The sequence below is a fragment of the Felis catus genome, chromosome C2 (assembly GCF_018350175.1).
Source record: "Felis catus isolate Fca126 chromosome C2, F.catus_Fca126_mat1.0, whole genome shotgun sequence".
In the NCBI taxonomy this organism is placed as follows: Eukaryota; Metazoa; Chordata; class Mammalia; order Carnivora; family Felidae; genus Felis; species Felis catus.
Genome location: NC_058376.1, coordinates 153,637,816 through 153,857,841, shown reverse-complemented (window position 1 = coordinate 153,857,841; position 220,026 = coordinate 153,637,816). Strand labels below are relative to the sequence as shown.

Here is a 220,026-nt window from a genome sequence, read left to right as displayed (position 1 = left end):
GGTCCAAAGACACGGATTCTGAAGCCAACACGGGCTCCAGTCCCAGCGCCGCTACTTACAACCCAATGACTTGGAGCAAAGTACTTCGCCTCCCCAGAGCCTCGGTCTCCTCGTCTATAGAGTGGAAGCGACGGTACCCGGCCCAAGGGGGGCGGCCGCGAGGACTAAACACGCGACAAAGCGCAGAGGGCTGCGCGCACGAGCGCACAAAACGGGGACGCAGCCTCGCCCGCACCGCGCTTCTGCTTTAGTCCAAAGCCGAACCGGGGAGCGCAGCCCGCCTTCGAGCAGGGAAACCCCGGCTCTCTCCCCACGCCCGTCGCCGCGCCCTATAAATAGCCGAGCTAAGTCACCGTCTCCGCTGGAGTCGCTGTTCCTTGGGGTGGGGAACCGGGCTTCTGGCGCAGGTGCTCCCTCCCGGCCGACTCCTCCTCGGGCGTCTCGTCCCCGCACCGCCCCTCCTGGGCACCCCCGCGCCGCCCCCGGGCGACGCGCGTCCGGCCGGGCGGCAGGACGCCCCGCGCCTTGACCCCCGCCCCCCGCGGCGGCCGCGCAGCCCCGCCCCGCCCCGCCCCGCCCCGCCGCCCCGCCTCCCCCGCGCCCCGCTGCCGGCTGCCAGTCCCGGCTGCCAGTCCCACCCGTGCGCTGGGCCGGCCGGGGGCCGCGGGCGTGCGCACCGGCGAGTCCGGGGGAGGGCGCGGGGGCGGCGGGGCGGGGCGGGCATGGGGGCCCCCGGGGCCGGCCGCTGAGCGAGCGCGCCGGCGTGCGGCGGGAAGGCCAGCCTCGCGGTTCCTCCGGGAGCCCAACTCCGTTCCCGCGCCGCCACGATGATCCCCCCGAGCGGCGCCCGCGAGGACGGCGTGGACGGGCTGCCCAAGGAGGCGCCGAGCGCCGAGCAGCCGCCCTCTCCGGCATCCACCGGCAGCCAGGAATCCAAGGTACCGCGCGCACTCGCCCCAAGAGAGCACGAACTCACTCTCCTCCTGCCCTTCTCTGTGTCCACCGTCGTGTCCCCGGACTGGCGCCGGTGCCGGCGGGAGACGTGCCCCTAGCTGGAGCCGGGCTCCCCCGAGACCTGAGGGTCGGGCAGGACGCGCAGGAGAGCTGCTGGAGCGCGTCGCGTGGACCCGGCCTCCTGCCCACGCAGACCCGAGGCTGCGCGGGCTTCTCCCCCCGGAGCGCACGCCGGGCGGTGCGCCCCGACTCCCGGGCTCAGAGAGACCGCTTTCGCGGGTGGTTGGCGGCTGGGCGGTTCCGCGCTTTCCGCCCGCCGGTGCCCCAAGCGCGGGGTGGGTGTTGAGCGGCTTCTGAAGGCTGAAGGAGGATAGACAGCGAGGGATGCACCTGCGGAAGGGCTAGGGCGCCTGCGGCCGGCCAGGGGTTGTCTGTGTCCCGGGCGTCTCGGAGACGAGACGTTTGGCTTAAGTCAAGGGCTCACCCCTGACTTCGGAGAAGCCGAGCGAAGGGAAGAGCCGCGTGCGTGGGAAAGTTGCTGTTCCTCTTGTGGAAGTTAATACGTGAAGAACTTACACTTGCTTTTGCGAGTGGCGCTAACGCACAGACACAAAGCCACCCCCGCAGCACCCCTGCCGCGGTTCCGCTTCCTCTGAAACGCTGCCGGGTGCCAGGCACGTGCTTGGGAATCTTGGACGCGGAGGGCGTAAAGCGTGGCCGCTGGCGGTGACCCGCCACGTGGCCTCGCGGCCCGGGGTGAAAATCGTAAGATGGAGCTTGTGGTCGCGAGGATTCCTTTACGCGCAGGGCTCCTGGCGCCTTGTGCGGATCTCCTTGAGAGCTCCCCAGGCATCTTCGGAATGCTGGGCAGTTGCTGTGCAGGAGCGAAGGCAAGGGGGATGCCGGTTCGGAGGGCAGGTCACACGGGGCAGAAACAAGCCTCATCCCTCTGTCCCTTTGCATACACCCGTCAGAGCCGTTGGCAAACCAACAGGATCAAAATCCCAGCTAAGTGGCTCTCGGTGTAAGTGATGCTGGGCTCTGGGACACATCTCAGCCTCTGGCAGTAAACCATCAAAGAGAGCTTGGCATTTTATTTTACTTTATTTTACTTTATTTTATTTTACTTATTTTATTTTATTTTATTTTGTTTTATTATATTATTTTATTTTATTATTTTATTTTATTACTTTATTTTATTTTACTTTATTTTACTTTATTTTATTTTACTTATTTTATTTTACTTTATTTTATTTTATTTTATTTTGTTTTATTTCATTTTGTTTTATTTTATTTTGTTTTATTATATTATTTTATTTTATTATTTTATTTTATTATTTTATTTTATTACTTTATTTTACTTTACTTTATTTTATTATTTTATTTTATTATTTTATTTTATTATTTTATTTTATTATTTTATTTTATTTTATTTATTTTATTATATATTTTATTTTATTATTTTATTTTATTTTGTTTTATTTTATTTTATATTTTACTTTATCTTATCTTGTTTCATTTCATTTTATGGCCGATGTCTGATCAGGGATATATGTGTCAACTTGCCTAAATCTCAGTTGGAAATAGGGCAGAAGCCCCACTGCCCCCCCTTCCAGAACCACTGTTAAGAATTCATGAAACGGCCCAGTACCTGTAAGAGCCCCATCAGGGTTTATCCTTTTCCTTCCTGAGCTGAGGCGGGTCCACCCCACCACAGATGATCCACCCCGAAGCAGCCTCACGTCCTGCACACACACACACCACCTCTCCTCTGACTGGAAGTTTCTGGGCATCTCATCACTGTCTTGTCACTGGCCGTCAGCCACCTAAGGGCTGTGGGTGGTGTGGGTTAGTGGCCGTCTCAGAGATGATCTAGAATACGGTAAATGAAGGCAGCAGAACTCAAGAGTGAGACTAGTACTCAACTTTCTCAGTTGGGCCGGCTGCTCCCGCAGTAGGCGTGTTCTGGAGAGGGCTTAGCATTTGCGGATGCAGCAGCGTGGTTTAAACACACTGTATGGATTTGCTATTTATAGATACCCCAATGCAAATTCCTTGGCAGAGGAAAAACTACATATGCGATACCCATAATTATCCACTGATTTATCTGACTGTGGTTTCAAATTTCGCACATGCCAGTTTTTCTCCAAGTGGCCTAGACACCTGAAGTGCGCGTATACGGCCCGAAATTTATGGTCGGTGTTCTTGTCAGTGGAGATGGGCCGCCGGGGGGCCATGAACCCCAGGAAGCTGAAGGCAAAACAGTGTGGCTGAATGTGAGTTTTTTGGGGTGGCATTGGTGATATTCTCAAAGCCCTTGTCCCTCAGAAAGGCTGAACCGCCTACACCTAAGAAGGCTCTATTTATTCTACACCAGGAGTGTCAGATTTGAAAGCTCACGGCTGTTTACACGGATGTTCCACCCTGAGGATGGAAGGAAAGGAAGGAAAGTAGGAACAAGGCATTAGTAGGCACTTCTGAGATGGTGTGTGAAAATACCACTAAAATGTTTTAGGTCCCTCTGAGCATTAAGCTTCCTCAAGAAAGACTTTTAAAATTACTTCCTAAAAAAAACAAAAACAAAACCCCTTTTCTTCTCTGATTGGAAGGGTGACAAATACCCTTTGTAGAAATTTGAAAAGCCCAGACCAAAAAAAAGGAAGAAAAAAAAAAAGTCCCTCATTGGCTCACCATCCCGAGGTGACTACCGATAACATTTTGATCTACGTCATACATCTTTTTGAAGGTCTGCTTTTGTATTCGCGTAGCTGAGCGAACTATGGTCAGCATCTGCTGAATGTGTGCCGTGTATCAGGTACAACTTGAATCTTCACAATCACCCTGTGAGAGGGCCTTATTTTATGAATAGGAAGCAGAGCTCAGAAAGGTTAGGGGACTTGCCCAAGATCACAGAGCTAGCTGAGAGCCACAGCTAGGCCAGAGCCCCAGGCGGCATAGCTCTGGAGCCCAGCCCTCCACCACAACTCCCTGTCCCGCTTGGGCACTGTTTGCCTTCCTCCTGGTTCCCCTAACACCCCACTCAAGTATTCCACACGCCACTCAAAGTCATCTACAGCAGTATTTCGGGCTTCTCTCGAGAAGAAACCTTTGAAAATAAATTGAGCCACGTTATCATGTGGAGTGATGAAAAACCAAGTCTTGTCCACCTTCTCGGTGTTTGGTTTTTCTACTGTCCCCCTCCCCGCCCCTGAAAATATACTTATGGAAACAACTAAATGGGATGTCACAGAATCATCTAGAAAGGGGGGCCGCAATAAATCCTTTGGTCGAGAGAGTCCATTAGGAGAGGACGATGATGGTTCAGTGCCCTGAGCCCATAAGATGTTTCCAGAAGTCCACTTTTTTTTGCAGACTGTTTGGAATGGTACATCATAGATTACGGGCACTGGGAACACTGGAGATCATCTACTCTCAGTGTTTTTTAAAATTACAGATACTTTCTATTGTGTATGTTAATTTTGGTACGGAAAATGTCAACATACACAAAAGCAGAGAAAACAGTATAAAGATCAGTCGGTCTGTGACTAATCACCTGGCTTCACCAATGACCGATTGATTCATGGATGGTCTCTTTTCATCTCTTACCTCCCACTACCGCCGCCGTCCCTCCTCACACACACTGGATCATTTGAAACCCAGTTCCAAACGTCAAATCATTTCATCCATAAATATTTCAGGCTGCATCTCTGAAAGCTTCTTTGGGAAACATGACTACCATTATCACATGCTCACATACTTTTCTGTCGAGGGTCAGTAAATTCTTGGGGGGGCCACGGATGGTCCTTGGGAGATCCGTGAACAACCAGAACTGGCATTGAGAATCGTGCAGTTACACGTAGATGTGCAGCATCCGGGGAAAGGATCCATGGCTTAGGTCAGGTCAGTAAACTATCTGTCACCTTCACTGGTTATTTAAATATCCTCTCCTTTTTTCTCTTGAGGAAACAGAGGCCAAGAGGAAGAGGCAATGACTTGCCTAAAATCACACACATTGCTAAGTGGCAGTATTTTTGCTTGAGAACCCTGTCTTGGAGTTTAGTCCCCAGGGCACATTCCTGTAAACAGAAGTAGTAATGTAGTTCATGTGGTTTTCTTTTTCATAAAATTAGCTGCATTGAACAGTTTGAAAGCCACTCATGAACCTCACCCTTCTGTCTTTCCATTAACTATTCCAGAAAGACCACAACCTCATTTTTTTTTAAGTGCTGACGGAGAGCATGGAATACTAAGAAAAATGTCATGTTTCAGCATCTCTTATTTCAATGAATATCTTTTCTCCTACCAACTTAATGGCAACATAGAAAACCTTACGAGGGTCTAATATGAAGGTTTAATATGGATGCCCTTGGCCATCACTTATATGACCCAAGGTCACATTTTGATGATGTGGAGAGATTATAGTTTTGAGGTCCAATAGACGAGAGTTGAGATCTTTTCTTATCAGTTGCCCTGTGACTGTGGGATAGTTGCCTAACCTCTCTGAGCCTCAGCTTCCTAATCTCTAGAGTGGGCATGCTGATACCCAGTTGACATGTTTTGTTTTGTTTCTGTAAGGCCAGTGACCTACTACGTTTTAAGCATTTAAAAGCGTGTGACATTGTTTACTTTCTCTTCCTGCTTCACATTAGATGACTTCTGTCACCAGCCAACCCCAAATATCACCGGAATCATTTCAGTAACCAAACCCGATACTGCAATAGTATAACTGAGTTTTTCTCCCTTTGGACTATACCGATGCTGTTGACTGTAGAGCGTGTTACACCTTAGCTGTTTTGTAAACCCGGGAAGATAAGCCACAGACTCACCAGCCTGTGGCTTCAGTTTTGAAAGGGTGATATAAGCCACCCAGTGGCCCATTGGAGCCAGGAACCAAGGACTCCCCTTATTCCTGGATGGTTCTCTCTGAACGTGGACCACCACCCAAGTTAGGGGAGAAAAATCTCTTCACCATGAGGATGCATCTCCCGGAAAGGGCGTGTCCATCAATCAGCAGCTGTTTATTGAGTGCTGTCTTTGTGCCCAGCTTGTCCCATACACATATATGAAGCTATCATTGGTAAGGATTTTAACTTCTACTCAGGGGAGATGATGGAACCTTGGCTTTGCATCCAAATCTCTTGGGGAGTCCAGTCCACAGGTTAAAGCGCTAAACTGAAATCTCTGAACGAGGGTCCCAAGCATGAGTATTGTTGTAGAGCTTCCTTAGCGATTTCATTGTACAGCCAAGTTTGAGGAAGGCTGGCTTAGACCATCAAAGAAACCGAAGAGAGAATAAGAATTGAGTACGAATTGTAGATTGTTGAGATTCTCTTCTTTCCAACCACCGTACCTGAAGGAACCATTTGTGATTACTCCTCTTCTTCCCTTCCCATTTATCCTTCCTTTCCAAACAAATGGCTCCGACAAGTGACCCACTGTTGACTTTCACACGGCCAGATAATCTTCAGCATGTCTCAGATGCAGCTGGATTTACAAGGCTAGCTATGCTCTTATTATGTTATTTTCATAATCAAAAATAAAAGGTGGAAGACAGAAAACTATAAAGACAAAAGTTCTTTATCATACAACCTAGATATAAGGGTTGTTTCGTTACTTGCTGTATTTTTCCACTTGCGTTTCCTTTATATGTGTGCACACACGTACTTGAAACAAAATTGGAACAGTGTATACGTAAATGCACGTTGTCCTTTTTCTTGAACCTGATGTTATACAGAAATTTCCCATATACTCTGAGATAATCAATAACATGAATAATAAAAATAGTACAACATTCTACTTCACTGTTAGGCCGCATCTATTTCATTGGTCCCTTCTGACTGCATATTTAGGTTCTTTTTACCTTTCACATATTTAAAAACATTGAAATTTGGGGCACCTGGGTGACGCAGTCGGTTAAGCATCCAACTTTGGCTCAAGTCATGATCTCACAGTTTGTGGGTTCCAGCCCCACGTCGGGCTCTGTGCTGACAGCTCAGAGCCTGGAACCTGCTTTGGATTCCGTGTCTCCCTCTCTCTCTGCCCCTTCCCGCTCTCACTCTGTCAAAAATAATTAAACATACATACGAACACACATACATAAATAAATAAATAATAAAAACATTGAAATTTATATCCTGATACATAAACATTTGAATATATTTCTGACTGGTTTCACAGGAAGTAGAGCTGTTGGGTCTGGATATAAACACTTCCAAGGTCTCGTATTCTCATCGACACGGTGCCCTCAAGAAAGACTATTAGCGTAGCTTTTCATCTCTTAGTAAACTTTTTTATTGAAATATGGCATCCTACCAAAAAGTGCACACACCATAAGATTCCAGCTTAATTAATTTTCAAACAATAAACTTTTGATCTGTCTGTAACCAATGCAAAAGTCAAGAAATCAGATGTTACCAGCACTGTGGAATCTCCCTCAGGCCCCCTTCTCTCATTTCTAGCTCCCCAAAAGTAAACGATATCCTTCTAACACCATAAATTAATTTCAGTCATGTGTGCTTTGTGGAAATGGAATCATGTGGTGGAGACTCTTTTATGCCTGGCTTCTGTCACTTAGCAGGATGTTACGAGCTTCATGTATGCCCGTGCGTGTAGCAATCATTTTCATTTTCCTTGCTGTATAGCATTCCACAGTAGGAATGGTTCACTATGTATCCACTCTACTGATGACAAACATTTGGATTATTTCTTGGTTTGGGCTGCTTCAAGTAGGACCCTATGATCATCTTATATATGTCTTTATAGATATCTTATATCTATCCTTATAGATATCTTCTATCTATCCTTATAGATATCTTCTATCTATCCTTATAGATATCTTCTACCTATCCTTATAGATATCTTCTACCTATCCTTATAGATATCTGTTGGAGCAGCATTGCTGGGTTGTAGGGCAGACATGGGTTCAGCCTTGGTAGGCATTGTCAGCTTTCCAAAGTAGCTGTACTAATTCATACTCCCTCTAACAATGTAGAGTTCAGCCTCCTCCTTATCCTACCAATACTTGGTATTATTGTCTGTCTTTTTCACTGCAGCCATTGTCATAGGAGATTAATGGCATCCCACTGTGTTTTTAACTTGGATTTCCACAACGAATAATGAATTTAGCAGTTGGCAGTTTTTGTGCTTTTTGGCATTTGAATATTCTCTTGGGTGCAGTAGTCGGTCAAGCCTTTTGTTTTTTTTCCTGTTAGGTTGTCTGTCATTTTCCTTTTAATTTACAGGAATTCATTACATGATTCTAGATACAACTACCTTCATAGATAAATGTATTGGAGATATCGCCTCCTATTCTGCAGCTTACCTCTTCTCTTCTTAACAGAAATTCTTATTTAATTAGTTTATTAATTCACCCTCTTATGGTTGTTAGTGCTTTCTGTGTTCTGTTTATGAAATCTTTGCTTACCCGAGAGGCATGAAGGTATTCTCTTACATTCTCTCCCAGAAATGTTATGTTTTGCCTTTCACACATAGGTTTATAATCCACTTGGAATTGCTCTTTTGGTATGGTGTGAGGTAGGGGTCGAGATTCATGATTCAACTGAATTGCCACCTTTGTTCTACCCGTGATATAGACCACTCAAGTGTGTTTGCTTCTGCAAGTATCCCAGGCTATCCTTAACTGAGAACCCAATTTTCTGTTACTTCTTCAGTTTGGGGGTTCTCAGACCAAACTGTGTTGTAGAAATTCGAGCCTCAAATCTATGTAAAGGCAATCTGTGATTATGAATTCTCAGGAAATATGTATGTTTGTGTGTATTTTCCACTTTATGGCTATGCTAAGATTTCTTTATCATCAACCCAAGTTGGTGAGAAATTTGTTTCTAGTTCATTCTTTCTTTGTTTTTCAAATATCCCCTCTATCCAATCCCCCTAGGTGGTTTTTTTTTAATTGGTGGTAAAATGTGCATAACGTACAATTTCCCATTTTAACCATATTTTTAAGTGTACAATTCTGTGACATTAAATACATTCACACTGTTGTGCAGCCCTCACCACCATCCATCTCCAGAACCTTGTCACCTGCCCAGACTGAAACTCTGTGCCCATTAAACAGTTATTCCCCATCTCCTTTCCCTGGCCTCTGACATTCTAGTTTCCAATTCTATGAATTTGACTTCTCTAGGTACCTCATATCAGAGGAGTCACGTAACATTCATCCCTCTGTCATTGGCTTATTTCACTTACCATAAATCTTTAAGGTTCATTCAGGTTTTGGAATATATGTCAGAATCTCCTTTTGTTAAGGCTGAATAGTATTCCATTGTATGAATATGTCACATTTTATTTATCCATTCACCCATCAGTGGACATTTGAGTTGCTTCCACTTTTTGGCTATTGTGAATAGTACTATTACGAACTTGGGTATATAAATATCAGTTCAAGTCCCTGCTTTCATTTCTTTTATGTGTATAGCCCGAAGAGTGATTGCTGTATTACATGGTAAGTTTTTTGTTTGATTTTTTTGAGGCATCATCGTATTGCTTTTTCCCCACTGGCTGCACCATTTTAGACTCACAGCAGCAAAACCCTTGTTCACAGGAACCAGGGTTCCAGTCTCTCTGCATCCTCTCCAACACTTGTTATTTTCTGTTTTGTTTTATTTATTTTCTATCCTCCTGGGCATTAAACGGTATCCCATCATGGTTTTTATTTTGTATTTCCCTGATGGGAAGTTGAGCATCATTTCACGTACTTATTGGCCATTTGTATGTCTCCTTTGGAGACATGCCCATTCAAGGCCTTTGCCCGTTTTTAAATCAGGTTGTTTGGGCTTTTTGGTTCAGTTATAATATCGTAGCCTTTTACATCAGAAAATTTGAAGGACAAAGACATATGGGGTTTTCTTATTGTTTTAACTACACACAGGGTTATTTCTGTGTTTTAAAAACTAGTCTTTCTTTTGCATATTATCTGCTCATGTCCTCATCCATTTTAATAGAACATTCATCCATTTCCTATTGATTTTTAAAAATTCTTTATAAATATTAAAGCGATGATCTTTCATAGATGTTGTAACATTTTCCCAGACTGAAATTTGCTTTTTGATTTTATTACATTTTCAATCTAGAAGATTTCTTTTATGTTGTTAAATGTCTCAGATTCATTTAGCTGTGGCTTCTTTTTTCCATATATTTAGAAGAATCTTCCCCACCCTGGGAGCAGATAAATATTAACCTGTTTGTGTCTCTAGATTCTTAATATATACTTGTTCATTTTATCACCTTAATCCATCTGGAATTTATGGTGTTATGTGGTATGGAAGAACTCTAATTTTTCCCCCAGGGATTAATAAGTATTCCTAAACCATTTATTGAATAATTCATCCTTTTTTTTGCTGATTTGAAATGTTACATTTATTATGTAATAAATGCTAATATGTACTAAGTTCTCCTTTAGAGTTATCTGTTAAATTCTAGTGATTTTGCATATATTACTATAGAGTATTTTGGCATTACTATTATAATGTTTTAATTATTGTAGCTTTATAATAGATAATTGGCAATACAGGTACCTCCTGGGAGTTTTATTTACTTAGCTGCATACCTTTTTTGTTTTTTCATCAAGTTACAAAAATAATATTTGGAAAGTACTTGCGTGAAACCTTGAAGATCGTTTCAGTGAAATCTTTACAAGTGTCGGGATTTCGTATCCAGGAACATAGTATACGTATCTTTCGTCGTCGATGTGTCTTTTATGACATTTGTAAGTGCTTGGGAGTTTTCCTCAAATACTTTTTGCCCAATTCTCTGTTAGGTATTGTTTGGGTATTTTATACTCTGGGTTACCGTTATGAACCATCCGTGGTGAGAACTGACATACAGGAAATTTGTTTTATATTAATTTTATAATCTAAGATCTTTTAGGTTCCGTTTCATCCATTCCATCAATAAGGAAATACAGCGTCGCTTAGTGGTCCAAATCCCACGGCGCCACTTTGAGATGCCACTTATATAAGCTTCCCTGTCCTTCCCTTTCCTGACCTTCACTGTTCTTTCTGGAAAGTGAGCATAATCCCGCCTGCAGCATCATCGCTAGGGTTAAATTAAGGAGTGTATGCTAAGCGCTTACCACAGCGTTGAGCCCATAATAAGTAAATGCTAGCTATTGTTATTAGATTATCATAATACCTGCAATAATAATTTTGCCTCTCTAAATATAACTCTCATTTTGGGAGGTGGGGGAGTAGAGCAGGCTTGGGATAAGGCTTATTGCATGAGAACTCCCCAAACAGGGTAAATATGAGCGGAGGTATGGAGCTAATACCTGGCCCACTTTAAATGCCAGCAATATTTTACTGTAAATGGACACTGTCTATAAGTGTTTATTGTAGAGTTGTTGGTACTACGGGGTGGCCTTAGCACTCTTGTTCATCAACCCCCTGGGAAAGCCACTACAAACTTACACATTCCGCCTCAGAAATACAAGGTGGTGTTTTGCAAATTTAACTTCAAGACAAATCCATTTGCAACCAAATCATTTCTTAAGACCTCCTTCTCTGCAAATCCCAGACTTCCCACTCCTGTTCCCAATTAAACTGAGACAGCCTTTCTCGTGTTAAGAAGGGGAATGTTCTTAGCTTACGAAGAATTTCCATCAGGAATGGACGTGGAATTGTTTCCAGCGATTTTTTGGCAAGTATCGAAGTAATCATGTGATTTTTTTTTTCTTGTCCTTTGGCCTCTTTATGTGATGGATTATATTAATAGATAGCCTAATATTAAACCCTTCTTACATTCCTGGAAAAGATCCTACTTGGCCATGAGGATTTTCTTTTAATAAACTGCTGGGATTTGATTGCCAATACTGTATTATTTTTACATCCATATACATAAGGGAGATTGTTCTGTGACTGTTACTTTGTGTTCTTGGTCAGATTTTATTTTTAAGAATATGCCAAGTTTTAGAAATCAATTTGAGAGGATGTCCACGGAGGCTTTCACTTGTTTTGTTTTTATTTTTTCTGTGGAACAATTTGTAGAACCCAGAACCCCTCATTTGATGTGTGGGGGGGGAAAACCCTGCTAATAATATCTAGACCTAGCACCTATTTTCGAATAAATTTTGAACACATTGTTTTTTATTTTATTCTCTTCTGTCTTTCTCTCTCTCTCTCTCTCTTTTTTTTTTTTTTTTTTTTTTTTTTTTTTTATAAATTGGCATGATTCAGGTTTGTTAATTTGGTTTTTTCCATAAGCTTATTCATTTCCTTTAAATCTTAATAGCATCTCTGGATGAGTTGTCATAGAAGGGGCCCTGCACCTCCCCTCAATCTCTCCCTATCCTCACTTTCTCTAGCGGGGTGCCCCTGCGCTCCCATGCTGCGCACACCCGGTTTTGTAGTTCTCTGTGTTTATACAGCATCGGTGCCTCGATCCGGGTTGGGATCAGGGACTGTGTTAAACCCCAGTGCCCCCTCCTTAAATCCCTCACTTCGTTGATTCCCTTCCTATTGGTAGAACAGTTCCTCTCTGGCCCTTTGGGCTATGACTTCCCGTCCAGCCGTCACTCCCGTGTTGGTCCTCCCCAGCCTCCTGCTGTCAGCCCTCAGTCCCTTGTCACTCTCCGTCATCTCTCTGCGTGCCTCCTGGCACGTCTTACCTATTTCCATTTCACCCACCGGCCGGTAGCTTGCAAATCTGCATCCAGCACTGACATCGGTCTTCTGAGCTCTCGACTGACATACCCGGCTACCTTTTGGACAGCCTGTCTTGCTCCGCCCCCCCATACCTTTTCAATTCAGCCCCCCTCTCAACCAAACCCCTCGTTCTCAACTCAGATGCCAGCCCGGTTCTTTACGTATTCTCACCCGCATGTGAGCATGATGCACGAAGTCCACCAACCCGAGCCCAAAAACCAGAAGGCATCCTCGATGACCCCCCCAGGAGACAAGATGGCTGTCAGCCCCCGGGGGGTGCTTCGTTGATCTGGAAACGAAGCTTGTCCACGCTGCCTGTTGCTCAGGGCCCCAGAGCTTGAAGTTCCCATCGGCATGTTTCCCCCAGGGCCGGCCACGGCTGTGACCACGGCCTGGAGGACTGAGTTCGGACACAAGAAGAGGCCCAAGAGGAGGGATCCGGAACAGGAATGCCACTGTTCTTTGCCCCCCAAACCGACATGAGAGAAAGTAGTAAGAAGAGGTGCTAGAGGACCCCCGGCTGCCCTCCCTCCATCTCCAACACTGAGTTTTATCAGATCAGGGTAACTTGGAGAACTCGGGGAGGGATCCCCACGGCCCCTCGCCCCGGTGATGCTGGTCACTGGCAGAAGCCCTGTCACCATGTGCCCGCCCTCCACACAGATCTGCTCGCCTGCTGATCCGGCCCTGTTTGCCACCCTCCCCAGGGTCAGCACCCCCCCCCACACACTCTGCAGTCACCTGCCCGCCCTGGCGGGTCTGTCTGTCCCCCGCGATGGCAGAGCCAGGCCCGCTGTCACCCGTTGCAGCCTCACTTCTGGCCTGACCGTTGGCGACGTTCACGGGCTACAGGTGACTCTTCCGGATACCCTGGAGTTTTTAGTCCTTGAGCTTTCTCCTCCTAAGGTCTCGTCTTCCGTTCTCTTCTACATCCCCACCGGCTTCTGTGATCATCCCCGAGAGGCTTCCCGTCCTGTGACCTGCACCTGGCATCTTTCCATCTAATCCCCTCTGACACCTCTACTCCAGGAGTGTTTCAGCCCGACCAGACCATAAAATCCCTTAGCCGGCGAGCTCACTGCCTTTTATTTGTCCCTCACGCATTTTAGGTTCCCAGATTCCTTTTTGTCATCATCGTAATTACTCCCTCGCCAACGCGCTGAACTCCTGCGCCCTTCTGTCCCTTTGTTCAGAATCGCCTAGAGAAACCTCACCTCTGCCTAAAGCCAATTTCCCACCTACTCCATACCCACACTTCTGGAGAAAGTAGAGAAGACAGATAACAAACAAGGTGACAAAATGCGTAACGTTTATTTCAGGCAGTGCGCAGGCTCTGTGGAAGGGTGCAGCGTGGAAGCGGGTAGCATTAGAGCTTTTCTGATCGGGGACGGATTCTACGAGAAAGTGACCTTGAGTCACAGCCCGGAATGGAGTGAGGGTGTCAGCTGTCATTTCAAGATCTAGGGTGAGAGGAGAGTGGGGAGAGATCTGGACAAAGCCCTGGGCGGGAACAGGTTTGTGTGCCTTGAGGAACAGCAAGAAACCTTGGGTGCTTGTAGCTGAGTGCTGAGCCCAGAAGGCGATACTCACCTCTAAAGAGGTAAGTCCCGGGGCTAGAACCGTACTGTCCAGTATGGTAGCCGTGACATATGTGTGGCTCCCTGATTTTAAATCCATTAAAAACTCAGTTCTTGGGGCGCCTGGGTGGCGCAGTTGGTTAAGCGTCCGACTTCAGCCAGGTCACGATCTCACGGTCCGTGAGTTCGAGCCCCGCGTCAGGCTCTGGGCTGATGGCTCAGAGCCTGGAGCCTGTTTCCGATTCTGTGTCTCTCTCTCTGCCCCTCCCCCGTTCATGCTCTGTCTCTCTCTGTCCCAAAAATAAATAAACGTTGAAAAAAAAAATTAAAAAAAAAAAAAAACTCAGTTCTTTTGTCACACTAGCCACGCTTCGAGTGCTTGTAATCATCTATGGCGAGTGGTTACCACAGTAGACACCGTCGATTACAGAACATTTTTATCATTGCGGAACATTCTTCTAGACAGCGCCGGCTAAATCCTGTGGGTCTGCAAGGGCCATGCTAAAGAATCTGGATTTTGCTCTCACTTGGAGAGACCGCCACTTGAGAAAGCCCGGGAGGAAGCGGGTCTGGACGGTACCGGGCTTACACCGTACAAAGGTTCCCGAGGCCGCTGCACGCAGTGGGACTACAGCATAGCAAGGGTGGAAATAAGGAGGCCGCTTAGAAAGCTAGAGTAGTCCAGATGAGGGAGAATGCTGTGTGGGCACAGGTATCAGTTGGCGGAATCTCTAGGAAGCGACAGGCTTCAGGATAACATTGTGAAAGGAGAACCCATGAGATTTGCTGGGAGTGGTGATGCGAGGCGTGAGGGAGAACGAAGAACTCGGGATGCTTCCTAAAACGTTAAAGGGAGGAAGCCCTGTGCAAGCATGTCTGGGTAGCAACCGCAGTAAACTTGAGCAACGTGGAGCGTGACTTCTGTCTTACGGATGACCTTTCAAAGATGGAGACAGTAGGATTGGCGTGATTGATTTTGCACATGGGGAAGAAGGCGCAGGTCAGGAAAGTCGACGAGGTCAGATGAACGTCTTAGAAGCCGGGCAGAGGGGAGAGTTAGATTTGAAGAGTGAGGACGAGAGGAGCCATTAATGCTGTACCAGGGAAGTGGCAGGTGGACCGGCCTGGAGAGAACCTACATCGGGAAGGGGAACAATCCAGTCTCAAGAACATGCAGAGGGGAAAAGGGAAGGAAGAGGAAAGAGCAAACCTGAGAGGACTTTCAAAGACCAGGGCGAGCGCCTGGTTCCTCCACGGAGAGCCAGACTGCACGGGGGTGGAGGCCGTGTTCAGCCAGGAGGCCCCTTAATAAGCTGAATGAGATTTGCACACTGATTTCTTTAACTACATCTCTTTAGATGATATTAAACCGAGGTTTCTTCGGGTGGGGTACATGTGACTTCGATACACATACGAAAAAAAATTTATAAATTGGATCTCTGTTCATTGAACAGTATTTTCCTACTGACTCTTGTTAAGAAATTTGAGACGAAGTTCCTGGGAAAAGCAGTAATGATAGTCACATGATACAGATGCAGTAAATCTTTTAAATTAGATTTATGATTGAAAAATGCTAGGGATGATTTGCTGATAACATTAATACTACCATGCAAACTCAGTGACGACGTTTTGTTCCAGAAGCATTTTCTTGGAGTTCCATATCTTGGGGGAAGTGAGTTCCTTCCACCTCAGAGAAGTACCAGGAAACCTTATCAGGGAAGGACGCTCAGAAAGGGGTCATCCTAGATGGTCAAACCTTCCTGATAACAGAGAACGTGTCCTCGTGCGTGCCAGACGTTTCCCTGTTGAGAATCGTCCTTGCAAATCTCTCTCTAATCTGGCTCACCTTTCCCTGCCTTCAAACCCAGAATATGCCACATGGAATTTCATTCACTTATAACAGAGGTGCACATGCTCTGTCAATTTCAAAGCAATTATATCGGTTTTGTACTTGACTTTTCCTAATTACTCGGGATTCCCATGTAAACACAAGTTATTGAACTTTATGCACGTAGGGGAGTTTTTGTCCCTTGTACCGAGGATTCTGCACTGCTCTCCTGGCTCTTGTGCCCGATTCCACCATTTTTCTAACCTTCCTTCTCGAAGGCCATTTCTCTCTGCAGACTGCTTTGAGGCTTTCAACTTGCTTCTTCTCATTTGCTTTCGTGTTGGAAGATCAATCAATCATCAAACTGGTTGGAATTTCATGTTCCTTAAAACAGAATGGAAACTGAACCCTAATGGACTACCAGGTTAAAAAAAAAAAATCCATGCTAAAGAAATTGACAACAGGGGGAGATAAATAGAGGATTGTTGTGTCTTCGGGGTTTGTTTCCTTGTTTGTGATTTTTACTTAGTGATTGGTCTGGAAGTTCATCAGGCTTTTGCTGATATATCCTGGTTCTTGGCTGCATTTTCTACAAGCCAGTTTCTGAGTTCCTGATAGGTTTTGTGTTTCTTAATTCTTGCTTAAAAGGCAAAGCTGGTATCCATTTGTTTAATTAACACATTTTTACTGGATGCTTCATATGTTGGTCAGTTTGTTGGGAATCACCCCCGGAGGACCTGACCTTCCAATTGAAACATTTGAAAAGATAAGTTCCTAAATACAAGGGCTCATTATCGTCGATTACTGTAGCGTGAATTTTTTTCTAACTGCCATAGTGGACTCTTTATATAGCCTGTAGATATAGCCAGGCAGGTACATAGCCTATAAGCGAAATGATCCAGATAATTGTTCCATGAATAAGTTACGTGAGGAAAGAAAAGGAGCAAAAGGAAAAAAACATCCAGCTTACAAAATTAAAACCTGCAGTTACAGTTCTTCTGATGAATTCGAGGAAGCACACAATGTAAAATCAGGTGGCTTCACGTCAGATCACGACTCGAGCCACTGAAACCCCTCAAACCCTCAAATGTGCAGATTCTCGCTATGAATGCTCTTTTTTTCCGGAAGGAATACATTCAGTCTGGGTCTGATAACCCAAGTTCTCTAGAATTTCATGGGTTTTATGAACTTGCCTGAAAAAGCAATATGTGCGGTTTCCTAGGTGATTTGTTTGTTCCTGTGGTTAGAATTACTTCGGCAAAGTTCCTTTCATAGACTGCCCATAGGATGACCTTTGCAGATAGAAGGAAGTAAAAAAAAAACCTGATTCTCTAATTCATAATAAATCATAGGGTCGAAGACGAAAGACATTTTAAACTGCTGTAGGGAGCCAAGAGCAAAGTGCCAAGCCCTTCAGCTTCATGGAAGGACGCTTTCTGGTTCTTTTTTTTTTTTTAATGTGTAGTTTTGAGAGAGAGAGAGAGAAGAGAGCACGAGCAGGGGAGGGGCAGAGAAAGAGGGAGACACAGAATCCAAAGTGGGCTCCAGGCTCCAAGCTGTCAGCACAGAGCCTGATGTGGGGCTCGAACTCACGAGCCGTGAGATCATGACCTGAGTTGAAGTCGGACCCTCAACCGACTGAGCCACCCAGGCGCCCCGACACTTTCTGGTTCTTCATTGGACCTTCACTTATAAGTCTGTCCATAGCCTGTTGGACATCAGTCCAGAGAGCCTAAATCTCACTCTTAAAGCCCGTGCACCTGGTTCCCAGGCTCTGGACAGCAGCTGGGAGACTCACAGTGGCCATTGAGGAACCACAGCTTTGACCTCATCCCCAGTGGTCAGATTCACCAAATCATATAGAGGCACCTCGGAGGAAGCCGGCTTCCAGCACATAAAGTTGATGTACCTGCAGAAGTTACTAGGCTTCTCTGTTTTTGTTTTATTATTATTATTATTCCCTTATCTTTCACCTTAAGTTGGGGTCTCTAGAAGCAAAGCATGAGCTTCAGAAGCATGTAATTTACTGAAGGCATGCTCTTAGGAAAAAACCTACAAGAAGGGAAGGAAGCAGGAGAGGACAGGAGACGGGACTGAACAAGAATGCAGCCTAAGGTGAAGTCTTCCCTGATCCACAGTGGGGCTCTGCATCAGCTGCACCACCGAGTTGTCCCTGCCTCAAGGCGACATGACTGGACTGTGTCACTCTGTACGGGTCAGTCTTTGGCCGGAAGTGGAGGGGTGGGAGCGGGCATGTACATCATCTCCTACAGGAGACATTTCCCATTGGCTGAGGGCAATTCCCAGAAGAAGGAGCCATCCGCAAACCAAAGCAGCTGTGAGGTGGGCTCAGGGGCCCCAGTAGAGACGACTCGGGTGGGGGACCCACGGCCTCCCCCCACCTCTCCCTCTGTCGTTTTAGCCAGAGTGGCCCTTTCCCTCTTTCATGCTCCACACAGTTAGGAATTTTGCTAACATCTTTGGTCAAAAAACAAAAAACAACAACAAAAAAAAGTGCTGCATTTGAAGACAGTCTGACAGACACCAGATGAAAGCATGTAACAGCTGCTGGCTGGGGGAGCTGGTCGCCTACGCCATAACGCAGCAGGTGATGCAGAGCAGGAGAGTAAGCTAGGGATCTTGGTGGGACTGAGCACTGATGGAATCCCATATACCACCCCACCCCCACCCCCAGGAAGAAAGGGCATTTCAAGGAGAAGGATGCCACGTGTTACAATTTCAGTTGGCCAACTTGAAGTGCGGAAAGAGCCAGGGGCGGCCCAGTTGCCTTGCTCCTCCAAGATGACCTTAGTGGTCTTATCCTCTAAGGATAAGTGGGCATCCTTTTAGCCTCAGGATAAAGACTCCCCCCCCCCCGAGAAACTTGCTGCCATGAGGAAACAAACTCCAGACCCTTAGAAAGATTTTAACTAACGTGACTTGTGTACGTGGGCAGGTGTTTAGAGAAGTTCTTCCGACTGACTTAGAAGTCGTTGGAATCAGTGCCCGGAGCCATCTACCTGGACGGTGGCTCTAGGTTTCGTGTGTTTGACCGCAGAACCATCAGTTCTGGGCCTCACACAGCCCCACACGAAGTAGGAGCACTTGTGCTCGAGTGTCATGGGGAATATTGGGAGAGATGGATAAGGAAAGAAAGGGATGAATGTACTTTAAAAGGGGGTGGAGGGGCGCCTGGGTGGCACAGTCGGTTAAGCGTCCGACTTCAGCCAGGTCACGATCTCGCGGTCCGGGAGTTCGAGCCCCGCATCGGGCTCTGGGCGGATGGCTCAGAGCCTGGAGCCTGTTTCCGATTCTGTGTCTCCCTCTCTCTCTGCCCCTCCCCCGTTCATGCTCTGTCTCTCTCTGTCCCAAAAATAAAAATAAACGTTGAAAAAAAAATTTTTTTTAAATAAATAAATAAAAGGGGGTGGAGATAATGCTCAGGTTTGTGGGTGTAAGGCAACAAAGTAACCGTGGCTGCCCTTTGGAAGCTTTCAAGTTCCAGACCCGGTGCTGGACACTGTATATTCATCACCTCCCTTGCAAATTTCCCAATTTGACAGATGATAAGTAGCCGGTAAGTGTCAAATTTAGGTCATCGGAGTCCAAACCTGGGCTGCCATGTTCCAGATTCAGCTAGACCATAAGATAGGCAAATAGATACAGAAATAGAAATATATAAATAGATACGTTGTAATAACTGTTCATCCATCTGCTGTCAGATGACCATCTGTCCATGTGTTCTAGAACTGTCTGAGAAGGTCACTGGATCGTTTTGAATCCTCGAGCATAGAAAATACCACATGGAAAGAATGGATGAGATCATCCCAGACAATCCCGTAGCTTCGGGGTTGGGGAAACTGAGGCCCAGGGAGGTTGAATTCTTCTCCCACTTCCACAACAAGAAGGACTACCCGAAGCCGCAGGACAGACCATTTAAGCATCTACACTGGGTTAGGAAGCCTCATGAATCCCTCCAGAGAACACCGGAGAGCAGTTGGTTGCCACGTGAGCGCGCACCAGCATCATGCTAGGGAGGGGAGGCTGTGAAAACACAGACGAGACCCTGCCCCCAGAAGCTCTGATCCGGTAGGTCTGGGATGGGACCTATTTTGCAGTTCAGACAAGGTTCAGGTGATGCTGACACTGTGCGTACAAAGCCTTTTTGAGAACTGTGGCCATTGAAGCGGCTGCCTCTGTGCATCGCTCTGGCTGTGGTTATATACAGGGGTTCTCTTGACTCAAGATAATCTGCACGTATGCAAGCGCTCCGGCCGCGGCCTCTCTCAACCCATAGATGGCCAGAATTCATTCACTGGCGGGAGGGAAGCACCAGGAGCATGCTGATGACCCAGCGTCTCTCAGCCTCCTGTACCGACCGCCTCCTTCACCGGCTGTGGACTCGGATAAAGAAAGCAAAGGAGGTTAGCTTCACGGGACTGAGGTTTTCCTTCCCAAAACGTCCAAACTTTTGCGTCAATTTTGAAACCACCAGGAAATCAAGCCTCTAAGAAGGTTGCTTTCCCTTCACTTTGGAGTCATATTGGCTTGTGAAAAGCAGTCTGTGTCCCCTCTGGAAACAGAGAACAGATGGCCAACTGGAGGTTCATGAAGGAGGCAGGGGAACCTCCCAGCTATGCATTTCCTTGGCAGGGATTTCACATCCAAGGCCACGCACAGCCTGAGCCTGCCTTTTCCAGCATATTCATGGAGGTTTTCTTATGCTCAGGAAATACTCTTTTTTTTTTTTTCAAAGTCACAAACAAAAAGGCAGTAAGGCGCATCACTTCCGAAGTCTTGCAGAGAGATACCTTAAGAACCCAGACAGAAAATACCAAGTCGAATCGGAGCCAATGTTTTCAGCTGCCGCAGGGAACCCAAGAAGCCTGCGCTCACTGCTCTAGGGACGTGGCCGGAGACGACGCTGGGAGGGCTGTAGCCACAGGACTCCAGAGCTGCTGCCTTTGGGCACCTGGGGACCTGCTTCCTCTGCCCCTGGGAAGACAGCAGTAGGGATTCTCCCGCGCGTTGTGTCACAGCGAGCAAAGCCAGCCACGTGATGCATGGGGGCTCGTGCAAAATGAAACCAGGAGCTCCTCGTTCAAACGCCGGGAAGCATTGTAAGACCGCAGCAGAAGAGAATTAAACCAGATGCAGGGACCCTGTAAGCGCGACCACACACAGGCCTTCACCGACGAAGCCGTCCCTGCGGGAGAGCCTGGCGGGGCAAGGAGGTGGGGGGCAGACCTTTCCCGGGGACTCGCTGTGCCAGGCGATCTACGCGCATCGTTTCATTTATCCTCGTGTTACGGTTGAGGAAGCCGCAGGGGCCCAGGCCCGGGGAAGTGACCTGACCTGCCTGGAGGCCTGTGGCTGCCAGGGGTCTACGCTCAAGTTCACACCCAGTTGCGGCTCTGAGTCCCGGCCGGTTGGCTGGTTGGTTTTCCTTTTTCCGTATCCACATTCTCAAAGCGGCGACAGCTTGTAGGGGAAGGCTTTGCATCTGTTTTCACATTTTATTCCCCACAAAGCCAAAGTAAACATTTAATATATTTTTTTTTATTTTTGTGACTTTTTTAATTTATTATTGAGAAACAGAGAGCGTGAGCATGGGAGGGGCAGAGAGAAGGGGAGACACGCAAATGGTAGCAGCAGGTGCCATTTGCTGGGTCCTTGTTTACCGACTGCTTGCTACTCACCGGGCTCTTTAAATCCTGTCTGCAATCCTGAGAAGAGCCCCCTTGTCGTAGGTTAATACTCAGTCCGAGGTAACCAAACTGAGGCTGAGAAGGTAACTTGTCCAAGCAAATGGTCAGCCCTGCGTTATAGGTCATTAACGTCTTGGGGCGCCTGGGGGGCTCAGTCAGTTAAGCGTCTGAGTCTCGATTTCTGCTCAGGTCATGAGCTCACAGTTCGTGGGATCAAGCCCTACGTCAGGCTCCCTGCTGACGGCGCGGGGCCTGCTCGGGCTTCTCGCTCTCTCCCCCTCTTTCTCTGTCCCTCCCCCGCTCACTTGTGTGTCCTCTTTCTCTCTGTCTCTCAAAATAAATAAACACACTTAATAAAAATAAAGATCATTACAGACTCGCCATTCAGAAACCAGACCAGGTGTAGGTGTTTAATTGTCTTTCCTCTCAAAACTCCCATTGGCGTAGCAGAAACCGTATGGGAAGAGATCACATGGCTGACAGTGTGGGAAAACCCGGAAAGATAGCGTCAGCAGGCTGGAATTGGTGAGAAAGTTGTGGAAGATTGGAAGCAGAGAGCATTGAGGTAATGGAGAAAGCAGATGAGAGACAGCTGTCGTCCAAAGCAGCGTCTGGAGTTGGTAGTTACGCACACGAGTGCAGATGTCGCCAGAAGATCCCTGGAGACTGAGTCAGCGGCCGCAAAGAGCAGGGGTGGTCTCAGCAGGCCCCCAGGTAAGTCACGAAGAGCTGCCCACCTTACAGAGTCCCCATCGTTCCTCCTCATTCTCCAAATTTGCAAAGAGCTAGAAGCACAGGCTTCTGCCCGAAGCGAGCACCTCAGGAGTTGAGTCTGCACAGCGCAAAGCATCGGCCTAGGAGGTCACCCAGAATGGATGCGGGGCCCAGGCAGAGGGCCAGAGCCCAAGATAATTCCAGACTTCAAAACTCCTGACTACAAGACAATAACAGAAGACAGCTCTACCCAGGAATAAGATATATGAAAGCATTCAGTTCTCCAAGTAGAATCCTCCAGATGTTGGCATTTATGGGAGTGTCCATCCTGGCCACTTGATCCCCAGCCACGTACCCCAAAGCAAAGGCTGCCTCTCCACATTCCCGAATCTGACAGACGCAGGGGAGCAGAGGAGACAGACCCCAGCCCCCCACATGATCATGCTAGTTCGTCGCCCACAAGTGTGAACAGAAGCACGTACGAGAAGGGCCAGCATACGAAAACCCGGCACACTAACCCGGAGAAACGAGAGCTAGCACAAGGATTATGGCCACACGTAAAAACTTCCCAACTGGCAACTTCGGAGACATTCAAATGTACTGTGACCGTATCAGAAGAATGCGTTTCTATTTAAAACAAACCATCAGTGGATAGGAACAAGTTTGGGGGAAGAAATGGGGTTTCCAAAATAAAAACAAAACAATCGGTGCAAGGTCTCAAAAGTAGGATAAGCAACTGTGAAGACAGAGCAGCAAAGGTGGAAGGTAATGTGTCCCCCAAAAGATACGCCCAAGGAAGGTAATTTATAAGAGAAAAGTCTCCAATTGAAAGTAGAAACGAGACCAGCCCAATCATCACCACTGAGAGAGAGCAGCTGAAAAGAAATAGAAAAAAAAAAATAAGAAGAAGAAAAAAAGTTAAACTAAGGAAAAGAAATTGGGTTTAAAGCCAATTACATAAAATTGGCTTTATATGTATGTTCAGATCGGAAGGCCCCAGACCATGCCGAGCGATAAAAGGACTTCTCATAACCGAGGAGAATGTACCCCCAAAAAAGCAAGGGCAGTGAAACACAAATAAATATGTAATCCCCTTCTTTGGTAGGAAGCAGGAGAAAATTGCTTTGGCTCCACTGATGCAGGACCAGTAGGGATCCCTGATTACCAAAAAAGATCCCTAGCAAGCTGGGATGTATTTACTTGCTGTAGACTATCCACCAGAAAACTGCAGGAACCACCCCGTGAGTCCCTTTAAAGGAAGGAGCAAGGCACACACACTCACCGTTGCCTTGGAAGTTCCAGGATGGGAAGCATGAGCAAGAATTAATATTAGAAGCAAAGAGACAACGCTTCCATCCCTGAGCAGTTGATAAGAAAGTCTATCTGTTTAAAATAATCAGTTGGAACTCTTACGACTAATAGGATACTTGGGTACACCACAAGCTCAGAATCAAAACAGAAAATCCATCCGTTGCCTTCGAACCAGCAAGAACGACTGTGACATACCTCGGAATGTCTTTAACGGGAAATCTGCACATCCGGTGTGACGGAACAGGCAAGCGGTATGGAAGGACAAACACGTGTATTTAAGTAAGTGAAAGACATGACATTTTTATCCACCTGTTCATCTTAAGTAGGCTCTGCACCCAGCACGGAGCCCAGTGCCGAGCTTGAACTCACGACCCCGAGATCAAGACCCGAGCTAAGATCAAGACTTAGATGTTTAACCAACTGAGCCACCCAGGCGCCCCAAGACAGGACGTTTTCTAGATGGGCAGACTCAAATACCGTAAAGATGTCAGTCCCACTCAAGTTAGTTCTGATCCTATAACGGCAGGACGTTTGTTTAAAAAATGAAACTTAGTGGCGCACTTCGGTGGCTCAGTCGGTTAACCATCTGACTTTTGGTTTCAGCTGAGATCAGGATCTCAAGGTTCCTGAGATCATGCCCCACATTAGGCTCTGAGCTGACAGCATCTAGCCTGCTTGGGATTCTCTCTGTCTTCCTCTGTCTTCCTTTCTCTCTCTCCCTCCCTTTCTTTCTGCCCCTCCGCTGCTCACTCTCTCTCTCAAAATAAATAAATAAACTTAAAAAAAATGAAAATTAGCAAGTCCAGTCCACTCTCCTTCTTGGGCAATTAGTGGCAGTTTCCTGAACCTCTCTTAGGCACAGTCTCTTCATTTGTAGTACTGGGATCGTTAGGAAACCGACTTCAGAGGGTAATTGAGAGAATTAAATGAGTAACACGTGGGAGCACTTAGCACAATGCCCGACCCACAGCAGACCGCGGACAATTCAGTTTTTATTATTATTACTCAATGTGCCCGTGCATGTGTGTATACAGATATGCATAGGGTAACGTTCATTGCTGCAGTGCCGACAAGAGCAAAAATTAGAACCACCCCAAATTGCCACCAATATTATAGTGATTACATGTAATACACTGTATCCACAGCGTGGAAAAATATTAGTAAAAGTTATGATGCGTATGTCTGTAATCTGATGTGGAAAGAACAAGTCATGGAACGAAATGTAAGATTACTCATGTATTTAAAAAGTATTGAAATAGAGGGCACCTGGGTGGCTCTGTCGGTTAGGTGTCCGACCTCGGCTCATGTCATGATCTCGTGGTTCGTGGGTTCGAGCCCGCGTCGGACCCTGTGCTGACAGCTCAGAGCCTGGAGCCTGCTTCGGATTCTCAATCTCTCTCTGTCTCTCTCTCTCTCTCTCTCTCTCTCAGCCCTTCCCCACTCTCGCTCTCTCTCTCAGAAATAAACATTACAAAAATTTTTAAGGATGGAAATAGTAGATCAAAGGATAGATGCCCGAAATTTTTAAGTAACAGTATATATTGGTAAATTCTGGAATGTTAAGAATGGTGATAGAGAGGCACCTGGGTGGCTCAGTCGGTTGAGCGTCCAACTCTTGATTTCAGCTCAGGTCACGATCTCACAGTTTGTGGGTTCGAGCCCCGCTCTGTGCTCACACGCTCGCTATCTCTTTCGAAATAAATAAACTTAAAAAAAAAAGGATGGTGATAGAAATTATACAAAGTAATTCTCTTTCTTTATGACACACACAGCAATCCCCCTTTACTGTGGGAGATGTGTCCCAGGACCCCCAGTGGACGCCAGAAACTGGGGAGTAGCAAACCCTGAATATGCTGTGTTTTTTCCTACACTCACATACCTTAATTTACAACGTAGGCACAGTAAGAGAGTAATAATAACTAATAGTAAAATAGAACAGTCATAACGGTTTAGTATAATAAAAGTTATGTGGATGTGGTCTGTCCCAAACCCTCTCAGCGTACTGCACTCATTCTTCTCGTGATGACCCGAGAACATAAAATGCCTGAGAGGAGGTGAGAATGACGTGGGCATGTGACCCAGCGTCAGGCCGCTGTTGACCTTCTGATGATTTGTCGGGAGGGGGAGCCTCTGCTTCCGGACCGTGGGGCCAGAAAACCATGAATGGCGGGGGGGGGGGGGCTACCGTGCATCCATGTTATTTAAATTTTGTTAAAGTTCATATATTGTTCATGTTTTTAAACTGTAAAATAAGAAAAAAGATTTTTTTTTATTATTATTTCAGAGAGCGGGGGGGGGGGGTGGGGGAGAGAGAGGGAGGGAGAGGGAGAGAATCCCAAGCAGCCTCCACGTTCAGCACGGAGCCCGACGTGGGGCTCGATCCCAGAACCCTGGGATCACGACTGAGCTGAAATCAAGAGTCAGGGCTCTCAGCTCACTGGGCCATGCAGCGGCCCCAGGAAAGGCGTAGACCGTTTTGGGGGGTCTCACTGGGCTTTAGGAGATCCGGGTGCCAGAAAAGCGGCTTGTGCATGTCCTTCCCTTCCTGTATGGCCCTGTTCGCACCCCCCGACCCCGCTCCCCTCCCTCTTGGCTTTCGGAGCCCCCGTGCGTGTCCAGGTATTAGGTCACCAACAGAGAAAGTCGCCGGGGCCCCGGCTCTAACCGAGGCCTCCTCCGGGCCCTCCCTGGAGAAGCAGCCCTGCCCCGAGCTGTCCCGAGCTGTCAGCCCCCATCACCTCCTTGCTTAACCCCCCCCCCCACCCCACCCCGGGTGCAAGCCCTCGCAGCCAGGCGCTCTCCCTTCTGGCTTCTCCGCTCTGGCCCGGGCTTGCTGTCCCCGACGCGTGTGCCCCTCTCCGAGGCCCAGCCTCCCGCTGTGGCCTCTGAAACCTTGAGGCAGGGTGGCCATGCTTGTGAGGGGCTTCATATTTCCTCCACCTAGTGGCTCCCCGAGGCCAGACCTTCCCCAAGACACGTAGCCCTCTCGGTGGGGGCAGCTGCAAGCCCGTACCCCCACCTCATGGTCGGAAGGAGGAGAACGGTCCAGCCTCCCCCCTGCCCCCCACCATGCCTGCCTCTTAGCTGTGAGCCCACCCTCACTTGTAAAAAATGCTTGCTCTCGAAGCCTGGCGTGGCCTCAGCCACGCGTGACACTCCAGCCACTGTGAACCACGTGTGGTTCGCGGAGTCCCTCCTGTGTTTCTCGATTCCCTGTCTCCGCCCTTGCTTTTCCCTCTGACCGGAAGGCTCCTCCGCATCTCCCAGGCGCCCCTGCACACAGATTCGGAGGTGGACCCTGGAAGAGACCAGCAGGACCGAGCAGAAGGACGCGTTCTGCTTCGGTGCAGTGACCGCAAAGGCCTCAGCCCGCTCCCTGGGGAGCTCTGAAGCTAGGGTGGCCCATCAATTAAGTTGCCCCAAATTGAGGGAAGAGCACATCGACCAGGCCTCAGCGGAGAAGCAGGGCCCTCGGTCGAAGTAGATCCCTTCACGGAGAGCCTGTAGCCACCGGCATCCAGACAGCAGGGGGCGGCTAACCAGGCTGTGCACTGTACCTTCCACGGGGGGCCCTTCTCCATGCTCCTGTGTGTGTGTCTCGCTGCACTTGCCAGGGCGTGCCACGATTTGACCGTCTTCTCGCTGGACCGGGGAGTCCGCAGCCTACAGCCCGCGAGCCAAATCCAGCCCCCCGCCTGGTTTTGTGCCTGGCATTTTATTGGAGCCCTTCCGTGCTCACTCGCTTACGTATCTCCTGCGGCCATTTCACACTATCACAGAGCCGTTGTGAAAGAACCATGGCCCCCAAAGCCTAAAATCGTTTTTAAGTGGCCCTTTACAGAAAAAGTTTACCAACCCTTGCTCTATTGTCTTATGTATCACACCATAGCTGGATGGTGGAATCCACACCATTCCTGGAAGTGGAATTTTGGACGAATGACGAATGACTTCACGTAGGGATGAAAGACCGGTCCATACACGTATCACGTATGGACCGGGGTTTGATTCTCGGCTGTGCCATTCAAAAGCTGTGATCTCAGGCACGTTGTTCAACCTAACTCTCAAGTGTCTCATCAAGAAAATAAGATCTATATTACTTCCTTTTCAGGGTTGTGGTAAACACCAAGTAAGGAAGGCATGTGTAGATTACCAGCACAGTACCTGGTATTTACTACATGTCCATCGCAGCGAAAGCCATCAGGTCTATTCAAAAGGCTACGTGACATTTTTAACAAGCCTGGAGGCCTACTAGGGTGGACCAGATGTTCGTGTGTTTGCTTTATTCAAAAATAAATAGGGGCACCTGGGTGGCTCGGTCGACTGATGACGCGTCCAAGTCTTGATTTCGCTTCAGGTCACGATCTTGCGGTTCATGAGATCGAGCTCCGCATCAGCTCTGGGCTGCCAGCGCAGGGCCTGCTTGGGATTCTCACTCCCCCCCTCTCTCTCTGCCCCTCTCCTCCCTCTCAAAATATAAAATTAAATTAAAATGAAATGAAATGAAAACAAAGTCAAATAAAAACGTTAGCACCTTCCAGAAATGCAAGATCTTTTCCGCTGCCTAAATGTGACACACAGCCCTGATGATCCTCAGAGATATCATGCTTTATGCATCTGGCCCGGATTATAACTAATTGGAGCAAACCAGACCCCATAAATGAAAAGTGATGCCGTTTGGAGGCGACAGCGAATAAGTCACCGCTCTTCCGAATTCCATTTCATTAGCAGGTACAGCCATGCTACAGGCCAGCCCCGGGAGACCGGCTCTATGACAAGATTTCCAGAGGAGACAGTCCCTGAACATTTGATGGGGCTTTTGCTGCCTTTACACCAGCAATCTTGTTAATACTACATTGTGATTGGTTAAGGGAGCACTAGTTGCTATGAACCACCAAAGCTTGATGGCTTAACTTGCAAAGAGTAAGTTTATTTCCGGCTCATCCAAGAGTCCAAAGTGGGCGTATTCACTTCTGTCGCATGACAAAATACCACGAGTTTGGCAGCTTAAAACGCCCCACGTGTATCTGGACCCCGTTCCTGTGGGTCAGGAGTCTAGGTGCAGGCTAATGGGCTCCTTGGCTTGGCTTCTATCTTAGCAGGACAAAACTGAGGTGTCAGCCAGCTCTGCAGTCTCATCTGAGTTCCAAGCTCACTGGTTGTTGGAGGAATTCAGTTCCTGGGGGGTGCCTGGCCGAGACCCCCATTTTGTTGCTCCCCCCAGGCCAGGGGGGCTTCCCAAGGCCTCCCTCTAGTCTGCTAGGACGACATTTTATGTAACATAGTAATTCAGGGCGCGATCGCCCCATCATCACCTTTCTCAGAGAATGTGTCCTAGCCGAGGCTGAGGCCGTGCTTCATCATGTTCACAGGCCCCGACACACCCTGGGGCAGGGGTTATGTATTTGCACCCCTAAGGCTTTGCCTTCCTCTTCTGTGTCTCCCCTCCTTCCCGTCACTCTGTACCGGGGGTCCCTGTACGTTTAAGAGACCCTGGGGGTTGCCTACCCATAGCCATTTACTCCTCTTTCTCCTAATGAAATGCTAATATCGCCTTACTAGTCACCCTAGTGGCAGCCCCGTTTTTGTTTTGTTTTTTTTTTTTTCAGGAAACACTGTGCTCAGCTCACGTACCAAGGAGGTAAATCTTGATTGATCTAAGCCAACCATGGCAGTTTCGTTCTCCTTGCCAGTGATTGGGGTAGGAGGGACACGTGTCACCGTTCTCCGGCCAAGGGGCGGAGGGCAGTCTGATGACGAGCTGCTGGAAAAGGTTCTCCAGGCCGGTAAGATCAGACATAAGGGAAGATGTCTGGTCTGCTGTTCGAGAGGCAGCCATTGTTTGACCATGAGGGAAGCTAACTTTAAGGCTGGGATGACGAAGGCAAAGTCACATGATGAAAAGAACTCAACTTCTTGGTGATGTTATTCTGCTGCCATCCCTTAGTGACTCCCTGCCTTACGGCCTCTTGTTATGTGAAGCAATATCCTTATTAGGTTGAATCTAGGTTTCCTGATACCTGCAGTTATAGGTACGAAATAATCTGGGTGTGTGTGTGTGTATTAATCTTAAATTGTGGCACCTGCCCTAGATCACAGTGAATCAGTGTCACATATTGTATTTCCTTTATTTACGTACATACTGTAAATATGCTGCAAATATTAATAACAATGTTGATGATGATGACGACGGCGCCAGAAGCATAAAGAGGAGGTCCCTCTGTCCAGGGCATGGTGTCAAAGTCACCGACACGACATTTGCAAACTCCGTTGCCCTCAGTTTGCCTGAATGACATCTAGACCTATACATATAGATTTGGCATATTTCCGGTAGCCCTCGAGATTCAGTGCTCCCCGGTTTGAAGGTCCAGAGTGAGTGTGCCAGGACAGATTTTGGAGGAGCCGGTGATGATTTGGTACTTAGGCCTTGAGAGAATGACTCTTTCCAATCCAGATCAGGGAAGCAGAGTGTGATCCACAATCGGAATTAGCTGGTTTATGCATATTAAGGTGGTAAGGAGGTAAATAGAATTCAGGCTCAGGCTCTGTTAGCATGGGGACAATGGTGTTGATTTTCCCAATATAAAATGCATTCTAAATATTGTAGTGTTTTGAATTTTTTTTTTTTTTTTGGCTTTTGTTTTTGCCATAAGTATATGCGTCCCAGCAGTATGGATGATGTGAACTAAGTGGTCCTTGACCCAGAAAGTCAAGCGAACTCTTGGGGAATTGTATGATGAGACATACATGTATATGTATGTTCAAAACTAGGGCATTTTGAAAAAAAAGAGAGAGAGAGAGAGAGAGATCTGTTCATTTCTATAGAGTCACATTGCTCGGGATAGGTTCGCAGTAAATCTCTGAAAAGAGTGGAATTTTTCTCTTCCCTTCAAGGTGTATGGAAATGAGAATTGAAGGTAAGATCATCTGGGGTGGTCTATTTTTAGAGAATGTGATTTGCTGAGGGTATTTGTCATTCACTCAGGAGGACAGCCAGCTGTGAACCACGGCAGACATCCGTAGTAAAAGCCAGCTCTTGGGGAGACAAAAAAGAAAATAATCTTTCCATTCTTGAAAAGCATTAAAAAGGAATGTTATCAAGCCAAAGGCGGGCGAGACAGACAGTGGGGGAATGAGAAAATTCAAGGCATTTTCTGCATCTGTGCGTGCGTGTGCTATTTACCGGTGCGTGTTTATCCGTGCATGGGTGTGAAGCTACGTGTTCAGTTGGGTTATGAGCGTCCGTGTTGCGTGCTCCTGTAAATGTAAGCAAATCATGGCTAATATTTATTAGGTTGATACTTTGCCCCAGACTCTGGGCTAAGAGCATCTTGGAGATTCTCTCTTTGAATTATCTCAACGGCCTGTGTTTTCGATTCACAAAGGAGTGAATGAAGCTATTAGGAATGAGAACCCGGATGCAGACCCCAGTAGCTTGACCACTGGGAGAAGTCCGCTCCCCAGGGCCCTGGGCACTTAATCCATTACCATGCTGCGTAAAGTGTAACAGCCTATGTGTGTGTGTGTGTGTGTGTGTGTGTGTGTATTTTGTTTGTTTCGGAGAAAATCTTAAAGGGAAGCCGTTCTCTCTGTTGTCTGCATTAAAATCCAACCGGCACATTTCTCAGGCTGAGGCAATTGACCGAACAAATAAATACACCCATCTTTTCGGTCGCGTCTCAGCGGGCTCGGCAGCAAAATGAGTTGCAAGGCTAAAATCTCAGGATGCGTGTTGGTTAATTCCTGACTGATCTCTGTCTTCATCTTCAAGCGCGTCTTGTAACCTATACAGCTCAGTCTGGTGCCTCGCCATCTGGCCTCTGGCTTCATCCGAATAGTTTGGTGCGATGGTTGGGACTGTAAATTTAGCAGATCTGAACTCTCTGTATACCACGTCTTCCCATGGGGATCTAACAGTCATCTCAAAATCAACCCAGCGAAGCCAGTCGCCCTGTTTCCATCCCCTCCCCCATCACATGTGCTTCTCCCCACCGTGTGACATCTCAGTAGACGCCACTCCTCACATGGTGACGGCTCGGGACACGTTCTTGTCTGTATCCTTTCCTCCTCCTGTCTTTCCCTCAGTTTGTTCTGGTCACTGATGTTCAAGCCCCTTGGCGTTCCTCGAACACACAGACAGACCCCCGTCTCAGGTTGCGAGGATGGCCAGGCGCAAAGGGTGCTTGCTGGTGGGGGATGTTCTCAAGGTGCTTTCCTCTCTGAGCCTCGGTCTCCTCGTATTTCAAAATTTTGCAGGGCTGTGCTTCCCTACAATAATATTTGGGGTTTGTCGAAAGTCTGCATATAATCTTGGGAGTATGGTATATATACTCTGTACCAGTTAAAGACATCAGCTGGATGAGTTAAAGATAATTTTGGCTAAAAGTGACAAAAAAAAAAAAAAAAAACCCACCAGGCTTCCAGTGATAAACAGCTATGGGTTTGTTTTTCTCACGTAGCAAGAAATCTCGAGATGGGAAGTTGCTGGCCTTGGCACAGCTACTCAGCAAAGCTGTCAGGATTTTCCCTTTCTCTGCTCTGCCGCCGTGGCCTGTTGGCTTCCGTCCTTGTGTTTGATGTCCTGAGACGGCGAGGTGGCACTAGAATTTTAGACAGCGTGTCTGTGTGTCAGACAAGAAGGAAAGAGGGGAAGGCAGGGCCGCATACGTCTTCCCTCTTTTGTCGGGAAAAGGAGACTCTCCGGAGACACCTAGATCGGATGTACATGTCCTTGGCCACGGCCCTGTCGTGGCCATGTCACGCTGGACCAGGAAAGCTGGGCACCCTGTTGTTCCAAGAAAAATGGAGGCTTTGCAAGGAAAAAGGAAGCAGAAACTGGGAGTCGAGTACGTAGCTAACGGAGTCAGCCAGCTAAGACTCTTACAGGGTAAAAAGACTGAATACTGCTTTGGGAGAGGCACAATTGAGAGCTAATCCAATCTACAAGGAATTTATAAGCCTTGGGTGGGCAGACACAGAAAGAGAGTGGATCATAATACCCTACGAGGTGAAATAAGAACTATATTTGGACTGCAAGCATTAAGCTACAGCAGACCCAAGAAGCAGTTGGTTCTTATGGGAACAATGGAAGAATCTTCATGGATCCAGGAAGCCGTGATCTTTGAGCACTTCCTGTATACCGGGCATTTCAACACCAGTTGCTAAGGTTTCCCAGTGAACAAGACAGAAAGCCTGCCTGCACTTCGGGAGTTCACATTTTCGGAAGGATATAGATGAGAAACAAACAAATGCCAACTGTTGCAACCGTGATGTAGCAGGTGGCTTTCTGAAAGGGTGAGAGGGTGTTCCCAGGCCGAGGAACGGCATGAGCAAAGGCTCGGAGGCAAGAAAGCTCCCCCTGCGGGATAGAGGGACGTGGTAAGACTGGGCTGCCTGCGAATGCCTGGCTTGGTCAGAGTGAACAGAATCGATTCCCGGGTTCACCACTTACTTGTACCCATGTGCTTTAGCACTCTGACCCTCAGTATCTTCATCTATCTTGGAATAGCGGTCTGTCATAGAATTGTAGAATGAGTTTAACGGGAGGGTGTATGTAAGTGTCACGGTATGTAACAGTATGCATGTAAGTACTCAGTAACTTCCCTATGAATGAAATCTGGTTACAAGCAATAGTGTTCCGTTCATTGTTCCTCTTCTTTTGAAAACTGCTAAATTAGCCGTCCCTACTGAAGCCACTCTTTTCCCAGTTAATAGAACATTTCCAGTTATATGCAATGAGATAAGACTACCCAACAAACAGAAAAAAAAAAAAACTGATTCATGCTGATTAAAAGAGTCATTTGAACTAACTTGCTTATTCATTCTTTCCTTCAGCGTCTTTTAGCACCTGTAATATTCCAGTCATTACTCTAGGAAGCATTGTCCGATAAAAATATAATGCAAGGCATTTAAGTTTTCTAGTGGCACATTATCACAGATTTTTAAAAGCAGATGAAGTTAATTTCAAAACTATATCTTCCTTAACCCAATATCTAAAATACCATCATTGCAATATGTAACCGATATAAAAAATTATTGCAGAGAGGTTTTACATTCTTTATTTTTCTCTTTGCACCAAGTCTCCCAAGTCAGGGTGTGTTTTACATACAGCGCATCTCAGTTCAAACCAGCTACGTTCTAAGTGCCCTACGGCCATATGTTGCCTTTGGTTCCAGGTCGGGCAGCACAGCTCTGTGCGCTGGGCAACCAGGAGGGAACAAAACAGACAAAACTCTCTCTGCTCTTGAGGATTTTACGTTCCAGTGAGAATGACCAAACTTGCCTCTCTAGATTTTTTTTATTAATTGGGGTGCAGAACTTATGCCTGGATTTTGGTGTGGTAATACTAAACTACACAACAGACAATGTGTTCTTCGTTTCCTTGTATTTCTAGCAGAGTCACCTGCTAGCTTTCCATTAAAATTCCAAACACTGATCTACCATTTCACTATTAGACATTCGCAGCTCTGTTTTACAAACAGAAATCCCCAACCTCTTGCCAGACCCCCTGCAATTAATACCAGGCATAAGCCACACTAACCTTCTCCATTTTGGCTTGCTAGTTGCATTGGTCAGTTGTGCAACTACCCTGACAACAGTCCCCAGGTCTCATGGTTTATCATTGCGAATGTTTACTTCTCACTCCCATCAAAGAGCAATGTCAAGCACATGCCAGAAATTGTTGTCAATGCTGTAAAACCCACCAGTATTTTCTTGCCTGGTTTATGATGACTGGGTCTGTTTAAGAGGTTTTCCCTACCCTGGGCGCCAAGATACTCTCCTTCATTTTCATTCGTTAGCTTTCTTCTTCCACATTTAGATTTTTTTTTAATGTTTATTCATTTATTCTGAGAGAGAGGAAAGGGGCAAAGCAAGAGAGAATCCCAAGCAGGCTTCTCACTGTCAGCACCGAGCCCAACACAGGGCTCGAACCCATGACCTGAGCCAAAACCAAGAGTTGGACGCTTAACAAACGGAGCTACCCGGGCGCCCCCACATTTAGATTTTTAATTCAACTGTGAATGTGTGTGTGGTGAAGGAGAGGAAGGAACCCAATTTGTCTGTCTCTGTGGAGTGCTAATGTTTTCCTGACAAACTGTTGTAGCACTCACACAGTTCTTCACACACCCACACACTGTTTCAGGGTTCTATGTTTAATTTGGGTCCTTTACTTTGTAGAGTTATACATAAATAACACGTATCTTTTTATTCCTGTGGCTTTGTAGTATGTCTTCAAATCTGGTTGGGATATCACCATCTTTACTCTTCTTTTTAATAGTGCCTTTACTCTTTGTTCTGATCGTTTAGTCTGTAGGGTAGTTTTTATACTACATTCAGATGTTAACCTGTTCAAGATACCCTATTGGAATTACATTGAATTTTTACAGGAATTTGGAGAGAATTAACTTAGTAAAAAATGTTAGGTTGTGCCATCCATGAACATGGAATACCTTTCTATTTATTCAGGTATTTTTAGATGTCCTTTAATAAGACACTTCACTTGCCTACAGAAAAGTATCCTCGCTGCTGTCAGCCTTTCTCTTGAGTTCTGTGTATCAACTCTTAAATTTTTATATTTAGTGTCTCCACATGTCTAATTGGTTCTCTGTGACAGTTTGCTTATTCCCGCATCGTGCTAACAGTGTCCCTTAATTCTTTGGGATATTTATTATGCCTGTGCTAAATTTGCATTCTATTCTGGCCCATTAATTTTCTTCACTGTATCAAGTTATTTTTCCCCGTGAGCTAACATTATCCTGGGAGTATTTGCTGCCTTGGCTAGTGATTTGTAGCTGGTGGGAAGTCCATCAGGTGCAAAAGCCCAAGCTGTAGACCATGCCCCTGATGAGTTTTAGTGGAGAAGGATACACCAAGAGCAGACAACCTCTGGTATTGTTATCTGGACTCAACCATTTCCTGTTTACAGCCCCCCTGTCCCAACCAGGTCACCCTGCTCTTCAGGAAACTCCCCCCACACCTCTACACTGGCATTTCTTTCATATCAAGAGCTGCCATATACCCTACATGTAGAGGGGAAGTCAGGGAGGAGTTCGGGTGAGTCCGTGGCTTGCCCATGGTACCTCTGTCCCCAGTGGCAACAGGCATCTGGAGATCCCTGATGTTACCCCACGCCCCCAGCTAGCCCCAAGCTGGCATGGCCGTTTCAGTGCCCTGCGTGGACAAGAGTGTGAGAGACAATGAGCTTCCTAAATCCCTGTAGGAGAGGAAAAGGACCTAACAAAAAGTGTTTCCCCATGTGTCTCATGGCGCTCAATTCTCTTCCAAGTTTAAGCTGTGTGTGTGTTTGTTTTCCGATACTATGGAACCCAAAGACCTGCTGGTTTCTCTATTTTCCTATGTTGGGGAGCCTTGTATGTGTGTGTGTGGCATCTCCAACCCCTGGATATGATCAGGGAGCACAGTCTGCTTAGTCTTCTTTTGGTGATAAATAGTATACTTCATGCACACACATAGACACACAGTGACACACACATACACACTCACAAAAATTTTCTATTGTTTGCTTTACTGTTGATGGCCAGAATTTTTCAGGGCAATGTAAGTAATAGTCTATTCCTAGAATAAGCCCTCATTAACCACAAAATATAATCCTTTCAGCAAACAGATTTATTTGATTTCCTCCTATTGTATTTAGAATGCTCCCCCTCGGTATTCAGAAATGAAATTAGTTTGTAGAATGTGGATGTTTGGACACTTTGGGGACCATTCTCCTCATAAAGTTCAAGCAATGGTATTTATAATAGGGTGAGGAAAGAATGAATTAGAAAGTCACCCATTTGTATCTATACTATGGTGTAGCTCACAAGGTATAGCATTTATTTGTTCCTTCAATTTGGTGGGGAGGGGAGGAACTTGCCCATGAGACACTGGATCCAACCACCTTTTTGCAGATGATTATTTTCTGTATTTTCTATGGTAACTGAGCTAATTCACTCTTCTGCCATTTCTAAATAAATCTTAGTGACTTATTTTTTTTTCTTAGAAAGTTATCTTTTTAAATTTAACCAAATTTTCAAGTCTCTTACTAAAGGATTGCAAATCACTTGCATTTGTGATTATGCCTCCTTTCTCATTCTACATTTTGTGTATTTAGTGGAGATGCTTTTTTTCCTCTTGATCAGAATAAAGTGTTTTCTATTTTCATATTTTTTAATACACTAGCTCTTGAATTCATCTATTCTCTGATTTTTCTTTAACTTCTGCATTTATCTATTAAACACTGTCTCCTGGTTTCCTTGTACTCATATCCTTGTTCTTTTTTTTTTTTAAGTTACGTTCTTAGTTTGCCAATTTTCACCATTTCATCTGTAACAATAAAATCTTTTATGGCTTTGGAGTCACTCCTGGATATATATCCCCTAGATTTTTATAATTATTATTCTCATCGTTATTTTCTGAGTATTCTAAAACAGAAGCGGGTGTGTGTGCACCTGCAAGCTGATGAAATGGGGAGGGGGAAGAGTTCATTTCCAAATGTTTGGGTGTTTTTATGTCGTCCCTCATTTGCCTTCTGGCTGTTAAATTCTTGTCCTGTAGCTCTGTGTTTATTGTACATGCCCCACCTAGTTATCTGTGTTGAGGAACTCATTGAGGATTCCTTTGTGGTTGCTTATAAGATAATATTTGTGAGCGTTTCGTGGGCCCCTGAAAAGAAAACGTATTTACTGACATGTAGAGAACCTAATACTCCCAATTAAATCAACATTATACATTCAGCTGTTCAGGTATTTTATGTTTCTTTTACAGTGTTAGATTTATCCTGGATTGAAGAAAATCTGGTAAAGTCTTTGTGGATTCATTTCGTTCTCTTTCTTCTTAGAGTTTAAAAGCTTTATACATTCTAATGTCTTGTTATTTGGTGCATAACAGTTCACAACTGTTTCAGCATCATTATGGATTGTGCCAGTAACCACCAACTTCCCATTCTGTCCCACTCACATTTTTCTTAACTTAAGTTCTACCCTGTGTGATATCAATACTGCGCATATCCCTCTCCTTTGTCGGCATTTGCCATTCTCTTTGCTCATTCTCTTATTTAATCTCTAGGAGGTATTTTTGTTTGGGTGGGGCTCTTCTAAAGTACATTTTAAATTTAAGAGGAATGTAATCTATTAGCACTTATTTACATGTGTGTGATTTTATCTCTGTCATTTCATTTTCTCTTTCTAAACGTTTTCATGCTCCTTGCCCTTTTCTTTTTTTCTTTTTTTTTTTTTTGAACTATTCTTTGCTGTAGGAAGTATTTTTCTGGTAAGTTGAAGACAATACAATTTTATACTATACTAGTGGCTACTTTTTAATTTTTGCTAACACTTATTGCAACTATGTGAATTATTACTGTTGAGAATAGAATAGCGCAGTCTCCTTTTTATCCTGAGGATAATATAATAATAATAACACCTGCCTGATAGGGTAGATTCGTAGATCGAAGCGATGGTACATGGAAGTTCTGTGAACAGTATGTGACACATAGGAAGGACTCAAATGTCAGCTGTACCTAATACCATTGTTGTCATCCCTGTCACTTTTCTCCATATAGAATGAGGAAATTAACACAGCCTGATTTCCTCCTCCATCCCCCCACCACCACCCCCCACCACTGGCCCCCACTGCTTGTGTTTTGTTACTACAAGTCGTGAGGTTTTCGCTCCTGTTAAAACACTTCTAAGGGCACCTGGCCGACCCTTAGAAGAGGATGCAACTCTTGATCTCAAGGTCTTGAGTTTGAGCCCACATCGGGTGTAGAGATTACTTAAATAAATAAACAAACTTAAAAAAAAATTCTAACTCATCTGTCCTCTGTTTAATTATAAATTGAGAACAGGTGACTTTTCTCTGTGACCTGTTTGTACCAGTCATTTTAACTTACCCACGTTTAAATTATTTCCAGCAAAGTCCTTTTATTCCTTGTGTTCTCCATATTTTCCCATCCTTTGCTTTCTGTGCTCATGAATGGTCATTTGTCTGGGCTTGAGAAGATGTGGGCCATAATTTTGTCTTAGGGTGTTTCGGGTGACAGAAGAGAGATTTGAAGTGAGACTGAGGTCTCTTTCTGTAGGGATGACCCCTCTTCCTGCCTGTGTGCCCAGATGTCCTTCTTTACTGTTGACACCTCACCTTTCTGACAGGATACTTGAACATTCCGGCAGGAGGAGAGATGTCTCTTTTCACTAGGCTGACCCGGCACATGGTGATGCCCTCCTTGACAGATTTGGGTCTGTTTTCCTCATTTAGCCAGGAACTCACTCTTATCTTTGAGCAGTGCAGCTACTTTAGTCATTCTGAAGTCTTCTTCAGGATCCAATTAGTTCTTGATAGCTTCTCTAATCTTATCTGCTCTAATGTTTTTCAGCTTACTATATCCTGCCTTTGTTTTGCGTGGGATCCTCTCAAACATATTCGCCCACCACCCACCCCCTGTGTCACTGGATCGATCACCTTCCTGCTTTCACTTCTCCTGTTGTTTGATCTTACTGTGCTTTTACTGGTTTGTGACAAATCCTTTCCTTAACTCTTCCAGATCCCTCCCCTGCTAATCTCGTTTGGTCACTCCAGCTCACGGATCTCACTTTGCAGGGATCGTATTTCCCCAACTGGGTTGAGCGCACAGAGTAGAAAGTACATGCGATTTATTTTTTATTCCAGTAGTGATTAGGTTCTTCCTATACTATCTGAGTGCTATAATCTTTACTCCTTTTATGCTTTAGAAGTTTTCACAGGCACCGTATTATTGCTTTGGGTTTTATGGCCTTTCATTTCTAAGGGAAAAGAGTTTTTCAAGATCTAGAATTTGTACCTGAACATAGTGAGAAAAGCCTCCTGTGAACACTTTAGTATTCCTGTTGATTTTGTTAGAGCTTTTTTTTTTTTTTTTTTTTTTATCTTAAGCTAGAAGGAGGTCAGTGGGAGTGTATATCATGAGTTAGGTGATACACAGTCTCAGGGACCACAGAATAAGCCAACAGTAAGTCCTCAGATCGTGTAGGCCATTAGCAGCAGCCGATGATAAACTTGACTCCAGGAAAAATTTTAATTCAGCCACTGTAAACACATTCTGGGAATAAAGTCAAAGATAAATGACGAATGGAGAAAAATATGTACTACACAAAGTAAATTTATAAATCTATAAAACATTTATGTGTCAATAACAAGATTTATAACCTACTGGAAAAAAATTACTGTCTTGAGCATTTAGTTTCTGCTCATTTATTCCACATAAATCAGCTTGTCAACATAAAAGAATTTAGTCCTGCTGATCATTAAGGTATGGAAAGTTTTTAAAGTCTGGATACCATTTTTTACCCGTGAAATGGGCAAATACGTAAAAAATATATAACAAGCTGGCCAAGGTATGGAGAAAAAGACACTCTCTCCTATCAACCAACGGGACTGTGAATTTAAAAATAGATATTTGGGGGTGCCTGGGTGGCTCCGTCGGTTGAGCCTCCGACTTCGGCTCTGGCCATGATCTCCCGGTCCGTGGGTTCGAGCCCCGCATCGGGCCCTGTGCCGACAGCTCGGAGCCTGGAGCCTGCTTCGGATTCTGGGTCTCCCTCTCTCTCTGCCCTTCCCCCGTTCATGCTCTGCCTCTCTCTGTCTCAAAAATAAATACACATTAAACACAACTTGAAAACAATAGATATTTGGCCAAGCAAGTCTACTTCGAGCATTAATGCTTTTAGATATGCAAAGATGTAAGTACAAAATGTTTGCACCAGTATTGTTTGTAATCCGAGGTACACCAGTGAGGGTAAGGATAGGCTGCTGTAACAAAGAAGCCCAACAAATACTCAGTGGCTCAAGAAACACTTATTTCTTTCTCTCATAGTTTCAAGGAAAACTGTTCAGGTAAGCAGGGCAACTCTACTCGTGGTCATTCAAGGACCCATTTCCTTCCACGATCCTGCTCTCCCATTTTCTAGCATGGCCATAACCTCCGTGGTTGAAGCAGGATCAACACCACAGCCATTTTGCAGCTGGGGCGGAAGGCGGAGAGAGGTCAGAGCAGGAGTGCACACAGCCTGACAGCCTAGTTTCAGAAGTGATACATACCTTGTCGTTACACTCCATTAGCAACAATGCTGTCCCACTTGTGCGATTGTCTGCCGAAAGCCTTGGGAAATGTAACGTAACCCTCTACCCAGTAAGAAAATGAGAATGGATTTTGGCAAACCAGTGCAGCGCTCTGCCTCAAGAATATGCTAGAAACAATCCAATGTCTGGCCCTTCCCTTTGATGGAATATTAGATGCGCGAGTAAAGAATGAGTTAGATCTCCCATTCTGTTAGACACGTGTGATAGAAAGATCGCACCATACCTTATGAAATGGAAAAGCAAGATATGGATAAATGTGCACAATATACTCACGCTCGTGCTTTTCAAATGAGGATGTGCTGCACACTTACGTGCAGGTATGTGCACAGGACACTTCTGGAAGAAGAAGCTGTTAATGCTCGACTCTGAGTTGAGCTAGGGATCTAATGTGAGAAGAAAACCTACTTTTCAGTAAGTCCCTTTTTGTATTGTACAATATATATATTTTTTTACCACATGTATGCATCAGTAACTTTGTAAAGTGTAAATATATACATACAAGTAAGTTCTTCCCTTATTAATTCTTGCCAGCAATTATCGGTTGCTGTAAGCTAGTGTCCAGGCTTATTGTCAAGCTCCTTCTTAGGTCCTCGTCTGCCTTCTTACGCCTTTAAACTTGAAGTTCCTTTCCTGTGCTGGTCCTCCTTTTCTTGCCTTCGCCTACAAATAGTCTATCAGCCTAAAATATTGCCACCCCCAAACCCTGCATTTTCCAATATTCTTTTTGTTTGTTCGTTTCTGGCTTGCGAGACTGAGTTTAGTGCCATACTAATGCCATGGATCGTCTATATATCCCCCCAAGATGAAAACAAGGACAAGGGGCATGGGGTAGCCCTCCTCATCCCTAGCAGAAGGGGTGACAACTAGCAGGGAGCTAATAAATATGTGTTGAAGTGAAGAGATCCTTTCACCCACTTAATTTAAAAAAATATTTATTAAGGGCGCTTGGGTGGCTCAGTCGGTTAAGCGTCCAACTCTTAGGTTTCAGCTGAAGTCATGATCTCACGGTTCGTAGGATCGAGCCCCACATCAGACTCTGTGCTGACAGTGCAGAGCCTGCTTGGGATTCTTTCTCTCCCTCCCTCCCTCCCTCTCTCCCCGCTAAAATAAATAAACATTTTCAAAAGCATTTATTAAATGACTACAAGATTCCTCTCTTAAGTAGCTTCTCTGCTCCTTCATTTTTTTTTCCAATTTTTCTCTTTTGGCCTGTATATTTTCTCCCAACTAATTTCCGTCTCTTTCTCAAGGACACTAACTTCAGAGTCCAACCATGCACGTGTTCACCAGGGAACAAGGAAACATTTTTTTTTTAATAAATAAGGGAGTACATCTATATGAACTCATGGTTTTTAATAGTTATACAGATAGATTGATATAAAAATAAATACACATATATATATGTGTGTGTGTGTGTTTGGGTATATGACTACTCATGAATATATTTCCCAGTTCGGTCTACTGAGAGAGCCTCAGATGAGTATCATCCCAGTGGCAATGAACACATCTAGTACCTAGATGTCAGTTTGTAAGAACCATTACAAAATGAAACTAACCAGGCTTCCTTGGAGAAATGGCTGACTGCAAAATTGGAACAGAGAAAATACGAGATATGCCCAGAGAGTTCTGCAATGTTAGAAGGTAAGGAAGGATTCAAAAATAATGGGGGCATGTCAAAAAGGACCAGATGCCAATCTAAAGGAGCTCCCAATGACGAAACCCGGGACAGTTTGAGCAAGAAAATAAATAATGATGGTAGCAAATTGTAACTCATGGAATAAAGCACGCGTTCCTCAACCCACACTAATAGAAATGAGTAACTGAGTGAATAAATAAATAAGTGAAGGAGGATTCTACAATAGACTGCTAATTAATAAATACAGAAGGAAAGGACTGATGGAAATCGACATCGCCATTAGGTAAAAACACCATGTAATAAGTTTTGCAGGCAAGAATCCCCAATAGATCCTGAAGTGTGTGATGAGAAACAGGATATTTGCACGGTCTCAAAGTATTTCTCCTCCACGAAACTCATTCATTACGGATACAGAAATATGCAGGCATTTTACGGTGGAGCCACCTGGCAGGAATCACCTTAATCCAGCGACCAAAGTTAGTATCACCAGTAATGGGACATACTTGACATCAGGTACATCCTAATATGTTGCACTGAGAAGAATGTATCATTTTTGTCCTGTTGTTACGAGAAATATGTAGACTCAATCTAATAAGAAAACATCAGACCCAAATTGAAAGACGTTCTACAAAAATACTGGCCAGTAGTCTCCAAAAGGGTCAAGGTACAGGAGATAGACTGAGAACCTGGTATGGATTGAAGAAACTAAGAAAACAGGACTAGATGCCCTGTGGAATCCTGGATTGGATCCCGGGCTAGAAAAAAGACTTTCCCGGACAACTAGCAAAATTCCAATAAGGTCTATAGATTCGTCAGTTTTCTATCGGTGTTCATCTCCTGGCTACAGTTTACTACAGGTGGGTAAGATGTTAATAGTAGGGAAACTGGGTGACAGATAGATGAGGACTCTACTATTTTGCAACTTTTCTGTATAGATAAAATTATTTTTAAAATAAAAAGTTGAAAAAAAGAAATAGGTCATGCAGTTTATCACCGGGTTACTCTCTGGTAGGTGAGGGAACCCAGAGCCTTGAGGCTGAAAGTTCAGACTAATTCTCCAACACCTAATGGCTAATGTTTAAAATCTGTAGTGTGTTGTTTTGTTTTTTTTTTAATCCCCCTCATTTAGTGTCATCTAACTCTGGGTTTGTTTTGTTTTTTGTCTTTTTTTTGTTTGTCTTTTGTCTTTTTAATTATCCGGAAGAAGCAACTTTTTTGTTGTTCATTCGGCAAAGGAAATTGCCCTTATCTAATCTTTAGCTAGATAGATTGCTAAACCCAGAGAAAGTGCCAGATGAGGCTCTAAACGGTGGGATTCTTGCTCCTTGCTGCTCTGATTCTCCAAGCTGCCTTAAAAGCTGCAAGCTGTTTAATCGAAAACCATTTACTAGTGGGTTCCTGTAAATCTAATGGGCAGCTTTAGACGTGCTCTACAGTGGTTTGAAAATGAAAAGTCAAGGATCATACACAATGTATGAAATACACATAGGATTCAGCATACAAACTGACTTAAATCTATTAGCCACTTTTTTCAAGGCATGTAAGTAAGTTTTTCCTGAGTAAATACAACACTAAAGAGCAGAACCAGGCTATGGGAAAGCTATTCAGGTGGGAACTCAGAGCTTGGGTTCAAGTTCTGATCCCGTCACTAATTATATAGCGTCTATGAAAACAAGTCTTAAATAGGGATAGGGACACCAGTTTATTAGGTGCGCTGAACCCAGTGGGGTGCCCTCAGCTCTCGGTTTTATTTTTCTTCTTACCCTCCTCTCACATGGTTGGTTGGAATTCTGTTCGTTGCCTCTTGACAACGTTTTGGGCAGATGTCATGGCTTCTTCCATTGTTGGTCATAAGAGTCTCATTTTCAGGTAATAAAAGTTCTCCCCATCTGAAACACAGCGTAAGCCTGACCTTTACTTCACTGCCCTTCCATTCATCTGCCTCCAAGACCCTCCCTGCCTCCACCCACAAACACCCCCACTAAGGCTTAGTTCAGCCTTTGTTCGAGAACTTGCACCGGGAAAGTGAGCTGTGGTTGCTTCCTTCCTTCCGTCTCCATCTTGTTGATTCGGCCTTCACACTCACCCTCCCCCTTCTGAATCAGCGGGGCGTTTTGCACACAAGAGCTCCGGGAGGCCTCAGTCATGTCCCGCTCTGACAGGTGATGAGTAGAGCAGACCCTCTTAATGGTCGGAGGGCTGATGGCACTGATCGGAAAGTCTGTGAGCCTCGGGAGCACCTCGCCCCCCTCCACCCCCATGAGTGTCACCTAGCCTGACTGCCTGCTGGCCCAGTCTCACACACCCTTCCCGGCACCACGGCTCCCTGGGCCCTGCTCTGCACAGCCTCCACTTGGCTGCTGCAACTTTCCTTCTAGTTCAGTCTTGGAAGTAAGTGCCTGAGAACCCCAAGGACGCATATACAGGCCTCATCCTGGCCGCTCAAGGTGTCTCGAGGCCGCCCGGCATGTTGTAACTGCTCAAGAATATGTAGGAGAAGGAACATTTTCTGGAATTCTCTGTAGGATGCTGGGGTAAGCATTTTTTCTGGTTTAGAGTGAGCCACACCTCTCACTATTTCTTGAGCCCCTATCACGTGCCGGGCTTTGTTTGTGGCTCTGAGATACAGAAGTTAATGGAACAGTGAAACTTCTCTGCCCTCCATGGTGACTACCTTCTAGTTTGGGGGGCAGATCATCAACAAGTGAATGGATGAGTATATAACATAAAACGTAAAGTGACAAATAGGTATCATATGGCCCCTGATACGATATATTGAGAAGGTCATAGCATCACTTTTATGATATTTCTGCCTAAAACGCATAGTCTAAATCTTTGAAGGCACATCAGACAAGCCGAGGTTGAAGGACATTCTGCAAGACAGAGACATTCTTCAAGCTCTGATCTATCTAAAGTAGAGCTGTCAACGGGGTTCGTGGGTGGCTCAGTCGGTTAAGCATCTGACTTCGGCTCAGGTCATGATCTCACGATTCATGAGTTTGAGCCCCACATCGGGCTCTGTGCTGACAGCTCAGAGCCCAGAGCCTGCTTTGGATTCTGTGTCTCCCTCTCTCTCTCTGCCCCTCCCCAGCTTGCGCGCTCTCTCTCTCTCTCCCTCTCTCTCTCTCAAAAATAAATAAAACATTTCAAAATAAAGTAAAATAAAATAGAGCTGTCCCAAAGACAAAAGCTGAGCCACTATTCCAAATTAAATGAGGCTTCACTGAACTTATCATGGCGAGCACTCAGCAATGTATATAGAACTGTTGAATCGCTATGTTGTACACCTGAAACTCATAGAATGTTGTACGACAACTGTCCTTCAATTAAAAAGAAAATACAGGAAAACTCAAAGCAGTGAGTAATCTTAGATTAGATCCTCAAGGTTTGTCAGGATTTGAATATGACTTGCCTAAGAGATAATAGTATCTCATCAGCGTTAATTTATCGCATCGCGTTTCCGTAACACAGTGCGTATCTTTGTTCTTGGCGGAGACACACTGGAATATTTAGGGATAGAGGGTCACGGCATCTGCAGCTCATTCTGAAATAGTTCACTGATGAAAACAATAGCAAGGATGACAACGATCAAAACAATACCTGTTACTGAGGGAGAATAATAAGAGGCAAATATTGCAAACATCCATAATTGGCGAAGCTGAGTGTAGGGCGTGAGCAGGATTCGTGGAACTATTCTTGCCGGTTTTGTGTGGGTTTCAAGGTTTTCAGAACAAAAAGCTTAACTCAAGTAGCAATAAGCCTTCTGAACAGGGTCGGTGGGGGGGCAGAGCCTGGGGGTCAAGGAAAGTCTCTTGTGAAATGACCTTCGTGCAGAGAGCTGGTGGAGGGGAGGAGTCAGCTAACCATGCGGACGAAAGAGCTTTGCAGGAAGAGAGAACAGGAGCAGAGGCCCCGATGTGACCGCGTTCCTGGTGCCTTTGGGCACCAGCACAGAGACCAGGGGGCCCCCGGGGCAGAGTAACGGATGAAGGACGGCGGTCAGAGCGGTCACAGGTCCGCTCACCTCGGGCCTGAGAAGCCCCCGAAAGGACGTGAGCTGCGTTTTGGGTGCGATGAGACACTCGGGCGAGGTTCGGAGCCGGGGCGTCCAGCGGCCTGACTTCCATCTGACAGTCACTTCGGTCCACTTTGCAGGAAGGAGAGGACGAGGGGGCAAGCACGTCGGTTGCAGCTGATGTATTTTCCCGGGGGGCCCCGAGGAAGCAGTTGCGTGGGTGAGACCGGATGTCAGGCTGGACCGGGAGAAGGGCGGAGGCAGTGACGTGAAGGGAGTGGATTCCGCACGAGTCCTGACAGTCTCATTGGCTAGTCTGTCGGCTAATGGACCGGACACGAAGTGTGAGGGGGAAGCTGGAGTCGAGGGCAGTTCTGAGGTCGGAGGCCTGATAAATTCGATAAAGTGGCATGCCGTTGACTGACTGGGGGCCTGGAAAGGGAGGGAAACCGGCTGGGGGACTGCTTCCTGGGCCCTCCAGCGCACAAGGCCACCGGGTCAGGGCCTGTCTCCGTGGGAACCCGACTCTCCCGTATGTTCCGCCAAGATGCCGCCAAGAAGCCTTGGTTCCCGGTGCCTTCTCCATACAGCAAGCGAGAGGGAAGCAGAGCAGACCGCTGCTCCCGTGGCCTGCACCCACCCCAGCGGCATCCACCCGCAGGGGGTGGTCTGGGAGTGACGGGGCCCATTTTAGAACCACAGCTCCCTTTTTCTCTCTGCCTGTCCATGAAGGCCGACGTATATACTGTAGAAGGTGCTCCCTCCCCCTGCAGGTCGTTGGGTCATCTTACGGCCATCTCCTGGTTTTGGGGGTTTAGCCCCCTCGTCGGCCTTGCCCGACCACCATCGCAGCTCTTCAGCCTCGCGTGTGTGCCCTCGCCTCTCTTGCCCCCTTTGAATGTGAGGAGGAGAACTTTCCCGTTGGTTTCAGGGCTCGAGGTCAACAGGCACACACTCATCTGTCTCCTTCCGTTCTACCCCCTCACGCCGCAGACTGGCCGGACGCACCCCTGTGCCCGTTCTGGATCCTTGGCCCCAGCTCCTGCGTAAGCCGGGCAGGCAACCCTCCCCAACCCCTGGAAGAGAAGCCTGCACAAGTGGGTTGTAAAGGGGGAGACCAAAGCCATAACACAGCGGGAGAGGGTCAGAGTTGGCGTGGCTTGGAGGGAAGCAGGAATACAAGAGATGTTGGCACAGGAAAAGGGATTGGCCTTGGGTACTGGCAGAAAATGGCGTTCAAGATCAGGGATGAGAAAAACTCGGAGAATTCTTCCAGGAGATTCTAACAGGCCAAAATATCGAGAGGATGAGTCGACTTTAATGTTCTCACTACCAAACGGGGACAGCTCCAACATGTAAGGCAGGAAGCCGTGCATGCACGTATTCAACACAGAATGCCCGTCCCCATCCCCAAACCCACACCTGTGGGCTGGCGATACGAGAAGGAAGAGGATAGCTCTTGAGCGCAGTGTATAGACTGGAAGTATGCGGAGGGTTAATCGCGGTGGCGTACTATTCCTACAGGGATGGCGAGACGCCGGGAGCTGCACAGAAATGGAGAAGTCAGGGGAGACTTGGGACAGGGCGTGGGAAGCGACATCGGAGTTGCAACTTAGATAATGGACAGAAGGTCTCCAGGGATGTGTGTGAGGAAGGACAGGCGCCGGCAAAACGGCCTGGCCAAGCCAAGCCACCCGGGCTTCCATTCTTCTTGTAGAGACGCCAGTCAGACTGGATTAGGGCCCACCCTAAAGGCCTCGCTTTAGCTGAATCACCGATTTATAGGCCCTGCCTCTCGGGTGCCTGGGTGGCTCAGGTGGTTGGGCATCCGACTCTTGATTTCAGCTCAGGTCATTACCTCACAGGTCACAGGTTCGAGCCTTGCATCAGGCTCTGTACTGTCAGCGTGGAGCCTGCTTGAGATTCTCTCTCTTTCCCTCTCGCTGCCCCTCCCGCTCATGCTGGCTCTTTCTCCCTCTCTCCCTCCCACCCCCAAAATAAATAAAATTTTTAAAAACCCTTTAGAAAGAAAGAAGGAAGGAAGGAAGGAAGGAAGGAAGGAAGGAAGGAAGGAAGGAAAAGAAAGAAAGAAAGAAAGAAAGAAAGAAAGAAAGAAAGAAGAAAAGAAAAAAGAAAAGAAAAGAAAAGAAAAGAAAAGAAAAGAAAAGAAAAGAAAAGAAAAGAAAAGAAAAGAAAAGGAAAAAGAAAGGCCCTGTCTCCAAATACAGTCACATGCTGAGGTTTTGAGGGTCAGGGCTCGAAATATATATTTCTACATATATTCTATATGTTAATATATATATTAATTTGGGCTTCTATATACTAATTTGGGGAACACAATTCAGCCCATAATAAGTCCCTACCATTTGCAAGGCACTGTGGGAGGTGGTGTTAATAAATGAGGCCCAGCATAATCAAGTGTAAATACTTTTGTTCCTTCGTCCATCACTTCATCAATAGAACCATTTAATGTATGAATCAGAATCAAGAACGATCCCCATTCTAAACTCATTTGCCTCTGAAAAAAAAACAGTTTTTCCATCTTTTAGAAGTCACTTTTCCATTTTCTCTGTGTTCATTGGCCTTCCTGGGGCCCAGCCCTCTCTCTGCTCGTGGGAATAAAAACCATGATATGGCCCCTGGGGCTGTATCCCTCCTCGGAAGCTGTCACAACGGTGACAGCAGCAGCGGAGAGGGGACTGGCCACGGCATCAGAGGGCCCAGTGTGACTCCCACTTGCTGGGCCACGTGGTTCAGGACCAGGATTCTCAGTCCCAGCCTCCTGGTCAGGCAGGCCCTCTCTCTGGCGGGATTTGGGAGTTTACTCCCAAATGGGCCCACGGGTTCCACCTTAATCCAGGTGCTGGTGCCTCACGCCCATATCCTCCCTGAAAAAGGGCCCCCTCGCCAAAGTGTGGGTGAGAAATGAAGACTTCTGAGGATTCCGAGAAGAATGAGGAGGTTTATAATGCATACCCTCTCCAGTAGCTGTCTGACTCCAGAAGCCATACCACCTCTGAATTTATTTTCTCATTGCCTTTTCGCCGCACGCCTCCCGCATGGCAGCCTGCCCCCTCCACCCAGCTCACCTCTGATGTACGTTGTAGTGCAGCTCAGTCCCTCACACTGTAAATCTCAGCCTCCTAAGGGCTTCCCAGAACACAGTGGCATCTCACTACTGTCATTATTATTGAGTTTGGTCTTTGAGGTACCATCTTCCCTTGCCTCTGTCTTCTCAAAGTATTTCTTCTGAGCACATGTAATACTCTTTCCCAAGGGGAATCTTGACCCACCCCTGAAGGTGATGGAACGGCCCCGGGATTGTGAAATTGGCATCCACACGAAGGGGAAGGATAAAAGCCATGCTCCCCACCTCATGCCAACCAGAAAGGACGGTGGTGTTCGGGGGTTTTGAGACGTTGCGCGTTAGGACGTGGCCCCTGAGTGCCAGGGTTATGCCACGGGTTTTAGATGCTCCTCGTACTTAATCCTGCATAGGCAGACATACCTGCAAGGCAAGTGTTCTTATCCCCATTCTGTGGATGGGGAAGCCGAGAGTCAGAGAAGTTAAGTAACTTCCGTGTGCTCACGCTGCTGGAGACCCACAGGCTTAGAAGGGCAAAGCCTTGAGTGGGTCCTCCTCGGCTTCGGAATCATCCTCTGTCCCTGCACATAAGACGGTCCTTAAAACCGTTCGTCTCCTCCCCATTAAGCACATCCTCTTCTGTGGGCCTCGGGAATGTCACTTCACATCTTGTGTCTCGTTTGTTCATCTGTCACTTGGGGGTGATAGTTGCCCTGCTCAATTCACAGGGCTGTTTCGTGGAAAGGTACGTCAGATAAAAAGTAGGTGTGTGTGTGTGTGTGTGTGTGTGTGTGCGTGTGCATGCGTATCGCTGTACCAAAAGAGTGAGGTATTAATTATTACCTTGATGTTTGCCATGAAACAAGATCTAACCGACTCACTGTTGGTGAGGACTGTTCTCAGGACAGAACCAAGAAAACCCCAAACAAAACTTCCACCACCTTTAGGACTTTCAGAAAGGAAGATGCTGGTATCTCGGGAAATTGATGATCTTCAATTTCTCCGGCAAAGAGGAACAGGTGAGGAGTAGGCAGAAGCTGCCTGCGACCACAGCCTTCCTGTTCTAGCCTCCGTGGACCTGGGAGCTACGGAGAAACGCCTTTGGAGGAGACACGGCCGCTAGCCTGACGGCCAGAGGGAGCGGCTGCCCAACCTGTCCGTCCCCGGGGTGTGCCTCTGAGACGCCCAGGTCCTACCCCGACTTGGCGTTCAGAGCCGGTTTCTCCCTCCGGAACACCTGCCGTGGGTCTCTGCGGCTTACCGTCCCCTACACTCCTTCCACCTGGCTGCCGTCCTCGCCTGGGACACCTCCCCACACGCACCCATACACGTGGCCTTCATCACCGTTGTTTCCCACTCTTGCCAGCACGCCTGGAGGACCCGTCGGGCCAGCTTCTCGGGAAGGGTGTGCCACACACCTGGTATGTCTGGGGTCCAGCTGTGAGCACCGCTTAAATCCCGTGGGGACCCCGGCGCACCTGCTCGCGACGCACTCGCTCCTGCTTCCGCATCCAGGTCTCCAGTCTGGCTCCGTAACTCTTGCTGTTCATTCAGTCCATCCATCAGCCTGCCTGGCCGTCATTTAACAAACGTGTAGAGGCTGAGAGCTGGGACTCTGAAGTCAACCCGTCCTGGACGCTAATCCTGACTCTGCCACACTTTCTGGGTGTTTGGGGGCACGTTATGCCACGTTATTTCAGGGTTAGCACGAACATCAAAAGGTGACTTACATACACCCTCAGGGCAGAGTCTGGTGCATAAGAAGAGCTGGATAACTATTTGCCGGGGTAATGAATGTCATTACTACGTGCCAGGCACGTGTCGGAAGTAGCCTGATGGTCTGGAGAGGAGCCCAGGGCGGACGGCAGGAAGGACGGTGAGATGTCTCCACTCTGCACACTTGGGTCACGCGGGAGAGAAAGTCCCTGTCCACCTGCTGGGAGGGTCAGGCAGGAAGCCAGAGAAAAGCCTTCAAGGACAATGAGGCATTTTCCAGGTAGGCTGGAGTGCCATTTCCGGGCAGAACACAGGCGTTGAAGGCTTATGCATCACTGAAAATTTGGGGGCTTCTCTTACTGTGTCTGCGCGCCTGGGATGGTAGAGGGGTGACTAGAGTATGCCGGGCAGGTGTATGTATACAAGAGTCTTGTGTCACACAGTGAGGAGCCTGGGTATATAACCTACAGGTGAATGGGGCAGGGGGGCACTTACACGGTTCAGTTGTGTGTCTGAAAGTCAATTCACCCTTTACGGTTTGAAAGAATGTCTCCGGACTATTCCAGACACCATTGAAAGCTCCCTTTTCTGACATACCAGAATAGGCCGTGATGAAAACACTCTACTTATCACTTGATAATATAATTTAGGGTCTTGTGTCACCCTTGGACCATCTTAAGCATTGCTACTCGTCTCCAGAGTTCGATCTTAGACTTCCTAGAAGTGGAGACCGTTCAAAGTCTTTTGTATTCCCTCACCGCGCTGACTTGCTAGAGCAGGAAGGGAACTCAGCAACCACCAAGCCCTTCCTCTCTCTTTACTGGATAGATTCCAAGCTAAGGAGCTTGAGGGCCTGCCCAAGCCACACCGCTCATCGATGGGCCTTCAACCGATCACGCTCGGTAACTGTTGCTTTGCCGACATACTCACAAACAGCCAGTTCTTGCTGGTTTTGACCAAGCCGGGTAGATGTAAGAGGACTATTAACCGACTTTGAAGTCACATCCAAACTGAAGCCAATCAGGACCTGGAATAGATTGTGTTTGTCTTAAAAGAAATCGGGCTTCGGGGCATCTGGGTGGCTCTGTCGGTGAAGCGTCTCTTGAGCTCAGCTCAGGTCGTGATCTCACAGTTGGTGAGTTCGAGCCCCATGCTGGGCTCTGTGCTGAGCGTGGAGTCTGCTTAGGATTCTCTCTCTCTCTGCCTCTCTCTCTCTGTTCCTCCCTGCTTGTGTCCTGAGCACTCTCTCTTCGTCTCTCTCTCTCTCAAAATAAATAAATATTTTTAAAAAAGAAATCAGGCCACGAATGGGTCAGATGTTGGTGAGATTGCCTCAATAATCCACATGGATGATCGCTACCATTCCAGCTGGCACCAGGAAGCTGGGGCACGCCAAACAGAGGATTTTTTTTACCGGGAGGACGTCAAGGGTGGAAAACCTTACGAAAGTCCATTTGACCGAAGGGGCTCTGGAGTTGAGAGAGCTCTGCATATGGATCTTCATTCCACAACTGACAGCCATTTCCCGTTAAGGTCCCCCAAAGACATTGTCCAAGCCAACCCCTAGCCCTCAAGTAACTTATTGGATAAGCTTCGTTCTTCTCTTTTCCTCTTGAATCGTTTTATTCCCGGAGCTTCTAAAACCTCCCTCTCTTTCTTCGCCAGTGTCTCCTTCTCAGCTGCCTTTGTTTTCCCTCAGTCTTCTTGACCTTGTAATATTTCCCTCATCTTCTTGACCTCCAGGTCTCCTTCCTCGGAGCACTTCTCTTCAGCGTCGCACTAACCGCAGTGATCTCATCAAGTCTCTTGGTTGTGAGTACTACGTACGTGCTCATGACTTGCACATGTATTTCCCCAGCTCAGACCTCTCGCCTGAATCCGGAGTCACATATCCAGCTCCACGTAAATTCCATATAAGCACGTCAAACTCACTTTCCCCAAACCAACTCTGCCTCCCACTCCACTTGCCCACACCAACTTGCTTCTTCTCTAGGGCTCTTTATTTGAAAAAATAGTCCCTCCATTTGACCACTTGCTCAAGCCCCAAACCTTGAAATCATTCTTGAGCCCCCTTGTTCCTTCACACTCCACGTCTAATCCTTAAGCAGGCCCAGTTGGTCCTACCTTCCAGATATACCCCAAGTTCAACCATGTTGTACTGTAACGCTGCTAAGCCAACCCAAAAGTAATTCTCCCGGGATAATTGGAAGAGTTTCTAACTGGTCTCCCAGCTTCCATCTTGGCCTCCTAGAGTCTGTTTTCTACACAGCAGCCAGAGTAACCCTTTGGAAATTCAAGCCACACCTTGTCACTTCCCTGCTCATACTATCACCCTCAGGATACGTTCCAAGGCCCTTGCCCTGGCCTGCCAGGACTAGCATGAAGCTGACCCTTGACCTCTCTGTCCTTTTTCTCTTTCCACCTGCTGTCCCAGACACACTGACTTCCTGGTATTCCTCAAACAGCCACTTTGTCAGGGCCTTTGCCCTTGGTTTCCCCCACTACCCAGAATGCTCTTCTCCACAGTACCTCATGACTTCACTTCTTGTGTGCCTCTGTTCCAGTGTCACCAGTCAGAGAAGCCTTCCTTGTCACCTCCTAAAGCCTGGCTCCACTTCTTTTTTTTTTTTTTTTTTTTTTCCAACGTTTATTTATTTTTGGGACAGAGAGAGACAGAGCATGAACGGGGGAGGGGCAGAGAGAGAGGGAGACACAGAATTGGAAACAGGCTCCAGGCTCTGAGCCATCAGCCCAGAGCCCGACGCGGGGCTCGAACTCACGGACTGCGAGATCGTGACCTGGCTGAAGTCGGACGCTTAACCGACTGCGCCACCCAGGCGCCCCCCCACTTCTGTTTCCTTCATGGCTCTTATCCTTACCCAAATGCTGTTATATACATCTCTGATTATTTATTTACTTTCTATTTCTACCCACTAGACCTTAAACCCTTAAGGGAAAGGATTTTACTTTTTTACGCTGCTGTGTCTGCAAAACCAAGGTCAGGGCCGGGCTCATAGTAGTGACACAATAAATATTCCTTGAATGAATTATTGAATCAGTGAATGATCTCTTGCTCATCACGTCACGAGGATAATAACATGAATTAAAGTATATAGAGCAGTTTCTGGCAAATGGCAAAGTACTCAAGAGTATCTGTTCCTTCAACCATTATTATTATAAAAGGAGCCGGGCTGTGGCAGTGGGGCATGGAAGCTAATCATTTTGTGATGCCGCTATTATCAGGGTTTGCTTCTATTTCTGCATTGTATATATTCCCATCTGGCTTCTCCTCTTGGGAATAGTTGGAGAAAGTGTGTTCCTTTGAGCTCACTGCTCAGACTTTGTTTAACTTGTAGGCATTTCTTTTAAGCTGTCCACTTGAAAAAGAGCTGTCACATTGGCTCTTGAGGCAAATTCTCCAGCTCTACAGGCAGGCAGGCTCTGAAAAGTCTGACACAATTTCCAGCCGCGTCCCCCAGGACAAGGAAAATGCTACAGGTGTCTTGGCATCATGCTAACCTTCCAGGGAACACAGAATACCGTATTTGGCAGGTTCTGGGGGCAGAAATAAAGCACATGAGCACAGGAGGGAGACCGGACCGGACGTATGTAAGCAACACCCCATCACCTTCCCTGTCCTAGCAGGGAAGAGACGCACGGTCTGTTAGAGAAACCTTAAAGGGGAGTCTGATGCTCCCTTTGATAAAAAGGCATTCCCCCCCTTACTACTTCTGAAAAATTGGAAAGACATAAAATAAAGGAAATAGCTCCCAAAAATGTACATTTGCTTTTTTGCTTCACCTCCCTTCCCATTCTAAACGTACACCAAGAGTAGTTCCATCCCCCCTGGGGGTGAGGGGTAACTCTCTCTCATCCCGCCTCCATCATCTGTCAATCACTGGCAGTGCAAACAGGGTGGGTTTAGAGGCAGGTAAATTTCATTCTGAACCTTGGTCTTGACTCATTCTGAACCTTGGTCTTGAGCTGTGTGACCTCGGGCAAATCCCTTAACCTCCCTGGGCCATTTCTCCAGAGGGAGAACAGCAGTGCCTTCTAGATGATTGGGAAGATAAAGAAGGGGCGCCTGGTGAAGCCCTCAGGGTAGGTGCCATTATTATCATCAGAATGGGTGCTATTGTTCTGTTTTGGAGACTAGAGTAGCCCATTTATTGAACCATCAGAACTCCATGGGGGGTGGGGGGAGGGGAGACAGAAAAAGACTTGATTTTTCTATGTGATGATATTTAGTCTGATAAACCACCCTCGCCCTAGGTTGCCACAGCCCATGAGAAAATCTTGGCAGATTCCTTAACTTCCTGGTCACTTGAGTTTACTAAAACTCTGTCTAAAATAAAACTCTCGTCCCATGTATTTAATCCCTCCTTCCTCCAGCACCCGCCCAGTTCCTAGCTGGAAGGAACGGAAGCGAGGAAGGTCTGTTCTGCTCCTTTATGGTTTCCGGGTCCCCACCTTGGTGTGGCTGTTTCAGCGAGTGCTTTTCATGCCCCGTGTCACTTAGTTTTGCTAGATAAGGAAGGTCCTCTTCACAATAAATGCAGGGCTCCCAAGGACGCGTGGCCCTGCTCCCCTGTATCAGTCAGGATGGGCCAGGTTATGGTACGAGAACAAACAACTCCCAAAGAACTCTTGAGCTTCTCCTCCTCCTCCTTTGATGTTTCTAGCTCCTCTGGTGGGTTTGGGCTGTAGAGAAAAGGGCCCGCTGCCTCTGACCTTTTAATGTAGGGTGTTGCTGCCTCTCTGGCCAGAACTTTCTGGCTAATGATGCCTCATTGCTGGCCTTAGTGGGGCTCCGCTAGAGGGCCCTGCAGGCCTCTTCCCTGGATGGCTCCCTGGCTTCACACAGCCACAACCAACATCTCCTGGGCAAGGAATGACAATCCCACCCCATTCCAGGAAGGTGGGAAGAAGCAACGTATTGCCATCTACACACAATAGACACCCAACCTAATGATTTCAAACACCAGTCATCTCTTTAGTTGATGGTTCTGTGGGTTGGCGATTTGGATGGGACTCAGCTCGACGGTTCTTCTGGTCTCATCTAGACTCTTTATTCCACGCAGGGAAACAGGGTGGCTGTGCTTCAGGGGTCTTACTCATGTGATGGGAAGTGATGGGACTGTGTGCCCGTCATCATCCTTCAGGTGGCACTGGCTTAGCCCCTATGGCAGTTTGGTTTCCAAGAGGGAGGACAGAGCATGCCAGGCAGCTTGAGGTCTGGGCTCGGAACTGGCTCGGAACTGCTTCTGCCGCCTTCTCTTGGTCAAATTCCCCAAACCAACAAGATCCAAGGAGTGAGGAGATACGCTACCTTGGACTGGTGGGTCTGCAAAGTCACATTGCAGAGGTGAATGGGGAAGGGGAAGGGTAGAAAATTGGGGCGTTTTTGCAGTCTGCCCCAAGCACCGAAGACCACATGTTCCTGATCTGCTATGGAAGAGGTTGGAGGGGAGATGCAGAGGTGACTAGGTTTGGCATGGGCTTATCAACTCATCTTATATATCCCGTGGTGGTGGGGGTGGGGGGGTTGACCACACTTGCAGGGGGCCTTATTAGACGAGTGTGCTTTACCACCTTTTTATCTGCAGCTTTGGGTCAAAGACATTAATTCCAGGAGACAGACAGAGTCCCCATGGACATTCAATTACGAAAGGAAACTACCTTCTAGGTAAAGTGACCTCTCGCAGACCACACAGCCACTAAGCGCTCCGTTCCTCTTATTTGGGCGAAAGGGAAACATTTGCACAAAAGGGACAGTGAGGAGAAAGCATAGTAAATATCACAGACTTCTCAAAGGCCACCGTGGCTGCCATGGACAGAGCAAGGTACACGCTGGTGCAAGCTGTCACGGGGACCCAGAATCTGCCAGTCCCTGGAGCCCATGACAAGGAGCGTCTCTTTAGATTTAAGAACAAACGAGACTTCATGAAGTTTCAGGAAACTTCACGAAGACCCCCAGGCTCACATGCTCACATCTGTGTTTCCAAAAGACCCTTCTGGCTCCAATGTGAAGGCTAGATTGGTGGTACAGACTGGACCAAAGCCAGACCTTTCGGAAATTAAGGCTTTGCCAAACCCATGTTTTAACCCTTCGTAATTCCAATTCCGAGGGCAAAGGAAAAATGATCCTGTTTGCCATGGCCAAACCCCAGCAGCAAAGCGGGAGAAGAGCAGAGAAGGTCAGACAGATAATCCCACGCCCACGCCCACGCCCAGATTACCCGTCCGTACGCTTCAGACCCACGCAGGCTTGAGAGTTTCTAGTTCGTGTTCCGTGGATACTTTGGCCACGTGGATTCCCAGCCACACAGTGGCCTCTCTTGCTCTGCTGTGTATAGAGATGGGTGGCTGCTAAGTGACCATAAGAGAGAACATCCAGCAGAGGTCCTGGCATCGTAGACGCGGCCACCGAGCCCAGAAGGCCGAACGCTTAGTCGTTCCAGTGATTCAAATTCAGAAGGCGGGTGGTGTCAAAAGTCCAGCGTCACGGGACGTTCTGATGGCACGCCGGTAGGACCTCCAGGAGCAGGCGCGCCGTGCGTGCTCTTTGGGTCTTCTGGCTTGGGAGGGGGCGGGGAGAGAGCGGGCCAACTCCCTCCAGGCCCTGACCTCGCCCCACCCACGCGGGGACGCGCGTGAGCCTCCTTGGGTCCGAGGGTGTCGGGGGGGGGGGGGGATGACACAAGCGTCTGCAGCCGACCTCACCCCCACAGCCTGAGTCTGCATGATCGATCGTAAGAGCGTGTTCTGTCATTGCATTGCAGCTCCAGAAACTAAAACGATCACTTTCTTTCAAGACCAAGAGTTTACGGAGCAAAAGCGCCGACAACTTCTTCCAGCGAACCAACAGCGACGTGAAGCTGCAGGCGGACATGCTGGCCGAGGTCAGCCCCAGCTCCAGCCCGCTCCCTGCGCCCGGAAGCCTGACGTCCACACCCACCAGGGCCGCCCTGCACCCCGGGGCTGGCGGCAAGGCCCACGCCTTTCAGGAGCACATCTTCAAGAAGCCCACCTTCTGCGATGTGTGCAACCACATGATCGTGGGTAAGGCCTCCCCCACCCCCACCTCCAGGTCCCCACGCCCGCCGGACAGGCCGGTGACAGTGGTGCGGCCCGGGTCCGGGTTCCAGGACGGGTTCTGAGCCTCAGAGGCGTGCACGAGGGCAGGTTGTTTGGGGGAACGATAGCTGGGCAAAGGGAAGGGAGGCAGGACGGGGCAGAGGGAGGCGTTGGATGGTGAAGCAGGTGCAACTTGGGCCGGGTCCCCGGGGAGCCCTGTACGGTCGTCTGCTTGGAGGCTGGAGGTCCGGGACTTGGTGCCCCTGCCTCACCTCTCACTGCGTACGGGCAGCCCTTGGGGAGGGGGCATGATCTGAACGGAGCAGCTCTTTTCAGCCAAGGGCAGTTAGCAGAGAGGGAATCGGTGGGAGGCAAGCAAGACGTGGGATGCTTGGGCGTGGAATTCTGCAGGGGGCCCCGAGTGACACATCACAGCATCCGCTCCAGGGCGCACAGCGACGTGTGTCCGGGCAGCCTGGGGAGGGGGTCTGTTGCTTGGTGAATTACAAGCGGATGAGCCAGACGGGCAGGTGTGGGGGGGATGATTCTGGGGGAGGCACTGAACGGGGCGGGAAAGGTGATGGAGCCACCATTACGTCCCGTGCCTGGCAGCCTGAGAGTCTTAGGGGGTGTGCCCAGATGACAGGAAGGACCCCCCAAAACGTCCCAGCTACAGGCAGTTCGGGTGGGATTCAGAGTGAACTTGAACCCGTTGTTTCGAGAGCAGCAGTATACCTTGGTAATTGACCCGTCACCGCAGAACAGGAAGAAAGCGCAAGGAGACAGGCCTGTGTCTGCTCTCAGGGGGTCCGAGGATGTCCCCCCCGCCACCATTCCTCCGCTAGGAGAAGGGAGAGGTCATCCCAAATGGAAGCGAGGCCGAAAATGAAAGATGCAGGGCCGATCCAGTTGTGCACCGTCTTCCTGAGATGCCCCTGACCCTCCAGAAGTGTCGCTGGGCCAATTCGTGGGGTGCCCTAAGTACTCTGAGGCCAACAGGTGTGGGAGATCTGCTCCTGCTTGTTGACGTCCTAGATGCTTCAGAGTTGGGCTTGGCCACGAACGTTTCAGGGAGGGACGCTGTTAAGGTCCAGAACCTCAGACTCGCAAGCCGGGCCCGGGGCCCAGCGAGGTCCCAGGCAAAAGCTGGTTTGTTCTCTAGCCTCATGGCCCAGCGCTCCTACCCTGACACAGGCACTTCTGTCCGGCCCTGCCGTGTCCCCTCCAGCACCAATTTCCTACAGGCTGGCATCCCTTCTGAGGGTGACCGTTGCCTCAGGTCACATTCCCTAGAAGCAGAGCCCCAGAGGGGAGTTAGACCTCTGGGATCTGTTGAGGGGGCACTCGGGGGAGAAGGGGGAGGGAGGAAGCAGATGGGGCAGGCAAGTCTCTAAATAAGGAAGCGGTCCCCGCCTGGCGGGAGTCTGGCTCCAGGGTTACACAGCCCGGCCTTCCTGGAGGCCAGCCTTTTGTATCCTGCTGGCAGTGGCCCCTCCCTCCTCCCATGGTGGAGGCCCTTTCCTAACCCGCTGGGTCCAGTGGTTCATGCTCCGTTGAAGGCAGTTGTCTGGAGAAAGGGGTCGCTGTGAGCCTTCGGGAGCCAGCACACACATCTCCGGAGCAGTCGGGGCTTTTTGCTGCTGTCACCGATTATCACAAATCTAGGAGGTTAAAACAACACAGAGTCACTGTCTTACAGTTCTGGAGGTTGAAAGTCCGCGGTGGGTCTCAGCGGGCTAAAACCAAGGTGTCAGGAGATACGTTTCTTTCTGGAGGCTCTAGGGGAGAGTGTATGTCCTTGCCTTCTCCAGCTTTGATAGACTGTCCACACCTTGGCCTGTGGCCCCTTCTGTGTTCAGAGTTATGATGGCAGGTACATCTTTCTCACACTGCCGTCTCCTTGGTCCTCACTGTCCCTCTTGCACCCATCTGGATGATCCTTCCGTCTCAAGGCCACCTGACTGGCGGCCTTCCTTCCGTCTGTAACCTTGATTTCCCCTTGCCATGTAACGTAACATGGTCACAGGTTCTGGGGATTAGGAGGGGGACACCTCTGGGAGGCCGTTCATCTGCCCCCGGACACCCGGTAGGGGTATCTGGGCAAGGCATCAGCAGTGTCCACCACAATCATAGAAGAAAACTTTGGTTGAAGATCACAAGACTGGCCTCTGTTGGTTCCTTTCCATCCGGGTTCTGAGGCCAGTCACGTGATTGTCGTACTCCAGCCGATGGCTTTGTCGTGTCGCATGGTGAGAGGCCATTTTCATTTGGAGTGGGCAAAGAGACGCCTTTCTGGTCAGTGCACAGAATGGGGAGAACGCTGACCCGTATTTTTCTCCTGCCTATTCCCATGACATAATTAGCCTTTCCCTTCCCAGATAAAATGAGGTGAGGGGGTGAGGATAGTAGAAAGACTACGTTCATGGAATCAGCCTGAAGTTGAACCCCATGCAGCCGTGTGACCTAGTGTCAATGACTCACCTTCTCTGAACCTGTGTCCTCATTCTATACAGCTATGAAAACCTCAGGGTTTTGAATGGATTCATGAGCTGGCAGATGGGAAGCACCAGGCATCTAGAAGGTTCTCCGTAAAGGGAGCCCATTGGAGTTGGTTATCATTAGAGGAGAAAATAGTCATTACTCTCCTGAAGCAGAGAAATCTATTCACAGGATAAGCCAAATTAGTTTTACAGAAAAAAGTTAAGCTTAATAGGCATAAATAGTTGGAAAAATAACGTCCACACGTTAAGTAGCCCCTCATCTACATGGCAGTGTTTTAGGTTCACATCGAGGATTGTCTCTAATTCTCTATTTCATATTTTATAAGGGATATGGACAAGCGAGTGGGTGTCTACAAGAGTGATCAGAATGGTGAGCGGTGCGTCCAAACAAAATCGTAAGGAAGCTTTGGGTGTTTGGTGTGTACGAGACTTGGGATGTGCAGCTGTGTTTTAAAGTACCATGTTGGGTGAGTCAAGAGACTCATGCTATGAGACTCATGCTGCGGCTTTAGAGGAGAGGGTTGGGAGCAAGGAGCAAAGTTAAAAGGCAAGTTTCAGTGAGACTATAACCCACTTACCCCAGGCACTTGACCTGTGAATGAATGGCCTCCCTTGTGAGTGCCGAGTAGCTTAACGTCTGTCAGGCGGTGGTCATCCGGAAGTCTTTTCTCACTTCCTTATCTATCTGATAGTCTTCACAATGAGATTCCCGAAGAAGCCCACGTCTGTCATCGCCGAGCTCGGACCTGTCAGTGCTTTCCAGTGTGGCCAGGAAGGCAGGATTCTACGTTTCCCTTCACGCTTGGCCGAGACCCGGTTAAGGAGTGGGATGTTCAGAATGGGGAGGAACATCTTCCCGTCTTGCAAACCGACACACGGGGCTGTCCTCATCTTCAGAGAACCATTATCCATTCACACTCTCATTTCTAGCCACCATTATTCATGTTCTTCCTTAGAACGAGCCACATTTCAGAGCGGCGCTTGTATCACTCAGGGGTTTCTCAGTAACGCTGTGTAACAAACAAGTCCTCTCAAACTCCCACACTTGGAGTAGCCTTCTGTGACTCTTACTCGGGCATCTTCAGATCAGCTGGGGTTTGGCTGCCTCGCATATGCTTTTCTTCTTCTCCGACCCCTTCCTTGGACGAGTGGGCCAGCCAGGTTGTGCTCTCCTCATGGTGAGGACAAGTGGAGGCATACAGAGTTTCTGAAAGCCTTGGATTGGTGGCATTCCACCAGAGCGTGGACCCAGCCCACACCAAGGAATGGAGAAATGCTCTCAGCCTCTAGTGGCAGGGACTTCAGAGCCACCTGGCCAGAGGCACAGGTACAGGGATGGGGGAAGAATGGGGTCCATAATCCAATCTTCCTCCGTGCTTACTTAGGGTGGCCTCTTGATTATCGAACCTCTTTTGTTTGGTAGACTGCACGAGTCTTGGGTGCTGTACCACCCTTCCATTCCATTTCTCCATCTGGAAGTGATGATTTGGATCTGACTGTGAGCATGGTGGGAGAGGGTCTCGTGTTCCATGCTCAGGACACTGAGGAAACTTGGCCTCCAACCTAGTCTGCGCGTCTGCCTGACATTCTTCCAAGTCCAATGCATCACTTTCAATTCCACACAAATTTGCACCAGGCCTTTTCAAGGCAGTGCTATTCATAACCCTTAAATGGGTGATGCTGTGTCTCTAGTTTAAATCTCATTGTGATGAGTGTGAAAAGACAAAGGAACATGTGTTTTGAAAATGAGTAACAGAAATGAGTTTGCCTCTGAAGAATGTCACAATCAATACCCTAAGGGAGGATTTAGGTACTTCTCAAGTACAGCAACAATTTTGAAGGACTCCCATCTTGAAAATCACCAAGAGATGTGCCCCGTGCTGAAGAGAATTCTTACTGTACTTTTCCTTTATTAGAATTAAATTTATATTGTAGCTGCCATTTTATCTTGAAAAAGACAGAGGGGTGCCTGGTGGCTCAGTCGGTGAAGCGTCCTACTCTTGGTTTCCATTCAGGTCATGATCTCACACTTCGTGAGATTCAGCCCAACCTCAGGCTCTGCGCTGACAGCACAGAGCCTGCTTGGGATTCTCTCTCTCCCTCTCTTTCTGCCCCTCTTCTGGTTGTGCGCTCTCTCTCTCTCAAAAATAAAATACATGAACATCTAAAGAAATCATCATCAAGGCGCACTGCTCTTTTCCAGGATGAAAGCGAAGTAAAGAAGGCAGGCTCCTTCTAAGAAAGAGGAAGAGAATGAGAGAAGCAATTTGAGGCAGGAAGAAGGGGGAGAGGGAGGTGGCCAAGGAGGGGGGTGAGGAGAGGAAGCTACATGAAGCAGAGGCTGGCAAATGTTCTCACTTCCTGAGACGAGGCACGGAGCACGCTAGTCTGGGATCGCAGGGCACAGTCCATCTGTCCCCTTTCTCTTTCCTTAATCTTCAGACTTAGCCTCCTGTCTCTACATGTATCACCTGAAGATTCGTTTCCTTCCAGCCACAGGTCATTTTCATATCCCAGATTCCAGGGAAAGACTATCTGCTGCTATCTCCTGAGAGTGACATTTCAGAAAACGTATTAGAGCAGGTTTTTTTTCCTTTCAACTGAGAACCAAAGGCTACATCGTGATGGCCAGGAACAGTCAAAATCTCATTTGTGAGGTTTTCCAGCTGATGGATGTTTGTTTAAAAACAAAAGGAATCTGGGGCGCCTGGGTGGCTCGGTCAGTTAAGCATCCAACTCTTTTTTTTGGCTCAGGTCATGATCTCATGGTTCATGAGTTTGATCCCCACGGGGGGCTCCACGCTGACACCATGGAGCCTGCTTGGAATTCTCTCTCTCTCTCTCTCTCTCTCTCTCTCTCCTTCTCTCTGCTCCTCCCCTGCTCTCTCATTCTCTCTCTCTCTCAAAATAAATGAAAACTCTTTAAAAAAATAAAAAGTAAAAGGAACCTGGCATTCTCACTGTCTAAGATTTCTAATTTGGAATGGACACTCATTGGGTTGACAGGGCATCGCATTTGTTCCTTGCCTGACTGTCTGTGCCCTAAAGCTGGGAAGGCTACACATTTTCATCTACCAGTGAAAGTAAACCAGGACCCCACCCGTATGTTGCTAATTTCCTCAGCTCTTTCACTCTATGGCTCGTTCCCAGTCACCAGCTTTGCCCTTGTCCTCAGATTTGCACCTCCCCTGCAAATGTGGCACACAGACCCTTGGGTTGAACAGGCACTGTGGCAGGCCCTTCTGCCAGTCTGATCTTGCCTCCAGGACATGGCTACCTTTTACGATCACCTCCTTAGGCTGTCCCCTTCTAGAAAAATGGGTCAGCTCTGCAAGCCAAAGGCGGTCAACCCAACCTTTCATGGGACATAAGAGAAATAGGTAGGTGTACCTCAACCCCAGTGCTGACTTTCCCAGCCTTTGAGTCAAGAAGACTGATGACCCAGCCTTAGACTGGGAGAATCCTCTTGGTTTAATGGACATCTTTTCCCCACCAAGCGGATCGACTCTGGCCACCCTCAGGCTTTGGCCATGGGCATGAGGGGTGGGGACTCCTCTGCATCGTGTATCAACTTAAATGTATTCCATCAATGGCACCCTCATTTTGGGAGAGAATTGAGTCTGCTTGGGGTAATCTGCCTCTCGTTGAAATTTCAGAGACCTGAACAAGTCAAAATAACTATCACCATATCTAACCTATCACCATAACTATCTCAATGCACGAGTCCACTCCATCAGTTAAAGAGGTTTTTTTTCCAAAGGGCTCCATTCTCCTGTTGACTGTCACATGCCTTGTTTCCCAAACTATTTTTTAATTAACTAAATGTTCTTAGTCGGCATCCACTTAGAAGACAGCCTATTCAGTGGGCTCATATTTCCTAAACACGTATTTAGCAAAACAGCCGGATGTCTGTGCTTGACATATCAAGTTGCTTATACAGTCACTGCTCAAAGAATCGTTCACCTTCAAACCGTCCGAGTGGCGACCGCCGGGGAAAATAACTCTGGCTTTGTTTTAGGTGAGCAGCCCTAGAACTGGACCTGAGGTAGAGATTCTTGTGAGAGTGGTTTCTTGTGGAGCGTGCCCTCAGGAGAAGGGGTTCGGATTCTGCTGCTCTGCGCAGAAGAGGCAGGGCAAGGGCGTGCTCTCAGTCGGAGTTGGCTTCAGACCCAACAGTCACAGCATGGGCAGGAGAAAGAACTCAGATCTGGACAAGGCACTCACAGCATCCCTACATCTGTAATCTTAGATGCAATATAAAAGCATCCTCCACTACGAATGAATATAAAATGCAGATGGACCGTGGCCTTGATGTACCTATAACACCGTGTTACCATCAGAATGAACGGTCACATGGTAACATTATAACATGAGGATATCTTGCATGACAGGAGTCCAAGACCTGTCTGCTAATGCTCGTTTGACCATTAGTTTAACTGTTTCCTGACCTGTCCTGACGTCATCTGATTGCTCAAAAACAGCCATAAAATATTAACCAAACGTTGAATGGAAGAAAAAACTACACACACACACACACACACACACACACACAGAGACGCATATACATTTGTACATAAAGCTAAAAAGACAGTGTTGACTCACCAGTGAAGTCGTCTCTTGATGGGAAAGGCCAAAACAGAAATCAAGGGGAATATGGAAAAGCAAATGTCACATCTGTGTGTTCTCAGAATAGAATGAAACCTCGGAGCTGTCATCAGTCGGTTGACCAGACGATTGTTATAGCAGCTGTACAGCTTCTAAATGAGAAAAATCACAAACGCTCTCTAGGACCTTTTTCTTAAGTTTCATGTAGATTGCTTTCTTTTGGGTCATGGTACGTGTCCGTCTTAAAATCCAGTACAGAGACCTCGGTGCTTGTCCAACGGGATCCTTCTCCTCTGGTGTCTTCACTGCTTCCAAGTAGCACTAATGTAACTGCTACTTTTTTTTTTTTACCAGAGGACAACCTTGCAATATAACGGCCGGTCCGACAGAGGTCATTTCTTTGTATTCTTTGCTCCTCTGGCCCCCTTGAGAGAATCGTGTTGATGCTAGGGGCGTATGTGACTGAAAAAATACGGAGCACAGGTGGGGTGTGGAGATGGTGACTCTACCAGATGAGGAATGTTCGCAGGGCGTGGCTGTGTTTGGCCTGGAGAAGCCTTCGGGGAGCACGATCAGGGTCCTCCAGGAGCTGAAGAGATCCCATCCAGAAGAGGGTTTAAACTCGCTCGGGGTTCTCAAGTCCGCAATGATGAAAGACACCGAAGGGAAGAGCTTCTAAAAATAACTGCAGAAGCGAGCTCCGCAGATTTGGGGAGGGGGCGGATTTCCCCCCAATAAAGTGTACGTTTGGAAAACGCTGTGCACTGTGCTCCCTCTGGATATTCGGAGCCCGCGTTAGGATTCTGAAGTCCTGCGATGCTGGAAGCTCCCGAGCCTTATCAGTGGAGAACAGGCAGTGGAACAGAGGGATTATAACCACGGAGTGCTCTATCCCAACACCTACTTTTCCCCGATTCCACTTGGCTGCTGTTGAAGAGTGTGGGGCTTGTATCTCAGTTCAGAAAGCCCTCTCAGTGCTCACAAAGGCAAATTCGTTAAAGAGTTCTTAAGACTCCAGTTCAGGGCCAGTGTTCTCAGAGAGCATTGGACTCCACGCCTTTCAACTAAAGAAAGGGGCAGAGAATACTTCTGCCGTCTTCCGTCGGTTTCCCAAAATGTGATGCCTGCTGCCACGTGCTGAGCCATCTCTCACAGGAAACGACGTACAAGAAAAAATAATCCACGCTCCTCCTTCCAGGGGAGATTGAACAGCCGTGGATGCTGGTGGGCTCCAAGGAAGGAGGTTTCTTGGAGTCTCACGCAGACGTGGAGGCAACCGGCGGGTGTGGGCTGGTGTTAGGCTCTGGGGCATCTCGTGGGACCTACACGTCATTGCCTCAAAAATGAAAGATCCTTGACCAGCCCCCCCCCCCCCAGACATCCTGCTCCCTGGGGACGGTCCCGATTGTGGTTTGGGAGCCCATTTTCAGTGTGCTGGCGTTTTGTTTTTCCTTGTGGAACATCTTTCCTGCTCCACCTCTCCATCTGTCCCATTCCGAGATCTGCGAAGACCCAGTTACAGTGCTTTCTCGAGTTCCTTGGTGGCCACCTCCTTCCCTGAACGTTCATACCGGTAGTTCCTCAAACAGCCTAGACTTTGGTGAGCCGCTTGAAGACGTGAGTCTCCCTGATGTGCCCGTTCCCATAGCAGGTAGCACACACATTGCACGCACGGAGGTTTTAGAAAATGCTAATTAGCGGGTGGGAAAAAAACCAGTCTGCCCTGAAGTACGCCAACAGACGTAGAAGCGAATTGGAGCGCCTGGATGGCTCAGTCGGTTAGGCACCCAACCCTTGATTTTGGCCCAGGTCATGATCTCATGGTTCGTGGGATCGAGCCCAGCATGGGGTTCTGTGCTGACAGCGCAGATCCTGCTTGGGGTTCTCTCTCTCCCTCTCTCTCTCTCTCTGCCCCCCGCATGCACATGCCCTCTCTCTTTCAAGATAAATAAATAAACTTAAGAATAAAAGAAACAGAAGTAAATTAAAAACAAAACAGAGAAAGGATATGGAAAATTCCTAATCCCTCTGAAAGTTATCTCCAGGTATATTAAGGCTTCAGCCTGCCCTAAAGGAAGCTTGACACAGAAGCCTTATTTCTTCCTCCGTGACATTTCTCTTCATTTCCCCTTTTTGTTGCATATTTAACTCAAAGGTGGCGCAAAGGGGGTCATAACAGGGATATCTTTATTTTGCATTATAGCCACATACAAGTACAAGGCCATCCCATCCTGTTTAACCCTCGTGTCCTGCGTTCCCACCGTTATAGTAAAACTCCCAACTTCGTTTTGTGTATATTTGCCTTTATCCACCTTTGACTTTAAACCTTTTTTTGTCACGTTATCTAAGTGCTGCTTTGGCAACTCAACATAATTGGACTTGAGACTTCTTTTTTTCTCCCCAACTTGAATTTTTATTCCAAATTCGAAGAGATTTATGGATTCGCATTCATTGCTCTGAGTGAAATAGTTGGCTTTCCTTCTGTCTGTTACTATAGTTTCTATTTTGTGTTTTCTGTTTCCTTCCGGTGTGTGTGTGTGTGTGTGTGTGTGTGTGTGTGTGTGTTAGTCATGTGGTTTGTGTGTTCTTTTCCTTTTATAACTTCCCGTGTTTGGGAAGATATGTAATGTACTCTTGTCCTAATGATTACCTCTGAGGTTTTCCCAAAACACTGTTCTTCCTCGCCTCTCAGGTTATTAAAAGCTGAAAATACATACAGCATTTTGATTTCTCCGTTACTCCAGATAACTTACCAGATTTCTAATCCTGACTCAAGTAAGTGTGTCCCTTTTGTCAATCCAGACTTTTACTTGTACCTCCAATGTTTGGCAAGTCAGACCTTTGAGAGTAAGTCTTAAGATATATGCACACCTTATAATAAGATTATACATCTATTTAGACGGTTCTAATTGTAACTGATTTCAGTATTTACCATCTGTCCTATTACATAACGTCTCCACTCTTAGGCTCTGTGTTTGTTTCGTGTCTCAGTTGCCCGGTGTGTATTTTCAGTACCAAAGGCATACAGGAGTGAATGGCCACGGGGCCACTTGCTTGGCTAATAAACCTCTTGCAGATTGGGGCCGACCGAAGAGCAACTCAGGGTTTCTCGCAGTTTCTGCAAATATCCCTCAGCCATGTCCTATGGCTTTGTCTCCCTGACCAGTCTGCTTTCACTGCGGCTAGTGGCTGGCTCTCCCCCTTTCTATTAGTCTGTGAAATCTAAAGATCTGGAAACGGCTGCCCTGTGACGATAATTGGATCATCCGGGGTGGCAGTTCCTGTCTGGTAGTACCTCTCACAAGGACTTGGATGGTGACGTTCCATTCCTCGCTTCCCTGTATTCCCCACCCATTCTTCCGTTTTGATTGAGCACCGACTGTGTGCCCGGCCCTGTGCTGATGTCTGACGTCTTCATTCATTCAGGTGGGGAGCCTGGGAGGTAGCAAAGGAAATGAGAGAGAAGGTATCTAGAAACTGGAAGAATTGACAAGGAGCCCCTCCCACTTTAAGCTAAAGACCCCTTGGGCCTCCTTCCATGACAGACCATGGCGTGCAGTGGACAAGGTGGGTTTAACGGGCCTCTCACGATGCTCTCACGGGCCTTCCCAAGCTATCCCTCCACCCCCATCCAGGTGACCCGACTGGGATGTCCTGAAGCCAGGTCACTGTTGGGAGAATAGCTGAACCCCATTTTGGGACCAGTTTGAGGAAGTCAGGAAGCCAGAGGAACTGTCAGAATCTAGTTTGTCTAGACCTTAGTAGCATGTTGGCCATACTTATGCATATGCTCCTAAATCTGTTTTTCTTAATGTACCCAAGCTGGTATTAGGAAGACATACACCCTGTCTCCCTCCTACACCCCATCCTTAAACATCTCATGACTACTCAGAAGAAGAAAGGGGACCAAGTGGAGAAGGTCTCCAGAATATAAACATTTCCGAAAGAGAAGGCGTGATTTTATTTCTGTGGACTGTTTGTTTTACTAGTAATTGGCCAAAGTCTTTTTTTTTAATATGAAATGTATTGTTAAATGGGTTTCCATACAACACCCAGTGCTCATCCCAACAGGTGCCCTCCTCCATGCCCATCACCCACTTTCCCCTCCCTCCCACCCCCCTCAACCCTCAGTTTGTTCTCAGTTTTTAAGAATCTCTTATGGTTTGGCTCCTTTCCCCTCTAAGTTTTTTTGTTCCTTCCCCTCCCCCATGTACCAGTTGGGGGGGAACGTCATTTTTAAAGCCAAAAGAAAACAACTGTCCCTCTTAAATTATGGATCATGATGTTTGCAAATGCCTTGGTGATTTCTTGAATCACAGCATAGCAATAATTTCCCAGAAGAATGTGTTTTGTGTGCCCCAAAGAAGATACTGGCATTTTTGGAGTCTTTTAAGATTATAACTTAGCAGAAAAAAAGGGACAATACGGGAAAGTATTTTCCCCACGTGAATAACCCATCAGAGAGGGGAGAGTGATAATTTAAGGTGGTCTTTTGTTCAGTTTTTAGCCATTCCCTGTAGATCACCAGCTAGGTGATCTAGTAACATCTAGTAATATCATAGCAAATATATGCTGAACATATGTGTTCCCATGTTCTCCCATGATCCACTGGGCTTCAGACATTTTTTTTCTTTGTCCCATCCATCAAGAAATAAAAAAGGTGCCCAGGACAGAAGGAAGGGAGAAGGAATCGTCCCAGGCAGACTCGGAGCAATCAGAAAGCGGGCGCCTCTCTGAATCCCGGATACGCTTTGAGAGTTTTCTAAACTCGAGATGGCGAAACCTTTGCCTGACTGTGATACTGCTGATTCATGCCTTCCTGCTTGAGGTTCAGACCAAGTCACGACAAATATAGGGAGGCCGCCTGCCCTTGGATCCGTTCCATTGTTAATTCTGTGTTCGGAGACTAGGGATCCATGGGAACGGGCCGTCTCCTGTTGTGAACATGGGAGATGCAGACCTGTTGGAAGACGTGTATCCTGCGCTTCCACTCAGCTGCTTTCATGGAGAATGTTCCACTGACCTACTTTAGAACGTTGCTTGTGCAGCCGCAGTGGATACCACATCATAAAGTGACAGAACTAGGCTGGTAATAAGATATAGAGCAGCTCTTTGTGTGTATCTGGGACTCAAAGCATCAGGCAGGGCGTGTGTGTGTGTGTGTGTGTGTGTGTGTGTATCTATGGGAGACACCTGTGCATTGGGACCCAGCTACCAAGGACTGCAGATGGGGGTGGGGGTGGGGGGAGAAATCCATTGCTAAATACTATGAAAGCATTTCCTTCGTAGCTTACCAAACACTGCCTGGTTGCTGAAGGAGAGGAAACAAAGCCTAGATTATTCTATCACACTCGAAGCTTACCTGGCAAGAAAATGCCAAAGTCAATGGTTACCCTGCCCTCCACGCCCCAACAACATGACCACAGACGAATGCGGGAGGGCCCCCGTGTGCGCATCGCACGTGCGCCCACGCCCTGGGTCAGGGAGAGGTGTGCTGCCATTGCCACAGCAAAAACATCGTTTAAAGAATTCACGTCGCTTCAGCCTGTCCACGATGCCACACAGCCTAAGACCGAAGCGTCACCTTTACCCTGTTCTCATGCCACAAAAGGGAACGAGAGTTACTCATTAAAACCGAGGTGGGGCACTGAACCGGCCTCCGTGTGACCCCGAAGGCCTGTATCACTTTGCACGCGATCCGCCTGGTATCCCTGTGTGAAAAGGAGGTTTCGGGGAACATCGGCTGAGCATCTGTTTTCCCATTTTAAAAATAGAAATCAAAACTGCCTATCTGGTAGATTTGGGATAAAGATTAAATGAGACCGCGTCCAAAAGCAGTACTGTCCGGTTATAGTAACTTTCCTTGCTTCCCCCCATTTCCTGTCCTGCCACCCTCCCCCCCGTGGGGGGGGAGGGAGGGAGGAGGGGCTGGGGCTGCTGCCCGCCTGCCTTCTCTCCGCGGGCCCAGTCTCTCCGACGGCCAGAACTTGGCTGCCCGGAGGCCTTGGCGATGCCAGAATGCTCGAGTACGTCCACAGTGGAGCAGAGCAGCATCTTGGCCCATAAAATCTGCCAATTCACCGAGGGACCATTCCTGCTGGGGCAGGTGGCTCCTTCATGCGCTCACCTCCTGGCCAGGGAGGTGCCTCAAGGCCGTCGGTGACTCTGCCCTGTCCCCTTCCTCCAGAAACCCCATCCGTGCACACACTGACCTCTCTGCAGTCAGGCCGGGCCGACTTCTCTCCCCCGATGCCCCCGCCCCAGCCCAGGCTTCGTCCAGCACATCTCACATGAACTAGTTCAAGTCCCTTAGGTGTGTTCTTTCAACCCATCTCTACCTCCTCCTCTGTTGCCAAACCTCAGCTGAAAGCAAACTGACAGCGAGTTCCTGCCTTTCTCAGGAATGCTCCACTCTCCCATTGCCTGAAGAATTACACAGAAGCTTCCCCGGCTTGACACTTACTCTAAAACCTTTGCCAACAAAGGCAAAGGAGCAAGGGCTTTGTCCCATTAGATTTATAGGAAGTGAAACTTTGCTTACTACCCCTGACAGTAGTGGGCACACTAGCAAACATCTGTTCGTGGATCACTGCGAATAAACCCAAAATACAGATCTGCAGGAGAGAGCAGGAGGGGGGCAGAATGGGACAGAGGAGCCGGGGTGGTTCCGCTCTTGGTAGAGCGAGTGACCTCGGACGGCTGGTAGACCTCCACCGACTTGTTGGGATTTACTACTAACCAAATAAAGTGATATGTGTGAAGATTCCTTGTGGACCGCGAAACTCAAAAGCTGGTCACTGTTACGAAAGCCGTCTTTACGTACAAAAGGTTGGGACTCCCAGGCAGGCACTTTGGGGATGGAGAGAAGGAGAAAGCCTAGACTGACCAGTCCCTTCTAGGGACCCCTCAGGAGAAATGCCAGCGCTCAAGCCTTAAGCTAGAACAGTTCTGAAGAAAGCGAATGGGAGTGTGAAAACCCCGGACAAGGCAGCAGACAGGGCAGCCGGGATCATCAATACCGGGGTCAGGGACGTCAAGCTCAGATAGTTCCCAGATGGTCGTGGGAAAGTGGTCATTAAGGAGGATGCCTTCTCGCAAAAATTTAAGCCAAACACACGTAATAGAAGGAAAGCGCAGTGGCCAGGGTATGGCGACGTGAACTGGTGACCCAGAGGGCAGAGGCTGTGGACTCCAAACACAAAGCCCTGAGCCAACCCAACTCCCGTTGCTATATTTAAAGCTCAGTGCGGGAGGGGCGGGGGAAGTGGGGAGAGTTTTTCCACTAGCAGTCAGGAACCGAAATAGGAAAGATCAACAGAGAAGCATTTATAAACAATGAATGCCATTAATTTTTTTTGAAGCTAAAGGGGGTTGGAAAGATGTAGTGTAGCAAGGAGTGGGGAGTATAGGCGGGGAAAGATGGCCCAGGGGTCTGCCCGGTGTTTAGTGGTCCTTTCTGCTTGCTTGATGGTGTTTCACCATCAAGTAGGGGAGAGAGACGATGGGTTATTTTTAATCAAGGTCCCGTGACTAGAGTTCAACTGCGATGGAAAATATGTTCCCTGGTTTCCCCTTTAGCAGAAAACTTTCTAAGTATTGAGCGATATCTAAAGATTGGGGGCAATTGAGGCCGTCTTGCTCTAAGTCCAGAAGAGCTCGAGCTTTTTCTGATACACCACAGCACGAGGACAGTGACAGGTAACCTAGGGCTCTTTGGGGGGACGGTGAGAAAGAATGATAGGTCCTGGTTCGAGCTGTGTCTGCCTAACTTCCCAGCACGGTGGGGCAAGAACATGAGCACAAGAGGCTGGACAGTGGTAGTTTACTATCGTCCCTGCCGTGAAGGAGGGGGTTAGTGTTGGTCAGACCACTTCCCTTCTTTGGGCCTGTTTCTCCATCTGTAAGATGAGAGCGCTTGCTAGATCTGGGGGGAGGTGCAAGTTGGCTTCCATACTAATTGATTGGCAGTGATTGCCCAGAGAAGCTTCTAGCTGCCCTGTCGTGCCGTGAGAACGCTATTGTGATGGATGAGTGATGCCTGCCATGTATGCGGAATGAAGCGCTTCTTCAGTCCCTGTCCCGTGTATTTGCCATCCCTGGGCTGCTGATCTCAAAGGCAGGACTTCTCGAAAGTGGAATACATGCAGATCACCTGGAAGTCTTGGTGACTTAGCTGATTTAGCGGGTCTGGCTGGATCCTGAGATTCTTCGTTCCTCGCAGGGTCTCAGGCAGTGCCGGTCATGCTGGTCTGTGGGCCAGACTTTCAGTTGTGAGGCACCAAGGTATCTTCCCGACTAGATTCTGTGACACCCTTCACTCAGCAAGTCGCTAAGACTTACGTGGAAGGCCTTGCCTTAGGTGCCTGGGAAAGAGAAATGAGGTACAGAAATCGAAGAGCTAATCTTGAATGTTCCTAAGATTTCTAACTTTTTCTCTTGCATAGATGGTCTACTTCTTTTCTTTCCATAGATAATAAACACGGGATGCTTAATAAACAACTGGGGAGACACATACACACGTAAATATATGCACCAAGGTATATAAAAAGTGCCAGGGAAATCCAATCGAGGAAACTAATAATAGTTCTACCCGAGAAGGAAGAGGTCAATGAAAGTCCCATAAAGAACTCAAGTCAGCTGAGCGTCCGACTCTTGATTTCAAGCTCAGGTCGTGTTCTCACGGTTTGTGAGTTCAAGCCCTGTGTCAGTCTCTGTGCTGGTAGCATGGAACCTGCTTAGGATTCTGTCTCTCCCTCTCTCTCTCTGCTCCTCCCCCACTCGCTCTCTCTCGCTCTCACTCTCTCAAAAATAAATAAGCTTAAAAAAAAAAAAAGAATGGGAGATTCGAGGTGGGCCTTGAAGGATGAGTACGAGTTTACCACTTCCTACCAAACTCATTATAGTTCTCGGAAGCACCTCCCCATTGGGTGCAAAGAAGCCAAGTTATGCCATGTTTTCTTTTTAAAACATATAACAGGGAATCAGCTCTTAATTTCTCAGAAACTGATGATAAAGCCCACAGATTTGTCCAGGTTAGCCATTGCCTCTATGTTCTTTGGGTAGGCTCGTCGCATGGGAGGCACCATGTCTGCAAAGCAAACCGGTCGGTTTTTGTCTGGAATAGTATTTGAGAAGAGTTCTGGACCAGTTCATCCTTTTATCCCTGGCTTTCGAGTGCATGAATCAAAGCTCTGGGACCATGAAACCGCAAAATGTGGCTCGAAGATTTCAGTGAGACCTAGTTGATTGAGGAAAAGAAACACGTTAGCAAAGGACACCAGCCAGAGATACAAAAGAAGGATTAGGTCAGACCTGCTTTAGGATTCCAGCCCTACCACTTACGAGCTAAATATACTTGGGTAAATTGTTTAAACTCTCTGATCCTTAATTTTCCATCTGTTAAACGTGGAATAATAACGAACTTCAAGGGATTGTTGTGTTGCAGAGAACATATGGAAAGAACGTAATCGTTGGTGATTCAGAGCACCGTCTGCATAGTGGCCCTGACCCCAGTGGTCTCTCCGTTTTCAGCCTCTCGGGAGAAAAGGCGAGTAGCTGTGTGTGCAGGAAGAAAGAGGGAATTTGTCATCAGGAAACCTGGGTTCAGATCTCTCCTCTGCGCTCCTGTTTCCGTGTGGCCTTGGACCAAAGATTTCTCTCCCCCAGAGCTTCAGTTTCCTCACCTATAAAAGAGGGCTGAAAATAGTTGTTGCCTTTTGTTCATGGTTCTCAACTGGGGGCGATTTTGCCTCCCAGAAAGGGTTTCAAGATTGAGCAAGTAAAAAGACAGGACGCCCAGTTACATTTGAATTTCAGAAGAGCAACCAATAATTTTTTAGTGTGTGTCACAGGCAATATTTGGGACCCAGGTGTCCCGTGCAGTATTTGAGATATTCTTATATTAAAAAATAATTTGTCGGGACGCCTGGGTGGCTCCGTCGGTTAAGCATCTGACTCTTGATCTCGACTCGGGTCACCATCTCACGATTTGTGAGTTTGAGGCCCGCATAGAGCTCTGCACTGACATTGCAGAGCCGGCTTGGGATTCTGTCTCTCTCTCTCTCTGCCCCTCCTCTGCTTCGGCTCAGTCTCTCTCTCTTTCTCTCAAAATACATTAAGTGAACTTTAAAAAATAATCATGCGTTATCTTAAAATTTAACTGGGCTTTCTGCGTTTTATCTAACAACCTTATCTCCAGGGACATTTGACCACGCCAGGTGGTGTTTCTGTTGTCGCGATTCTGGGCAAAGGGTGCTACTGGGTAGAGGCTAGGGACACTGCTAACCATGCTACAATGCACGGGGTAGGCCAGCACACACACACACACACACACACACACACACACACACACAGCAAAGGGTTATCAGGCCCCAAATGTCACTAGTGCAGGGGCTGAGAAACTTGGATTTAAGAAAAACACTTTGAAATCTAGAAAGCAGTGAAAGCTACTCATTAAATTTGGGGGCAAAGGCGGGGGGTTGGAGATGGGCACTTTTCCCTTGCCAGCCAGAGGGAAGCGAGATGGAATAGTCTGGGCAGTCTGCAGATTGACATTGTGTTGCACAGTGAGTCCTGAGGAACTCGGAGGGAGGCCCCACCTTGAAGGATGTGGTTCCAGGAAAGGAAAACAAAGCCCGCTGTGCATGCCTGCAGGCTCAGGGCGCGCGGCACGGGAGCCAGTGGGCGGCGGGGACTTGCCGAAGTGACAGGACTTGGCATCCAGGACCACACTCTCCACGCTACCCGAGGCCTAGGTGGTGGTGAGTGGGCATGGGGAGGGTTGCTGCCCTCTTTTACCCCCCAAGCTGTTAGACTCCCGACCCCAACCGCAAATTCCCGGCAGTGGGAACCCCCAGGGTGATTCCTCTCACCTCAACATGACCTGGTTTTTCTAATTCTTCACAAATAACACCACTTCCTTTCAAAAAATACGTAGCATCTTGGACCGCCAGGGTGGCTCAGTCGGTGAAGCGTCCAACTCTTGGTTTCGGCTCAGCTCATGATGTCGTGGTCATGAGTTCGAGCCCCAGGTCAGGCTCCATGCTGAGCACAGAGCCCGCTGGGGATTCTCTCTCTCTCTCTCCCTCTCTCTCTGCCCCTCCCCTGCTCACACTCTCTCTCAAAATAAGTCAATAAACTTAAAAAAATGGAGTATCTTACTTCTCATTACAGAAGGGAAATACACTCTTTATAGAAAATGAGAAAGAACAAATACATAGAAACAAGAACTAAAAACTATGTATAATTCCACCCCCAGACAGAAATATTAATGTCTTACATCTGCTCTGCCAGACATTTTTACATGTATGTTTATGTTCATCTTAAATGAGAGATTTCTCAACACGTGTATTACCCTAATTTTGACACTTCGGCCTTATAGTGTGAGCATCATATCCTGCCAATCATTATTCGGTTAAAAATTGTCTCACTAGCCAAAACGTATTTTGGGTGTGGGTTTACCAAGCTCTTATTAACTCATCCTTTATTCTGGGATATTCTGCTTATTCCCCATTGTGTGGTATTATTCGCAAGGTGACGGTAAGCGTCTTTGGAGTTAAGTCTTTGCAGACATATTTAATTATTTCTAAGACCAGTTCTGAAATTGAAATTGCCGTAGCGAAGAATGACGCATCTGTTTCAAGTTTTTGGTGCATGTTCCCAAAGTAACCGGACAGTGGTGCTGTTATACCCATCGCCCCGCATCCAAGCACTGATGGTTTTCTTTTTTTCTTTTTTAATCTTTGCACATGTGATAGGAGAAAAATGGATATCTTGCTATATTTACTTCCAGCTATTTGATTACTAATTAAATCTGCCATTTAAGATTGGCTTAACTTTTTTTAAATATTAAAAAAAATTTTTTTTAGTATTTATTTATTTCCAGAGAAGGAGAGAGAGAGAGAGAGTGTGAGTGGAGGAGGGGCAGAGAGAGAGAGAGAGAGAGACACACAGAATCCGAAGCAGGCTCCGGGCTCTGAGCTGTCAGCACAGAGCCCAACGCGGGGCTGGAACTCACAAACCGCGAGATCATGACCTGAGCCGAAGTCGGACGCTCAACGGACTGAGTCACCCAGGCGCCCCAAGAAATGCTTAACTTTTAATTCCATTTCTTTTTTTTTTTAATTTTTTGTTTCAACGTTTATTTATTTTTGGGAGAGAGAGAGACAGAGCATGAACGGGGGAGGGGCAGAGAGAGAGGGAGACACAGAATCGGAAACAGGCTCCAGGCTCTGAGCCATCAGCCCAGAGCCTGACGCGGGGCTCGAACTCACGGACCGTGAGATCATGACCTGGCTGAAGTCGGACGCTTAACCGACTGCGCCACCCAGGCGCCCCTAATTCCATTTCTTTTACATGGTCTCATGTTATGCCTTTGGACCATATATCTTTTGGCTTATTTATATATTTTTTTAATTGGAAAGAAAAGCTCCTTAATCCCATATAATATGTTACAATATCCTGAATTTTATAAAGAAAATATTTTCTCCAATATATCTGCCTTTCAGCTTTGTATTAGTGAGCATATTTTCAATGTAATCAACTTTATCAATCTTTTGGTATATTGTTTTCTTTCATAGAATCATTCTGAGAAAGACTTTCTCTAGTCAAGAATAAATAAGCTAGTATTTATATTTTCTTCAATTAATTTAATAGTTTCAACTATTATGTAAATTCCATAACCCATCTAAACTTTATTTCAGAATATGTTGGGAGTTATGTACCTGGTCTTTTCCCCAAACAGTTTACCAAGTGATTCACCAATATTTGTTTTACAATCCCACTTTTCACTGCTGATTCAAAAGTCACTTTTATAAAACATTAAATTCTTTAAAGATACTTAAAGTATATTTTTTGGTTTTCAGTTCACTTCATCGGTTATTCTGTTTGTTCAGCACCAATAGCCCTCTGGCTTAATTATTATTATGGGCTATCATAGATTCTTTTTCAAAAATGTTTTGCTATTCTCAGGCATTTATTCTTCAAGATTAATTTTAGAATCACTTTATGAAGTCCCCCACCCAAATCCCATGGAGATTTCAACTGGAATTCTGGTAAATTTGCAAAACTATTTGGAGAAAATTGGCATCCCTCCATTTCTTATTTAATAATACCGTGCTGAGTATTCCTAACATCAGACATCTTTGTCTTCTTTCAAACTTAAAAAGAATTCATTCAACAAATATTTGTGGAGTATCTCCTTTCTGTTAGGTTTTGTTCTAAGCACTTAGGATGTATCAGTGAATAAACCAGGAAATGATCTTGACTCTTGTCAAGTTGACATTTTGGTTGGGGAGACAATGGATGGATGGGTGCATGGATGGATGGATGGATGGATGGAAGAATTCTCTAAGGTTATAAGTGATGTAGAAGGAAGAATAATGTAAAGCCAGGTGAGAAAGATCAGGAGTTCAGAGGAAGGGACAGATTTCAGTATCACGGGAAGTGTTCAGGGCAAGCTTGTTGAGATCAGACCTGAGTAAGAGGTGCAGAAGGTGAGAGAACTCTGGGCAAAGAGCATTCCAAGTGAAGGAAACAACCAGAGCTCAAGACTTAGGCAGGAGTATGCCTTGTGTGTTAAGTAATAGCCCGGCAGCCAGTGCGCAGTGGACCAGAGTGGATGATGAGCAGAAAAAGAGATCGTGTGTAACCCTGGAGACCATTGTGAAGACTCTCACTTTTACTCTGTAATGTAATTGTATCTGAAAAAGGTTGCTTTAGCTGCTATGTACAGAATAGCAGCTCCTAAGACTTTGGAGGGAGGGGGTAGGGATCGAAACAGAGAGGACAGACGAGAGGCTGTCACAGCAGTGCAGGTAAGAGAGAAGGGTCTAGATTCCTGATACATTTGGAAGGAAGTGCCCAGCAGGATTTTCTGCGCATGGGCTGCATGAGGAAATCGGCAGACAGGGATGCTGCCCACAAAGTTTCTGGCCCAAGTCACTTGGGAAAATGGTGTTGCCATCGACTGCGATGGGGACACGGCAGGCCGAAGAGGTTCTGGGCCATGTGTTGAGGGAAAAGGAGCACTCATTCAGTCTCAGATGTGTCGGACTTTGAAATGTTTATTTGACAGCCAACTAGAAAAATGTCAAGCGGTCAGGTGTGTGAGCAGATTTGGAGGCTGAGGGGCTTGTCTAGGTAAGAGATACAGATATTGGAGTCATCAGCCTGTGAATAGTATTTAAAGGGATACGGTTGGAGGCTCCGACCAAAGGAGTTACGGGTAGACAGAAAAGAGCAGAGGACCAAGGGTGGAGCCCTGGGACTCTCCAGGGTTAAAAAGTTGGGGAGAAAAGGAGGAACCAGTAAGAGACCAGGAAGAAGTGCCTAGTGCGGTAGAGATTAACCAAGGAGATGTAGCATCTTAGAAGCCAAGAAAGAAAACGTTAAAGAGAATATCAGCCTTATTACGTGCTACCGCTGGTAGGTCAATTATGGGATGAACTTCGACTACTAGATTCATCTGGTGTCTGGTAAGGGTGAGAGCAGTTTGGTGGGCTGGTGAGAGAGACCTTCTAATGCTTCCTCATTAAGTATCAGAGAGACTCCCCCTTTATTATATTATAGAATATCCTTCTAACCCACCTTCAAGAAGAGCTTACATCAGGGGCGCCTGGGTGGCTCGGTCGGTTAAGCGTCTGACTTCCGCTTAGGTCACGATCTCACGGTCCGTGGGTTCGAGCCCCGCGTCGGGCTCTGTGCTGACAGCTCAGAGCCTGGAGCCTGTTTCAGATTCTGTGTCTCCCTCTCTCTGTGACCCTCCCCGGTTCATGCTCTGTCTCTCTCTGTCTCAAAAATAAGTAAACGTTAAAAAAAAATTGTTTTTAAAAAAAGAGCTTACATCAGAAGAAGTCTAGTTCTATGAGTAATTAGATTAATAGCTATTTCTAATAATAAACTCTTTTGTATATTATAAAATATATAATATCCATATATATGAATATCCAGCCGTAAGAAGGAATGGAAAATGGAATACTGATACGTGTTACAAAGTGGATAAACCTCGAAACCAAACTTAGCAGAAGAACCCAGACACAAAGGCTACATCTTGATGATTCCGTTTACATGAAATCGGTAAACCCATAGAGACGCAAAGCAGATTGATGGTTCCCAGAAGCTAGGGGAGGGAAGGATGGGAAATAATTGCCTTTTGGGTATGGGGTTATTTGGGGGGTGATGAAAACGTTTTGGAATCAGATAAAAGTGGTGGTGGCACAATATTGTGAACGTACAGAATGCCACCGAATTCTTCACTCAACAGTGGTTAATTTTGTTATGCGAATTGCACCTCAATTTAAAAAAAAAAAAAGGTACTGGGGAAAAGGAAAAAGTTACGACCCACAGGCCAAATCTGGCCCCACCACCTGTTTCGAGCCAGGAGATAAGAATGGTTTTTACATTTTTTAATTCTTGAGAGAAAATCCAGGGAAGAGTGTTTCATAACACATGAAAATTATATGAATTTAAATTTCAGCGTCTCTAAATAGAGTTTTATGGAGATACAGCCACACTCACTTGGTTAGTTGTTATTTGTGTCTGCTTCATGCTACAACGGTAGAGTGGGATAGATGCAGGGAAACCGTGTGGCTTGCAAAGCCTAAAATGTTTGCTCTCCTGCCCTTTGCAGAGATGCTTTTCTGGCCCCTAGTCTAGCTCCTCACAAAGAAAAACCAAACTAAAATGAAAAAGACAAAAAAACCCAAAAACTCCTTTGTGGCCAAGCTTTGCACTGTTGACGAGTTTTCTTCTGGAGGAATCCTCCATTCTGCTGCCAGACTCTCCCGATTCTTGAAATATGTTTTTCAAAAAAGGACTTGGAATTGGGAGTTATCTGCCTTCCTTCTGGAAATGATGCCTTCCCTTGATTAGCTTGCAAGATAACATTTTAAAAATACTATACAAGATGACAAAAGAGCACTCCTAGCGCTGTGGTGAATGTCATGAAAATGTCACTGGTGGCGTGCTTGGTGCGGGCAAGATTGGTACCAGAGAGTGAGCACGGAGGAATAATTCTTTCCCCTCTCCATCCAGAAGGGGTAAACTCCAGAGCAGGCTAAGCTCCATGGTCCTCCCCAGCCCTCAGCCTCTTTTTTCTCTCCCACTTCTCTAAAATCGGAGTGGCAGATGAGGACAAGGGAGAGACCCACTCATGTCGATAGAATGGACCTTCTCAATTCGGACAGCTTCTGTCCACGATCCCTGCCGGAGCTTTCCAAATCCTAGTCTGATCTGAAATGTGCAGCTTGACTTCTCAGTGGCCCGTCTGTCCATAGGATGGATGAAAGTGCATACCTATTCATTTTGTCTTGCTCTGGGGGATGTGTGCTTGTTTGTTTTAATATTCTCGCTCTCCAACCTTGCCCAGTGTGGCCCTTTCATACAGATCCTCTAGGCATACACGTGGTCCTGTGATACACAGAGATGTTCCAGAAGAAAGCCCAACTTTGCAGTGCAGGCATTCTCCCAGGAAAGCTAAGGGATCGAGGTCGTGCACACTGATGGTGCACAGGTACTTTAACCTCTAGTTCTAAGTTCTGATTCTCTCCCTTTGGCCATGGCTCCTAAAACTTCCATCCGTTCGGTCTGCATTAGGTTGTTAGAGGTCCTTAAACGGTTAGCTTATCACATTAATGCACAAAGACATGTCATCATTATACATTATTATATTTAAGTGTTCAAGTATTATTGAAATAAAAATGTTAACGTAGTTAATAAATATGAATCTTATTTGTAAAACAATGGAGTGACTTCTGTAAGAATACACTTCTTTAGTATTTGATGCCTTATTCGTATTTAAAAGGCATCTGAGGTCACCTGTTACAGAGCAAGGCTCAATCCACTTGTTTATAAACTGAGTGCAGGAATTTGGGTGGCATACACACAGGAGAGCAGAAGGTAGGCTGCGCGCTCTCTGGGTCATGCCTCATCAGATCCTAAGTTTGGAATGTCCAGTTCAACCTTCAAGGAATTTGGAAATCATGACCTCAGGGAGAGCCACCTTTCAGACCTGCAGGTGGGGTACTTTCTAGCCCTATTACCATTTCCTTTTGCAACTTGAATTGCGCATCCTAAAGAGAGGGCCCCTTGCTTTTCCCACTTTGTGGTCAAGACGCCTTTTCTCAGATGGGGAGACTGAGGTCAGAGAACAAGGTTCCATCCAAGGTCTCAGAGCTAAAGTCTAATATCTAAATCTTCTGATGCCATAAATCCAACCTCTTCCACCTCGCCATGGTGCATTTGTGTTTTGTATATGCGTGTGTTACACACGCATATCCAGATCCGAACACACAAATCTAATACAGTCTACGCACGGAAGTTACAAGTTGTAGAACAGCTGTCCTGCTTTTGTGCTCTTGTATTCTTTGGTTTATATTTCTCCACGTTGGCTCCACTCTTCCTTTTAAAAGAATCAACCGGGGCACCTGGGTGGCTCTTAGGCGTCTGACTCTTGATTTCAGATCAGATCGTGATCGCACAGTTTGTGAGTTCACGCCCCGCATCGGGAGCTGCGCTGCAGAGCCTGCTTGGGATTCTCTCTCCTCTCTCTCTCTCTGCCCCTCTCCCCGCTCATGCACTCTCTCGCTCTCTCAAAGTAAACAAATAAACATTTACAAAACAAAATAAAAGGATCAACCAAGATGAGAACATCTATGACATCAGTGTCATCTTCCAAACAAAAAATCAGTCCCTGAATAAGTATGTATCAAAGCTAGAGACGTCAGTGTGCACTTACATTGGCTAATGCGTTTGCAGCCTTGACTCCTAATGCATTAAGGATCTCGTAAGTAATCGCCAACTTAGCGGGCTTGACAATTAGCGTCTACAGTGGGAAGGACTCTGTTTCCTTCTGCGTGTATCCAAGAGCATGCGCTGAGCTGCCGAGCCGTAGAACCTGTAACTCCTTGCACGTATCTCTTACATGGACCCGAAACCTTGCAGTGGCTGGCTCATCCAGAAAACTCCTGTGCGCCCCCGTCAGCTGTGAGAGCCTGTTTGTAACCCACCACATGTGATCAGAATGCCTCTTCCAAAGAGGATGCTGGGACAAGAACCATTTGCAGACCCAGAATCTCCTCGGGGAAACTCCTTGTTCCTTCTTGTCCAGTCTTCCAACTCTACCCTCATGGACGGCGGTGACACATTTGTATTTTCATTCTCTCATTCTCGTAGGTAGTCAGAGCTGGGAGGACCGTGAATGGCTCTGTAATGTTTCCCATTCAAGTTTGGTAAAAGAAGAAATCCAGACCAGATCAAGGTAGAGATGACAAAGTGCAGATGGCTGGCAGGGGGCAGCAGGGGCGAGGGAAGAGAGCCGGGCTTCCAAGTTGCGTAGACCTGGACCCTCATCCCATCTCTGTCCTCACTAGTCCTGTATCCCTGGGCTTTAGGTCACTCTCCGTAGAAATGAGAGAACAAAAATCCCTACCTCATAAGACTGTGGGGCTAAAAAAAGGGGGGGGGGGAAGTTGCAATATTGAGTTCCACAGCTAGTGAGTTACATATTCATCCCAGCTCAACATGTCCTCTTTCTTTGCCGTTGAAGTTCTCCGTTACCCCGGCCTTCTTCAGTTAAAATGATGCTTTGCATAGAACAGGTAATAATTAGTAATTACATCAAGAGACCTCCAGGAAAACTGCCTAACACTACACAAGAGCTCGATAATTTTTAATTCCTCCTGCTATCCTTTCTTCCTGCAGGATCAGGATGAGAATCCATTTCTGACTTCTAATACAGTGGTCTTTCATCTCAAATGTGTGTGTGTGCGCCCACGAGCGAGCGTGCAGGCATGTGTGCGTGTGCAAGTGTGTGTGTGCATTGGCTGCCAGGCTCTTTCCATCTTAATTGTGCTTGGTTTTTCCTCCACTCATTTGGCTTCCTCTCAAGTCACCCATTGTCCACGCGGGAAGAGACAGTCGCGCCCAGTGACTCCATTTGGCTTAGCTGACGTCGAGGAGCAGCGTGTGAAAGTCATGGAAACACCTCCTGCGTTCTGCATGGATTATTTTTAATTCTACATGGAGCTTCGACTCCTCCGAATCGTCCTATGTTATTTGGATTTGGAAGCACGGTTGCTAATAAGGGCACCAAAGTTCTAGATTTTAAGCATGCCTATCCTGGAAATCAACACGCCGCGGGTGATCCTTCAGGCCATCATTTACATGGCGCTGCCGGTTGTGATTTCATTGCATCGGGACGGGAAACCTTGACTGAAGTTTTGTTTACCCCCGGCTATAATCAGGCATGTTTAGGTAGGGAGGGGCAAGATGTCGGGGTCATATGTGTGCGGTAAAGGCAATGATGGAAATCTGACGCATCTCTCCGTCAGGATAACAAAGCACTCACAGACAAAATGATACGAGTCAAGGGGCAGGGCCAGTTGATTCCAGTCCAGATAGTTTTCAGCAGGTGCTCCAAAGAGGGTACGGAGAGTCGGTAGCAGAAACAGAGGGAGCGATTTCCCGAATCGGCTTTCAGCTCACTTCCTAGGTCAGGCAGGCATCACATGGAACAGTGTCTGGCCTGGATCGTGGGGTCACCCAGACCCTGGGGCGTTCTGAGTCCCGGCGGGCCGGGGTGCAGTCACGTTGGAACGTGGGTATGGAAAGGAGGACCAGCTAGGCGGAGGCCGGTAGAGTCCAGATCTGCGGGCAGAGTAGAACCCCGGAGTGACACAAGCCTCCGGGATTCGAGACCACAAGGAGAAATCTGGCTCTTTCCATAGAATGAGTGGGGTGGACCCCCAGCATTCTCTTCGCCTGGGCACTTCTCTGGCCCAGGCCCGGGTGGGCTTTCGTTCCTGATGGACTGTAGCGCCCTGAGCCAAGCACTTTCCTGGCCACGAGGCTTCCAGCGATGAATGAACTGCCCGCCCTTCCGTGTCAAGGGCCTGTCGTGAAAGGTACTCTGGGAACAGTAAGGAGCTGCAGAGAGTGACAGGTCCCGTATAAAGGAAGGGGGGAGGGTGTGTGTGTGGGCGGCTCTGGAAAATACTTCAGAGGGGTTCCGGATGGGAAGCTGTTTAGCAGTTGAACGAAGAAACGCAGAAGAGGCCATGCGAGCACGCTTCAGAAGGCTAATCCAGCCACCTTTGCCAAGAACCACAAACGATCTGGGAAAACGCAGGAGGTCAAGGTGGAGTACCCTGAAAATGAAGCAAGGCAAGCAGGTGGGGGTCCTGTCACCGAGGGCTTCTTAACAGATTCCCACCTAATTCTTTCCCATCCCTTGTGGTAGTGTTTATCCAAGGATAAAGGGCCGTGGATGATGCCAGCTCTGTTATACTGCCTGTCTTTATTATTCAGCAGAGCTTTTGTTACAGCCTTTAGTTTAAAAACACTGTCCTGGGGCGCCTGGGTGGCACAGTCGGTTAAGCGTCCGACTTCAGCCAGGTCATGATCTCACGGTCCTTGAGTTCGAGCCCTGCGTCAGGCTCTGGGCTGATGGCTCAGAGCCTGGAGCCTGTTTCCGATTCTGTGTCTCCCTCTCTCTCTGCCCCTCCCCCATTCATGCTCTGTCTCTCTCTGTCCCAAAAATAAATAAATGTTGAAAAAAAAAATTAAAAAAAAAAAAAAACACTGTCCTCTTTCTACGGTTCACGGTTCACGTAGTTTCTAGCTCTTAAGTGCCTCTGGTCTTCCCAGGCACCAAAAAAATGCACCAGTTGCTTTTTCTTTCATCTCGCTGGCCTTGAGACCCTTCTGTGACACGAATCCCTGGTATCCGCACGCTCCTGATGCTGGGATGTCTTGCCATTTCTTCTCCCAGCCGTGGCGTGCCTGTACTGGTGGAGATCAGAGGTAGTTAGTACCTAAACCCTTAGGGACAGGGGCTGGTATGTCTTTGAACTTTTCTTATCTTTATTCATCCGTGAATTCTTTATAGATACTTCATGGAATCCAAGAACTATTTATGGATCTCTTTATAGTCATATTTTTATGTACTTAGTTCTAAATTTTTTTAAGTTTCTTCCCCAAATCACAGTGAAGAGTCTTTTTTATTGTCTAATTTACATTCATTGTAACCAAGTAAATTGTAGGAGTAATTCCGTGGCTGTAGAATCTGGAAGCAAACGAATTATTGCCCACAATTACAACTATTGTTCCCTGCAGAATTAAGTACTGTATTATGATTCCATTTCTTTTTCTATACAGGCTTATTTTTACTCATTCCTCATACCATTTCTCTGGTTAAGTGGTCCCGATGGTAAACCCTTGGTTTCTCCTGTTTTATCTTTAACCGATAAAATACGATATTTGGCCAAAAGTTAACCAACGGCTTAGCGGCAGAATCTTATCAGAACGACTCTGGCCAATTGTTTTATAGATGCACGTGACCAATTTTATTTTTCAAATAAAAGGAGCCTGTCATCCAATGTAGCTGATGCATTGGCGTTGAGAAAACCCCTTTCATATTTCTCCCAACATCGATGTAGAGAGCTTTATTCATGAGAGTGTCAACTCTTCGTTCTTCTGTGGACAGCTCACTTATCCTTAGTGGTAAATGATACCGTGCTCATAACACAGCCCAGTGCCTGACAGTTCATCAGTGTTGCATCGGCTTACATGGATCCATTCCAAGCCCCATGTGAGTATAGGAACTACCATTCTTAACAATTTTCAGCTGGAACGCATAGAACTATCTTAGATTTATCTCAGCAGCTCAGACCCCACGGAAGAAACCGATGGTTATGGGATCCGTTGGCTGCTCTCACCCCTCCAGTATCCCCTGCTTTCCCCCTCTTCCTTGCTCTCATCTTCCCAAGTAGTTTTGTCACAATTTTGTGTTAGCTTGATAGTTTTATACACTGTCGTGACTGTTTCTGACTTCTGATTCAAATATGATACCGTGATTACATTTTTTCCTACACAGCTTCTGTATTCCCTCAATTAGAGATTGCCGTTTTGGGACACCTGGGTGGCTCATTCAGTTGAGCACCCAACTCCTGGTTTCAGCTCAGGTCATGATCTCGTGGTTTGTTGCATCGAACCGCACATCAGGCTCTGCCTGATGACAGCACAGAGCCTGCTTGGGATTCGTCCTCCCCCTCTCTCTCTCTTTGCCCCTCTCCCGCTCATGCTCACTCTCTCAAAATAAATAAATAAACATTTTTTTTAAAAAGAAATTATCTTTTTAACTCTCTTGACTTTTTATGCACCTATAACTGTTTTTTCCCCCAGATGCTTCCATGTACCTGTCAAATGCCATATCTGTTGCACTGTCCAAACCTGAAGGGCATTAATAAACTTGGAAGTTCCATTTGTTTCCCAAGAGCATGGCCTCCATCTTGTAGCGCCCATCTAGGGCCACTGCAGACCTATCACAGGAGCATGTCATCTCCCTCTCCTGTCAGTCCTTCTGTCGTACATTGGATCCAACAATTTCCTCTTGCTTCCGGTATTCCCTCATCTTTCTATGGCACTTTCTTCAGTAGTTTTCTGAGAAAGAAAAGATTTCGAATCCCTGAGTGTGGTCCCCGAGTATGGGTGTATTCTGCCTACATAATTGTTGGTAATTTGCGTGGGTATAAAATTCTAGGTTGGAAACTATTATCTCTCAGAATTTTGAAATTCTGCAGTGTTTGAAGGTCCCTGACTTTCCCGTTTCCAAGTTGCTATTAGGAAATCCAGTCCTTCTCTTTTCTGCTAAATTCCTTGCCATTCTTCCAGTTGATCCTCTAAATACATGTTGAATTCTCTTCTGCTCTGGCCACTTCTCCCAGTAACCTTGTGATTTGGGGGCTTCTATCACTTTTTGTTCCTGGTATGAATAAATGGGAATCTCGTGTGGCCAGTCCACCATGTTTATTTAACGTCCAATGACATCTTTATGCTTCCAAGTATTTAAACCCATGCAATCCCCTTTGCATATCTTTTGACACTATTACCATTAGCAACCCTAGGAGTACTTAGTAGTATTCCCATATGATAAGGACACAGCTGAGGCTCCAGGAATGTTAGTAGCTTTCTCAACTTTAAGGAGCCAGCATGTGACGGATTCTAATTTAAAATCGTATTTCTCCCACTCTTACTGAGGCATCAGGGTGCCATTAAGTGATGCCTTTGTGATGAAGGTCACTAATAATGAGTCAGACCAGAGCTTCCCCGTATCTTGCTACGGTAAACGGACACCACTGAGTGATGTGAATTATTCCTTTGAACTATTCTCTGAGCCACAAAATACAGGCTTTCCTCTTCAGTCAGTCCTGTTACTGCACAGGAGACATAGGAACACCTCAAATCAAATAATTGCTGGTGATCTGACTCATTCAGATAGCGGAGTGTATTAGAACAGACAAGGAAAACTGAAATTATGGGATGCAGGTCTGAAGGAAAATAAACTTTACTATATAATGGTGCTACTTCAGAGTTCAGCACACAATGAAATAACTCCTCTTCGAAGCTTTTACTTACATTCTCTCCCAGGGCACAAATAGCGTTCTCTAATTTGAAAACAAAATATAAGGAGTTGCTTTCAAAAGTCCAATATGCTGAAGACGTTGTAGTCTTTTGGCTAAGTGGTTACTCTCAAAAAAGGAAGAGTGGCTTTCCAGCTAGTATTTATGACTAAGCACACATCCCCAGTAATTTCTGGTTTGTTTACATGTCACTCTGACGTTCTGTGGTTGTAAGAGCAGACGCGCTTTGTGTTCAAGGATATGTGCTCAAAGGGAGTTTTCCGGTAATACCTCCTGAAGGGCTTGTAGGGTCTTTGTCAGACAAGAGTTTGCCCATTGCTTTTCCCAGCTGAATATCGTGTTCTTGTACTTCCTTTTTTCTTTATCATCTAATTAGCCCCATTCATATCTTCCTGTACCTTAACCCCGCTAAAGCGAGGAAGCTTGGGGTCAAGTAGTGGAAAAGTGAAACTAGGCAATACATCCTCTGACCTGGACCCTCAGGCTTCTCATCTGCGAAACGAAATCGTACATACAGATGATCTTCAAGTCCTCTCCCGGCCCTTGAATGCCGTTTCTACACCATCAATGAATCAACTCCACTTCATTATCTAAAGCAATCACCCCTGTTTCGGTACGTGTGCGACCATGAGCGAATTCGTTCGTTAATGTATTTAACACATATTTATTGGATGTCGTAGTCAGAGCTGGGTACACAGTAGCAAATGAGCAAACACAGCCCTGAGCCTCATTGGGTTCACAGCCCAGGAGGAAAGGCATACATAAACAAACTCTCGAATAAATAATTGTGATAAAGCCTGGGGAAAAAATAACAACAGAGTGCTGTAAGAAAGAATTAAAAAAAAAATAAAAAAGATCATTTAGACAGAAAAGGGGGAATGTTGCCAAGAAAGCTCCATTGAAGAAATGGCAAGAGACCCAAAGGTCTCTTCACCGGCTAGCCAAGTGGAGAGTAATAGAGACAGTGTTCTAGGTATGTAGGGCAGCGTGTGTGAAAGACCCTGAAGAATTAAAGAGCTTGTGCATCCAGGGGATTTGCAGAAGGCCATGTGGCTAGAGCATAGCGAACAAGGGCATGGGCCTGAGATCAAGGCAGATACGGGCTCCCACCACATCATCCAAAGCCTGCCCACCTTGCTGAGCATTTTGTATAATATCAGAAAGACGGGAAGAACCTACTGAAAGATGTTTACACAAGAGAGGGAGGTGATTCAAGTGCGTTTGTAAATGATTGTTCTGGTCCCTGTGTGTGCACGGGAGGAAGACGAAAACAGATAAACTAGTTCAGTTAGGAATTTGTCCGGACAAGAGCCCAGGAGGCAACGGCAGAGAAGAGGGTTGTGTTTCCCACGTGACCTTGGGGTGGTCTCCTCATTTCGCTTCGGGAGTCAGCTGCGGGTGCCGTGGGATACTTGAGGCCTCGTGTCTCAGGGTATATGTACGTATTAATAATGCCTGTGAGATGTAGGGAGTCCCATGGCCTCCCCAGTGGTCTTCTTGAACAACATTCTTCGTGTGAACATTCCTCGTTCACAGCCGCAGCTGTGGGTCCCACAGGCTCCAGGAGACAGAAGCCAAGCTTTTAAAATCATCTCCTTAATGCCACTCCAAGTAAGACTCAGTAGAGAAGAAGGCCCTGTCCTTCTCATTTTGTGGAAGGGGCACAATAAAAGTAACAGTGCCTCAGTGGCTCCACAAGGGCACCCTCTCCAGCCCCCCACCTTTCTCCCTTTTCTTTCTTAAAAACTTTTTTAATGTTTATTTTATTTTTGAGAGAGAGAGAGAGCATGAGCGGGGGGTGAGGAGGGGGAGTGAAGGGCGGAGAGAGAGAGAGAAGGAGACACAGAATCCGAAGCAGGCTCCAGGCTCCGAGCTGTCAGCACAGAGCCCGACGCAGGGCTCAAACCCACAGACCGTGAGATCATGACCGGAGCTGAAGTCAGACGCTTAACCGACTGAGCCACCCAGGCGCCTCCCTCAACCTTTTCTAATGTGCTTCATGTGCTCAATTATCCAAGAGCTCTACACTCCATTTTGGCAGCCCATTTTTGAGGCCTGTTAGGAGCCGACCAGCTCGCTCTGTTTCGCACCTCTTGTCTTGGACCAAGTGGAGACAGACAAACGTCCCGCACTGATATCTTCACCTAGTCTCCCTGCAACTGCTCTGTAACACACAGACTGCAGGTGGCCGACACCCCTCCCAGCTCCCTGAGGCCCCCGCACCAGCCATCTTGTCTACCCCCCAGCCCTGCTGCCTTGAGCCTCACTGCCACAGCGCGGTCCCCAGGGTGCCTCTCTCCTCCTCTCCTCCTTTCTTCCCACCCCATCATGACGCCCTGTCCCCTGATGCCTCCTGTCCCAGGAGGCTGTGTGACTCCTGTAGCAGTGCTCTCACGGCTGCCCACCTCCTCTTCCTCTTTTGCCAGACAATGGCTGGTGTCGGATCCAGTCCCCTGTCCCCACGCTAAGTACCGTCAGCCCCCCTCGCACACAGACCATGCTCTTCCCCCTTTGTTGGCCATTTTGCTGAGAATCTGTCTGACAGCTCAGACTCTGTGAGAGGAACGCGGGTAAAAATGGGCAACGTTTCCAGCACTTCCACTACTTGGCAAGACGTAGAGAAGAACAGAGACAGGCGGCCTGTAGGAAGGGTAGAGAGACCAGCACTTACCAGCCTGAGCTGAGTGAACAATGGAGGAGGCTGAGATTTTCTGGAGCGATGGGGAGGAAGGGAGCAGGAAGAAAGCAGAACTGGTACCTTAGTAGAAGAGGTGGGAGAAGGGAAAAGAATGGGCCACAGTATCTTGTCCATTCCAAGACATCATGCGACAGTGACGGACGAGAAGAAGTACCTGGGTTTGGGGAGCAACCACTCTTTCAGGGACTTGATGCGAGTCGGCCAGGTAAAGGGGGGTCGCATCCTAACCGAAGCTCGCGCGTGTCTGACAGGAGCAAACGCTAAGCATGGGCTGCGCTGCAAGGCCTGTAAGATGAGCCTCCACCACAAGTGCATGGATGGCCTAGCACCCCAGCGGTGCATGGGCAAGCTGGTAAGGGCTGGTGCCAGGAGTGAGCCCAGAACCCCCCGCACGTCCCGAGGTCCCTCCCCGCGGCACCCTGGTAGCCGGACACTAGGAAGGCGGCCCCAGAACCGCAGGGCTGCCAACCGGGCTTCCTTATTGGCATAATGATCAACCAGAAGAGGAGCTTTATCAACCTAAGAGACAGACGCCCCCCATGTGAAAGGGCTCAGGGTCTTTAACAGAGTGGCCAACTTGTCCCGGGTTGGAACTTTTTCAACGTCAGCACCAGAAGTCCCACGTCCTGGGACCGTCCGTGTTTTAAAGATGAAAGTTGGGCATCCCGGGAACCCCGTCAGCCCAGAAAACCTAGGGTGGCTAGTCACCTCAGTGCTCCATTGCCTGACAGCACCGGGGATGTCAAGAAGGGGAGAGAGATTAACCACCGCGTTCAAAAATGGGGAGAGTAATAAAAATTGACACACCACTTTGGCAGATCTTGGCGGCCAAAGCCAGGAAGGTCAGATGGCCCTGGCCCATTCTGGGCGGGTCTACCATCTTGGGAGTGTGGGCTCGGTACTGCCACCCCATGTTGATTAAAAGGAACCTCTTTTGGGGGTATTGAAACTAGGATGGCCAAAGAGCTGTCGAAGGGACGAGAATGTCTACCCTAGAGGTAGATACTTAGGCTATGACAGCGATCTTGAAAAAAATTTAAGACCTGAGGAATTCTATCCTGCTCTGTGGCTCCAGGGAAAAGACTGAGGATCAGTAGATGCCAAGTCTTACCAACCAGAGACAGTGTCACCAAAGGCCTGCCTTCAGGGTTACTGAGCACTCCTCCCACCAACCCCGCCCCCCTCCCCATCACGGGCAGTATTCAAAAAAAGGAAGATACCCCCTTCCAGGAATATCGGAGAGGATTCTAGACTTGTAGTAGGGTCTGGGCCACAAAATTCCCTTCCAACACTGGGATATAATTAGTCAGGTTCTTAGCGAGTTCATCTCCTTACTCTGGTTGGCAGTATCCTCTTTTCTAAAACCCCTGCCTCACCTGATCCCATCCTCCTCGGCCAATGGAGATGCCTGCAAGCCAAAGCAAAGACCATGAATGAGGGGTCAGAAAAACATAACAGAGTCTAAAACACAAGGCAGATGGCTCTGGGTGGAGCTTGTCATATACACAAGGGCCTTACGGCCTCCCTGTCGGGTCGGCTTCCACTCTTCCAGGCCTTTTATGATTTTAATAAACCTCAATAGTAAGCCACGTTGAAATAATGCATGCCAGTCCATTTGGATCCTGGGAGATGAGATGATGGGAGAGGAGTCTGGGCACAAGGGAGGCTGCTATGGTCTGAGAAGGAGGAGAGGCAAGAAAGGGAAGGACAGGGCTGGGGCTTGCTTTCTAGGTACAATTGTAGCTTGCTTACTGCCACCTGTACTTCCCGCCCCCCCGGGGATAACTTGTAGGACAAGCCAGCATCTTAAAGGGCGACAGAGGGGTGCCCCTGGCGAAACCAGCTGGTATTATCTTCAGAGCTCTTGTGTGGTTCTCTCCATCTCATCAGTGACATTAAGCCCTTCTCTTTCTCATTCTCTCTCCAGCCAAAAGGGTTTCGGCGTTACTACAGCTCCCCTTTGCTCATTCACGAACAGTTTGGATGCATTAAAGAAGTTATGCCCATCGGTGAGTTGGGACGCTGATGGGCCGAGCTGGGTTTTGAGCAGCATGGTCCGCATTCACGGCTGCTGTTCTCCCAGGACCGCAGGCCCAGTGGGGTGTGTTCGTGCGTCTGTCTGCTGGCTGATTGGGTTACGACTGTTGGCTTTGCTGGAGGGGATACATTAGGTGGAGCAAATTCTCCTTTCCCTGGTGAAGCTTGAAAAACACCCAAGTCCCAAAGGCTGCTGAGATGCTATTCCTTTGGGAATAGCCATTCCTTTGGGAATGCTGTTCCTTTGGGAATGCCATTCCTTTGGGATGGAATAGCATGGAGTGTAGCATCTCACAGAGCCGACTCGAAGCCCAGCTTCCCCGCTGACCCACTAACTGTGTGTCTGGACCCTTTACCCAACCTGTCAGACCCTGTAAAGGGAGAACAGCAAAGGCTGCTTTTCATAATTGTTGTAAAAAAAATAATTGTAAATGATAGACCAATGTTTGGAAGGAACTCTGTGAATATCACTTATTCTTTAATGAGGACCAAAAAGATGTCTTATATGTATAGATATTTCTGGCTTGAATTTATTCTTTAACAATATCTTTCGGTTTACTTCCATCTCTCTCTCTCTCTCTCTCTGAGAATCCCTACGTCTATTTTTGCCTTTGGATGGGGGGCGAGTTTTAAACTAGAAATGGATAAGTCAGAAAGCTTTTAAAGAGAAATTCACGAGGCCCGGTGATGCCCAATTCTTTCAACACTTGCCTTCTACTGCAGACTTTGTGTCTCGCTCAAGGCTTCACACCTTGGTGAGCAAAACCTCACCCTAGAGGAAATAAAGCTGGTCCCTGGGAAGAACCTTGAAGTTGGAGTCCTGGGGACAGATAACAAATGAGGAAAACCAACGAATCAGGAAGTGTCTGGGAGCAGAGAGCTCTGGTTGTAAGTGATGGGTGCAGGGGAAGGACCTGGCCAATGAGCACCTATTACAGGGGTGGGAAATCTTCCAGGAAAGCCCGACCACACAGAGCTCCATTTTCCCAGGGATTAGTGGGTCTTCCCCACAAAGGCTTCTTCTCAAAGGCTGTTGACCCAGGAGATGTGATAAAGGCTTGGCTGCATCCCTGATGGTAAGTTGAGGAAACCTGTCACTCAGACGACCTTTCTCTTCCATTGCAGCCTGTGGCAATAAGGTGGACCCTGTCTACGAGACCCTCCGCTTCGGCACCTCCCTGGCCCAGAGAACAAAGAAGGGCAGCTCGGGCAGTGGCTCTGACTCGCCTCACAGAACCTCTGTAATTGTCCCCTTCTTCCCTCGGTCCACCTGCAGAGCTCTGGGAGGGAGGGCCTCGGGCACCGCAGCAGCGATGGGTTTCCCCCTAAATGCGTCAGGAGGGCAGGTCTGTCGGGAGTCAGGCAGCCTCTGAAGGGAAGTCCCAGATGCCTTGGGCCACTTGCCTTTCTGTGGCCAGCACCCAGGGATCATTTTACTCTCATCCTCAAAGACCGTGCTCTTGGCCTCTGCTCCTTGACTGTCCATGCACTCCCCCCACCTTCCCCTTCCACCGATAATAGATAACAACGTGTCGGTCAACACACAGAGAGGTTTCACCCAACGAGTAGCGGGAGCAGGAGCGTCCCAGTTGTGTCCAGTTCTCCTTCCAGCTACATCCCAGTTCAAAACTACAGCTCTTTCTCAGTCATCTCTCCGTATGATGAGTTACTTCCCTGGGCTTCACATGAGAGCTGCCCCCTCCCCAGAGGCACTTGAGCTGTATCATTAGTGGGGGCCTGGTTCCATGGGACACTCACCCTCCCAAACACCGCTTCAACATTTTACTTGCTCTAAAATCACTGTTCCCATGCATCCCCCCTGCATGCTGTCATCATCCTATAGCTGGCTACCCCAACCAGAATTTCTATAAATGGCCCAAGATGCCATACAGCTCTGCAGATCACGCTGAAGGCCACCATCCCTCCTGCAGAGGCAAGGTCCTGCCAGTGCATGTTCCGGGTAGGATAGCTCTCACCCAGCTACCGTCGCATCCCCTATTAGACTGGGGCTTCCGGGCACAGATGAACCGCCAGGTGGTCTGCCCGGCTGGGTCCCGTGGATCGTGGGAGAAGGGCGGGGCTTACCCCTGAGAGGGGTCCTCAGGGGCTGAGTTGAAGCAGCTCCCTCAGTGGGTGCAGGTTAATCCACAGGATAACCTAGATTGTGGTCTGTGGGTAGATACGGAGGTCGGGTGGCTGAGTAGGTAGGATTGCAGGTCCTCTGGTGCCACATGGTTACCCTAGATGCCACCTTTAAACTCCCTGAAAGCCCTGTTCTTCATGCATCCCACTGATTGCTAAGAGGGAAGAACCAAAACTTGTTCGACTCTGTGTCCCGGCTGAACACAAAACTGACGTCCATCCGCTCTCCGTCTTGCTCGGCAAACGTGAACGAGGTGCCCCCAGCTCACGAGCACCGTAGAGGACACCAAGAAGTGGAGGACGTGGCTTGCTACCCTCAGAATTCACAACTTGTCACAGGAGACCAATGCAATAGAGAAGAAGGCGGGTGGCATTCTTTAGCATTTTTTAAGAAATCCACTCTTACAGGTCTTGTACCGTTTTTCTTAAGAATAAGAACGTACGTGTGAAGGGTATGATACCAACTAAGTCACATGAGCGCTGCGGGATTTCGGAGTAAAGATGGAGTATGTTTCGGCAGACGTTGCGGTCAAGCAGCGCAGGTGTAAGTTGTGACATTTTAAGGTCCTTGACCCTCATGATCTCCCTCGGGAGGCTGTACATCAAATCGGCAGTCCCTGTGGCAGCGTTAACTCATTTCCTAAAAGAAGGGTAAAAGTGCTGCTCAATGTGATGAAAACATACAGAGTACATGTGGATGGGGTTTATCTTACATATACATTGGTTACGGCTGCTACGTGGGTTGGTTAACAGTAAGAGTATACGTAAAGCTTCTAGCATAGGGCCTCGCACCCAATACGTGGCAGTTGCCGCTATGTTATTTTCATTAAGCATCTAGCCCTTGAATTTGAGTTGTTATTATGAAGTGAAACAAGGGTGTAATCCATTAGAAAGGCAGGTGTGTTGTCCGAGAAGGGCAGTTCCCAGGCCATCCCCGAATGGGGCCGATTACTGGGCTCTGTAAGAGGCTAGACACCCCCTCCCCCAGGGTTCCACCCTGCTCTCCCGCTCAGCCCGTCTCCTCTGATGTTCCTCCAATCACTCCTTAAGCCAGGGCTGTTCAGAGGGCTCTGCTTTGGCTTGGCCATTCTGTGCCCCATGCTCTTCGTGGTTATCTCGTTCACATTCCACTGGTCCAAGCACCATGTCTAAAGCTGATGACTCTAGATACTTATTGTCCTAACCTCCTGTCCAAGTACCAGACTGGTCCTACAGAGATCTCTAAATCAGCATGTCCAAGCTAAACTGATACCCTATCGGTGATTGGGTCCTGTCACTCAGAACTCAGAAATGTGTATCAAAAGTGCCTTTTGTCTCTGTCCCCAGTGCTGGAGGTTTGAATCCCACCATCTCTCACCCAGATTATTTCCAAGAAATAGCTGTGTTCCCCTCTTCCTTTCGAGTCTACTCGTATCAGTACCTCCAGATTTGTCTTCTTTTGAAGAAATTCTTTGTGCAGGGTTCCTAATTGAAACACTGTATTGATTTGCTTATGCCCAGACTCTAGCATGGCATCTGAGGCCTGTCACTGCCCTAAAGACCCACCTTCCCTTGAATGCACCAAACTCTTTGACATCTCCATCTTAGGACTTGCCGTTCCCCTAGTTGAAGTTCTTTAAGACCAACTTGTTGGTCTTTTTTTTACACAAACCATGAAGAGTTCTCAGACTCCCCGAAGCACGATGAATTGCTCCCCGCCTGGATCTTCAAAAACTTCCTTTCTTATAGGATAGAGACAATTGAAACATAATTGTCTGCTTTTGCCTCTCTTTCCAAAATTACAGACCCAGCGACTAGACATCAGGGCTCTCTGTTCCCTAGTCATCTCATTATACGGGGGGCTGGCACCTAGGGGGCACTCAGGAAATGCTTGAAGAATTAAGGGATTCTTCAAGGCTGACCTCAGAACCCTCAAAGATACACACAGCCTCTCGTTACTCATGTTCCCAACACTGAGCACACTTTGCAACTCTCTAGGTAGCCACGTTCTTCCCAGAGAACTGGTTGCTTTCTGGAGTTTTGAAAAAGTTGATTTGGATGCTTTTTGCCCGTGTTCTTGTGTTTTTCACGGGGGAGAGCATTTTTGGATGTCCTTATCCTTTATTCCCATTCACATCGCCTGAGTGTTGCTGGGCCTTGCCCACATCTTGTTTCTACCTCTGTGTAGACAACATCTCTCTTCCAGGTCTGGGTCAGGTGCCCTTTCCCTGGGTGCCCAGAGCAACCAGTTCATGTATCACAGTGATTTGCAGATTGCTTGGTATTTTGCACTTTCGTGTTTCATTTTTCTCTCTCCTTCAACTAGACTAAGCTGCCCAAACACAAGGACTCTCGATTGGCCTCTAATTTCTATTGTTTTATACCACCAATTCTCAAACTTTGGGGGCAGGGGGGGTATCTGGATCCACTGAAGAGCTTTGTAAAAATATAAAGAGCAGGGCCCTGTCCTGCTGTGACAAGCCTGGGGGTTCTGTGTGCTTCATTAGCCCTCCGGGTGATTCTGATGCCCACCCAAGTTTGAGAACCACTGATCCAGGTACAGATCATGTCCTTAACCCCACACACCATGTGGCATCTTCTTTGTTAGGAGAGTGAGAAGGGCCATCACTGCCACTAAGGTGCTTCCCCCAAGGCCACATTCACCCCTTCCGAGTCAAGACTTCTGTCCAAAAGAAAACTACAAACTGCTCCGGCCGGAGTGGAGGGACCCCCGTCCACTTTACCTGCTTGCTCGCATGGGCCTTTCTCAAGTCTCTGGTGACAGCCAGCGTATCCTCAGTCCACGTGCAGCACGTGTATCTCCCATGCTTGGCTGATACTCGCACTAGTGGAAAAAGGCAAATGGAAGAGCAGCCCAGGGAGGCAAGAGCAGACGGGGGGCTCCCCAGAGGTGGCCCCGAGGTGGCCTCACCAGCAGCACATGGCTGTCCCTGGCCCCCGCCGTTCTGAACTGTGCTGAACCCATGGTGAGGAGACCTCCTCAGAAACACTCCACCGTAGGCAATGAACATAACGTGTCCGCCTCCATATTTTTTTAGTCATGGTAGCAATGGCAAGACCATCAGGGAGACAACTTAGGGATGTCCGGTTTGCTTTTCTGTCTAAAGTGGTTTTGTTTCTAGCCATGTCTGGACCCTACAGCCTGGTTTCGAGGGCAAAAGCCATGGTTTTCTGCATGTCAATAAGGTATCCATTCATCACAGCCCATTTCAACTTCCTGCCACCGGCTCTGCCAGGAAATTTTCTCGGAACTGTGCTCTCTGAAGGCGTCGTTCTCAGAGCTGCAGGGAGGCGAAGACAGATCAAATTGTCCTTCAGTATCTGTCACTCCGCTCTTTCCCCAGAGTCCACCTTGCCTCAGTGAAGAAAACAGAAACAATTGATCGGTACTTTAAAACGAGGTTGCTTCCTTCCTGCAGGGTCACGTGGTAATGAACTTCAGTCGCTTGCCTTCCTTGCAGTTTCGTTATGTCCTAGAGCTAACATGTTCCCACATAGCAAAGCTCTGTCCCACGCGTTTATTTTCTTCCAGAGCTGTCGAAACACCGGCTTTACTTTGTAGGCAAGTCGCTGCCTGGCTGTTTCGAAATCATTCTGTTTCCTTTAATGTGCTTTCAAATGTCCTAGGGTATAAAGGGCTTGATGGCTTGGGAAGGCCAGCAGAAACCGGATTCGAAAACTTTCTGGGAGTTGGTTTGGCTAGCGTGCGAACACTCTTCAGTTTCATCAGATTAAATTAACATAATAAGAGCAACTTTTGGTCAGAAATAGTGAGCCTCAAAGGAGCAGGGGATGCGTGACTTAGAGACCCCGTGACGTCTGTGTTGTTTTCTTCTTTTCTGATGTGTCATGAAAGTAAGAATGGCTGGGGAAAAGCCTAAAGCTAAATTGTGAGAAAAATCCGTCTCTAGAAGGTGATGCTAACGTGCTCTAGCCCCCTGGATGGGCTGGGAAGGCAAACTTGTTCCTCTCTGTTAAGATACAAACAAATTGTTTTAAAAATGTGACTCTCCTCTGAGGCCGCCTGATTTCCCCTTTCAAAGAGGAGGGAGCCGGGCAGATGAAAGCTGGGGCATCGGCAATCAGGGGTACGCCCCTGAGTGTTTAACTGGCAGCTGGGGCTGGTCTCTGATCTGTATCATTGGCCAATTTCGGTGGTGTAAATACTCCCACCCAGGCCTATTTCAGGCCCCCAATGGGATGGCCATGAAGGCTGTCACCAGCCCATGTGAGCCGCTGCCCCACATCGCTGGATAAAGCACAGTGCGTGAGCTCTGGAGACAACACGAGAGGTTCAGACCCCAGCTCCAGCACTTACTAGCTGTGGGACCTGGAGAAGAGTTACTGATTTCTCCCTGGGCTCCACATCCCTACCTGATAGGTAGGTCTAGCATAAGATTACTGTGAAGAATAAATGGATAATATACATATAGAACATAAAACAGCAAGTGGTAAATGATCAGTAACCATTAGCCACTTAGAGGAGATGTTGTTGTTATTTCTGTAACCTAAGCAGGTTAGGTTGACCAGCTATAAGCTATAATGACTATAGCTTCTCGTATTAAAAGAAAAAAAAAAGAAGAGTATTACATAAACAATTTTGCAGCAAGGGCAATAGCATTTAACTCATACCTAGGTAATGCATCCCTCAATACTCCATCTTGTTCTCTATAATTAATACAAATCTTCCTCAACGTACAGTGGGGTTACATACTGATAAACTCATCAGAAGTTGAAAATGTCACATCAAAAATGCACCCACTACACCTAAGCTCCGGAACGTCATGGCTTACTTAGCCTGGCCCAACTTCAGTGTGCTCAGAACACTTCCATTCCCCTACAGTTGGGCACACTCATCTAGCAAGAAAGCCTATTTGATAATGAACTGGTGACTCTCTCATGTAATCGATTGGCTACCGTACTGAAAGTGACGAACAGAATGGCCATGTGGACACAGAAGGGTTGTCAGCGTACCTGTTGTCCACCCTTGTGATCGGGTGACTGTCCTAAAGCTGTGGTCGCTGCTCCGCATCACCAGAAAGGATCATCCCACATAACTCCAGCCCGGGGAAAGATCCAAATTCAAAATTCGATGTACAGTTTCTATCGAACGTGTCTTGCTTTCGCCCCATTGTAAAGTCAAAAAATCAAAGTCGAACCATCTTGGGGACTGCCTATATTTAGAACTCACCTACAAAAGAGCTCTAGTTTTAGTGAGAATTTGACACGACAGGGTACGGGCAGGACTCCTCTCTCTGTTGTCTCTTCCTGGGAAGAAGGCTGACTATGACCTGTGCATCTAGACATTCATCCAACGCTCACTGAGCACCTGTCATGTGCCCACCCCCTGAGCCCTGCAAACACACCTGCAGGGAGCCATGGTGCCCACGAGGGAACACACACCCTTTCTAAATTTAGCCAAATAGACCAGACAGCAATGATCTGGTTTTCAATCATTGAGAATCAGGCAAATTCTTCCTTAGTTCTTCTACTGACGTCGAAATCTCTGCCCAGTTGGCCCACCGAAATGATTTTGTTCATTCCAGCTCTTCCCTCTTTTCTCTAAGACTTCAGATCTCGTGGAGGTTCCTGAAGAAGCTGACGGGCCAGGAGGCGGGTATGACTCACGAAAACGCAGCAACAGTGGTGAGTGGGGGGGGGGGGGGGGGGCGTTGCCCCAGCACGAAAGTGAATCACACTGTGCATCGAGGTCTGCGGGCAGGGAGTGTTGACTGCCAGGTGTCTTCCTTCTCTGCTCGCTCTGGAATTCGGTCTTAGCAAGTGTTCAATATTCTGGAGGCAAACTGGGCATAAGTACCGATGGACTTCCTTGACTTGACTGCGACGTTCCCTTGAGTTCTGTCTCCTGGGTTCTCATCCGGGACTAAGTAAGTGCAGACTTAGCTACATTGGGGTCCAGGAGTCACTTCCCGACCTTTTTGTTAATGCATCATTTCCCCCACTGACCTACGTTAGATGAGCAACCTATTCTGGAAGAAGCTACTCCCCGACACAGCTGAAGCACCTCATACCAAGGGGGTGGTGGTACCAGGCGAGTATGGACCTCCCATGTGGCTTCTCCCCAGCAGACATAACGAACACTCAAAAACTTCTCGGTATGATCTAGCCATAGCCAAACGTTCTGTATTAATAGTACTTAATTTTCTAATAGCTTAGGCCTTTGTTAACGATAATTTCTAAAATTTACATGGAATGCTAACTACGTATGTTGCTTGCTAACGTTAAGAAAGAACATTAAGCCAGAGTTTAAAGAAACAACCAGCCCCTTATGGATGCATCTTGCCGAGCCTCTCTGATGCCGAGCCTCTCTTAATCTCCACTCCCTTATGCAAAAGGTATTTATGAAGTGTTTACCATGCCCCGCAAAAGTACGTGAGTCACAAAGCTGTCCTCAGGGTGGCTCGTGACCTAGCAAAGCGGTGGGTTCTGATTTCGCGTTGTCAACCTGGGCTGAATGCGTCCTCCGGGGCGGAAGTGATCCCTGCCAGCTCTCGTCCCTGCATGGGAAGCACGGGGACGTGCCGTCTTGGGTAGATCTTCCACTTGACTAGTTGCCTCTGCCTTTGCCAGATTGGGGGCAGAAGGTCTGCAATCAGTCCTCCGTAGCTGCTTTATCAGCAGCTGTCTTACAAGCCACCGCTTCTGCTTCCTTAGCTCCAGGAGTGCATTTATGTCTCTTCTCTAGTTAGGACGGTGTTTCCGTGGTTCCCTCGGGAGAATCCTCCACGACTCCTTCCTAAATACGCATCAGTGTTCACCAGGGCCCCCCCCCCCCTTACCAAGCCCGCTCACATCTGCTAAAGCTCACTGCTAGGGCAAGGATGCTGTGGCATCATATGGGGAGAGCGGCACTTTCGGATCAATGCGGACGTTCACTGAGCGCTTGGTAGCACCATCGGAGAGACAGATCAGACGGTGCCGGCCGCCCGGGGAATGTCACGGCCGGGCAGCGATGCCGCAGGAGTCTGTCTAGCAGTGCGGATACAGCCGCTGAATTTGGTCAGCAGCCCCGGACGTCTTCAGCAGCTGAGCACAGACCCACCAGACGCTGGCATTAACCTAGACCTTCATTTTAAGACTTCTAGTCTGATCAGCTGCTCTGTCCTCTGAGCCTCACTTCCGCCCGCATCGCTCACTGACACCAAATCGCCAAATTGCCGATGGTCTGCTCGTCACTAACGGCACCGGACGTATTTGGTCCCCGGCCCCTCCTCGCTCTGGAGGCTGACCGCTGGACTTCACTCAGCGGTCCTGTGGCCTCCAAGCCGTGCCCTAATCTCTCCGCCCCCATCTCCTCCTTTCCGAAACGAAGATAACGATAATACTGAATCCATGAGGTGCTGTGGCCGTTAAATGAAAGAACCAATGTAAATAACTATTCCATACATCGACGACTCTGAAATTTCTGGCTCCTTGCTGCCTCCAGATGCATATCGCCTGCTGGACTTGGCCATCTTGAATGTGAAGTCGACATCGTAACGTTAACACGCCCAAACCGGACCCTTGGTCCCCTCGCCCGCCCCAGCCACGCCACCTGGCTCTCAGTTGTCTCTGCTCAGTAAATAGGAGCTCCACTCTGCTAGTTGACCAAGTCGAAACTTCTGGCGTCAGACTTGACTCTGCCCTCTTGGCCAGTCTCATAGCCAGTCTGTCAGTACATCCTGTTTCCTCCTCTCCACAGTCATTCCCAGCACGTACCCACCCCTTACCTCCCTGCCTCAGGCATCCTGGCCAACGTTTCTGGCACTCTTGCTCACCCATTCCTCCGTAGTTAAGGTCTCTATTTGCCCCGGGGATTCCTCAAAAAGTGCTCTTCAGTAGGTTTTTATAATGCGAGGAGCTATATTTAGGAATCATCCGAATGAAGCATGTTACTCTTAATCAATCCACCATGAGGTCATCATCAAGTGTCAGAGGGGCAGCCTAGAGCCTCACTGCTCTCAAGTGTGGCCCATGGGCCAGCAGCCTGGGCATCACTTGAGAGGCTGTTAGAAACGCAGCACCTCAGGCCATTTCCAGAGCTGCAGATTCAGAATTTGCACACGAATCTTATTAAAGTTCAAGAAGCAGGATAAGAAGTCATTTAGCCCAACTCTCTCCCCTCCAACACACACACACACACACACACACACACACACACTGTATAGATAAGGAAACGGAGGCACAGAGTAATACACTGAAAGACACAGTTGAACAGTTGCCATTTCTTTTCTGTTAAGAGGCATTTTCAGAGCCTTATTCAAAGAAATCTGTTGGAAGAATTTAGCAAGCAATAAACCTCTAAAAAGCTTTGGAGATCTATTAACTATTCCTTTGATCAGCGGGAGCTTTCTTTACAATGTGCCCTTGGAAGCTAGAGGGATTAATTATGTAGCAGTTTGCCTCAAAACATTTTCCTTTGATTGGATTTAATCCCCTGTCCAGGCAATTTGGGAAACAACACAGAGAAAACACTGCTTGTGTATCCAGGCGGCCACCGGCCTCCCCACGGCCATGGCGAGGAGGGTGCTGGCTTTTCAGAAGCAGTGCGTGGCTTCCGGTCACAAGCTGTTCTGTGTGACATGTTTCATTTGCGTTCTAAAAAGTACACAGGGCAGACAGATCCTGTTTCTCCAGCCAAAAGTCATGTCAAAATCCTTGAGGAAGATTTCCAAGGGCACCTTGGAAGAGGGTACTCTTCCTACCCCTTTCTTCCTCACGAAGCGTAAGAAGTCTCTGTGTTCTCTCTCATGGAAGACTTTGGGAAGGTCTGGCTGTTTCTGGTTGTTGTTTACAACCCGGCTTGTGGACGCACCAGAAATAGAGAAGCCCGTTTCAGCTCGAATAACGCCAAGTAATGATGTTACCCGGTGCCTTCCATAACTGCATTTCGGTATGACTCCATGTGGTTATAACTTTCTTGGAAGAGAAGCAGAGGGAATAGAACATAATTAAGACAAATTCCTAGAAATATTCTTTAAAAAAAAACTGGGTTAGTCACATCCACTGGAGGATATCGCAAAGCCCCACGGTACCTTACTTTTCACTAAAGCAATGAAATTTTGCCCGGAAAGGAAAAAAGGCAAGCTTGGATTTGGAAGATTTTTCCTTGCCTTTAACATGTGCTGGGGTTTTTGTTTGTTTTGGCTTTTTGATACTTTTTTAATGTTTATTGATTTATTTTGAGAGACAGAGAGAGAGGGTGCGCAGGGGAGGGGCAGAGAGAATCACAAGCCGCTCTTCTCTGTCAGTGCAGAGCCCTTACACGGGGCTCCATTTCAGAAACCACCAGATCATGACCCGAGCTAAAATCAAGCCTCAGACACTTTTAACCACCTGAGCCCCCCAGGCGCCCCTGACATGCCCTGGTTTTCTCTCTCACATTTTGGTCTGTCACCCAGAAAACAGAGCAAATATTTCCATGGCTTCCTCAGCAGATACCTAGAATCCAGATGTGCGGTATCTACAGCAGGTTAAGGTCTGTTTAAAAGCAAGAAGGACTCTCTTTCCGGCTGTGTGGAGGGCTGGATGTTTAGAGAAATTTTTTCTACTTTAGCACACGCCTCAACTTGCTGGGAAAAAGAATTTAAAAGAAAGTTCTAGTTAACGCATGGTGGAGCTGGCAGCAAAATAAGGCAATTCTTTGGCGTCTAGAAATAATAATAAAGCAGGAATCCAGAGACAGAAGCGGGTGAAGACCAGTGTTTACCCTGCACATCCCCGGGGCCTCAGACTGGAGAAGAAAAAGGCCCATGTGCGGTCAATAGAGGACAAAACCCGATGAGCAGGCAGAGTGATAGGTGTGATGAGAGGCCCTTTGGGAGAATGCCGATACCCCAAAGTAAGTACCTTTAGTGACACCAGGAAAAAAAGAACGCCCCGCAGAGGAATTTAGTAAAGAAAAATGCTATATTGACCTCCACTCGCGTGGGGAAGAAAAGGAAGAAATGGGGGAGGAGTAGGAAGGAAAGAAACAAGGAAGCAAAGGAAGGAGGAAGCTCTTCTTACTTGGGTTTAGGGCCTGAATTCGTACTACCTCTATGGGCAAAGTAGAATAATGTAACGTTTTAGTTTAATTTGTTTAAAGTGGCCCACTCGGACAAATGCACCAGGCACTTGGCAGAAGTAACCCAAATGCCCTCTGAGGTAAGAGAATTTAAACCCCAGACCTGAGAAATTTCCAGAATTGAAATTTCTGTAATTTCAGGATTGAAATACACCAAGTATATGTGAAAATGAGCCACCATGAGTAAGAGTGAGCCGAAACAACTTTTTTTATGATCAGACTGGTCAGAGATTGTCTATGTTGGAATTATCAAATAAAGAAATCTATAACTACATAGCTATATGTATTTAAAGGTATGAAAAATGGACTAGAACGTATAACAAAGGAGTAGGACACCATCGAAATTGAACAGGCAAATTTTAAGAAAACCAAACAGAACTTTTAGAAATTTAAAAAGAGAGAGAGAGAAATTTGATTGTTGGATTTGCTACCGTACTGGATATAGCTGAGGAGAGAATTAGTGCTGTGAAATACATAGCCAAAGAAATTGCTTAGAGTATAGCCAGGGTGACAAAGTGATAGAATTCACGACAGTAAAAGAGACACAGAGGACGAGCAAGAAAGTCCAATGTGCATCTAACTGACACTTTAAAGGTACATAAAGAGAGAATGGGAGAGAGACAACGTTCATGAAGATACTGGTTAATATGTTTCACAATCGATTACAGCTACCATCCCTCAAATTCAGAAGATTTATACTGAGACCATCCTAGCAAAACCGCACAATTTCGAAGGTGAAAGAAAATGCAGACCGAAAGATCACCTGCAAAGGAATGGAACCGCATGGAGAGTAGAACGGAACCTTCAGTAATCTGGGGGGGAAAAGTAACTCTTAACTTAGAACTATAAATGGAACAGCCACAAAACTGTCTTCCAATATACGTATTCAGGCAAAGGCTGTGTCTCCACTGCCATGAAGAAAGACCAGCTCAAGAAATTTCACAGTGATGTACTTCAGAGAGGAAAAGGTGATCTCAAAGGAGGGACCGAGAAGCAAGGAATGAAGCACAAAGAAAGGACCAAGTGAACATTGGCCACGTAAAAAGATAATAATGTTAGCAAAAAGCTGTCAGTAAGACATTAACTGAAATACGAGACATCTCAGTGAGAAATGGGCATTCAAAGATCCTTGTATGAATTGGAAGGAAATGAAGGGTACTATTTCACTTTAGGTTTTGTTAAGTAAAATGCACCTCGTAAAATGTTGAGTAGCCACCAGAAGATTAAAAAAATAGATTCAACCATATAAACTAAAAGAAAGAGGGAGAGGGGGCACAGAGACAAAGCATACTTCTCTCTCTCAAAAATAAATAAACAAATAAATGTGGAAAACTACACCTATTTTTTTTTAATTTTTTTTTAACGTTTATTTATTTTTTGGGGGACAGAGACAGACAGAGCATGAACGGGGGAGGGGCAGAGAGAGAGGGAGACACAGAATCGGAAACAGGCTCCAGGCTCCGCGCCATCAGCCCAGAGCCCGACGCGGGGCTCGAACTCACGGACTGCGAGATCGTGACCCTGGCTGAAGTCAGACGCTTAACCGACTGCGCCACCCAGGCGCCCCTACAACTATTTTAAATGCTCCCACGGGCAAAAGATTGCATAGCTGTATTAATGTGTGGAAAAATGGACTTTAAGACCAAAAAAGCATTACTAGAGAAAAAAATTATCATTACATGATCATGTCTACTTCACCAGCAGATATAAATTCTAAACTTACAACTACTTACTGTACAGCCTTAAATGACAAGAACTTAAGGAGCAGTTGACAGAAACATTAGGGAAATTGACATTCCCCTTTATAGTCAGAGGTGGTAACATGCCTCTCAAGTCATTGGCAAAGCAGGTGCATAAAAAGATTCAGGATTTAGGGGATCTGAGGACACATTTGACAATCGTAATTAAGTTAAAAAGGGCACTCCATCTAACAAATGGAGAATTCACATTCTTTTTAAGTACACACAGAACAATTATGAAATTGATTACCGGCAGACCATAAAGTGAGCTTCATAAATTTTTACAGAATTAATATGATATAGAATATATATTTCTGACTATCATGCAGATGAGTTAGAAACCAGTAGTCAAAAGATACAGAAGCAACCATAATTTAGGAATTTAAAACATACTTTCAAAAAGCTCATGTGTCAAAAAGGAGTTCATAATAAAAATTGGAATATACTTAAAACTAAGTCATAATGAAAATACTACATATCAAAATTTGTGAGATGTAGCTAAATTGTGACTAGAGTATTTAACTTTGGAAGTATTCCATTAAACAATAAAAAGGCGGGGGGGCACCTGGGTGTCTCAGTTGGTTAAGCATCCAACTCTTGATTTCAGTTCAGGTCATGATCTCACGGTCTGGTCTCGTGAGATCAAACCCTGCATCAGACTCTGCATTGAGCGTGGAGCCTGCTTAAGATTCTCTCCCTCCCTCTCTTTCTGCCTCTCCCTCACATGCATGCGCCTCTCTCTCTCTCTCTCTCTCAAAAATTAAAAAAAATAATAAAAATAAACAATAAAAATTAAAAGGCTGAAAAGCAAACACCTAAGCATCATACTTCAGTCAGAAAAGAAGATACAGAAGAAGCCCCCAAAAAGCAGTAGGAAAAGCATAAAAAGGTGGTAAGAGGAGAAATTATCCAATGACACAGGTAGGTTAACCAGTTTTAAGAATGGTCTTTAAAAGAGGTAAATAAAACCTACAATCACAATTTTTTTAAGAATAAAAGAGAGCGATGAAGCAAAACGCAATAATAAAAAAGGATGAACATAACAGAGATTGAAAGGAAAATAAAAGACTCCCATGACCAACTTCATGCCGATAATTAAAAAAAAATTTTTTTTAAGTTTATTTGTTTTGAGAGAGACAGAGCACGAGTGGGAGAGGGCAGAGAGAGGGAGAGACAGAGAATCCCAAGCGGGCTCCACATTGTCAGCGCAGAGCCCGATGAGGGGCTCGAACCCACAAAGCTGTGAGATCATGACCTGAGCCGAAACCAAGAGTCAGATGCTTCACTGACTCAGCCACCCAGGTGCCCCCCAATAAATTTTGAAGGGGCGGATACCAAGAAGCATATCAGTGACTAAAGTCTGACCTAGGAAGGAATAGAAAACTTGAGAACTTGAATTGGCTTCTAGTCACGATAGAAACTGAATCAATATTTTAAATTTTGCACCCTGAAAATACGAGGCCCAGACAAACTTTATAAGTAAACTCAACCAAACAGATAAGGAATGGAGAATTTCCAGGTGATGTGAGCTCTTTCAGGGACACGAAAAGTTGCAGAGAAGAGGGCTGCCCCTTTCTTTTAGTTTATGAGGCTAGTTTAATACTGACCTCAAAACCAATTGTTCTTGATGAAGAAAAATCACTGGCTATTCTCTGTCATGAAAAAGGAAGAATATAGGAAAGGAAAAGAGGAAAGTCCTTTGGGGAGGTGGCAGAAACTAAAGATGCACTTGCTTCTGTAATATTAAAAAATACGCCTTCTTGAGGCCCCCCGGGTGGCTCAGTCGGTTCAGCATCTGACTTCGGCTCAGGTCATGATTCACAGTCTGTGAGTTCGAGCCCCGCATCGGTCTCTGTGCTGACAGCTCAGAGCCTGGAGCCTGCTTCAGATTCTCCCTCTCTGTCTGACCCTCCCCCACTCAAACTCTGTCTCTCTCTCTCTCTCTCTCTCTCTCTCTAAAAAGTAAATAAACGTTAAAAAAATTTTTTTTCATATGCCTGCTTAATGGACATATTCTTTGAATAGTTGTCATGGGTGAAATCAGTAATCAATTTTTTTTACATTTATTTGATTATTTTAGAGAAAGCACAAGCAGGGGAGGGGGCAGAGGGAGAGAGAGAACTAGAGAGAGAGAGAGAGAGAGAGAGAGAGAGAGAGAGAATCTTAAGCAGCTTCCACGTGCAGCACAGAGCCCAATGCAGGCCTCGATCCCATGACCCTGGGATCATGACCTGAGCCGAAATCAAAAGTCAGATGCTCAACCGACAGAGCCACCTAGGTACCCCAAGTTATTTTTAATAAAACAAATTTAAAACACTAAACGTAAGAAGTATATGGTGTATTTGTAGTAAAATAGTTACCTTTTCCTTATTCTTTTCCCCTCAAATCAATGTCTCAGAAGTAGCCCACAGGAATGGGTTTTAAAATCTTTTTTTTTTTTTTTTGGCAGGGTTATGCTTTCAGTCATATAGCTGAAAATACATTTGGGGTCACTTCAAATAATTTGCAGCATAGTTCGCAAAAATGGTACACATTTTGAACCAGATGGCTAACCTATATTCAACAAAAAGCTACAATAATGTGAAATTGCAAAATTGTAAAGCCGGTCCAAACTGTTATGTACCCTATGTAGTCTCCCTTTGTATCTCCAATCAAGAATTTTCTAGAAAGATTCTCTGCTCTTTTCATTCAGATATCCAGTATTCTTATAGAAGTATCCAGTTTTATGCTTATGGGATCAAATATTTACCCTGAGGCTTTAGGGAATCACATAATACCAGGGAAAAGTGTTGTTGGTCTCCATTCAATTCAAACTAGTCAGGTGACTAGCCAGATGGCAGACAAGGTCCGTAGGATCATTTCCACTTACCTACAAACCAGACTTCCTCCAATGACTGCATATTTATGTCTAGGCTTCAAAGGAATCATAGAATTTCCCGCACAGGCTCTGAAACTACACTGTGGAGAATAGACATTTACTAAGCATCACTACGTTTACAAAGGCTCTTGTTCTGAAGCATGTTTTCTGCATCCACAATTATCGAGTGCATTGGAAGGACCGTGGAAATGTCAGTGCGTACCCGAAATAGATTATAGGGCTTTCTGTGGTGTGTTTCTCTTCCTTTCCTGGTATTTTTTAAAATCATTTGAAGGGAGACCAAAGGGAAGAATAAAGCAGCAATGTGTTATTTTTAAATGTTAACTCACCTAAGCGGTAGGTTAATTTAGACACCCAAATTCCATTGTGCAAACTTGGAAACATTTGCCACATTTTTGTTGGAGGCAGATCCACGCGGTGAGAATAAGGCCATCACACTGTGTCGCTGAGGTAAATGTGACTGACCGAACTAGCTAAGGCAGAGCCCTCCCCCCAGTACCCGTCGAGCACCTCCCATAGCTGTGCTTGTGGACAGTGAACCGTCCTGCCCATTTTGGGAAGCTTTCTTCTTTACTAACGACCGCAGAGTGGCTGCTTACGTGCGAAAGGAAGAGAAGTACATATTTCAAAACAAACTAAATGAGAAACCACTGTTTATTTTTTATCCCAAATAATAGCCCCAGTGCATTGGCAGTAAGAGATGGGGGACATATTTTGAAGTTTAAAAGCTAAAACTTGGATGTGCAAAATAGAAAATAGCTATCAGGAAACTGGAACCAACACATTGGAAACAGATAGAAGAATCTGGTATTTCGAAAAGGTAATTCGAGTGCAGTTAGGCCATACCTCCCCTACCACTCCATTAACCTTCGACAGAGATGAGTAACATTGTTTCAAGGATGAATAAAGGGCGTTGCCAAAGGAGGCCAAGGGGCGGGCAACCAGTTGCCAAGTTCAAGAGCGTGCTAGCTGGCATGTGCCGGGGTGTGGGCATGCAGAGAAGGGGGTGCAGAAGGCCACCTGGGAAGGCCGGGGAAGCATCATGCGGGAGGTGACAGGAAGGCAGGGTCGCTGAGGATGAGGACAAGGCAGTGAGGAGTAAAGTAGAAGCTGTTGAACAGGGAATACATAAACCACGTCTTCCAAGCATGTTTCCGAACCATTCATGAAGCACCTGCTGCTTCTTGTCTCCTACAGTGTTTACTTATCCCGAAAATGGCACTGACGACTTCAGAGACCAAGCAAAGAACTTACACCACCAGGTATTTACGGCTGTGTTAACCTTAAACAATCATTCTACCAAAAACGACGTATATGGGTTTCTTCAGAAACAGCAGGAAATTCCAGTGCGGGACAAGCTAGCTAGGACAAAACCACGGGCAATCCCACCCAACAAAGCAGAGAACTGCTCTCCTAGGGACCAGAGGGGGAAGTTGGGAGGCTCTTACAGAGGAGAACTCCACTGGAGGGACCTGGGTGCTCTAAGCATAGTAGCCCGTCGTTGGCTGAGCCGAGACTGGCTGAGCCGAGACTGTCTCTCATCGGTTGGGCTGTTAGCCTGCCTTCCTCCTTCTGGGATTGTCCGAGAAAACAGACCAGGCAGGGTCCTTAGATCACACTGCAGATCGCCACCTAAGTAGGTTACGAGATCAAGTTAGTAGGTCTAGGACAGGATAGAGTGTGGAATGGGAGACAATAACGTAGCCTAATGCGCCATGGCACAGATAGCGTGACAACTAGAGAGCGCTAAACAGAACTATCACAGTGCATCAGAAGTAGAAAGGATAAGTACTGTGTTGTATACTTTTTGTTTCTATTGTATGTGTTATATACAAATTGACACATACTATAAAATGTGTAAAGTACACAATTACAGAATATATTATGACCGTATTTTATAGTATAGAAGTACATATTCTATTTTATTTCATTTATATATAACATATGTAATTATTATATAATTAGAAAAGGATAGACTAGGACAGAAATGTACATAGCATAAGGTACTCTTGAGCTTTGGATGCAGAGTGAATCAGTTGTGTACAACTTCTCTTTATGTCTGATATATATTGTATATGTTTACCATATTATGTGTTTAAAAGATTATACAATAGTATATCACATATATAATCTAATATGCATATATGTAATATGTTAAATAATGATATGTGTATATATTACATATGCTATGTTGTGTATTGCTATACAAGAGTAATATTACACAATTATATTTTACATATTATATAATTTACATTTATTGCATATATTGTATATATTATAAAGTATATATAGCATTGATATTCATTTGGATAATAATAATGGGTAATATTTATATACCGCTTGTAAGACTCTTGTATAATCTCTAAGTTGGGGACAACAATTGGGGGCTGTTGGGAGGTTCAAGTATGCTAATGCATGTAACATAATGCCTGGCACACAGAGTAAACTATCAGAAGGGTAGTTTTATTATCATTATTGCAAGGTTCACAGGAGATGCTGATTCTATGATAGCAACTAAATCAAGCTGATGCCAAAAACCATGTTTGTTCCACAACGTGCATGAACTAACTGCCAGATGGATATACCTTAGCCCCTTTGATAGGCTAGATGCCAAATTTTAGGCTAATTGAGGAAGTGAAAGTTGTTTACTACTCTTCCTATGTCCCTGTTTCTATAAAGCCAATATTCCCCTCCTTGGGGCCAAACCTGGCACCTCTCGTGACCAACTATATATAGCAAAGGAAGAATTCATTTGAAGAAATTTGTAGTTATTTCTGACAAATGAAAGCAAACCTAGCTAAGAAATGTACAATAGACCTCTGGTGGAAACAAAGCCTTTAATAATGGTTAGATATTTTAACATTTACAATCTGTACGCTGGAATTATGTTGCATTCACTTACTCATTTTCTAGTTTCTTTCTTCTCCCAGTTTCTTCCTCCTTCCTTCTCTCATTTTTTTTTTTTAATTTTCTCTCTCAGGGATCTCTTTCCAAAGAACCATTACAGATGAACACCTATGTTGCCTTGTACAAATTTGTACCACAGGAGAATGAAGATTTGGAAATGAGGTAAAAAACAAAAAAAACAAAAAAAACAAAAAAAAAAAAACCTTTTTTTTTTTTAAAGAAAAACTAAAAAGAAAATTTAAAGTCCATGTTTTTCACGTGAAAAAAAGAATGAAGCAGTGATTCTCACATGTCATTGTGCATCCAGTGACCCGCTGTGCCGGTTAGCAGACGGATTGCTGGGCCCTCTCCCTAAGGTTTCTGATTCTGCAGGTCTGGGGGGGCACGAGGGGAGGGCTTGAGAATTTGCATTTCTAGCCAGTGGGCAGGTGGTTCTGATGCGACTGATCTGGAACCGCACTTGAAGAAGCGTGGTTCGGCGCATCATCCGCAGAACTGCCAATGGGTGTTTTCGTGAAGCTTGAGCGTCCAATGTGCTTGGCATCCTGGGGGGTCTAGTAGGGAATAAAAAGACATATATGTCCCTCCAAATGAACATAGATTGAAGGATCAGACTCCAACCACGTGTGGAACCTGCGGGAGAACGGCAACTCCCCACCGCTGCCCACCCTGAGCTGGGCTTTTGTTTCATGGTCCCTCCCAGTTCATGGCCACCGGGAGGAGAAGGTGGGATTGGGGCCCCTCGTGAAATCTGAAACTTTCTCCTGACCGGTTTGTGTTGTTCCCGTCTCGGGGGTAGTTCAGCTGGAGTCAGTGCCTCGTTCGCATCCTACTTGTCGTGTGACCTTGAGCAATTTTACAAACATCTCATTACTCTGGTCTCCTTACTTATAAAAGAATAACAACGACCCCTGCGCCCTGAGTTATTTTTGAGGATAAAACGAATAAGCTTCAGAAAGCATAGAGCACAGTGCCTCGGCATTGGAAACACTCGGTATCTGGTGGCTGTTACAGGTTTCGTAACATGCTGTTTACCGGCTCGTCTCAAAGAAGACGCCTCACTCCTCTCCTGCCTTCACGACCCCAGAACTTAAGGGTTCGGTGCTTTTTAGTCCCAGAGCAGGAGAGAAGGGGCCGCTTGTCTAGTCAAATGCCCCCTGGGAGATGGGTTGTTTCCTCTTCCAAAGAGAACAGAGAGCTCCAGGACGCTGAAAACTATGTCAGCACATTAGAGAGCCGGCCTCCATTGGGAGGGGGACCCCACTTACCCGAATAGCATGCAGGCCAAATTACGGGTTCCCATTCACTCCCCTCGCATGGCTTCCGGAAGGTGTTGTCTTTCCACCCTGGAGCTCTTTGGGCTTCTCCTCCTCGGGTTGGGCCATTGCCCGGGGAACGGTGCCCCCCACACTTGGCTGAGTGTGGTCTCCCACTTCAGTGAAATCGGCCTCTCCTCTTTCACTTTGCCCAGAGCCCCATAAAAGGGGCTGCCAACAAGGCTCCGGTTGGCCCCGCTTTCCCAGGTTCTACGTGCCGTGAGGTCAAGCTCAGCAGCTCGGCTGCCCCCTCGTCCAGCGAGACTCCACAACTGACCTGTATATCCTGCCGGAGTCTGGGTCACACCCAGGGTCAGCATGGTGTCAGCATTCATTTGCCATCTTCTCCCGAGTGATTCTTGGGGCCTTCCAGAGCAGAGCTCGGGGCCCGAATCCTGGCACCTTAGATTTGTTCAGACAATCGGGCTCTCGTAACCGGAGTTTTCTCCATCGCTCGTTGAGAATCGCCATGCTGAACTCGCTGGCTGGAGCTGTAAACGCACCCGAACCGTCAGGCGTCAGTGCGGGAGGAGGTGGTGACATTTGCCAAGGGAGGCCCCATTCTAGCAGAGGTATAACAAGCCCTAGAGGTTAGCGCCTGCTGGGGGGGGGGGGGAGGGGGTCATCCCTGGAGGGGTGTCTTGCCTTCAGCTGACCGTCCACAGTCAACTACCTGCCGATGAAGGGTGATATATATTCACTTTGCAATAAATACAGCGTACCATGTCCTTGAGCTTGCCATTTGGATATCTAGGACTTAAACTGTAACAACTTCCTATTGCGTCAGTCCCACCATTTTATTCTGAAGCCATCAGATGAAAAAAAAAAACAATTTCAGAGAAATATAGGATGTTATTAGGGTACTGAGAAATGGCGCCTAGCTGCCTGGTGACGGTCATAAATTTTCGTGTTTATTTTAGGCAGTGGCAGGTCATTAAAAGTCAAGTCGTCTGGTCACGAATCAAGCACTTACAGTCTGCTTTGAGGCAAACGGGGCTCTTCATTCCCAGGAGTGAAATGCCTGCATTACATAGACTGCAAGATTGGAGTGATAAATCATACTTTCTTATTTCTTTTTCTTTTTTTTCTTTTCTTTTCTTTTTCTTTTGTTTCTTTTCTTTTCTTTTTTTTTTTTTTTTGCCAAAAGATTGTGTATTCCCATTTTAAAATCCAGGCACTGGATTCAGAATGTGTAAAGCAATGCCTTGGGGATTTGGTATGATTCCTTGAATGAACTGGGGCTTTGTGAATTATCCTTTTCTCCGTAAACCGTGAAGTAGGGGGAAAAAATCCTTTGAACAAAATATCATTCTTATCCGCCTGAGTTCTCGTCCGGGGGGAGAACGCAGGTGTCCTCAGGACAGAGGACAAATGAAAGGAAGACACAGGGAAGGTTTGGAGTGTAAGCTGGAGGTCGAAGAAGACCCAACTGGCAAAGCCAACAAGCCGTGGGTCAGCGCGGCTACCCCATTGCTTCAGCAATGTTGTTTCTCCTCAGTAACAGGGAAATCTCTTCTGCCAACAGCTAACCATCCAGACCTTTCTACCAACCTCCAGATTCACATCCCTACTGGCCCACCCTAGGCACACAACAGCACCACCCTCGCTCCCACAAGCCTGCTCCTTGGGGTGAATAATGTCATCGCCTGTCTGCCCGGGCTCCAAGCCAGCCACCAGAGGCTTCCCTTCACCTTGCGTCCGAGATGTATTTAATGTTCAAGTCCGACTGGCTCTCTTTGCCTGAACCTACTGCAACCGTCCTATCTCCATCCCTCCCCAGACTGGGGCTCCAGGCCCTGCCTGTTCTCTGTGTTTCTAGCCTTGCTCCCCATCCTTCCCTTCCCATCCACTTTGGGTGGAGAAGTCACTAAGGTGACAGTACATTGTGCTGGGGGTCATCTCAACTTGGGACTCAGATAGAATGAACTCCTACCCTGACCCCTTTCCTTTCTAACAATACGACATATTACCTACCTTTCCGAACCTCTGTTTTGTCATCTTGAAAATATAATAAGGCTCTCCCTTATGGAATCCCTTTGATTAAATAAAATAACAGTTTCTGGTACAGAGTAGGATCTTGATAGTGTTAACTCCGATCGGTTCTAGTCCTACTCCAGAAGTGGGACTTCCAGTCTAGTCTTAAGAAATGAGAGACAGAGGAAGACAGAATGAATATACATCAACAGAGATTCACCGAATGCTTAAGAGAAAAAAAAAAAAGTGTGGGCATCGCTTGATAAGGGTTTAGCTCCCAGCCAAGTCACTCACTAGCCGTAGGACCCCCATGAAACCCAGAAAAGTTACGCAAGCCCCCGCTTCTTCACATGTAAAAGGAGATCATCGTTATGCCTGCCTTTGGTCTGCTCACAACACACACATCTTTGCTTAAAGGTCTCCAGTGCCCGGGGTACCTGGGTGGCTCAGTCGGTTGAGCGTCCGACCTCAGCTCAGGTCATAATCTCACAGCTCATGGGTTCGAGCCCCACGTCGGGCTCTGTGCTGATCGCTTGGAGCCTGGAGCCCGCTTCGGATTCTGTGTCTCCCTCTCTCGCTGCCCCTAACCCACTCACATTCTGTCTCTGTCTCTCTCAATAAGTAAATAAAACATTAAAAAAAAATTTTTTTTAAAGTCTCCAGTGCCCTCCCATTCCCCTTGGGTGAAGACCACAGTGTTCACAAGGACCTCCAGGACCAGCACAGTCTCATCCCTGGGGACCTCTCCGTTTCGTCTTGTACCACGGTTCCCTCACCTCTCTGCTCCCTCCACACTGGCTTCTTTTCTTCCCCAGAAGGACCACACTACTACCCGCCGAGGGATTTTCCTTCCTGCAGGCTGGTCCCCCCGCCACCCCTCCTGTCCACCCTCCATCACCATCACAGGCACCCACATGCATGCATGCCCTCACAGATCTCAGCTGGGATTTCGCTTCCTCGGTACGCCCTTTCCTGATACCCCCAGTCTGGGTGAGATTCCTCTGCTACCTGCTTTCATGACCCCATGTATCTTTCCTTTAAAGCCCTTACCTCAACTTGTATTTATATATTTCTGGGATTATGTGGTGAACCTCTATCTCCCTTATAAATTCCATGAGAACAAATAATCTGCAGTTGCTAACCTACCCATCCGTGTAGCCTGGTTCCTGAAACATAGGAGATGTTTAATAAATACGTCATGAATGAACGGATGAACTAATGCTGTGCCTGGCACGCACAGTTCGTGGGCACGTCAAGTACGTGACGATAGAATGAAACCTATAGAAGAGGAAGCAAGCCAAGCTCAGAGGGCTTAGTCAGGGCCTGTTTCCTGGAGGAGATGGGTCTCGAACCCGTGATGAATATTATTTGCCAAGAAGAAATTGTAGGAAAGGAGCCCAAAGGTTTAAGATGGTTTAGAAGGAGCCCTGATGAACCCTTACTGGACATTCACAGTTGAATGAAGGACTAAGCCTCAGGAGAAGCTGGGATGCCACCCCCCTATTCTTAGGGCAGTGAGTACTCCTCTTAGAGATGCCGTGGTCCCGTCACGGGTCTCCAAATGCTGTCGGAAGGCAGAGGCTTCGCACAGTCGGCTTTGCTACCGTTTCAGTGCAACATCAGCTTCACTCGTAAGTGCGCCCACCATTACCTCCCCAAATGGCTGGAGTTCTCTCGATGACACTCTACCTGTCCATCAGGTGCAGAGCGCAGGGCAGAAAAGAGCGATGACTGGGAATCACATAGACCTGGGTCCGCCTTCCAGCTCTGACCCTTCCTAGCTGCATCTCCTTGAGCCAGCTACTCAATCTCTCGGGGTCTCCGTTTTCTTCTTCCAAGGGAGACTGAGTATGCAACTAGATAATGTAAATAAAAGGTGGAATTTCATGCCCGGTACGAAGTAGGGTACTCAGTATATTTTAGATAAACTTCTCTTAGTTTGCATCTTTTCACAATATGTTTGGTGTCCAAGTCTCCTGAACCTCATTAACCCTACCCTAAGGATATATAGTTGCAAAAAACACATTCAAAGGCTCTCTCTGGCCTTTGAGCACACCCAAGGGGACTTGATCCAATTTGTCCAGCAATAAGGAGGCTGTGATACCCTATCCTTCATCTTACGAGTAGATTTTGCAGTTCCTGGTTTGTAGGCATGACGTTTTACCACTGACATGAAAGATGTGGGACCGTCATGCTCTGGATCCCCTAACCGTCACAGACAATTTGAGGTCTGATAACATTAAAGAACACCCCCATCCCTCTGTCTGAGTGCGATGAGCTTGTACAGTAGGTAAGCTTCTGTAATTAGTCTTAAACAACTTCCACCAATGACCTTTATTTTCAAAATTTTTAAGAGCTTTGAAAATTAGGCTGTATGCACGAACAGCTGAGTACACAAGCAATGATTTTTAACGTGCTACTTGAGGGGCACCTGGGTGGCTTAGTCAGTTGATTCTTGATTTCAGCTCAGGTCATGATTCTAGGATCGTGGGATTGAGCCCTGCACACTCGAATACACATTCATGCACACACACACACACACACATACACTTTGTTAGCAAGATAGCACACACCTAGCTTGTTGATGAAAGTGAAGTGTGCCTGTCACATTTACCACATAACCAGTCCTATTCATTACGCAGGCTGATTTGGGATTCAGAAGTCTGCAAAATGGTGTTAGAGCCATTGCTCATTATTCACACCAACGCGCCTTTTAAAAATCAATAAGGATAATTTTTATGGCTTTGGCATGCGGATGCATCATGTAAATAGGCAGCAGATGTAAATAACTCCGAGTAAACACAAGCCCCTAAAAATATCTTAGGGGCTCTGAAATAAAGGATGGGGAGTAAATAAAAGACAGAAGGGTTCAGATGCATATTGTAGTGACCATATAATGCCTATTCCAAAGGACCCATTTTGGCTTCCCACATCGAAGTCATTTTCATTTTTATTAGTTCTCCCCAAACAAATTTATATGATAATGGCCATGTTTCATAAGGGGCCAAAAAAGAGGAAAAAAAAAAAAAAAAAAGAAAGACAGCTTAGGAGCCAAGAGAGGGAAAGAGGGAGCTGCTCTCCCAATATTGTTAAGTTCTGAGAAAGATACAAATTAATTTCCACTTCAGTGTGTATCTGAACACCTAAATCTGGGGGGGGGGGGGATCAAAGAAAAATGTATTTTTTTTGTAATCCCAAATAAGGATTTGGATTCTTGAATCGCCAGCCTCTTTCTCGGAAGCAGCGAGTCTCAGATTTTTCCGTGGTTGCGTCTGAATGAAACCAGGCAACCATTGGTCTCATTAGCTAATATTCATGAGAACCTCTGGAGATGGGATGGCCTGAATTCATCGCTCTCTGATTTTTCCAAAGCTTCCCTCGAAATCGAGTTCAAACTGATTTTAACCCTTGTGTGACCATTCTCAGAATTTGTGTCATCTCTTTCCTGCTCCCCACGTAGTGAATGAGCATCGACTCGCTGCTGGGTGAACAATTCACAGACCCTGCCCTCAAAGAGCTCAGGTGGTCATGGGCTGGGCGTAGCAGAAAAGTGGACGAGAAAGCACACTCCATTGTGAGCTCTTGTGGGCGGGGATGATGCCACATCCACAGCACTTCAAGGAGACGTCAGAGCAGCCTGGGGAGGCCTCGGGAAGGCTTGGCAAACAGGTGGCATTACAAGCAACCCAAGGCTTCCAGCAACAGGGGCCCTGGGTGCCTGTGCAGCTTGGTTAGCGAGCATTCATTCTCTCTTTCCAGTCAGGAAGGGGTAAGGAAGGATGGCTTGTGACAGAACATGAGAATCACTTTAAGAGGTACCGGATAGGGGGCAATTGCCAACCCCGTCACAAAGAGGTGGTACACATTCTTTAGGGGCGTTAAGCCTATTTTCATAACTACTATTCCAGTCCTCATTATGGAAAGACTATCTTCAACTTCAGTAGGGCTTAGTGAGTGGACACGTAGCTGTTATGGTTCATATTCCAATGAGACAGTTTATGGTTCTGATGAAGTTTTGGGGTGGTGGGGGTTTGTGGGGTCCAGAGCCGACAGCCAAGAAAGAATTCTTGCAGACATCTTTGGTGCAAAATGGTGATTTTATTAAAGTACGGGTACAGGACCCGTGGGCGGGGAGAGCTGCACTGGGGTCGTGATGGGTAACTCATTATATACCCTCAGGTTTGAAGGGGGTCAGGGGTAGAGTAAGTCTCCAAGGAATTCTGGAAGCAAGGTTTCCAGGACCCTGAGGGGCTAACTGTTGCTAGGGAAACACCATTTATTACCTTTAAATAAAACCTCAGTCATGAGACCCTTCAGATGCATATCGGGGGGCCATAAGCTTGGAGTATGATTGCCAGCATGAGATCAAGGGATTAGAATTACAAGATCCTCGAGGTTGGGATGATGTTGAGCTAAGGTTCTCTTTTGCCCCCCGCAAAGAGTCATCATCGAGGCAGCTGAGCTCCTAGAAGGAGGTCACTCTGCCAGTTTCAAGGACTTGTCAATGGGCTGTGCCAGTTTCAAGGACTTGTCAATGGGCTATGCCAGTTTCAAGGACTTGTCAATGGGCTGTAGGCAGGAAGGGAATTTAACTTTCCTTTTGCCTCCATTTCCCACCTCACCAGGGCAGGCACTTGAACCCCTTTCCTTTGTTCTTGGGTAGCCAGGAGTGTCTGAGGAAGATCACCCATATTCTACCTGGAAGGGCAAGGGCGTGCCAGCCTGAATTTTGCCCCTTAGCCTGCCTCACGCTCCCTCATCAGTTCCTTACCTTCGGGGGGTAAGTTGGGAGAGCCAGGGCCAAAGACTGACCGGAAGAAAGCAGAGACTCAAACTGAAACCCAGGGAGGCCGACTCTCAGCCCACTGGCCTTGTTCCCACCCCAAACTCTCCATCCTGCGTTGACCGTGTGGGTTCCCTCTGTGATGAGGTTGACAACTTGTTCTCATCAGCAGATTGAGACAATGTATTAATTTAGCCAGTGTGGGCCACTTACCACTTCTTACGAGTTTCTTAGGATTGTTACGTCTTGCTTTTAGGACCAGGAAGCTTGTGATCTATAGAGTGCGTTATGAAAAATCACTCCCGTTCACTGACCATTTTTTTTAAATTAAGATAAAATTGGGGCACCTGGGTGGCTCAGTTGGTTAAGCGTCCAGCTCTTGGTTTCAGCTCAGATCATGATCTTACGGTTCATTCATAGGTTGGAGTCCCGCGTGGGGCTCCACACTGACAATGCAGAGGCTTCTTGGAATTCTCTCTCTCTCTCTCTCTCTCTCTGTCTCTCAAAATAAGTAAATAAACTTTTTTTTTTAAATTAAGGTAGAGTGCCCGGGTGGCTCAGTCGGTTGGGCATCCAGCTTCAGCTTAGGTCATGGTCTCACGGGGTTCGTGAGTTTGAGCCCCACGTCGGGCTCTGAGCTGTCAGCTCGGAGCCTGCTTCCGATTCTGTATCTCCCTCTTTCTCTGCCCCTCCCCTGCTTTTGCTCTTTCTCTCTCTCAAAAATAAACATTAAAAAAATTTTTAATTTAAGGTAAAATTATGACTCTATAGAAATATAAAATGAACACATATGGAAAATTTTATTTGACTCTTTAATTAGCGAGAGAACCAGTATAATGTCCCAGGCGGGACAAAGGAGACCTCAAACATCCCACAAACAGGCAGTCGGGACTGCTGACGTGAATTTACAAATGCATGCTGAACTGGTCAGTACTTACAGGTAACTACTGGGTGTTTTCCACCAGACAAAATTCACATGCATTTCTAGGGACAAGAGTCATTTCCAGTACCATCAGTTTTCCTGAAAAGGTAAAACAGCTCACATGACAAGGAGTTGGCTGGGGGAAAGGGGCGCTAAACACCCAGATCACTACTATTTCTGCCTATTTCAAAGTCTTCCCAGTTTTCCCCGACATCCCCTTGAGTTCTTTTCGCAAATCTGTGAGGTTACCCCAGCGATTAGTATTCTACAGGGGAGGAAACTATGGTTCGGATTGCCAAACCACTTGTTACAAGCCCTAAGAACCTCCTGGAGAATATTATCAAAATAGAGATTCCTAGGCTCCCCCCCCCCCCGGCCTAGGGGGTCAGATCCCACTCGGAAATCTGAATGGTTAAGTGTTCCCCTGGATTCCGAGTTATCTGTGCGACTTGAGAACGGCTGTGACGTCCAAAGATGCGCGGTGAGCCGGTGGCACACCCAAGGCCACAAGGCAAGTTCCCTGATCCTCGGTCGTGTTCAGGACTCGGGACTGCATTCGGGTTCTGGCCTACAACTTGTGTGGCTGTGTCCTTCACTCTGTAAGGCTTTATAACTCCTCCATAAAAGAAGAAAAGGAGAGCCCTGGAGACAGAGTAAGAGAGAATAAGACTCCCTCGGTGTCTCGATTCCATTCTCTAAGCACATTACTGCTTGGCAAATGCATCAACTTAATTAAAACTAAATGTAATTCTAATGCACCAATTTGATTTAAAAATAATCTTCACGGTCACCAGGACATCAAAATGCAATTAAGGCTATTTGAGGAAAGTCTCTGATGCATATTATGTTCCGATGCCGCACTGTGTCAGGAAACCCAGACCCTCTTGAATGCCACTAATGTGCTTTGCGGCCTCCCTCTCACTCAGATGCCTCTTTCAATTAGGTTCCGGAGAGCGTGATCCGTGACAGTTCAGGAACATTTACCAAATCCCATCCAAATGGCCCTTGCGCCGAATGTCTTTTCTTTGAGCTGGTCTTGGCACCGGGGGGAAGCGCAGGCAGTCTCACGGACGCCACGATTAAGACAGAATCAAACTTCAGGATTCGGGAGTTTCTGGTCACCTGCTCCGTGGGCACAGCCTGTAAGCTCTGGAGCAGGATGATGGAAATCGAGAAGCGGGTCTGGCGAAAAATTAGGCCGTAGATCTGAAGTTAACGGAGCAGTCTGGATCCTTCTTATGTTCCCCTGACCTGGTTTTTCCAGGACATCTCTTTTGGCTGAGTGACTCCGATGGCTGTAAGAGTGATTGGGTTTGTGCTCAGTTGCTTGTTTTTGTTCGGTTGGTTGGGTTTTTTTGTTTCATCGGTTGATTTTTTTTTTCTCCCTAATGAATGGAAAAGGGGAAGAAAGGCTAAAGATGTCTCAAAATACTTGCCGAGTAACATGGGCACTTCTGGTGAATTTCCACAAGGCGTGGGTGGGTGGGAGAGGCAGCTTGATTTAGTGGTGTTAGGAGTGGATTCAGATCCCGCCTGTAGCTGGTGAAGTCTCTGTGAACCTTCTTACTTGTGTGCAGATTGAACTGGCCACGCCTGCTTCATTCACTGAACCCGCTGTCCCTCGCCAGACTGGTTGACTGTCCTCCCGCACTATTCCCACACACCTCCATTGCCATCGGCCCCTGGGCACCGCAATGCGAGCTCTAGCCCCCAGCCCTTGCCACGTTTCTGGTCACTACGCGGGGCGGAGGGCAAGAGGGATGGAGGGATGTAAAGAGAGAGCAAAGCTTTTTCAAAGCTCTGAATCATACTGAAGCCACGTAAGAGGCCAAAGATGATTTCATGAGCCAACGGTCCCTGCCAGAAACCTAAGGGAGCACTCATTTAAGAGTTAATAATCATTAGATCTTCAAATTTCCAAGTGAAAAAGTTACACTTTTAGGAAGAAATTAGAATGTGTAAGCCCTTATCGTGTGTCGGTCGGCGTGAAAGACCAGCACGTATGCTTTAGCGATGAATCCGCACAGCAGCTTTGCGAAGTAAGTATAGTTCATTCTGTATTTGTGACGTATAGTGTGTAGTTATATAAATATAATTGAGGTCGCTGAGTCTCAGTGAAGCTTCTGTATCGGGGTTTTTGCTTGGGGTCATTTCCGCACTTGTCTGTCCCCCTCCCCTGCCCCAGCGTATTTCTTCTTGTCCGGTGACGACACTTTGTTGTAAATTACCACCTTATGTCTTTCTTTCCCCCTTAAGAGTACCAGCATCTTCCTAGAGTAAAATCTCTTAGCTCTTTTTTAAGTTTATTCATTTATTCTGAGAGAGGGGTAGAGAGAGCAAATGGGGGAGAGGCAGAGAGAGAAGGGAGGGAATCCCAAGCAGGCTCTGCGCTGTCCCCACGGAGCCCAGTGCAGGGCTTGAACCCGCAAACCGTAAGATCATGACCTGAGCCAAAATCAAGAGTCAGACACTTAACCAACCGAGCCACCCAGGCTCCCCTAAAATTTCTTTACTGTTAAAAAAAAAAGAGTATCAGCACCTTGAGGGCAGTAACTATGCCTTAACAACAATACCAGCTACCTTCTGTTGTGGGCTTGGCTAAACGTGCCGTACAAGGATTACCTCACCTAGTCCTCAAAAATATTGATGAGGTGCGTGCTATTATTTTAAGAGATAAAATGTTAAGATGAGGAAACCAGTGCTTAGCAAAATCTTTTCATTTTGTCCACTCAACACACGCCCCAAACCTACCGTGTCGCAGGCATTCAAAAACTACTGGGATGTCCTACAATTTCCTTTGGCTCAGTTGGCAGAGCTAGAGGGGTAAAGGAAGACCAATGTCCTTCGCATTCCAAAATATTCGGTATATCCAGAGCACTGTGAAAACAAAGAGGGCCCTAATGGAGGGCCAGTCTGAGATCTCAGGTTGTCTGAGACCGTGGAGAAGGGGCTTCCCAAATGGGGTGTCCTCATCAGGAGGGTGTGTGTGCGCTGCTAGGAATCTGAGATCCACGCGGGAAATGGAGAGACGTGGCAGGGGGCACCTCAGGACAACTCCCCCTCCACCCTCCAGAAGCCCACCCCTAGAAGACCAAGCCCTGTCCCTAGCACCTTGCAGAAGATGTCCCTGAAGCTGACTGAGCTCAGCTGACCTCGTCCACACCCTGTGACACTGGGCCCTCTAAGTCCTGCAACCAGTTACCTGGTCGTGGAAGAGAAGGCTTCCTGTGTCCGAGTGCAAAACTGGGAAATGAGGGAGGCAGAGCGTGGCTGAAAATGAACAGACGGCACCCATGCAGTTCCCATGCACAGATGCAGACGCACACACTTGCAGGTCAACGCTCTCCCCTCTCCGCTGAGCCGTAGTTCTACAGTTAGCTGCTATGACTCTGTTCCTACTCTTGTTGGTAGCCCACGGTTCCTTCATTGTGTCAAGACTTTCCAGGGGCACCTGGGCGGCTCAGTCAGTTAAGCATCCGACCCTGAATTTCGGCTCAGGTCACGATCTCCACGTTCTTGGGATCAAGCCCTGAATCGGGCTCTGAGCTGACAGCGTGGAGCCTGCTTGGGATTCTGTCTCCCCCTCTCTCTCTGCCCCTCCCCTGCTCATGCTCTCTCTCAAAAATAAACAGGTGAACTTAAAAAGAAAACAAAGGATTCTCTCTCTCTCCCTCTGCCTCTCCCCACCTCAAAAAAAAAAAAAAAAAAAAAAAGAGACACTTGAAAAGACTTTCCAAACACCAACCCAAAGGCCTTCCTCTGGGTCCAAGCCCAGTTTTACTGAGCAGACAAAAAGAAAAGACCAGTTGCGGTGCTCTGATCAGTCTGCACCAAAGAGGAAGCTGATGCCTTTGTTGTTTTTGAATCGCATTGTATTTTGCACGCGTGTGATTCCCGATTACGGTGCAGCGCAACGCTGACCTGAATTCAGGAAGCTCTGATTGAATTAAACAAAGGGAGTTTTTTGTTTTGTTTTGTTTTGTTTTAAATATTTGGGGGCCTGACAAATTCATCCTCAAGAATTTGGAAATAAAGAGAGTTAAAGTAGAAAATCTCCGGGCCTGCTCGGCCACGGCAGCGTGAAGCCGGCCGGAGGGTCGCGCACGGGCAGTGTCCATCCCGAGAGCCAGCGGGGGAGAGGGGGACTTGGGGCGCCAGGCCTCCATTCCTCCAGGAACCCTGGAAGTGCCCTCCCTACATGCAGTGGGCAGAATGTTTGGACTGAGCCCCCTGGTGGCCGGACATCACGCACCGCCACCGTGGTGGGGGAAGGAGGAGAGAAGTGAATCGAGAACGGGCTGAGCAGAGAAGTCACGGTTAACAGCGGAGGGCTGGCCCCAGGGCCACCGGGCTTGCAGCTGGGATTCGGGGGGGACAGCAGACCCAAGCTGGAGGGGCAGCTTAGGTAAGGCCAGCAGCCAGGGTCCTCCGGTTTCCTCCGCGCCCTGTGCCTAGTAAAACGGCTCTTTCAGAGTCGGCCTTCTGGAATATTCGTGGAATGGGTGGGTAAACAACAAGGACAACAAAAAAGGAATGAAGAGTTGAGTGTGCCCCTTCTCCCTCACCAGGCAGTTTTCTGATCCTGACGGTGCTTTTATAGGATGAGACAGAATCCACATCACTCTCGAGAGTGTGTCTGGTATTGCTCATGAAATTATGGCTTGGATTCCAGCGAGTGCCTCATCCTAGTATGTGGGTTCGTTAACACGGGTCCTACGCTCAGGGACTGCCCACCTCTGGGCATGGGAAAGAGCGTGTCCCTCTCCAGGCTGTAAAGCTGCATCAAAACTGTATCAACTGCAATGCCTCCCCCCCAGTCTCCAGCATTATCCCCTCCTTAGCACTTTCTCCCGGACCATCAGCAACGTCACTGCAGTTGATATTAACGTGTGGTTCCCTAGGTTCTTAGGTTGAGTACAATCTGCTGGAGCTGGAAAGATTGTTCTACATCAACTTCCGTCCTTGCTGCTTCATTAAATCCCTCTCCTGGGAAAAGAGTGATTTTCAACCACGTCGCTTTCCGTGGCATCAGCACGAATCTGTGACTCGTGAAATTCCAAAACGCCTCTGTGTCTGACGCTTCAGGTGCAACAAGGGCTGTAGGCATCCCCTCTACAGACATTAAAGACAGATATTAACCGAGAATTGAAAATGACAGCAGAGGAGATTGAATCGGAATGGCAAGACGAGCACACGGCCCTGCTTCCCCTCCTGCTCCAATCCCTTGAAATGGCAGAGTATATATATATGTATATACACATATATATACATGTACATATGCATGTATATGCATATATATACATATTTATATGCAATATATTGCTTGAAATGTCAGAATATATATATGTATATACACACATATATATGTATATATATATACATGTACATATATATACATATTTATATGATATATATTGCTTGAAATGTCAGAATATATATATGTATATACACACATATATACGTATATATATACATGTACATATATACGTATACATACGCATATAAATATGCATATATATACATATATATGTATACACATATATACATGTACATATATATACATATGCATATATATGCATATATATATGCATATATATATATTGCTTGAAATGTCAGAATATCTATGTGTATATACATGTATATATATACATGTACATATATATACATATGCATATATATGCATATATATATGCATATATATATTGCTTGAAATGTCAGAATATCTGTGTGTATATACACGTATATATATACATGTACATATATATACATATGCATATATATGCATATATATATGCATATATATATTGCTTGAAATGTCAGAATATCTATGTGTATATACACGTATATATATACATGTACATATATATACATATACATGTGCATATATATATATATATTAAGAATACATCCATAATGGTACTAGAAAACAAGAACTAATACTATCAGAGACCCCCAGATTTGGAGACTTTCCTGGCAAAATGCAGCACATAGAAGTGAGAAGAGAGAAGGTGCCTGGAGACCACAGTGCTCAGGAAAGAATGACTTTAGATGTAAGGACACTTCCAAGGAGACGCTGAACTCACAGCAGATTCACCGAAGAACGCGAGGCTGTCTGTGTCCAGTGACTTGATCGCATTCATGACCCCAATTCCTGTACTCGTGCCCTTGGCCGTGACGCTTCACGGTTTCCGTCACCACAGAAGGTGCATCTGTCTGCCATCCCTTGAATCTGGACTGGCCTTATGACGTACTTTCCCCAATAAAGTGAGGCAGGAGTAACCGTATGTCAGTTCCAAGCCCGGCCTGAGAGGCCCTTAATGTGTTTCTGGATGTTTCCATCTGCCGCTTTTGATATCCTGGCACTGTCACGAAAGTCCAGATTGGCCTCGTGGGGTGTGAGAAACCGGAAATAGGGCGACGTCTCCCCCGGTCAACCTAGCCAACAGCCTGCCGCCACCCGGGCACGCGAGGGAGCCACTGAGGTTTTGTGGCAGTATGTTACACAGCGTTGTCACGGCAATATGTAACTGATACGGACCCCCAGCTGTGTGCACGACACCCCGTCGCTGCTTATAACGACTAGCATTCGATGGCAAAATCGAGGAGTACCTGTACTCAAAAGAAAGAGAACCCAGGCCTAGGGAGGGCTCCTGTGTGAGCACAGAAGTCTCACAGGAAGGAGAAAAGGAGCTGTGTTTAGATGAACTCTAGACTCCAGACTTCCTAGAGAGCAGGAGGAGGGAAGGAAAAGGCGGCTGTACTTAACGGGCGAATAAACTGACGTCTCCCTCAACAGGGTTAAGAGAGTCCTCCTATTTTAGCCATGGGGGTAGTGGTAGGAGGCCCCAGACCGCTTGCCTCCTGCATTTTCGAGCGTCCAAAAATGAGACACCCCAGTCGATGCACTCTGCTTGCTTAAACAGAGCCTGGAATTAGGTCTTGCGCTTGGGAGAGAGACCCAGTGCAGACACAGAGGCAGTAGTAGTAGAGAAGCTCGCCCAGCGGTCCACACCCGTCTGCCTCTGTCGTCAGCCATTAACGTAAAGGAACAGCCAAGGGACACGATGTTGGAGAAAATCTCGACACGAAGGAGAAGCCGTAAAATAAAGACGAGGCCAACCAATTCTAGAGGAAACAAAGAATTCAATAAAGGAAAAAAACATTGTTTTAAAAACATAGTAATAGCCTCAGAAAGATCATTATAATGTCACATCCATAACAGAAAGTGGCAAATATGAACAGGAAAGTTTTCTAAAAGAATAATAAAGAACCCTTATCTATATGTAAAAATAGAGCTACTATATTTTTTTTAATACGGCACAGAGAGGGCACCTGGGTGGCTCAGTCGGGTAAGCACCCGACTTCGGCTCAGGTCATGATCGTGCAGTGCAGTTTGTGGGTTCGAGCCCCGCATCGGGCCTTGTGCTGACAGCCCGGAGCCTGGAGCCTGCTTCAGATTCTGTGTCTCCCTCTCTCTCTGCCCCTCCTCCACTCATGCTTTATCTCTCCCTGTCTCTCAAAAAATAAATAAAACATTAAAAAAATTTTAAATACAGCGCAGAAATAACACTTACTTTGAATATATAACAAAACTATTTTTATGGGTGGAAAGAACTGGTCAAATGTCATAATTATTTCACTTCTGTTTATTTTAGGATTATTTGTATAAACACAAAACTATTGCTTCTGACTCTAAAGTAATCATCTTTTTTTTCTTTTGGTCCCCCCTCTCCTTCCGCCCTCAACTCATTCTGTCTTCATTATAGGCCAGGAGACATGATTACTCTTCTAGAAGACACCAATGAAGATTGGTGGAAAGTAAGTATTTCTCTTTCTTTAAAAGAAAGAGAAATTTATTTATTTGGTAATTATCTGGTAACCATCATTACGACAGATGTTACAATTGTGGATGCACGCCTCCTTTTTCCTTTCAGGGAAAAATTCAAGACAGGATTGGCTTCTTCCCGGCCAACTTTGTTCAGAGAGTACAACAAAACGAGAAGATTTTTAGATGTGTTAGGACCTTCCTTGGGTGTAAGGAACAGGGGCAGATGACACTGAAAGAGAATCAGGTGAGTACAGCGTGCACGCACACGGCAGGTAGGACTAAAACAGAGTCACGGTCACTAACAAACATAAATCTAAATGAATGCAGTCATATTCAAAGTATTCACTTTGAGGAAAGGTACAGACACGCCCGTGATAATTGTGTAGCGTGTAGGGTCTAAACCCGCAAAACCAGAATGTTCGCAAGTTTAGCTGGTGGGGTCTGTTCACAAAAGGAAATACACACAACATCGTAACAGCAGACTAAGGACTCTGGTCCTGGTGCTTTCCTCTGAGGACCACTCGTCTCTGAGGTGGACCCCTGCTCCAGTCCAGTTTGGGTTTTTTTGCTGGTCTCCACCAATGCATGGTTCGCAGTCTCTTGGGAATACATTGCTGTTCCCCGCTGACGCGTTGCACAGTTCATTGCGTTTGCCTCCGGTCACGAAGACCCTTCTCAGTAATGTCTACTTGTCCAGACTCCAAGCTCCTGCCTTTTCACTGGAATGCAAGACGCCTTCACATGGCTGCATAAAACAGTCAGGACATAGGTAACCAGGGACTAGCTCACACCAGTGCCCGAATATCTCCCTACATCTAATCGAGAGGTGTCTGGTGCCATCTTGCTCTTGTGCTATGTTGAACTTGGAGTTCACTGTGATACCGTTGATTTCCTGAGAAGTAAGGCACGAACGCCTTGTACCTGTATGTCTTCAGGCTCCTTGCTTCTCCCTCTCCCATCTCACTTCTGGAATGTTGACAGGCACAAAGGGAGAAGACACACACGGCTCAGCTCTTTGTCCTAACTCTGCCTTTCTTGGCCTTCTTCCAGCCGAGAGAGGGGGCTTCCTACCGCCCCTTCTTCTCTGACTCCAACTTCCTTCATGTCATATCCTGTATCCTTGCTACAGAGCAAAATAATATGCTAAGACCTCCAAGTTTGCTCTTGGTGTATTTGGAGATGATCCGAAAAAATCAGACCGTAGAAATTTCTTCTATTTCCTAATAGAGTCTCACAATTGACTCTAATTTCCAATTTTGGAAATCAAAACCTTGCCTGTCTTTTGTCTCCATTGTTGGTATGGTAATTGTAATATCTCCTGAGGCAATTAAACCTCTGGTTGGAAATGATGAGGCCCACTCTACAAAGAAGTACAAAAAGAAAAACACGTTAATGGCTTTAATACTATCCCTGTTCAGTAATTGCCCAAAACACATCTTGAATGTCATTTTTGGAATTGCCAGAAAAGATAGTTTCTAACTCCCATAAAAAAAATCAGTCATTACTTCGTAATTATATCTGATTTATAATTTTTAAAAATTGGTTTTCCTAATTTGATCAGCAATTTTATATGCCACACATAGATCAAAATACTTGATCATTTTCAAACAAATACACCCTCAAGAAATAATGATTTACCTTTTCTTTATGGCTATTTAAAAGAAAAATATTTAGCTCCAGCCCCCAGTTGAGAGAGAAGGAAAGAATAAATTAATACAGTCCTAGACATTGTCACAATGATAATTATTATAAGTATCATGATTATTATTACTTATTATTTAATGATGTCATACATATGTATTTATAAAGTATATATACTTACAGCATTTTACTTGAGATCCCAAACAAAAGCTCATAGAAGATTTTGCCTTGCTCAAGGGGGCAAAAACCTGGTAAGTAGCCAGAATGGAACTTAAGCATAGATCTGCACGTTCTAAGCCCATACTTTCCATGGAGTCATGTGCCCTGGACCATGTGGACCAACCTCTGAGCAGGACAGCACCATTTGCATAGTTTGGCTCCCAAGGAAAGCAAATGTCAAAAAGGCAGGTGTCCTAGGACCAGAGAGCCCCTTGAAAACACATTCTTGCTCATATGAGTGCCCTGCTGGGTCGTTCCAGGCAATGGAATCATCCTTGTCAAACTGAGACCCCATCTCTAATCCCACACCCCCCCCCACAAAGCAAACACCTACTTTCCCGCTGGGTTCCATGCCAATGCCTCAAATTTCTCCAAGCTCACTAAATTATATCCTCCCTGGTCCAAAAGCTTGGGAAGTCTTTTGAATGAAATAAATTTGAGAAGGATTTTCATCTTTATTGGCAAAGTGTTATTAAATAATTTTGCTAGCACGCTTGATTTTCTTCCTCAGAATATTCTTGTGCTTCCCCACTTGAAAGTAAATGTTGTTTTTGTTTTATTAATATACAAGTCCGTGAAATCAGAAGGCAAATGAAAACTTGCTCAAGTTGATCAGCAGAACATCAGCTCAACGACTCCTACCAACTCCTTGGCCTTCGTCCCCCAAATTGTGTTTTCTGGGAATGGGCTCACACCTGCATTCTGGACTCTTTATGGTTGAACTGACCATCTTCCAGGATGGGTAGGGGTGAGACAAACAATCCAACCTCTTCAGTTAGACATGCTGAAGACACAACACAACCTGAACCAGGAACAAACTGGATCTGCTCATAATCCTTTAAAAAAAATTTAAGTTTATTTATTTATTTATTTAGAGAGAGAGAGAGAGAGAGCATGTGTGTGTGTGTGTGTGTGTGTGCAGGGGAGGGGCAGAGAGAGAGAATGTCACACAGGCTGTATGATGTCAGCGCAGTGCCCAACTTGGGGCTCAAGCTCACAAACCGTGAAATCATGACCTGAGCTGAAACCCAGACGCTTAACCAACTGAGCCACCCAGGTGCCCCTGCCTATAGCCCTCTTAAAAAGTTCCATAACTTTGCCCAGCCTGGTGTTTCTGGGAGTGTGGTCTTTGCACCACCTGAATCCTAATCACCTGGGAGGTGGTTGAAAATACAGACTCTTGGACTCCATTCCAGACCTGGTGAAGCAGAACTCAGGGTAAAGGCAGGGAATCCCTTTACAAAGGCCCCAGGATCGAAGCTGAAGTGAGAGCACGACCTTCATTTCCATGACCTCACCTTGACGTCCTGCAGTGGTCCTGTGACAACCAAAGGACACCGTGGCTGTGACAATGCCAAGTGGAAGGCATGTGGACGTAATGGATCCCAGTTCCAGACGGGTCAGCAAAAGGCACCGAGGGCTCGTTAGCCCCGCACGATTTTCCGTTTTCGATCTTTGTCATCAGCATGGCAACCAATTTTGGAAAAATGTCAGCCACTTGAAAGAAAATTTACATTTTAAAAATCTGTTATTGAGAAGGATTTTTTGAAATTTTGGCTCCACTTACTTTTGTGGCCTCCCATTATTTTAGGTGTCAAATTTCAAATAGAAGGAATTCGATTCTAAAAATAATGCAATGCATCTCTGATTACATCACATTTCTACCTCTGGGGTTAATTTGTCTCATAATTCTATTATTTTTTCGCAGAGCTCTTGTTTCCAAATAGAATCAAGTTATCCTTATGTTACGAACACAACTAGAGTTTGCATTAATGCCAAAGTGTGTTTTCTGCATTTTTGAAATTTAAAAAATACCCTCATGAAATCAACTTTAAATACCATAACAGTATTGCATTAAATTCATCCAAAGTTCTGCCATCCCCGTAAAACTACTTTGATTGATTCTTTGCGTTTTCGTCAAAGCTTTCAAGACAAATAGGTAAATTATTTTTAGATTACAAAACTGAAACGCATTTATTGTGGAGAAAATTTGAAAACTACCCCCAAGAAAGTATAAATGCTTTTCTACCTTCCATGGCACAGGTGAATCCTAACTGAATTGATCGTTGCCGGCGATGGTTTTAGTGGTTGGCCAGTCCCCCAGTTTCTGTCAATGGGAGAAGTCAGAAGGTCAGCTAAGGGCATCCGCTGGGCTCAGTAGTGCTTGTGTTCCTACACTTTCTTGGCCCCTCCAGCCTCTCTGACTTTTCCCCACAGATTCCCCACCTCCAAAGTGCCACACTCCCTTGATACTGAAATATGTTCATCTCCTACTTTTCCCCCCTCGTTTTCACCTTGCTATCTTTGCTTAAAGGCCTCTTCTTTAGGGAGGTCTTTCTTACCCCCTCGGCCAGATCAGAGTGCCATAGATACTCACATCAGCACCCCTTTCCCCATGAGTGAGGAATTAATTCATTCAGCCATGTGCTCATCACATGTGTAATTACTCAGTGAAATATCTGTCCCCTAGTTCTGCCCAATAAGCTCCAGGAGAGCAGGGATCTGCCCTTTTTTCACCAGTTTCCAAGTTTCTGGAGTGGTGTCTATTACATAGTAGGCACTCAATAAAAACTTGAATGAACGAATGAATGGATGAATGAGTGAATACAGGAAGTGGGGTATCTTTCACGTGGCCTGACCAAGAAAACATTTGCTGGGATAATCAACAGCCCCACTTGGTCTCTGGGACTGACGAATTTCCTGCGATGTAGGACTTTCAGTGAAAAGATTGAGAAAGTCCGTGGCAAACCAAGACAAGTTGGGCACCCTCTTCGTGGCCCTCCAAACCAAAGGAGTTGCTGTGGTTCTCCCTCACCTCCTGCCTTTCTCTACCCATAATCTTCTGGGCTCATCTTTCCATTCTACCTCGAAATGCAATGCTTCCAGCCCGGTTACTGCTTCCTAAAATGGTAGGTAGGTTCTCAAGCGTGGTGAGTTATGTTATTTGTACCACCAGAATTTTAAATTCTAGACCCTTCATTTCTGGGAAGAGTACAAACCACTGAAGCCTATTTTCAACCATTTCTGTTCATCTTTTTTCAACTTCCTTCAGCTTCCTCCTCTGTTTACCCATTGTCTGCTCCCAAGACTGTCCAAGGAGGGCATGGTGGGTACCGAACTTCTCGTCCTTTGGAAGGTCTCCCCAGATCAAATCACTGTAGGGGTGCCAATTAGGAGGTGCAAAGTAAGTCCATACATGCAACAAAGCATGAGCATTGGTGCTTCTAGGCCTCCCTACTCTTTGAGACCCCCTCAGACCACTCTTCCATTGCCTCTACCAAACCATGTTTCACTTCCACGCTGAAATCTCGGGAGAGAGAAGGAAAATTAAAGGTAGTGTGTACAGACACACAGTGGGATTTTGCTGGAGAGACTGAAATTGACTGCTAATGTAAATAGCGGAAAACTCAGAAACAGACCCAGAAAGCTAACAGAGACCCAAACTGCAGTCATTTTTGGTATGTTCTCAGGCATGGGGTAATGGCGTAAGGCTCTTAGCTCTGGCCAGAATTTCAGTTTTCTGATTCCTTTTCCAGGGTTCTCCCTATTAGACATCACCATGATATAACATCTGTGTGTGTGTATGCCAGTAAATTGTTCTCAGGTTTGATGTCTTTATTTAACTATTTCAAACTATAAACTCAATTTTTAAAATAAGCATCTAGAACAAATCTGCACGAGGAAGCAGATGTTGATGCAGATTGCTTAGACTAATAGTAAAGGTTGTCGAATTTGGGACATATGTCAAGAAGGAAGAAAACTCCGTCTTTGACGGGTTTTAATGGTAAATCCTGCCCCCGGGGCCTTTTAATGGGTTCTTTTAAGACATATACTCCCTGCCCATCCCTAGGGTCTCCTGCCTGCAATGTTTCTGTCATGGGCAATGACAGGCCTTAGTTTTTGGAAATCAGGTGGTTCACCCTCCTTTCGGGGGTCACCTTACCCCATCAGACTCTAGTAGGATCTAACATGGCCCCTGGGCTATTCCTTTCTCACAGATCACCTCTGGCCTTCATGAAACAGTCAACACATCTTCTGTTAAATTAACTCCTGTCTCAGCCTCTTTCCAGTCAAGCTTATCACACAGCAAGTTTCTGAAACATGAACCAGATACCAGCCTGTTGTGTGTCCCAAGCCCCAAGAGTCACAAATGAAGCTCTTTAAGTGGCCTGTTAATGCCTGTCCTTCCATGTGAAGGGGTCTCTATTGGGGCCCTGCCCACGTCCCCTTCTGTAGGTGGGTGCACCTATCTCCCGGTTGCTGTGTCGGCTAGTATCTCACAGCTGCCCTCTGTCCAGCTAATCCCCCTTCGTGGAACAAGAGCTGCCTGGCCTGATAGGTTGCATCTCTCACAGCCCACGTCGGCCAGTGGCCAACGACAGACACACAGGGCCCAGAAGACCGGACCCCCTGCCTCAAGGTGGGACCGCTCTGTGGTGCGCTTCATGCTCCAGAGCCCCCTGCGGGATCGGGCTCAGGCTCGCCTCCAGCCGAGACCTCACCTTTGCTCAGCTCCTTCGACTGACCGCCATGCTTCCCTCGCCTCCCACCTCCCGAGAGCACGCGCTCAACAAGTCCCTTCACGAGGACGCCTGTCTCAGGCTCTGTTTCTGGGGAATCCGACCTAAGACATAACCTACCACCCACGGAAGCAGGTCGACTGGGTGAACTCACAGCACACCACAGGCTCTTTTTCAAAGCCTCTTCTGTACCTCTGACCACACCCACCCTTCATGCCGTTCGGTGGCCTGGCAGTGGTAAGTGACAAGAATACCCAAATGGATGTTAAGCACCTTCTTGTTAAGTCCGGCACAGGTGGACTAGGGGAGACATTAGCATCTCTTTGCTTTGCTTGGGGCCAAGAATGGAATAGCTTCTTTGGATTTTCTGATACGACGTATATAAATTTCCAAGCACATGACAAGAGCCTGCTGAATGGTAGCTATTTGTTTGGATCTTTAAAACGTTTTGAGGACTCATTGCATGGCACGTGCTAGGCTCTATAGGAAGCATTATTTCATTCTGTCCTCGTAGTGACTCTTCAGAGGGACACAGTATGATTAATTCCATTTTATTGATCTTCGTTCATAAAGCTGAATCTCAGAAAACATATGACGCCTGCGCATAGTTCCAAAGCCAGGATCTGCCTAATATTTATTCAGCCTTTTTCTTACAGAGCCAGTCCCCCTCCCTGAAACTCCTCTCCCTTTTCCAGTTTGGTGCTCCTGGCCTCAGTCTGCAGCGATTCAAGCCACAGTAGCTTCTAGCTTCTTCCTTGTTGACCCTTTGGTGTTTTCTTCCTTGGCATTCAGATCTGCGTGACCTCTGAAGAAGAGCAGGACGGCTTTATCAGAGTCCTCAGTGGAAAGAAGAGGGGCCTCGTCCCCCTGGATGTCCTAGAAAACATCTGATTGCTGGCCCCCCTGCTTTTGCAGTGGATGGGCTCCGCCGCGATGCCTCATCTCACACTGTGTCCACACAGAGGAGCTGTCGCGCTGACCCTCCACCCGGGAAACAGTGAGACAAGACTCACGGATCTGAGACTGGAGTCCCAGCCACAGGACAGAGGGCCCATCTCACAGCATTGCCGGGCTGCCCAAGGTGGGGGCGAGGCTGAGCTGAGCACTTTGCAGGTGGCGGTGGCGGTGGCGGTGGGGCAGTAGCCACAACTGTCCCTGAGGATTCACCTCAGTCCCCATCCATGTGATGTAAGTTAGCCCGCTGGGGTGTGCTCCAGCTTGTGGTATGGGCCCTGTGCAAGGCTCAGATCCCTATAGCCAAGTGTGATTCTGGTTCTGTGTCCCCAGTCCCGGCCCATCCACGTCACCACGTTTGCAGTCTCTGCGTCAGGAAGTCCTGCTTCCCAGCCCCCAGCATCCTAGGGCTCCTCTCAGCCCCTCTCACTTTGCATTTGTGCTGTCTCTTCTGTCCTCTGAGTCAGTCGTGGGGTGCCCTTGAGGTGTGAGGGCTGAGCTGGTGGCACCAACCACCGAGAGAGACCTGCTCTGCCCAAAGGTGGCCGACAGGCAGTCCCAGCTGCTGCTTTAGTTACCAACAGAGGTGACAGAGCAGGACACGAGGCCCGACAAATACAGAGGGCGAAGCGCGGGGTAAGGTGGGGCAAAGAGCCCTACTTATTGAAGAATACACAGCCCTTCGGGTTATGAAAGCATTTCCCTGAGGCGATGGGCCTGAGGAAGAGAATGGGGCAAAAAATCTCAGCGATCAGCCCTGTTTCATTCCACGTCCCCTGTACTAGGGGCAGCGTTTTCCCTCAGGCCATCCTATAGGACCCCCTTTTGGAGGCTGAGCCCAGCTTGTAGAGAGCCAGGAACCTGGAGGAGAACCAACCGCATCTTAGGAGAAAAGTAGCCAACTCTGAATCCGTTCCTCTTTAGGGCAGTATATTATACCCTAGCCGATGTAAAGTGGAAGAGAATCTTTTAGTGCTTCATCCCTCAGAAAGTAGAGGAACTTGGGGCCTCTTTAACATCAAGTGGGGAGTCCCTCTTACTCTGTATTTGTACTAATGTTTACAAGCATTCAATATACTGTGATGCCTTCCTCCGCAAGCCTCCTCCTAGCATTCGAACTTGCATCCGATTACTTAGTCATTAATACGGTTAAACTTCAATTCACAGTGACCTCGGAACCCATGTCAGCTCGATTCATTTTGTTACAGAGCAATAAAAGCATTAGAACAACTGGTTTTTGAAAGACTTAAGCGGGTGCATCTTGTGCATGTAAGCATCGTTCCCCAAACCCTAGTACCATTAGTCTCCATTTATTTCTTTTGTTACTACTCAGCATGATGGTGGGAGCTGAGAGAGGATGGCTGCTGGTTTCACAGTAGTTTGGATGCCTTACTGTCGTTTTAAAGCCAGCATCCAGAATTCCCTCTCTCTCCGCTACAACCTGCAAAACTGAGTGTGCCGAGACAAGATGGGTTCTCTGAGAGCCAGGGTGGATGATCGGACTGCCATTCCCTGAAACGGAATGCCAGAGTCCAAACACTTTCTGCCTCTAATTCTGTATTCCATTTAATAAAGACAACACAGTGCTGAAGGAGCATAGAAAACATGTGTCCTGATCTCTTCTTTCCGGCGGAATAGCCACTGAAGTTTTTTGGTATAGCGGTGTCCCATCCTAGGCAAACTTAACTTGCACTGGAAAATCAGTTCGCCTTTGGAAGCTGAATAGAAGGAGGCTGTTGTGGCCTGCCCCCAAGGCGTTCCCCCAGGGGTCTCTGCCTCCTGATATGCTTGCCTTTGTGTAGCCCGCCCCCACACCAAATCAGGGCTGGTCTTCTGTGACCAGTAGAATACGGCAGAAGTGATGGTGGCATGACGTCTGAGTCTAGGCCAAGACGTCCTTGCAGCTTCCGCCTTGCTCTCTGGGAACACTCACCCTTGGAATCCCAAGCCACCATGTAAATTCAACTCTGAGGCCACCACGTGGGAGAGGCCCAGCGGCGAGACCACACGTTTCTACGGCTGAGATCCCAGACGTCACAGAACAGCAAACATCCCTGCTGGGCCTGCCCAAGGGATAGCTTTATGAACGAAATAAATACGCTTTGGTGGTTTTTAAGTCACTAAGTCTTGGAGTGCTTTGTTATACAGAAATAGATAACTGGAACGGGGACTTTGCAATTCGAGCCAGTGTTAGAAATGAGGCCCAAAAGTTTTTACAAACATCAAGTATTGGTGGGCAGCCAACCCTCCAAATGCAGGATTTCTGGTGTTCCTTCAAGGTCTGGAGTCATGCAGATATCAGAGAAAAAGACAGATGTTGCTCATAGTACAGATTGTCACAGATGTTCACACACGTGCGCACACACACACACACACACACACCGACACACAGATTTTAGGAACCACGGCATTATTCTTCTGCTTGTCTACGGAAATGGCAGGAACAAGGATAGCTATGACCTACCAGAGTCTTGAAGGTTTCCCAGACTCAAGAAATGGCGGGGAGAAGAGCCACGGTTTTGGTATGGGGACGAGGTGAAGACTTCAGGAGACTGACTCTGGAGAGGGGGCAGGGGCAGAGAAGAAATGCTGATATGAAGGAAAACAAGGGGGGGATATCCGGGGGGATCGTCTTCACAGTCTGAGAGAACAGCTTTGTAGCCCCTCAGCTCCTCCCCCTGCCCAGCTGAGGGTTGGTGCATATCTAACTGGCGCTGTGCCCTACGCTCCACCACCAATGCTGTAGGACTAGGATTCTATCGTGGTGAATTTGAAGTGAAGAACAGGTCGAATCTTCCTCAGGGCTCCGGGAGGTAAAGAATAGAACATTTTTAACCCCATCACTAGCACAACTGAGACACCTTTAGTGTGGGCCATGGGCTGCAAGGAGAGACCCGTGTAGATGTCCAAGTGACTACGAGTAGGGTTGATTTCATAGACCACCTTCCTCCTCAGCTCTAAACACACACACACACACACACACACACACACACACACACAACTCCCATCGAGAATAAGAGTCCAGCATCTGGGTTACATATTTAAAGCAACTAGTGAGACGGTACTAATTATCAGAGTTAGTGTTCTTTGTTTTTAATATATGAAATTTATTGTCAAATTGGTTTCCACACAACACCCAGTGCTCATCCCAACAGGTGCCCTCCTCAATACCCATCACCCACCCTCCCCTCCCTCCCACCCCCCATCCACCCTCAGTTTGTTCTCAGTTTTTAAGAGTCTCTTATGCCTTGGCTCTCTCCCCCTCTAACCTCTTTTTTTGTTGTTGTTGTTCTTTGTTTTTAAAGGGAGGAAAACAAAATCAGTGGAAAGATGACAGTACATATAAATAGCCTGGTGTCAAGTGTTGCTAAAAGGTAAAAACACACACACACAAAAACAAAAAACAAACAAAAATAAAAAACACAGATCTCCAAAAGCCAGTCCAAGGTCCCTGGCTGTCCCAAGGAAAAGACAGTTGGGAAGGAAACTTACGAGTTGGCCCCAGCCTAGAGCCAGGCCCAGGTGGCTGTGAAAAAGAATTTTGTGCTCGGGGTGCCTGGGTGGCTCAGTCGGTGAAGCATCCGACCTCAGCTCAGGTCACGATCTCGCGGTCCCTGAGTTTGAGCCCCGCGTCGGGCTCTGGGCTGATGGCTCGGAACCTGGAGCCTGCTTCCGATTCTGTGTCTCCCTCTCTCTCTGCCCCTCCCCCGTTCATGCTGTCTCTCTCTGTCTCAAAAATAAAAAAAAATTAAATAAATAAATAAATAAATAAATAAGAAATTTGTGCTCAAATAGTGTAGGTTTAAATAAAATAAACTAGGCTTCTTTTCTCAGGACTTCTCAGAGCCTTTAATTGCCTAATTTTGACAGTAAATCTATAAAAGGGGATTTAGATCTACTGAACACCTGTTAGGATCAACTAGACTATTCCAAGGCACATAGTTTGGAAAATGCTATGGTAGTGAATTCTCATGTAATATTGGGTCCACCTAATACCCCCTCTCTTCCTACCTCTCACGAAAATACCTATGAAGTACTGAAAAGGACAAAAATGCATAATCATAGTAACAATGGAAGCTCTGGAATCAGTTTGTAGGGAGTAGGAGAAAGTGGGATCTGTGTCCCCAAGGGGTGAAAAACTCAAAAGAAGAGTAGCTTCCTCATGGCCAATAGCTTTAGCAAAGACTGACCATCCGGGCGTAGGCTGGTATAAATCTGGGAATAAAAGAAAGTTCAGCACTGCCCAAAATAGTCTCCCCAGGAAACCGAGTGAGCAGGTGTGTTCCACAGATTTAGCACAAAACAAAAATCCTTACAAACAACTTGGACCAAAAAAAAAAAAAATTGGTTTAAAGATATCCTGTAACGGTCTCTTAGATTTTGCCCAGTTGCTATTCTGTTGTGTGTTTTGTAGAACACCTGGTGTTTTTGACCCTTAGAACATGTTGTTGTTGTTTTTCTTAGCTTCCAGTAAGGAGTTTTAAATAGTCCTCAATCTTCCCCTGGGCAATAGAAATTTAACTGTACCTCGAAATATTAACAAGATAATAGCAATGTATTTTAGAGTTCTTTTTTAAAAATAAAAAAGTAGCAGACTTTTTTTTATCATCACACCAGCAAGTTGAAATAGCTATTGAACTTCTTCCATGTCTTCATGGAACTCAGGATGTGCTGAAATCCTGAAAATACACCTGGAAAAGTAGAGTACCTATTTCCAAGAAAAATGGTGGGTCATCTTTAGATTTTCTCCACTGACCTCATTCACTCAGGCTCTCAGGTTACACCTGACTCTGACTGTTTTTGTGCATGACAATATCTTTCTTTTCTATCTTCTCCTTTTAAACCAGCTTCTTGAAAACCATTTGCTTAGTTTACTTACTTTCATTCTTACTAAGGTAAAAAGAAATCATCCAAGGTTATGACTTTTCCTCTGAGTTCAGCTTTGACCATATGGAAGTGTTCCCATTTTCATTCATTTCTAATACTCTGTAATTACAGTTTTGATTTTCTCTTAGCTTGTGTGTGTGTGTGTGTGTGTGTGTGTGTAGCTTGTGTGTGTCATTAAAACCATTGTGCGTTGTGGTCAAAAAATATCCATAGGGTTTCTGCTTTGACGAGTTAATTGGCATTTTATTTTGTGCTCTAATATATGAGGAATCTTTAGAAATGTCCAGTGGATGCTGGTAAAAAAAAGAAAAGCCGTGTCTGCAGGATGTAACGTTGAATGTGTATCTATGAGATAGGCGCCCATGTGTCTCTCTCAAAGACAAAGGAAGTCAAGAATCAGCAACAGTGGACTGAAATAAGAGACAGCCCGCAAGGGTCTCCAGTTGCTTGCTTGGTGCCGGGCCTTGGAGGGAGGAAGTGCTCTTTGCCACAACTTCCCCCTTCTACATTTAGGAGGAATCACTAAAAGCATTTCCTAAGTAAACGTTCTCTTTAATTCCCTGGAGGAAACTGTAAAGGAATCACTTGAAAGTGAAGAGATTCCAAAAATATTCCCTGAAAACTTTAGTACTGGGACAGGGAGTCTTGAGGGAGAAAAACTACAGTGAAACGCAATGGCTGTTGGGTAGGGACCTCCCCACGGCTCCAACGCGTCCCACCCAGGAGACTGGTAAGGGTGGAAAGCATATCATAAGCTGATGAAATGTATTTTTACCTAAGAGTCTAAATCCAAACGTGGTGAATCGCAAGCTGCTGGTTTCAAACATGGGTGTTTCTTGGGTCATTACATGGTTGGCATTTTTGCAGTCAAATCAACAAATGCTCGCTGGAGTCCACTGGGAATGATTGTCATCAAACAAGTAACACTGAAAAGGGATTATTAGTGCTACAAGAACCATGAACCACAAGAATATGCCGGGGGCACCTGGGTGGCTCAGTCGGTTAAGCGTCCGACTTCCGCTCAGGTCACGATCTCGAGGTCCGTGAGTTCGAGGCCCGCGTGGAGCCCTGTGCCGACAGCTCGGAGCCCGGAGCCTGCTTCGGATTCTGTGTCTCCCTCTCTCTCTCTCTAATCAATATTAAAACAAAATCTTTAAAGAATATGCTGGAAATAGGCTAATTTCATTAGGAACAGGGTCTACAAAAACTGAAACCTGTCAGGCCAAAAATGGGATTTTAGACTGAGAGTGGTAGTAATGCAACTTTTCAGCGCTCTCTTTTGGAATATACCAACACCCGAAGCAGGGCAGTCTCACTAGAATTTAGGGAGAGGAGGGAGGAGATTTTGTGGAGACGAGCTGTGTTAACCGTAAAAAATGAAACTGCCGGTTATTTTGCCATCACAAGTGGGCGTACTCGGGAAGAGCAGAGAATCGCAACCCCACGCAAGCAAGTTACGGCAACACCATAGGAAGTCGGTGGAACCCAGGGGAGGACCCCTCTTTCTGTAGAGGAAAGGAGGAGGGGAGGCTGTTATAAACAAGAAGTCCATTGGAGGATGCCGGGAGTTTGAAGTATAGTGGCTTTTCATTGGCCGGCTGTCGTCGTGCCTGTCTCCCATTGGTTGAGCTGTTACCAGGGGAGAAGGAAGCCGTCCTCCCTTCCTTCTGCTGGGAGATCGGTAGCATCCAGCTGCAAGATGCGGCTCTGCCGTTGACGCCACGCGGGGATGACCGCCTTCCCTGACGACCTCCTGACACCGTGCTAGGCAAGATTTCCTTTTATTAATTTTCTCAGGTGAAGCTAGATTTTGTAAAGCCGAGATCATTCTTCCTATCTTGTTAGTATGTCTCCACCAGGGTGCTCCCTCGATGTCTAGGGCCCCAGCAAAAGCGATTCAGAGAATAATAGAGTTTAAAACGTCATCAAAATGGAAACACAGTAGAGACGTCTTCACAACAGGGGGGACCTGGGAGTTTTTTAATCACAGACAACGTGTGATTTGGGCCAGATTCCTCACCCTATTCATGATGAGCCCCCCGAGAGTCTTCCTGCTATAGAGAGATCACGAAACTTCTCATCCCAGGACTGCAGAAGTTTCTTTTTCCTCTTTCCATCACGGGGGGGGGGGGGGGGGGGGGGGGGGGGGAGTTAAAATCTTAAGTATTCAGAAATCGGTTTTACAGAATCTGTGACTCTTATAGGCATGTGATATTAAAACCATAAAATTCAGGGGCGCCTGGGTGGCGCAGTCGGTTAAGCGTCCGACTTCAGCCAGATCACGATCTCGCAGTCCGCGAGTTCGAGCCCCACGTCAGGCTCTGGGCTGATGGCTCCGAGCCTGGAGCCTGTTTCCGATTCTGTGTCTCCCTGTCTCTCTGCCCCTCCCCCGTTCATGCTCTGTCTCTCTCTGTCCCAAAAATAAATAAACGTTGACAAAAAAAATAAAAAAAAAAAAAAACCATAAAATTCAACGCAATGAAGCAGTGCAAGACAAATCTTCTTGAGCCAGTGCTGAAAGTAATGAAACCTGTGGGCTTTGGGGACCAAGAAATGTTACTTGTACCCAGGAGGATCAGCCATCAGAGGAGCATCATTTATTCTGTGCAAAGGGCGTTGGGACAGTGAGGGTGCCAGGACTTGGCCAGGGGGGGAAGGCCCAGGAAGAGAGCTCGACTCAGAAGAGATTACGGTTCGTGCATTCTGTAGGGTCCAAGATGGAACAGCACCAGGCACTAAAGAATCAACTAGCAAAGAAGCAAGACCTTGCGGACGGTATTTTTCCAAACTCTGTGGCAGAGATCTGTGTTGGCAGAAGGACGAAATTCTTTACAAGCCCCAGGAGTGTGAGACCCTCAGGAAGGAGCCGACGTAACAGCAGGTGGATACTAACCCGACGTTTAATAAGGGTAGATCCTGGTATCTGCAGGGTTTTACTTTTGCTCTGGGAGCCTGCAAGCTGGACCCCCACAGAGCTTCCTTGAACCTTAGAGGAGACAGCCCTCCGGGCTCTACAACGGTGAGACCCATTTAGGACTTTTGACCTCCACAACTGCAACAGATGATAACTTTGTATGGTTTAAGCACTACGTTTGTGGTCATTTCAGCACCAAAAGGAAACATACGGCCTCACACTGCCATCCGGGAAGGGGGAGAGATGATTGCGGAAGTCTAACCCAACGTCCTTGTTGCCTGAATGTCTTTAAGAACATTGCCAAGGAGGGACCAGAGCCTGCCAACACAGATTAGGAGCAAAGTGCTCCCCAAAACTCGGAAAAAGCTAACCAAAGAGACCAGGAAAATGCAATAGCAAGGTATTAATATGTAACCAGCGTGGGAAGCTATCGGTTCCTTTCCTGGGTAGTAATAGACCAAACTAGCCCCTGAGGATGAGAAAATTAAGAAAGGTGCCTTAGATTGGCCAGTAAGACTGCAATCCAAGGGTGCATAGGGTGCACACATACACACACGTTCAGGTTGTGCACTGTGCTGTGCTACAGATTTAAGCGGCTGTACGTTCTTTGATTCAGTTCATTGGTTTCACATGCCTTACTCGTGTTTTACACATGAAGCAAAGTGTCACTGCCCTAGAGGGTGTCTCCCCTGGACCTCTCTTTTCTTGCTCGCTTTAATCACGTCGTCCTCCACTGTCCCCATCACCACCACCACCCGAGACTCATCAGTCCCTACAGAAAAGAATCCAGCCTCCTTAAGTCTCGTATCTGGCAAATTTCATAGCCTCAGGAGATGAAAGTAAAGGCTTTTCCCCCTCCCCATTTCGGTTTCTCCCGGAGGGGAATTTCGGTCTCGGTGACCTCTGGCTTTGAGCGATAAGGAGGTAAAGGGATCAGTCAAAGGTGAGTGCAATCACAAGGAGACGGTTAGATGATGGGCACTCCACCCCCGGCTGTCATTTGTTTTTCCAGTGCACTTTATATTTCAAGACGGACGCCTGAATGCAGTGGTAAGTAATTTATAAAGCACAGGGGAAAGGAGATGTCTAATTGTGCTAGGAGAATATAGCGTGATTGGGGTGAGTCAGACAGATGAAAAAAACCCAAGAGGTTTATGAGACATCATAAAATCTGGGTGAGATCAATATCCTGTAGGGGGTGGGGCGGACACAGAACTGGCACTGGGAGAGCTGGCGTGGAAGGGAAGACGCTCCTGGGAGCGAGAGAGAGGGCAGGCTAGAAACAAAGGAGGCCCGTGCCCAGTGGCAGTCCGTAGCCATATAGGGCAAGGACAAGGGGCCCGCAGCAGCACAGCAAGTTTAGCCAGCCTGCTTGGCAGCCTCATCCTGACACCGTGTGCTCACGGCTCCCCCACCATCGCAAAGCCTTTTTTGGTGGCGGTTCTCCTTCAGACTCAACCTCAAAGCCAGCATCATCTTCCAAAAGCACCACTTTGATCCCGCCGCTGCCCTGCTCAAAACCCTCCGGGGGCTCCCCGAGGTCAACAGAAGCGGGCGCGGCCCCTTCGGTGGAGTCTTCTTCTCCGATGGCCCCAGACCAACCTCGGTGCCTCTGAAACCGCACAGCCCCGACCAGACTCACTCGACTGGCGTCTGTCACTTCTTTCCTGACGGCTGGTGACTTTTCAGATTCCTTGCAGTAAATCGCCTGTATATTCCTTGAGGGCAGTTCAGGGCACCATGGAGTAAGGACATCAATCCACAGCCCCTCCGTCGTGACCAGCACAGCGCCACCTCTTAGCACATCTGGGTGTTTGACTGGATGGCCACGGCCTCTGCCGATAGCAGGTTGGATCAGTCAGCAAAGCCCACCCAAATAGATATTAAATGCAAGACCTGGACAAGAGCTTTGGTTTTGTCCCCTCCCTTGGCCGGGAACTCAGCTGCAGCCCCAGTCACAAGGGGTGTGATGTGGCAGGTCCATCACCACCCCCCTCCCGGAGAATCAACTCCAAGAACACCTGCTGGACAGGGCTGCCTCCACACGGGCCCCTTTTACTGCCCTCCCTCTCCACCGCCTTCAGAGACAGCTCAGGTTGTGGGGACACGAAGGGAAAGAATGTTAGGACTTTGCAGTCTCGAGTTATGAGGGAGGTTAAAAGCAAAGCCTACTGAACAAGTCTGTGTCTTAGATCAACTGTGAGACTCGCGTTAGAACCCCGAAGGAGAAACGGTGAGCCTTCTACCCAGGTGTTCCCACCAACTGTCCCAGCCCCGTGTGGCGGAGGGACGGGCGTGGGCTCTGTCCTCAGACCAGCTGTGTTCCAGTCTGGCTCAGCTCTTGCCAGGTGTGTGAACTTCCAGCCCGTTTCCTCAGCTGTAAAATAAATACCAAATAATGCCCATCCACAAGGCCGTTTGGAGAATTAAATAGAAAGATCTTAGCACAGATCATGGTTCATAGGCAGGTACTCAGTAAAACGTATCTGTAAATACACATCACACGCGCGGCGAGAATCACCTCCCTGCACCTACTGCCCGTTTAACAGATCGCTCTCTGGCTGTCTACACCCCGCCAGGACTTCCTCCTTCCTCTGCTTTGTAAACTAGATGCTCACCTGTCCCTCTCTCTTACTAGATTATAAGCAGCTGAGGGGAAGGGACTGCTTTCTCTCACAGTTTTAGCAACACACGATGTGAAATGTCCAGGTAAATCTCTATTTTCTTCGCACCCGGCCCGGTTCTCTACGTATGGCGAACATTCAATAACTGCTTTTGGGATGAAACTCAATTTGTCTCCAAAGCAGAGGTGCTCTCTGGAGTTTTTTCGACCTCTGAAATCTATCGAGGGTTCCTTGGGAGTCTCAAATCCATGGGCCAGAAAAGCCTATAGCCTTCATTACTGGGAATTTCCACAGTGGAAAATAGTGTGGAGGTACATCAAAAAATTAAAAGTAGAACTACCGTCTGATCCGGCAGCCCCACTTCTGGGCATATATCCAAAGGAAATGAAAACAGGATATCGAAGAAATGTCTGCACCCCCATGTTCATTACGGCATTATTCACAACAGCTAAGACATGGAAAGAACCCAGATGTCTATCAGTGGATGAACTAAATGAATGAATGAGTAAAGAAGCTATGGCTTATATAGATACCTCTGTGTCTATGTATTATATACATATAATTCCAATATTCTAATAACATTCCTGTGTGTGTGTGTGTGTGTGTGTGTGTGTATTTTTCAGCCATATTATTCAGCAATAAAAAAGAAGGAAATCCTGCCATTTGAAGCATTGATGGATCTTGGTGGCATTAGGCTAAGAGAGATAAGCCAGACAGAGAAAGACACATACTCCATGGTGTCACTTATACGTGGAAACTTAAATATCCAACCAAACTCATAGAAATAGAGCAGAAAAGCGGTTGCCAGGGGCAGAGGGGTGTGGGAAATATGGAAAGGTTTGAGAAGGGTACAAACTTTCAGCTCTAAGACCTAATGTATATCATGATGACCACAGCTGCTAACTCTGTATTGTATATTTGAAATTCTCTAAGGGAGGAGAACTTAAATATTTTCACCAAAATTAAAGAAAGGCAAGACAGAAAGGGAAGAGGGAAGGAAGGAAGGGAGGGAGGGAGGGAGAGAGAAAAAAAATGAATATGTGAGGTGATAGATGATTAATTATCTAGATAGGGAGAATCATTTCACACTGCATACATTAATCGAATCACAACGATATACACTGTAAGTGTCTTATAACTTGGCCATTTTTACCTCAATAAGCTGAAAAAAATCAAAGAAATATTTTTAAAGAAAAATTACGCAGCCAGTCCTGGTTATTGCGTTTTAATCACCACTTAACAAACTCTGAGCTCAAATTAATTTACTCAACTGAGCCTCTATCACAGTCTCCAGAAATTCCCCAAGTCCTGTGTTTCTTCTGGACCCCCCTCTGCCTCTCCCTGTTCCTATTCTCTCGCAAAAGCTGTTTCTGTTCCTACCTCAGGAGGGATGCTAAACTCAGTCTTGTCACCAGTGTTTACAAGAAATCCACTCCCATAAATCACGGGCTGAGGTTCCTACGCTTGACATGATGATGTCAGCAGGAGACAGAGAGAGGGGTCCTGGCACGTGACACTCCATCAACTCCCTGTCCCCTCACCCCCACCCTCCTCCTTCCTCCTTCTGCTTCCTCCCGCCTTGCCCCGACCCTGGAGCCCCACTCTGTCCTTCCCTTTGCACCTCCAAATGCTCAGCAGAGTAAAAGGTCTTCTTTCTGACGACACCTACTGTCTGTCCAAAGACTTAGACGACCCTTAGAATTGTAAATAATGAAGGGGCGCCTGGGTGGCTCAGTCAGTTAAGTGTCAGACTCTTGGTTCCAGCTCAGGTCATGATCTCGCGGTTTCCGTGTCCCGCTCTGTGCTGGCAGCTGGGACCCTGCTTGAGATCCTCTCTCTCCGCCCTTCCCCCACTCTCTCTCTCTCTCTCTCTCTCTCTCCAAATAAAGAAATAAACGTGAAAAATAATAACAATAAAATAATAAATAAGTAACAAAAAGACAATCTTGAGTTACCAAGGAAAGCCTCCAGTTAGAACAACACATGAGAACAGCTCTGGGGGGTGTCTCCCCTCCAGGTCGTGGCCCGGCACCAGCCCTAGGGGACACAGCTTCCTCCTCCACATCTCAAAAGGACACTTCCTACACCCTCGATCTGTGCAACACAGCCAAGCCAACTAGGATTTCTCTCCCCTGTTTCCAGGGCATCTTCTTGAAGGTTTCCCCGTGTCAGCTCTTCAGCTGACTGTCGATGCGAGTGAAATATATGATGCTCATTTGTTTATTAATGTCCTCCTTTCGTGCTGAAATCAAAAGGGTTTTCACTGGGGTTCCGATCTGAGATCTGGATAATTACAACAGACAACTTTTGGAAAGTCATCTTTCCAACGCACCACAGACAAGAAACAGGGAGCGATTCTTGGTGATGGCTCGCTCTTGGAGAAATAGAAATGATACTCGCGACCAGACAGCAGAAATGGGATGGTCTGAAACACCATGATGTTACCGCACTAGTAGGCTTTTTGTTTTGTTTTGTTTTTTAAGTAATGCTCCTGGTTTCTTTTGAACATTTGTATGATTCAGCTCCCAGGAACTTCCTTACCAGAACTGGATGTATTTGGCCTCCCCGTCACATGAATTGCCATTAACACAAACTTTCTTCCAAGGAGTATAATCTGTTTCACAAAGGCACAAAAATAGTGACATCTTTGCTCTTTTAAGCCTAGGTATGCTATTAATCTAACCGTTTGCTCTAAAATAGAATACCTATAGTCCTTAAAAGATTTTTATCTTTTCCTGTATTGCCACGTTATCACATAAGAACATAAATAGTAAATGCTTAAGAGTATAGCTGTTGACCTAGAAGACAACTATTAGTGTTGGATAATATAGTGAGAAGAGCATGGATTGATTGATTGATTGATTGATTGATGAGAGAGAGAGTGGGGGGGGGGAGGGGCAGAGAGAGAGAATCCCCAGCAGGCTCCACACTGTCAGCGAGAAGCTCAATGTGGGGCTCGATACCACAGACCATGAGAGCATGTCCTGAGCTGAGGTCAAGAGTCAGACACTTAACCAACTGAGCCATCTAGGCCCCATGGATCTTTTTTCATGCAAACCACTTAAGTTGGAGCCCTGACTTAGTTCCTTCCTAGCTTGTGGACAAATTCCTTAATCTTTCTGAGCCTGAGAGATAATAATACCTACCGGGAAGAATTGTGGAAGGGATGAAGGGAGAAATTGATTTGAAAGGCTTGTAGAGTAGCGACCGGCACGTAGAAGCTTCCAGTTTTTGCCGTTGTCCCCTAAGAGTGGTATCTCTCCAGTGAGAGGCTGTTGCCCTATTGTAACCTGTTGACTAAAAGGATCCTCCTTCTTTACAAGACAAATGTTTTCAGAACATCTTTGTTCGGTGGGCGAATAGTTAATAGTTAATAAACCAGCATAGTATACACTGATCTCTGATTCTCCCCAGAACACAGCAAACAGTAGCCCACAGACCTGTTAACTGACCACTGCCTCCTTCAAGAGCTATGGGCAAAATTCTTTATGCTTATATGGTCCCTATGTCTGAAACACTCAAAGCATTTTTCCAGAGATTAAATCAGGGCGTTCATATGACCCTGGTTAATAAATGTCAACTCTCCGATGTGAAACCTCAAAATATCCTTTTGAGGAAGGTGGCTGACAACCTTATCTCCCATACAAATAAACTGAGGCATGGAGGGATGAATCAGAGGGCTCATTACAGATTCTTCACCCCTCGTGTACGCTTTTTAGTTTATCTGTGAAGACCAGTGTTCGTGGGAACGCGGAGTGTCAGCAGGGATCCCCAAAGAGCCTGGTTGTGGATTCTTGGAGAAAACCAGCTTACCTTCTCTACCGTGGCTGGGAAGGTTATGGGACACAGCGGCCACGCAATGTGGAGGCAGGTGGTGCCCTAATTGGGTAAAGAGTCTGAGTCAGTGGGGCGCCTGGGTGGCTCAGTTGGTTAAGCGTCCGACTTCAGCTCAGGTCATGATCTCGCGGTCCGTGGGTTCAAGCCCTGTGTCGGGCTCTGTACCGACAGCTCAGAGCCTGGAGCCTGCTCCGGGTTCTATCTCCCGCTGTCTCTGCCCCTCACACTCTGTCTCTCAAAAATGAATAGATGTTTTTTAAAAAAAGATTCTGAGTCAGGGATGTCAGCACAAGAAGATAAGCCAGAACTCCAGAGGTGGGTGGTTGTGGCACCTCTCACGGAAAACCCAAAGTTCCCATTTTGAGCTACCATTTGCCTCTTCTCAGGAGGAAAATAGAGCTCAAGAGGTGCTAGGAGGGGGGAGGCTTTTGTGCACAGAGAAGGCGAGAGTGCTCTGATAGGCAGATGTCAGAGGACTGAGGTCCAACCTGGCTGCTTAAGACCGTGTCAGCACCTATGACAGGAAGAAGCAGGATGATTTCCACCTCCCACAGTGACCACGTCCACCTCCAACATGCACCTCCGGTGGACGCTTGGGGAGGCCCACCCTTTGTCCAATTATTGCTTTTCTCAAAGACCGTCTACCTCTTTCACTAATCAACAACACCAACAGTTAAAGTGTATTATCATTTACTCTATGCCCACCCTTTCACCTGTCATGCTGGCTTTGTCGGCTTTGCTCTGTAACAACATAGAGTCACAAGCTGGAGTCACATCTCCCAGAATTCCCTTCCCTGAATGGTTCCATGTCAGGGCAAGCCACAGGAGAAATTCTGCTCGAGACTTGAAAAGTGGGAGGAAATCAGCCTCCACATTTTGTATGCTCTGAGGTCAGGATAAGGCAGGAGGCACCATGGCAGCTGGCCCACATTGTCCCTGTCACTCCCGCACCTGCTCTGTCTCCTCCCGTGACTTCCCCGTGTGCAAGTATGGAATCTCAGGGGAGGGTGCGGGGTCCCCCTGCATGTCAGGCACGGCATGGAGTTTGCAGGCGGGTGTCAGTTCATCTTCATGGGTGCCAGTTTGTCTGTACTCTTGACTGCACTTGGTTTTCTTACCTTACTGCCAACCTGGTTAATCTAATGCTACTATAGCCTCGGCGCTAGACGAAGAAACAGCCCAGCCTAGTTGTCAGTTTCTACAATGCAGAGTCCAATCCTTTGAAGGTTTGTTTTCTCTATTACTTAGAGTAGTTCTGTTTCTCTGATTGAACCCTGAGACACACACACATTGTCTCACTGAATCCTCACAACAGTCCCAGAATACAGGCACTCTTACTATCCCTATTTCACAGGTGACCAACCTGAGAAACAAGGAGATTGTCCTTCGTCACTTAGTTGCTATGTGGTGATGCTGAGATGTGAACCCAGACGGTCTGACGCCAGAGCCTGAGGTTCACTCCTTACTCATTTTTTCCCAGACTCTGTGTAATCTGGCTTCTGTACCTCCAGGTTCTTTTTTTTTTTCTTGAGAGATGTGTTTCAACGCTTCCCAAAGAAAATGTTCCCCTGTCATTCTCCTTCTAGACCTCTTTAAAGCCCCTGATATTTTCCTGTGTTCTTCCCTTTGACTATCCAAAGTTTTCTTTTTTGTTTCCCTTACTAACTCTTCTGCTGTCTTCTGCTGCATAGCACACACGCACACGGGTGTGACCGTGCCACTCGGGCTTCAAATCGCACGCTCATCCCTTCCGACTGCTGGCCCAACAGTGAACCATCAGCCCCTTTGCCAGCCCGAATCCCTGCCATCTGCCACTAGGGGCTACCAGGGACCCTACCCCCCCCCCGCCACCCCAATAGTAAAACAGAAGTGATCAAGCATAAAACACACAGAACAGAGACCGAATGGGAAAGAGACACAACAGGGAAGGGAGGAGGGGAAACTGGGAACATCGACCAAAGTAAAGCGGGGAAGGACCCCGGGAGGTCTTCAAAGACAAAAATAAACTTCCATAGGGAGAAAAACATCCACAATGCTTTGATGGCTTTTATAAAGAGAGAAGGGGCCAGGTCCAAAGCCATGGAGACAAGGGAGAAAAAATACAGATGTCCCAGAGAAGTGGACTCAGAATGACGACAGCAGGATTCTTGGTGGGGTCAACTGAACAATGAGAGCTGCTCTAACATGAAACTAATCAACAGAGGGAGGACTAAGCGATATCTTACTCATCCCAAAAGTAGGAACTGGAGCTGAGCAAAGCCAGAAACCCAAGGAATAGATGTAGTGTCTGCACGTGCTAAGTCAAGGGAAGTGGTCACCAAGGAAGAAATTGCGACGTTCTGCGAAACTTGGTTAAGTCAGGAGGCATGAACCGCGTGTACCAAGGATCCCAGCAACCCTTGAGAACAGGCAGGGATGACCAGCCCAGGGACCTGTCTTTCATTGACGACTCTCCCCCTCCACCCCATCCATTTTCCTCTGGGGATGGAAAATTGCAATTGTCCAAGAATGAGACAGGGTCCCGCATCTGTTTTTCCACCAATGTGAGAACTGCAAACTTCCAAGAAGTAAACAACGAAATTCACACCAGATCTAGGAATAAACCTTGACTGTGTTGACTCAGTTGACTTGGTAAACCTCTGCAGAGGAAAACTTAGCTGACAAGAAACTGAAGGCGTCCAAAAAAGAGTCAAGAGTGGAAAAAAAAAAAAAGTGACACTCGTAGTCCTTAAACCCAGTGATCTCGGACTCAGGAGTTCTATTTCTGAACCTCATAAACAGAAAAATACTAAACAGAGAGACAGCTTTTTGCCCAAAGTTGTTTCACTGCTACTTATAATAGTGTAAAATTGCAAACTGTCTATATGTGGGGCAAAGGGGAATGGTTCTAGAGTAATATAAATAAACAATACGGTACCACCCTACTATGAAATATAACGCAGGCATTAAAAAAAACGAAGTGTGCGTGTGTGTGTGTGTGTGTGTGTGTTGTGTGTGTGTGTCCTCTTACAGGGGTGAGAGAAGAAATGGAGAACAAAAGAAATATTGGTACGTGAAAAGAGAAAGTTCCCTTATGCTTTGTAAAGCATGCACTCATTTTGGTGAGTGTCTCTGAGAGGTCTGTTTATCTCTGGTTACATAAACCTAGTAAAAGTCCCAAGAAATATTACAAACCGTTAATCATGGTGACCTCTGGGGGCAGGAGGTGAGAACAACAATGCCAAGACATCCATCTTCCTCATTTTTATACTTCCAAATTGCTTGAGCTTTTTTAGATGTCAAGCAGACACCTGTCCCTTAACATCTATTCACTCCATGCATAGCCGCATCTCAGAAACTGCATAGTTTACGAAACAACTACATTTCCCAGTACCCTTTGGAATTAGATGCGGCCATCTTTGCCAGAGCATAAGCAAGGATGTGAACCATCCTTGGTTCAGGGGTTACCAGAGACAGTGAGCCACTGACACACATTCTTTCTCCTTCTACCAGGGTGACTCTGGACATGGCAACCCAACCTCTGGACATGGCGACCCAAGGTCCACAAAACAGAAGGAACAGGTCCCTGAATTATCATGGGGAAGAACCCACCTGGGACTGATACATGAATGAGGAACTAACTTCTATTTTATTTGAACAAATACCTCTGGGCCTATGTATGTGGATGTTTACGGAAGTGCTATTTACAATAGCCAAAACTGGAAAGAATGTAAATGCACTCCAACTGATGAAAGGCAACTTAGATTAGCCTAGCTAAAATGTCCAGTGTTACTTTTTGGTCAGCTTTTTAATTAAGCTTTTTTATTTTGAGGTAATTGAATATTCACATGCAGTTGGAAGTAATACAGAGAAATCCTGTGCACCCTTTACCCAGTTTCCCCCCCGTGGTAACATCTTCCAAAACCATAGCACAATATCACAACCTGAATGTTGCCCTTTCACCCTCAAGCCCCCATCTCCACCTTAACCCCTAGCTAATGTATTGCCTATTTCTATAATTTGTCATCTGGATAACACGATAGAAATGGAATCATAGAGCATGTAACCTTTTGGGATTGATTTTCTGCACTCAGCATAACCCTCCGGAGATTCATCCAGGCTGTTGCATGTGTCAATAGTTTGTTCCTTTTTGTTGCTGAGTAGTGCTCTAGGGAATGGACATACCACAGTGTGCTTGCCATTCATCCAGGGATAAGACAACTGAATTGTTTCTAGTGATGGGCCACTGCGAGTGACGTTTCTGTAAACATCCATGAGCTGACTTTGCTGTGACTGGAAGTCTTTATCTCTCCGGGATAAATTCCCAGGAGTGCAACTGCTGGGTCATATGGGGGCTGCATTTTTCATTTTTTTAAGAAACCGCCAAATTGGGGCGCCTGGGTGGCACAGTCGGTTAAGCGTCCGACTTCAGCCAGGTCACGATCTCGCGGTCCGTGAGTTCGAGTCCCGCATCAGGCTCTGGGCGGATGGCTCGGAGCCTGGAGCCTGTTTCCGATTCTGTGTCTCCCTCTCTCTCTGCCCCTCCCCCGTTCATGCTCTGTCTCTCTCTGTCCCAAAAATAAATAAAAACGTTGAAAAAAAAATTAAAAAAAAAAAAAGAAACCGCCAAATTGTTTCCCAGAGCGGTGGTAGCTCTGGGAATTTTACATTCCCACCCACCACGTATGAGTGGTAGTTTCTCCACATCTTCATCAGCATTTGGTGTGGTCACTACTTTTTTATTTTAGTCATCCCAACAGGTGTCCAGCGATGTTTCATTGTGGGTTTTATTGGCATTTTCCTAATAGCGAAAGATGTTGAACATCTCTTTGTGGATCTATTTGCCACCTGTATATCCTCCTCTGAGAAGTTTCCCTTCATGTCTATTGTCCATATTCTGAATGAATTGTCTGCTTTCTTACCGTTGAGTTTTGAGAGATTCTTATATGTTTTAAATACTAGTCTTTTATTGGATTGTGATTTGCAAATACTTTGTCCCACTCTGTAGCTTATCTTTTTATCCCCTTCACCCTTGCCCTTCACAAGCAAAGCTTTAAATTTTGATGACATCTGATGTATCAATTCTTCCTTCACCTGGATCATGATTTTGATATCAAATCTAAGAACTCTCTGCCCATCCTTGGATCCCTAGGATCTCCTTTTATGTTTTTTCTAAAACTTCTATAATTTTGCATGTTCCATTTTCAGTTCACATTTATATAAAATGTGAGACCTACATTGAGGTCCGTGTTTCGTACAGTTGAAGTTCAAATGCTCCAGCACCATTTGTTGGTCTCCCTTCCTTCCATTGAGTTGCTTCCGTACGTGTGTCAAAAAAAAGAGAGAGGCAGTGGGTTATATTTGTATGGTTCTAGTTCTGGGTTCTCTGTTCTGTTCCACCGATCTCTGTGTCTATCCCTTGATATTGTAGTTGTTTAGTAAGTCTTGGAAGTGGCTCAACTGATTCCTTCCATTTTATGCTGCTTTTTCAAAAGTGTTTTGGCTACCCTACTTTTTACTCATACAGACTTTAGAATAATCTTGTCTACGTCTACCAAAAATCTTTAGGGATTTTGATAAGAATTTCATTAAACCTGCATATTAATTTCAAGACAACTGACTTATTTGCTACGTTGAGTCTTCTAATCCACAAACTGGGAGTATGTTTGTGGATATGTGTCATCTTTGATTTCTTGCATCAATGTTGTGTAGTGTTGTATAGTTTTAGTCTTGGATATTTTTGTCATTTCTTGACCTAATGTCACTAAATATCCCACCGAGATTGGTAAATGTTATTTCTTTTTGCACAGGTAACAATATTTTCGTTTTTTTCTCAGAATTGATATTTGTTTCTGATTCTAGCATTTGGAGTTCAAAATATTTTCTTCCAGGAGCACCTGGGTGGCTCGGTCGGTTAAGTGTCCGACTTTGGCTCAGGTCATGATCTCACAGCTTGTGGGTTCAAGCCCTGCCTCTGGCTCTGTGCTGACAGCTCAGAGCCTTAGAGCCTGCTTCGGATTCTGTCTCCCTCTCTGCTCCTCCCTAGCTCACTCTCTCTCTCTCTCAAAAATAAACGTTTAAAGAAAAAAATATATATTTTCTTCCACTCAGAAATTTGTTAACTTTTGACTCTGATAATATTTTACGCTTAGAAAAAGTTTACAACAACAGTACAAAGAACTCCTACATATGCTTTATGTATGTTCACTAATTTTGCTGTATTTGTTCATTTATCTCATCCCTGTATTTGTCATCCACTTGAAAGTAAATTATAGACAGAATGCTCCTTCATTCCTGAATATTTCAGTGTATATTTCCTAAAATCAACGATGCATACTTCTATCACAACTGTACTATTACCGAGGTCAAGAATTTTAACATTGACATACTTCTATTATCTAGCCATCAGATCTTATTTAAATTTCACTACTTGTCCCAATAATGACTTTTATAATAATTTGTCTCTTAACATTTAGTGTAATGCCTGATGGCTGTCTATTTTTTTTTTTTTTAATTCCTTTTTAGGTTTTTTTTTTTTTTTTTTTTTTTTTTTTTTTTTTTTTTTTTTTTTTTCCTGTCTGGAAGGTTTGAAGATTTTCCCTTTCCTCTTAAGGTTATAAAATTTCACCAGACTTGGACGAGATTAAATTTATCTTCCTTAGCACCATGGAGGAAAATGCACTCTGAAAGTGTGTGCCTTTGTTCAGCCCAATAAATGTTTCACCTTCAGTTCTTACATTACTTCCTTTCGTCCATTTTCTCTGTTCTTCTGAAACTTGTGGCGTCTCATTCTTTCAACCAGAATCTATTAGGGGCATTTTGTGTGCCAAACACCGCTCAGAGGGGGGGCGGAAAAAATAATTTAGCCTCAGACCAAGCAATTGGCTGAGCCGATCATTCACCAGCAAAAACACAAAGCTTGGAAAATTGCAAGGCAGGACACGCATCCTTCCAGGGACTCGTGCTCCTAGAACAGAACCAGCGTGCCCCCAGACAGAGGAGAAGCCGTTCAGCTTTCCTTGCAGCTAAACAGGGTACTTTGAAACCTGAAGGCTGACAATCCAGAACCTTTGACCAGTGCTTTATCACTCAAAATAACCCACCTATACTTATATCCATTACATACAGACAGCCTGGATGTTAGGAACTTCTCTCAAGAACTTGCCCTGGAAACATGTAATGCTGTGTGTCCTCTCTACACCAATTTAAAAAAAAAAAAAAACTTGTCCTGCCATTATCAACTAAAAAATCTGTTCTTATTCTTTGTGGCGTGGCTTATCAAATCTCTGAAAGTAAATAGTCATACTGTAAACTTGGAGCTTTTGTGGATTTAGGGACAAACCACATTTTTTTTTTTCTTACAGAATTTCCCCAAACCACTTGCCACTTGCTATAGGGAAACTACAAACACACTCCTGTAGTGATTTTCTTCCTTGGCTGCCATAGCTCCCTTCTGGAGGTCTGCGATGTTAAAGCTAGAGAGAGAACGCAAGGTTGGCATCTTTCCTGGTACAGATGGGGGCTGAAGCAGGTAGAGAGCTTGGGGGGACCACCTATCCAGACCCCCGGTCTCAGCTTTTCAGATCCAAGAAACTCAGCTTTGTCCTGGTCTCCAGAGTTGGTCAGTCTCTCATGGGCTTCCTCAGACTAATCAACCTCATGAGCATCTGAGAGAGAAACTAGGTAAATGAAAAATCAGAGCACCAGGAATGCCTTCGCTCTTCAAAGACTAAGCCAATCTCTCAGCTCTGCCGCTTATAAGAGTGGGGTCGTGGGCAGTGACTTAAGTTAACACTTCTGAACCTTGACGTCCTCCTTTGTGAAATGGGGACAGTAAAAATACTAGCTCATAAGGCTGGTGTGGGAGAAATTAGTATAATATGTACGAAACGCTTACCACACTCTTGGCACCGTGATAGGCATTCCGTAAGTGATGACTGCTAAAAAAAAAAATTCATAGTCATAGTCACGGGTGGATACATTTTCCCACACAGGCAAATTCACACGGTAATATAAATTATAGTCCCAAGGTTGTACAAGGCACAGAAAAGCAGGGGAAAGAGGAGACTGTGGCAGATCCCAGGACCTGATCTTCCTATCACCCAAAGGCAACGTCACAGCCAAGTTGACTAGAATAACTTGTATTTACAGCACACTTACTCCTGGGACCTCCTTTCCAGAACTCGAAGATGCTCTTCTGCTCCCTTGTTGTCTCTCTAGAATCTGTTATGCCAACATTTAAGCTGACTTGTAGAGGGCTCGCTACTGTTGGCTTACTGTGATCCCTCAAAGGATCACAACGTTCTGGTTTTGCGAAGGTCCCTCCCTGACCCATTACAGAGTCACCCAAGCTAAGGGGTTATTTTTGTCCAATGCCCAAGGCTTCATTTCTCTATCTGTTGACCCATAACCTCATAAGAACTGATCAATAATTATGACAAATAATAGGTAATTTTTAAAATAGGTATCTCGTCATCATTCTCTGGGTGCCAAGAACCCGTGGTTTACATTTGTACCACAAATCACTTTATAGAACCATGGAAGTATGAGAGCTTGCCTAGTGATAATAAGATGAAAATTCAAGAAGTTGGGGCTTTTTCCTTCCTTACTTACAGTTCTGAAATAGCTGTAACTCTTTTTGGAAAAGATCGATTATCTGCTCCTTTGGCTGAATTACAATGTATGCCAGATGCTTAGAAAAACAGGCTTATTTCCTCTATTTCTTAACTTAATGTAGCAAATGAAGGAAGAGTGTGGAATCATAACATGAGAACACTTACAATAAAACCTAACTCTTTTTTACTAATTTGGAATCTCCCCCAAAATACTCTAAAATATGTAAGACATACTACAAGTTCAATGTATAAATACATTATAATTATTAATCATTAACAATGAGTCTTCTCTATGCGTTTTGCCAGGGGTTAATACACAACATGATATATATTCAGAAGAAGTAAAATGAGTATTTTTAAAATAAAGCTTTATGACCATTTTCAGCAATTCAGATAGAACTCGCCCACACTTGTAATACAATCTGTTTGTTCCAAAAGGTATAATCATGTGATAGCCTGGGTAGTAAATGCAGAGAAATGTCTGTCCTGCCATTGGTTTCTGAAAGTGTATTTTTCCAGAACGGTTTAGAGTTATATAGGAATTGAAATCCAGTAAACAGATCACATTTCTGTTTTCTTTCCTGAAAGTTGTTAACACACAATTTAAGAACATTTCATATGCCATCATTGATGATTTCTTTCTTCCTACCTTTAAAAAAGGCTATATTCATAGACATAAAATCACTGTTATGTTCCCATTTGAATTTTCCTTCAATTGGACTTTCTAAAATACTTCTCTTCCTATGTTTCTATAAACAGAAATATAGCATCGTGTTTAAATTTGCCTCCACTTTGAGCTAAGATGATAAATATTCAGGCCAGAAGGAAGAACATTCTGGACTATGGGGAAAGATGAGGTGACTAGGGAGGAAAGGAGAGAAAGATCAAAATCTCTTTCCAGTTCTGCCATTAACAAACTTTCCTATCCATTGCTAAGCCTTTACTAAGGTTGTTTTCAAGTCGTTCTAATGTTCTATGATGCTAAATTATTTCTTAATTTTTTGAGAGAGAGAGAGGGAGAGAGCACGAGTGGAGGAAGGCCAGAAAGAGAGGGAAAGAGAATCCCAAGGAGAGCTTCACGCTCAGTGTGGAGCCCGATGCAGGGATCGATCTTATGACCGTGAGATCATGACCTGAGCCCAAATCAAGAGTCGGATGCTCAACCGACTGAGCCACCCAGGCACCTCAATGACTAAATTATTTCTTAAAGTATGTTCACCCAAACCTGAGACCCTTGCCACTTCATTCTTTAGGTAGGGATGATGCCTACAAAAGAAAAAAAACATGTCCTGACTGACTCTCCCATAAACTATACCTTTCGTACAAGTCAGTTTTCTGGAAACTTCTGCCTTCTGTTGGGAGTTTACAATGCTGGGAACCCTGGCCTGGACAGGATGATGCCTGTCAAATAGGCCGTCCATACCAAAAGCTTTTTTATGATGGGCAAATCTCATTTCATTCCTGTTCATGACGTGCCTTCACACCAAAAGGGGGCACTATCTTAAATATTTTCTTTCTGCTTCGTGTGTGAGTCTCCTGTTACAAAGCAGTCAAAGCAGTGAGGTCATTACTCGGCCAACTCTCTGAGGTTTCCTCCAAATGAAAGGGATGGTAGGATTTCCTGTGGCACCATGTTGAAAACCTCCATCGGGTTTCAGCTCCACATCCAACTCCCCTTTGGCCTTTGGAATGGAGCAGGGAGGGATGGGAACACCAGAAGCAAGGCTTTGTTCTGAGTGGCCTTTGGTAAGTAACTTCTGTTGAAGGAACTTCTTCCTTAAGAAAATACTGTCTGCAGAAATGCCCATAATTTTCTAAATAAGAAAGTTTCACTGTTATCATGGGGCCACATGACTTCCCGGCTAATGATCTCGCTTAGTCTCTAGGACCCGCTGATCACAACCCCCTCTTCTGCTATTTTGCTGACCGGATGGAAAAACCACAGCCTACTGTCACAGGACTGCCCGCCAGTTCTGCTCTTGAACACGGCCCAGCACAACAAGCCACAAACCCATCAAGTCATACAAACAGGTGTCCAGCCGGTGGCTGTTTCCCCACAGGATGTTGAGTCATGTTCTTACAATTCACAACAGGGTTTCTCTAAACTTGCAACATTTTCCTAGGACCTAAGCGCCATGCTGAAAAGAAAAGAATATACCTAAACCCGATCCTTTAAAAAGCCCAGCTGATTTCTGACACCATGGATGCACCTAGAGGGTATTAGGCTAAGTTAAATAAACCAGATGGAAAAAGGCAAATATCGCATGATTTCACTCATATGCGGGATCTAAACCACAAAACAAACAAAGCAGAAACAGACCTGTACACGCAGAGAACAATCTGATGGTTGCCAGAGTGGAAGGGGATGGGAGAATGGGCAAAATGGGTGAAGGAGAAGGGGGGGGGTTGTTTTCAGGCTTTCGGTTGCGGAATAAATAAGTCATGGGGATAAAAGCATGAGGAATATAGTCAATGGTGCTGTAATAGCCTCGTATGGTGACAGACGGTAGCTACGTTTGCGGTGAGCGTAGCATAAGGCACAGAGTTGTTGAATCACTATATCGCACGCCTGAAACGAACGTAACGTTGTGTGTCAGCTCAACTTCAATCCTAAAAGGGCAAAACAAAATCAAAAGACTGGTTGCCCCCAAACAAAATATCGTAAAAGTTATTCAATTCTGATATTTCTTCAGGAAATAAAACGATACTCTGTGGATGGGAAAGTCACATTCTTACAGCTGTGAAAACCTGAACTGAATAGGTATGTAAGCGCCTTCAAACTCATAGAGGAGTAATTCTCTTTCGAACAGTCCCCTAGGAAAATTCCCTAATTTAGGTTGATCGCCGTGGATAGAAAGGGCCCCAGGCAATTTGTCCAGCAAGCAAATTGGCACTTGAGCCCGGATGTCCATGTCTCAATCAACATTTCCTATTAAGGGAAAATTGTTGCTGTTCTCCATTAAAATGAGTTCACTATTCCATTTCAATTTTTTGTGTCAAATGCCAAAGTAGAGGGAACTTTTAATGTAATTGGAAAGCTATCAGGTGAAGTTTCTTGTAGCTCCATGCACTAACTGAAACGTGGCTGAACCCAAGGACATGTTTCTCCTACAGTCCTCTTAGGAGGTGGCTGTGTTTGTCTCCCAGCCCTCAAGTCTCTCTCTATCAGGGAGAATAAGGTAGATAGGTGTCCTTCCGGCAACTCATTGCTACTTGTAGACTTTTCTTCTCTCTTCACTTTCAAAAACCACATCTCCTTTGCGATGCGTGCCAAAGCTTGTGCCACCTGCCACTCTTACTTCCTGTAGCCACCTCCTGACTTTTTTCTCCTCGATTCTTGTCATTGTTCTTGGTCACTCCAACATCCATACGGATGATCCAGTCAACACCACGGCCATAGTTCCTTGGCTTACTTTCAACGTTCTTTTGGTCCACTCTACCTCGACTGTTCATTTCATGTCATCCCCTAAATCTGAATGCCAACCTTCTCATTCTCCACACACCATCTCAACCGCCCTTACTGGGAACGTCCAGCTAAGCTTCCTGGCCTCGCCAGGCTGTAATACAACAACATCTTCAAGAAGAAGGCATGAGTTAGAAGAAGAAAAGCGAATGATGGGAGAGAGTAATAGAGATCAGAAGTGGCTTTGAGAGATGAAGAGTAAACCATAAGAAGAAAAAAAAAGATAACAGATGCTGGCTACAAAATTCAGATTCCCCTCTCCTGGCACGTCCTCCTGGGCCACAGATCTCACCGGTGTGAGTCTTGGTCAAGAGTTGACTGGCCAGAGGAGGGAGACAATCAAAATAACAGTTCACCGGAGACGATTGTGGGGTCCCCTCCTGTATTTAAGGCCCAAGGGACTGGGGAAAAGTGCCACAAGTGGGGTAAAAGATGGCTGTATGGGTCCAAGAGGAGACAGAGCACAGCCATGGCAGACAGAAAATAGTCCCCCGAACATAGGAGTCCCCTGGGACACGCCATTCATACCAGCGGGGGAAGAGGTTGAGCATCAGAACCTGAGGGTGAGGAGAAGAATTGGAAAAGGAGATCTCCCAGTTGTTGGAAAGTCCAAATACTGTTGACACCCCTAACATTTGGAATGCGTCATCTGTGTTCTCTGTAAGTTTCTTGCTTCTCCTGTCACAAGAGTACTTTTTAACTTTTTGTAATTAAAATTAATAAATTTAAAGTGTAAAACTCCATGACGCGATACTGTACAACCACCTCCTTTCTCAAGGTCCAAAACATTTCTGTCACCTCGAAAGAAAATCCCACATCATGAAGCAGTCATTCATTCCCCTTCCCTCCTTGGCAGGCTCCTGGAAACCACCAGTCCATTCATGTCTCCACGGATTTACCCGTTCTACATATGTTATGTAAATAGAATCATATCATTTGTGATCTTTTGCTCCTGGCTCTTTTCACTTAGCATGTTTTTAACATTCATCCACAGTGTAGAACATATCAGTGCTTTATTCTTTTTATGGCTGAATAATATTCTATTGAATACATATACAGAGGATTGTCAGAGTGCTATTCCCTAGTTACGTGGAGAAGTGATATAAAAATGCGTGGCCCACACGACTGAACAATCCACGTAAATAAGGCATAGGGCACTGGGTCCTGGTCCATACAATTCAGTCAGTGTTCACTACCATCACTATTGTTATTATTGAGATGGTAATTTTTATTATCATTTAACTAGCTTTCATTGTAAAGTCTGCAAATTCTAATTTAAGATCAGCTCATCTCTCCCATCCTCTATGATGGCTGGTTTTATGTGTCAACGAGGCTAAGCCATGCCACCCGTTTTGTTAAACACAGGTCTCGATGTTGCCAAGAAGGTGTTTTTAAAATCAATTTTGCAGAGAGGTTAACATTTACATCAACGGAGTTTCCGTAAGCAGTTTACCCTCCATAATATGGGTGGACTTCATCAGATCAGTTGAAGCCTTAAGAGCAAAGACTGAGGGTGCCCATAAGAAAAGGGAATTCTGCCTCAAGATCACTATAGAAATTCTGTCTGGGTTTCCTGCTTGCTGGCCTGCCTTACAGATTTCAGACTTGGCTAGCCCCACGCTCATGTGAACCAGCTCCCTACACGCACACACGCACGTATATGTACGAGTGCATACATGTATGCATGCGTGTATGTATACACTGGCAGAAATATATGTATATGTATTATTATTTTATGTATATGGTTGCACTGGTTTCTCTGGAGGACTCTAACACATCCTCCCTAATCAAGAAGGGGAGCCAGCCCACCCCTTACATTCCTTTATCTTCCAACAGTGAGCAGCTCCCATTCAAGGCTGATTCAAGTAGTTTCTCTTTCTCGCCGACTGTCTTTGTCATCTCACCTAGTTCATACATTAACATTCAAAGTCAGCATCATTAGATGATGAGGCTGAGGTTCAGAAAAGATGGGCGACTTCCCCAGGCTCCTACGATTTGTCCATTACAGTGCCTGATAAGAATCGAAAATTATGTCACTGAAAGACTCGTGCTCTCTCCAGTTACCTTGCAGGTAGGTATCTGCATCGTTGTAAGGCAGGCAGTATCCGGCACAAGCCTTGCCAACTAGTAGGCACTTAACAAGTGTATCTTTCGCCCCATATCAAAACTGTCATGTTAGTTCCTTCACTGGAGAGTGTCATTCTAAAGACTCATCTTTCCGATGTCTTGAGCCTCTTGACGTGTTGCACGAATTTGAAAAGTATCCTTAGATATTTTCTGTATTTTCCAACAGGTGATCGAATGCTTATGGCTGTCACACAAGTCGTTAAAACCAAGTACTTGGGGTGCCTGGGTGGCGCAGTCGGTTAAGCGTCCGACTTCAGCCAGGTCATGATCTCGCGGTCCGTGAGTTTGAGCCCCGTGTCAGGCTCTGGGCTGATGGCTGGGAGCCTGGAACCTGTTTCCGATGCTGTGTCTCCCTCTCTCTCTGCCCCTCCCCCGTTCATGCTATGTTTCTCTCTGTCCCAAAAATAAAAATAAAAAACGTTGAAAAAAAAAAAAAAAAAAAAAACCAAAAAAAAAAACCAAGTACTAATGTCCAAGACTTGGCGATAATAATCTAATCCACTTATTCACTCCCCAGAAAACAGTCACCCATAGGTTATATCATAAGTTTCAGGAATTTAAAAAAGTAAACAAGAAAAGTATTCATTCAAATGGTGACCCCTGTTGTGTCTTTCAGAAGTTTGGACCTTGAATACCTTCTCTTGTCCTTGCTCTGAGCCAATGATGCAAAGTCTTCTAGGGTTTACATTTAATGGGGAACTATGTTCCCTCATCTGGTAAGTTTTGTGTGTTTGTGGACATGTGTTCAATAAAGATGTAATCCATAATGAGTTTTCCATGAAAGGATCCAGTTTTGAGTTGTAAGTCCATTTCAGTTCGTGGTTTCCTTTGGCAAATTGTTGTTTGGAGTGGAAAAAAGAATTGGTTAAAGCCCCACTGGCGAATGAGTATGTGTTTAATGTTTCCGGGTCAACTGGACGCTTACGGTTTTTTTTTTTTTTTTTTTTTCAGTTTTAATTGTGAAACCATGTTTCGTGCCTGTGATTCTTTGAACTGCAACTTTCTGCCAGTTACGGGTTACACAGGCAAGAGAAGCTCCAAGAGTCATTCTCACCTGTCCGGAGAACAGTGAAGCGCGAGGAGTCGATAGATATCGTTTACCTAGTACAGATCGTTAATGGTTTGTTACAATTCAAACCTCCTATGTGCCAGAAGCTAACCCGCTGGCTACAGAGAAGTATACAGTCCTCTTCCACAGTAAGTAGAAAATCTAGCGGGAGAGAGAGCTAACGTTTCTAAAAGGTACCTAAAAAACAAAGCAGGAAGTGTAAAATTGCCAGCGGGATGGTGTGGAGGCAGGAGGGCAAACCTTGGGCCACCCCCATCACTGATAACCCAAGGCTGATGGTGCTAATCAAACTCCCTTTGCACCATGAGCCTAGATGAAGCCTCATTTCAACATCTCCTCAGTACAGTATCCCTGGTAACCACTACCAGTCACTCGCACTAGGAAATGCAACGTTTGCCCTTTTTTCTTTCTTTCTTTTTTTTTTTTTTTTTGCCATTTTTATATAGATATTGCTTAGAAGTTCAAAAGAACGTGTAGACCTATGACAACGAAGCAGACTTCTTTTCCTAGGTCAGGAAAGCAAATAGAATCGATACTAATTTCCTGTCCTCCTCCTCCTCCTCCTCCTTCAAGGATTTTGAGACTCAGAAGGACACATCCAGAAGAAACCCTGCCTCCAAACACGAAAGGGCGACGTTCTCAGAAACCTGCCAACTTCAAAAAACGTACACCAGCCTACATCATTTACTCTAAATATATCGGACATGAAGTAGCTCGACACTCGGACCCCTAGTCTGCAACAATTTCTATGGGATTTGTTGTGATGCCCCGATTTCAGCTCAGACTCCAATCAGGATCCTTTCAGGGGAAAGAGAAAGCCCTTGTAATGCAGAACACAGCTGCAAAGCTGCAACACAGGGCTGCTGGTTCTGGGCAGATAGCAAAGGCCCCCATCGCAGAGAAACTGTCCCCAACCATCAGGATTCAGCAGTTTTCCAATCATTGGACAATATTGAAAATAAACTTCAAACCAAGATATAAGGAGAGAGTGAGACTCAGCATTCTGATAGGAAAATTCTGCTTCCCTTGCCTTCCTGCAAAAGGCAAAAATGGGGTAGGGCAAGAGGAGTGATTGACACTCAGCAGAACGCGGACAAAGGAAGAAAAGGATGTCCAGACTGGATGACAAGAGAGAATATGCCCAAAGCGCCTGGCCGGCTCAGTCGGGGGAGCACGCGACTCTTGATCTCAGGGTCGTGAGTTTGAGCCCCACGGTGGGTGTGGAGATTACTAAAAACATAAATAAATAAATAACTCTAAAAAGGGGAGAGAATATGCTCTTGGAAAAATCTACCTGATCAAAGATTCCAACTAAAGCTTGAGTGAAAAGGAATTCAAAATTAGCATATGTATGTTACATACGTATATGTATAATGTATATACATATTATAGCATACGTGCAATTATCTACAAATTAGTTTATGAGCTCCATTAAAAGTTTCTATAGCTGTTGCATGTACTTATGTGTGAATTCACTCTTTCAAAAAGTCTAGATGGCTGTTATTCTATAAGTGGTTTCAGTTATTCTCAAATGGCCTTTTTAATGTCTCCTACAATCCATTAAATGATTCCTTCGGATCATATTAGGAATGGCTATTAGAACAATGTAGACATTGCTCAGCTATTGCATTCAAGAGTCTATGCTCAGGGTGAACCAAATAGGTAAGCAGACTATCTTAGGTCAATGTCCCTAGAAGCACAGCCTGAGACAAGGATTCAAGTACACATGGTTCAAGGATTCAAGTACACAAGGATTCAAGTACACATGGAAAAAGCACTCTCAGGAGAAATCTGTGAAGGAAGGAGAATAGCAGGATAAGGCAAGGGGAGAAGACTGAGCAAGGTTGTGGTCTCAGGTATAGTCTGGCCTCGTCCTGAGGGGCTATCGAGCAAAATCCACACCCTAGAGGTCTCCCTTCTTAAAGCAAAGGAGGTTACACTTGCTATTCCGTAGCTAGCCATAATGGTACTAGCCATTCCGTAGCTCTTCCAGCCAGATAGCTTCCTGCAGCCGCAGGCGATTTTCCAGCTGTGAAACATTAGCAGCCAGCATTCACAGAAGCCGAGAGAATGGGTGCAGCAGCCCGATGTAAGGGATATGGGGGGACATCACAGTGCCTTTGGAGAGTGTTGCCTTCTTTGGCCTCATTTTTGTCTAGCAAAAGTCTGTAAGCAGCACTGCTGGAAAACATCATTCTAGCACCTTCAGACTCCTTTAAGGTCCTTTGGGAATAACTCTGTGGAACTAGCCTCCAAAATCCCATTTCTGAAATGCATTCTGAAGTAGAAACAATAGCAGTTAATGCAGCGGTATACATGATTGCTGCCAGACAAGTTTTTGTTATGCTAGAGAAACACACTGGGACTTGTCACGGAGTACTGGAGACCAGGGAAAAGAAGGAACCCAGGGGGAAATGGGACCAGGGGATCGACCCCGCGAATTCCAAAGTGAGTCGGGCTGCTATTAGAAAAATCACATCTTCTAGAGTCAAGTATATACACTTGCATTCCAAGATCTGCAAAATTATGGATACTTTCAGACCCATAGTCTGTCCATTGGTTACAATGCCGTAAGATGTGCCTTGCACATCCACTGGAGGAGAAAGTGCTTCAGAAGCCCCTAATGCTGTGTTTGGCTCCTTGTGTGCACCGCTCAATAAATGGTATTTTATTACCATGACATATATCTCTGCTCTCCACTCCCACCCACTGAACTGCTTCATCCTCCAAATCGAAATTGCTGGATTGGATTTATCCAATGCAGAACCCAAACCAAAGCCACAAACACTCAAATACTAACCAAAAAAGCATGGCCAGAGCACAGATCATGAAAGTAGAGTTGTGTTCTTACAGAGCAACTTTCCCTGTCTAAGCCCTGGGGAAAGGAGGAGGAAGACAACCCTGCTGCCATAGAGAGGGTACAATGGAGAATTTGCAAGCCACATTCTTGGGCCTGGATCAGCTCAGCCTTGTAACACCAGCATTGAGCTTTGAGTAAAGATGCTAAGTTGTTGTCTTTGCCACTGCCTTCTGATAAGGACCACAAATTGCCAGCAGCCAACCCATTGCTCTTGTCATCTAGCGTGGGGTAACACTTGTGTGATCCTGGAGATTCTCTCCAGCCCCCATCCAAACAGTCTCATATGGACAACCACCATATCCGATGCCAAGGGTTCCTCGTAAGTCTGGTTCACCTCATCCCACCATGGATGGTGAGGATGAATATTAGCGACCGTGGAGATGAATGGAGATTATGAAATGCGCTTCCCCAACATGACCTTCTGTCTTGCCCACAGTTGGCCCTTCACATTTACTCAACAAGACTCCAGGAAGCACCCAGTGCTGTTGAAAGCCATGTAACTCCACCACCCAGAGGGAACTTGCCCAAGGTGCCAATTCTATCCCACCTGCAGAGCTGTTTGGGAGAAGAGCGGTGGGGTTAACAATTTACACTGGAGTTTTTCTTTTATTTGTTCAGAATTTGGTGTCCCCTTCCATTTCTCCTCCCTCTTCTTTTGCCCCAGCTCCAATTAGAAAATTCCATTGTACAAAATCCCACTCCACAGGAACCTATATCAAAATGAGGAAGCCATTGGTGTATAAAGGACGCTCATTTCAAGAGGGTAGAACACAGTGTGCCATGTAATCAAAGGCAATTAAGGACATTCATGCAATTGTGAATATACACCCTTTGCATAAACAATTATGGAGAATTGTTCACAAAGCTGACATGCTGTGGCACTGGATGGTTTCCAAATGGCACTTAAGGCATAAGAAGTACTTATTTGGGGCTTGCAAACATGAGTTTTGTTTGTGTTCTTATGCATGTTTGGCAAATACAATGCAGGCTCTGTTTTCAGAACATTTGGCCTTAAATAAAAAGCAATGTGTCAAGCAAATCCACCAAGAAGTACACTAAATCTAAAACTTCTTCTGTTGGACCCAGAGGGAGGCTGAGGTAGACTCTTCCTTTTCCAGTTAAAGGCAACATCTGGAAACAATTGCCAAGAGTTCTGGCTGACCCGGCCACATCTAGCAGAGAGGCAGAAAGCCTTACCCAAGACCCGTGCATTCGCTGTGAAGCTGCCCACTGCTTATAGCACACCTGGAATCAGTTAAGAGGGCAAAATGTCCATGTGAGCAGGATGATCTCACCCTGTGCCTCTCGATGACCTCAAACATTTGCCATCTGCTCCAAGACATGCAAAGTACTACCTACATGCATATTGGATTTCCTGGATGGGGGCAGAGGTGGGGAGAAGGACACATTTCTATCATCTTCACTTAGCAAATAAAAAACAAGCCAAGAGGGGCACCTGGGTAGCTCAGCCGGTTGAGCGTCCAACTTCAGCTCAGGTCGTGATCTCACCGTTCGTGGGTTCGAGTCCTGCATCGGGCTCTGTGCTGATAGCTCTGAGCCTGGAGCCCACTTTGGATTCTGTGTCTCCCTCCCTCTCTGCCCCTCCCCTGCTCATGTTCTCTCTCTCCCTCTCTCAAAAATAAATTAACATTAAAAAAAAAAACAAAGCAAGATTTTACAGTCCATCTAATAGGCTCAAATACCAATTCTGCTTGCTTTGTGTCTAAGCAAGTTATATAACATCGGCCTCACTGTCCTCACTGGTAAAACGAAGGTAATAGCACCTGCTTCATGAAAGCTGTTGAAGACTAATAAGATGACAAACATAAAGTGACCACACACAGTAGCCTTTCAGAGACTGTAGGCTAAAAGTATTGAATTATTATATCATATTCTCCCTATGCTTTCCCTTTTACCTCTATGTAGAAAAATCTCCTCCATTAAAAAAAAAAAAAATTTGGCCCACCACTCACCCTCACGATGTACTACACGTCCATTTCCTTAAATGCCAAGTTCCTTAAAAGAGGAGTCTGCACGTGTTGTCCTGCCCTCACTCCAGTTCACCCTCAGCACCTGCCCCTTCCCCCACAATGAGCGATGAGGATCTTTCATCCACAGCCTTTGCCCCTTGACTATGAGTGTGTCCCAAGCTACCCCACTGACGGGCTGGCCACCTGGCTGCCGTCAATCAGTAGAATGTGGACAAATATGATGGCTGCCCCTCGTGAGCAGAAATGTTAACTGTGCCTGCTCTGTTCACTTTGGCCTCCTGCGTCCTTGCCTCCTTCCATGAGAACAGTGTGAAACAGAAAGGCTGCTCTTTAGCCTGAGCCTTGGAATAAGAAGATGTCTAGAGCCCGGGAGAGCGCGCTAGAATCACAGCCAACTCACAGCCATCATTTAATGTCCGAAGGAGATAAGTGTTCGGTTTTATTCTGTTGAGAATTAGGTTGGTTGTCACTGCAGCAAGAGCTGCTGACTGATACCCAAAATCTGTTCGTCTGCCTACCAAATTATCCCCACTATGGTGGTCAATAAGGGATGATCTTCCAAGGAACTGTTCTTCATGGAACTCCCCCTCTAATCCCATTCGCCATTCCCCATCATACATCATTCCCCAGAATCTTGCCATGTTTGTTACTGTTGGCCCCCCAGCCAACAATTATTGGCTCATGTGTGGGCATCTGACCCAGTCTACAGTGGGAGAAAGGCACAAAGCCACCATACACACAGAAGCGGAATGAGAAGGAGCATCCAAGGAGACTTGAGCCATTGGCTAAGACTGTTCTGTTTCTACTGCTAAGTGTACATGCACAGAACAGAGTTCCTGGCTACGAGGAGCAGGCCCAGGATGACCCCCACACATGGGCAGGAAGGAGGAAGGTCCTTTGTTCCCACAGGAGGGACTCACCATGAGCCGTTTGGGGTTGGTGGACAGTAGCTTGAAAAGTCAGGTCCAGACAGAACAGACTGGTATTGAAGTGGTTTAGAGCCAAGTCTTTAAAAGACTCAAAGAGCCATCCAAATATCTCCATATGCTGAAACTAAATCTACAGAAAGAATCTGAGGGCTCGAGGAAAACTAATGCCCCTCGGGGGTGGGAAGAGGGTCATCAGACACCTCTGGGACACCGGAGGAGCCATCAAAGCACCAAACTTCTGACAAGTCTACCCAGGACTGTGGATAAGAGTCTTTCCCACCCTCAACAACAGCTTCTAGAGCCACCCTGGGCCCTCCCTCCAACTTGTTTCCAACAGAGCAAATCTAACCAGAATCAAAATTGCTGTGACCTCCCAGACACCACTCTGATAGTTCACAGGAAAAGGTTCCAGACCAAACACAGGAAAGTTCTGGGATTTAAGGGTAAAACAGTCCCCATACCCCATACCCCAACTGTTTTTTAATTGTGGTAATAAAAAGCGATGTGCACTGGGGCGCTTGGGTGGCTCAGTTGGTTAAGCGGCCGACTTCAGCTCAGGTCATGATCTCGCGGTCCGTGAGTTCAAGCCCCGCGTCGGGCTCTGTGCTGACAGCTCAGAGCCTGGAGCCTGTTTCGGATTCTGTGTCTCCCTCTCTCTGACCCTCCCCCATTCACGCTCTGTCTCTCTCTGTCTCAAAAATAAATAAATGTTAAAAAAAAAAATTAAAAAAAAAAAGCGATGTGCACCAATGGAGGTAAGTATTTTACAAACCTACCATCTTCCTTCTTTTATAAAGATGGAAAGGCTAAAGCAGGCAGGGCACCCACCAATGCTCACCCTTAGCAGGGTATCTTGTTCAGAAACCTGTAGGTTGTTGGGTCAAAGACTAATTGGGGTGTTCTCCTGTTGGCTCAGCCCTTGCTGACTCACGTGGGGGTGCAAGGTACACTCCAAGACAATTACAACCCCCAGATCCTCCTCCTAAGGCTCCTGGAGACCTCGGATGTACTTGGTCTTACCACTTGGACTTCCATGTTTATCATGGAAGATGACTGCTGGGGGAGCCCTGACCAGCATCTGAAAAACCAGGGGAATACAGGCAATAATGAGTACAGCTGGGTCAGATTACAGGTTATAGAGAAGGGCAGTACAGTCATAATTGCCAACACCTCTTGAGTGATAGATCACAGGCGATGATCTAAACGTAACATAGAAGATTTATGATAATCCTTATAACATCCCCATGAGACAGATGCTATTGAAAGTCCCATCTTCCAGATGAGAAACCTGAAGCATGAGAGAGTTCAATTAACTTCCCTAAGATGTATTAAGGGAGACTATAAAGAGGTAGACAGAGGAATATTCATCACAGCATTATTTTTAATAACGTAAAGCTTCCATAGTGATACTGTAGACAAACTTAAATGTCCAACACTAAGAAGCTGATTACATAAATTACAATACACCCACATTACATTAAAAATAACCCTGTAGGTGTGTGGTTTGGAAACGAAAGTCTGTTATCATGTATTATTCAGTGAAAAAAAATCAGGGCACAAAATAAATAAAGGCATAATCCCATACTTTGGCAATTATAAATATATATGTGCATTTTTTAAAGTTCTGGAAGAAAATGCATCCAAGCGTTACCAGTGGTCCGCAAATGGTAAGGTTGTGGATGCTTTGGATCAGCCTTCTATTTACGTAAATCCCAATTATGCAATCCCAATAAAAGTGGATTTCTTTTTCATGACAGAAAAGTTACATTAATTAAAAATCGTTTAATGTTTATTTATTTTTGAGAGAGAGAGAGAGACAGAGCCCGAGCCCAGAGAGAGGGGGAGACACAGAAATCGGGCTTCAAGCTGTCAGCACAGAGCCTGACCCGGGGCTCAAACTCACGAACCGGGAGATCGTGACCTGAGCCCAAGTCAGACACTTAAAGGACTGAGCCACCCAGGCACCCCTATTCTTTGAGTATAGTTAATACACATATTAGTTTCCGGTGTCCGACATAATGATTCAACCTTTCTATATGTTACACTGTGCTTATCACCAACATAGCTGCCATCTGTCTATAAATAATGGTCTACTACATAGCCATAGAAAGGGATGAAATCTTGCCATTTGTGACAACATGCATGGACCTAGCGGGTATTATGCTGAGTAAAATAAATCAGACTGAAAAAGGCAAAGATACCATATGACTCCACTCATGTGCGGAGATTAAAGACAAAACAAATGTATAAACAAACCCAAGCAAAGTCAGACCGATATACAGAAAAACAAACTGATGATTTCCAGAAGGGAGGGGGAGTGGGGGGATGGGTAAAATGGAGAAGGGGAGAGAGAGGTATAGTCCCCCAGTGATGGAACGGCCACATTATGGGGGGGAAAAAAGGTACAGCATAGAGGGGTACCTGCGTGGCTCAGTCGGTTAAGCGTCCGACTCCTGATTTTAGCTCAGGTCACGAACTCACGGTTTGTGAGTTCGAGACCCACATTGGGCTCTGACCGCTGACAGTGCGGAGCCTGATTGGAATTCTCTCTCTCCCTCTCTCTCTGCCCCTCTCTTGCTTACTCGGTCTCTCTCTCTCTCTCTCTCTCTCTCTCAAAATAGATAGATAAACTTAAAAAAAAAAAAAAGAAAGAAAGAAAGAAAGGAGGAGCTGTTTCCTCCAGTTAAAAAAAGTGCAGCACAAGAAAATATGGTCCATGGTTGGGGCACCTGGGTGGCTCAGTCAGTTAAGCATCCGACTTCAGCTCAGGTCATGATCTCGCGGTCCGTGAGTTCGAGCCCCGCGTCAGGCTCTGTGCTGACCCGCTCAGAGCCCGGAGCCCGCTTCAGATTCTGTGTCTCCCTCTCTCTCTGCCCCTCCCCCACTTGCACTCTGTCTCTCTCTATCAAAAATAAATAAATGTAAAAAAAATTTGTTTTCAAGAAGATACGGTCACTGGTACTGTAATAGCCCTGTTTTACTTTAAGCCAGCACTTTCCAATTTTCCTTCATCACAAAGCTCCTTTACGCAACACCTATTTATAGTTCAAGAAATGCTTACCCATTCTGGAAGCCGTGGCATTGCTCGCCTCTCACCCTTCTGCGGAACATACAGCCCTCATACAGCATAACCTATATTTGCATATCATGGAGCTTGGAAACATCACACAGTGTGGAGCACGGCATTCACCTGCCCCCCCCCCCCCCCAGCTCAAAGCCAATACCCTCCCTGCTTCACAGGACAGCTCCCCGGAAAATCAAACCATTCCAACCACGGCCTCATAGTCTATTCCAGACAGTGACGTCTGAAAGAATTAAATAGAGAGAATAAAAGACAGGGAGAGCAAGTTAGAAAACGTAAGGAGCTTGCTTACTTACTAGTTATTCTCATGTTTCAAAATGAACTTTGAGAAATCAGATTTTCCTTTTCCTTGCTTTTTCGTTTCTTTTTAAGACGGCGGGTGTTCGAAATGCCATGAGGGAAGACAACACAGAATGATTGCAACGCTGTGTCAGGACTTATTTTCTGTTTCCTCATTTCTGAGGCTTTGAGACGACACGACTGGGATCCGCTCGGCTTCCGCGGTTGGTCTCATTTGTGCCTTTGTGGCATCGTTTGAATCCTTTTCCTATACTTTGGGGAATGTGCCACGTGGTGGGACCTATCGGAGCGAGACAGAAACTGGCCTCCCCCGCAATTAGGGCTCAAGGAAGTGAACCCGACCCACCTCCAGGGATTTCAATGACAAACACGAGACAAGCAAGGATGCAGCCCAGAATCCGTTTTATTGGAAAGGGAGAGGGAGCCGGGAAGAGAAATATCAAGCTTTCAGAATCTGGAATGTCAGAGGACTTCACAGCGGTGTCCCCGGTCACAGTTTTTGGTGCGAACCGGGGAACAGGGGCGAGGCGTGTCCGGCCATCGTGGGACCGTCTCTGTGAGGAGTCCTGGGGGATATAATTTGGGGGGTTTTCCTGACCGCAGAGACTCCAAACCTGAGTCTCTGAGTTTTCAATAACTTCCTGGTCTACTTAAATGAGCTGGGATGGGTGAGCAATGCGGTGCTCCAGCACCAGACGTTTGCACACACCGCCAAGTCTCCCAAACACATAGCACGGCTGTCCCACCGTCTGGTCTAAGGCCATCAGGCTGCCTCTTCTCACAGGGTGAATGAGGGATGCTAGAGAGGAGACAGGTTCATTTTCCCCTCATATTCCAGTGTTCACTGGACGGCCGTTCACTCTATCCCATCCAGTTAGAATGCGTTTTATATTTGGCTGGGTGAATTGAACCTACTCCGGAAGATCCAGATTCCCTACGTGGCTCATTTAACGCCACAACTAAACCAGTAAGAGTGGCTTCCACCCCTTTCCCGTCCTGGATGCTGTCACATGTGATATCCTGTTTTTCCCCCTACATAATCGACCCCTTCTCTGCTTCTTGGCACACTCTTCCTCCTCTCCCCAAAATGTCAGTGTTGGCGTTTCTTGGGTCTTTTCTCTTGTAAACTCAAGGGTCCTAAAGTTTTCAGTAGGACCCGTATATGGGTAATCACTACATTCACTTCTCCACCCTCAAGCTCTCTCGTGAGTTTCATACTTCATATATCACCAGAAGATTATCCAAGAGACATCTCAAACGTAACATATCCAGCGTGGAATGTTCAAATGGTGTCGTCATTCACCCGGTTGCTCACATCAGACACCTAAAGCCTTCGTTCATTCACCTTTTCCCCCTTTGACCTACATGATTCAAAGAAGTAGCAAGCACTTGAAAGAAGCTGCTATAAAACACAAAAGAAATTTTTATAATGGATCTAATTTGTGCTCTCACTAAAATGCAAGAATGTATCAACTCCATTTTTAAAATGAAAAATAAACAAGAAACGAACAGACTAAAATATGGACTGAGATTACAAGCTCGCTAGGATAAGTGAAGAAACCACTGAGAAAATGATGCAGGAAACTAAAAGCACAAAATCAGAATGGAGTTCTGGTTTGATGTTCATAAGAAGCGGGATCAAAACTACTGACAATGGGGGGAGTCTGGGTGGCTCAGTTGGTTAATCAAGAGCTGACTCTTGATTTTGGCTCGGGTCAGGATCTCATGGTTTGTGGGATCGAGCTCCACGTCAGGCTTTGTGCCGACAGCCAGAGCCTGCTTGGGATTCTCTCTCCCCCCCCACCCTCTGTCCCTCCCTCCCTTGTGCTCTCTCTCTCTCTCAAAATAAATAAATAAACATTAAAAAAAATCTTCTAAACCTACGTGATATGTCATGTCACGAAAATTATTCAACAGTAATAATACTCCAGATTTGTAATTGCAAATCGGGGTATCAGAGATCAGGAAACGGTACGGCGAGCACGGGTAAATGCAAGCAATTTTAATACTAAAAGGACATAACGACAACCTGTCCTCATTGAATTGATCTCAAGTTTCAACACTAGGGAAACAGAGGTGAATGTCCAGAAAGGTTGCACAGTGCGATCAAAATGGAAAGCATTCCACGCACTCAGCAAGTGGCTGGACAATAAGATTGACAAGGGGCTACATGTTTCCATTTCATTCACACAAATGGCCATGAGTTAAATATCCCTATTGAAAGGGGGCAATTCTCCCATTGGGTTACAAGGAAACCCAACTATATCTTGCCTATGGCAACTCCAAAAATAAAGTGGTACGTAGAAGTTAAAAGTTAAGCCGTGGGCCAGAAAAACAAAATAATAAAGACAAAAAAAGCCCCTGATGGCGATATCGACATCAAAGTAAACAGAAGTGAAGGCATGAACGTTCATTTTAATTTTTTTTTAATATTTTTATTTATTTTGGAGAGAGAGAGAGAGAGAGAGACAACACGCCTATGAGCGGGGCAGGGGCAGAGACAGAGGGGGACAGAGGATCCGAAGCAGGCTCTAGGCTGACAGCAGCGGGCCCTGTGTGGAGCTGGAACCCACGAGCCGTGAGATCATGACCTGAGTCCCAGTGGGATGCTTAACCAACAGAGTCACCCAGGCGCCCCCAAGTGGGTCATTTGACAGGGTACGGTCTATGAATTAAAATGAAACAAAACTGTGACGCTTTCTTAATATCCTCAAGGTTGACAAAAGAAAACTTCTGCTGGGGCACCTGGGTGGTGAGCATCTGACTCTTGATTTTAGCTCAGGTCATGATCTCACGGTTCGTGAGTTCAAGCCCCGCGTCAGGCTCTGCGCTGGCAATGCAGGGCCTGCTTGGGATTCTTCTCTCTCCCTCTCTCTCTGCCCCTAGATAAACAAACAAACAAATAATTTTTTAAAAAGATAATCTCTGCAGTTGGTCTGGCTGGGGGCGAGGCGTCAGGGGCTGCACCACCCGTCCTCACGACTCCCGCCTCCCTCTCTCTTTCTTTCTGCACCGAATCGCATTCTGCAAGCCCAAGGAAACAACCTTTCAAAAAGATGGGTACTGACAGTCCGCTGAAATGAGATCCCCAAGCAGGAAAGTCCAAATGCTCTAGCAGCAGTAGGTAATAGAACGGATTGTCACGGACTCGATTTGTTTGAGAAGAAAGAAGACAGTGGGGATTTAAAAAAATAAATAAAAGGGGCGCCTGAGTGGCTCAGTCGGTTAAGCGTCTGACTTCGACTCAGGTCATGATCACGCAGTTTGTGGGTTTGAGCCCCACCTCGGGCTCTGTGCTGACAGCTCAGAGCCTGGAGCCTGCTTCGGATTCTGTGTCTCCCTCTCCCTCTGCTTCTTCCCTGTTCATACTCCCTCTCTCTCTCTCTCACTCAAAAATGAATAAATGCTAAAAAAAAATTTATAAACAAATAAATAAATAATGACTCCATTTTCCCCTGCCAAGGGACCCAGCATGGACTGGAGCTAAGAATTATTCACATCCGCTTCCAAAGGGAATTCAGGCAGAATCTGCTCAGACTTAGAACGGGACCATGGGTATTATCCGACTCCTGATAAAAGGTGAAGACCAAAGTCAGAGGGCGCCCATTATTCCAACAGCAAAAAGAAAAAAAGTGGGCACTATTAAAACTACTTCAGGGGAGCCTGGGTGGCTCAGTCAGTTAAGCATCTGGTTCTGGATTTCGGCTTAGACCGTGATCTCACAGTTCGTGACTTCAAGTCCTATGTTGGGCACACTGGAGCCTGCTTGGGATGTGTCTGCTTGCCTATGTGTGGAGCCTGCTTGGGATCCTCTCTCTGCCCTTTCCCCACTCATTCTCTCTCTCTGTCTCTCTCCCAAAAATAAAATAAAATAAACATCAGATAAAATAAACTGCAAATTTACATGAAAAATGTAAGTGAATACTTACCCCAAACAGAAAACAGAATCCTGTGAAGTCCCCTGAAAAGAAAAAGGGAAAGAAAGAAAAGCATGTGTATGTGTGTGTGTGTGTGTGTGTGTTGACTGATGATTGATTAATTGATTGATCGATCCTAAAACAAAATCCCAACCTCATTCTGCCAACTGAAGTACGTCATCCGAGCCTTCTATACATTCTGGAGGGTGAACTAAACTAAAGAGACAGCGCTGGGAGCTGAAACGCAGCTCTTCGCTCATGGGCACAAGGCAGTGGGTCCGATGATTTGAACAGCATGGTGTAGACCCCTCCGATCTTCCCCTGGAGTGCCTACTGGGAATAAGAAACAGGATTAGGAATGGAACGTGGGAGAGGCAACAAATAAAATAATAACAGAGACGCAGCGCAGGGAGTAAGGATAATCATGTGCTATAAATAGGGGTAGGACTGATCATTCCAATTCTTCATGCCGGGGAGGAAAACACGCTTCCATCGGATGCCGGGATAATGTCTATTTTAATGCTTACAACAGTCTGAGGTACACATTATCCTCATTTGACAAGGGAGTGAGACAGATGAACCTAAGCTAGGTACCTAGGGGTGCCCAACTTCACCACGTTGACAAATAGGGATCAAAACCCAACCCCTGCTTAACTCCGCAGCCTGTGTCTCACCCACGACACATGAGACACAAAGAGTTTCTCTTTGTCCTTTCTCTGGGGGGACCAGATCGCGCTTATGCTGTAGTAAAGGGCTCTCCCCACGGGCCACGCCGACTCCATTTCTCCTCTGCGTCTCAGTTAAATTCCCTGCATTCTGTAGGTGGATTGCACATCTGTAACTGGGAGCTGGAAGGAAGCTTCTCGCTGAAGACCTTTTTGGCACAGTCTGTGTAAATGTACAGAAAAAGTATAGAGCCAAGGCCCACGTCTATCAAAAAGAGTGTCTAGATGATTCAAGTGACTATATGATGACTTCTACATGCTGCCTCGCTTTGGTGGGTAGAAGCCACTGCAGAAATCCTCACGGTCAAAGTCTTTCTCGGAAATCCTTACTGTGTCTTCTTACAACCCACCACGGTTCTTCCAAAAAGAAGGCATTTGCGAAGTCTTTGGGTAAACCACAGTGAACAAGCCCCACTCCTCCTCATAAATCATGCTACTGTTTAGTGATGCACGGACGAGACAGGCCACATTTATCTCCCCAAAGCAAGCCTGACAAAAGTATGTTCAGAAACTATCGGTCATGTTATCTTTCCAAAAGGTTAAGAGAAAGATTTGCTTACCTATCATGATTTATGGAACTGACAAGGGGGTATACACACGCGGCCGGGAAACGCCTGAGAATAGACAGGACGGCTTAGAACGAAATGATGATGTCAGGGCCCGAAGCTGATAGTTGCGTTCTCCAATGGACCAAAAACACACCTGGGATTCATACTTTGCATTTGTGAAGAGTAAATACAAAAGGGAACTGGACGAGACCATCGCCCCTTGTTTCCCTATCACAGTTTGTTGGCCTGCCCTGCCCTGCCTCTGTCGGAGATGAGGCCTTCTACTGCCTTCTTCTAGCTCCAGATTAGGTCGACACACCAATAAATAAGACCCTCTGCCTTCGGTTCGCGTGTCCTGCCCATATCTGACGTGCCAAGTGATTGTTAGATGGCGTTCTGCGACTGGATGATTTAAGCCGTGAACAAGCATGTCTGAGCAAGGCCCCACGTGGGTCCCACGCAGTGACACAGCCCTCAGTGGCTGCCACAAGAATGTCCCCATGCCAGCTCTTGTCCTACAATTGCCCGCCTGGGCGACCCCGGACGCATTTTCTAGTTTCACTTCTCTCATTTGCAACACTGCTGACAAGTACATCGTCCATCCACTTGAAAAGCCGAGGTCACAATCCGGAAGAAAACAGGAGACGCTGTATGAAATCACAGCGGCGACTTCATACAATGTTCAATAGAATGAAGAGCCCATAGCTCTTTCATTGCCAAGCAGATTGACAATAAAATTGACTCGGAAGACAGGTCTCCCAGCTCGAAATGAAGAAATGAAATATGTACACACACACAGCGTGTGGGTCTTTTGAATTCTGGAATTATACCATTGAACTTGTACAGAGGAGTCGCTAACCATCTGCTGATTTAATTGACATTTGAGCACCAACTGAAGTGTTCTGGAATAAAAATATTGTATGACTTCCTGGCTCTGGCAAAACATTCTCTCCTTGCGTTGTACTGTGGCCCTAACGATAATTCAAAGACAAACAAACTTCAGTACCAACCCCCTCCGCCCCCCAACAGTCCGTCGTGCTATTTTAAGCTCTAACCGCACGGTGGGGAGCGGCGGTCTAAGCACCTTCGCCAGGAAAGCTTTGTGCTCATTCCCTGGAGAAGACAGCTAACCTCCAGGTGTTCTATTCAGTGGATAATGTGCACGCTGCGATGCGTATGCACTTGTTTTTATCCATTTTGAAGCCTGAGCTTGGAACAAACACCGTTTGCGGGATTAAAATGTGAAAGGTATCATTAGATCAGGTGCTGGTGCTCTGCCCCTTCTCTCCAGCTTCTCCCCATTAAGCAGCCCACACAGCTCCAAGGAGATGGCCCCCCACCTCATGCTGCTCCTCGATCCTTGACCCCAGCTCCGCGCCTGCTCTGCCGGTTCCCTTTCGGCTATTTTCATCTCCCACTTCCTGGTGAGCGTTCACCTCCCGAAACGGACCCAGCCACCGCCATTCGGACTTTGTTGCTCTTCCCGGGATGAAGGCTCGTACTTGCTCTGCAGGTGCGTCCAATTTCCAACCAGGTCACCCCATCAAGGCCCGGCCCTCTTAGCCTATGTGGCATGGCCCTCCCACACCCAGGAGGAGCCCGCGCGGCGTTGGAACTCATGGACCGTGAGGTCATGACCTAAGCCAAAGTCGGACGCTCAACGGACTGAGCCACCCAGGCGCCCCTAAATTATCTCCTGAATTGAACTATAGCCTATAGAGAGAGGAGTTCAGAATTATCCACTTGCAGGTTGCTAGCTCATCTCAAAAAAATACACCCATCTATCAACTACCCAGGTTCAGAAATACATTACCAGCCAGAAGCCACCCTCACGTAAGAAGCCCCTCCTTCCCCCTCCAAAGCAACCAATATCATGACTTCTGTCCCCAGATGTTAGTTTGTCTGTGTTTGAATTTATGTAAATGGACTTGTAAGTCATGTATTCGTTTAGGTCTGGCTTCCTTGGCTCAACATTGTGAGATTTAGCCACATCGTTGCATTAGATTATTTTCATTTCTGTATAGTATTCCACTGAAGGAATGGATCCACCATAAACTATATTATTTATTCTAGTGTCTATGGGTTGTTGACTTTGCAGTCTGGGGCTAGTACAAGCAACACTTTTCTGATATCCTTGCACTAGTTTTCAGGAGACGTATGCTCACGCTTTCGTTGGGTGCATACCTCTGGTGAACTTTCTGTCACAGGCCCCAAAAGAGGCTGCGAAACAATTTTCTGGTGTTTATATCAATTGATACACAATTTATTACCAGTGGTATTTAAGAGTTCCAGAAGCCCTATTTCTCACCCATACTTGGCATTGTCAGTCTTTTTAATGCCAACTCTTCGGGTGTATAAATAACAGCAGTGCTACCTAGACCCAGGCAAGAATGGAAGCTTCTGGGCTATAAATTTGAAGGCCCTGGTGGGCCCCTCCTATTGTCATACCCACCCCTGGAAGTCCCCTGGGCAAAGGCAAATCGGGCAATGAAAGACTCGACTATCAGAACGTGCGAGGCCTCGATGATGTATGAACTACATTCCCTGAAGAGAGAAAGTAGATCATTATTTTTCCTGAAAAAATTTATAAAATGCTTTTTAAGAAACTTTATTATAAAAATGTTTTTACAAAAAAAAAAAAAAAGAAACAAACATGAAGAAGAAATCCTAAGTGTGAATAACTAGGGAAAGAGATAAAACTTAAAGATTAACTCTAGACTACGTTACTCAAGATTATAAAAAACTGGATGAGGGGCACCTGGGTTAAGCATCCAACTCTTGATTTCAGCTCAGGTCATGATCCCAGGGTTTTGGGATCGAGTTCCCTGTAGGACTCTGAGCTGAGCATGGAGCCTGCTTAAAATTCTCTCTCTCCCTCCCTCTGCCACTGTTCCCTGCTCGCTCGCTCTCTCTCTAAAAAGAAAGAAAGAAAGAAAGAAAGAAAGAAAGAAAGAAAGAAGAAAGAAAGAAGAAAAAGAGTAATAATAATAATAATATGATATAAATATACTTCAAGGAAACATGGGTGAATTACTTTATAATCTTAAATCGGATGAGCCTTTTCTAATTTTGACTCCAAATTCAGAATGCTTTTCTCCACCTCCCCCCCAAATGTTAAGCAAAATACTCAGTTCTCATGCGCATGTTATGGAATCAGAACCATTTAGGGGATACAAGTTAGTGAAAGTAACGCCCTCAAGATTGCCACTAGGAGACAGCCATGGGACATCAAGCCATGGGATATACTTTTAGGTTCCCTCTTAAAATAAAATCCTGACAACTCCTGAGCACGAAGGCTACTACACTAATCCAGGTATGGAGAGATGGTTTTTTCCTTACAAAAATGAGGAAATTGAGAAGAGGATCCAGTTGGATGGGGTGACTTTGAGGAGAAGGGGTGACTAAATTTGGTTTGAAATATATTTCCTTATCCCTCAACAGTTGACTGTCAAAAAAAGCTACAAGAGGTTCACAAAGTTGACTTGATTCAGTCATTGAGATTGTCAAGGCAAACAGCCAATCATTAATAAATGCTTTGGCCATGTGCACTCCTCTCTACTTGGCAATTAACCTGCCAACAGTCCATCATGGTGGGCATTTAGGATTGTCCGCAGTCACCAAAATAAAACCAAAAGACTATGGTTTGGGACGATGTTTCCCTGGGTACCACCCAACATTCTGTTCTTGTCTAGAGTTTGAAAATGACCTTATGATGCGGGATTTCCAAGACAATTCTGCTTCCCTTTGTATGCCAGCCCTCTAGAATCCTAAGAAACGAAAGTGTCTGGTGCAGTGCGTATCACATAGTAAACAGTCACGTTATAGTCAGGTCTTTCCCAAATTCAAGGAAGACTCAGAATACCCTGGAGAGCCTGACCCCAGACAGTCTGCTTCAGGGAATCTGCATTAACACTCCCAAAGTGATTTGGATGTATGTGCTCCATGGATCTCATTGAAGAAATACTCCTATAGAATTGTTTCTCTGTCTGTGTGGTGGGAAAAAAAAAAACACTTTTCTTTCATTTCCAGCCCACTACAGACTTACAGTTTTATAAAATATAATAAAAACGAATTGCTAGAAAAATGACATTTGGAAAAAACCGACACTTGTATACAAATATAAGTCCAAATGTTTTATTAGATTCAGCGGGTACAACATTACATATCCACAAATATGTCAATTCATTGATAAATATAATCAGAACAAATAAGAGAAGGGAAAGAAAACATCTGCGTGTCGTGTTCATTGGAAGGGTGCACAGAGGCAACAAACGTAGGGAATCATTATTACAGTCACCCCATGCTCATAACTAAACCAAAAATTATGAGTTAGCAGTTCCCCACCTTAAACGTCTACATGCACATTTTGGGCAAACACCATGTACAGCGCCATTTAAAGACTTTAACGTAACAAATGGATTTGCTACCCTAAATCAGGTTGACAAAGCGATTCACAATAGAGTAACTAAATTATTTGTGTCTCGTTTTAATAACATTCACAGACTCGTAGTAGATAAACCAGTCCCACGGAGGTATGTTGACATAAATGGAAGAAGGAGGTTTCAAGCAATTTCAACAGGTTCAAGTTGTTCATTTATGTGGCCCTTCTGGGCATGACTACTTTGCAGCTCAAAGTGACCACCCGAGACTCACCGTGAGGCCACCGCAGAACTGGTCTAGGTTCTGTTCAAAGACAAAGCCGTTGATCATCGCTTGGGTGGCAGCAACATCAGGTTGCTATCAAAATTCTAAATGTGTCCTCTGTATTTCCTTCCTCTCCTGCTAACGGGCTGGTCACCAACAACGGGCCGACTAGTGTGGTCCTCAGACCACACTTTGAACAACGCTGGTCTGGGGGTGGGGTGAGGGCTGAAAAATCAGCCCATCAGTTTTTCCCTCTGCAAAATCTCAAGGTAAATGGACACAACCTCTTTTAAACATCAGAGAGCTACTCAACTGTCTGCAAAAAGCTAGCATGTTTGGGGCAGAACATGTAACCGCCCAGTGCATCCAAAACCACGTGTATGGGCAAAATGGCCGACGGACATTCGTGTCTTGCATTTTAAATTTCTGTCATTTCCACACCACATTAACTTTACATTTATTTATAAGCGGTATGTTTTGTTCGAAATTCTTGTAAATAATAATTGTCATGTCACATTCGTAACGACATCAGAAGACAGCTTCAGCCAGACAAATCCAATTAACATGAACACATTGCGATTTTGCCAGCAAAGCAAGAGAGAAACCACAGGGATAAACTGGGACCCCAAAGGAGGAGCAGAAGTCAATTCTAAAGGTTCACATCAGTTCATGCGCTGACTACTGAAGCCAGCCCCGCCGGCTGGAAAGTTCCAGCCTCACTGTAACAACCCAGCTAATCAACTGGTGTCTGCAGTCAGTCCATACGTGGGGCATATACTCCCGCCCCATAGGACACCAGGGAAGCCAGGAGTGGAGGCCATAACTTGGCTTGGGAATCGTTTGCAATTGTTTGACTTCTGTGAAAAACAGACTTCTTGTGGACCCATTGAGCTCTTCCACAGCATGGAAAGATTCTCCATCTGCCCCTGTGCAGCTCAACTCCCGCTTTGGGGCTCTGCGTGTCTCTACCCCACCTGTCTGTGTCACTGGCTCCCAATCCCTGCACCCCAGAAACAGTCACTGCACAAGCATGCCCCAAGGTCCTTTGTGCACACTTCCTGAATTCCATCAGCGTCCTCATGACACAAACAGCTTGTCACCACTGTCTTTATCTCTGAAATGGGTATATGTATTTGCTTTTGGGACCTAATTCACAACACTCATAAGAACTTCTTCAGTTGTGTTAAAAGCAAAGCGGCGGGGGGGGGGGGGGGGGGCGCCTGAGTGGCTCAGTCTATTAAGTGTCTGACTCTTGATTTCAGCTCAGGTCATGATCTCACAGTTCGTGAGTTCAAGCCCCCCATCGGGGTCTGTGCTGCCAGTCTCCTGAGCCTGCTTGGGATTCTCTCTCTCCCTCTTTCTCTCTGCCCCTCCTCCACTCACACACTCTCTCTCTTTGTCTCTCAAAATAGATAAGTAACTTAAAAAGAAAAAAAGAACAAGAGAGAAGAAAAGGAAACTAACACGACAGAGCTGCTACGAGGCGTCAGGCACCTTGTGATCCTACTGAGGCTAATCTTCCCAGGGACCTTGTAGTGCTTTCTTATTAACACCCGCCTTGTCATTTAAGGACACTGAGACTCTAGAAAGTCAAGTGACTTGTCCAAGGTCATGCAACCAGACCAAGATCAATGCAGATACAAACCCAAGTCTCTCTGATCCGGGGCCAAGGCTAGCCCCCCTGCGCGACTCCAGCCTTCCCCCAATTTTCACCCTCGCATGTTCTGCACATTCCTGGCTGTTTTGACGCATTTTCATACATAGTTACTTAGTTGGCTGCTTTGCCTTAATATAAAAATTATTCTTACCTTTTGCACGCAGGAAGTTGTCAATCATTATTTGGCAAATGAATGAGTGAACGCTGTGTAGCCTTTCAAATATATAACTAAATCATATATTTCAAAATGCCATGCAAGAAATCTGCAAAAACTTGTTTACTCAAACTCTGAAATTTGACCATTTTTATCATGACAAATGAGAGAGTTGGCAAACTATGGAATGTGAGTCACACCCGGCCCACACCCTGTTTTTGTATAGCCAGCAAGCTAGGAATCTTTTTTTTTTTTTTAATATTTAAAGAGTTGTTAAAAGAAAAGAAAAGAAATATGTGATGGAGACCAGAGACCACATACGGCCTGCAAAGCCTAAAATATTTACAATCTAGCCCTTGACAAAATAAATAAATAAGTTGCTGAACCCTACTATAGACACTAAGAAATTATTATGCTATAACTATGCATTCTTAACAGGGACGATAGCACATAAAATTGATTTTCAGGGGAGTAAAAAAATTTTACTCATTTTATGCACCAACACTGACACACAATATAGGACATAAACAGCTACACAGTGTATCTGCGGTTTGAAATTCCAGGGGGTGGGAACAATTAGGGGGAAATGTCCACACAGCCTCCTTAAGGGACCATAATGAAAAAGAGGTTGGGAAACACTATGTCCCTTTGTAGCGAACATTCACGGAAGAGTTGTTTCCATGTTCTTTCAGCCCACTCCAACCCACATCCCTCGCATAAAGCAGCCCTCCCTGTGGCATCAGCTGTGGCATCAGCGGGCTCCACAGTGACATCTACAGTCAATAGTCTCATCTCATATTACTAGACCTCTTACAAACTTTTGGAATTTCCTCTTCTTCCTGCCATATTCCTCTCTTCTTTTCAGCAACTCGACACTCTGTTGACTTGCCTCTTACCTCCCTGGCTCACCCTTTCACAGTGCCTTTTAAAGATGGTTCTTCCATCTGAATTTTGAATGTCAAAATCCCCAGAGCCACCCTAGACCCTTCCTCTTCTCTATGTTACGTAATCTGTCCCTAGCTCTGAGTGTCAGCTGCATGCAGAGGAGCCCCAAATTTGTATCTTTTCACCTCTCCCTGGGTTCTGGGTCCATATGCAGCCACCTTCTTGACATCTCCATGTGTGTTTTTTGTTTTTTTGTTTGGTTGGTTGATTGGTTTTGGTTTTTTGGCTGGAAGAGAGCTGCATTATATTTCTATTTTAAGCCACAGATAGAACATGAGGATCTTTTCACCATGGTTTCACTCTAACTGATATAGCCAGTCAGTGGTGAAACAGGAAATGAACCTATGTCTGATTCCAAGACCCGTGTTGGCCCTTATATGTCTTCCTGATGTTCCTAGACAGGTGTGAGTATGACTTCTCAGTATGATAATATGGCCTCTCCCATTAAGGAAGATGTCAAGGAAGACTCACTCTTTGACCTCTAGTTTGGTATCTGTAGGATACCACAAATGGTTGGAAATGTCAGGAAACTGTATTTCCCTCTGCTTCCAACCAACCTCGTCCTAACCCAGATATGTCGGTTAAAGTCTAGTCAGGAAAACAGAATCACTTTAGGTCTTTCCAGAAGAGAGGATTTAATACCAGGAACTGGCGAGACAAACAATGGAAAACAAGATGGCGGAGCCACCCATAGACTTGCCACCTAAAGGGCCAGAAGGAAAGGAGAGATGAAGGTGTCACCGGAGTCCAGAAGCCAACCACAGGGAGAATTGGGCCCATGAAGGCTGACAGAAGCTAGAGCCATAGAAGAGACAAAGCCTCTGCTGGGGATATCTAATGCACAATGAGAGCAAATGCCCCTGGCTTCTTCCTTCCTCTTGCTAATCAGTCTTCCGCCACTACCTCCATTGGCCAAACCTACCAAAACCCAGCCGACAAAGGAGTCTGGGGAAATAAGGAGTCTTATAACATGGAGCATAGCATGGTTAAGATGGGGAAAAGACAGAAAACCAAGTAGGAAGTGACCAGTCTCTCCTTCCTTGGTGAATGGCACGATCTCCACTGGATTACTAAAGCCAAATTATAGAAGTCATCCTTAAAGCTACCTTTTCTTTATCACTCATTTATAAGGCTAATATAAAGTCCTGAGAATTCTATCTCAGAAATACATCTGTCAGGGTGCCTGGGTGGATCAGTCAGTTAAGCGTCCGGCTTTGGCTCAGGTCATGATCTCGCAGTTGATGAGTTTGAGCCCCGCCTCGGGCTCTGTGCTGACAGCAACTAGCCAGGATCCTGCTACCGATTCTGTGTCTCCCTCTCTGCCCCTCCCCCGCTTGCACTCTGTCTCTCTCAAAAATAAATAAACATTAAAAAAAATTTTTTTAATCAGTCTACTTCCCTCCATCTCACCCATTCTCACCCAAATCACCTTTATCTCTCACCTGGCCATCTGCAAGACCTCCACTGGTCTCCTTGCTGCCAATCTTGCCCTGCTTCCAACATGCCCATAGCCAATGTGATATTTTTTAATTTAATACCAAATTATGTCATCTTCTGCTCAAAATGTTTGGTTTATTATTTTTTTACTTAAATTTTAGTTAGTTAACATACAGTTCAATATTGGTTTCAGAAGTCAAATTCAGTGATTCATCACCCACATACAACACCCAGTGCTCATCACAACAAATGCCCTCCTTAGAGCCCATCACCCATCTAGCCCATCCCCCACACCTCCCCTCCATCAACTCAGTTTGTTCTCCATTGTCAAGAGTCTCTTGTGGTTTGTTTCCCTCTCTTCTCTTTCCTCTCTGCCTTCCCACAAGTTCATCTGTTTTGTTTCTTATATTCCACATGAGTGAAATCACACGGTATCTGTCTTTCTCTGATTGACTTATTTCGCTTAGCATAATATATTCTAGATCCAACCATGTCCCCGCAAATGGCAAGATTTCATTCTTTTGATGGCTGAATAATATTCCATTGTGAGCAAAGAGGTAAATATATGAAGTTAAGATATATAACTAAAATATGTAATGTCTTAGTCTGTGATCCCCCAGAAAGTGGATTTTGAGATAGAAACATAAATATAATTTATTTAGGGTGATAATCCTGGATAGAGGAATGGGGACTGGGGAAAGCAAAACAGGAAAGGAGCAAAAGCCAATGAAAAGTTTCATTAACGAGCAGTTCACTTCTGTGGACAGCTGGAGCTCAGTCTCACCAGGGCCTCCAGAGAAGCCACATACAATCGTCCACAGGAAGGGCAAAAGAGAGGTGTACTTATCGACCACCTTCTGTCCTCAGTTTGTCATTAACCTTCTCATATTTCTGAACTATGGACACATGAATACTAGGCAGGTTCTTGCAAACAGGAAGTGGGCTGTGAAATGTAAGATGAAGCATGAGAACTATTCAGTATTTATTGTAAGACTATCAGTCCAGTAAACAGAACTAATGTGTCCTCAGGTCTTTCTCTTTTCTGGAATGAGAGTAAAGGTATCGTTTAGACTTTGATAAGGTAATGGTTCCTAAAACAATTTTTTTTCTTTTCTTTTTCTGGGACGGGGGAGGTAGGGCTGGGCTAAAACAATTTTTAGAGTAACCACTAAAAGAATGTGAACACTGTGCAAACTTACAAATGAAGGGAAGAGGAATTTTTTTAATATTTAAACAAAAAAGAAAGTGGGGGAAAAAGGGTTACAGAATATAAAAAATAAACACACACATACACGCAAAGCAGGACATTTAAACCCAGGTACATCTGTTTTTATATTAAATATAAATAAGTTAGATTTCCAGTTGAAAGGTAAAGATCATAAATCTGAAAGGCAAAATAAATAAATAGTAAAATTTCACCATGGGATATAAAACTGTTAAAATGATCAGCATTTGTTATCAAATTAAACACCCATGTAGTCAAGATGTCAATCCTTCCCAAATTAATATATAAATTTAATACAATGAAAATGAAAGTAGTAACAAAATACTTTGGAAAAATTGACTAAATAAATTCTAATTAATCTGAAGAATAAGAACATTTTTTAAGTAGACTAATCATGTTAAAACATCAGAACTATAAGATGATGATGTTCAAATATCAGTAAAACTATAGAATAGACAGACAAAATCACACCAATGCACATGTGAATACTACTCGACAGTTTTCTGAATATGTTTACCTTTATTATCTCAATTGATCCACATAATAAACTTTACAAACCAAACAGGCATTATATATGTTTTAAAATGTTTATTATTTATTTTTGAGAGAGAGACAGACAGACGGAGCACGAGTGGGGAGGGACAGAGAGAGCGTGACACTGAATCCAAAGCAGGCTCCAGGCTCTGAGCTGTCAGCACAGAGCCCGAGGCAGGGCTCGAACCCGTGAGCTGTGAGATCATGACCTGAGACAAAATTGGATACTTAACTGAGTGAGCCACACAGGCACCTCAAAGAAGCATTATATACAGGAAGAAACTGAAGCTCAGAAAGATTGACTTGTGCAAAATTACCCAGAAAATGATTGAGCTAAAGGTCAACTCTGGCTCAGACTTACTGCTGGTATGGTGGTCTGGCTCATCTCCTCCTTCAAAGATGGCTATCCTAATTAATCAGCTCTCCTTTTGAAATCAGGTCACAATTTATAACAGAACAGGCAAAATGGAGATTTCAATAAATGTCCTTTTATTAAACTACTGCTTTCCTTTCAGCACAGAAGTAGAAAGGTGTTGACGCAACGACAATAAAAGCAGCAGTCTCGGGTAGAAATCTCCACTGAATGTCTAAAATCCGATCATAATCAGCTACTTAGCACAAGCTTTAAGAGTTGATTTTCCCTTAGAAAACATTATGAAGCTGTCATCTTTTCTATTTGTATTAGAACCCCCAGAGTTTTCTGTATATGTTTGCTACTATAATTGTTTGCTTGTTTGTTTGTAATAGCAGCTTATGGGTACAAAGCATGTGAACTGGCCCAAGGCACGTACCTTGCACAAACCACCTTCTGCCGGTGCACTTACACACTTGCCTGACACGTGCATCCTCCCTATCTTGTTGGGAAGACGAACAATCAGCAGCTAGTTAAAGCTGATTTTGTGACTGTCCGAAAATCTTGCACAGTACTACATCAATATACAAATATATGAGTAAATAAATCTGTCATGTCTTTAAAATGATGATAATGATGACGTTGGTGATGATGATAATGATTGATAATGATGATGATACCTCCCGCCACAAGATCAGAGTGTAGTGAACCATTTTCCCACCTTCTGATAGAAAGTAAACACAGGAAACTATACAATATGGACTTTTTTCAGCAATTATGCTTCCTATTCTCTCCACTTCAGATACCCTAACGAGATGCGATAGTCCGTATAGCCAGTGGGCATCTCTTGCAGAGGATAGGGTGCTCAGTAGGTCCCATAAATATCATAGGGTTCAACTTGGAATTAGTTTTAGATTTCCAATGAATTGAACATGAGAAAGTGGAGAACCATTCATTTGAACATTCGCGGTAAACATCAAGAAGCCTAGTTACGTACAATTATTTTTTTCCTGTGTGTCTCAAAATATCCCGTTTTGAACTAAATGAAAAATTTAAAGGAGTTTTAGGTGCAGAATACAGATAGTCCTTTTCACATAGTACTACAGACAATTCTTGAATGTTTATTTTATATTGAAAAAAGTTACTTAACATCGTTTTATGATGTGAAATTGGCAGGTGCAGTTATGCGACTTCAAAGGAATTTCATAAAGTCGTAAATTCCTCAGCCTCTGCCTACCTATCTCATGCATCCCATGTTTTCTCACCATTACTTATCCAACTATGTTTTATATTAAAAATAATGCCAACGAGAGAAGGGAACCAGGCCTCCTGTACAAAAACAAACCCATATTTCTTTTCTCAAAAAAAAAAAAAAAAAAGGAATTGTCTATCTCCTTGTGAGACCAGGCCGTTCTAATGAATTACGAGGTTCTGAAAAATCCCAAACCTCTTTTCAACCTCAAGCTGATCATCTGTGTGACTCATTCACAGTAAATCTATGCCTGGACATATTCAGTTTTAACCAAATGGTGCCTCATTATCCCCAAGCTGTAACTACGCTGAAAGCTCAGCCAACCTCTCGCTTTCCTTTGACGACAAAGTTGCCAGAAATACAGTCACTTCTGAGTGACCTTTTTATCACTCTTTGGCTAGTGATTACTCTCAGACTCCTCTGCCTTTGAGATTGTGTTCTTGCTTTGAATACGTGTTCTCCTCTCCTCTGCTTTCCCTGGTTGCTAGCCCTCCACCTTTGCACGCACATCGGTCCACAGACTCAGTTCTGGCACGACCCTCGATGCTTCCCGGTAAAACCAGAGAAGTCCAGGGGCTGCCAGTGGACTTGGGAGACCAACTTCTTCAGCCCCGAATTTTAGGTGAAGGCTGAATGCCATCCCCTCTCCCACCAGAGGCCCTTGAGTTCCTGAGTTTGACCGTCCCGTCTGGGGGTCTGGAGCCAAGAGGGAAGTTCTGCTGTGGCCCCCCATGACTTGCAGACTGAGTCGTGCTTTCCCACCTCCTTCAAGACAGTCCAGTACTGGCCTAGGTCTTATTTCTCCTCATTCCAGCTGAATGAATGACTACAGCCAGAACAACTAACTGATCCTCACATCGTATCTGTGCTGTACCTGCCTCGTCCTCCAGGAGGCAAGGAGAGTGGCCACGTTCTTGCTGAGACAAAGCTGAAGAGTGTGATCCTCACCAGGACCCAGGCCACTTCTCTGTGACAGGCTGTCTCCCTGCTTCTCCTGAGAGGACCCCCACCCTCTGCCCTCTTCATCACTCCTGGCCGTCCACCCCCGCCCCCTTTGCTCCTGACATGCTCCATAGCTGGCGTCTCTACCTCACCAAGAGTTACCACTGCCTGGGGACCATCAGATAGGGTGTCAGAGAATACGTCTAGCAAAGGAGAAATGGCACCGAATTCGGGCCTTAAACTAGGGTAACTGACCCTTGGCAGAAGGCTGTGGAATCTTCAAAGCCCAAGATAAACATCGTCCAGTTTCTTGGGGCATCAACCTTACTGAACAGCAGTAACTTCAAACTTGTTAAATATTAAAGTATGAGTTACTGTGGCGTAAAATACGGGAGGCATATTCATTTTTAAAGATAAAACCCAAGATTCGTACAAGATTTTGAAATCTGGGTGGAAAATATCAGCACGATTCCAGACCGCTCACATCACATCTCGCGCCAACCCTTTACCCCTAGGGGCAGGCATTCACTCTTTTCAATACTGGGAACACTGGAAACACCAGGCTGTATGACTGCTCCCCATTGTTTAAGGTAGCTCCTGTTGACAGGAGTAAACTTCACATTTTATAGATTTGGCTCTTTCCTCTCCAGCCCTGCCACCGGCCATCTTCTTGAAGACATTTGATGTTGTGCTTTTGAGAAGAGTTGCAGGGCTAAAGTGGCTTCAGAGTGTTTTCCTCTGGCCTGACATTTGCAGTGGAATTATTTTGCGTGAGGGTTGCAAAGAAATTGGTATCTCAATGATAATTATGGATCATTATAATTTTTCCCTTTTTTTGCTCTATAAACATAGCTGCGATGAACGTTCATATCGTATCTGCGTCTGCATCATTATTTCTCTAAGTACCTGTGACTACCGAGGTGGGACTGAGGTTTCTAGGGTATTATCTTCAGGTCCCCTGGCCATATCTGACCACAGCCCAAATCACTCAAATCTCCCAAATATAATGAGAAACAAAAGGAAGAGACAGAGGTAGGGAAACTAGAACTGGATCCCAATGCCAAGCCTCTACCGCCATGAATTCCAGCTACTTTTAGTGCTTTGTGCTAAATCTAGCTCTAATGCCAAAAACCCAGATGAATGGTTTGGATAAAATTACCACAGAGAGTAATGCCCTTGAGGGCCACACGAGAAGCTGAAATTGAACAGACAAAATTATACCTTTCTTTCTCAAATTGCAGGTTCTTTTAAAAATATGGAATAGCACGAGAAAATGTGCATGTAACCCATGCAACAATGATATGTAACCAATACTTGACTCGTTCTTTCTGTGCTCATCCTACAAGCCCACACTCCTGGTTTCACCAGCTCTGAGCATCACCTCCACCCATAAAAACTGAGAGAGCATTTCATGACACCCCGGCACCCTTTCCCCATCCTGGGAGTGCCTGTTGAATATGTATACTGGTAGGGGGAAGGAACTCAACTTGACGTTGGTTGAGTACCAGTGTGCTGGTGCTTCGTACTTGCTGACCATTTTATTCTCACGACCGCCACAAAAATTAATATTCTGATCGTCACCTTCCAAGTTAAAGACACCAAAGGTCATGGGATTTGTTGAACAGATATTAAATTTGACCTGCAGTCCCAAACACGACACAGATACATGATCGTGGAGGCTGACGTGCGGGGCCTTTCTAAGGTGGTCATAAAGAAATAAGTAGCCAGGAGCACAGTCATGACCCATTGAAATAGAGATCAGTGTGGCCAGAGTTCAGAGAGGGATTGCAGAGAAAATTATGAGAAATCCCAGAGTCCATCGAAATCTCACAAATGCCCTGTCTGCAATCTTGTTTGGGGCCAAATTATGGCTCTTGATTTATCCGATGACAGGTAACTCAAGTAATTTTTCAAGGTCAGTATAAGCAACACAATCCAAGCCATAGCTCTGTTGCCCCTGAACCGCAACAGAAAATAATTGCACCACATCTAGAGCAGCTTTGCAGCGAGAATGAAAAGAACGTTACCCCCTCTGCTTCCCAAATACCTCAGAAAACAGCAAAGACCAGAGGAATGTGGCATTGCGCAGAACAGCAAAATAACGCAATAGTGTGATTTTTATTTTCAGGTTGCTTAAAGACGTCACCTTGCCTCAACAAGCTTCAGGAACTGCCCAGATGGATCCTTTTTTCTCATGACTCATAAATTACACAGTTCGCTGAATCTATAATTCACAGAAACAGATCATGGTGTCAGCCTCGTAAATGCCAATGCCAAGCCACCAGCGCCTTTCATTAGATGCTGTGATTATGGCTTAAATGATTTCATAAACATATTGGTTGTTTCACATTTGGTATGAGGCTGTCTCAGAGCCCCTGCAATCTGTCATCGCTGTTAATGAGATATCGACCTCCTTGTAATCCAAGCAAATAAAATTCTCCTTTGAATGTCGGCCAAGAAGGAACTCCAGAATTTCTGCAAATTCCTCTCAAACACCATATGAAGAATGGCCTCAGAAAAAGGGCCAGCAGCATGACCAGATGACAAGGGTCACATCAGGGCAACATAAAGTGATGACTGGGCTCCTTTCTCTCCCCAAGGCAACAAGAACCACCTTAAACAGGTGAAGCCCTTAAGGTAGGTTTCTCCAACATTTCACTGAAGGGTCCCTCAGAGCAGAAAATGGTGAACTCAACACCCACTAGTCCTGGAGGTAAGGCCTCTAGATCCTACCATAATTTCAAAATGTCCTAGAAATCTTGTGGGATACCTTTTAAATTGTGTCATATGTCTTGCACCCTATTCCACAATATATCCAGACTTAATTTAGTACTTAAGTGAAATATTCCAGAAAGTGGAACAATGTTTATCCCGAACATTGAGTAGGCTCTAGCCTTCACTCACACAAGAGCCCCAGGGATCTACATACCCCACTTTAAGATCTTTAGTCTTAGGGGGTTTCCTGAAAGGAGCTAGTTTCCCTTACTGTCCAAAATGGGGGAACTGCCATGATTGAACACAGTCTGGGGTTGCAGAGTATTCTAAACGTCTTCTTTCATAGATGAATTAAGCCATCCCTCTATATTCTTGCCAGATTTCATTTTCAAATGCTGCCTTTGTGTTGCTGTTGGTAGAGCACGGGGCAAAGATCTAGATCACTGGATTTCTATATACGTGTCTTTTTTAACAGTGAAATTACAGGGTGGGTGGGACTTCAAGAAGCAAGGCCAGAAAGCAGATCAGATGCACTAACCTTCATGTGTAGAACAGTGTTTAGACGAGGGACTCCAGGGTCTTTAAAGGTCTTCGTACCCAAGCATCTGTAAGATATCCTCCAGTTGTATATAACTATGGTGGTGGCCTTCAAGTTCTTGTTCACATGTTACCCTAAGAGAAATTTGAAAAACACTGCACCTAGTCACACATTTTTCTTTGTAAATTTAAATAATTGCAAAGGATAGAATATCCAGTATATGTATTGGTATTTTTGAAATCAGACTATTACATCATTCATTTAACTATTTCCAATGGAAATTACATATCATGTGATTTGATATTAACTCCCACTATTTTTAAAAACTCTCATATTTAAAAACATTTTTTAACGTTTATTTATTATTGAGAGACAGAGAGAGACAGAGCATGAGCAGGGGAGGGGCCAAGAGACGGGGAGATACAGAACCTGAAGCAGGCTCCAGGCTCTGAGCTGTCAGCACAGAGTCTGACGCGGGGCTCGAACCCACAAACCAAGGGACCATGACCTGAGTCAAAGTCGGACGCTTAACCAACTGAGCCACCCAGGCGCCCAAAAACTCTCATATTTTTAAAAAATACATGAACAAGCTCTTGTGTTCTGGTGTCTTCTTTCCTTGAATTTGTATTTTCATCCTATTTTCTCCACAGAATTTTATCTAAATGTGACTCTATATTTTATTCTTGAAAGTTCTGCATTGATTACTCTAATATTGTCCTTTACAGCAAAACAGGTATACAAATAGAAGTTTTGATTCATGTATTTCATTTGGCATACATCTCTAAGTTCATTAAACAGGTTTTGCTATAATAATGCTACATACAAATAGCCCCAGAATCTCAGGGGCCACAATAACAAATATCTATTTTTCTTGCTTAAGAGCTTCTGGAATCTCAAGCACCAGGACATCTGAACTTGGCTCTAGATCTTGGTTGGTTTAGTTCTGTTCTCCGTCCTTCTTTAACAAGGCCCACACGGGGCATTTTCTTATCAGCGTGGATGACAAGTTCAAGAGGTGAGATCAAATCACACAAACACATCTAAAAGCTTTACTTGCATCACACCTAAGATTCCATTGGTCAAACCAGGTCACATGGTCAAGTTCACCATCAGTAGAGTGGGGCAATGTACACCCTTCACTGCAAGGATGATGAGTGAAGCACTGAGAACATAAATCCAATTGATCATTTAAGATTTAAAAACTTTCTTCTGGTTGAATTACCATTATAATTATTGAAAATAAATATCAAAACAACAAAAATATATTATAATTTCTGAAAAATAATTGTTAAACATAAATAACAATTTCTTATGGAAAACACATCTTCAACGATATGAAATTTTATTTATTTTTTATTTTTTTTATAATTTATTGTCAAATTGGTTTCCATATAACACCCAGTGCTCATCCCAACAGGTGCCCTCCTCAGTGCCCATCTCCCACTTCCCTTCTCCCCCACCCCCCATCAACCCTCAGTTTGTTCTCAGTATTTAACAGTCTCTTATGGTTTGCCTCCCTCCCTCTCTGTAACTTTTTTTCCCTTTCCCCTCCCTCTCCCCCATGGTCTTCTGTTATGTTTCTCAGGATCCACATATGAGTGAAAACATATGGTACATGTCTTTCTCTGCCTGACTTATTTCATTTAGCCTAATACCATCCAGTTTCACCCACGTTGCTACAAATGACTGGATTTCATTCTTTCTCATTGCCAAGTAGTATTCCATTGTATATATTAACCACATCTTTATCCATTTGTTAGTTGATGGGCATTTAGGCTCTTTCCATACTTTGGCTATTGTTGAAAGTGCTGCTATAAACATTGGGGTACAAGTGCCCCTATGCATCAGCACTCCTGTATCCCTTCGGTAAATTCCTAGCAGTGCTATTGCTGGGTCATAGGGTAGATCTATTTTTAATTTTTTGAGGCACCTCCACACTGTTTTCCAGAGCGGCTGCACCAGTTTACATTCCCACCAACACTGCAAGAGGTTCACGTTTCTGCACATCCTTGCCAGCATCTATAGTCTCCTGATTTGTTCATTTTAGCCACTCTGACTGGCGTGAGGTGATATCTCAGCATGCTTATGATTTGTATTTCCCTGATGAGGAGTGACGTTGAGCATCTTTTCATGTGTCTGTTGGCCATCTGGATGTCTTCTTTAGAAAAATGTCTATTCATGTCTTCTGCCCATTTCTTCCCTGGATTGTTTGTTTTTCAGGTGTGGAGTTTGGTGAGTTCTTTATAGATTTTGGATACTAGCCCTTTATCCTATATGTCATTTGCAAATATCTTTTCCCATTCCATCGGTTGCCTTTTAGTTTTGTTGATTGTTTCCTTTGCAGTGCAGAAGCTTTTTATCTTGATGAGGTCCCAATAGTTCATTTTTGCTTTTAATTCCCTTGCCTTTGGAGATGTGTCGAGTAAGAAGTTGCTGCGGCTGAGGTCAGAGAGGTTTTTTCCTGCTTTCTCCTCTAGGGTTTTGATGGTTTCCTGTCTCACATTCAGGTCCTTCATCCATTTTGAGTTTATTTTCATGGATAGTGTAAGAAAGTGGTCCAGTTTCATTCTTCTGCATGTTGCTGTCCAGTTCTCCCAGCACCATTTTTAAAGACACTGTCTTTTTTCCACGGGATATTCTTTCCTGCTTTGTCAAAGATTAGTTGGCCATACATTTGTGGGTCCAATTCTGGAGTCTGTATTCTATTCCATTGGTCTATGTGTCTGTTTTTGTGCCAATACCATGCTGTTTTGATGATTACAGCTTTGTAGTAGAGGCTAAAGTCTAGAATTGTGATGCCTCCCACTTTGGTTTTCTTCTTCAAAATTACTTTGGCTATTTGGGGTCTTTTGTGGTTCCATACAAATTTTAGGATTGCTTGTTCTAGCTTTGAGAAGAATGCTGGTCCAATTTTGATTGGGATTGCATTGAATGTGTAGATAGCTTTGGGTAGTATTGACATTTTAACAATATTTATTCTTCCAACCCATGAGCACAGAATGTTTTTCCATTTCTTTATATCTTCTTCAATTTCCTTCATAAGCTTTCTATAGTTTTCAGCATACAGATCTTTTACATCTTTGGTTAGGTTTATTCCTAGGTATTTTATGATTCTTGATACAATTGTGAATGGGATCAGTTTCTTTATTTCTCTTTCTGTTGTTTCTTATTGGTATATAAATATACAATTGATTTCTATACATTGATTTTGTACCCTGTGACTTTGCTGAACTCATGTATCAGTTCCAGCAGACTTTTGGTGGAGTATAATGATATGAAAATTTAAAAGATATATCCTGTATCTGCATAAATATTATAAACACCAAAACAGCAAGAGTCAGTATTAATTTCTTAACTAATTTTCATTTTTATAGACAAAAGCATTTAGAAACTTTGTTTACATAACTATAGCTATAAAGAGATTTGTATAGCAGATGTACTCAATTCTTTGAACTCTTTGTTATATACCAAAACTCACATGGTGATTCACCATTAAAAACTAATTTTACCAGGGGCACTTGGGTGGCTCAGTCAGTTAAGCATCCGACTTCAGCTCAGGTCATGATCTCACAGCTTGTGAGTTCAAGCCCCTCGTCAGGCTCTGTGCTGACAGCTTAGAGCCTGGAGCCTGCTTCAGACTCTGTGTCTCCCTCTCTCTCTGCCCTTAACCCACACATGCTGTATCTCCCTCTGTCTCTCAAAAATAAAAAAATGTTAGAAAAAATTTTTTAAAAAGATTGTGGGGCGCGTGGGTGGCTCAGTCAGTTGAGCATCCAACTTCAGCTCAGGTCATGATCTCACAGCTCATGAGTTCGAGCCCCCACATCGGGCTCTGTGCTGACAGCTCAGGGCCTGGGGCTGCTTCTGATTCTGTGTCTCCCTCTCTCTCTCTACCCCTCCTCTGCTCATGCTCTGTCTCTCTCTGTCTCAAAAATAAATAAAACATTTAAAAAAAATTTTTTTAACTAATTTTAGTGACCTATATGCTGACAACTTAATTTCAGTCTTCCTTCCATTTTGCTGAAAGCAAAGAATAGGAAACTATGTTTTTTGCAAAATATTTTATTACACAGCCATTATATTTATTTACTTTTTCAGTTTCTCGAATGTACATGTGAGAGATTTTATCAGGACCTGTCAAGTGACTGTTAATTATATCTGGTTATTCCTGATACTATCATTATGGTCGCCTCGTTTAACACAGTATACTCAAAAAAGGATGGGGAAATACAACATAGCTAATTTTAACTCAACTTTGCAAAGGCAATGTTTTGTGAGGGGATGCTTTTACTTTATAATTAAACTTGTAGCAGCAGGTAAGCTATTTTCATATAATCTGATGATAATGCCAGCCCTAACATTAAACCAATCACCAAATCAGAGTTCCTTTCTATGAAGTTAGACAGTCTAACTTCATTTTTCAATTCAAATAAACATGTTACTATAGGACCCGATGACTCCTATCTCAATTTGGAATACAACAATAGTCTAGATTTATTAATATTGACCAATTTAATGGCTTCATCCAATGGTATATGCAAATTGTGACTTAACTTTTTGGAAATCAAACTTTGGGTGTGTGGAAAATGGTGTTCCCAAATATAAGGAGGATTTAAACCACAGATATGAAGACTAAAACTGGTGTTTGCCCAGACATTGAAACACTCAGTGAGGAGAGAAACTTACATACTCTTTTTGGCAATTCCTTCAGCAATTTTTTTTTCTCCTTCTACCTTCTTTGTCTTTCTCTCTTTTTTCTATGGAGGGAATACCATCATGCAATGAATTTTCTATTTTACAAAAATTAAAGATTTTTATCCCTATTATCCTATTTTACACAGCTGAACATGAGATTCGAGACTCAAGGGATCTTGCTTTCAATGCACAAAGAGACTGATCACCATATTACCATTAATCATTATCACCAATCCTGGTTGGCAGAATTCTAAGATGACTGTGAACTAACATTTGCTCTAAGTCCTGCCCTTTGTAAGTAGGTGGAACCTGTCAATGCGGTGAGAGATTCCTCTCATGATTGAGTTATGTTATATGGAATGGTAAACTTTAAGAAAGGGTGATGGTCGGGGCCCCTGGGTGGCTCAGTCAGTTGGGCATCCGACTTCTGCTCAAGTCGTGATCTCACGGTTTGTGGGTTCGAGCCCCACGTTGGGCTCCATGCTGACAGCTCGGAGCCTGGAGACCGCTTCGGATTCTGTGTCTCCCTCTCCCCTCCCCTGCTCACGCTGTCTCTCTCTGTCTCTCAAAAATAAGTAAATGTAAAAAATAAGAAGAAGAAATAAAAGAAAAGAAAGAAAGGGAGATGGTCCAGATGGGCCTCACTTAATGACGCGAGTTCCGTGAAAGCGGAGAGGTTCCTCTGGCCGATGGCAGAGCAGGTCAACAACCCAAACATCTTGAGGATCCCACTTGCCACTGTTGGCTTGGAGATGAAGAAGGCTGTGTGAGAAGACCCTACAACCAACTTCCAGTTGCTGAGCATGAGTTCGCACCAACAGCCAGCAAGAAAACAAGACCGCAAAGAACTGGAGTCTACCAAAAACCTGAATAAACTTGGAGACTGAGTTTTTTTCCCCGGAGCCTCCAGGTACCAACGTGTATGGGCGCCCCGAGCAGAGACTGCAACCATGCCTCCCACAGAACTGTGAGCTAATAAGTAGGTATTGGGTTACATTTCTAGGTGTGTGGCAACTCGTTAGGCAGTAACAGGCGACCGATATCCCTGTCGTGGATTTAAAATAAGTGTAGTCACACGAATATAATAAGATCAAGGGGAAAAAAATTCAAGAAACTTGGTTTCTCCTGGTAATTCAGTGACTAGACATGAACTTATACACCCTGCACGTGCTATAATTGGCTTAGGGAAGGAGTTACCTATTGACAGGTTGCACAGTTGCTTTTTTTTTTTTTTAATGTTGAACGTTTATTTAGAGACAGAGAGACAGAGCACAAGTGGGGGAGGGGCAGAGAGAGAGGGAGGCACAGAATCCGAAGCAGGCTCCAGGCTCCGAGCTGTCAGCACAGAGCCGGACGCAGGGCTAGAACCCACCAACCGTGAGATCACGACCTAAGCCAAAGTCTGGGGCTCAACCGACTGAGCCACCCAGGCGCCCCAGGAAAACACGGACGCTTTCACATAGTACGCGTCGTTGACAATCACCCCTTCTGATTCTTGATTTACAAATATTGAACTTTTGAGGGGAGAAGCAAAGCTTCAAACCCAAGTAGTAAATGCTTCGAGAGCCAAAGAGGACAAAGGAACAGGTTTTTTTTTTTTTCTGTATATCGCATTTGCATTGGAAACACGGGGGTCACTAGGAATATTCGCAGTTGTCATGTTTACATCCAAAGTTCACACGCCACCTGTTCGAAAGGTGCGGTTACTAAAAGAGAAAAGTCAAACATGTAAAAACCAAAAAAAAAAAACAAAAGTAAGATGGCAGACGTAAATCTCCAGTTTTAGCAGCTCGGCCATAAATAATAGGGAGAAGGGTGAATATGTCCTGAAAAATATCTTTAACTGTCATTTCTGGGATAGTAAATTCAACTAACTGTAAAAACGTGCCTCTCAGAGAAATGGCTTTGTGAAATGATTCTCCAGGAAATGTGAAACTTGATATGTTCGTTCCATCAGGAGAGAATTTAAAGCCACTCATCCGTTGCCAATTTACAGATAATGAGAGATGAGGGTCTGTAGCAATAATAACAGATACACAGCGAAGGTCAAGTTGCTTCCAGGACGACAACGCCAAAAAGGAGCCCGGTAGCAGATCCCCGATCCCGAAACATCCTAGCCATAGGGAGGTTGCTGGCTCACAAGGCAGGCTACCGCAGCAGAAGAGGAAATTTCTCCGGGAAGAATCCTCCCAAACCTTCATTCTAATCTTCAGTGGTCTTAACTTCCTTCCACTAGAGCTATCTAGTTATAAAATACCAGCAGAGATATAGGTCTTTATACCACATTTGTTATATTTGCCTTTGGATGTGGTTCAAGAGCAAACCTACATCATGGACCATTGAAAGAATGTAATCAATGCATCATGCATATTGAATGAATATCACGAGTTCAACTTCTGGAAATGTTTCCTGATTTATGTCCCCTTGCCAGTAAGGCAGTTTCTCTGCCTGCACCAAATCTATTATGCCCGAAAAGAGAGCGGGGCAAATGTTGTATCCGCAAAGGGGATGACGTGGTGGCGGGGAGCCCACGCCCAGCCAGAGAGAAAGGGAGCCCACCGAGCCAGCTCTGGAAGACTCGGGCACTTCACAGTATCTGGCAGGTGAGGAGGCTCTGGGGGAAAGCTGGATCTGTGTGTAATAAAAGAAAGAAGTGAGCTTTTCTTTCCACATCTGAGTATGGTCTGAGTAAATCTTGACAGTAGATTGGACTAAGGGAAGGGGGGGTGGGGGGCGAAGAATGGAGTCACCAATGGCCCACAGCAGTAGAGTCAGAATGAACTCAGAAGGAGTCAGGGTTAGTGCCCAGTTTGTGTTAAGTGATCCACCTTGACCGACTAGTCCTGCTTGCCTGGGAATTTTCTGGTTTTAGTGCCCTGTCTCAGGAAAGCCCTCTGTCCTGCGTGAATCCGTCTCTGTATATATCAGTGTGCAACTGTGCTTTACGAGTGACTATAGTAGGAAATGCAAGACAGAGGAATTTAATTAGATTAGATACCCATTTAACACAGATTTTAATAATGTGGCATTGCTAACCTTATCTTCAAGCTTAATACTCCTCAATGGATACTCATTTAAACTGCCTTTTGAGAAGTGCTTACTGGCAGACTTTTGGCATGAGGTCTGATTTCTTAAGCCAAAAAAAAAAAAAAACAAAAAAACACAACAACAACAACAAGAAGTCTTAAACTCACCTACATTGTCCCGACAAATCCTTAAGATAACACTCACTCTTGGGGCGCCTGGGTGGCGCAGTCGGTTAAGCGTCCGACTTCAGCCAGGTCACGATCTCACGGTCCGTGAGTTCGAGCCCCGCGTCAGGCTCTGTGCTGACAGCTCAGAGCCTGGAGCCTGTTTCCGATTCTGTGTCTCCCTCTCTCTCTGCCCCTCCCCTGTTCATGCTCTGTCTCTCTCTGTCTCAAAAATAAATAAACGTTAAAAAAATTAAAAAAAAAAAAAAAAGATAACACTCACTCTTTACATTAATTGCACCAGGATAACATACACATCTGTTCATTTGTATTTCCTTTGGCTGCAGGACACTTGAAACATCCAGAACGGTGGGGACCAGCAAGCTGGAATCACAAAGGCAGTGGCCACAAATGCATCACTCTCATGACGACATTGGGCAGGAGAGGAGTGTGGGATGAAGGGGTCAGCCTGCCATTCCGTCAATGTCCTGTCTACATGCAGGAAGAAGGGAGCAGATGAAGGGTAGGTAATGGAAGAAGGCTTGAAGGCCCTGCCTCCAGCTAGAAATGTGAGCTTCTAGAACTGATCAATAGTGCGCTTTTCTCCCATCATCCAAAACCAATAATAAATTTACCGACAGCATCACTGCGGATTATGACTACTTTTAGGGAAACGTGTCCCCTTAAGTGAGTCACATTAATGCAAATGCCGTGTGGAAAGGGTCAATATATAAGAAGAAGAAGCTCGTTATTAACTAAGCTCATTTGAATTCTAGGCCCGCACTCAGGATTAGTTTCTCTTGTTTCACCTCCCAGTCCCCTGGGAGATGCGATCACTAAAATACAATGGCATCAAACCACACGAGTAAGCAAAAAACCAAAATCGCTACCTTCCAGGAAAAACACATGTTTTTGTAAATAGATTTTGTATATATTTCCAGTACATACATATTTTTTGGAGACAAGAGGTACGCTCACCTGCTACAATCTTGGGCTCTGACCCAGTGAGAAGCGAAATGGGCAGTCCCATGACCTTGTAAAGGACACAGTGGACTGATGGTCTCTCTCCAGAGCAAAAATGCAAAGCGTTGTCAAGAAAGCGTGCCTTTTCTATTTCAAGTGTGAAGAGAGGGGCTGTGGGCACAGCCTCAGATTGGGAGAGAGAAAGGAAAACGGAAAGGGCGGCCACAGGGTTCAATCCTGCTAACACTGCCCGGAACCACCATGCATTTTCAGTACACAAGACCCTAAGGGGACATTTGCTGGCAGTGCTCCACCCGGATCCCCTGGATCTTCCCACTGGTTAGGCCTGCCCCTTCCCAGACTCTGCATCCCTCACTCCTAACAGTTTACCTCTGGGGATCTCTTCGGAGTGCTGCCCTTGAGCTACTGGAGCTGCACAGTTACAACATAAAGAAGACCAGAGGCTCCCAGGGTTCGTATCCTCTCTACACAGACCATGGCCAGTGATTGGCAGGTAGACAGGTGTAAAAGTCTAGCTCCCTCCTTGAGGGTGCACACATTCTGCTGTGTGGTTTACACCCCAGGACCCCTCTCAGAATTGAGTTGAGGCGGGACTTCCCCTGACATCACACCTTTGCTTGGCTTCCCATACTCCCTTTCCTCCGTCTCCTGGGAGAAGTTCCTTCATAAGTCACTTGTACGTGAATCCTTGTGTTGAGATCTGTTTCTGAAGACCCAGGACTTCATTCCAATGTTTCTTTTTGGAGAAAGGGATCTAAAGTTAGATGTGATAAGCCCGCATAAGCCTCAGTGGTATTTCCGATGGAAATGCTGATTGAATTTTGTGTGCAAATTTTGGTACCTGAGAAGAGAAACTAGACATGGCCAATGGGCCAGCTACTACCTTCCATGTAGAATTAAAGTTCTGTATCATTCTTAATTATTAAGGGGAAAAAATATCAATCCAGATCACAAGGTGACAAAAGAACCAATCCTCTACAAAGGTGAACTCAAGGTCCAAAGTTAGGCTGCCTTCCAAGAGCTCAGAGAAGGAAAGTGCCAGCCTTTCCCTTTCTTCAATAACATTGAACATGTCAGGTGTTGTTGTCATACCTAAGAATATAGGCCCTTTTTCCTCCCAGTGCTGTCCAAAGATGGCCACATCCAATGGGAAAATCATGGGACGGGCTGGAATCAAAACTGTTGTGTACCAGCAATGAACAATTCAACTTTGAAATTCGGTAAGAAATACTATCACATTACACCCATAAAAAAGAAATATGTAGTTATAAATCTAGCAAAATATGCACTACCTATGCAGAAAAGTTATGAAACTCTAATGAAAGCAATGAGAGAATACCTAAGAGGTATTCATAATCATGCATTGGAAGAGTCCATGCATGCTATTGGTATTGGTAAAAAGAATACAGATATAGATCTTTGGGGAAGGATACAGAGTACAGAAATAGATCTACACAAATATACTGTAAAGTGGGATGAATAGGTGAAGCACAGGGGATTTTTAGGGGGGTGGAACTATCCTGTAAGATACTGTAATGGTGGACCCATGACTCTATGCATTCATCAAAATGCACTGAAATTTACAGAACAAAGCTTAATGCATGTAAATTTTAAAAGTTATTTGGGAGGTCAAGAGAATCCTAGAATGGGAAGCAGAATATATTGAAATAACCTAAATGTATTTACAAACGTAAGAAATAACTTCACTAAAGGGGTTGGAGGGGAAAGACGTTGACCTGATTATCTTTGGAAATGAGTAGAGTAGGTAAAACTAAAGGAAAACACACACACACACACACACACACACAATATACATAAGCACCATACTCTGGCTGATAAAGTAATTTCCCATAGGAATAATGGGTTAACAATTCTGATACTGCATACATATATCCTGGAATTGAACAATTAAGTAAATGGATGGCAGATGGGGAGCCAACTTTCTCACTGTCGGTGTGGGGAGTTACAGTTAAGATTAGAAAGGAGGCTAGAACGATCCATGTAGTAATAGAACACAGTTGGAAACACCAGTATGAGCTTACTGGAGCTTCATATAGATCCAGATTGTTCCACAGAGAATCATGTATGGGTATGCATAAATAGATGGGTTAGTGTATACACATACATCTTCTTGCTCGGTCAGCTTAGAAGACCTGGCAATGACACCCTGGTAGCAACTAGCACACCTGGCCCCCAGATCTTGGCTTCTAACCTCATTCTCCAATCAAAGGAACCAGGGCTCTTTCCTCAGGAAAATGGGTGGTTCTGGGCCTAGGGCAGAAAATACACAAGATGAGCTGAGAGCACTTTGTATCGTCAGCAAGTAAGGCGGTATTTACACAACGATGGGAGTGTGTGAAAGGGACACAGGAGTCAACTGAAAGGACTCCTCATCGAGCTGGAAAAATTGAGCAGCAAAATTAAGTAGTATCGGACTATAACCCAAAGTATGAAGTAACTGTCCTTTGAAAAAAGGATTTTATTATCTTTTGAAAGCAAAGGAGAAGACTTTCCCAGATAAACAAAAGCTGAGGGAGTTCATCACCCCTAGACTTACTTTTAATGGTAAAGAGAGTCCTGCCAGCAGAAATGAAAAAACAGTAAATACCAAAACAAAAACATGGGAAAATTAAAGCTCATTGGTAAAGATAAATATATAGGCAAATACAGAATACTATCATTCTGCAGTGGTGATCCATAAAGCACCTCTTAAAAATTTTTTTAAATGTTTATTTTTCAGAGACAGAGACAGAGTGTGAGCAGGGGAGGGGCAGAGAGAGAGGGAGACACAGAAGCCGAAGCAGGCTCCAGGCTCCCAGATGTCAGTACAGAGCCCCACGCGGGGCTCGAACTCACGGACCGTGAGATCATGACCTGAGTTGAAGTCAGACATTTAACTGACTGAGCCACTCAGGCACCCTTCATAAAGCCCTTTTAATTCTGGTAACTATAACTCTAAAACTGTGTTAATTGGATACACAATATATAAAGATGTAATTTGTGACATCAATAACATAAGACGGGGCAGGGCAGGGAGGTATAAAAGAGCAGAGCTTTTGTATACAACTGGAGGTAAGTCGTTATCAGCCTAAATTGATTGTTACAATTATAAGATGTTTTACATAAGCCCCACGGTAACCACAAAGAAAATCTTGTCAAAAATACAGAAAAATACAGAAAAAATACAAAAATACAGAAAAGGAAATAAGAAAGAAATCAAAGCATGTCAATAACCCCCCCAAAATCAATGAAACCTAAAGGAAGTCAGCAAGAGAAAAAAACAGGGAAAAAACAACTACAAGATAGACAGAAAACAATAATAAGTCCTGCCCTATCAGTAGCTACTTAAAACGTAAGTGGATGAAAATACTCGATCAAAAGAAAGAGTGGCTCAGTGTAAGCAAACAAACAAACAAGATGAAACTACACGCCACCTTCAAGAGACTCCCATTAGATGCAAAGACACACAGGCTGAAAATGAAAAGATAGAAAAAGGTTTCCTGTGCAAATGGCGACCAAAGAGAGCAGAAGTGGCCATACTTACATGGGGCAAAATAGACTCTAAGTCAAAAAAAAAAAAAAAAGAAAAAAGTCACAAGAGACCAAAAAAAGGACATTATATAATGATAAAAGGATCAAGTGACCCCCAAAAAATAACAATTATAAATATATACGCACCTCACATCTGAGGTCCCAAACACACGAAGGAAATGTTTCCTTCAGTAGGAGATTTTAGTAGCCCACCTTCAATGACAGATAGAAAAACCACAGAGAAGGTCAGTAAGGAAACAAATGACTTACACAATACTAATTGGATCTACAGGTGTAAACAGAACTGTCCATGAACCAGCCGCAGGGGCTCGCATTCCACTCAGGCAAACACACAGAACGGTCTCCAGAGAGATCACATGTTGGGCCATTAAACAAGTCTTAACAAATGGAAGAAGATTGAAATCATACCAAGTATCTTTCCAACCGCAGTGGAATGAAACCAGAAATGAGTAACAGTAGGAAAACTGGAGATTTCACAAATATGTGGAAATTAAACAACGCAGTCTCGAAAAACAATGGGCTGAAGAAGAAATCACAAAGGAAATTCGAAGATATCCAAGACAAATGAAAACAAAAACACAACATACCAACACTTCTGGAATACAGCAAAAGCAGTTCTAAGAGAGAAATTTACAGCGTTAAACACCTATATTAAAAAGGCAGGGATCAACTCAACCATCTAACGTCACACTTTCAGGAACTAGAAAAAAAAGAACACGCTAAACCCCTGTTAGCAGAATGTAGGAAATAATGAAGATTAGAGGAGCAATAAACAAAACGGAGAAAAAAAAAACAATTGATGAAACCAGTAAGAGTTGCGTTCTTTAGTCGATTTGCAAAATTGGCAGGTCCTTCACTAGATCAACTAAGAACAAAAAGAGAAGACTCAAGGGGTTCCTGGGTGGCTCAGTGGGTTAATGGGCCCAACTTCGGCTCACGTCATGACCTCACAGTTGATGAATTTGAGCCCCACATCAGGCTCTCCACTCAGCACAGAGCCTGCTTTGGATCACCTGTCTTCCTCTCTCTCTGGCTCTCTCTCGCTCTCTCTCTCTCTCAAAAATAAGTAAACATGTAAAAAAGTAAAAGAGAAGACTCTAATAACTAAAATCAGAAATGAAACAGGAGACATCATCACTAATACCACAGAAATACAAAGGATCATGCGACTTTTATGAGCAAATATTAACCAACAAATTGGATAACCTAGAAGGAATGGATCAATTCCTGGAAAAATACAGTCTACCAAGACTGAGTCATGAAGAAATAGAAAATCTGAACAGATCTGTAACTGGTAAGAAAATTAAATCAGTAATCAAAATCCTCCAATGAAAAAAGTCCAGGACCAAAGGGCTTCATTAGAGAATTCTACCACATATTTTTAAAAAAGTTTTTTTTTAATCCTTCTCAAACTCTTTTTAAAAGTTGAAGGTGGAGGGGGTGCCTGGGTGGCTCAATCAGTTAAGCATCCAGCTCTTGGTTTCTGCTCAGGTCACGATCTCACGATTCGTGAGTTCAAGCCCCATGCCAGGGGCTGACAGCACAGAGCCTACTTGGGATTCTCTCTCTCCCTCTCTCTCTCTGCCCCTCTACAACTCACTCTCTCTGTCTCTCTCAAAAACAATAAAATATTAATAAATAAATTGAAGATGGAATACTTCTAAAATCATTTTATGAGGACGGAATTATCCTGATAACCAAAGCCAGACAAAGGTACAAGAAAAAACAGCAACAACAACAACTATAGCCCATATCCCTGATGAACATTGGTGCAAAAGTCCCCGACAAAATACTGGCCAACTGAATTTAACAGCACTTTAAAGGGTCACACACCATGACCAACTGGGATTTATCCCTGGGATGCAAGTATGGTTCAAAATACACAAACAAATCCGTGTAATATACCACAATAACAGAATGAAGGGCAAAAATCGCATGGTCATCTCAATTATGCAGAAAAAACATTTGACAAAATTCAATACTGTTTTATGGTAAAACACCCAACAAACTAGGAATAGAAGAAAAGTACCTCAACATAATAAATGACATATATAAACAGCCCACAGCTAACGTCCTAAGCAATGTTGAAAACACTGAAAGCTTTCCCTCTAAGATCAGGAACCAAGTAAAGATGCGAACCCTTGCCACTTTTATTCGGTGTAACACTAGAAATCCTGGACACAGCCACCAGATAAGAAAAAGGAATAAAATCTGATGAAATCGGAAACTAAGAGGTAAACTTCCTTCTGTTCATAGATTGTTGTTGCTACAACACAGATGAACCTCGAGGTCATGACGTGAAGAGAAATAAGCCAATCACAAAAAGACAAATAGTACAGGATTCCACTTACAGGAAGTACCTGGAATAGTCAAATTCATAGAAAGGGAAAGTATAATGGAGGTTGTCAGGAGCTGCAGAGAGAGAGAGAAAAGGGAAGTTGTTGCTTAATAGTATAAAGATGCAGTCATGCAAGACGGTAAACTTTTACAGATCTGTTGTAAAACAGTGCGCATATTGTTAACTACATCGGACTGTACATGTAAAAATTTTTAAGATGGTAAATTTATGTTACGTGTTTTTTCCTACCATAAAAAAATGTATTATTATTTCAGTGATTAGGGGGGTATAAATGATATGGTAAAAAGGTAGGGCTTCAAGAACTTTACCTTCACTTGAAAGAACAAAACTGAGAAACCACCAGCCCGTCTGATCAAAAAGAAAAAGGAAAGGACCCAAATAAATACAATCAAGAATGGAGGAGGAGAGATCACAACCAACACAGAAGAAATAAAAACAATAATAAGAGAACATTATGAGCAATTATATGCCAATAAAATGGGCAATCTGGAAGAAATGGACAAATTCCTAGAAACATGCACACTACCAAAACTGACACAAGAAGAAATAGAAAATTTGAACAGACCCATAACCAGTAAGGAAATCGAATTAGTAATAAAAAATCTCCCAAAAAACAAGAGTCCAAGGCCAGATGGCTTTCCAGGGGAATTCTACCAAACATTTAAGGAAGAGTTAACACCTAGTCTCTGGAAGCTGTTCCAAAGAATAGAAATGGAAGGAAAACTTCCAAACTCTTTCTACGAAGCCAGCATTACCTTGATTCCAAAACCAGACAGAGACCCCACTAAAAAGGAGAACTATAGACCGATTTCCCTGATGAACATGGATGCAAAGGTCCTCAACAAGATATTAGCCAACCGGATCCAACAATACATTTAAAAAAATGATTCACCACAACCAAGCAGGATTTATACCTGGGATGCAGGGCTGGTTCAGTATCTGCAAAACAATTAATGTGATTCATCACATCAATAAAAGAAAGGACAAGAATCATATGAACCTCTCAAGAGATGCAGAGAAAGCATTTGACAAAATATAGCATTCTTTCTTGATAAAAAGCCTCAAGAAAGTAGGGATAGAAGGATCATACCTCGAGATCATAAAAGTCATATATGAACAACCCAATGCTAATATCGTCCTCAATAAAAACTGACAGCCTTTCCCCTAAGGTCAGGAACAAGACAGGGATGTCCACTCTCACCACTGTCATTCAACATAGTATTGGAAGCTTCGCCTCTGCAATCAGACAACACAAAGAAATAAAAGGCATCCAAATCAGCCAGGAGGAGGTCAAACTTGCACTCTTTGCAGACGACATCATACTGTATATGGAAAAACCCAAAAGATGCCACCAAACACTGCTAGAACTGATTGATGAATTCAGCAAAGTTGCAGGATATAAAATCAACACGCAGAAATTGGTTGCATTCCTATACACCAACAATGAAGCGACAGAAAGAGAAATCAAGGAATCGATCCCATTTACAATTGCATAAAAACCATAAAATACCTAGGAATAAATCTAACCAAAGAGGTGAAAAATCTATACACTGACAACTATAGAAAGCTTATGAAAGAAATTGAAGAAGACACAAAAAACTGGAAAAAGATTCCACGCTCCTGGATAGGAAGAACAAATATTGTTAAAATGTCCATACTATTCAAAGCAATCTATATATTCAAGGCAAGCCCTATCAAAATAACACCAGCATTCTCCACAGAGCTAGAACAAATAATCCTAAAATTTGTATGGCACCAGAAAAGACCCCGTATAGCCAAAGCAATCCTGAAAAAGAAAACCAAAGCGGGAAGCATCACAATCCCAGACTTCAAGCTATACTACAAAGCTGTAATCATCAAGACAGAATGGTACTGGCACAAAAACAGACACTCAGATCAATGGAACAGAATAGAGAACCCAGAAATGGACCCACAAACATATGGCCAACTAATCTTTGACAAAGCAGGAAAGAATACCCAGTGGAATAAAGACAGTCTCTTCAGCAAGTGGTGCTGGGAAAACTGGGCAGCGACAAGCAGAAGAATGAACCTGGACCACTTTCTTACACCAGACACAAAAATAAACTCAAAATGGATGAAAGACCTCAGTGTAAGACAGGAAGCCATCAAAATCCTTGAGGAGAAAGCAGGCAAAAACTTCTTTGATCTTGCCCACAGCAACTTCTTACTCAACACATCTCCGGAGGCAAGGGAAACAAAAGCAAAAATGAACTACTGGGACCTCATCAAAATAAAAAGCTTCTGCACAGCCAAAGAAACAATCAGCAAAACTAAAAGGCAATCGACAGAATGGGAGAAGATATTTGCAAATGACATATCAGATAAAGGGTTAGTATCCAAAATCTATAAAGAACTTATCAAATGCAACATCCAAAAAACAAATAATCCAGTGAAGAAATGGGCAAAAGACATGAATAGACACTTCTCCAAAGAAGACATGCAGATGGCCAACCGACACATGAAAGAATGCTCAACATCACTCATCATCAGGGAAATACAAATCAAAACCACAATGAGATACCACCTCACACCTGTCAGAATGGATAAAATGAACAACTCAGGAAACAACAGATGCTGGCGAGGATGCAGAGAAAGAGGATTTTGTACTGCTGGTGGGAATGCAAACTGGTTCAGACACTCTGGAAAACAGTACAGAGGTTCCTCAAAAAACTAAAAATAGAACTACCCTACAACCCAGCAGTTGCACTACTAGGTATTTATCCAAGGGATACAGGTGTGCCGTTTCGAAGGGACACGTGCACCCCCATGTTTATAGCAGCACTAGCAACAATAGCCAAAGTATGGAAAGAGCCCAAATGTCCATCGATGGATGAATGGATAAAGAAGATGTAGTATATATACACAAGGGAGTATTACTCAGCAGTCAAAAAGAATGAAATCTTGCCATTTGCAACTACGTGGATAGAACTGGAGGGTATTATGCTAAGTGAAATTAGTCAGTCAGAGAAAAATAAATATCATATGACTTCACTCATATGAGGACTTTAAGAGACAACACAGATGACCATAAGGGAAGGGAAACAAAAATAATATAAAAACAAGGAGGGGGACAAAACAGAAGAGACTCTTAAATATGGAGAATAAACTGAGGGTTACTGGAGGGGTGCTGGGAGGAGGGATGGGCTAAATGGGTAAGGAGCTTAAGGAATCTACTCCTGAAATCACTGTTGCACTATATGCTAACTAATTTGGATGTAAATTTAAAAAAATAAAATTAATAAATTATAAATAAAGTTAAAAAAGAATTTTACATTCATGGGTTATTTTTCCTGTAGATATTTTAGATAAGAGCTTTTTTTTTTTTAATTTTTTTTCCCAACGTTTATTTATTTATTTTTGGGACAGAGAGAGACAGAGCATGAACGGGGGAGGGGCAGAGAGAGAGGGAGACACAGAATCAGAAACAGGCTCCAGGCTCTGAGCCATCAGCCCAGAGCCTGACGCGGGGCTCGAACTCACGGACCGCGAGATCGTGACCTGGCTGAAGTCGGACGCTTAACCGACTGCGCCACCCAGGCGCCCCAAGAGCTTTTTTTTTTTAATAGTTCTATCCTATAGTCGCAAAATTAAATATCACAGGGCTCATTTTAGTGAAATTTAATAAAATGTATCATTTTATTTCACATGGCTGTTGGGCCACACTAATGCCCGTGTTTCCCTTTCACCACCAGCTTATTTAGTAGCTCTGGTCTTCTCACACATTCTTATCACTTTTGTCCTGCTAAATAACCCACCCCTGCTGAGTACTCACCACTTGCCGCGCCCCAGCTCTTGTCCACCTGTCCCTTGACCCCAGAAGGCTGACCTTGGTGGAAAGTATCACCCAGACTCTTTTTCCCTCTGACTTCTGTTGACAAATGGAGGTACCACCCAGCAACTGAAGGGCAGGGGAGAGAAGTTACGTATTTAATCCCTAGCTCCCTCCCAGCTAGAAAATACCTTGACGAATGTCTGCAAATGTCTGCACCAAGTTACAACTCCTTTCAAACAGCTCCTCTCCGACAGTTATAGGTCTTGCCAAGTTGCTATTACCATCCCCCGCCCATCACGGGAGGCAACTCTTTCCCATTGATTTGGGCCTTCCACGCATCACCATCTTTTGTCGGTGCCTTTCACCCTAGCTACCCTTTTGCGAACACTCACCATCTCACTAATCTCTCCTAAATTACATTGGCAAGTGCCATCTGTTTCCTGTAGGACCCTGCCCAATCCACCGCCGGTACGATACGGCAAGCACAGAGCCACCTCAACGAAGTACAACGTTTTCCTACCTTCACGGCGCAAGCACCACGTTAGCGCCAACATCTCTCCCCACATTGCAAACCAAGCTTCCCCAGAAAGCGATCACATCATTTCCAATCTGCATTAGGAAAGTTTGTGCTAGAGAGAAATGTCCGTACGGTGAAATCCCGCCACGAAGGACTGAGTCTGCAGCAAGGAAGAAATATTCCAATGTCAGAGAAGGCTGACAGCGACGGGTGGGTGGGGGGCTTGCTGGAGGAAGCCAGCCTTCAGCAGGTGGTGTCAGGGTAGGTCCGAACCAATCGTGAGGTGTTAATTCAGGCTGTTCTGAACGGCTGGCCCCAAGAGGACAGTTCAGAGTAGGTGACTCTCACAAGCAACAGGGCAACAGAGGGTCCTCATGGTGATTAATGAGAGTCTCGGCGCCTGACTTCCTTAAACTCACAAAGAAAATTAAATTTCCCACCAGATGTCTCTCCTGCCTGGGGCCAGAGAAGCCACTTGTTCATCCCCTTGAGATGTAGACAGAGAAAACAGTTACCATAAGAATATACAATTACCTGGGTGTCTGGGCCTGCGCCACACTTCTCTCCAACTGCCAAGCCTCAGTCAGCTAAGCCACAACGGGGAAGGGGAGAGGGGCAACCCGCACCAGGCCTCCTACCAGGTGCAGAGCACCTTGCCCACATCGTCTCCCTCAGGACGACGTTCCACATAACCCGGCAGGATGGCCACGGATACCGGAGCCCTCCCGGCCCTCCTGAGGAAACAGAAGTCAAGAGGCAAAGCCACCCTAGTTACTATGCCAGGGCTGTCGAATTGTGTCCCGCCTTTCCTAATCCATTTATCACAACAGAGCTGGGGGGGTTGGGAAAGGGGGGACTGGAGGGTAGGTGTGAGTCGGCGAAGCACAAGAGATGTTTAGGGTGGTGAAACCATCATTCTGTACGAAACTGTAATGGTGGGTATATGTCTGTACGCGTTTGGCAAGACCCACAAGAACTGTGTGACACAAAGAGCAAACCTTCGTGTAACTGGGGATTATAGTTAATAGTAATGTATCAGTGTTGGTTCATTGAGCGTAACGAACGGACCACACGAACCCAAGAGGCCAACTACAGGATAACTGTGCTTGTGGGAGAGGGGCGAGGGGAAGGGTTGAACAATGAGTACACGGAACTCTGTGGACTATCCGCTTAATTACTCCGTAAATCTAGACCTGTCTTTAAAAAATAAAGTCTATTAATCAGAAAAAATTGTAATAATAATAATAACCCTACACACTGCCCAGCTGCCCTGCCTGTTGCCTTGTAGAGCATCTGGTCTTTCTCTCAATGGAGGAACAGGCCATGTTGTGACCGAGACTAATGACTGATGTATACATGCCAGACGCGGGGGATGGTCCAGCGTCGACACGTACAGCCGCAACGGAGTGTCACAAGATGCTGAGAAGCCAGTGGTGAAAAGTGGGAGGAAACCTCCTGGTCAGACATCTCTGAATTAAAGCTGAAGGTCGTAATGACAGGAGGACTCCTTCCCGATAACACTGACAGCAGGTGACAGAAACTGGGAAGGGCTGTGAAATGTTCCTGCGCTTTATGTTTCCTTTTGGTTTTTGATTTATATGTGCTTCATTCATGAGTGAATATTTCTGAGGCAGGGAGGAGATAACTGTGTCCAGACTCCCATAATGTAACAGTCATTATGGTGTTCAAAAAATAATAATAAATAAAAGCCTTAAGATTTTCGGAGCCAGACCTGCCTCTGGATTTGTAAAGATATTCCGGGAACCCAAGGAGTCCAGTTCCTTAAAAAAAAGTCTTGTGCTGCTTTGGGTTCTCACAAGGGCAAAGCTGAGACTGGGGTGCAGCCAGTTTATCAGAGGCGTGACCCCAGGAAGTACAGGTGAGGGGTGGGGAGAGACAGGAAAGGAAGGGAAATCGATATAGGCAGGATAAAAGGGCTTAATGTGGGCAACTGTTGCGGACAACAAAGAAACGTCCAGACTCTCAGAAAGAATCAGATAAGGCCACTCACGGGAGGACAAGACAAAAGCAAGACCAGTCCATAATCGTGACTAGGCACAAAGGTAAGGACGCTGTGTGATCACGAAAATAATCAAATATCCCCTTTTTTTCTGACATAAGTGAGTCCTGCTCCTTTATCAACAACACCCCAGCTCTGCTTTGCTGGTCCTGCCTGTTAGATAAAAATTATTAAAATACCAACTCATCAAATTGCCTTCAGCCCCCAATTCAGCACTCAATTCAGGGGGAAAAAAAAAACCCAACTTGCTTCTTACAATCTTTTTCAAAATCACCCAACGTAAGTCCACACCTTTATCTACAAAAGTCTCTCTCTCTTTCTCTCCCACAGTCGCCCATGGTTTGTGTTCTCCCTGTTGAGGCAAACTAATCAACCTCGCCTTGCTTGACTTTGGAAGGGGTCCTGTGGTCTTTGGCTGATGGACATTGCCACCAGTAAAAGATGAATTCCTGAGTTAATTTCCATAGTGGGCCGCTGGGATTCAGTGCCAGTGTGGACTCTACAGAACCGCATAGGATGCATCTCAGAAGTAGTTGCACCAGAAGATGGAAGGCACCAGAGAATTCGTGGCGGACTCCCATTCCCTTTCCTTGAGGGTCATCCCTGGGGCACTGAGTCCTCGGCGTTTTTGGGTTGTGCCCGCGTGAGGTTGGGCAGCCTCCCCGGGAATCCCCGGGACAGCAAAACAGAGAGACATCTTGAGTTGTGCTCTCAAATGTGTTCTGGGGATGCTGACAAAGTCTGTGGAAGTGTCCATCAGAGGCGTGCTGATACCAGCTGGTCCATGGTGCGGGGTCCTGCGCTGGGGACAGTCCCCATTAGTGATAATCCCCCTTTGACAGATGCAGAAACTGAGACTCGGGTTGGAAATGTTGAACTGGGGGGCGCGTGGGTGGCTCGGATGGTTAAGCATCAACTCTTGATTTCAGCTCAGGTCATGGTCTCATAGTTGGTGAGTTCAAGCCCCTCTTCAGGCTCTGCAGTGACAGCGTGGAGCGTGTTCGGGGATCTCTCTCTCCCTCTCTCTCTGTTCGTCCCCTGCTTGTGCGCTATCTCTCTGTCTCTCTCTGTCTCTCTGTCTCTCAAAATAAATGAATAAACGTAACAGAAATGTTG

The 220,026-nt window shown here is 45.7% G+C and overlaps 1 protein-coding gene and 2 long non-coding RNA genes across 10 annotated transcripts; 2 read left to right on the top strand and 1 right to left on the bottom strand.

Moving 5' to 3' along the window:
• Positions 1 to 703: 703 nt before the first annotated feature.
• STAC (SH3 and cysteine rich domain) lies at positions 704 to 139,141 on the top strand. 5 transcript variants are annotated; one of them, XM_011286318.3, is made up of 11 exons: positions 705 to 938; positions 58,096 to 58,375; positions 91,863 to 91,963; positions 93,539 to 93,620; positions 94,774 to 94,889; positions 101,358 to 101,436; positions 111,671 to 111,735; positions 113,454 to 113,542; positions 130,142 to 130,193; positions 130,310 to 130,447; positions 137,376 to 139,141. In XM_011286318.3, the coding sequence occupies exons 1-11, from the start codon at positions 828 to 830 to the stop codon at positions 137,472 to 137,474; spliced, it is 1,212 nt and encodes a 403-aa protein (XP_011284620.1). In that variant the 5' UTR covers positions 705 to 827; the 3' UTR covers positions 137,475 to 139,141. The 5 variants fall into 5 exon arrangements, with proteins under 5 accessions (XP_011284621.2, XP_044893839.1, XP_019666525.2 ...); XM_019810967.3 differs by lacking the exon at positions 137,376 to 139,141 and adding an exon at positions 132,028 to 133,368; XM_011286319.3 differs by lacking the exon at positions 137,376 to 139,141 and having other exon boundaries at positions 704 to 938; positions 58,129 to 58,375; positions 130,310 to 130,603.
• Positions 131,437 to 176,420, bottom strand: LOC111562324. Its single transcript, XR_002745519.2, has 4 exons — positions 176,211 to 176,420; positions 134,093 to 134,170; positions 133,362 to 133,560; positions 131,437 to 131,563 (listed from the first exon to the last, which is right to left on the bottom strand). It is a non-coding gene; the product is annotated as an uncharacterized LOC111562324 (long non-coding RNA).
• Positions 155,291 to 168,511, top strand: LOC102899760. Of its 4 annotated transcripts, none has more exons than XR_006585681.1 (5): positions 155,291 to 155,360; positions 163,087 to 163,154; positions 166,600 to 166,699; positions 166,935 to 167,180; positions 167,626 to 168,511. It is a non-coding gene; the product is annotated as an uncharacterized LOC102899760 (long non-coding RNA). The 4 variants fall into 4 exon arrangements; XR_441210.4 differs by having other exon boundaries at positions 155,296 to 155,455; XR_006585680.1 differs by having other exon boundaries at positions 155,296 to 155,455; positions 163,087 to 166,258.
• Positions 176,421 to 220,026: the final 43,606 nt, after the last annotated feature.

Excerpts from the sequence above, each read along its gene's own strand:
- STAC (XM_045037904.1), top strand. The coding sequence starts at position 828 with ATGATCCCCCCGAGCGGCGCCCGCGAGGACGGCGTGGACGGGCTGCCC. Across the intron at positions 94,890-101,357 it reads ACTCGCCTCACAGAACCTCT|ACTTCAGATCTCGTGGAGGT; the intron begins GTAATTGTCCCC and ends CTTTTCTCTAAG. Across the intron at positions 101,437-111,670 it reads ACGAAAACGCAGCAACAGTG|TGTTTACTTATCCCGAAAAT; the intron begins GTGAGTGGGGGG and ends TGTCTCCTACAG.